The 284,158-nt window shown below is 49.1% G+C and overlaps 3 protein-coding genes and 2 pseudogenes across 4 annotated transcripts in view; 4 read left to right on the top strand and 1 right to left on the bottom strand.

Moving 5' to 3' along the window:
• Positions 1-6,924, top strand: part of RAB36 (RAB36, member RAS oncogene family) — a 14,340-nt gene extending 7,416 nt beyond the window's left edge. Inside the window, exons 6-11 of the mRNA XM_028094177.2 lie at positions 1,656-1,720; positions 3,283-3,338; positions 4,177-4,254; positions 4,548-4,638; positions 6,215-6,334; positions 6,837-6,924. Of these exons, the coding sequence (XP_027949978.1) occupies positions 1,656-1,720; positions 3,283-3,338; positions 4,177-4,254; positions 4,548-4,638; positions 6,215-6,334; positions 6,837-6,901 (475 nt within the window). The 3' untranslated portion in view covers positions 6,902-6,924. The remainder of the gene's footprint in view (positions 1-1,655; positions 1,721-3,282; positions 3,339-4,176; positions 4,255-4,547; positions 4,639-6,214; positions 6,335-6,836) is intronic.
• An 11,484-nt stretch (positions 6,925-18,408) lies between these two features.
• Positions 18,409-135,382, top strand: BCR (BCR activator of RhoGEF and GTPase). The gene is made up of 23 exons (XM_028094173.2): positions 18,409-19,826; positions 80,874-81,055; positions 85,430-85,534; positions 85,862-86,047; positions 91,598-91,705; positions 95,065-95,125; positions 96,356-96,408; positions 97,943-98,083; positions 107,202-107,323; positions 108,369-108,537; positions 109,103-109,222; positions 110,164-110,239; positions 111,673-111,777; positions 112,430-112,504; positions 115,803-115,900; positions 117,743-117,874; positions 129,920-129,979; positions 130,657-130,766; positions 132,009-132,148; positions 132,985-133,119; positions 133,715-133,820; positions 134,337-134,499; positions 134,834-135,382. The coding sequence occupies exons 1-23, from the start codon at positions 18,515-18,517 to the stop codon at positions 134,921-134,923; spliced, it is 3,849 nt and encodes a 1,282-aa protein (XP_027949974.1). The 5' UTR covers positions 18,409-18,514; the 3' UTR covers positions 134,924-135,382.
• Positions 64,147-64,421, top strand: LOC114201488 (small ribosomal subunit protein eS21 pseudogene; annotated as a pseudogene).
• A 14,672-nt stretch (positions 135,383-150,054) lies between the features above and the next one.
• Positions 150,055-281,177, top strand: SPECC1L (sperm antigen with calponin homology and coiled-coil domains 1 like). Of its 2 annotated transcripts, none has more exons than XM_028094179.2 (16): positions 150,055-150,174; positions 183,095-183,284; positions 195,049-195,202; positions 200,117-201,750; positions 203,428-203,635; positions 216,119-216,192; positions 217,300-217,475; positions 221,999-222,162; positions 226,337-226,428; positions 230,788-230,878; positions 243,438-243,521; positions 246,055-246,211; positions 249,609-249,711; positions 275,713-275,829; positions 276,637-276,696; positions 278,506-281,177. In XM_028094179.2, the coding sequence occupies exons 2-16, from the start codon at positions 183,132-183,134 to the stop codon at positions 278,593-278,595; spliced, it is 3,357 nt and encodes a 1,118-aa protein (XP_027949980.1). In that variant the 5' UTR covers positions 150,055-150,174; positions 183,095-183,131; the 3' UTR covers positions 278,596-281,177. The 2 variants fall into 2 exon arrangements, with proteins under 2 accessions (XP_027949980.1, XP_027949981.1); XM_028094180.2 differs by lacking the exon at positions 150,055-150,174 and adding an exon at positions 175,013-175,105.
• Positions 187,118-187,626, bottom strand: LOC114201490 (iron-sulfur cluster assembly enzyme ISCU pseudogene; annotated as a pseudogene).
• Positions 281,178-284,158: the final 2,981 nt, after the last annotated feature.

The following is a 284,158-nucleotide window of genomic DNA, read 5'->3' as shown; positions in this document are numbered from 1 at the left end:
CTCTGCCTCTTGGTGGCCCACTGGCTTCAGCCCCTCCCCTGTAGTTTCCCTTAGAACAGCCCAGAGTCTCTCCCCCAGGCTCACACTTTCCCACTAGAGCTCTGGACCTTGCCGTCCCTCTCCTCTGGCACCTGGATGATTGTGCAGGTCTATCTGTGTCATCAGCCCTACCCTCTCCCGTGTGACTTCTCGCCCTTCCAGGCTCTCCTGTGTGCCCCCCTCCCTTTCCTAGGCTCTCTGCCCAGCTGCCCCTACCCCCCTCTTTCCTGCTGCCTCTGCCCTAGTCCCCTTCTCTTTTCTCTCTCCCTGGGGGTCACACCTGATCCGCTGGTTTCATTCCTCAATCCTCTAAGCCCTTCCTGGGCTTAGCCTGGGGATCCGTGGTCATCAGGATGGAGCTCACCCTTTCATGGACCTCAGCTCCTTACTCTGTCATGATAATGCCCACTTCTCTGAGGACGGCCCCAGTGCGGTCCTAGAGCCAGGTGGCACCATCGAATCTTGCCCGAGGGAGAGTACAGGGCCAGACCAGAGCAGAAGAGACTGTGAAAATGCAGGGCTGAGGCCTGAGGGGCTCTGGAGCCAGGAGAGCTGAGGAGCACAGAGCTGATGGGACGGCCTAGGTGGAGCCGGGCTGAGAGCGGGCCACCGGCCTTATCTAACTAGAACAGAGACGCTGTCCTGGCTTGCCTTCTCATTGTCCCTACAGTGAGGCCACTGCCAGCTACCCAACCGGCCCCACCTCCAAGCCACCCTCCCAGCTTCCCACCCAGTGTCATCTTCAGAAGCGAAAGACAATATGAATGAATTCATGACAGAATAGGGCCAAAAAGTTCTGCATCAATGCTGAATCACTTCAAAAAATTTCAGACCACTGAGATCTTATTCATGGCTTGTCTACTTTTCCATTTATGGAAGAAAGTTAAATTTTGATCTGTTAATTTTAAAAAAAGGATGGATTTTCAGACTCAGCTCTGCATATTGACCACCTGCCTGGTTCTAAACCAGAGCAAGTAGATCTCAGTATGTGTGTCCCCCCTGTCCTATACTGTGCCAATGGCAGACATCATTAATCGATTGTTGCATTCTTTTCCATAGAGCCAGGGCTCCACTTCTCCAGAGAGCCAGAGCTAACTGATCAGTGTCACCCAGGAGATATAAACCACGTCCCTGTTAGACACTCCCACCCCCCACTCAGGGACTGAGCCTCCCCTCTGCTGCTGTGCAGAACGTGGAGCCATGGCCCAGCCACACATGAGCAAGTAGCAGAACCATAGCCGGGAGGGCCAGTCCCATTCATGGGGCCTCATCTACAGGTGGACTTCCACATCTTCAGAGCAAGTACATCAGGGAGCATATTCGCCTTTTTTAATGGCACCGTCCAAAGGGGCGGAGCTACAACTCCATTCATCCAGGCCGTGGAACTAGGGCATGCCCTTCCCCCACAGGCATGGTGAATCCACCCAGGGAATTCCCCCATGGGGCACCTTAGGAAGGAAATCACGAGGAATTGCGGGGCGGGGACCACTAGCCAGTAGTTGGCACAGGCCCTAGGGCCTGCCTGCCCACAGCCCCACCAACCTGCTGGCTCACACCACTGCAATTGCTTAATCTGCCACCTCTCTTTTTCCCTTTCTGTCTCTGCCACCACACAGCTGGGACACAGCAGGGCAGGAGAAGTTCAAGTGCATTGCATCTGCCTACTACCGGGGTGCTCAGGGTGAGCATCCGGGTGATAACAATGGTGGGGCCCTCAGCCATGTACAGCAGGAGGCTTCCACTGGGCTCATAACAGGAAGTCCAGGTCCTCTGCACAGGTACCAAATCTGCTCTCCAAGAACCACTGAGAAAATCCCCAGCCAGTTCTCGGGGATGAGGAGACTGCCTTCCAGCCAGCCAGGCCTGGGGTTGGCCTCAGCAGTCATACCCTTCAGGGACCCTGTGCTGGCGGGTGCTCCCTGGGGGTCTCAACCACAGTTTCAGCTCAGAAGGATGCTCAGGGGGAGGTGCATGTCCAGAGACCCCAGGAAAAAAGAGCAGAGTCGACTCCTGAAGGAGGTGCGAGGAGGCGAGGCTGGAGGGGAGGAGCGGAGGGGCCGCAGGAGGACTGCACTGCCAGTGGGGGGCAGTGGGGGTGGCCCAGGCACTGGGCAGGACTCCCAGGCAGCAGGTAGCAGCACAGGCCCCCCCACTCCAACCCCAGCTTCCCAGGGGTTTCAGTGGGAGACTGGAGAACAGTTCACAGTATCCGAAACCAGGCTCGTTATGAGGCCCAGTTATGTCTACTCGATACTGGTAAAGAGAAATCATAACATTGCCATTTGAGATTTGAAAAAAGGCTAAACCAGGAAATAAGCGTGAGCACCTTGGCCTTGGGCTGGAGTTCCAGCTCTGGCCCGTCTTCTCAGGGGGATGACACCCTGGGAACTGCAGCCCGGCCCGCCTGGCACAACCCTGGGAACTGCAGCCCGGCCCGCCACCATCACCATCCTCAGTATCCTCCTTTGTTCATTCCCCTCTGCCTCAGGGGGCCTCCTATAGCCTTAAGCCAAGCTGCAGGGGAACGGTCTGCCTGGCCCTGCTCACATCCCCCCAGGCCCAGTAGAGAGCCGGCCTTTCTAGAATGTCCTCCACATGGGACTCCCCTCAGGACTCCAGCGGGGTCCTGGACACCCTGGACACCACAGAACCTGGGCAGGGCCGGTGATGAGAACCACCCTGCTCCTCAGAAATTGTTTCCCTAAAGCTGATTGTTGCTAATTGTCCTCCTAGCCATCGCTGCCATTGGTCAAAAGTCCTGTGTCAGGCCCTGGACCAAAGCTTGTAAAACTAGCTGTTCTTGCTTAAACCTCACAGCACCCCTGAGAGCCTGAGGTACCGTTCTTACCATTTCACAGATGGGGAAACTGAGGTACTCAGCAGTTAAGGCCCTCACCTGAGTTCCCTTGGCTGTAAGTGGCAGAGGGGAGATTTGAACACAGAAGCCCATGAGCTCATCCTGCCTCCCTGGATGCCCTCTGGGGCTGGGCCTCTGGGTATGGGTTGGAGAGGGTGGTGGGTGGGTAGGTCCCAAGAGACAGCCATGGGGTGCCTCCTTCCCAGCCTCCATAGTGGGGACCAGGGCTGATTGCCTGGGGGCCACCCCGGCAGTTCTGTGGGAGCCAGGTTCCTCTCTGGCTTGCTCTTGGGGAGCAGGGAGCTGCCTGAGGGGAGCCCCTCCTTGTACACCATGTCTGTGTCACGTGTTGCTGACCGGCTCTTGGCTTCTCCCTGTGTGTCCAGTGATCATCACAGCCTTTGACCTCACTGACGTGCAGACTCTGGGGCACACCAGGCAAGTCTGGGACTCTGCGGCCCCTGTGGTCCCCTTGGGTTCGGGATCGCCCATGAGCTGGCCGCCCGCCCCCCGCCCCGTGGGAGGTGCAAGGGACCAGACTTGCTTGTCAGAATTGACTGCCCACAGGCCACTTACTGTCCAATTGCCATATTATCCCTTAAGATTTGCACCCATCTCCTGAGGGCAGGATCAGCTCAGCGTACACAGCCAGCCCGGTCATAGAGGGGCCGGCACTCAGGAGGGCCTGCGTTTGCTCTAAAGCTCTGCTGTCACCATCTCAAAAGCTTTAATCATTGCTGGATGAGGGACCTCACATTTTCACTTTGCCCTGGGTCCTACAAATTACATATATCCAGTCCTGTCTGAAGGGATAGCCCTTGCTCTCTGGGGCAGAGACCTGATCAAGAGAGCTGGTAACGTGACCAGTTCTGGGAGGTCATCTGCTTCTGCTGGGAATCATCCAGTTAATGGACGAAAGTCCTCTTCACCTCTCTTTGGTTTAGGGCATTCATATCCCGCTTCCCCCAAGCCCTGTGAGGGCGGTTGGGATGATCGTTCAAGTTGATGAAAGGGCAGGACTCCCCCAAGGTGACACAGGGTGAGGGCAAACCAGGGCAGGGTCCTCACCTCCCCTGACCAGTGCTTTTGTGTCCCCACCCACCTGCAGTCCACCCGGGGCCCAGCTGGGGTCTGGGTGCCCTCCCTGCAACTCGAGGCTCAGTGCTCCCAGCCCTGGGGCGGACCCGGGTCTGCACCCCCATCCCCTGGTCTTCCTCAGACCTCTCTAGGTGGATGAATGCCATCTCTCAGCCTGTCTCCGCTCTGTGCGTTCCAGGCAGTGGCTGGAGGATGCATTAAGGGAGAATGAACCGGGCTCCTGCTTCGTGTTCCTCGTGGGAACCAAGAAGGACCTTCTGGTGAGCACACCAGAGCTAGAGGCTTGGGATGGCCCTCGGGAAAATGCAGCTGCTTTCAGCCGGAGCTTGGGGAATGGAGGGTGGTGCTGACTTGCCCAGATGGGAATTGGAAGACCCAGAGCTGAAAGTTGGGGGTACCTGTGCTTCGTCTTGTCGGAGAGGGATCACTGGGATCTCACCCCTGAGGAAGGTGTACCCCCGTCCATGCACTGAGGCCGCCCATCCCAGGGTGAGGTGGGGAGGGAGGAGGCACAGGGGGGAGCGCCCCCCCACAGGAGGGCTGCTTCTCCCAGTCAGGGGCTGCATGTGAGCAGGCAGAAGTGGAAGCTGTGCGTCTGGCCAACGAGATGCAGGCCGAGTACTGGTCGGTGTCCGCTAAGACAGGTGAGTGGGTGCGGGGCTGTTGCCCCAGCGGGTGTGGAGAGTTTCCTTCGGTGGCGCTATGGCATGCTTGAGTCACAGCCGGCTGTGCTGGTGACTGTGCAGGGCCTTCCACTGCCTGAGAGGGGTCTCCTCATCTCTGGAGGGAGAGCGGGGGCCGTCCCCCGTGGACAACAGGAATAGTGACCCCTGGCCCTGGCCCGTGTTCTCTAATGCATCCCCCTCCCTCCTTGAGGCAGATCCATTTTATCCCTGCGAGGTCACTTCCAGGGTCACAGGGAGGAAGCGGCCGGGCTGGGGTTGGAATACAGCCCTCACCTATAACCACTATACCATCCTGCACCCCCTCCGTTCTAAGGTAGCTGGGTAAGAGGCACCTCCTGGCTGGCACATAGAAGGGCCCAGTAACTGGGGGCTCCCATCCCTTCCCTGGGTGTCATTGTGGAAGATACTGCAACATTGCTCGTGACCCCCTGACCCTCATCCACATCCCACCAGTCTGTCCTCCAGCCACACGGGGCCCCCCACCGCCACACTGAGCCACCAGCCCCTGAGCTGCCCTCACCCACAGGCCACTCCTTACTCCAGCCCTGGCAAGATGCCTAACACCTCAGCCTCAGTGTCCCCATCTGGGAAATGGGGTGACCCTGTCCATCTCATTTCATTTTTACTGTGAAAAGGTGTTTTAAATTACAAAAGCCATATGTATTCAGTGAGGGAAAACTAGAAAATGCAGAGAAGCAGAAGACACACTTAAAACACACAGGTTGTTGGTGGGAGGGGGGTGTGAAATGAAGTAACATGCAGTACCTGGCTCATAGAAGGCCCCAGTGGCTCTGGGGACTCTGGAATTATGCCTTGTGGTCCTTGCCCCAGGTAAGGGGCCACAGGCGACATCTGGCCAAGGACTGGGGGAGGCAAGGATGGGAGTATTAAGGGTAGGCACCACAGCCTCCAGCCCAACACAGATAAAAGTGTGGCAGTGCCCATACCCAGTTCCCTCTGCTTCCTGACAGCATCCCCCGTGCCCTATAGGGACCCCCACCCCCTTAGAGTAACAGAAGATTCACGGACAACTCCCTATGGGCCAAGCAGGATTGCCCTGTGCAGTTGTATGGGTTGTTAGCTGCACAAGGGCAGTGCACATGTCGGGGGCTGGAACCTAGCCCTGTGCCCAGATGGGTGGCCCTCTCCCCCTGAGGGAGGAGGCACAAAGGCTCTATGTAGGAGTTGACAGCAGCTGCCCACTGGACAGGTGCTCAAAAGTGACAGGAAAGCAGACACCCTTCTGATCTCCACTCATCCCGGTGCCAAGCCCACAGGAGATGCTCAGTGGTGATTAATTGGAAGAGTAGATGCTGGGAAACCAAGGCTCGGAGATTTGAGGGAGCTTCCAGGGCAGGGTGCCCTGGAGCCCCCGGAGGTGGGAAGCCAGGCCAGCCAGCCCCATCCCTTGCCCTCTGCTGCCCCAGACAGTCCCACAGGTGGGCCACCCTGGCTCCCACACCCGCCGGCTCCCAAATTCGTCTGCGCATAAGGGCCGAGGCTACGGGGTCAGGGCTGTCTCTTGGGCCCCCAGGGGAGAACGTGAAGGCGTTCTTCAGCCGCGTGGCCGCCCTGGCATTCGAGCAGTCGGTTCTACAGGACTTGGAGAGGAGGAGCGGCGCCCCGCTCCAGGTCGGCGATGGAGACCTCATCCGTGCGTACAGACCGCAGGGCTGGGGCTGGGGAGCAGGCTCGCAGTGTAAAACCAACGTCCACCAGCCTCCCGTCCCAAGAGGCTACTCCCTTAACTTGTCCTCCTGTGCTGTCCTCTCTGGGGTACGCTTTTTGTCACTACTCTGATGTCAGGCCCTCAGCCTCCCTGACCCTGCTTGCCAGCTCAGACTCGCTCTCTGGCTCTCTTTGCCCACCCGGCAGCTTCCTCATGAGCCAGGCTGGGCATCCCTGGCTGCGTGCATGTGTCTTGGCTTTGGCTCTCCCAGTCTGCGTCTTTCCCCACGCTGTTCCACCATCTGGAATACATCCTAGGCCTCTCAGCCTGTGCCAGGTCACCAAGGCCCTGATAGAGAGGCCTGGAAGGTCAAGCTCAGCTCTGACCAGCCCAGTCACCAGAAGGTGCCAGTGGCAGGGGAGGGAGGCTGCCCCGTGTCAGCTGCAGGTGCTTAGTTGATGCCATGTGACTTCTCCCATCCTTACAGGAATGGAGGGAAGTCCACCCGAGACCCAGGAGAGCACGACATCCTCCAGCCTGGGTTGCTGTTAGCTGGGGCCTGCACCAGAAGCATGGGCAGTGCCTTCCGTGACCGTGGAGGGGTGACATGAAGCCATCCATGTCTGCCCACCCACCATGCTGAGCCCCAGAGCTCAGCCACTTCTCTTTAGTGGGTTGGGAGCCAGGAAAGGCCTGCACTGGCTGCCCAGGAGCCCCCCACTGCCCTGCTGGTGGGTGCACTGCGGTGATCATCTGGGAGGCCAATGCCACCTACAGAGTCACCAGACATTCCCCCCTGGTCTTGAGAGGCCTCAGAGCTGCAGACACGAGACACTGGTGCCCCACACCGCCTCTCTCGCCCTCGACACACGTTAGCTGCCCACATAGGCACTCTGCCAACTTTCCTGGGTCGCCCTCAGGAGCCTTCTCTTCTCAGTGGTCCAGGCAAGCAGGACTTGTCAAAGCCAGCATATGAGGGAACACCCCACCTGTCACCCCTGCTTGGGACTTTTCTGTAATCAACAGGACTTGCAGCTCACTGTCCACTGTCCCTTGGCCACAGACTTGTGGGATCCCTGGGCAGCCTTGCTCCTCTGGAGGAGGAAGGACAGGAGGGTCTCTCAGGCCCCTTCTGGCCAAGGGGTCGTCTTTGGCTCCTCCTCCCCACCTGCCCCACACCCCGCAGCCACGGGTGGGTGCCCACTCATCCCCGCGCACCCCGTGCCACAAGCAGGGGGGGCACATCTGGGCATATCCTACCTGCTTCTCCGAGATGGTGAGCATTTTGCAAACAGCTGTTCTGGTCAGTGCCCCGAAGAGTGCCCCACACAGTGCCCGGCACACGGGGTGCCCAGTGCACGCTGGGTAGCTGACAGCAGTTGCCAAATGCTGGTTGGGGAAGAACACCTGCATCTTTTTCTGTTCAGTCTCCCTTCACCACATTTTAGCTCTAATTTTTTACAGATTATCTAAAACACTTCTTTATATAAATCACTCTTAAAGAAATTCTGTACATGCTTATTGTAAACCAAAACAAGATACTACAAGGCTTTGTATGCAGAGTGAAAGCCCCCCTCCTGTCCTTGGAAGTAAGTGTTGTTAACAGCTGTAGGAGCCCTTCCAGACTAGTCCTCTGCAGCACAGCCAGGTGTCTTGTCACGTTTGCTGTTTGACCAGAGTGACCTTTGACCCCACGTGCTGCCTAGCCTGCATTCCGGTTGACCTGCAGGAGCCCTCTGTCCACACGGAGGCGACCTGTTCCTTTGGCGGCTGCCAGTTTTCCTTCGGGTGGTGGGCCAGAGTCCAGGTGCCCTGCCCCCTGACTGGGACACGAGGTTTGTGTCCAGCTCCCAGCTTTTACCAAAGGTACTGCAGTGACCATCCTTGTAGTTGTGGTTTTGTACACTCAGGATTCCCAAAGAGAACTTGCTGGCCCTTCTGAGGACTGGTGGCCCAGCTTGGTCCACTAGACACAATCTTGGCTGGGGGGAGGGGGGTTGGGGGACAGGGAGCAGGCTGTTGTTAGGACCAGGTTTGTGGCACACAGCGGAAAGTGTCATGGGACGGAGGAGCCCGGCCACGGTGGGTTGGCAGTCTCCAGCGGCTCCCGCCCCTCACCCCTTCAGGCCCCAGGATTGAGGGGGCAATAATGGTGACCTGTTAATAGCTCCTGAGCTAGAACCACAGGGTCTCAGGCACACCCACTCTCTGTAAGTTGTCCTTTATTAAACTCTCCCCATGTTGTCCACTGTGCATGCTTATCTGTTCCCCACCAGCTGATACAGAGCCGCCTCTGTCAGAATCTATGAGTCAACAAAGACATTCTCTTCAAACACCTCCAAATGTGGCTGTCATTTCTGGGGCAGAGACTGGGGACCAGAAGCAAATGGTTCAGAAGAGACCTGTCCCTGTCAGCCCCAGCAAGCTATGGGCAAGATCAGAAAACTAGGGCGGTCAATGCGGTTTTGGGGGACAGGGAGCAGGCGGTGTTAGGACCAGGTTTGTGGCACACAGCGGAAAGTGTGTGCCTGTCCCTCAGATGTATGTCCCTGCCTGGCAGCCTCACCCATGGGGCACGGTGTCCCTTATATGTCTATTCCCCAGTCGGGTGGTCCCGGTGCCCTGTCTGTCACCCAGGGTTGTGACCCCAAAAAGAGGTTTATTCGCATGGCTCCAACCACACCCAGCCCTCCTCAGGATCCTCAGCAGAGCCAGGAAATGAGCTTGTCAGTCCCTTCCTCGGTCACCCCTTCCTGCCTGAGCCCCCACGGTTTTAGTAGGCTCCAGCCCTGCAGCCGTATGACCGATGATGAAGACCCCAGTGACCCAGAGCAGGGCACTTGCTCCCAGCCTCCTTAATCTTGTGCCCCGGCCACCAACTTGCCTCCCGTGCCCCTAGCCCCTCTTTGGGCCCCTAGATTCGGGGGAAGGCCTAGGATCCATTTGACTCCGACTTCAGCGGGGCGGGGGCGGGGGGTGGTAAGATGGGAGCCACCTCCAGATGAACCTCACACTCCAGAAAGACCCGGGGCTTCTTAAGCAGGGAGACCCAAGTTCACCTAAGATCTAGGTAACTGGAACAGAGAGATGGACAGAGGATCACTTACATTCACACAGATGAGAATTAGTGTACCTGGGAAAGGCCCAGGGTCACAAGCGGTTCCAAGCCTGCAGGGGGGACATGGCAAATGCAGAGGCCCAGAGCAGGGACCGAGAGAAGGCAGGGGATGAGGGGAGCCTTCAGAAGAAGCAGCACACAGCTCAGGGAGGGCCCTCCTCTTCTGAGGGAGAAGGGGCTCCTGAAGACTGGGGGGCCCTGGGTCCACTGTTGCCCAAGAAGCCCAGGACTTCAGGCGCTGCCCCAACATGAGATACCCTCCCAGCAGCTCCTGGGCTCCTCTGCCATCTGCTATGGCCTCCCCATGTCACCTCCCATATGTCGGGCCTTCCCCTGAGGGAAGTTGATCGGCAGACGGGAAATGTGGCTGTCACACCGCCTCCACCTCTTTCCAGGCAGCCCAGATCCTTCCCAGCCTCCACCCCCACACCCAGACGCCTCCTCAGCATTCAGGACCACCGGCCACCTGTCTGAGCCTGCCCCCCAGCCTGCTGTCTACAGGTCCTTTGCTCTGCTTGCTCCCCACCCTGTCTTGAGGGACACATGGTGGGTGTTCTGGGAAGCAAAGCAGCCCCAGGGCTCTCTTGTGCCCCACAGGTGGGTGGTACCCCCTGGCCTGAGGGTGCTCTGGGCCTGCTCTGGGCCTCTGACCACTGGAAGCCACAGCCTGGACCGTCTAACAGGCCATGCTTTCAGGAACAAGCTCATCTTGTCCCCGCCCCTTCACTCTCTATGAAGGCTGGAAATGGCAGCCAGGACCTCCCCCCTCTTCCCCCTCCCCTCCGCCCCCCCCACTGGGATTCCCTGGCTATAGGGGCCTCATCAATAATTGATGCTGCAGAAGGTAGGGGGGTTACAGCTGAGGGGGCCCTGGGAGAAAAGACCCACACACTCATTTGGAACCCTTGGCCAAGGGCGTCCCACAGAGATCCCTGCTCCTCTCTCTGGGGCTGGCGGCCTGGAGGAGGTGCCCAGCCAGGCACTATGCAGCACAACACATGCAAGCCGACTAAAGAAAACTGCATTGATCGCCCTAGTTTTCTGATCTTGCCCGTAGCTTGCTGGGGCTGACAGAGGACAGATGATGGATGGCAGATGACAGATGGGGGCCACATGGCCACATCCCGCTAGAAGGGGACCTCCAGTCCCCAAAGTGGGTGGGGATGAGGGTACAGCCAGGGGAAGGAAAGAACAAGAAAAGGCCCAGATATTCAAGTTGGTCTTAGGTAGGTCTTCAGGCAGAAAGCCCTGCTGACTTTTTTTTTTTAAGATTTTACTTATTTGACAGAGAGAGAGTGCGCAAGTAGGCAGAGAGGCAGGCACAGGGGAGAAGGAGAAGCAGGCTTCCCACCAAGCAGGGAGCCCGATGCGGGGCTCAATCCCAGGACCCTGGGATCAGGACCTGAGCCGAAGGCAGATGCTCAACCATCTGAGCCACCCAGGCGCCCCTCCTGCTGACTTTATAATGCTCCATCTGACAATCCCATCTGATGGCACAGTGGTCAGGAACACAGCAGTCAGACTGGGATCAAGTCTGCGCCCCCCCCCCCACTTACTGCTGTGTGACTAAGGGGTCACTGTCCCTCTCTCAGCCCTTTTCTCTGCCTCCTGCCAGGATGATAGCTGTGAGGGGGGGAAGCAAGTCACATTAATGGAGGCCCTAGCCCCAGGCTGGGCAGCTGGCAAGGGCTGGGGGGATGGAAGACCATGCAACTCTCATGGGCAATGCCACTGCGCCCACCCACACAGTGCCTCTGTGTTAATTAGGAAAAGGTACCCATGCACTTCCTTAAAATAATTGAACATAGAGGGGTGCCTGAGTGGCTCAGTTGGGTAAGCGACTGCTTTCGGCTCAGGTCATGATCCTGGAGTCCTGGGATCGAGTCCCACATCGGGCTCCCAGCTCAGTGGGGAAACTGCTTCTCCTTCTGACCCTTTTCCCTCTCATGCTGTTTCTCTCTCTCTCTCTCTTTCAAATAAATAAATAAAATCTTAAAAAAAAAAACTAGAAAAAAAAAGAGTTAAACATAGAATCGCCATATGATCCAGAAATCCCATTCCTAAGAATATTTGCCAAAGAATTGAAAACAAGGACTCAAGTATGTGTACACACATGTTCAGAGCAGCATTATTCATACGAGCCAAATGTCCACCAACAGATAGACCACATTCTGTGTGGTCTATCCATACAATGGAATATCATTCAGTCTTAAAAAGGAACGAAATACTGACACATACTACAACGTGGTTGAACCTTGAAAACCCTATGCTAGATGAAAGAAGCCAAACACAAAAGGCCACCTATTATTTGAATCCATTAGTATGAAACGTCCAGAATAGGTAAATCTATACAGACAGAAAGGAAATTACTGGTTGTCAGGGGCTGGAAGGAGAGAGAAATGGGGAGCCACTGCTTAATGGTGTGGCATTTCCTTTTGGGTTTTGTGGTGATAAAATATATATATATATATATATATATATATATATATATATAGGTGAGGGGCAGAGGGAGAGGGAGAGAGAGAATCCCAACCAGGCCCCATGCCCATGCCCAGCTTGGAGCCTGACATGGGGCTTGATCCCACACCCTGAGATCATGACCTGAGCTGAAATCAAGAGTCAGATGCTCAACCAACTGAGCACCGAGGCACCCGGTTATGAAAATATTTTTGAGGGCGCCTGGGTGGCTCAGTTGGTTAAGCGACTGCCTTCGGCTCAGGTCGTGATCCCGGAGTCCCGGGATCGAGTCCCACATCAGACTCCCTGCTCAGTGGGGAGTCTGCTTCTCCCTCTGACCCTCCCCCCTCTCACGTGCTCTCTCTCTCTCTCTCTCTCTCTCAAATAAATAAAATCTTTAAAAAAAAAGAAAATATTTTTTAACTAGATACAAGCTGTGTGGTTGCACAACACTGTGAATATACTAAATCTCTCTGAACTGTTCACTTTAAAATGGTTAATTTTGTTATGTGAATTTCACCTCAATTTAAAAATAGCCCTTCTTGCTCATGGCATTTGATATCCATATGTTAGAAAACTGCTGTTATAAACTGATTTTGTGAGAAAAGACACCTTTTTACGATTGCTGTCACCACCAATATTCATATCTACCAGGTCTAAGCAGGGAACCATGCCCCCTTTGATGTGTGCCCTTGTACAGTGCACATCCTGTCTAACCGTAGCTGGCAGACCTGCTCAGGAAGTCCCCAAGGGAAGGGGTGGCCAGTCCATTTTACAATGAACAAATGGAAATTTCCTGGTTTCACACTAGTGGGGCATTCGGACTTCAGAATGACACAAAGAACATAGGCAGGCTATGGAGCTGGAAGATGGTCTCAAGCCTGCCCACACCTGAAGGGCTGGGTGACGTGCAAACATGTCTTCATCTGTGGAGTGGGGATGAATCCTCGGGTTCATGTGAGCATTCAAAGAGATGCTAGAAAAATGTTCCTCCTTACCCCTCAGTGAGCAGGACCAGGGGCTGCTTCCACCCAGGCTGGGGACCCAAGGGCTGGCTTAACTTATCCACCACAATTTTTGTTTTTTAATAGAACAGCTTTATTAAGATATAATTTACATACCATATAACTTACCCATTTCAAGTGTATAACGGAATAGTTTTTAGTATATTCACTAAGTTGTGCAAAACCTAGAACCACTATCTAGTTCTAGGACATTTCTAAAAAGAAACTCAATGACCTTTAACAGTCATTCCCCATTCCTCCCACCCTCTTATCCCCAGCAACCACCAACCTACTTTCTATTTCTACAGATAAGTCCATTCTGGACATTTCACATAAATGGAATCATACAATAGGTGGCCTTTTATGACAGTCTTCTTTCACTTAGCAGAAGTTTTTCAAGGTTCATCCATGTTGTAGTATCAGTACTGCATTCCTTTTTGTGGCCAAATAATATTCCATTGTATGGATGTACCACATTCTGAGTAACAATTCATTTGTTGATGGACCTTGGGTTGTTTCTACCGCCCGTTTTAATGCATTGGAAGTTCTGCATTCTGTCCAGCAGAGGGCGCTATGGGGTCCCAGCCTCTTCCTCCAGCAGAGGAAAAGGGCGCCTTGGGGAGGGGTTGCCAGCATCTCTCTGGGTTCAGGGATGGCTGAGGGTGCCTGAGGGTGTGTGTGTTTGTGTGTTTGATTTTTTTTAACACAATAAATGTTTTGTGTGTGTTTGATTTCTAAATAAACTGCAGAGCCACATAACCACATCCCAGAAAATGGAGGAGATTGAGGGGAGACATCACCATTAATCCTATTTCTCTGTCCCACTTTAGTTCTTAGATGAAAAACAACAAAACAACAACAACATCTATTGGGAGTGATGGAAATGTCTGTTATTTGATTGTGGTGATGGTTTCACAGGTGTGTTACAGATTCCAGAACTCATCAAATTGCACACTTCAAATATGTGCAGTTTATTGCACATCAATTATACCTCAGTAAGGCTGTAAAAAACTTAAAAAACAAAAAATAATACCTATTTTTTTTCATTACAAAAGATAGGCCTTTTCATCATGAAGAATTCAGAAAAGTGGAGTGATTTGAATTCATTATGAGTGAATTCAGAAAATAAATGTCACTTGCTCCTCGGGGCTTATGGAGCCCCTGGTAAAGTCCCCTCCACCTGCTGAACCCCTTGGCAAGCTCTGTGGGGCCAGCATCAGCTTCCAGCTTGTACGGCCAGGCTCTGGGGCCCACCTTAGCTCTGCAGGCCGCATGGTGCCAGACCTGGTGTCCTTCCGCCTGAGGACTTGGCTGTCATTCACAGGGGCCCTGCCCTTCTCACTCAGTCTGCATCCCTCGGGACTCTTGGGTCCCTGTCATTTCTCTGGCCAGTGCTTCTCAGTCTCTCTGCCTCTACTTCCCTCCTAGTCCAGCCCCTAACCCTTCTGCACCCAGTCCCCTGGGGAGCCAGGGAGAATCTCCAGACCTATGGCCATAAACACTAGCTATTCACTAACAATGCTCCCATTTCTGTCTCCGGTCTTGACAGCTCCTTGGTACCCCAAACCCACTCTCTCTCCACCTGACTCCTCTCTGTGGATGGGCCGCGGGCACCTGAAGCCTCGTCACATGGGCACCCCAGTTTCCCCATCACACTCAATGACCCACTGTCCACAACATAGCTGGTCCTTCCTCCCTCGACATCTGATCCATCAATTAGTCCAGAACAAACCTGGAAACCGACCCCCTCTCTCTATTGTCTCGCTTCCACCCTAGTGTGGTTCTGGGTCACCAGCGCCCCTCATCTGGACCAGTGGCACAACCCCTGTCCACTTACCCTGCTCCCACCCCCTACCTCCCACCTGTCCACAAAACAAATCTGAGCAAGTCACCCCCCTGCTTATGGCAGATACTGTGGCTATTTGAATTTAAATTCATTAAAGGTAAAGCAAACTAAAACTTATTTATTTATTTAATGTTAAAAGATTTTCTTTTTAAGTAATCTCTACGTCCAACATGGGGCTCAAACTCACAACCCCAAGACCAAGAGTCACATGTTCCATTGACTGAGCCAGCCAGGCGCCCCAAACCAAATTTTAAGTCAAACTAGATTTTTCCAGTTCTTTGGTTGCCGCCACCACGTTGTGCCCAGGAGTCGCAGGAGGAAGCTAGGGGCTGCTGTTTGTTCAGTGCAGAGTGTAGAACATGTCCTTCATGGCGGAGAGTTCTATCAGACAGTGCAAGCTCAGAACCTTCCAGAGGCTTTTCCTTGCATTTAGAATAAAAGCTAAACTTCTTACAGGCCTCCTTACAAGGCCCTGCCTTACCTCTGATGTCACCTCCTTCCACCCACACAAGTCTCGTCTCCTAACCCAACTGCACCTGAAACACACCTAGAACTTTGACGTCTCCCAGTCTTTGCCTTTCTGTTCCTCATCTTTAGGACCAGCTGAGAGGCCACCTCTCCCGGCAGGCCTTCCCCAGACCTCTGCCCCCTCCTGGATCCTTGCACAGCACACACAGGCCTGGCTCTGCCTGCCTTATCCTTTCCTCCCCCGCTCATGTCCATCTTTCTCTCTGGGTTGTGTGCTCCTCCAGGCCACACACACATCAGATTCTTCTTTCAGCCAGCGCTGGCCGAGCATCTACTATGTGCTGAGCACTGGGGAGTCGGTGGGGAACAAGACAAACAGATCTCCATCCTTGGGAGTTTAGATCTAGCTGGGGACAGACAGCTAACGGGGGATTAAGAGTGTTATGTATCTGGGCCCCATATTCCTCCTCATTCCTTCTTCCCCTGGGGGAGGGATGGATGATAAGAAAGTTCTGCAGGAAAAGACCAGAGACCCAAGGCGGAAATGTTTTTAGGAAAGGACTGAGGATGAGAGGAGTGTCCTTGGGGCCAGAAGAAGCTATCTCACGGGGGAGATAGCCACTATCTTCTGGTTTCTGAAATAAGTTCGCTTATGTATACAATATTTGAGGTGGGGCTCAACTGGGGCCTGCAAACCAGAGAAAGGGACACCTCTCTGACAGACGAAGCCTCCCTCCCAAAGTATCCTTTTCTTTCCCAGGTGATTAATGATAATGTCCCAGATGAGCCCATAATTCCCTGCCCTGGAAGTGGGTTCCATCAGCAAGGGAAAAAAAGCAGTATGTGCTTTTGGAATTCTCTCTGGCAACAACCAGACAATGGGATTCTGGAAGCCTGCCTGATCCAACCCACTGGGTGACCTGAGCAGGTCATCTGAGGAAGGCCGCTAATATTGATCGCAAGCCGCTACGTGCCACACGCTATGGGGTCAGGACTTACACCCATTTAAAGAAAAAGGTCGCTGAGGATGTGCAAACTGCTGGGATTCCAGCCTCACCTGTCCAGCCCCAAAGTCAGGGCATCAACTCATTCTGTTTCTTTGCCTGCCAAACAGGCTTTGGAGGGGGTGCTTGCCTTTGGGGGGGTCTGCAGCATAAAGGAGCTGGGGCCTCAGGAGGAGAGAGAGCAGGAGGGTGGAGAGGCCTGCAGAGGGCAGCAGTGAGCTGTGCCTGGAAGTGTCTGGACTCAGGGGCCCAAGTTTTCCCGTGACCCTCCCAGGGCACCTCCCAGAGCACCAACCTTAAGCAGTCAAGGGAGGAGCATCACATGCCATTTATCACAATGTGTTTCGTGTCTGCCCCAACTGGGTGCTTTACACATGGTGCTCACGTTTTACATTACAAGGATAAAGCTGAGGCTCAGAGAAGGAAGGAACTGTCCAGGTCACAAAACCTGGAGTGGGGAAGACCTGAACTGGAGTCAGGCTGGCCTGGCTGATAGCCCTGGGCTCTGTTCCTTCTAGATTAGATGCTGGGGCATCTGTTCCGGGTGGCACTGGACGCGGGGAGGGGGGCAAGATAACCCCTCACATCCATGCAGGGACAACAGCCCTTGGAGACAGGTATCCTTGTTCTCATTTCAGTGCCAAAGGAAACTGAGGCACAGAGGCAGAGGTGGTCCGGACTCAGGCCCAGTTCTTTGGTTTACAAATCCTGTTTCCTGTTCCCTCACCCCGATGGCTGGTTTGGGTATTTTCTTTCTCTTTTTAAGATTTTATTCATTTATTTGACAGAGAGAGAGCACAAGCAGGGGAAGCAGCAGAGGGAGAGGGAGAAGCAGGCTCCCCGCTGAGCAGGGAGCCCACTGTGGGGCTCGACCCCAGGACCCTGTTATCATGACCTGGGCTGAAGGCCGAAGCGTAACCGACTGAGCCACCCAGGTGCCACTGGTTTGAGTATTTTCATTTGGTGCCCATCAGACTCCCTGAAGTGTGCTCTCTGCTGTGGGTCTACCATCTCTGGACTTCCCTGGGGTAGGAGAGATGACTGTTTCACTGCCGGCCCTGGGCTGTCCTGTCTTCCACCCAGTCCTGAGGGTTACGGTGGAGACTGGCCACACCCTTAGGGGGAGACTAAACACCTAAGTTCTGAGTCAGGCAATCCGGGAAAAACTAGGCTGGCCTCTGAAGCTCAGGAGAGGCCAGCGGACAGACATTACAGCTCAGGACCACAGGGAGAGCGATGTGGGTGTTGAGTGACCTCGGGGAGAAATTCCTGCCAATTATCTCTGCGACAATGCCCTGTGGCAGCTGTGGCATCACCCACTCCAAGGCCACAGCGCTGGGGGCCGTTGGCACTCAGGCGCTCCTGGCTTTGGTGGCCCAGCCTGGCCCTCCCCGCCCCCCTGGATGACCCGCCCTTCCAGGCTCTAGTGTGCGGAGGTGCCCGGTGGGTGGCCCCTAGAGTGCTCAGCCCTGACGCTGGAGAGTGGCTGCCGGGCTGTGGAGACGCGAAGATCCCGGTGTTCCTGTTCCAGGAGTGCAGAAGGCGCTAGGGCCGTGAGAGGGCCGGGTTCGCCGCCGCCGGGGACTGAGTTTCCCTAAGGCGCGGAGACTGAGAGAGGGCTGGGGCCGGGTGGGGGCGCGGCCTCCCGGCGGCCCCTCCCCCCTCCCCCGGTTTCCCCCCCCCAACCCGGAGCCCTCTACACGGCCCCTTTAAGAGGCCCGCCCGGCTCCGTCTGCCGCGCCGCGGCCACCGCCCCCCGGCCCTCCCCTTCCTGCGGCGCCGATTGCGGGCCGGGCGGGAATGCGGCGAGAGCGGGCCGGGCCGAGAGCAGCGCCCGGGAGGCGGCGGCGGCCGGGACAAGGCGCGGCGCGGGAGCGAGAGCAGAGGAGCGCGCGGGCGGCGGCCGTGGGCTAGCGGCGCCAGGCCGAGCGGAGAGCAGCGCCCGCGCCGCGCGGAGAAGCCCCGCACACAATAGCGGCGCGCGCAGCCCCGCGCCCTTCCCCCGCCCTCGCGCGCGCCCGCCCCCCTCGCGCGCGCCCTCCCCCGCGCCCCGCGCCGCCCGGGGGAGCCGAGCCCGCCGCCTCACCTGCGGTCCGGGAGGGGGCGGGCATTGTTCGGCCGCCGCCGCCGCCGCGGCCGCCACCACCACCGCCGCGCGAGGCCATGGGGGCCGCCGGGCGCCCCGGGCCGGGCCTGGAGAGGTCGCCGCTCCGCCGCTGAGGCGGGCCCCGCGCTCAGCCGGGCGGCGCAGGTGAGGCCGGCCGCGCCATGGTGGACCCGGTGGGCTTCGCCGAGGCGTGGAAGGCGCAGTTCCCGGACTCCGAGCCGCCGCGCATGGAGCTGCGCTCGGTGGGCGACATCGAGCAGGAACTGGAGCGCTGCAAGGCCTCCATTCGGCGCCTGGAGCAGGAGGTGAACCAGGAGCGCTTCCGCATGATCTACCTGCAGACGCTGCTGGCCAAGGAGAAGAAGAGCTACGACCGGCAACGCTGGGGCTTCCGACGCGCGGCGCAGCCCCCCGACGGCGCCGCCGAGCCGCGCGCGTCCGCGCAGCGCCCGCCGCCCGCGCCCGCCGACGGCGCCGACCCGCCGCCCGCCGAGGAGTCCGAGGCCCGGCCCGACGGAGAGGGCTCCCCGAGCAAGGCCAGGCCCGCGGCCGCCCGCAGGCCAGGGGCCTCCGCGAGCGCGGACCGGGAAGACCGGGGCCCCCCCACCAGCGTGGCGGCGCTCAGGTCCAACTTTGAGAGGATCCGCAAGGGCCATGGCCAGCCCGGGGCGGCGGACACCGAGAAGCCCTTCTACGTGAACGTCGAGTTTCACCACGAGCGCGGCCTGGTGAAGGTCAACGACAAAGAGGTGTCGGACCGGATCAGCTCCCTGGGCAGCCAGGCGATGCAGATGGAGCGTAAGAAGTCCCAGCACGGCACCGGGCCGGGCCTGGGGGACGCGCCCAGACCCTCTTACCGGGGCCGCTCCTCTGAGAGCAGCTGCGGCCTCGACGGCGACTACGAGGACGCGGAGCTGAACCCCCGCTTCCTGAAGGACAACCTGATCAACGCCAATGGCGGCAGCAGGCCCCCTTGGCCGCCCCTGGAGTACCAGCCCTACCAGAGCATTTATGTCGGGGGCATGATGATGGAAGGGGAGGGCAAGGGCCCGCTCCTGCGCAGCCAGAGCACCTCGGAGCAGGAGAAGCGCCTTACCTGGCCCCGCAGGTCCTACTCGCCTCGGAGCTTTGAGGACAGCGGAGGCGGCTACACCCCGGACTGCAGCTCCAACGAGAACCTCACCTCGAGCGAGGAGGACTTCTCCTCGGGCCAGTCCAGCCGCGTGTCCCCCAGCCCCACCACCTACCGCATGTTTCGGGACAAGAGCCGCTCACCCTCGCAGAACTCACAGCAGTCCTTTGACAGTAGCAGCCCCCCGACGCCCCAGTGCCAGAAGCGGCACCGGCAGGGCCAGGTCATCGTGTCGGAGGCCACCATCGTTGGCGTCCGCAAGACGGGGCAGATCTGGCCCAGCGATGGGGACAGCTTGTCGGGCAGGCTGCCTCAGGATGGCACCTTCCATGGAGATGCAGGTGGGTACCTCCACCACCTTGGGTGGGCACACCTGCACCCTGGCTGGAAACCATTGAAAAGAAAAGGGGTCGTTGGCCAGGGGAGAAACGGGCAGATACTTTGCTGGACTGTCCACATGCTATTGTGGACAGGAAGGATTCCTCCTGATCCTTGCACCTGAACAAACGCCATCCCCCACTTCCTCCTGAATGCAGATTCCCAGTGTTTGGGTTGGGAGGGGCAGTATGCGGGGATGGTAGGTGGCTGTTCCTTTGGTTCTGGAGTGGTGTGCCTCTTGTGAGGCTCTGTGTGTTGAGACCAGGGTGCCCTGGGCAGTAATCTCCTTGCCCTGTGATCACTCCATTTAGGCAGTGGGGGTGGTATTAAGAGGGGCCATCTCTGCCTTCTAGATCGGGTACTTTTAGGGGGGATTGATCTGTGTCTCGGGAACTCCCTGCCACCCCAACTGTTCCTGTCCTGGAAGAGTTACAAGACACTAATGGGGAACCCAAGATGTGCTAGCTGCTCCCAAGCCACAGAAGTGTCAGGTTCGCTTGCTAACCAGCAGCCTGAATGCAAGTCAGAGCAGGTGAAAATAGGAATTAAGAGGAAGTGAGGTGACAGGCAGTTCTGACTCAGTGGGCCACTGAAAATCAACGGGGGTGAAGATTTTTATCCAGGGCTGAAGCTGAGCCACACCTGTTCTGATTTGCCTGGCTTTGATGGGAGGCATCACCCATCATTACTCACCCGGAGGCCCCTGTGTGCATCTTACCCCAGCTCCCTTTTCTGATCCTTCCGTGCACTGTTGCCTCCTTGTCTTCCCAGGGACGAGTGTACAGTGGTGCTCATTTTGGCCTCCTAATCCATGATCTGACCCTTGGTCCTAAGATTAAAACCTGTGGGGTTGTGTATGTAACTTTTGGGGCGATGGGCTTTGAGATCCAGGCACAGTCTGTAAGATTGGAGTAAAAGAGGATGGGTGGGTGTGGGGCTCGGGTGGGCTGGGGGTCGGGAGCCTGTAGGGAATCTCTTGTTGGAGTCCTGGTCCCTGTTGGGCTGATCCTGTTTTCAGCTCCATTGATTTTTCTTTTTCTGCTGATGGAGTTGTATGTGCTTCCATCGTCAGAATCCTCTTGAAACAAGTAAGACAGATGGTCTATTTTTGGCTCTGTCAAGTGGCCTTTTTTGTGATCAGTGCTCTGTCCTGTTTGTTTTAGGTACATCCAGTTGCTGATCTTCCATTTGCAGCTGGGGGTGGCTGTGGCTTGCTGCTCAGACCTGTGGTCTGACCCAGCTGCATCCCTTAGGTCCCTCGGCGGGGGGGGTGGAACGCTGCAGTATTTAGAAGCCTGCTTTGCAGGCACATCAGCTCCCTTGGGGGCTGGAGGATTGCCCTGTGGTCACTGGGCACCGGCCTTGTCTGGCCAGCTGTCGACTTGAGTGAGCCAGCTTAAACTGGCCCTCGGCGCCGGGATGCGGGAAAACATTGTTAATAAAGAAAATGAGAGGTTTTCATGGAGACCTGCAATCTGAAATGGTATTCGCTTGCTGATGGTAGAATTCTGAGTTTCCAGAAAGTGGGGGCCGGTCGGACCCAATGTGTTTCCGTAGGTTGCCCTTCGGTCCCTCTTCCCCTTCTCATCAATGGCTCTGTCCAGCCTCTTATAACAGCTGCTGCAGGCCTGAGATCCCGGCTCTGTGTGTAACCCAGGGCAGGTTCTCAGGAAATGGCCGAGGGGTTCGTTTTTATGACTTGGACCCCACTCTTAGGATTTTCTGGATCTTTCTCTGAATGTCCTCAAGGTTCTCTCTCCTGTTAGGTTTTAAAACTGGTTTTCAGCTCTGGGAGCCTTCAGCTCTGTACTTAGCACTCTTCTGAGCGTTGTGGCTGGAGGGGAAGGAGGGAGCCTGTGCTGGCAAAGCCATCTGTCTCTTTCTGGACTGTTTCCTGATGTTCTTTAGATGGCCGTGGGGCCTGCTGGCCAGGGCTGCGCCCTGCAGGGGGACAGTGAGGAAAATCCTGGTGTGGGAGGGAGTGGAAGCACCCTAATTTTTCACAGCAGCAGCAACAGACATGGAAGCCCGGCTCTCATGGCTTCAGAAGCCCTTTGGACGAGTGCGCTCTCGTATTTTTGAGTTGCAGGCCCCTGGTGTTGGAGGGAAGAAGCTGAAATGACCCCTCTGTGCCAGGCCTTGGTGACAGTGTCTTCCCTCGCAGGCTCTTCCATCTTCCACGGGGTGGGTCTGCCCAACCATAGGTAAGGACAAAACCGGGAAGGAGCAGAGCTGGGATTTCCGGGGTTCCGGGTCCCTGTGGGAATGCAGATCCGTTCCTTCCCGAATATGGCCACCTCAGGGTATTCTTTGAATTGCCCCGCACTGCACCTGAAAATCCTGGGTTGGTCCAGGGGTCCCTTCCCCTCCACACACTCAGGGCCCATCAGCTGTGTGTGAGCCCTTCCCTTTCTACTTTGCGGGCTACATAGGAGGAGAGTATAGTCCTTGCCGTCTGTGAGCTTACATGTTCATGGGAGACAGGAACACATACAGCATTTATGTGTTCAGAGGGAGTGAGACCAGGGAAGCTTCCGGAGGCGGCAGCGCTAGAGAGAGGCCTCGCCTGTCAGCACATGTCTAGTGGCAGAGGGTGGGGGAAGTTGGCTGCCCTGAGAGCAGTGGGAGCAAAGGCTTGGGGGGCACCCATGTCAGCCCCCTGTGACTCTGAGCTGCTTTTTTTCTACTGCAATAAAATATATGTAACAAAATTTACCATCTTAACCCATTTGAGCCATTCTTAAGTGTCCAGTTCAGTGGCATTAAGCATATTCACATTGCTGCGCACCCGTCACCACCGTCCATCTCCAGAACTCTTTTCCTCTTCAACTGAAACTGTCCCCATCAAACGACAGCTCCCCATTTCCTCTCCTTGAGCTCCTGAAAACCACCACTGTGCTTTCTGCTTCTATGATTTGACTACTCTTAGTACCGCATATAAACAGAGTCATGCAGGATCTGTCCTTCTGTGTCTGGCTTAGTTCACTTAGCATCGTCTCCTCAAGGTTTATCCACATGGTGCACAGGCTGTGTATGTTTTGAAGGCAGGGATCCCTGGTTCCTTGAACTTCCCTTTCCAAGAGCTTGGGTGAGCCCTTTCAAGGGAGACACCAGACAGCCCAAGATCCTTTACTCTTTTAGGTCTGAGGAATTCTTTTTTTTTTTTTTTTTAAGTGATCCCTGCACCCAGCATGGGGCTCAGACTTATAGCCCTGAAATCAAGAGTCGCATGCTCCACTGACTGAGCCAGCCAGGTGCCCCACAGGTCTGAGGAATTCCCGATCTGAACGTTCAGTCCTGGGTGTCCCTCGGCCCCTTTCCAAATATCAGTCATGAGACCTGACCCCAGATCTTGTGTTTCTTTATGGACTCTCATACGAGTTGCTGCCCTGTGTTTTCATATCTCTATGAAGCAGTTTAATTTGCTCTTTGGATTCTGGCAGTGTGTTGTCACCAGAACGATCAGTGCTTTGTTTTTCCTTTGGGTGATTGAATGGACCAGCCACCAGTTAGATTGAGTAATTCTGGGCCAGGAAAAGGTCACTTGGGCCTTGCATTGACTTGATCATCATCTCTTTAAATCAGACCCTGTGGTCACCTTTGAACTGAGAATAGCCTTTTCTCCGTGAACAGAGGCAGGGTGGACAGAACCAAGCAGATGGAGTCTGAGACCATTAAATCATCAACAGGGTGGAAATGGAGTCTAGTTCACATTTTACAAGAGTTTTCTGACTCCAGAATGGATGGTTTCCTTGTTTTGGGAACAGAATGAAATATTCTGGAACCTTTCACTAAGGAAGGAGCTAGCTGGGAGTGCTGTGATTTGTGTGGGTCCAGGGCAATGTGCCTTCCCTATTCCTCCCTTTTACTTCATTTGCTGCTTCTGGCTTCAGTAGCCCCCTCCCCTCCTCGGCTGGGAGGCCTGTGGCCCTCACTAGACAAAGCATCCAGATGAGCCATATGCTCGGTCCAGCTGGGAGATGACATGGCCATACTTGAGGCCCAGGCTGCAGCTCACCGCTGTGGTTCGAGGGGCTTCCTCACTCACAGTGAATGGATGGGTATGTTCAAGTGCACTCCGGTTGTCAAACAATAGGCCTGAGTTTCGACTGCGGGTGCCTTTTTTTTTTTTTAGATCGATTTATTTATTTTGGAGCGAGAGAGCGCAGGTGCACGAGTAGGGGGAGGGGTAGAGGGAGAGAGAGAATCTCAAGCAGACTCCCCGCTGAGTGCGGAGCCCGACACAGGGCTCGATCCCATGACCCTGAGATCATGACCCAAGCCAAAACCAAGAGTCGGATGCTTAACTGACTGAGCCACACAGGCGCCTCCACGGCTGCCTTTTAGATCAAGGTTCAGGAGGTGGTGGTGGTGGGTTTAATTAATTATGAACCCCACTAGGGTCCCTCACCCTGACTACAGTACGGTCATGTAGGGTTTTGTTTTGTTTTTTTTGCTTTGAAAGCAATGGAATAAATTAAGTTAAAATGTTACTTATGTAACGTAATAGGTTTGTGTTTTTTTTTATCATGGTACAACATACATAACCAGATGTGTCGTTTTAACCATTGTTAAGTTTATAATTCAGTGTCATTAAGTACGTTCACGTTGTTACGCAGCCATCACCACCGTCCATGTTCGGAACTTTTTCATCTTGCAAAACTGAAGCTCTGTCCTCCACTCAGCACGAACTCACTAACTCATCTTCCCTCCACCTCAGCCCCTGGCAACCACCACTCTCCTCTCTGTCCCTTGGAGTCGGCTTATCCTAGGTGCCTCATGTCATTGCAGGCACCTAATAGCTGTGATTCTGTGTCTGGTTTATTTCACTCAAGTAGGGTTTTGAAGTCGCCGGGAGCAGTATTCTCATCCTTAATTTCCGTTTCTGGTTCTTAATAGGTATGTTTAGGAAAACACCTGTTAGTCACGGTAATATTTCCTTGGCTTTCACACCCACGTTTTGAAGTGGCCCGGAGTATTAGTTTGCTAGGGCTGCTGTGACAAAACACAACACACTGGGTGGCTTAAATAACAGGAATTTATTTTCTCTGTATTTCTAGAGGCGGGTAGTCCAAGATCAAGGTGCTGGCAGGGTTGGTTTCCTTAGAGGCCTCTCTCCTTGACTTGACTTGCAGATGCCTCCCTGCTGGTGTTCCCCCCCCTCCACTGCCTCTTTTCCGTGGTCGTCCCTCTGTGCCCCTGCACCCCTAGTGTCCCTCTGTCCACAGTGTCCTCTTTTAATAAGGACACAAGGCATATTGAGTTAGGGCCTACCCTAACGACCCCATTTTAACTTAATCACCTCTTTAAAGACCCCCATCTCCAAATCAATCAACGTTTTGAGGTACTGGCGGTTAGGGCTTCAGCATATGAATTGGGGGGGATACAGTTCAGCCCGCAACACTCGGTGAGCCCCTCATTGGGCAGTAGAGGAAAGGCTGCCGTGGCAGAGAAAGATGGTGCTTGTGCTGGCCTCACCAGCCGTGTTGTAGGAAGAATTTGAGTGATGCATTGTTTGGTGCTACGGCAGCCTTGTGGAGCCAAGAAGACACAGCCTGGCGTCAGGAGTGCAGTGTCCTCCTTCACGGGTCACCACACCTCGCTCCTTGCCGAAGAAGTTAGTGGTTGGACCCTGTCATCACTAAGATTCTTTTCTTTGATTCTTCGTTTTTTTTTTTTTCTTTAAAATTCTAGTTTAGGAACACAATGTTTCCCATCTTTCTTCTTTACCTACCTTTCTGTTAGCAAGGTAACCACTTCTCCCCATTCAGTCACTCAGAAGTATTTATTGAGTATCTACTGCGTGCCAGGCACTGTCTTCATGGAAACTCTCTCTTGCCTTTTTTCATGGATTTGTGGAGAGGCTAATCTCCAAGGGCCTTGTCTTTAAAAACTAACAGACGCAAACCAAAAAAAAAATTCTTTTTTAATTAAGAAAAAAATAAAAATGAACACACACACACACACAAAAACTTCGTGATGTCCTGGTGTCTTCCCTAATTGTATATCTTCCTTTCACTGTATGTTTGCTGTGATTTCCTGTTAATCCTGCGTCTGGCTGGCTTCCTTTTTTTTTTTTCTTCTTCTTCTTCCTTCTTAAGACAAGATACTACCTACCTCGGTGTTCTAGGCTCTTAACCATGTTTGAGGAGTGGTGTCCTGAGTGCACGTGAATCTGTCTTGTGTGTTGGGTGTTGTGGATGTTTGTGGGTCAGAGACAGAATGAGACCCCATTTCTGGGGTCTCTGTTTGCTCAGACCCTTCCCTGTTCTTTTTAATCCTGCTTCCCCCCATCAGATAAGTGACGTCGGATTTTCGGGGGCCCAGTGGTATAGGTGCCCCAGGAAGGAAACTTGTTAGCTTTGGAAATTATCTGGAGATTATTTTTTCCTTCTTTGCTGAGCCTTGGTCTTCCCCTGCTCAACCTTAGAGAGCTCCCTGAGTCCTCAGACAGGGGCCTGCTAATTAGCTGTCTTGGCTTCCAGTGCTTGCTTGCTACGGCGACCTTACAAAATGACTGTGGACAGGGATGGCGGCTGGTGCCCAAGGGAGACACGACTGGCGGGTTCAAAGATGCGCCTGCCGGGGTCTGGTGAAGGAAGACCGTGAAGCCCCACTTGTGTAGAAACTACAGCTTTGGTGGAGGCTGTTTCATGTGCCCTCGAAGCATTCTTGTGACATGGCTGGAGCAAGATTATTAACTTAATTATATGCCATCAGCTGACTGGGTCTGAGGGGGTGTGAGACAAACACACCTGCCCAGGGTCAGGCAGTCGGTGGAGGGGCTGGTGCTGGCCTCTCTCCTCACACCGTAGAGTGATGCCAGTCACAGGAGTGTGGGCACAGAGTGACCTCCTCCCCCTCCCCCAGTAGGTGGAGGGGATGTTCAGCAAACACGTTTCAGACAGGAATGGTGCTGAGTGTCAGGAGACAGGCTTCCTAGCAGGTCATTTTCAGTCTGCTGGGGAGACAGCCACATAAACCTAAGTGCTGTGATAGGCATCATCTGGTCCCAGCCTTTGGGCATGTCCATGAAGGTATCAGCCCCCCAAGAATGTTTCTCTCTCTCTTTCTTTCTTTTTTTCTTTCTTTCTTTCTTTCTTTTTCTTTCTTCCTTCCTTCCTTTTCTTTCTTTCTTTTTTTCTTTTTCTTTCTCTCTTTCTCTCTTTCTTTCTTTCAAGATTTTATTTATTTATTTGACAGAGACACAGTGAGAGAGGGAACACAAGCAGGGGGAGGGGGAGAGGGAGAAGCAGGCTTCCCGCCGAGCAGGGAGCCCGATGTGGGACTTGATCCCAGGACCCTGGGATCATTACCTGAGCCGAAGGCAGACGCTTAACCGACGGAGCCACCCAGGCGCCCCAAGAATGTTGTTTTTTTCCTTTATTTTGCATAGCTCTCAGAAAATTTCCTCACTCTCCCTATGTCCTCCTGGGGCACTTTGCTAAAGATTCCTCCAGCAAATTCTTTGGCAAGGGGACCAAGGGGACAACTGTGTTGGAGGACACTGCTCATCTGTCTGCCTCTTCCATCCAGTGGTCAAGAGCTGAGGGTGGGGGTTGGTGGATGCTGACCACGCTCTGCTGTGAGCAGGTCCCAGAAGGTACAGGGGGACAAGGCCTGGCTGGGAGGATGTGACAGGGATGGCTGGCCACATGCACAGAGGGTCAGTACGTGGCCCAGGGAGCATTAGGAAGGAACTGGCTCTGGCTGGCCGGGAGACTCAAGGGGACACTGGCAGGAGAGGGAGAAAGACTTGCTGCTCCAGCCACCGCCAAACCAGGAATGGCGCATCCCGAGGGGGATCCTTCACTCAAGTGCCTCTGTTCGTTTAAGAAGAGCCTTTGAAGATTCACTTCATGTTAAAGGGCTGACATGTTCCTTTTAACATATGCTGCTGGGGTCAGTTGGAATGCCAGTAGAGCAGGAAGGGTATATAGGCATGTATCCTTGCAAGCGACAAGGTGGATATTCTAGAAGCAACCTGGAGGCAACATATGTCACCCTAGTTTGGGGAAAGAATGCAGACCATAAAGGTAGATCTGGGGTGTGGTCCCGCGCAGGGCGTTGATTCTGCTGGCTGAAGACCATGACCCCCTCCTTGGGAGGCTTTGAGGGAACTGGAGTGCACAGAGTGGGTTGTCCCTAGGGGCCTGGCCCCCTGTCTGGTCTCATGGAGTCGCCCCCTCAGGCATCTAATGCCGGTTGATGGCATGCCACTTAGCAAGAGATTTTAAAGGAGAAATGCATAATTCAAAAGGAGTAGGCCATTTTACCTACTTGTCTCAGCAAAAGTGCCCAGTATGAGCTCCATGGGGATGCAGGGGTCTGCCATGGCCATGGCCCCCCTCTGTTCCCTCTCATAGTGTGTCCTCTGAGGTTGAGTGGGGTTCTTGCATCTCAAATGTGCGGCATATATTTTTCTGCCTCATGGCCCCAAATGTGAAGTTCCATCAGCTCAGAGAACTTGGGGCTCCACACCAATGTTGCCGAGCCCTCCATCCTGGGCCACAACCCCCCCCCCCAACCCCCCTGTGGTGGATAGAATGAGGTCTTCTTGCAGTGTTCCTGATTGCAAGGCCTTGTGGCTTTTAGCGGCCTCAAAGCTAGAGGCTGGAGGAAGAGAGAGACCTCTCGATTTTTCTCATAAAGCCCCCTCCCCCTCAAGTTTGTGGAGGGAAGGCTCAGAACCACTTTGTTCTCACTTTTAGTGATTGTAAGCCCTCGAGAGGAAATAAAAACCACAGACTTTCTTATTTTAATAGGAAAAAATGGAGGAAGATGGGAAGCTCTGAAAATTACTAATGCTTTGGCATATACAGGCCATGTCTGCAGATTGCCTAAGGCTTTACAGACCGGAGGGCATTGCCTTGTGTACAGTTGGGGAGGATACTGGAGCGCTGGGCAGCGCCATATCAGGGGTGCCCCTGAGGGGCAGGTGGGGGGGTGAGGAGCCAGCCCCCATTGTGAGTGGTGGGGCATGGGGAAGAGCTGGGTGATGTTTCCCTAGAGCGTCAGGGGAGTCGGGGTGGCCCACAATGACCACTGCCATCTGCTGTTTCCCAGCCACACCTCACCCCCTTCCTGAGAGGCTGGGGCAGCTGGACCTGCAGCACGACTGGGGCACACGCTCTTTTTGAGAGCTCCAGAAAGTCTTTTGATTGGAGACTAAGGGGCAAAGGCAGTTTCCATCCCATCTGGTGCCTGGGATGATGGGCAGGCGATTGTTTGGTTTCCCTCACTTACACCCTGTAAGTGAGGAGCTATATTCCTGCCTGGTGGTGGTGGTTTTTAAATGGCTGAGGTAGAGGGGCGCCTAGGTGGCTCAGTTGGTTAAGCATCCAACTCCTGATTTTGGCTCAGGTCATGGTCTCAGGGTCGTGAGATCAAGCCCTGCGTGGGGCTGTGCACTCAGCATGGAGTCTGCTTGGGATTCTCTCCCTCTGCCCCTCCCCACATTCATGCGTGCTCACATACTCTCTCTCTCAAATAAATCTTTTAAAAAAATGGCTGAGGTAGAATTCACACCACAGAATTCACTTAAAGTGTACAGTTTAGTGTTTTTATAGTATGTTCACAGAGTTATGCAAGCATCACCATTGTCTAATTTTAGAAACATTTTTCATCACCTCAGAAGGAAATTGCTCCCGGGGCGCCTGGGTGGCTCAGTCGTTAAGCGTCTGCCTTCGGCTCAGGTCATGATCCCAGGGTCCTGGGATCGAGCCCCGCATCGGGCTCCCTGCTCGGCAGGAAGCCTGCTTCTCCCTCTGCCTCTGCCTGCCGCTCCCCCTGCTTGTGTTGTCTATCTCTTTGTGTGTCAAAGAAATAAATAAAATCTTTAAAAAAAAAAAAAAAAAGGAAATTGCTCCCTTTAGCCACCATGACCCCCTCTCTCCTACAGCCCCTGGCATCCACCACTCTACTTTCTGTAGATTTGCCTTTTTTTTTTAATAAGATTTTATTTACTTATTTTTAGAGAGAGAGGGAAAGAGAGCGCATATGGGGTGAAGGAGAGAGAGAATCTCAAGCAGACTCCCTGCTGAGCACAGAGCCGGACTCGGGGCTCAATCTCATGACCCTGAGATCATGACCTGAGCCGATACCACGAGTCAGATGCTTAACCATCTGAGCCACCCAGACGTCCCTAGACTTGCCTTTTCTGGACAGTTTACGTGAATGGAATTGTATAACGTGGCCTTTTGTATCTGGCTTCTTTCACGTAGAATAAGGTATCGGGGTTCATCCCTGTTGTAGCATGCGTCAGCACTTCATTCCTTTTGGTAGCTGAATAACGTTCCAGAGGGTGTCGGGGTACACGGGTGGCTGGGCCTGGCTACTGCCAGGGCAGACTTTGCTGGCGTATGGGGGTCCCGGTCAGACCTTGAGGCCTGAGAGGCCTGTGTGTGGAGGTTCTGGGGGGACCGGTGGAGCCTCCTTTTCCTCGGGGGGGACCCCAGGGGGAATAGGGTGCTAGGAGTTTGCTGGCCTCACCAGGACTTGATCCAGCCTCCAGCCTGAGGCTCTACCTCACAGGTCTGTCTGCTCAGGAACTTGCTCGTTCAAAGGCAGCCTTTTCCATCCACACACCTTGAGGGCTGTGTTCCTCCCCAAGGGGCCCGCCCCCCACTTTTATTATGAAATATTAGAACACACAGTGTATCATTTAAAGCATTAAGTGTCCAGTTCATTGGCATTGAGCGTTCACACTATTGTGCAACCATCACCACCATCCATCTCCAGAACCTTTTCATCATCCCAGACCAAAACCGTCCCCATTAAACAACACCTTGCCATCCTCCCCCGCACCGGCCCCTGGCACCCACCATGCTACTTTCTGCTCTAGGGACATCATATATGTGGACTCATAGAGCACTTATCTTTTTGTGTCTGGCTTGTTTTCCTTAGCACGATGTTTTCAGTTTCTTCCTTAAGCCTTTCGGTGCCAGGCCTGGGTGATGGCTGGACAGACAGCAAGCCCCCCAGAGGCTGAGCTCACCGAGGCCTCTGCTCAAGAGAGAAGAGCAGCCGGTGCTTTGGGCAGCCTGCTTCGTTTGCAGAGTTCTGCATTTTTCTCTCATGGGGGCCCCCCTGGATGAGCAGCAGGGACCCCCCCCCAAAGCTGAGTCATCCAAGGTTTTAGGTGAAAGACTCAAGGCCATCTGCTTGTTTGGACTTCTTCCATACGTGAACAGATAGGGTGATCTTAGTCTCGTGACCCTCCCTAGTGTCACGGAATGGCAGTGATGTGAGGCAGGGGACGCACAGGTTGGACCAGGGATGCAGGTGCGCACCTCTCCTGTCCTCTCCAAGGTGCAGGGGTCGCCAGGGTGGGCTCAGCCATCCTCCGGTTGGCTGGAAGTCCCAGTGGCCTGACTTGTGAATTATCTTAGGTGGATGCTCAGCACAGCATGTTCACTCTCTGGGGATGTGTGCAAAAACTATTTTTGCCTAAATCTCAGACCTTAGACCAGAAAATGTTCGTTTATGAATGTTGATTTCTGAAAGCTTTCCACTTTCCTGTAGGAACGTGGGTGAATGTGTCTGCATTCATATTTGCAGGCATGGGATTATTACCGGAAATGTATTTTATAGGTGCTCTTTTTTTTTTTTTACAGTTGCTTTCTTAATTTAGAAAACATTGCCATTTACAAACCCCCATGAAGGAAGAAAGACAGGACACTGAGCCCCCCTGCTATTCAGCCACTTTCAGCAGCACCAGGATCCAACTGGGCCTGTCTCACCTTCTCTCCCTCATGTTCAGTGTTGTTGTTGTTTAATTGTGGGAAAAAATGACACATAACATAAAATGTACCGTCTTGACCAGTACGTACAGAGTTCAGTGGTGGTAAGTACTCAGTTTTTTAAGAGGCAGAGGTGATGGGAAAACAGTGTTCTTTTTTTTTTTTTTTAAAGATTTTTATTTGAGAGGAGAGAGAGCACAAGCCGGAGAAGCAGCAGGGGTGGGGGGAGAAGCAGGCTCCCCACCGAGCAGGGAGCCCGAGGTGGGGCTCGATCCCAGGACCCCGGGATCGACTCAGGACCCCTGAGCCAAAGGCAGACGCTTAACTGACTGAGCCACCCAGGCGCCCCGGAAAACGCTGTTCTTCAGGAAGCTTTGCCCCTCTCCCTATCCTAGGAAATAATGAACATTGGTTCAGACTCGGCCCTTAGCTGGGGTGCGAGGAGCCTGCGGACCAAGGTGGGAGCAGGGACGAGCAGGCACTTGAAATGCGATGTGAGAAAGGTCTCAGGGTTCTGTGGGGGGAGTGGTGCTGTGGAGCGCATGGGCGGGGAGACCTCCTGTCCTGTCCCGTGTCCTTGGGGAAGAGGGCTGGGAGGACTGTTGGAGGTGGAGAGTAGAGTGGCAAGAGCCCAGAGGCTGGACGGTAGTCATGGTGCTAGGAAATAGCAGAGCCTGTCTGGTTGGAGAATTAATGTAACATGTGGGCAACGGGGGAGGTGAGGGTGGATATAGGAGGGTCGAGGTCATGCTGGGCAGGACCGGGAAGCTGGCCTGAGGACGTCGTGCTTTCTCGAAGGGTGATGGGGCAGGTGGACGGTTGTTGAGAGGGGCAAGGATGCCTTTGGCGCTTTGCCTCAGGAAGGGCATTTGGCAGGAGTGTACAAGATGGTCTGATGGGAGTGGGGGCCCCTGGAGTTGTCGTCTTGGGAGTGAGTGGGTCTGGGGGAGAGGACAAGAGCAAGCAGACAGTGGGAGGGGTGACAGAAGAGAAAGGAGGCGAGCCCGGTAGAGTCTGTGGGTTGGGGGGGCTGTGCTGGAGGCCTCAGGGTCGGGGGTGGGGGCAGCCGTCTGCAGACCTTTAGGAGGAAGGGCCAGGCAAGGCAAGACCAGGAAGGCTGGATCAGGCCTAGGCTTCGCATATTTGGGGGCCTCACAGGAGAGAGGAGTCTGAGATGAGAGGGAGGTGTGGTGGGGGGGTTTATGTTGCAGGAAGGCAAAGGGGTCAGGGGTTTACGATCAGAGTTTTTGAGAGCCCCCCGAGTGTGTACCCATGGGCTTGCTTGGTCCCAGGGTCCAAGTAGGAGCTCCGAGGAGGTGATCAAGTGTGTGTGGGGTCGGTGGGGAGGTTAGTGGTCCCAGCAGAGGAGTGATCAAGTTACTGCTGAACGGTGACCAGGAGTGACGTGGCTTTCAAGGCCTCCGGGCCTCGTGTGCATGTGGCAGTGCTTCCGAGACATTGGCCTGGCTCACCGGGAGATCCAGGAAGGTAGGGGGGTGCGTGAGGGTGAGAAGACCCGGAGGGGAGAGAGATGAAGGTGGCTGTGAGGCAGAAAGCTGGTTTGGGAGAGCGAGGTTTGGGGCCCTTTAGCAGGTCTGAGAGGGGACAGGGAGGTCCACTGTGTGGCTGGCACAGAGGGGGATGGAACAGTGGCCACATGGGTCGTGTCCCTGTGGCTGGTGGCCGAACGTGGTTGGAGAGGAATGCAGTGATGAGCCCTGTGCTAATGGAGTGTCAGATGCGGATCGTGTGACTTAGGGGCCCCAGTGAGTCATGGTAATGGTCTGGGATCTGAGACCCACATGTGCATGAGTGCCCAGTAGGGAGGCCCTTGTGGAACAGCGTCTTGTCATGGAGCAGTCAGATAGGTCCACCCTCGCCCCCCAAAGCAGCTGGTGAGCCACTGTTAGAATTTGGCCCTTAGAAATCTGGGTTGAGATTATTAACATAAGTCTGGTTTCCTCTCCTGTGGTATTTCTTCAGTGGCCAGATGGTATGAGTTGCTGCAGCAGATTCTTCTCCGTGGAAGAGCAAGGCTCCAGAGGGGCTCTTTGAGGTATGTGTGTGGGGATGCTCTAGAAAGGGATGTGCGTCTCCAGAAGTAGACCCGTGTGACTCTAGAAAAGAATGCCCACAGCTCCAGAAAGGGGTGTGTGAGGAAGCATCAGAGACTTGGTCCCAAACATTCTTTGTCGTCCTCCAGCTTCTCCAGCCCCATGAGCCCTGTGGTTGCTTATTTATCCCTGCCTAGTCTGCAGTCTCAAGTTCCAGAAACTCTGGCAAGGAAGTCCGGGAAGGTTAAGGGGCTGAGGCCCGGCCTGCTGGCTGTCTGGGGCAGGCACTTTGTTCCAACCGCCCAGGAAATGTCTGCTGCATTGGACTGGGCAGCTGGGCCCCCAGAAAGCCAGCAAGGGGCCTACTTCCTAATACTGCAGGTGCAAAATTGGCACAGTTGTTGGCTACTGGGGAGCGACAAGCAGGGGTGTGGCCCGGGGCTGTGGGAGGGTACATCTGAGAGAACAGAACATGAATGTTTCCTTCTCAATTCTTTCTCCTTTCTCCCTGGCTCCCTCAAGTATGTGAATTAATGGGAGCCGTTCCTAAGGAGAGGAGGGTCACTTTGTGTTTACTGAATTCTGAGTTGGGCATGACTAGACAGGAGCATAAATATGACCTTGGACATCAAAGGCCAAGGCGAGACCTGCAGGTATCGCGGCGTGTGCTCAGACACCCCAGCCGGCCTGACTTTCAGGCTCCAGGGTGCACAGACCAGGCAGGAGCAGGAGGTCCGGATCCACGTACTGTCCTTGGCTGTTGCCCTTTCAGAGCTGTTTTGTTTTGAAGGTTCAGAGGGATTTCTGAAAGGCTGGGCGGGGCTGTGGTTTGCCTGGAAAAGGTCTGGGGGTTTTCATTTGCCTGGGACCTTTTAGGGGTCAGCAAGCTAGCACATGATGTTTAGGAGTCCAGGTTTTGCCTGGTATTCGTGGAAGCGTGCAGGCCTTGGAATACCATAGTGGTACTCTGCTCGGTGCGGCTGCGCCTGAAGGCTGTCAGCAGAGTGGTTACAGGAAATGGGGGTGTTTGGCCTGGCAGAGAATGAAAGAAGTAGGTCTCCACCCTAGCTGCCCACATAGACTGCCTCTGCTATAGTTAAAACAGTCACACACACATCTCCACGGTGGGTCATTCCTGGAGGTTCTTCTTAGTTTTGTTTTGAAAACTCACACAGAGTCTGTGGGTCAGCAGTCAGGGCATGGCTTAGCTGTGTCCTCTGCTCAGGGTCTCCCCAGGTTGCAATCATAGTGTTGCCCAGGGCCTGGGCTCCTGTCATTCCCATCTGGGGGCTCCGTGTCTCCTCCATTCTTAGGTTGTTGGCAAAAATCCAGGTCCTGGTGGTTGTGACACTCGGGTCCCATTTTCTTGCTGGCTCTCAGCTGTTCTCACCTCCCAGAGGCCACCTCCCTTCGTAAGCCTTCACACATGGCTGTTTGATTTCTTCCTCTAAACCGGCTTGGGTTTCTGGAACAGCTCTGTGGGTCATTCCCTCTGCAGCCAGGGTTGAGAACCATCCTCCTCCGGGAATCTGTGAGTGCCAGCTCTGTGCTTTAAATGGTTGGCAGGTGGAAGAGGAAGATTGCCTTTAGGTCATAGCTGGAAGGCTGACCTGTTCAGGGAAACAGGTTTCTGCTCAGTGATAATGGAGATTTTCTTTTCTTCCTGACTTTATTATAAAATCATATCTATAATTTTATGTAGCTGAGATCCTGCTGCCTTACTTGGCTGTCTTCCCTTTGTCGGGTAAGGAGAGCCTTTTCTCGTTTTACTAAATATTCTGGAAACATTTTGAAGGACAATATTGTTACTTTGTGATAGAGTTACAGTTTAAATGATTTAATTTTGATTAATTTTGTTGGACATTTAAAGTATTGACTGAGGGGAGCCTGGGTGGCTCAGTCAGTTAAGTGTCTGACTCTTAGTTTTGGCTCTGGTCATGATCTCATGGTTGGCAGATTGAGCCTGGTTTTGTGGTCATGGAGTCTGCTTAAGAGTCTCTCCCTCTGCCTCCCCCCCCCCCCCAGCTTTCACACTCTCTCTCAACAAAGCAAAATAAAAAAGTATTATTTACTGAACGTAGCTGGTAACTGCAATATTTCAGTGAGCATCTTTTAAAAAATTTTAAGTACTCTCTATACCCAATGTGGGGCTTGAACCCACGACCCTTAAATCAAGAGCTGTATGTTCCACTGACTGAGCCAGCCAGGTGCCCCAGTGAGCATTTTTTTTTTTTTTAAGAAAATTTTTATTGAGACATAGTTCACATACCTTACAGTTCACCCATTTAAAGTGTACTGTTCGGGGTGTCTGGCTGGCTCAGTCGGAAGAGCATGTGACTCTTTATCTTGAGGTCATGAGTTTGAGCCCCACATTGAGGGGAGAGTTTACATAAATAAAGAAATATCTTTAAAAAAAAATAAAGCGTACATTTCAGTGGTTTTTGCATTACTGCATTAATTTTTTAAAATTGTGGTAAAAGATACATAACGTTAAATTTACCATTTTAAGCATTTCTTAGTGCCCAGGTCAGTGGCATTAAGTACATTCAAATTATTGTGCAGCCCCCAGCGCCATCCATCTCCAGAACCCTTTTCATCCTGTGAACCTGAAACTCTGTCCCATTAAGCAGTAACCCCCCAGCCTTTCCTCCCCCAGCCCCTAGCAGCCCCCATTCTACTTCCCGTCTCTATGAATCTGACTCTCCTAGGGACCTCCTGTAAGTGGACTCATACAGTATCACTGCTTATTTCTTTGAGCATAAAGCCTTCTCCATGTTCTAGCATGTGTCAGAATTTCCTTCTTTTCTAAGGCTGAATAATGTCCCAGTGTTTGTGTATACCGCATTTTAAGTATACAGTTTGGTGGCATTCATTACAATCAGTGAGCATCTTATGTGGGTTTCCATTTGCATTTCTGCCTCTTTCCTTGGGGGTGGGCCTCTGTCAGGGGATTTACCAAGTCAGAGGTGTGGATGGTTTGAAGACCCTTGATGTCTTCTGCCCAGTTACTTTCCACAAATGTTCCAGTTTACCCTTGGTTTTATAGGGTAAACTTTGCTCTCTTTGGACCTCTTTCTTGCCTCGTTCCTTTTGCAGGACTTCACTGAAGTGGTTCCATCAGGAGATAAAAAGGGCAGGCTTCCCCTGAGGCAAGGGGACAGGAATGGAAGGGGGAGCAGGGGGAGGGGGAGCCGTGGGGCAGGGGGAGGCTTGGTGGAGACTTGCCTCCCCAAAATCCAAAATTGTGATCTGGGGTTTTTGTCTAGAGAAGCGGAATCTGAGGTTAAGGTTTGCTTTAGGAGGCATCTGTCCTAAACTGGGTCCCATCATAACTCCCAGTTCCTTGATGTTCCCCAGAAATAACAGGTCCCATGGGCCCTGAATCAGGAGAGGCCCTGAGCAGGGTCCACACCCGTCCAGTGTCTTATTTGGGAAACTTCCCCAGGCCACGGGCTATGTGACACCTAGTTCTTTGTCAGCTCCATGGTTCTGGGTAAGGAAGGAACTCCCTGTCCCCTTGTTTATCATGAAACTTGCTAGTTTATTGCTGCCCTGGGCTGCTTGTAACGGAACCGGAAAAGCATTTCAGCTTCTCTTCCACGTATCCTGGCCATGGATTAGGCCTGCTAGATAGCATTGTCCAGTTAATTCTGGCCGCCCATGGAGTTCCTGCCTGGCTTTAATGTAAGCTCCAAGGAAGCTGAATGCCAGGGTAGAAAAGGGATTTTATGGGAGGGAGAGAAGCTTCCGTGGCCACACTCGGCAACAGCAAGGCCATGTTTGGGGGAAGGGCAGTGTGGTATAATGGGCTTGGGGAGGAAGGGGGATAGACATTGCTCTGGCACCCGGTGAGTTGTCTCAGCACACTGCAGTGGGCATCCACCTTGTGGTTTTCGTACTGCTGAGAGCTCCAGCCGTCCTGGCTCATGGACTACAGAGCTGGGCCTCACACTTGCTCCTTCTGCTGCTCTGTGTTGCTCGTTTCGGCTGTGTCATTGGCTGCCACTCTGATACTTGGTAAATCGCTTTAAATTCCGTGGGCCTCTGAGTTCCCACATGTAAGTGAAGAAGCCCCACGGTAGCATCTTTAAGATCCCTTAAGTTCTGAGGTTCCAAATAAAATTAAGTCATGTTCTCTGAGTTTCCCAGCATGTGACTTGGGAAACCTTTTTGGCAGGGCTCCTGAAGCAGTCTTTCTGTAAGACCCCGTTGGGTCTGGCTGCCTGCAGTGACTGGGGTCCAGGGAGCCTGCGGAGAGCCAGGGGGTGGATTTGGCTGCGCGTGCAAGTTTAGATGGGAACCGTGATGCTTTTTTGCCAGTTGATTTGTCATTTTTTTCTCGCTGCGCATTGGCCAGCCCTTGGGCTGGGAGCAGGGGCTCGGAGGCTGTGCAGGTGTCACCTGGGCAACGTGCTGAAACGCAGAGCAAGGCCAGATTGAAGTGGGGGGGGGCTGAGGGCAGTGTGGAGGGTGTCTGCCCAGGTGGAGGTGATGGTATCCAGGCAGGTAGTTGGCAGGGGGAGGCCTGGCTGTGCCAGCTGGTGTCTTGCCCGCCGGAGCACAGCCCTGCATAGTCAGGAACACTTGTGCTAAGGCCGGCACTGAAATGAGCAGGGCTCACGTGTGTGGCCATTGCCTCCATGCATCTCCACACTGTGGTGTGGGGACATTGGGTACCTTGGGGCCATTGTTCTCCTTCATCACAGATGACCGGTCCTCCAGCAGCCTGCTGCCTGGTGTAGGAGTCCAAGGCTTGCTGCCTGCCTGGGAAGCTCTCTGTCTGGACCCTCTTACACTTTGCTGAGCATTCTCCTTGCCAGTGGAGCAGGGACTGTTGTGTCAGAGCTAGCCAGCTCCGGGGTTGGGTCCATCAGTCTGGAGGGCTCAAGGACAGGAAGGACACTCTGCTGACTGTCTGCACTCCAGTGGGGCGTGGATGCCTCAGTGGAAGTCTGTACTTTCCTAAGAACTTTCCGTTTGGCAGGTTCAGCTCTCTCTGCACTTTGACTGCCAGGGACCCCCAGAGTGTGCCGGTGTTCCCTCTTTGGCAGTCTTGCAGGAGAGAGAGGACCCCTGTCTCTACTGGAACTTTGCATTTGGGAGTGGCTTTGCTCTTTGTAATGGGATCCCATGTGCCTTCCAGGATCTGAGCCTCACACCACCCTGCAGGGAGCTAGGTGGTGCCTGCCGTATTGATGCTCAGAGAGCAGGAGCTCAGAAGGGTAAGAAGCTTCCGAGGCAGAGCCTGGGTTTGAACTACAGGTGGTTCTTGGAGCCTCTGCTCTTTGCTCTGCAGTACTGGGGTTGGCAGACTTTTTCTTAAAGAGCCAGGTAGTAACTAATTTAGGCTTTGTGGCTGAGGAGAAACGGAGGCTTATTAAGTAGGTACTTATAGTGCCATTTAAAGTGTCATCATTTAAAAATACAAAAACCCTTCTCTGATCCCAGGTCACACAAAAACAGGTAATGACGGGCTGGATTTGGCCCTTGGGCTGGAGTTTGCTGACCCCTGCCCTACAGTGAGCTGCCTCCTCATTCCTGGTGGTTGTGAAATAAGACGACAGAGCCCTGTGTGAGTGTCTCACATGTTCAGGAGCCCTCGTTAACATTCCTCATGGAACCTGGGAGGCAGGCAGGGTCGCTCTCCTATCCCCACAAGGACTCTTTCCTCCAGGAAGTCGCCAGAGGGGGCGGAGCGGGAATGGGAGATGGTTGCCTGGTTAACAGCTCCCGGCTGCTTCCCAGCCTGGGGTGTTCATCCCCTGAAACAAGGCTGAAGCCGGGTGATGGGACGTGGCCTTCGTTGTACCATGCTCTCCATTTTTGTATGTGTTTGAAAATTTCTGAAACAGAAAGTCTTCAGAAAATAGCCACTTACTGATCAAAGCTGTAAACAAACCCTCTGCCTTGTGAGAACGGGGTGCTGGAATCCTGAAATCTTCCTCAAGCCCCAGATATGTGTGAGTAGACTCTTGCTCATCTGTTTCCTAGTAGCGGATGTTCCAGAGAAAGCAGTAGCTGTGCCTAAGCCACCCCATCCATCGTCCCTTAGTCAATCCATCATCAATCCATCCAGCCATCTGCCTTAGTCCATTTGGGCTGCTCTACAAGAGTGCCATAGACTGGATGGTTTATAAACAATAGAGATCTGTTTTTCACAGTTCTGGAGGCTGAAAATCCAAGATCTCGGCACCCCTAGATTCAGTGTCTTGTGAGGGCCCTCTTCCTGGTTCACAGAGGGCTGCCTTCTCGCCATGTCATCACATGGTGTAAGGGGTGAGGGAGCTCCCTGGGATCTCTTTTATAAAGGTGCTAATCCCATTCATGAGTGTTCATTGGAACATTCAGCCCTCACGACCATAGCACCTTCCGAAGGCCCCACCTTGTAATACCATCACACCGGGGATTAAGTTTCAACATGCGGATTTTAGGAGGACACAGACATTCACCATCCATCGTCCATTTATCATCTCGTCCAAACATCCATCTGTCTGTCATCTATCCATCCACCCATCACCCATCCATCCATCATCCAACCAGCCCTCTGTCCATGTGTTCATCTGAAGTTTATGTAGCACCTGCTGGGGTCCAAGCCCTGTGCATAGGTCTCGACATACGGTCCTTGACTCCAAGAAACCATAGATGGGTGATGTGGTGGAGGTCAGTACCAACTGGGCACCAAGAAGGGACTATCTCTGCTGGGTTAGCTCAAGGAAGGCATCTTGGAGAAGATGGCCCATTAGTCGGGTCTTGAATGGACCCAAACGGAAAGGAGTGCGTTAGGCTCTTGGGGGGGTGGGGGGGAGGGAAGGCATTCCAGGCAGAAGCAGACTGCAGAGAAGCAGGGAGGAGAGGGACGGCACAGCTTGCCGCAGGGTTCCGTGAGGCTTGGGATGGCTGGAGCCCGGCATTGGGACAGGGGACTGAATGGCCACTAGGTAGGGCAGTCTGGTGGGCTGCCTTGGGCCAGAGAAAGCCCCCGGTGGCACTTACCTAGAGAAGGGGTGAGTATGAGCTGTGAGAGCCATCCCGGTGGCTGCCAGGATGTTTCCACCCTCTGTGTGCTCAGGCCGCTGTGGGTTTCTGGGTACTTTGTGGACCGAACTCCTCCCCAAGCTGGGCAGGTGGCAGCCGTGCTCTGGCCGAGGCAGGTGCGCCTGCCTGCGCTTGTCTTTGGTTGTGGCTTCTTGGCTCCGCAGTCTCCTGTTGGGGAGCAGCAGTCCAGACGGTGTGGTATTTTGTGTCTGTGTGCAAAACAGATAGGCTCGAGCCTCCGTGTTTGGGGAGTTCTATGCTTCATTTGGCTCCTTGCAAGGACGCTGTGGGGCAGCTGTCCAGAACCCTCCAGGAGGCCCTCTCAGCAGTCATGAGAACCTCAGGCTGGAACCCGCTGGCTGGACGAGCGGAGAGAAGCTGCGCTTGCTCCTTTAGCGCTCTTCCTCCCGGGCCTGTGCCTCTGGCTGGTTGAAGGCTGTGCGGCCAGGGCTGCAGTGTTAGGGCCTTGCCAGGCCCAGCGCGAGCATGCTTACTTACACCGTAGGAAAGAGTCCTTGCGATTTGTCTGTTGGCTTAATTGTGGTAAACGCCCAATAACATAAAATGCACCGTCTTAACCTTTTCTGTATTGAAGTGTAGTGGACGCACAAGGTTCCGTTAGTTTCCAGCGTCGTCTTAACCATTTTGAAATGCCCAGGACAGCGGCATTAAGTCATTCACATTGTTCGAGAGGCACCACTACCATCCGTCTCTACACCTGTTTTCATCTTCCCAAGCTAAAACTCTGTTCCCGTTAAACACTGACTCCCCACTCCGTCCCCCTCCCAGCACCTGGCCACTACCATGTTCGACTTTCTGTCTCTGTGAACCTGACCACTCGAGGTACTGCAAGTGAGTGGAGCCATATGGCACTTGTCCCACTGTGACTGGCTTATTGCACTTAGCAGAATGTTTTCAGGGCTCATTCACATTAGGGCATGTGTCGGAATTTCCTTCCTGTTGAGGGCTGAAGAATATACCGTTGTAGGGGTGTACGACATTCCTGTATGCATCCGTCCGTGGGGAACACTTCGGTTGCCTTCACCGCGGGCTGTTGTATATTCTGCCATGAACCTGGGTCTGCAGATTCGGCGGGTCTTTTTTCAACAGTTATTCTTTGTATTTTTTTGCTTCCCTTTTAGCTGTTTGGTTTATTTATGTATGTATTTTTCCTGAGGTGTAATTGGCACATGACACTGTATTAGTTTTAGGTGCATGGCATACCGACTTGATGTATGTATACATTGTGAAGTGATGATGGCAGCAAGTTTCCATCTGTCCCCAGACAGTTATGGACTTTTCTCTTCAGCTAATTGTTTTTCAGTCAATTCCCTTTCCCCTTCTAACAGATTTCCAATTACAGGAATTTTTGTCCATGTTAGGAAAACCGAAATGGAGTCGAGGGTAAGAAAAAAAAAAACACGTTATCTTGTAAATTATCGGTTCTTTTTTTTTTTAATTAATTAATTTTTTTTTTTTTAAGATTTTGTTTATTCATTTGACAGAGACAGCAAGAGCAGGAACACAAGCAGGGGGAGTGGGAGAGGGAGAAGCAGGCTTCCTGCCGAGCAGGGAGCCTGATGCGGGGCTTGATCCCAGGACCCCGGGATCATGACCTGAGCCGAAGGCAGACGCCCAACGACTGAGCCACCCAGGCACCCTCGGTTCTTTTTTTTTTTTTTTTTTTAAATACCAGAGATCCAAAAAGTGCTGTGATGCCAGTTGAGGTTTGTGTGCGTGTCTGTGTTGAAATGCAATGTATAGATGGTGAATGTCATTCTTTTCGGTGCGATCCCCTGTGAGTGATGACAGAGTTGTGTGACCACCGCTGCAATCAAGATACACAAATCCATCGCTCCAGAAAGTTCTGTCACCCCAGGAAGGTCCGTTACCCTAGAACGTTCATCACCCATGTCTCTTGGAGGCATCTCTTCTACCTGCAGCCCCTGGCAACCACCGGTGGGCTTGCTTTCCCTGCTGTTTTGTCTTTTCCCAAGTGTCATATAAATGGAATCCTACAGAATGTAGCCTTTTGGGTCTGGCTTCTTTCACTTAGTGCAGTTGAGATTCATCCAAGTTGTGTGTATTGATAGCTCTTTCCTTTTTATTAACGAGGAGTATTTTGTCACCTGGGCAGGTCAACACAGTCCTTTTCCTTCCTGTTCTATTCGAACAGCATTATTGAGCTAGAACTTACGTACCATATAGTATGTTCATGGGGTTGAGTGATGCAGGCACCATCTCTGTCTGGTTGCAGAATGTTTTTGTCCCCCCCCCCCCCGCCCCAAAAGAAACCTTATACCCAGCGGTCTCTCCTCATCCTTCTGCCCTTAGTCCAGGACATCTCAGTCTGCTTGCTGTCTCTCTGGATTTGCCCTTTCTCAACATTTCATGGAAATGAGGTTATTCAGCATATGGCTTTGGTGGATGCTGTCCCCTTTTTAATGGTTTCTTTGGAAGGCTCGTCTTCCGGGTCATGTGGTATCCTGAGGGGGAGGGTGGGAAGTGAGGAACTGCTCCCTTCCCTATGTTCCTGGCTCCTCCCCCAGCGTGGCCTTTCTGTCCGGGTTTGGTGCTGCTCCCCTCAGGGTACCAGGGAACAAACCCCTGTCTAGGCTTCTGGCTCCCCTTTCTATAAGCCAGGGTTCCACCTGTATTGCCCTCAGCCTCCTCCAAGGGCTCAGATCCCAGAGGTGGCACGTGGGTGGGAGGTTGGAACCTTCAGCCTCCAAGAAGGGCCTGCAGCTTTCCTGTGTGCCTCTCCCCTTGCTGTGAGTCCAGCTGCTGAGTTCCCCTTCGTCATGTGTGCTGCCAAATCGGCCAGGCCCCGGGAAGGGGGCTGGAGGCAGGAGAACAGTTGCCATGGCATATGGCCATGATGGTCACCCATAGCCTAGAATCCAAGCTGTGGACTGAGGACAGACTTCGGTTAGAATTGGCAGATGCACTGGTTCTTTGCAGGGTGGGCTGTGTGACCACAGTCAGATCCCTTCACCACCCATAGCCCTTGGACCTGTAACTTCTGACACATGTCCCTGGGAACCTCTGTGATATTTGGAGTCTACAGGGACACCCATTGCCCAGGACCCCAGGGCCTTAGCAGGCAGTACACTGGGTTCTGGAACTTCCCAGAGCTGTTGCTGCATAGGTACACAAAACCCATAGGGCTGCCAGGGCCTGAAATAGGCCCCCTGGAGCTCTGTGGGGGCGGGGCCCTCAGCAGGGGCAGAGTTACTGTTCTGGGAATGCAGGGGGCTTCTGGAGCTGGATGGCACGGTAGACTTGCACCATGGAGTGTGCCCACCTGTGAGCATTGCTCTGCGTCTCCCAACACACGCAATAACCTCCAGGGGCCGTCCACTCGGAATCTGACGGACAGGGTGTTTATAACTTCACACTTCGGTGTGTTTCCTCATTTGAAGAGGAAAACAGATGCACCTGCTCTCTGGCCAAGAGACATGGCAGGTGCAAACTGCACGCCCAGTTCCGAGTATTATCTGGACTGAGGAATGAGTTATTTGGTCATAAATCAGGGTCTTGTCTGCAGAAGACTTGGCAGTGTGGGGAACTGTCTGTCTCCATTGCTGGAAGGGTGGGGCATTTCATTCACTTGGACACTCCCTTGGTGAGGTGTTACCATTAGCTGATGTGCCCCTAAGAAGGAAGGCAACACTTCCAGTCATTGTAAGAGGCAGAGATGATTGTATGATCCCACTTTGAAACTTCTGGAAAATGCATGTCTGAGAATTGATGAAGGATGGTTATGTTTCTTCATCTGTAAAATAGGAATCCGAGGCATCAGCCTGCTCAGGGACTTGCCGTGAAGATTCGGTGAGGTGATACATGCAAGAAAAGCACTTAGCCCAGCTCCTGGCACGCCTCAAGTGCTTAATAACACTGGTTATTCTCATTGTATTGTGGTCGTTGTTGCTGTATGACAGATAGCAGGAGAGGCTGTTGGCTGCTTCATCAGCTGGCTGGAGGTTTGGGCTTGGGTGGTTGTTTTTTGTTTTTTTTTTTTAAGGGACCAGAGTGGAAGATGAGAAGCTGCCTTTTCTCATCAGAGTTGGAAAAGCTAGAGCGTGCATTTCCAAGCAGTGGTTTTTCAAATGGTTTGATTTTAGGAACAGAGCCCTTCTTTGGAAATGACATTTTAGACCTCAGGACAGGGAAGAGACGAGGGAAGAGCCACAGTAGCCAAGCCTGGCCCAGCTCAGCCTCCCTGGCAGGCCCTACCCCACCCCTGCCTCCACGTGGCCCCCAGGACCCTAGCTTGTGGTTGATTCTTTCATTCTGTGTGTGCTCTCCTGGGGGCAGCAGCTGGGGATCTGTGGGGAGACTCTTCCTGGAGATCGGTGTCCTGGGTCTTCTCCAAATGCTGTTGGCTGGCCAGGGAGCCTGGCACAACTTCCCTCCCCGAGCAGAGAAACAGAGTTGGTCCCTAGAACGACCTGCTCTTTTTGGCGGTGATGTGGGTTGAGGTGAGGGGGCTCAGCAGCTGCGAGCCCATGTGTGTGAGTGTGTGTGGTCCAACCTTGCATTTGCGAAGGGGTGCAGGCAGGGTTTTCTGCCAGTCTCAGAACTTTGCTTTTACTCTTTTTCTTTTTAAGTTGTGATACAATTTTTAAGCATGAAGTCCAGTGGCATTAAGCGCATTTGGGCTGTTGCGTAACCATCACCATCGTCCATTTCCAGAACTTTTTCATCTTTTTTTTTTTTAAAGATTTTATTTATTTATTTGAGAGATAGAGATTTGAGAGAGAGAGAATGAGAGATAGCATGAGAGGGAAGAGGTTCAGAGGGAGAAGCAGACTCCCTGCTCAGCAGGGAGCCTGATGGGGGACTCAATCCTGGGACTCCAGGATCACGACCTGAGCCGAAGGCAGTCGCTTAACCAACTGAGCCACCCAGGCGCCCTGGAACTTTTTCATCTTCCCCAGCTGAAACTCTGTCTTCATTAAACTGCCCATCCTCCCTCCCCCAACCCCTGGCAGCCACCTTTGTCCTTTCTGTCTCTATGAGCCTGAGGACTCTAGGGACCTCATATACGTGAAGTCATACAGTATTTGTCCTTTGGTGGCTGGCTTATTTCACTGAGCATAATGGGAGGTTCATCCATGTTATCGCGTGTGTCAGAATTTCCTTCCTTTTTAACACTAAATAATATTCCTTTGTACAGACAGACCACATTTTGTTTACCCCTTCCATCTATGGTATGTGTGCTGCAAAAACGAGCACGGCCCCTTCCGTCTATGGACATTTGGCTTATTTCTACCATTTGGTTATTGTGAGTGATGCTGCTGTTACGATGAGTATACATGCTCTTACTCCTGACCCTTTGCAAAAGGTCCCTCCTGCATGAGCACCCAGGGCTCCACTCAGCCACTGTTAGTGGGAGATGGGAGAAGGGAACCGTTCTCTTGCCGTGACTGCCAGGAGCCCACAGCCTTCTGGAATGTAGCAGGTTGCTGATAAAAAGGGCTGGAGTTCTTGGAAAGGGGCGTTCCTGGCTGCAAGTCCTACCTCCGTTTCCAGCCACCTTCTCTGCCAAGGGAATTTGAGTCAGCCGCTCTTGGGAAGTGGTGAGCCTCTGATGAGCTGAGGGGAGACGGGAGAGTGTTTCTGTGTGATTCCTGCTGCCCCTGGGCAAGTCAGTGACAAAACCAGAGTGGAGTGGGACAGGGATCTGCTTAATTCGATATTGGGCTCAGCCCTGGGGTGGGACTATGGTTCTGCACCCCGATCAGCAGTGCAGGAATTAGGGTTGGAGCCTGCCTTCAGGAGACAGGGGCATTTGAGAGGGATATGGGATCAGTGAGTCAAGGAAGAAGTCAGATGGTGACTGAGACTCCAGGAATTACACCATTCCTGAAAACCTGGGTCATTTTCTAGAATAACCAGATTCCTGGGGTGCCTTAGGTGGCTCAGTCACTTAAGCGGCCAACTCTTGATTTGGCCTCAGGTCATGATCCCAGGTCCTGGAATTGACCCCACGTTGGGCTCTGCACTGAGCAGGGAGTCTGCTTGAGATTCTCTCTCTCTCCCCCTCCACCCGCTCATGCTCTCTCTGTCTCTCAAACAAATAAATCTTTAAAAAAATAGAGTAACCAGATTCCCATGGATTTTGCCATGTTCAGGAAGTCTGGCAGAGCTGGTAATTACAAAGCCTAACTGAGAAACGTCTTAAACATAACCTTCTGTTTCCCTTGAGTATTTGGGAGGAAGCTGTGGGTGCATTTTACGGGTAGGTGTTCCAAGCTCTTTCCTCTTTGGTTGGGACTGGGGGCCTTGATAAGTGTCAACAGTCCCACTTTTTTTTTTTTTAAGTTTTATTTATTTGAGAGAGAGCACGAGAGCAAGCATGAGCAGGGGGAGGGGGAGGGAGAGGAAGAAGGCAGGCTCCCTGCTGAGCAGGGAGCCCAGCGCTGGGCTCTGTCCCAGGACCCTGGGATCATGACCTGAGGCAAAGCAGATGCTTAACTGACCGAGCCACCCAGGCGCCCCACCACCACCACCAGCCCCACTTCGATCTGTGTGGGGCTTTCTGCAAAAAGCAAAGCCTGATGTTACTCCTAGCCCCCTTTCCATCATGCTTCAAGGGCATCTTTCTCTTTGAATTCCAGTGTCTGCATTATTGAAAAGTCATTACCATGTTTATAAGCTCAGACCCAGTCATCCCACCCGAGGGTATTTTGCTAAGGAAATAGGACTTTCCCCCCCTCCCCTTTTTCCTTTTTGGTATTATTATATGAAGCTATTCATTGTATTCACAGCAGTGGAAAACTGAAAACAAAATAAACGCCCTGCAGTAAAAAAGGGGTTACAATAACTTGGTAGACTATTATGTCATCATCAAATGATAAGGATGAAAATCGTGTAGCAGCGTGGAACTTGTTCATACTGAGAGTGACGCATAGCATTGTGTGTGTCAGGATTTGTCTCTGTCATCTCTTGCTGTCTAACAAATCATCAAGGAGATGAAGTTGTATGCGGTTTCTTCCTTTCAGTTTTGGCTTCTACCATGTCTCATAATAGGTTTAAAATGAAAATTCTCCACATGCTATTCATTGGGCGCCTAGCCAGAGGATGATGGGTTTGGGGGGGTGAGGTGGGGGTGACTATTAGGTCTCCTAGGCTTGCAAGCTTGACCTCTGCAGCTTGGACCTCGGGAAGAAGACGTCTGGAGGTAGTGACAGGCACTGTGGGACATGTTTTAGCTCCATGGTGCTCTCTCTTCCTGTCACCTGGACAGAGGGTGGATGGGTCTCGATGGCAACACAAATGGACCCATGCCAATGGAGGTGTTGGTCGCCCACCTCCGTAACCCAGCCAGCATGAGCTGACCATCCTGATACAGGAAGAGAGGACATCATGGGGACCCTCATGTCCAAGGACAGTGCTGTCTGGTTGATTTGAATTGGGGTCACAGGTATATTGGTCTGTCCCCTCAAGTTCCTTTTTGCAGGTTATTGCTGTTCCCCTAAACCAATGGTTCTTTGTAATCTCTTTGCGAGATTTTGTGAGTTTGAAAGTGCTTCAAAATAAAAATTTAAATAAATACCTGGGGAAACCATGCTCTGCCTATGCATGGGACAGCGTGGGCGCTGGAGGAAGGACATTCCCATGCAGGTTTTGGGGCCCTGGGCTGTGCCGGTGGGCGCTGGGCTTAAGTTACAGCTGCCTACCCAGCCGTGAGTGGGGCCAACTGCTGGGACAGGAGGGGCCTCGACACCCACACATCCTGCTGGAGGGAGAGCTGTGGCCCAGGTTATTGAATCCTGCCTCGTGGAAGAAAGTTGGGTCTTGTATGACTGTGGCCAGAATATCAGGGAAGGGGTTTGAACCTGCCCCGAGCAAAAAAAATGGGCCTCGTTCCAGGGGAAGCGTGGGCTGTGGAATAACCCTCCTCTCATGAGAGAAATTCCTTTCCTCCTGCATGGGGACCTGCCTCCGCTCCGTGTGCCTGCTCTCATTCTTCTATTCCTCCTGAACTCCCAAGCCTTTAGGACGCTGTTGGCTGCGCCCTCTGGCCCCCTCTGCCTGGGGTTTGTGCTCAGACCTGATCTTCGGCTCCCCAGGTGGGTCAGAAGCAGTGGGAAGCCCTCGCAGCTGGGGGGAGCATCCACGTGTGCTCCTGCTGCTGGTCAGCCCCAGGGCTTCTGTCCCCGCACCCCCCGAGGCCATGTAAGGATTCCATGAGGTGACTCAGGACAGGGCTTCGTGCCCAGCGAACATGAATCGCTCAGAAACTGAGTTCCCCTCCCTGAGTTTCAGCCTTTCCTTTAACAGCTGCAGAACTCTGATTAAGCCAGAATTTGTGGGACCTTCAGTATCTAAGGCAGATGAAGCTGGTTGATGCTCCCTTCTTCCCCACCTCATCCCAGTGCTGCCTCAGGCCTTGGTCTCAGGTGACAGCGAGGAAAGCGGGGTCTGGTCCTGGGTGGGGCTGGGTGCCTAGTGACAGCCTGGTAGCCTAGCCCGGGGCCGGCTTCAGCATGGGCAGTGGTGGCTGGAAACCAGCCTGACGGGCGTGCTGGCCTTCACTCACCACTCAGGCCACAAGTGACTGGTCAGGTGTGGAGGATTTTGGTCCTCCTCGGGAAGACCCTTCACTTCCAGCCCTGGGCAATGGGGCCATGGTCCAGGTCCCACTGCTGGGGGAGGAGAAGGGAGAAGAGGCGGAGGAGGCCCACCATAAAGGGCTGCTTTTTCTGCCCTGGAATGAGCCAGCTCCGAGGGGGAGTGGCTGTCAGCAGCTAGGATGAATCGCCTATTTACTTGTTTCATTAAGAGGCTCCTTGCCCGTGGGAGAGGTTGCAGCCTTGCCTGCCCTTCGTGGGGAGGACGTGGTGTTTACAGAGCAGCCAGCTGGTGCAGGGTGCGGAGGTGGCTAATCCCTCATTAGGGAGCCAGGAGGGCCTGCAGCGTGCCAGCTCGTTCCTGCCCTGCTACTGCCCTAATGACCGTGACAGTGGATGGATGGACAGAAGGCTGGGCCAGCCAGGCAGTGAAAACAGGAAACCTAATCTTTTCAAAAATAATCCAGGAGGAGGGGAGAAAGTGAAGAAGCGAAGAGCATAAATGGACAGATGGCCCCTGTGGGGGGAGGCGTCTTCCGGCGGCTGGGGCTTCTCAGAGCTGGAAATTGCAGTGAGTCAGCGAAAAGTTGAGGGTGCTCTCATCTCCCAGGTCTGTCCCTGACGCTAGATGGTATTTTAGCAGGAAGCCTCCTACCCCAGCCTCCCACCATGCCTCGAAAAACCATCCCCCGTTGCCTTGACTGTGACTCCCTCACCTTGCCTGTGACCCTGCCCTGCCCTTGGGCATGGCCCCCTGGCCCCGCTCCTCAGGTCGGCCAGTGGATGCACCAGATGTGTCTTCGCAGGGCCCAAGCCGTCCTTGGCCTGGGGTCTGAGGCCACGCTTTCCAGGAAATCAGGCCTTCAGGACCGCCCACACTGTGCTTTCTCAACCTTCTTGGGCTCTGCTGCGGTGGCAGAACAGCCCCGTGCTCCCCGCTGGTTCTAAGTTCTTCCTCCTTTGTGCTTTCTGCATGGCATTCTTCACCTGGAACGCCCCTCCGCGTGTCTCCACCTGCCCAGATCCACGTATCCTCCAGGGCCCGGCTCCTGTGCCACCTTCTTCATAAGCTTCCTTCGTCCCACCCTGTACCCTTCTCTCGCCCTTGACTTGTCTCCCTCTCCTGACCTCTCCAAGCCGCTCCTCGTCCATACCTCCTTCATGTGCTCTCCAGGCTCCTTTGGTCCTTGTGTGTGCACCCTGCCTGGCCTTCCAGAGCAGAGAGCTGTCCTTGTCACTCCTCTCCCTGGGAGGACTCAAGCCCTCTGGGCTGGCCACTGCCGTGTGTATTGGGGGAGGGGGGGAGCTGCTGCACAGAGGGGTGAGCTCAGCTGTCACCCGCTCTTTGAGACTGGGCACAGGCTCCCTTGTGAGCTCCAGGTCCAGCAGAGCACACGGGGGCTCTGCTGTCCCCCACCCTTCTGGGTCCATGAAGCACTTCCATCCCCCAAGTAGAAACCATGGGGCCCCTCCCTTCCTCTGTCCAGTGTGCTTCTGGAAAGGAGGGTTGCCTTGAGGTTTTGCCTACGGTGAAGTGAGAGCCGTGTGTCAGGTTCGGGTGGGCTGTCCTGGGGGAATAACACCTTTGTAGGAGTGGGGTGCAGACAGCACCGGGGGGTGGGGGAGTGGCTTCGGTTTCTGCCAGCCCTGGACGCCCGCTCTACACGGGTTATTTTGGCTCAGTGGCTCCAGCTGTCTTTGAGGCAGCATTTGCTTCCGGGCCTGAAGTGCTGAGAGCCTGGGGATCTTGGAGCCTGAGGCCCTGGGAGGCCTGTGGCATCCTGAGGAGTGCTTTCCTTCCCAGGCCCTCGGAAAGCTTGACTCAACCCGGGGAGTCGGTGTGAGTGTGAGCGTGTGTGTGCGCGCGTGTGCGTACGCCTCTGCGTGTGCACACGAGGAAGCCTGTATGTGTGCACACGTGCACCTGCGCCAGGCAGCCCACACGTGGGGAGAGGAGCACTGGCTCTCGGCTGGGTGTTGGGCTGCCCTGCGTCTTCTTGGTGTCTCTGAGCCTTGTCTCTCAGATGAGGATGCTCACCTGCTCCTCGTGTACCTCTAAGAAGAGGAAATGAGAGCCTTGCGCTGTCCCATATGTGGTGGCGCGTCGCAGACGGGCCCTCGATACAGGCACAGTGGCTCCCTTTCCACCCCGCTCCAGACCGTCAGCCTTCCTGACTTGCTGGGCCTGGCTGGGCTCAAGGAGAGGCTGGGTGATCAGGATCTTCAAAGCCCCGGACTCCAGCTGGCAGGGGGCCTGGCAAGTTCTCCATCCTTCCAGGGCACAGTGGGGCTGTGTCTTTAGCCTGGAGAGTCCAGGTTTGTTTCTAGGCCCCAATTCTAGGTGTTTCCACCCAGCTGCCCACACAGGGGTGACCGGGGGCACTGATCCCCTTCCTCCCCACCGCCCCCGGGCACTGTGCTCACCTCCTCGTTCCCTCTTCCCCAGGGAGCCCTGAGCCAGGCCCTGCCTCTTCCTGCCTTTCCCGCGGGCAGAGGCCCTGGTGCCTGGGGACCCGCTGCCGCTCAAGGGCAGTGACAGGAGCACGCTCGCCCTTATCTCGGCCGCCAGCCTGGAGGCCGAGTTTATCTCTCCTGTCCACACAGTTAAAGGAAGCTGGTGCTGAAACGGCAAACGCTGGCCTGACTCCACAACAGGAAGACGGGCGTGGGCGCCCCCCCGCCCCCCCCCCCCCCCCCCCGGCATCGGCCACGGCTGCCACACAGCAGTTGCTCCTGCTGGTTCCCGGGGCTCTCTTGTCCCGTGGCTGCCTCAGACGTGGTTTTTCAGACTGGCACCTATACTTTTGACTTGGTTACGTTTTCCCAGAGCTCTTTGTACACTGTGCAACGGAATGTTGGGTGACCTGCCCGTGGTACCATGGACGTGGTGGAGGTGTTTGCTGCCCCCTCCCTAGCCGCCTGGGCAGGGCACGGGGTGGACATTTTTCTTCTAAGGCTCATTTCCCACGTCCACCTCTGGGAAGATCAGATATCTCCTCAATCCGAACTATCTTGTGAATGAGCCGCAGTCTCCCAGGGGAGGGCAGAGGCCAGAAGGAGAGCCTCCTTCCCACCTTCCCATTCACTGTGATGCCATCAGTCTGCCTCAACGCGGAGAGACTCCCTCCCAAACCTGGACAGAGCAGCCTTTGACGAGCCCAGGGCTGCCGCTGAGGGCTGGAGCCAGGCGTTCTCATTGATTTCTCTGATCCTCTTGGCCACAGGCACGGGGGCAGCCTCAGAGACCTTGCAGGCAGTGTGGGCCTCAGGGTCAGCTGGCTGGGCTGCCCCAGGAAGGGCGTCCCCAAGTAGGAGGTGGCCGAGCCTGCCCAGAGCCGTACTGAGGTCAGCTCCCCTCTGAGACATGTGGGTCCTGCTTAATGAAAGAAACAGTCTGGTGTCGTGCCTTTTCTGTGCCTGGATCCCGCTCTTCCCTTTAAATACAGAGGACACCTGACCCTGACCCTGGACGTCATTCGAGCCCAGAGTAGCATGCATTGTGATTATTTTGGGACTTCCTGTCTGTGCACCTCTGGGCTCACTCACTTGGTGGACCCCACCCTGCTTCTCAGAGGGCTGAGCCCGGGGCAGGCTGGCCAGGTCGGGTGGAGGGCGTGGGCTCTGCCAAAGCCAGGGCTGCCAGGCAGAGCCCGAACTGCAGGGCCCGGGCTCCCGGCTGTCACACCTGAGACTTGGACGGCGTGGCCTGAGTGCCCTCCCACCCGGTCTGTCCTGGAGGCTGTTCAGGACTTTGTTTTGGAGGAAATCCCTATGGATCTGGAGGAGGCTGAGATGACCCCGGGCTTGTCCCTCCGCCTTACCTCTTGTGTGTATCCCACTGATGCCACTGTCTCTGGGCAGTATGTCCAGCAGCTCGGGCGATGGGTGGGGTCGCAGACCTGGGAGTCTGCAGGAAGGCATTCCAGGTGCCCTCATGCCTCCCTATATCCTAGCTTTTCTTTCCATGGGCAGCACTTTTCCAAGACTCACCTCCTTTTCCGGCCTTTGCTATCTGGAAGCTTGGGGGCCAAACTCAGCTCATTTGACATGGTTAACACATCCCAGAGACCTGAAGCCTTCTTTGGGCCTTTTGGTTTTCTTCCCAGTGCTCTTATCTTCACACTGTTTAATTTCTTAAGGCTGCCTCAGATCCTTTTGGAAATAGATGAGTAGAAACCTACACAAACAAACTCCCCACCCAGCCTGGCATGCTCCCTTGCCCACATCCTGCTCTCCTTCTCTGGGACCTGGAGGCCTGCTGAAGTGGGGGCCCCTCCTTGGTTGGGGCAGGGCGGGGTGTGGTGTCGCCTTAGAAACTGTGCAGACCTCCTCCGTGGGCTCCCAAATGATTCATTTCCTTCAAATGTCCTATGCTGTTTTCCAGTAGAATCTCTGTTATGTGTGAATCAAGATCCTGGCTCATATTTTCTGCCATGACTGATGTGATCTTTCCCTTTAGAAATATTCTTCCTGCAGGGCGCAAAGTCATTCTTTTATACTTGTTGGTACTCAGAGCGAGTGAACGTGTGTGAATGTGGGTGTGGGTGTGTGTGTGCGCGCGTGCGCGCGCCCTATTGCCAGGTACTACACATGAAGCGAGCTAGGGAAGACATGCTTTTGTCTCATGGCATGTTGCCTGTGCTAGTGGGTTCTTAGCAGCATTTAAATGTCTGGGCAAGGATGAGGAGAAAAGTTCCTAATCTTCATAACAAATTTCTAGGTCCACAGTGATGGCAAGAAACAGCCAAGTTCTGAAACTGAGGAGAGGAGAGGAAAGTGGTTGGGGCCTCTCCTTGTCATTCAGGCCAAGGAATAGCTCAGTCTGGCCTGCCCCTTGCTTTTATGAATAAAGTTTTATTGGAACACAGCACATTCATTAGTCCGTGCATGATGTACGGCTGCTTTCACGCTGTAATGGCAAGGTTGAGTAGTAGTGGTAGATACTACATGGCTTGCAAAGCTGAAAATATTTACTGGCTGGCTGTTTGCAGGAAAAGTTTGCTGACCCCTGCTTTAGGATAGAACACAGGTGGAAGACCCCAGAATAGCATTCCTACATAAGGGAGAGTCTTTTTCTCTCCAGCAGTTTTGTCTTTTTAATTAGATTTAATATGGTTAGTCTCCTTAATACCACCTGAGGGGGGCCAGAAGGAGCAGGGTCCTGGAATTTGGGTTCGCGGAGTACAAAATCTCAAAACAGCTATCCCCTTGCCAGCAGAAAGGTTCCAGGGGTGTGTCTCCTGCATGTTACCACTCAGCCCAGAAGCAGGGAGGGAGCCGTCAGCCGTCCTGTGGTCCAGCCCTCAGAGAGAGAACAGGGAATTAGCATCTGAGCTGCCCTGTGGGACAGAAGGAAGAACATCTTGACTGTAAGCATGGTTAAACACTAGAATAAGCTGTCAGGGGAGTGTGAGAAATTCCCATCTGAAGAGAGCTTTGTAAAGGATAAATCATTTTCAAGTGTGTTTTCAGCTGCTTGGTGACAGGGCATTGACCTCAATGGAATGGTCCCTGGAAGACAATGTTTTGACCTTTCTGATTCAGCAGTTCACCACCACCCATCCACCCCCACTGCCCTGCCTTAGAGTAAACCCTTTGCTGGTCAGATCACAACACCACCAAGCCCCTTCAGAAAGACTTCCAAGGCCCTGAGTTATTGGCGATTTGGTTTCTGGAGTGGTTCTTGCACCAAAGAAATCTCCTAGAAGGCTGGACCACCTCGTGAGGTCCTCGTGTCTATGTGCTGAAACTTTGTCTCAGGTTACCATCAGCCTCAGGGCTTCTTTTCCCACAACTTTTGTCAGCCTTGTCACACAAATGTTTGGGGGAACGGTGGTCAGGGTGGGTGGTTCCCAGCAAGTTCCAGTGAGAGAAAATCAGACTGAGAAGTTGTAGGAAGTTTCCAGGAGAGAGTGAATGAATGGAATGGGGCTTCCTTTTCCTCCAGGGCAGATGCCGTTTCCTGTCCTGGTGGACTGAGGAACGTCCACCTGGGTTTGTCTGAGGCACCTTCTGGAGGCAGACTTGGAACCCCAGCAGAGGCCAGTGGGAAGGAAGGTAGTAGGGTGGAGGTAGGGCAGAGTTGGCTTTGGCGAGAGCAGACTTCACCAGTCTCCTGGCGTCACAACCAGGAGCCCTCCCCTTGAATTGTGTGTGTAGGTCTGAGTGAGTCCTCCAGCCACACACTTTGCAAAGGAGTTTACTCTTGGAATGAATTCACATCAGAAGGATTCTCCCTGAGAAACAAGCAAATGGCTCAATAAGCATCAACTGTATTTCTTGGCTTCTGCCTTGACTGCACAAGTAGCTGCTGGAAGCCACAGCGATAGCCAGTACCGATTGGATGGACACCTGTGGAGTCAGATGCTTTTTCTGCACCTATTGATATGATCATGTGGGTTTTCTTATTAAGTCTGTTAGGAATTTTGGGTGATTTTTGAGTGTTGAACCAGCCTCTCATTCCAGGGGATAATAAACTCCATTTGGTTGTGGGCGCCTGAGTGGCTCAGTCAGTTAAGCGACTACCTTCGGCTCAGGTCATGATCCTGGAGTCCTGGGATCGAGTCCCACATCAGGCTCCCAGCTCAGTGGGGAGCCTGCTTCTCCCTCTGACTCTCTCCCCTCTCATGCTGTTTCTCTCTCGCTCGCTCTCAAATAAATAAAATCTTTAAAAAAAAAAAAACTCTATTTGGTTGTGATATATTACTGTGTGTGTGTGTGTGTGTGTGTGTGTGTATGGTTGCTGCCTTTCATTTACTAGTATTTTGTTGAGCTTTTTTTTTTATTTGACAGAGACACAGCGAGAGAGGGAACACAAGCAGGGGGAGTGGGAGAGGGAGAAGCAGGCTCCCCTCGGAGCGGGGAGCCGGATGCGGGGCTCAATCCCATGACCCTGGGATCATGACCTGAGCCGTAGGCAGACGCTTAACGACTGAGCCACCCAGGCGCCCTTTGTTGAGCATTTCGTATCCAAGGTTCATGACAGATACTGCTCTGTAGTTTTTTCTTGTACTATCTTTTTCTGGTTTCAATATGAGACTAATACTGGCGTCATAAAATGAGTTTAGAAGTAATCTTTCTATTTCCTGGAAGAGCTTGTAAAGAATATTATTTCTTTTTCTTTTTTTTTATTTTGGGGGGGTATTATTTCTTTCTAAATGTTTGGGAGTAAAACTGTCTGGACCTCTAGGGGGTTCTGTTTGTTTTTGTAGTTTTTCAACAGCAAATTTGTTGTCTTTAGTAGACACGGGACTGTTCAAGTTATCTATTTCCTTTAATTTAATTTATTTTTTCAAGTTTTTTTTTTTTTTTTAATTGTTTATTTGAGAGAGAGAGTGTGGGGATAGGGGCAGGGGGAGAGGAAGAGAGAGAGAATCTCAAGCAGACTCCCTGCTGAGCTCAATCCCACAACCCTGAGATCATGACCTGAACTGAAATCAAGAGTCAGATACTTAACCAACTGAGCCTCCCAGGCATCCCTCAAGTTACCTGCTTCTTGAGTGAGTTCTGGTTATTTTTGTCTTTCAAGGAATCAGCCCATTTTATCCGTGTTGTCAAATTTATGTGCGTGAAGTTGTTTGTAAGATTTCCTTTTGATGTCTGTGGGATCCATCGCTGTATTTCCTCTTTTATTCCTGATTTTACTAATTTGTGTGTCCTTTAGTTTTTTCTTGGTCAATCTGGCTTTATCAGTTTTATTGATCCCCTCCCTACCACAAGAATCAGCTTTTGTTTTCAATTATTTTTCTGGGTTTTTTGTTTTCAGTTTTATTGTTTTCTGCCTTTATTATTTCTTACAGGTTTATTTTGCTCTTTTCATCTTTAAAGATGGAAAGTTAAATTATTGACTTGAGACCTTTGTTGGTTTTTTTTAAGATTTTATTTATTTATTTGAGAGAGCACGGGCAGGGCAGACTCCCCGCTGAGCAGGCAGACCAACCTGGGGCTCGATCCTAGGACCCTGGGATCATGACTTGAGCCGAAGGCAGATGCTTAACCAACTGAGCCACCCAGGCGCCTGAGACCTTTCTTTTCTAATATAAACATTTGATACTATAAATTTTCTTCTGGCCATTACTTTAGCTACATGCTACATATTTTTATATGTTATATTTTTATCTTAATGCCCTTTAAACCATTTACCAGTTTCCCGTGGGACTCCCTCTTTGACCTGTGGATCATTTAGTAGTGTCTTGTTTAATTTCCAAATATTTGGGATTTTTCGAGATGTCATTCTGTTACTGATTTTTAATTTCGTTATGGTCAAAGCCACATGAATTAGTTTCCTATTGCTGCCATAATAAATTTCCATAAACTTAAATGGCTTAAAAACAATGCAGATTTATTTTTTTAAGATTTTATTCATTTATCTGAGAGAGAGCACAAGCAGGGGGAGGGGTAAAGGGAGAGGGCGAAGCAGACTCCCCACTGAGCAGGGAGCCTGACGTGGGGCTCGATCCCAGGACCCTGGGACCACGACCTGAGCTGAAGGCAGACGCTTAACCGACTGAGCCACCCAGGTGCCCCGCAACACAGATTTATTATTTTACAGTTCTGAAGGTCACACATTCAAAATGCATCCTATGGGTTAAGTCTTAGTTTTCTTTCATCTGAGGTGGTTTTTATTTTGCCTTCGTTCTTGAAGGATATTTCCACTGGGTATATAGCATTCTGGGTTGGCGGGGGGGTGGTTAATCCATTTTCCTTTTTTTTTTATTTGAGAGAGAGAGAGCACATGCACAAGCAGGAGAAGGGGCAGAGGAAGAAGCAGACTCCCCACTGAGCAGGGAGCCCGACATGGGGCTCCATTCCAGGGCTTTGGGATCATGACCTGAGCTGAAGGCAGACACTTAACCGACTGAGCCACTCAGGTGCCCGTGACAGTTCTTTTTATCTAGCACTTTATTACCATTATTATTATTATCATCATCATTATTATTATAATACCCTCCTCTGACCTCTGTAATGGCGGGTGAGACATCTACAATCATTTGAATCTTTGTTTCCCTGTATGTAGTATGTTGGTTTTTTTCTGGCTTCTTTCAAGATTTTTTATCTTTGGTTTTTAGCACTTTGATTTTGATGTGTCTGGTAGTGGTTTTCATTGTTTGGGGTTCACTGTATTTCTTGGATTTGTACATTTATGACCTTCACCTAATTTGGGAATTAGCTATGATTTCTGCAAATACTTTTTTTGTTCCAGTCTCTTTTTTGGGACTCTTGTGACATGAACATTAGATGTTTTGACGTTGGACAGATCCTTGAGTTTCTGCTCCAATTTTTTCTTACTCTTTTCTTTCTGTTGTTTGGATGGATAACTTCTATTGATCTGTGTTTTTCACTGATTCTGCTGTCATCTCCATTCCGATACCGAATTCCTCTCCAAGAAATTTCTTATAGATGCTATTTTTTGGTTCTAAAATTTCTGTTTGGTTCTTTTGTCATAGCTTCTGTTTCTTTGCTGAGGACTCCTTTTCTTTCCATTTGCTTCAAGAGTCTTTGCCCTTACTTCTTGGAGCATGATTCTAATGTTACTCTGATTATTCCAACGTTTGGGTCCTCTGGGCGTTGATGTTTGTTGGTTGCCTTTTCCTTTAACAACTTAGGTTTCCGAGTTCTTTGTTGAGTAATTTTGGATCGTATCCTGGACAGTTTGAATGTTCTGAGACTCTGGAGATGTTGATGGAGTTGTTTAAACAGCCAGTCAACCCAGTTCCATTCAGACCGCATATCCTAGCCCACTTTCTGTGGCCTCTGGTTCCACCACCCACCCTGCTGTGCACCAGCTGGGGGTCAGTCTCCAAGCTGGGCAGTAGTAGCAGTTCTCACCCCTGTAGTTCAGGTCCCAAACCTGTGCTGGGCTGGATGCAAGTGGTTTCACACATAGGCAGCTTGGGGGTGAGCCAAGGGCTTCACACACAGACTTGAAGGATCCTTTCTCCAGCTCCTTCCTCTCCCCGATCTGTCCCACACTCTCTGCTTCCCCAGGTCCTGACTAGAAAGCTGGGCTCCACCCTCCCCATGCTGTCACCATACCGGTGGCAACAGGGACTCTGCTTCTTTGATGGCACTCGCCTAGTATAAAGTGGAGAGGGCACAGGACTCCACCCCAGGGGCCCCTGCTGCTGTGTCTGTGGGAAGGGGAAGGGGGTGCCTCGCTATTGATGGTGTTCACCTGGAGCACAGTAGGTGAGATTAAGAGTTTAATTCACTGAATCCCTCCTTCCGAGTCCTTTGTGCAGAGAAAGGAGGCTTTTCTGTTGTTTGGGGTTTTTTTTTTTCTTTCTGTCTGTGCCTGTTGACACTTTTGGGCTACTCTAGTGCCCAAGCTGGGATAGATGGCACGCAGAAACTCCCAACTCTTCTGTGCGATACTGCAGTGGTTTGTCCGAGCCCATGCACCCCACAACACCAAGAGCAAACCCCAACACAAACTACGGGCTTCGGGGGATGAGGGCGTATCCATGCAGCTTCATCAGCTGTGACAGATGCACCCCTCTGGTGGGGAATGTTAATAATGGGCGAAGCTGGGCATGAGTAGGGCAGGGAGCCTATGGAAAATCTGTAGCTTCCTTTCAGTTTTGCTAGGAACCTGAAACTGCTCTAAAAGAAAGAAAGGTTATAAAACAAACAGAAAACCCGAGAAGGCCCTTCTGGGGCGTCCCTCCAGTTCCAAAATGCCCACCCGGTGCCCCTGCTCTCGGCTGCCTTTCCGAGTCCCGTGATGGCTATTTCCTATGTTTGGTCCAGAGTTTGTAGTTGTGGTGAGTGGGAAAACCTGGAGTGTACTTGCTCCATCTCACCTGGAACTGGAAGTTCAAGCTTCTGCCTTTGAATTTCCTTCTTTCTGTGTGTGGTGGTTTTCCCTGGGGTTGGCCCCTATCCTTAGACATCATTTAGAGGGGTGCAACCTGAGCTGGTCACCTCTGCCTCCCCCAGTAACTTGCCCCCAAGCCCGATCCCACGGACACTTGCACTGCAGATCAGGCCCGGACCTTCTGGTGTTGTCCCCCACCAGCCCTAGCAGCTTCCAATTTGTGATGCCCCAGAAGCACTTCTTTGCTTCTTGTTGGTTTACTCAGCAGTATCCGACCCTGGTTTGCTCAGTTCCTGCTCTGCTTCAAGCCCTTCTGTTGATTTCTGTGGCCCCACTCAGAGGTTCTTACAGGGTAGGTATCACTGCCTGCATTTCTAGAAAGAGAAAGGCTTCCAGCTATAAATGCATGGAGATCTTTGGCAAGATCGGGAATTCCTGGCCAGAGGATCCCAGAAATTGCCTCCCCGCTCCCGCCTGTCCTGCATGCCAAGACCTGCCTTCCCACCAGCCTGCTCCCCAGCCCTACATCCAGCTGTCATTCCCTAGAGCACCCACCCTGTGCAGTTGTCATGGACACATAGCATTCCTTCGTGGAATGTGCTCCATCATGGTGTGGGGTTCCAGCTTCTCTGTAGCGGGGGCCACAGGTGGAGTGGGGAGCACAGCATCCAGAACCATCTGACAGGACAGATGGCATCAGGCGAGCTATTGTTTTCCCATTTGTCAAATGGGAGTGACCCTAGGAACTTAACAGCGCTGTGTTGGGATTAGCAGTGAGGTCTGTAACAGCCTGGCACGCTGTGGGTGTCCAGGAATGGGGAAGGAGGGGTTTTGTTTCTGAGATGATTTCCCTGCTCCTCTTCTGTATAGGAACCAACAGCACATGCTGGGTGGAGCTGTGGCATGGAGGGGTGCTGTGGACTCAGGCTGCCTCGTGTGGAGGCTGCACTGGCTGTGTTCTCCCCACCCCCTTCCCGCCGCGGGAGTGGAATCCAGCAAGAATGCACGTTGCGTTCTTCCCTGGATACTTGGGCCACCTGCACCATCTGGTGGGGCTCATGGAGCATGGGGCCTGCGAGTTATGTCCCCACCCACGCCTGCTCCCACATTTATGCCCCATTTTCAGAGGGAGACTCTGACCCCTGGCTAGAGCTGCAGGTGGGGGAAGGACGTCCCAGGCGAGTTTGTAAGTCTTTGAGGGTCTTCCTGTACTCTTTTCTCGACCCTTCCTGCTTTCTTCCGTGGCCCTGCCGTGCCTGCCTGCTCCCGAGGGCACCCTTGGTCTGTCTGAAGGCCACCACCCTTCAGTCGCTGAACCACCTTGTCCCAGGATGTGCTGTCAGCGTAGTAACTCCAACCTTAGGTCTATTTCCTAATTTTATGTTGCTTTTTCGGCTCCCCAGCAGTTGACAGCCTCAAGACCCAGTGCTCAGCCAAGGACAGGGCCTGCTGATGGCGAAGCCTCAGGCCCAGCTTGGGTGATAGAAGCCAGGACCCCCCGTGCCCCTGGGCAGGTGCCATCCTGGAGGCTGCAGTATGCCAAGCACAGTGCCTGGCACCTTCTCAGGGTTTGCCAACCAGCTGAATCCTTTTTATTGATGAGAAGCCTGGGTCCCAGAGAGATGCAGTAACTTGCCAAGGTCACCCAGCAGGGCAGTGGTAGGACTGCGTTTGAGCCAAGATCCGTGCCGCCCTGCCCAGGAGTTCTGCGTCAGGGCAGCAGCTCAGGTGCACCCAGCCTGGGGGTGGCAGCTCTTGTCACCTGGGGACAGGTGGGGCCTAACCGGGATTGAGGTTCCAGCCCCACTCGGCTGCTCACCAGCTCTCTGTCCCTGTGGCTGGTCAGCCGCAAGCCCGCCTCATGCACCTGGGGGCACTCGTGGCCCTGTCCTGCCCCAGCCTCGAGGTGAGACGGCCCGATGGGAGGGATTGTGAGTGCCGCTGGGTCACCGGGTGGAGGGAGGGCTTATTAATGAGGACCATGTGGCGGGGTCTGGCCGAGGGGCCGCTGTCCTGTGGCGGTTTGGTAAAGACAGGAGCTGCCCGCCTGAGAAGCTGGGTTAGGCTCCGTTCGGTGGTTGCACACGCCTGCAGCTGCATGCTACATGCGCACACCCGTGCCACACTTACGCAGATGTGCACACATGCTACACACACAGAGACACAGGAGGAAAATGCTGAGGGACAGAAATCAGCTCAAATGCTATCAGCCTGCACTTGGGTCCAGAGCCTTGGAGAGAACAATCTTTCCAGACTTTTGGGATCTGGTGGAAAATCTCCCCTCTGGGGCTCCTCTGCTCCTGCTTTTGTCTTCTGGGACCTCTTGAGGTCTGTGGCAGGGCCCCGACCAGAGCACAGTATCTGCATTAGAGCCTCCCGAGGGCCCGCGTGCCTGCCTGAGGCAGCGTCTCCCCACTTGGATGCTCAGTTCTTGCAATGTGCTTCCCAGCAGCCTGTGTAGGCTCCGGGCTCCGGCAGCATCTCCACACTGTTCCCACTGGCCCTTCTCCTGGCAGAGGCAGCCTGCAGCAGTTCTCCGCCCGGTGGTGACAGGCTGTTCTTGTTTGGAAACAAGACACCATCGCTGCTTTCCCCCCCCCTCCTTTCCCAAAACACGAGACTCAAATTCAATGATGCCTGTGAAGTGCTGGCTCTGTGTGTGCACGTAGTGGGCACCTGGGCTCTTAGCGCCCCGGTCCCCTGTCTGTCAGCCTCTTTCCTTCTGGTCCTCAGAAGAGCACAGTGGCCCCGCCTGCTGCAGGAGCTGTGCCAGCCAGGGGCCCTTGGAAAATCAGTCGTTAGGCCATGGGCACGTGGGTTCAGTGGGCAGACATTGGAGGCTTTCTTGGTTGTCAGTGACCCAAAAAATCACTTTCGGTTTTTGTGACTCAGAGATGAGCTCAACCCACACACCCTTTAGATGTTCTGAAACTCAGGGCCGAGTCCTCCGGATGGCTGTCAGCTGTGGGATTGTCTGAGTGAGTGTTTTTATAGAGATCCATGCACAGCTGGACTCTCTGGAGGTAGTGAATGGAAATTTTACTATGTATCTTACCAGCTTAAAAAGAAGGGGGCTTGCCTTTAATCTCATGTTTCCCGGCACCCCACATGTTGGTGGTTATGTGTATGGGTGGTTGTCTGTTTATTTTGACCTACGCCCTGGGAGGCGGGGTGATCCATGAGCTAAAATAAGTCGAGCGGGGGACGGTGCCTTTTCAAATGGTCCCTGGGTGGTCAGGGGCCTTAGGACGTGGGGTGTCCTAAGGAGCTTGAGTTGTTTAGGAGGGACTCGATGTGCGTTGTAAAGTAGGTGAGAAGCCAGGTAAGCTCTTACACGCAGTGATTGGGAAAAAGAACCTGGGAGAGCATCCCATAAGAGGGGCGGGAGGTGCCTGTCAGGTTAAGTCACATTTGGGAAGGGTTTATAGGGGCAGTAGGCCCTGAAGAACTGGTAGAACTCAGAGGCCCAGGGAGGCCGTCTGGATGGAGAGGGTGTGAGTTGAGGCCCAGAATGGAGCGTTGGGGGGTGGGGGCCCTCACCACTCAGGGGGCAGGCTGGTGAAGATCAGCAGTGGCCTTCCGGGCTCTGCAGCCTGTTGCGCCTGATACTCCTCTCAGCCGCGGTAAGGATAAAAACCAGAGTGGGCTTGAGGACAGAGGCTCGGTTCCCATTTCACTTCACAGGTCTTCTGGCTCTGAATTCCCTGAGAGCAGCTCTGCCACCAGCCTGCGTTCTGGGTTCGATTATCGGGTATAGCCTGTGTACGTGTTTCTCCAATTAAGGGAACCCTCTGCACAGGGTATAGAGAGCGTAAATGTCCAGGCCGACGTCTTCGAAGGCATTCCGGGGGGGCTGCCAAAAGGAAGGGATGTGTTATGTCACCAGTGAGTCGTGGGTCTTTCTGGAAACTTGGAATGTGGCATGTGCGCGTGTATGTCCGAGTGTGTCACCTTGTTACCCCAGCTCTGAGGCCTTGTACGTGCCACCATTCTGGGCACAGCTGCCTAGGTTCTGACATCCCCTAGAGAAAAGTGGGTCTCGTCATGGTGGTGGCAGCAGGCGCGCCCTCGACATGCAGAACAACGCCGGCGAGTTCATGGACCTGTATGTGCCAGCAACCGCATCGTCGGCGCCAAGGACCACGCGTCCATCCAGATGAACGTGGCCGAGGTTGATAAGGTGACGGGCAGGTTCAATGGCCAGTTCAAAACCTACACTATCTGTGGGGCCATTCGCAGGATGGGTGAGTCCGATGACTCCATCCTCCAGCTGGCCAAGGCCGATGGCATCGTTTCAAAGAACTTCTGACTGGAGGAGATCACGGACGTGGGATATTTGTCATAAATAAATAGTAAACCCTCCCCCGCAAAAAAGAGAAAGGCGGGTCTCTCCAGACGGGTTCCTTGGGCTCCTGCTGTCCCGTGGGCCCTGAGCACCCCATGGCTGTGTCCTCCCCTTCGTACTGGAGCCTCTTTCGAAGGCTGGGTTCTCAGAAAGCTGGTGGCTCTGAGGTGGTCAGGGTCCTGCCGTGCAGAAACCAGCCTGACCTTCTGCTTGCCCCCGGCTCTTTTAGCGGCATTCCCCACCCTCCGGGCCAAGAGCAGAGCAGGGCTCAGGCTGGATTAAGGCAAGACCGGGGAAACATACCTGCGCCGCCGAGATTGGTTTTAAGAAGACAGAACATGCCTCCTACCGGGAAGATCCGTGTGGGCACAGCAAAGAGCTGTCGGAGGTCCTTTCACAAGGGCTGAGGGGGGACACGCACCTATTAGATGCCTGCTGTGTGCCACGTGCTGTTGCGAATGTGTGATCTGACTGGGCCGCCACTGCCCGCCTCTACACGGGGGATGGCGGTGCCCACTCTGGAGGTGAAGAGATGCCAGGAAAGCTACCTCAGGTAGTGGGCTAGAGTCAAGGTCGTGAAGAGCAGGAATCGGCCTCGTTCTCTTCAGGTCTGTCTGGGAGGTCTGAGCTCAAATTCTCTGCCCTTGAAAGTACCTGAATGAGGTGCCAGCCTGATAGTGTGATTCCTGGGCAGAGTGACCCAGTTGAACCAAGCTCTTATTCTACCATGTGCAGTATTTCTGGGAGAAGCGCCAGGCTCACAGCTGGTGTCGGATACCTCTGGGAGCCTTTCCAGATGCCTTGTTTCCCCTGGGATCCCAGGATTCCTGAGGGAAGGGCCTCCTCCCAGCATGTGTACGCCTGATGGGCCCAGGGCCTTCTGTGGTGCAGGTTAAGGACCACTCTACCCCATCTGTGGCTTGAGTCCATCTCTGGAGGACTTGCTTTCCGAGCTCAGCGTACCGCAGACCCTCATCGGGACCTGCCGGGTCTTCCGACTGGGCTGGCCGGTGACCGAGATAGAGGCCTGAGTGGGCAACTGGCAGCTCTGCCATTGGGGGTGTCTCGGGTGTGTGGATCCTGCCTCCTCCCATGGTGCCAGTGCTGGGGAAAGCAAGAGGAGAGCTGGGCCTGGTTCCCAAGCCTGGCTGGCTGAGGGGTGAGCATGGAGCCCGGACCAGGCTGTCACTCTGTGATGACAACTGGGATTATCACCATAGGTGGTAATTCCCACATGACAGTTTCAAGTTTCAGGTCAAGAGCCGAAGCTAGTCCTCTGTCGCCTCTTTCATCTGGACAGAGATCCTTGCTGGCTTGTTTTCTGGCTCGTTCCTCAGCTGTTCTCAAGGCCTTGTGCTCCACAGAGAGCCTGTGGCCTGTGGACTCTGAGCCCCAGGGGAATGGGGAAAGCTCTGCTCCCGCTGATCCTGGCTGCAGGAGACACCTGTGGGATGGAGGAGGGCCACAGCCTCCTTGGTAGACCAGCAATGGGCTGCTGAGAAGGGCGGAGTGGGGCTGCCGTTTGGAGCCCTGGTGGGCTTTGCAGCGGGCCAGATGGATGGGATTACTCTGCCAGGGTCACCCTCTGACCCATGGCGGCCTGAGGCCCGGTGGGTTCCATGGGTTCTGCTGACACATGGTTTGCGGCCCAGAGAAGAATCTTCCTAGTAGCCCCAAGCACGTGATCTCCCACTCTCCACCACCACCCCCCGCCCCCGCCCCACAACCTTTCCCAAAGTGGAGCCTTCAGTCTTACAAGGAAGTAGAAGGTAATGCTGAGTACCCTAGGAGAAGTCAGGCAAGAGGTAATACGCGGTTTTCTGGAAAGGAGCTTCACAGGTTGGACCACATGAATAGCCGAGGCTTCTGATAATTATGATAAATGATGCTTATGTTTCTGGATGCCTCTTCCCTCTGGCAGGGGAAAGGTGACCTGCTCGTCACCCCCTCAGGGTGTGAGGGTGGAGTGTCATTATCCCCATTTCACTGGTGGGAACATCAAGAGATGAAACGAGCCTCCGAGTGGCCACGGTAATCCCAGTTTGTTTGTTGTCTTTTTCCCCCCGGCATGATGGAAGAAGGCCCTGGAGGTTGGATATGGCGGGGGGGTGGAGTCTGGAAACAGAGGAATTACATTTCCTTTTCCAAATGTGTAGGTCAAGGATGGTAAAGTTCCTGGCCACTTGATTCAAGTGCACAGAAGGGGAAAAGCCATTCTGTCCTAGACTTCGAGACCCTGCTGCCTCCTGGTCTGTTCCTTGGCTTTTGACATTGGGTGCATCTCAGGTTCTGGTGCAGAATATAAAATATCCCCCCTCACCCCTGCTGCCCCAGCTCACCTCCGGTTCATCCCCAGGATGCCTGAAGTCAGGGATCGAGCTCCAGGTGGGGCTAAACCCTCAGAACCTCCAGGAGGTGGCCTTGGCCAAGCATACCTGCCTGGCTGGATCCCTGCCTTTCAACTCAACTCATTAGCCGTGGGGCTCAGGGAATGTTGCTTCCAGTCCCAAACCTTCAACTTTCATGTGAGACAAGGTATCAGCTCCCTTGCAGTGGTGTGAGGACTTGAGGCCGAGCACCTGGACAGTGTCTGTTGCCGTGACTGTGTGTTGCCCCCACAGAGGTCTCAGAGCCCCTGACTCAGGCCAGCATCCCAGGTGCCTTCCCCTCTTTGCATCTAGAAGCCAGCGAACCTCTCAGGAGTGTCGTAGATTGGGGTAACCCAGGACTAGAGCAGAGGGGAGATTTGCAGACTAGCCCCCAAAACTGATCCAGTGCTATGCCTCTCCGGGGCAGGAATGTGGGCAAGACTCCCTTGTCTGGTGGGGAGTCTGTGACTCCCAGTGGAAAGAACCTGGGCCTTGGAAATCCACTGAGGATGGAACAGGGCTGCGGTAACGAAACCCCAGAGACTGGGGGGCTTAAACAACAGACGCTGGTTTGTCATAGTTCCAGAAGCTGGGAAGTCCCAGATCAGTGTGCTGGCCAAATCAGTTCTTGGTGGAGACCTTCTTCCGGACTTGAAGACATCTGCCTTCTTGCTGTGTCCTCACATATCAGAGAGAGAAAAAGAGCTCTGGTGTCTCTTCCTCTTAGAAGGACACTAATCCCATCATGGGGCCCTACTCTCTCAAAACTTCTCGTGAGGTTAGATTCTCATCCAAATCTAATTATCTCCCAAAGGCCCCACCTCCAAATACCATCACATTGGAGTTTAGTTAGGGCTTCAATATTTGAATTGCGGGGGGGACATGGACATTCAGCACATAACAGCCTCACAGGCATATCGTCAGTCTATTCCCAGTGTTGGTCTCTGACTTGTGGGTGCTGTGAGCTTGTCATTTTAATACCTTCAGTTTCCTTACGTGTGCATAAAGCCCCCTTTCGGAGCAGGATGAAGGGTGCAAAATGAGCTCCCCTTGTCAGGTCCTGAGGTCAGGAAGGAAGAAGGTGCTGGGGTTTCACTCAGGTCTCCCACCCTTCCTGTTCTGCACTTGAGGGAGGGGCAGTTGGCGGACTGTTGTGTGTGAGGGGTCCAGAATGCTTGGTTTCTAGAATTTCTGATTTGTACAGTTGCAAGATACGCTGGTAGTTCTGGTCTGTTCTTGAGTAGCACAGTCTGGGGCAAATCTGCAACAGCTTAGCTTCTGAGGGAGAGCAGCACTGGTTAAGAAGAGCCCAGGAGGCCGTGAATGTGTTGGGTGGCTGCAGGGTTGTGAGGCTCGGGGCTGGCCTGTTGCCCTCTGACCTCGTGAGGCACAGTGGCTGCTCTTTTCTTCTCTCTCTGCTGTCTTGAGTCCGGAATGTGGAGGTGCTGTGGATGCGCTGCTGAGCATGGACAGCCCCCGGGTGGCTGCAGCTGGCTGGCTGGACAGAGTCCCATTTCCATGAGGGGGTGAGTCATTGACCATGAAGACTCTGGGTGGGAAGCGGCTTCTCAGAGCCGGTACCTGATCTCCACAGTTACTCTATGTATTAGTTTCCTAGGGCTGCATAACAAAGAACCACACACTGGATGGCTCCCACAAGAGACATTTATTGTCTCACAGTTATGGAAGCTGGAAGTCAGATTGAGGTATTGGCAGGGTTGGTTCCTTTTGAGGGCTGTAAGGGAGAATCTGTCCCAGGCCTCTTGTTTTTGTTTTTGGTTTTGTTTTGTTTTGTTGGTTTGTAGATGTTCACGTGACATTTTCTCTATCTGCTGGTCTGTCTTTAAATTTCCCTTTTCTGGGGCACCTGGGTGGCTCAGTCGGTTAAGCATCTGCCTTCGGCTTAGGTCATGATCCCAGGGTCCTGGGATCGAGCCCTGCATCGGGCTCCCTGCTCCACGGGAAGCCTGCTTCTCCCTCTCCCACTCCCACTGCTTGTGTTCCCTCTCTCACTGTGTCTCTCTCAAATGAAGAATTAAAAAAAAAAAAAAAAGCCTCCGACTCTTGGTTTCGGCTCAGGTCATGATCTTGGGGTTGTGAGATTGAGCCCCACTGGGTTCTGTGCTCAGCACAGAGTCTTCTTGAGATTCTCTCTCTCCCTCTGCCCCTTCCCCTGCTTGTGCTCTTTCTCTCTCTTTCTAAGTAAGTAAATAAAATCTTAAAAAATAAAATAAAATAAATTTCCTTTTTCTATAAGGAAACATTTGTATTGGATTTGGGCCCAACCTAATGATCTCATTTGAACTTGGCAAAAAGACCATGTCTCCAAATAAGGTCACATTTGGATGTATTGGGAGTTAGGACTTCAATATGTAAATTTTGGCGGTGGGGAGACACGGTTAAGCGCATAACACTGTACTACTTTCTTCTTTTTTAAAGATTTCTAAACCTGGCTGATCTTTAGTTTTTTGTTTAGGGTTTGTTTTGGGGGTGGTTCACATAAAATTTACCATCTTAACTATTTTTAAATGTATAATTCAGTACTGTTAGACACATTTACATTGTCGTGCAGCCATCGCCACCACTTATCTCCAGAACTTTTTCTTCATCCCAAACAGAAACTCTACACCCTGAGCAATAAGTGCCCCCTGCCCTTACCTCCCAGCCACTGACAGCCCACACTCTTATTTTCTGTCTCTATGAATGTGCCTGTTTTAGGTAACACGTATGTCATGGACTGAATATTTGTGTCCCCCCCCCCCCCCGCCGAATTCATATGTTGATTCCCTAACTTGCAACATGATATTTGTAGGTGGGGCCTTTGGGAGATAGATCAGGAGGACAGCCCTCATGATGGGATTACTGCCCTTATAAGAGGAGACCCAGCGAGAGCTAGCACCCTCTTTCTTTCCGCCCACCAAGACAAGGCCATATGAGCGCACAGCAAGAATGCATCTGTCTCCAAGCCAGGAAGAGAGCTCTTACCAGAACCCAGCCCTGCTGGTACCTTCACTGGCGACTTCCACCTTCCAGGGCTGTGAGAAAATAAATTTCTGTTGTTTCATGGACTCAGTCTGTAGTATTTTGTTAAGGCAGCCCCAGCAAACTAATACATTCGTATCAATGGAATCATGGGGTGTTTGTCTTTTTGTGACTGTCTTATTTCACTTGGCATAATCTCCTCAAGGTTCACTGTGTGGTAGCATGTTGCAGGACTTCCTTTTTTTTTAAGGCTGAGTAATACTCCATTGTACGTGTCCATTGCATTTTGTTGTTCATCCATCTGCCATTGGACACTTGGGATGCTTCTGCCTTTCCACCATTGGAAATGATGCTGCTGCGAATGTGGGTGTATGTGTACCTCCTTTCCTGAGTCTCCCCAGGCTTCCCAAGGTGGAGGTGGGGAAAGTGGGTGTTCCTCCTGCCCTTCTAAGCTCACCCCTGGTGAGCGCCTGCCCGTGGTCCAGCCCTGGCCTGGGCTCTGTACACTGACCACCAGAGCGGGGAAGCCCTTCCTTCCCACCATCTTTTCTCTCTTGCTCTCCACGTTTCCTCTTCAAAGTGGGAATAGAATGGGAGGGGGGTGCCCGCAGCCGTGCAGTGACCATGTGCCTCACTTCCCACTTTGCTCCCAGACCACGGTCCTGCCCTCAGTGCCATCCTCTCTTGAAGGGTTCTGCTCACCTCTCCTGCCTTGTGCTCCCTACCCCCCATGACTCCTCTGGCCAATTGCCTGCAGCCAGGTCTTGGCCTTGGGTGCTAGAAACTCAGCGTCCCCTTTGCTTTTCCTCCTCTCCATGTGAGTCTGCTCAGTTTGGGCCTGTTCGTGGCATTTGATGTCGTGGTGTCCATTCCCCCTGAAACCAGGCCCTCGACCCATTCATCTGGAATGACCATCACAGAAGCCTCCAGCTGGGTCCCTCCAGCTGGGTCCCAGCTGCAGCGCCACACCCAGATGTGCTACCAGAGTGTCACCTGCCTGTGTTCCCTGGGCCCCCTCTTGGTCCAGGCCTCCATGACCCTTGATACCTCCTAAATCATGCCTCGGGTCCTTGACCCAAAGCCCAAGGCTCTTCTCAGAATTACTCCTTCCCACTGCTCCTGCCTCATTTGCAGCTTATCGCCTTTCCCAGCCCTTCCTTGTTCATGAGCTCCCAGAAGCCCCTGCATGGGACACCTCTGCAGCCCCTCTCCTGGTTGAAGGCCCAGTGGTTCTTCCATCCCACACAGACCTCACCTCTTTGAAGCCCTTCTGGCCTCTCCCGGAGCCAGCCGTCTCTTCTCTGACCCCATGGCAGCACTTCCGGGCCACGGACAGCACCTGTAGTAGTCTCCTAGGGCTGCCGTTAACAAAGGGCCATAGCCTCATGGCTTAAAACGACGCGTATTGTGTGCTCCGCAGTTCTGGAGGCAGAAGTCCAAATCAAGGTGTATAGCAGGGTCATGCTCTCTGGAGGCTCTAGGGGAGAATCCTTCGATGCCGTTTCCAGTTCCTGGTGGCCCCGTGCATTCCTTGGCTTGTGGCCACGTCATTTTAATCTCTGCCTCCAGCTTCACACAGCCTTCTCTTCTGTCTCTCATAAGGACACTTGTCATTAGATCTAGGGTTCATTGGATAATCCTGGGTGATCGCATCTCAGAGTCCTGAACTTAGTTACATCTGTAAGGACTCTTTTACCAAAATAAGTTCCCTTCATGCATTCCAGGTGTTAGGCTGTGGATGTATCTTTTGGGGGCCACCATTCAGCCCACTGTAGTGTCCTTCCCACCTTCATGTTCTGGGGGGGGAGCCAGTGTCTGCCTCTCTCACTTCATTAGTTCTTGGAGTAGTTACTTCCTTGGGGAGATGGTCTCTGCTGCCCTGCCTGAGGGTCTGAGTGCCCCCCGTGGGTAGCTTTGCCATGATGCACATGTCATGTGACTCCTGGGATTCTGCTGGCTCCTAGAGGCCGGGGCTGGGGCTGTGGTGCCTGGCGTCACATACCCAGCACAGTGCCCAGCAGAAAATAGAAGTGCCATACATCTTGGCTGAATGTTGGGTACTCGCTAAATACATCAGCTTGATTGTCTGAGGCCAAACTGCCTCCAGGAAATCTTTCTGAACCTTGTTGAAGAATCTAGGTGGTGCTAAAGAATAATAATCACATCATCCAGCGGCGGATGGCTCCAGCTTCCCAACTGGTGTTCCTGCCTCTGCCTGCCCCACCCTGGCGGCATCTGGTTCCGGCCCCAGGCCCAGAACACAAGCGATCTTTCCCTCCTCAAGGATCGAAGAGCTCTAGGCACAGGTGGGTCCTTGAAGACAGAAGAAAATCTTTTAACAGCTCTCTTGATGCTAATTGGGGAGTCCTTGTCTGCCCACACTGGCGGCATGCAGTCTTTATTGCTAAAAGTCACCCGCAACATTGACCTTGTGGTGATTCAGTCTCCAACTAGCTGGAACCCAAACCCCGGTTGGAAGAGCTATTGTGTTAGTCAGCCTGTCTCCTCCAAGAGAGCTCAGCCTTGTTCAGGGCATCTAGAGCTGCCTGGAGCTGAGGCATCAGGCCATGAGCCGGGCAGGTTCAGGCCCTTCCCAGCTGGCATTTTCTGGCCTGTCGGGGAGACTTGATTAGCCCCAGGGCCTTCTGTGTACCCCACGCTGGTCTGGACCGTGACCTCCCACTACCCGGGCAGCCAGGGCTTTCCACACTAGCCTGGTGATGTCATTGTTGAATGGCAGCACAGAGGCTGAAAGCCCCCAGGATCCTAGGACTCTTCACCCCCAGAACCAGGGGCTCTGACAGCAGGCCTCTCGCCAGGGTACAGTGTCCAACTGGATGGGGGGCGTCTTGTTTATAAAGAATTTTGACCCCCCTTGGTGTAGATGCAAGAAGGGACAGCTGCCAGCCTGAGGGTAGAGGAGAAAGCAGAAAAACCACCCAAACCAACCAGATACCTTAGAAATTAAAGCAGCCTGTGTCTGCCTGTGGGTGGCCTGGAGTTACGGTGCCAGGCAGTACTGACGTCTGTCCGGAATGATGTTCTTGGTCTTCAGGAAACAGCTGGATGATGTTCCGGGTTCCCTGTTTTAACAGAGGAAAACAGATCTTTTTTTTTTTTTTTTTTTGAGGTGAAATGACATAAAACTAAACATTTCAAAGCAAACAACTCATCATTTAGTGTATTCAGTATTGTGAGACCACCACCTCTGGTTAGTTCCCAGACACCTCCGTCACCCCAGAAGGCAACCCATACTCATTAAGGATCTACTTTCTGTCTCTATGGATTTGTCTCTTCTGGACATCTCATATAAATGGAATTGGACAAGCTGTGGTCTTTTATGATTTGCCTTCACTCAGCATCCTTTCTTTGAGGCTCGTCCATGTGATTGCCTGTATCGGTATTAACTTCCTTTTGAAGGCTGAATGATATCCCGTTGTAGAGATGCACCCCAACTTATTTATCCACTCGTCAGTTGATGGACATTTGGGTGGTTTTACCTTTTGGCTGTTGTGAATAATGCTGCTTGAACATAGCTTGAGTTATCCCGGTACGAGTTTGGCTTTGAACACCTGTTCTCACTCCTTTGGGTTATAGGTCTTGGAGAGGAATCGCCGCGTCATATGTGTCTAAAAGCCTCGGTCTTTTAGAAATGTCTTCCAAAAGTGCCCAGATAGGCAAGTCACACAGGTGGACCCAGGCATAGTTAGGCTCCACCTCTTCCTCTCTCAGAGACTCCTTTTCTTGTCTGAAAAATGAGCATTTAGAAGTTCCTGTCCAGTGGGCGCCTGGGTGGCTCAGTTGGTTGAGTGACTGCCTTCGGCCCAGGTCATGATCCTGGAGTCCCGGGATCGAGTCCCGCATCGGGCTCCCTGCTCAGCGGGGAGTCTGCTTCTCCCTCAGACCCTCCCCCGTCTCATGCTCTCTCTCTCTCTCTCTCTCTCTCTCTCTCTCTCTCTCAAATAAATAAATAAAATCTTTAAAAAAAAAAAGAAGTTCCTGTCCAGTAAGGGGTCAGGGTGGATTCAAGGAGATCGGCGTTGTGCCTTGCCCAGAGGAAGTGCCCGGCAAAAGGGTAGCAGGTAATTTGCAAAAATACCCGCTTGCTCTGGCACATTTGAGGCTTTTCTACTGTTTGGGAAACTCGCTTCCTTGAAGCGCCACAGATATTCTCTGACTGCACCTGGGATTCTGCCACATAATAAAGAAGCCAGCGGAGCCCCAGGACCCGCGGCCAATCGTGCAGATAGAATCTGCTCCAAGCGCACAGGGTGGTGGGAGGAAGGCTCGAGGCTGTACATGAGCGTGCCGGCCAGAGCCAGCTTGGATCTGTGGAAGCTGTGTGCCCTTTGGTGAGACCTGGCTCTTTCTGTCTCAACCAAGGTTTTTCTGATTCTCTCCCGGAGGCGCGATGCCTAGCTGGTCGGACACCCCCAAGGACGTGAGCTGCTGTCTGGAATTCACCAGCCCCATGACACCGTTAGCACTGTGCTGGATGCCTGCGACCCAGGAGAGGTGCAGGCCCCAGAGAGGGGGGCCGGAGCGGGGATAGCAGGGCTTCTGCAGATGTGATGAGGTGGGGGGCCCAGTGCCTGCCTCTGCAGAAACCTGTCCACGGCAGCTGGCCAGCCACCAGAAGGAAGATGGTGTTTGAGCCTCTTTTACCTCGGTAAATAAATACGGCCCAGCCCTTCCCTGACAGTTTAAGCACCCTGCCTCGGTCTTAATGCGTGATTGAGTTCCTCCCACCCCTACCCAAGTTCCCGGGGTCCCTTCTTCTATTCTCTCGACCCTGGTATGTGTTTGTCAGGATCCTTCCCCTGGACATTTCCAGCTGTTTCCATGTCTATTCTGGGATGGGAGGGCTGGGAACATAACCTTTGTTCCTCCTGAGGATTTGCTCCAGGCTCTCATCTTGGGGTGCATTGGTCAGAGGGTGGGACAGGAGCTGGGATCTGGGCTCCACGCCTGTGGCAGCAGCTAGGCCACAGAAGCAAGATCTGCGGACCCTCCAGGTACTTTGGGGTCCAGCTGGGCCTCCTCTGCTTGGCTACAGCCGGGAGACCTGTGGCCGGTGGTCTGAGCTTGGTTCTACACACATTTCCCGGCAACTCTTGCGGCAGAGACCCCAGCAGGGCCTGGCAGAGGCCTTGTCGTGAGACCCATGCTTCCTGGCTCACAGATACGAAAATGAGGAAGGAGTGTCGAAGTTACTGGAGCTGTTTGATCCAAGGCTGGGCTAAGGGAAAGACAGGCTATGGGGAGCGGCTGGCAGCCCCTTGAGAGGCTGACAGGACCGAGGCTGGGCTAAGGGCATTCGGTGCTTGGAGGGCGGAAACACTGTGGCCCTCTGAGGACAGGGAGGACGGCCGCTGCAGGGCTGTGGGCGCGTGTGGTGCTGTTCTCCTGAGGGGTCCTGCTCCGGCCCTGGGTGTGACCTGTGATTGCCAGAGTCTTCTGGGCTGGCAGGGATCTCATCCAGCCTGGGTCGGGAAGATGCGGGTGGACAGGGGCGTGTCCTGGAAAAGGTGATGTGTAAACTCTGAGAGTAGAGGGATAGCTGCTGGGAACTGTGGCTGTGACAGACACCCGGGCTCCTTTGAAGGCTGCATTTACGGGGCGTAAGCAAGGCCTTCCTTTCTTGTCCTTGGTTATTAAACATGCACACGGAAGACTATAGTGAAGCCCGGGGACCCACCACCCAGCCCGCTCTCATCAGCTCAGGGAGCACACTGCTTGCAAGTTTTGATTCTGTGCGTATCTTAGATGTTGTTGCCAGGGGCTGTTGGCGATGAAGGGGACAAAAGGAAGCTCCCCTGGGCTCTCCCAGCTCAGCTACCCACGCATTGCCCCTGTCCGGGAGGTACCTTAGGGATGTGTGCGTGTGGTTTGTACTTGTTACGTAACATAAAATGGAACATTTTCATCACTCGGAAGCATACGGTTCGGTGGCATTAAGCACATTCACACGGTGGTGCAGCCGTCAACACCGTCCCTCTCCAGCACTTTTTCATCTTCCCAGACTGCAACTCTGTCCCCACAAAACAACAACTCCCCATTCCCTCCACCCCCAGGCCCTGGCAGCCACCATTCTCCTCTCCGTCTCCATGAATCGACTATTCCAGGTGCCTCCTGTAAGTGGACTCACACAGCAAATTTGTCATTTTGTGACGGGCTTATTTCCCTTAGCGTAATGTCCTCAAGGCTCATCCGTGTGATGGCATGTGTCAGAATTACCTTGCGTTTTAAGGCTAAGTAATATTCCATTGTAGATCCATACCACATCTTGTTTATCCATTCATCCGTCAGTGGATACTTGAGTTGTTTCCATAGTTTGGCTCTTGGGAATGATGTTGCTAGGAACACGGGTGTGCAAGTATCTATTTGAGTCCCTGCTTTGAGTTCTTTTAAGTGTATACCCAGGCGTGGAATTACCTGATCATACAGTACTTCTACATTTAATTTTTTAAGGGACTTTTTAAAAAGATTTTCTTTATTTACTTGAGAGAGAGAGAACGCAAGTGGGCAAGCATGAGCGGGGGGAGGGGCAGAGAGAGAGAGGGAGAAGCAGGTTCCCCACTGAGCAGGGAGCCCGATGCCGGACTCGATCCCAGGACCCTGGGACCATGACCCGAGCCGAAGGCAGACGGCCAACTGACTGAGCCCCCCAGGGGCCCCGAGGAATTTTTTTTTTTTTTCTTAACCAGGGCTGTCCTTGAGGTGTGAGAAGTGGATGTGATCTGGGCTGACCGGGACTTTTTCATCCCACTTGGCAGGGATGGGGGTGGCTCCCTTTTTTCCTTGCATCAAAGACTAGATTTTAGATTTGCAGAGCGCTGGGATTGTAGCCGCTAAGCCGACTGGCATGGGGAAGAGGAGGTTTCGGATTTCACTGTGCACGTCCCTCTTCCACGCTAAGCCAGCCGCTGCCTGCCGGCTCTGGATGGGCCTCGTTCCCCACCCCACCGCCGCCCTCCTCCCTGCTGGTTAGCTGCTCTGTAGATGAGCCCTCATTCCCTGAGCCTCTTGTCGCTGTGGGATCGCAGGCGCACCCCCTCTGAAACCAGTAGTTGCTTTCAGCTTTGGGTAGAACTTTGCAGGAAGCACCAGGCTTAACTCGGCCACCAGGTGCCCAGTCCTTCGAGGCAGTGAGACCCAGAGAGGTTTTCCCACCGGATATTCCTGGTAGAAGAGGGGAGAGCAAGGCCCCTCTCCCACTTTGCTCTGGTTCTAGGAAAATGGCAGCTCCCAAAGCCCCCCCAGGAATATACCTGATGCTTGAGGAGGTATGGGGACCCCAGGAGAGAAAAACTGCAGTGTGAGAGAAAGACAGGTCCCTGTGTGCCACTTAGGAAAGGAGGCTTTTCTCCTCGCCTGTCACATTTGCACTGGAGCAGGCTGGGGGTTCTGGATTAGCTGGGACAATGGGCTGAAGCCCCCGGTGGAATGTGGCCCAGCAGTGACCAGCCATCCGGAACCCAGACTTCAGAGTGTCAATTCCTCGGACGTCAGTGTGGGGAGATGTGTCAGAGTGGGAAGCGGCTGGGTTCTGAGTTGCCCTGATCCTCATAGTTACCCCGTTGGGTCCAGCTGTGGAATCTGGTTTCTCAGTCTCACCCGGTGGAGGTGAAGTGTCCACATCACAGTCAATGGCCCCACACAACCCTGGCCGGCAAACCTTCACTAGGCAGTTGGTTTTGCATGGGGTTTTAATCAGGATGTTGCTAAGCTAGCACTTTGTTTTGCCAGTGTGGAGTCTTGCAGTATTTGGAGTGAGCCCTGGGCCCCCGAGTCTGACCCTAAAGTTCTTCCTTGGGGCATCACTTGGTATTAGTTTGACCTGGGACACGAGCTCAGTGTAGTCATAGGCATGAAGAGTTTAAAGTTTCTTCGACAAGCTGTGTGGGCAGTGAAAATTCTGAGCTAAGGTAAAAGCCAGGTCCAGAGGAGAAGTGGGAAGCAGAGGAAGGAAGCTGTTGAAGGAGGTGAGGTCAGCAGGTAGGCAGGGCATGGCTGGCTGACCTTCATAATGACATAATGGAGCCAGCCTCCATCCATTTAGTTTAGGCCACACACCTGTTTATAAAGTCAGGAAAACGGAGACACAGACACCTTAAGTGACCTGCACTAATTCTCACAGGTCTGTAGCAACCTGGACAGGACCAGAGCCTCACTTCTGGGAAATTCACACCACAGCCTGTAGAACCGGCCCACCTGCCCCCCACCCCCCGCCCCCCGCCCCCCCCCCCAGGACGTGTCCTGGGTTGCAGAAATAAGAGTAAAGACCCCTGGGGCCCAAGGGGATCATTCAGGCTACCTGTGAGGAAGGCATCTGGCAGCCAAAGTCTTCTGTCCAGGGCCCGGACTGCCCTTGGAAGCAGCTCCCATGAAGGGCAAGTTTTCAGTAGGGTCTGCTATGATATAAGGTTCATATCATGGATGTCGAGTGAACAGGAAGTCCTCTGTGTTCACTTTGGTTTAAAAAAAAAAAATCCGGGGCCCCTGGGTGGCTCAGTCGTTAAGCGTCTGCCTTCGGCTCAGGTCATGGTCCCAGGGTCCTGGGATTGAGCCCCGCATCGGGCTCCCTGCTCCGCGGGAAGCCTGCTTCTCCCTCTCCTACTCCCCCTGCTTGTGTCTCTCTCTGTCAACTAAATTAAAAAATAAATCTTTAAAAAAAAAAAAAATCTGTGATTGCCACAAAAGGAAGTGGATGCTGAAGTCAGACCTGTTTGGGGGGTGGAGTGTGGGGCTAGAGTTCTGTATGAACAGGGTTTGTGCTTTTTAATACATTTAAACCCTCCCCATCTGTCCTCAGGGATGCTAGGCAAGAGCTAGTTGAATGCCTTTACAGATGCCTAGGAGAAGAGACAGAACTTGGCCTTGGCTTCTGACTGTCCTGGTAGGACAGTACAAACCCCAGCAGGGCTGAGCATTGATAGCCCACATGGTGATGGTACCACGAGCCCCCAAGGTAGCCCATGGATTAGGGAGACCAGGGGACCTCAGTTCAGCTTGTTAGGGGGCAGGGTAGGAGCCCCCCCAGCTCTGAGGGTCCCCCAGCCTGTCTGCTAGCCTCTGCTGGGACCCTCCTGTGGACACACACAGCAGTAGAGCGCGGCTGTACCTGTACGGGGGCAGCAGGGACGCAGTGTGGCCCAGCAGGACAGCACGGTGCCGGGCATCGGCTCCTGCCAGTGCGGCCGGCTCAGCCCTGCTCCTGCCGGAACCGCTGGGAAGCCTTTGCAGCCACCAGGGCCCAGACCTCCCTGAGTGTCTCATTCCATGGGTCTCTCTCGTTTTTGAAGCTCCCCAGGTGGCACTAACGTGTAGCCAGGGCTAAGGACACCTGCAATAGGGCATGTGACCTGCTGGCCGCCGGACGTGGAGGATGTGGGAGAGGCAGAGGTGTGAAGAAGCTGGGGTCTGGGTGGATAAGTCGCACCGGGCACTGGCAGCCCTCAGAGCCGGATGTGGTGAGCACCTGGTCACTCCAGCCACGGCAGCTCTCGGCTGCCACGTGGAAAAAAACTGGAAACAGTCCCCCTCTAGAATTGCTGGGTTGCCTCTGGAAGCCTGTGCCTGCCTGGCCCAGGGGGTACGGGTGCCACCAGCAACTGGAGCCTGAGCCCCAGACTGGGTATGCTTGGTGGCGGAAGTTGTTGGAAACCGGTACATAAACACTGCAGAGGCCACCTGTGGTGGTGACATTTGGACAAGGCTGGTTGCTGGTGAGTCGTGCTGAAGGTGACGTAACCCAATCGAGATGGCCTCTCGGAAATCCCATGGGCCGTGAAGGCGCCCTTTGGAAGCAGTTAAGAAGTGACCCTCACATGAGGCTTGGAGCAGACTGGGCCCTTGTGGGTTAATGTCTTGGTGAGGATGCACTGAATTAGAACAGTTCTGAAAACAGAGCTACAAAAGGCAGATGAGGGACGTCTGGGTGGCTCGGTTGGTTAAGCATCTGCCTTCGGCTCAGGTCATGATCCCAGGGTCTTGGGATTGAATCCCAGATCAGGCTCCCTGCTCAGTGAGGAGCCTGCTTCTCCCTCTCCCACTGCCGCTCATGCTCTCTCTCTCTATCTCAAATAAATAAATATCTTTTTAAAACATTAAAAAGAAAGTAAAGAAAAGAAAGGCAGGCTAAGGGGTATGGGTTTTGTGATTTAACCAGGGAGCAAGGGCAACTGTCTTCAGGTGCCTTTAGGATGGAGGGGTCCTTCTCTATAACTAGATTGCCCCGAACAGCAGGGAGCCGGCTATAGGGTAGGCCACTCTGTCCTCACAGGGATACTCAGACTGGAGTAAAGGTGGTCTGGGATTTTTTTTTTTTTAAGATTTTATTGGTTTTTTTGACAGAGAGAGACACAGCAAGAGAGGGAACACAAGCAGGGGGAGTGGGAGAGGGAGAAGCAGGCTTCCCGAGGAGCAGGGAGCCCGATGTGGGGCTCGATCCCAGGACCCTGGGATCACGACCTGAGCCGAAGGCAGACGCTTAACGACTGAGCCACCCAGGCGCCCCTGTGGTCTGGGATTTTGCCAGACCAGATGGGAAGTGAGCTGAGAGTCAGCCAAGGGACCAGGGTGGAGTGAGAGGAAGGGGCTACAGTGCCCTTTCCCTGCGTTGGGCCTGGCAGGCCTGGGGCACTGCTCACGGTGGCCGGGGCTTACGCTTGAACTGGCATCATCTGTGCTCCTTGCCCCATCAGATCCCCATGGACCAGTGCACAAGGACCATCCCTGATAGCAAGATGCTAGCTAGCATTTGGGGTCCATATTCCTCTAGCGGCTCAGGCCCACCCCCAGGACAAGCACAGATGTGCCCCAGACAGTGTCCTTGCAAGCCCAGTCTCCATCTGGGGAGTGTGCCACTCTTTTGGCCCTACCTCGCCCTGTGGTCTTTGCTCAGCTGGTTGTGAAGGTGAGAACCAGGTGAGGTCAGCCTACCTGAGGTCCTTGTTCAACACCTTTGGGTAACAGACATCATCAGCCAAGTGCCTGCCGGGACAGGTGGGGTGTGGACCCTCCCAGGCGGCTGGCCCTCCAGCCCCCTCTCCCTGTCTCTAACACAGCTGCTTCTCTACACACACAGATGCGTCGTTTGGAACGCCACCTGGGTACGGCTGTGCTGCGGACCGGGCCGAGGAGCAGCGCCGGCACCAGGACGGGCTGCCCTACATCGATGACTCGCCCTCCTCCTCACCCCACCTTGGCAGCAAGGGCAGGGGCAGCCGGGATGCGCTGGCCTCGGGAGCCCTGGAGTCCACCAAAGCGGTGAGTCCCAGGGTGGTAGGGCCAGGTGTGAAAGGGGGCTTGGGGTTGGCTCCAGCCTGCTGTCGCTTTCCTGAAGGTGCCCTGAAGCACATCCACTCTCTCAGGGGTAAGTAGCAAGTAGGTGATACCAGGAGCAACCAGTGGTTGAAGTCACCAAAACGCCTTTGTCATTTCCCCATCTGGTGCACCTGCTGGTCTGGAGACAGCCTTCTAGGTGCTTGGAGCAGGGAGATGATGGAACTGCCCGCTGAGCTTGGAGGAGGCAGGTAGCACATGCTGAGGCTGAGAATGCCACCACCAGCCTACCAGCTGGACATGGTGGCGGCCCCTGCAGTGGTGCTGAGGGGCGGAGGAGGGGGCAGTGTCTGGTCTTCTGTCCCTGCCTTGCACGCAATGCACTTGCTCCTTCTTACCAAAAGGGGTGCTGCTGATGACTCCATCCATTTGACCAAGGTCTTTCCCTTGAGGTCTCATTGTCATTAACAATCCTGCTGTCTCCCCTCCACTTTGGAGCATGACAGATACCTTCCCTCTTTTGCTTGTTTCTGGTGATGTTCCCTCCAGGTTTAAAAACAAGAGAGGTATCTGCTTTTCTCCATTGTCGGTAGGAAGTGCGGGAAGCGTATCTTTTCGCTGCAGTTTCTTCTCCGCTGGCCTGGTACCTTCGCTGCAGGACTGCTTCTTATTTATGCTTTTGTGATTTCTTTCTTTTTTTTTTTTTTTTGAAGATTTTATTTATTTATTTGAGAGAGAGAATGAGATAGCATGAGAGGGGAGAGGGTCAGAGGGAGAAGCAGACTCCCTGCCGAGCAGGGAGCCCAATGCGGGACCCGATCCCGGGACTCCAGGATCATGACCTGAGCCGAAGGCAGTCGCTTAACCAACTGAGCCACCCAGGCGCCCCTGCTTTTGTGATTTCTAAAGACCCCGGTACTGGGTAGGCTTCTCGTTCTGAAATGAGATTGGGAGGGAAGCCCGTGTATAACACGTACACATACCTGCCTCATGCAACTTTTTTTTTTTTTTTTTTTAAGATTTTATTTATTTGAGAGCTAGAGAGAGAGAGCACAAGTGGTGGGAGGGGCAGAGGGAGAGCAAGAAGCAGACTCCCCGCTGAGGGGGGAGCTCGATCCTGGGACCCTGAGATCATGACCTGAGCCCAAGGCAGACGCTTAACTGACTGAGACACCTAGGCGTCCCCCTCGTGCAGCGTTTTTTTCCCAACATCTGGTTTTGCTGTTTTACAGATTAGGAAACAGATTCAGAGAGGTGAAGTTACTTGCTCACAGCCACACAGCTCCCAGATTTGAAGCCTTCCTGAGTCCTCAGATGGCAGTCTTTTTAACTACCTTGCCTTTCTCGGTACACTACCTTGCTTCCTGCTTCACAAGCATGATGTGATACAGATGGGGATCTTTCTGGTCCTGAATAAGTAGGCTGAGGCCTGAACTTGGGACAGGTCTGCTCCAGGAGGCTGATCCGTCCTCCTGTGCAGGAGCCCCCCGGCTCGGGTCCTTATGCAGAGGCCAGCCCCTGGCCCTCTGCTGGCTGGGCTCCGGGACGATGGCCAGCCCTGTTGCCAGTGAAGGCAGGGCCCCTGCCCAGAGAGAAAGCGTCCTTTGTCCAGCAAACTGGCTGCCAGCTCCCAGCTGGGAGCAGCCCACCCCTTCACAGCCGGGGTTTTATACCCTGGTCACCCTGGCTCCCCCAGGTTGGGGCTGGGGGTAAAGAGCGTTTCCGGCCATCCATAGTCCTGCCACTCGGTTCCAGCTCCTGCCCTCATGGGCCTGGTGGTGGTTCTGTTCCCCTGGGTCCCTCTGTCAGCCTTTACCCCCTTGTCAAGCCCAGTTTGTTTTTATCTGCTCTTTTGGCCTCAGGTCTTTGTGGTTTGTTCCCTTCGCTGCCCGCTGCCCCCTCCCCAGCAGAAGCAGGAGGCGTGCCTTCCAGCTGGCTGCCTCCTTTTTTCCAGTTGCCCTTCGCCTCTGGCTTCCTCTGCACCAAGATCTCCCTACCACCATGGCCCTGACTGGATTCACGTGCCCTTTCCAGAACTGGCACGTGCACAAAGCAGGGTTATAAATAGCCCTGGCCCCAGCCCCGCCCTTTGTTCCCTCATCTTCTGCATTTCTTTCCCACCCTCTCCTTTAAGATGCAGTTGGCTGCTTCTGAGCCGACCCTGTCAGCCCCCAGCCCCCAGCCCAGCACATTCCCCGGGCCAGGTCCCCGGAGCTGGCCGCGCCCTTCGGAACAGGGAGGGCTGGAGTTGGCGCCGTCCTGCCTGCACTCTTTTTCCCTCCCGGCTTTCCAGATTGTGTGGGTGGGAATGAGCAGCACCGCCACCCACGTGAGCACCGGCATCTCGTGCTGGGTGGGGCTCTGCCGTGTCCCGGTGCTCACAGTAGCGGGATTGTTCCTCAGGACACGGCAGGGCTGGGTGGGTGGCTGCACCTCCCCAGGGAGCCTGCTGTGCCCTTCACCTTTACATCTTCCCTCGCTTGGGGCACAAATGGCACCTGGACACAGTGGGAAGCACGTTCAGGGTCAGCCGAGAGCTGCTTCTCCAGCACGCGGCCACCTTTCCTGGTGTGACCTCAGTGGGCTGAGAGGAGAGGAGGCGTCAGGGTCCCCTACCCTGCATGTCTGTGCGCTGCATGCCGTACACTTGCTGACCGTGGTAGCACCCCAGGCCCTGGAACAGGCTAAGCTGACAGTGCTGGGTCCTGGCACTGGCTTGTCACACAGACAGGGTTTCCAGAAGGAGCACTCAGAGCTTTGCAAAGACACAGCCAAAAGTAGGGCCCAACCAGGAGTTCTAGATGCATTCGTTGATTGGTCTGTTCATTGTGTCTTCACGAAGCACCTGTGTGTTCCAGGCACTATGCTGGCACAGGAAGTTTCGAGATCAGGTACAGCATGACCTGGAGCTTTCTGCCTGTGGAGCCGCTGCCCAGTATGCCCTCGGGGAGAGGGGGTTCTGTGTGGGGTGGGGCCTGAGTGTTCTTTCCCTGGAGTGATGCTTAGCCATGATCGTGGTGGCCGCTCCCTACACATGCATGAGTACACATACACACTTGGGCGTGCACACATGTACACACATATGCATACACCTAGCTCATGCACACTGAGAGATCCTCAGAGCAAAGTGGTGGTTCAGGAAGACTTTTTGGATGGTCCCAGTGGGCAGTGAGGATGTGGTACAAGCCTCAGAGACCCAGAAAGCAGAAGCAGATGGGACATGGGGATCGGGCCTTCCTTCCCCAGTTTACACCCAGGCAGCTGATGCTCAGAGCAGGAGGGCAGCTGCCTAAGACCGTGGCACTCACCGGGCAGGCCTGGCTCCGTGGCCCTGTCCACCAGCTCCTGGCCCTGGGTGCTTCCTGCTGGACCAGCAGTCTGTATCACAAAGTGCCTCCGTTCTGCCAGTCCAGGGAAGTGGAAAGGGCAGCAGGGTCAGGGGCACATAGAGGGGACATGCTTGGGGGTCCTGATTCTAGGCTTTGTAGAGATACCATGAGGCCTGAGCTGGCTTTAGGTCCTTTCTGGAATCCGGTGGTTCTCACATAGGGGCGACTTGGCCCCAGAGGACATGTAGCAACATCTGCAGATGTTTGTGGCTGTCCCAGCCAGGGGTAGGAGGGGGTGTTGCTCCTGGCATCTGTTGGGTGGAGACCAGAAATGCTGCTCAAGGCCCCTGGCATCCAAGAGAATCCTCCAGCCCTAGATGTCAGCAGTGTCGAGGGCCAGGAGTCTGCCCCAGATCAGTGATCTCCCCTGAGAGTGGTTCGGGAAAGTGGACCGCAGGGATAGCCCTGTGGTTCTACACCCCAGGGCTGCCACAGTGTGGTTGCTCATGTTCACCCACAGGTGGGAAACCAGTGGCAGAATGGGCCGGGGTGTTACATCACTTTCCTCTGTGGACTATAGTGGGGCCCATGGGCACACGGGCGGGCCATGGGCACAGCCAATCTCCAATACCGATTCCCTCGCTGGTGGCCAAGGGAGCACGTGGGGGACGTGGCCAGGGAGTCACACCGCAGATTTCATCGCCCTTGGCATCAGCATTTGTGTTAGTTTACGGGGCAGCTGTAACCACAGACCAGGGGGCGGCCTTGCCCTGACTGCTCAGCTTCACGCTACCCGTTTCCCATTGTCAGACCAAGGGTGGCCCTCGGCTTTGCTGGATGACCCCCCGGAATTTACAGTGGCCGTGAGCAAGTGGTTGACTTGGCGAGGCTCCTGTGCCCCCCTTTATTTCCACACGGAGCCTTCCCCAGAGGCTTGGCCTCAGGTTGATAATAAGCAGGCCTTCCTCTCTGAGAGGGGCCACCTCAGGCGTCATCCCCCGGGTCCGACCTTTGTCTGTTTCTCCTGCAGAGTGAGCTGGACTTGGAAAAGGGCTTGGAGATGAGGAAATGGGTCCTGTCTGGAATCCTGGCTAGCGAAGAGACTTACCTGAGCCACCTGGAGGCACTGCTGCTGGTGAGGAGGTGGTAGGGGCTGAGCCGGGCAGGGGCACTCTGCTCCCGGGAGGGTCCCAGGTCCCAGGACAGCAGTCCGAAGGCAGCCCACCCTCCCTGGAGGGTTATTCCACCTCTGTAGAAGCTGGACCTCCGCATGGGGTGGTGGACACGAGCGTAAGATGGGTGCCAAACCAAGTTGGCTTTAAATTTTTATTTTTAATGGAATTTAAAAAGAAAAGCACGTATGTTACGTGACCGTGATTTTCTGTGGTCGGGCCATGCACCTGAAAAATGGCGAGCCCTCTCATCCGTGCCACTCTCACCTGTCGCCTGTGCCCTCTTCCAGCCCATGAAGCCTTTGAAGGCTGCGGCCACCACCTCTCAGCCGGTGCTGACAAGCCAGCAGATCGAGACCATCTTCTTCAAGGTGCCTGAGCTCTACGAGATCCACAAGGACTTCTATGACGGTCTCTTCCCCCGCGTACAGCAGTGGAGTCACCAGCAGCGAGTGGGGGATCTCTTCCAGAAGCTGGTGAGTGACTCAGAACAGGTGCACGGCAGCCTCCCAGGAGTTTGCGGCTCTGCAGGGGTCAGGCCTCTCCCTTGACCTGCCGGCGTGTGTCACCAAGGGCTCTGGGACACGGAGCCCTTATTTTAAGTAGGATGCACACCCAGCGTGGGGCTTGAACTCATGACCCCAAGATCAAGAGTCACATGCTGTACTGACTGAGCCGGCCAGGTGCCCTGGAGAATTTTTTTTTTTTTTTTAAGTGGCGCGAGGAGGAGAGACATGATCAGTAAAAATCAAGGTAGTGGGAAAAGTGCCCCTGGAGCCTGAAGGAGGGCCCTGGCGGGGGACGAGCCATTGTGTGGCTCTTGGCTCCTTCCAGCAGCTGTTTTCAGAACCTGGAGGCGTACTTAACGCTGACTTTGACAGTGACACCCTCATGCCTTGTAGGAATCAAGACTGGTTCTTATGGGCAGGTGGTTTGTGACTGCAGAGCGCGGACCCAGGCACAGCTTTGCAATGAGAGGCGGTCTGGCTCCCAAGTGGTGGGGTGCGAGGGGGCCCCCAGGTGCCCATCTCACCTGAGCTGAGGCAGCCGTATAAGGCAGGTCTTGTCCTCGCCACTGTGGGGGTGAGAAGATTGAGGCACTGTGGGTCACTTGCTGGGACTGTCATCTTGGCTTATCTCCAAAAGGAATGCTTTTCCTGCTGCCTTCAGGGGCCATAAAACTGAAAGGCACAGGTGATGCTGGCTGGATGACAGAATAAGAATTTCTGAAAGGCTTACTGAGCCTGTACTGACCAGGAATCTTTTTTGGCAGAGGTGGCTGTGGGTCCCAGTTCAGGTCCCAGAGGCGGAAGCACCCTCTCTGGACAGAAGGAGCCCACTGTGAAGGCAGGTGAGGGGCCTCTGTGGCCCTTTGCTGACCACAGGACCTAAGAGGAGCCAAGGATATGGCTTTTAAAAAAGTCAGTGGGACCAATAAAACCTGGCAATCATATGAAAGAGGTTGGCAGGCCCCGGGGCACTGGCCAGGCCACATCTGGGACAGGGATTGGCTCAAAGTGCTTCTTTAACCAAGATGTGGGTCAGGTAAAACTTGTCCAACAGGAGGAAACATTTAAGGCACCCGCAGGAGGAAGGAGAAAACTCAGAAGAGAGCTGTCCGATCGACGTCTGTCTTCCAACATGTGTGGAAAGGAGCCCCTGCCTCCTTTGCGGGTCTAAAGTGTGGAGCCGGTCAGTCTCTCCAAGTGGAGGCTGTGGGAGAGGGGCGTCTGGGTAGCAGAGCCCAGAAGCTGTCCTGGGAGTGTCACTGAATGCAGGTGGCGGGCAGGCCCCTGTGATGGAGGTTGTACGTCTGAGGATCCATAACCTGTGTCCAGGTGGTCCGGGCCCCCTGGGCACATGCTTTTGCCCTGGAGCCTGCCCCCTCCCAAGGGAAACCGGTCCTCCAGGGGTAGAGGTGGCCCAAGGTTGCAGGCCCCTTCCGAATACACAGCACAGCACGCTGGGCTGCCCAGACTCCCCGCTGGCCCGGACCCAGTCCTTGCCTTGGCTCACACCTGGGCTTGAGCGAGTCTGGCCCAGACCCAGTCCTTGCCTCGGCTCACACCTGGGCTTGAGCGTTCCGCTCCAAGGTGTGGCCTTCCTCTTGGCAGGCCCCTCTCTCCACTGCCCTGGGCTGCAGACACCTTGGACTCCAGGCTGGAGTGAAGATCCAAGAAACGTATGAAACTTTTCACTTTTTTTATTCAGATTCCCGCCAAGCGAGAAGTAGGAGACTGTGTTGGTACAGACCCCTCATCTTTGAAGTGCCCCTTCCCCCGTTTCTCCCTGTGTGAAGTGTCAGCAGGTTTAAACCTGGTAGATTTGGCTCAGCCTGCAGCCCTCCTGAGAACTGGAGAATCGTGCTGTTGAGAAGAAACTGCACCCAACGCTCTTCCCCAAATAACATTCTGACATCACTCAGAAACTTCACTTTCAAGTTTTCATAGTCTGATGAACACCAGAATTTGGGAAGTTTCCTCTGGTTTCCCCGGTGTCCTTCAGCTACCTTTGTGGGTCAGACGCTGCAGCAGGACTAGGGAGAGAGGTGGGGCTGCCCCGGGAAGTCATGCCCCGGGAACCACGTGGAGAGTGTTCATGTGCGCCGCCCGGCTGGGTGCTGGGGCTCCCCCGTCCCTTTCTGACAGCGCAGCGAGGTCGACCCAGTGTCACCCCAGCCGTCGCACCTCCCTTTCCCCCAGGGTTTGTGAGCCGCGTCTGGTAGCTTGCCTCCCCTCCCCTTCTTGCGGGAACGTACGGGTTACGTGCTGCTTCTGGGGGTCTGTTGCTGGCTGAAATTTTGTCAGGCTGCTCTTTTGTTTTTCTAAATATTTCAGACTTCCAGAGAGGTGCACAGATAGTTCAAGAACTCCCATGTGCCAGAGCCACCACTTGTAACATTTTGCCACATTTGTTTTATCTTTTCCTCTCTCATTTTTATGTATGTGTGTGCATGCGTGCACACATATGCGCGCTGAGTAGTTTGAAAATAACTTGCAGATAGATCTGCCCTTTTACCCCAAATACTTCATTGTGTATTTGCTAAAAACAAAGACAAGCTCTTCCATAACCGCATCGTACAATGATCACATTCAGGAACTTTCACAGTGGTGAGGCGCTGTTACCTTATACGCAGTCCATATGCAAACTTCTCCCAAGTTAGCCATTGGGACATTGAATATAGCCAAAGAATATTCTTTTTTTTTTTTTTTAAGATTTATTTATTGGGGTACCTGGGTGGCTCAGTCATTAAGCGTCTGCCTTCGGCTCAGGTCATGATCCCAGGGTCCTGGGATTGAGCCCCACATCGGGCTCCCTGCTCGGCGGGAAGCCTGCTTCTCCCTCTCCCACTCCCCCTGCTTGTGTTCTCTCTCTTGCTGTGTCTCTCTCTGTAAAATAAATAAAATCTTAAAAACAAAAAAAAAGATTTATTTATTTAAGAGAGAGAGCATGAGTGGGAGGGGCAGAGGGAGAGAGGGTCTCAAGCAGACTCCACACTTGAGCGCGGAGCCCGACACGGGGCTCAATCTCACGACCCTGAGATCATGACCTGAGCCGAAATCAAGAGTCAGATGCGTAACAGGCTGAGCCACCCAGGCATCCCCATCATGTTCTTTATAGCCACCTTCATTGTCTGATTCAGTTTCCAATCCGAGGTCACAAGATGGACTCGGTTTTCACATCTCTTTAGTCTTCAGTCTGTACCAGTTTCTTGGCCTTTGCTTGTCTTCCACGGCCTTGACATTTTTTTGAAGGGTGCTGGCCAGGTTGGGCTTGTCTGATGTTTCCTCAGGAGTAGATTCAGGTTCTGCGTTTCTGGTGAAAACAAAACAAACCGTACCATAGCAGTGATGGCTGTGTCCTCAGTGCATTGTATCAGGAGGCACATGATCTCCACTGATCCATTATTGGTCCGGCTCTGTTTCGGATTGGCTAAAAATGTGAGATTTGATTGCTTGGCACTTCGCAAAAGCCACGTGGAAGATGCGAGCTCCTTGGGGAAAGGGAGATGAAGTAATGGAAGGGGTTCTCCTCTCTCGGACCTCATATATCAGTTTGCTAGGACTGCTAGTCTGGGCGGCTTGAACGACAGAAATCTATTTCCTCACAGTTCTGGAGACTGGAAGTCCGAGATCAAGGTGCCGGCAGCGTTGGTCTCTCCTGAGGCCTCTCTCCTCGCAGGGGACTGCAGTCTCCCTGTGTCTTCGCGTGGGTCCCTCTGTGGGTCTGTGTCCTTACCTCTTACAAGTGCACTAGTCACGCTGGATTAGGACCCGCCCTAACAACTTCATTTTGGCTTCATCACCTCTTATGCCCTATCTCTAAATACAGTCGCATTCTAAGGTGCCAGGAGTTAGGGTTTCAACATGGGAATTTCGAGGTGACGCATGTCAACAGTGATGTCCCCTCAGGGCTCCTAACCACATTATCTGAAGCAGCACATAGTTTTTAAGCCCTGCTCTGTTCTCAGACATCTGTATTACATGTTTGGTGACTTATTTATTGTATCTCTCCTGCTCCTGGCCCCACTGTGTCTGAGGGATCTGTAGCTGTGCTGACGGTTCCCAAAGCAGGTCTTCGTTGTGGGGTAGGCACTCAATGAGTAGCAGAGCAGGGAGCAAAGGAAGTGCTCTAGGCCTGACCGTTGTCCCGATTGGTGTGTGGAGATGCAGTTGACTTGTCAGGGTGATCGGTGCAGTAGGGGCCAGGCAGGGCATCCATGCAGCCCCCAGAGGGAGCGGAGCCAGAGACCAGACCGTGCCAAGGGCACCTGGCTTACCCAGCATCTGGGATTGTCATCTGAAGAAACGTAAAATTCAATATAAATGCAAATGCATATAGGAATAAAATTCAGATTCAGCACAGAACAAACACCAGGATCAGCTAAAGCTTTAGGCTTCCAGCCCTTGGTCGGCTGCAATGGGAAATCCTGGCTAGTGGGTCACCGGGGTCCTCCTTTGCCCTCCCCGGGCCTGGCTTTGCTGGTGCAAGATGAGGACTGGTTTCCTCTTGGCTGCCTCTGAAGGTGACCCTGGGGCCCAGAGCAGAGGTGGTGGCAGCTGTGTGCCCCCGCCCCCCCCCCCCCCACACACACACATCCATGGAAGTTGTCACTCGGTTGGGTATCTGATCAGGAGGTAATGTGAAGACCCTCTATTAATACCTTTGGTTTTGGGGGCACCTGGGTGGCTCAGTTGGTTGAGCGACTGCCTTTGGCTCAGGTCATGATCCTGGAGTCCCACGATCGAGTCCCGCATCGGGCTCCCTGCTCAGCGGGGAGTCCGCTTCTCCCTCTGACCCTCCCCCTCTCATGTGCTCTTTCTCTCTCATTCTCTCTCTCAAATAAATAAAATCTTAAAAAAAAAAAATACCTTTGGTTTGACAAAAGACAAAATGCCTCTCGCCTTGCATCTAGCAGCCAACAGGTCTCCCACATGCCAGGTGTGGAGTGTGATAGCTCTACCGCCTTGCCAGGTTTGGGCTGGGCTCATGCCTAGGCAGTGGGAGCCCCTCTTCTCCAAGGGCAGCTAGATTGCATGGTCCTCATGTGTCTGAAGGGCTCGGGCAAGAGCGGAGCACTGTGGCCGCCCTAGGCTGGGGGACGACCTCCCTGTCCACTATAGTCTCCTGCGGCCAGAATGAGAAGGTGCCACTCCATCCCATCCATGTTGACTCTTGTCTGCGTTCTTGGACAGCCTTGGTTTTAGCCACTGCTGGTGGCACTGTGTATATGAATAGGGTGGGAGGAATCAGCGGCTGTGCAAGGGAGTCATTACCTGCCCGGGGCTGTGAGTCACTTCTCAACGTGTCACTTGGAAGAGGGAAGCATGCTCAGGGCGTGGGGAGGGGAAGCAGGTGGGAGGCAACAGACCGCAAGGAAGAGCGGAGGTGACTGCAGCCCCCGTGCTGTCTGCTGCACCTGGGGTTTCTCCGGAGCTGGGCACAGAAGCCCATTTCTCGGAAAGACGGGGAGCAACGGCACCTGTCCTGCACCTGTCCCACACTCTCTCCCTTCCTCCCTGCAGGCCAGCCAGCTGGGTGTGTACCGAGCCTTTGTAGACAACTACGGAGTTGCCATGGAAACGGCTGAGAAGTGTTGTCAGGCCAACGCTCAGTTTGCAGAAATCTCTGAGGTACTCATGACACTGTTGAGACAGGTGCACCCCTCCACCTCCCCCGGCTGGGATGTGGGCCGGTAGTTGGTACATCATGACCTGGGAGAACAAGGTGCACCAAACCAAGTTCTGGTTGAAAATCTCCGCTCTGTTTCCAGATGCTTCTGGGTTGGTGCTGTCAGCCCTATGCAGGGGACGCAGGAGGAGCAGTCCCACAGCAACCTCCGCAAGGGCCAGGGCCCAGTTCTGGGGCTCCGCCGAGTGTCCCAGACAGACGCTCTCTTGCGCCATCTCTGTGCAGTAATGAGTGTCCGTAGTTCTGTCTCGTTAGCAGAGGTCTGGACGTGAGAGTGCTGAGGCTGACTAGGCACCCGGTCGCTAGAAAGCAGCCAGGGAGGTGTGCTAGGGACCTCTCTTGCCGGGGAAGCTGAGCGGCTAGTACAGGGGCGTGGAACTGAAGAAAGCCCCAGGCTGGAGCTCCACGAGGACTGAAACCTCAAGCCCCAGAGCGCTAGCATGAGGGGCCTCTGCAGAGCACCTCGCATACAGAGAGGACAAGCAGGGCCACCCCTGAACCAGAACCTGCAGCACCCGCCTCTCCAGGCTCCTGGCAGGGGTTTTCCCCAGCCTTCCACATCCTGTTTCTGCCCTGTGCAGTTGGGTGACATTTTCCTCTTTCAGGGCCTATCATCACTTGTGATGCCTCCAGCTTCTCAGAGCTCTGACTTGCCTTCCCTCCACCAAACAAGGATTCTGGGTGGAAAGATTCCATGAGAGAAATTAGCATACGAAAGACAATTGGAAACTAGACATAGGGAGAGAGTGGGGTCTCCCTTGCTGAGAGATGGTCATACCCCGACTGTCATACCTGGCTTTGTTCTGGGGGCTTTGTGCCATTTTGTAATTTGTGATAAGAGGTAGGGTGTTTTGGGTGCTGATGGTCTCTTGTGGTGGTAATGGGTGCCATGCTGCTCCTCCGGAGCCCGTGGGGGCACGCACTCCCTGCCTGGTGCTGCTGGTAACAGGCTACATGCACCCAGGGTTCTAGGCTGGCTCCAGACGTCCCTCCCTGTCTGCTCTGGCTTGCCTGGAGCAGTGGGCCATACCTTTCTTTAGCTCATTCACTTTAACAACCCCCCTACCCCTAACAGCTGGGATGTTGGTGCAGAATCCAGAGTCACCTTGACGAAGTAGAGACCTAATCCTTTAAGAGCAGGCTACAGTTAAAGGGGGCCAAAGAAACCCGGACAGGTTTCTATAGAGGAGGGAGGAAGCAATGGTGAGACACCACCCAGGGGTCCCGTGGTCCCTTGGGAATCTGAACTGAGAAAGGGATGCTGAGCTGGCCCTCCGTGAAGCTTGTACCTGGAGGCGGCATCCACTTTGGTTCTCCACCCGTGTTTTTAAAGGAGACCCAGAGAGATTGAAGCCACCTAGACAGAGCAAAATGAAACCAAAGGAAACAGAAGCAGCAGGTCATGAGAGGTTGCACTCTGGGCGTCAGAGCTCAGGCGTGGGGACCGGATGGTCACCTCCAGGACAGGGAGCAGTGGAGGGGTGGCCCTTCATCTGCTCCCAGTACCGAAAATGAGCCAGGGCAGCGAGAGTCCAGTTAGACCAGAGTTGCCCAAGCTGGTTTCCGTGGAATGCCAGCTCCCACACAATAGACACTGAGAGTTCTGGCACAAGGGTCTCTGGGGCCAGGTTGTTTGAGAACTATAGGATTAAGCCAAATTCGTAAGTCTCCTGGAGGCAGGACTGCTGGACCTACCTCTGCACGCTTGTGTGCGTGGCGCTGCCCAGGGGCACTTGGTGTGAGGGCTTGCCTCCCAGGCTCACGGGAGCATGGAACCTGATTTTTGCCGAGACTCGTGTTCAGCTCTCACGCCCCCTTACACCCCCCATGCCCCTTGGGAACCGCTGAGGCAGAGGTACAGAGGAATAATCACTGTGAGGAGCTTTAAACTCTCAAGAGAGGCACCAGAGTACATTGTGGAGTTTGGCCCCAGTGAGCTCTACACACCATCATTTTTAGTTGGGAGAGGTTTACTGAAGCACGAGAGGTTGGGAAAGCCATCGCTGAGCCCCTTCCCATCCCCTTGCTCTTTGTTGTTGTTCAGCAGCCTGGTGGTGGGATTAACCATAGCTTCTTCCCGGAAATGATTTCAGATACACAGGGATCTTACATCCTGGTTTCTCTTGGTACCTTGGGCCCAATCGATGATGCCTTTGATGCAGTTGTGTGACAACATGAGCTACCCACTAAAAAGCTCTGCTCTCCTCCTGGGGATCATAGCGCCTGTCTGTAGTTAGAAACTACAGGCCTACTTTGCTTTATTGCACTTGCAGATACTGCATTTTTTACAGACTGAAGGTTTGTGGCAACCGTGTGTTGAGCAAGTCTGTCAGTGCCATTTTTCCAACAGCATTTGCTCTCTGTGTCACATTTTGGTAATTCTTGCAACATTTCAAACTTTTGCATTATTATTATATTCCTGGAGATGATCTGTGGTGATTATGACTTGCTGAAAGCTCAGATGATAGCATTCTTTGGCAATAAAATATTTTTTAATCAAGGTAGGTACATTGTTTTCAGACATAGTGCTGTTGAACACTTAAGAGACTATAGTATACTGTAAACATAATTTTTATAGGCACTAGGGAAACCAAAAAAATGCATTGGTCTCACTTTATTGTGATACCCGCTTCATTGCGGTGGTCCAGAAGCAAACCCACAATAGCTCCGAGGTGGGCCTGTACATTTGCAGAGAGTCAGGGAAGGGTGGGGTAGAGGGCGAATCCAGCGTGGGTCTCAGGGGTGGGGGGCCCGCCCAGGCCATTTCCAGAGATGAGTGCTCTTCCACCCCACCGGCTCCCTTGCACACTGTTTAACTTCTCTGAGAAAGCAGTTCTATGCATTTAGGAAGGACACGGTGGTTTGCCTTATTTTTGTAGGATTCTGTATGTCAGAGGCTCTCGACCAGGGGTGATTTTGTCCCCAGCAGACAGCCTAGAAATGCTTGGGGACTTTTGATTGTCACAACAGGAAGGGAGTGTGCCGCTGCATCCGTAGGTAGAGGCCAGGAGTGCTGCTCAGTGTCCTGCGGTGTACAGGACAGGCCCTCACAGTAAGAGAAGTTCTGGCCCCGAATGTCAGCAGTCCCAGGTGAACCACGGCACCCAGGGCAGACTTTGTGTTCCGCCCACCCTGTATGCCACGCTTTGGTCCAGGACGCCCCCTTAGACTTGCCTCATCTAAGGTTTTGTTCAGTGAGAGAAGGATGAGTTTTCTGCAGAAGGTGCCTGGCCACGGAACTTGCTGCCACATCAGCGCTGCCTCAGTTGTCCCATGTGAAAACGTGCTTTTCTCTTTGCAGAACCTGAGAGCCAGAAGCAACAAGGATGCCAAGGACCAGACGACCAAGAACTCTTTGGAAAGTGAGTTCTCTGTGCCGAGGCCTCTTCGTGCTCCCTGTGGGGGCGGCTCCTGTGAGCCGATGGGGCATTTGCTGGAAGAGCAAACACGGCACCCAGTTGGGTCACCCTCTGGTGTCTTTGCTGTTCCAGACTTCTAACAGTGAGAGCGGGGACAGGGAAAAAGCAGCACTGGGCGTGGTGGGTGGGGAAGGACGTGGTCAGGACCAGCCTGCCACCAGTAGTAGCAACCAGGACGGATGGCAGGGGTTTGCGAACACCCACAAACCAGGCACCGCCGGCCATTTAAAATGTCATCACGTTGTCCGCAACGGCCCCGTAGGGAGTATTTTATTTTCCCTTTTTTCGGGTGACAAAACAGTTTGGGAATGAAAGTAACTGAGCTGGAACACAGGTCCTAAGTGGCGAGGCAGGGGGAAAGTCAGAGTTGTCAGGCTCCCAGGCCCATGTGTCCAGCCTCTTCACTCTGGGCAGACTGAGAGGTCGCTTCTCAGTTGCAGTTGTTAGGGTAGTACGAAGAGTTACAGAGATGGCAGAGCTTCACCGTGCTCTGAGTCTCGGCTTCTCATCTGTAAAATGGGGATAACAATGCGTGTCTTACAGTAGTTGTGGGAGTCCCGTGAGGAAATGCACCTGGTGTATGTCAGGACACATCTGAGCACCTGTGCCTGTGATGTGCTGGGCTCACCATCCTCATGGAGGAGCGGGGGCTGCCCAGGCTGGCCAGGGCTCCCGTGCTGCTGGAGGCCAGGTGTCTGAAAACACTCAAAGAGCCAGGACCTCTGTGGGCCCCTGAGTTAGTTTCTGCCACCCTCAGAGTCAGACCTCCAAACTGCTCAGGGATGGATATCGTGAGTGACGTGCTGGTCTGCTCCCAGGAGACCCTCCAGGCCAGAGAGCAGTTCTCCTGCCACGGTTGGGACCCTTGCCAGCCCATGTGCACCAGGGTGCTGCTGGGCTCCCCAGCTCCAGGGGTAAGGGCGTCAACTTGGGTTCTGACCAGTAGCTCTGCACTCAGCATTTAATGTCATGGACCAAAAGCTCAAAGCCACCATGTGCCCGGCCTTCTAGGTGCTCAGTTTGTCCTTGTCCCTGGGTATGGACATTCCCAGGGGACGTGGCGGTTGGGCCGCTCCCCCTGCCCGAGCACTTGCCAAGAGGACAGGCAGGCGGGTGGTCTGGGGCTGCTTTCTCCGTGCGTGGCTACCTCTCACCCTGCCCATCTCTCTGCAGCCCTGCTCTACAAGCCTGTGGACCGGGTGACACGCAGCACGCTGGTCCTGCATGTGAGTCACCCACCCACCTGGGACCTTCTCACTCTGGGGTTCTTGGCTTCTGATGTTCGTCAGTGTTGCCCGCCCCTTTCCCCCTGTTCCTGCCACACACCTTTATTGAAGATGCAGAAATGAGAGGCTCACACAGGGGTGAGGGGAGAACAAAGCAGGTTCTCGAGGTGTCCCGGGTGCTCTTGGAGGGGGAGGTACCGGGAGGGAGCACCCTGTCCCACCTAAGAAGGGCCTCCAAGGTAGACGGAGTGGGGGCACAGAGAGCAGGTGCCTTCCACGGCTTTGAGGATGACCACTGCTTCCCAGCCTGGGGAGAGGGAGTGTGGGGAGGGCCCGCCTCAGTGGGGCTGCTCCTGAAGGCAGCAGGGAAGACAAAACTGGCCCCTAGTCCTGCTGCCCAGGTGATGCTATTCACTTACATTTAGAGCCCAGGCACCCCTCAAGGGCACATTTCATAATTCCTCACTACGCTCTGGTAAAGAGGGAGATGAGAGGCATGGTTTAGAATGCCCTGGCGGGGGGCGCCTGGGTGGCTCAGTCGGTTAAGTGACTGCCTTCGGCTCAGGTCATGGTCCCAGGGTCCTGGGATCGAGCCCCGCATCGGGCTCCCTGCTCGGCGGGAAGCCTGCTTCTCCCTCTCCCATTCCCCCTGCTTGTGTTCCCTCTCTCGCTGTGTCTCTCTCTGTCAAATAAATGAATAAAATCTTTAAAAAAAAAGAAGGCGGCGGCTCTGGCCGGTGGCCCATCGGACAGAGTCTCAGAGACCTTTATCCTACCCCTCTCTGAGCGTCCTGACAGGGAGAAGCAGAGCCGCCCAGGGCTGGCGTGGGGGTCCTGGGACCATGGGCACCAGGGCTTTTCTCCAGGCTTATTTCATCTCTGCACGTCCGCTGCAGGGGAGATTTGAAAGCTAAGGGGAGTTCATTTTTCTGAACCAAGGAGCTGTTGACCTTGAGCATGAATTACATGCATTCCTAGTGGAGAAGGAGTCAGCGTTTCCATCTGTATTCTAAAGAGGTCTAGTCTCTTCTCTAAAGCAGGAGGAGCGGGGAAGGCCAGGTGCATTCTCCTGAGCTTGCACAGACCAGTGGTCCTGGACGAGACCAATTCTGCCCCCTAGGGGACAGCCAGCAATGTTGGAGACTTTGTTTCTTGTCACAACTGCAAAGGAGGAGTGCCAGCATCTAGTGGGTAGAGGCCAGGGGTGGGGGGCTGATGGCCTACAGTGCACAGGACGGCCCCACCACAAGGAATGATCCAGCCCGGAATGTCCCTGGGGCCCAGGTGGACAAATCCTGCCCTAGACCCCGCGAGTGGGAGCCCCTGTTGGCAGCGTGCACACAGCATGGACTTGAGGGAGCACCGTCTAGGTGTAGGACCTGCCTCTGGGATGGTGCTCACCAAGCACTGCGTGCCTATCCCTGGCCTGTCCAAGAGGTGTCCTGAGTTTGCCCGGCGTGTGTCTGCAGTTGGCACACCATGGTGGGCACCAGGGCTCTGCTCTTTCTGACTTGAGTCCTCTCGCCTGACATAGGACTTGCTGAAGCACACACCCTCCAGCCACCCCGACCACCCTCTGCTGCAGGACGCCCTCCGTATCTCACAGAACTTCCTGTCCAGCATCAACGAGGAGATCACGCCCCGCCGGCAGTCCATGACCGTGAAGAAGGGAGAGGTGAGCGAGGCTGGGGATGGTCTGGGTTTGCCAGCCTGCCCCACCAGGCAGGGGGACGTCGGAGCCCCTTTCTCGTCCTCAGCCAACTGCCTGCCATTGAGCCTAACACAGGAAACGTGGTACCTTTTAGGGTCTTTGACCCTGAAACCCGATCCCCTGTGCAGGGTGTCAGGGTGGAGTTGCAGGGCTCCTTGCCTCGCTTGGCCACCTCTTTTTCCACTGTGACCGGTTGTGTCCAGGGCACCCCTTGTCTTCCCTACACCCTTGCCAACTCAGGGTCCCCAGCTGAGGAGACCGGTGAGAAGGAAGATGTCATTTTGTCTGCCTGGAAAGACCTAGTTCCTCCTGAGTGTCCTTTCATTTAAAAATAGTTCCAGGTTTCCTCTGATATCCGAAGGTAGAACATTCCTATGAAATCTTTTTTAAGCTGAAATGGTGTAAAGTTAAGAAGCCTCACTATTTGTAAAAGCGAAAAATCTTCTTCAGATCTATTTGGTTACTGAAATAAATACTAACGTTTGACAAAAGCAAACTTTCGGGTAGTATGGGAAACCCGTATGACCAGATTTAAGGACTTAAAAAGGAGGAAGAGGGGGGTACAGGCAGTTTATGGGCTTGCTTGTCTTCTCCTTGGGTTCTCCTTCCTCCTCCCTCCCTCACTGACAGCCACCCCTGGCCTTTATCTCCCTGCTCATCATCGATAAGAGGGTAGAGAACAGAGGGGCTAAGAATGCATGCCCCAGCCCGCCCGCCCCGGTGGCCTCTTGCTGCCTCTGACCCTGCTGTGAGGGGCCCAGTGAGGTGCTGGGCTGGTGCCGTCCCAGCAGGCAGCACTTGGTGAGAGAGCAGAGTTGCATACATCAGGGAGGCCGGCGTCCAGCACAAGTGTGAGCAGCACCAAGGCGAGGGAGGCTGACCTGCTGCCGCTGGGCTCTTGTGCAGGCACAGGAGCTATATGGCCCCGGCGGGACACGGCCGGCAGTGAGCCTGGCAGTAGCTGCCCCTGGAAGCCACTTCCTCCTCTTTCTTCCGGTTCATGTGCCAGGTGCCCGGCACTGAGGGCTCTTATGAGAGCACTGCCGTCCTGGGAAGCCCGTGTGTGAGTCCTTTCCCTCTCAGCTTTTCATGCAGTGCTGAGTCTGCCCTCACACCCCCACCCTGCCGTCAGACCCCTGGCGAGAAATACCTTCTTGCTCCTCAGATCGGTGGAGGCGGCTATCCTAGGGAAGTGAGGAAAATCAGATGTTACCTGGGAGCTGGCAGCCCAGCCCTTGTCCCGCATCTGTTATCATAGGCTTCCTTCCGTGCTGACCCACGGTCAGGGTCTCAGGGCGACCAAACAGGGAGTGTGTAGGGGCTGGCCACTTCATGAAGAAGAGGGCTTTTATCTGCACCCACCCTCTCCCCCACCAGCGTCTGGCCCTGTTGGCCTCAGTGATACCTGCTCAGTGAGAGGGATCACTCGGGTACCTCAGCTGTAAGAGGAGGCGAAAGAAGCTAATGCCTTCCGAGAGGTTGTGAGTCTGACTTGCATGCACCTTCTCTCCATCCCATGCGTGGTAAGGGGGGTGGTGGCCAGCCCAGTATGACAGACAATTGCCCACGCTCATGCTCCCCGCCCCCACCATTCCAGGAGCACACATCACTAATCAATCAGGTGCTCAAACTCTGAGCTGATTGCAGCCTGAGCGTCCTCCTCGGTGTATCCTCAGGCTGCCCAACCCAGTCTGCTGTCCCCAGTGTGGTAGAAAGGATGTTAGAAGGGCGGTCCCCCAACCTGGTTCAATCCTGCCCTCCACTTACCAGTGGCTTTGATATGGGAAGCCCTTATTTCTTTGCCAAGTATCCATCATCTGAGGACAGTGTCTCAGGATCTGTGGCCCCTCCACCAGGTCACTGTGAGACAGAAAGGGTCTCATGACCTCTGAGGGTCTGTATAAGAGCAGGGGTGATGATTTGCCCACCCGGGCACGATGCATGTTGGAGGTGGTGGGAAAGCACCCTCTACATCACCAGTCCGGAGAGAATCTGCAGGTCCTGGGAGCGGTGGGGAGCTGCAGGCTGCTTCCTTTTAGAATTTGCAGCTGGGGAGGGTCTGAGATTTGGAAATACCTATTTTTTTTTTCCTGTGTTCTTATCTCTAAATTTGGTACATCACATTGAATACCAAGCTTCCAAACGGAGAGAGAAAATGGGCTTCTGAGTTCCCCTAATGACTCTGTGAGGTTAGAGGTATTTTCCAGGCGAGGACACTACGGCTCAGAAAGGTTAAATGACTTGCCCACAGTCACAAAGCCACTAAGTAGCTAAGCCCGGATGTGAGGCCAGGTGTGCCCTGGCACCTGTGTGCACCGCAGGTGTGTTATGATTTATGATAGCCCCTCCCGCACTCCCCCCACACCCTTGTGAACCAATAGGATTGTCCACCCCTCCCTAGTCCCTGTATAAAGAGCTGCCCGGACGTAGGTGGTCATAAGGAGAAGATGTGCCCCTTTGGTTGAGGAAGAGGGACTTTGGGCAGCTTTACAGGTGTCTCCCTGACACCGAACTGTGGCTGGCAGGTGCTCTCACCAGCCGGTATCCTGGCCCTGGCACCCCAGGGGCCGTGAGCGGCAGGCACTTCCCAGGAGGACACCCTCAGCCTCCCAGGAGCTGGTCAGGACCAAGAGGTCCTGCTGGCACATTTTCTTCCCAGGCCTGGGTCCTGTGGGCTGGTGAGTAGGTGCTCCTTCATTTCGCTGAATTAACTTTATGCTGCCAGCTGATTTCCCCAGGCGGCTGCCCGTCTGTCTGTCCTTAGCGCCACGCCGTGTGCCGCCCGACATCCCCAGCCCGGGCTGGGAGGCAAATGGGGTGATCCCGTGTGGGGGTCTTGTTTCCCAAGAGCCAGCCTTGTCCTGGAGCCGTTCTCTACCCAGGTTCCCAGGTGCCCTTCACAGAAGGCAGGTGGGCAGGCCGAACAGGAGCCGCTGGGGAAATGTTGCCGGTGCAGGCCGAGGCCAAGGGGTGGTGAGGCTCAGGCAGAGGAGACGGGAGGCCTCTTGCTTGAGGATTAAAGAATTGGAAACGCCAGACCCTGTGGCAGTTTACAAGGGGTGCTGCGGAAAGGGGGTGGGCATGAAGACAGCAGAAGGGTTGGGGTTCCCAGTGCCACCAGGCTCCGCGTGTGACCTCAGCAGTACCACTCATCTCTGAGCACCAGCTTGCTCAGCTGTGGGATGCGGCTGAGCCTAGACCCCGTGCCGTCCACAGTTTCAAAGGATGTCTGTGACGTGGGGGCCCCATGAGGGCAAGGCCAGTGCTCCACGTCTAGGCCTTTTCTCAACCCTTCATAAATACTTGCAGATGGAGCTTGGGTTCTCGACCTGTCTGGACCCAGGTTCTGATTCTTCCAGGAACTTGGGCGTGTTACTTAACTCCAGGCCTTTGCTTCTCCAAGAAGTGGTGGGGCTGGAACCTGCTGCCGGGGACAGTTCTGCCAAGTTCAAGATGTTTCATGAAGCACTCTCTGCACAGGGCCCAGCACCCAGCAGGTGCTCAGTGAACATTCCTGCTGTGCATCAGCCGTGTGCTTCCTGGGCTCACCCTGCCCTCCACCCAGCAGGCTCCTGTCCCTTCTGGGCCACGTCATGCTCTGACTTCGTTCCCCCGATCGGTTGTCTTATGATGATGCATCTCTCCAGGGCATGGGAAGCACGAGGCTTTCTCAGGGATCAGGGAGTGGTTGTGTGCTCTGCAGGGAGGCCAAGTAGCCAGGAGCCGAGAGCCCTGGGACAGGTGTGAGAGCAGGAGGGTCAGGCGGGACCCTCGGCACACACTCGGCTGCGAGCGTGTTGTTCTGGGTATACTTCTGCCACCTGCTGAACCTCCAGATTCCACCGAGTTATCCCACAGCCAGGGCTGCTCCGATGGGCAGAGTCAGCTGGGCCGCTCACATGCAGCCAGCGACCCCCGTTTCACACCTCACTCTGGGGGCACGGGAATGGGGGGGGCTCAGGCTGCCGGCCTCCTCCAAGGGCCAGACGTGCTGAATCTGGCCCATGCTTGGAGCCAAGCCAGGCACCCTCAGCCAGCAACTCGTGCCTCATTGGTCCTAGCTTTGGACCATCTTCCTTCTTCTCCTCTCTGCCCCCACCTGGGCCCTCCCTGGCAACCCTTCTTGGTCTCACCTGGCCAGGCCCCACTGGCTTATCACTGAACTCTGATTCCTATACCTGAGGAGACTTCCCAGCGCCCCCTCCATGGAACCGTGGTCTCTGGCTTCTTTGTGTGTGTGTCTCAGTCTGCTCGGCTGCTGTAACAAAGTGCCATCAACTGGGGGCTCGAACAAGAGGCTTTCATTTCTCATAGTTCTGGGGGTCCCGAGGTCAGGGTGCCAGCATGCTTGGGATCTGGTAAGAGCCTATTTCCTGGCTCACAGACGGCCACCTTCTCACCGTGTACTCCTGTGCCTTTTCCTCACAGCATGCACATGGAGAGAGCTGTCTTCCTCTTCTTCTAAGGGCACCAGGCCCATCATGGGGTCCCACCTTTGCAGGCTCACCTAAACCTAATCACCCACAAAGGCCCTGCCTGTGGATACTGTCACATTAGGGGTTAGGGCTTCAACATGCGAATTTTGGGGTGGACACAAATATCAGTCCATAATGGTGCTCTTCTTCCAGATGCGTCTTCCCTGGATGGGCTCTGTCTGGGGGTGGGGGGCAGTGTTGCCCAGATGACAGCTGGAGGAGGCCAGCCAGCCTAGGGGAGAACCCCTGGGGAAGGAGACACCCCTCTTCAGAAGACTGTGGGCACATAATGCAGCCTCACTGGCCTCAGTTTCCTTGTCTGTAGAAATGGGGGCGATGGTAACCCCCTGTCGTCATGAAGTGTGAGAGGCCCAATGACAGGGCAACTCTCAACACAGGGCCTGTACCCGCAGAGGACTTGGCTTACGGTAGCCAATAGCCCCATATGGGCGCATTTAATCCTCTAAAAAATGGCACCAGTCAGGTGTTTGCATCCCATCTTATCTTTAAGGCAGCTGAGGCTCAGAGAAACAAAGTGGCTGAGCCAGCATTATCACTGCAGAGAGAAGCGAGGGGGGTGGGCCGCAGGCAGTGGGGGTCGCAACAGCTCCAGTCACCTCACTCCCTGGCAGCGTGAGCTCACCAGTTTTTCAAGGAGGCAAGTGGTGTCCCTTCTAAGCAGGTGTTCCCCACGTGGGATGTGGGAGTAGGGGTACCATCACTGCCCCACCCCACAACACACAAAGACATGCACACACTGTGATATACACAGGGACGCAAATACACATACATACAGAGGGACATGGGGACACATACCCGTGGACACACAGGGACATGGAAACATCTAGAACGACATACAGAAACACAGGAACATGACACACATGAGGACACAGAGACAGAGATACATATACACAGGGGACACACACAGATCAGGATCCGTACACTGACAGGGATACACACACACACAGACATGCCTGCCTACATGGGGACACACACAGAGAGACACAGAGGCGCATGGATTCTCTTTCGCACAAATACACTCCTGTGGCCCCAAGGGGCTGGCTCTTCTGAGTCACTGTCCCCTAGACTTCGAGAAGTGTGGTGCTACCCTGTCCCGGGGTCCAGCAGGTTCTGGGTCTCTCCTACAGCTCTACCCAGGGGTGTTTGCACAAGATGCTGAGGCAAAAGGACAGTCCTTTCCAGCCACCCAACTTCACACCATCTTTAGACCACAGCCCACAGTGCCATGGGGCCGTGAACCTGTGCAGCCAAGCTGTGGCCCAGCCTGTGTCCCCTGGAGGACCTGACCGGTGGGCCGCACTGGATGTTGGTGCTGAGGACAGGGCTGGTGAGCATTTCTGAGAGAGACGTCTCCTGGGAAGGCACGGGCCTCCCGGCTCTACACTGGTCCCATGTGGGCTGGCAGGGCGTCTCTGCAGAAGCCAGGGATCTGAAGGAGGCCCAAGTGATGGCCGCGGGGTCCGGCAGCCCCTCGGATGCCTCAGTCAAAGGGCAGAGCAGCTCCTCACAAACTCGCTGTTGGGCCTGCAGCTTCTTCATCCCTCCTTCATGTCTGTGCTCCTCCCCGATCATCTGCTCTTGGCCCCTCTCTTTCCTGAAATGGTGTCTGTGCCAGTAGGGATTTGTTGTTTCTTCACGGGCCTGTTTCAGCAGCAGGATCCCTCCTCACCTGGGGCTTTGGGCTGGGCTCAGAGGAACAGAAAGCATCTACCCGGGGGTCAGGGCCCTAGGCTGTGCATCGGGGTGGGACCACCAGCCTTAAGAGTCTGTGCCTCAGGACTACCCCTGGGCCTGGGGAAATAATGGACAGACAGTGTGATGCCCGCACCCCCCCACTCCCCTTGCCTGCTGCCCTGCCACTCCCCTGACTCTGTCCCCTCTGCCAGGGTCCAGGCTCCCTTTGTGGATTTGCCTGTGTCGTAGTTGGGGGCCTGTTTTCCTGGGACTCGTAGACCCCTCCTGCCCATTTGCTGGATATTTTCTGTTCCAGCATGCTGGAAGACCCCAGGGTGGCCTGGGGTTCAGAAGCAAGGCCCAGTGCTTCCTCCAAAGGGAGGGCAGCTATGACATGACAGGGAAAATTCACAGTGAAAGAGCCTTACTCTGAAGATAGCCACTGCTGTCCACCACCCACGCTCTGCAAGGGTCTGGCAGGGGACGTGCACGACTCACATGCTCTGGACGGCCCTCGGAGACAGAGCGTGGCACCGAGCAGGGCTTGGACTGGGATGCTTTGCGGGGGGCAGTGGGCTGGCTAGGAAGTGTCAGGGCGCCCTTGGCTTTGGGGCTTTTCTCAAATGAGGGTTTGTATAGGCAGGAGTTCACAGCAAGGGGCCTGACAACTGTCATAGTATCAAAATAGAGTGCCTCTAAGAGCCTCCCAGGGCTGCAGTCTGAGCCCCGGGGGGGGGGGGGGGGGCGGGTGCTCCTCCCGGTCAGCCTTGTGTCCCCTCCACACAGCAGGGCAGGTGTGCGGGCTGCACCAAGCACCAGGGTAACCGTGATCTTGTGGAGGATGAATGCAGTGCTTCTGCTGAACGTGTGAACAGCAGGACCTTGGCAGGGAGAGAGGGTGGGCCGGCTGAAGGGTGGAAAGGGTGCTCGCTGCTGGGACTCTGGGCATTTCTGACCTGCTGGCAGAGGGGATGAGCCCACTTCTGAGCTGGACATAGGGGCCCTCTGCTGGTGGTGGCCAGAAGCTCAGCCCCTTTGTATGGAGAGAGGATCCATGTCCCCTCGCTGAGAGCCCCTTGGTCTCAGCCCCCTGGGCTAGAAGACCGTCTGTCATGTCCCTGCTGCGGAGACGTCTGTCCATTCACTCCTCTGGAACTTCAGGGTCCCAGGAGCCTTCGCAGACCTGCTCCCTGACCAGGACCCAGCTGTCAGGTTTGCCCTAGGCTTTTGCCCCAGGATCTCCAGCTCTGTGTGGACGTTTCTCCAGATGCACACACTTTCTTGCTTCCTGTGGGCACCAGTGCCGGGTGGGCTCTCTGCCCCCGGCAGGCAGGGAGAGGGTGAGTGACCATGAGTCATGGCCTTGGCACGCAGGCCGTCCTCCAGCCTTTCCAGAACTTAATGCTCTCCCATTTAAATCATTCACTCTCTGGAGCCAGGGGCCAGCTGGCCATTGTGAGCCAAGCTGAATGTGACAGGGATATGTGGCCTTTGCCCCTGGGAGTGTTGGGGCCCAGCCCAGGCTACACTTGCTTCTGGGTGGCTCTGCTCTTGCAGAGAGTCTAGGAGAGTTCAGGGAGGCCCAGGCTCCCTGAGAGGACTCTGAGGCTACAGGTAGCCGTGGAGCCTGGCGTGGGCCTGCCAAGCACATGGCGGGGTGGGGGGCTGGGGAGATGCTCTGGGTCTTTGCCCACTCCGATGTATGTACCTGATCCTCCAGACCCTTTCCTAGCCATCACAGTGAGGAGCAGGGAGTCCCCCTCTCTAGAGGGCCTTCCCAGAAGCCAGGGTGGCTGGGTTCCTGCTAAGCATCTGGTCTCTCTATGTGCTTTTGACCGCTGAGCATCTCCGCTTGCTCACTCACTGTGTTGACTGGGACGAGTGGTAAACTTCTCCGAGGCTCCCATTTCTCATCTGTGAAATGGGCATAAGGACCTGCCCACAGGGTGTTGTGGGGATCACATCCGATGATGAGGCCATGTGCCCGCACCGCATACGTGGAATGTGCATGGGGAAGGCTCGCCGTGTCAGCCTCTCATCCTGTTTTTGAGTCCTTGGCACGGCATGGCGTTGACCCTCATGATGTGCTGGGCACTCCTTTTTTGGATGAATTGCCGACTTACCTTGGTGTGCCATTCAGCAGTCCCTGGAGCTGTGAGCCTGTGGGGAGTGTTCTTGTCTGTCACATGAAGCACCCAGGTGCAGAGGCACATGGCTTGCTGGCAGGCCAGTGCCTCCTGTCCTCCTGCCCGGGCTAGGCCCAGTGGGCCCTGGGCAGGTCCCCTCAGACTCAGGCTGCAGGTATCCAGGCATCCTATGTGGGCTTCTGCCCGTCAGTGGGCACTGACCCTAGGAAACCCAGGGCATGGGGTCCCAGCTGTGGGCCCCCTGCTCAGCCTCCTGCTGCCCTCAGAAGTAAGCTCAGGCTCTCCCGTGACTGTCAGGCTGTCCCCTTCTTGGAGCGCTCTGGGCCCCCACCTCCTCCCTGCTCACCAGGCTGCCCCACCCATGCTCTTCTCGCTGTGGGCCTGGGCTATGTTAGCCCTTCTGCGAGAATGTCCCTCCCGTGGCTGGCCTCTTGCCCATTCTGGGTCTCCACTTGCTGCCCCACAGAGGCAGGGACCACCCTGCTCATACCCTGCTCACATCGTTTTCTCTGCAGACCACTGACATAGCCGTGACATCCCCCTCCCCAGCCTCCAAGCCAACACCTGGTACCCTGTCCACTCACCCTCCTCCACAGGCCAAGCACCCAAGGAAACTTGCTGCAAAGAAGAAAGCGTACTGTGGTGTGTTCGCCGAGACAGGGGGAGCGCTGCAGACTGGGTCTGAGAGCGGGAGGCTAAGGCAGTGAAGCCCCGCCCCCCCCACTGGCCTGCTGCCCTAACTCGAGCCCCCACTCCACCCCACAGCACCGGCAGCTGCTGAAGGACAGCTTCATGGTGGAGCTGGTGGAGGGGGCCCGCAAGCTGCGCCACGTCTTCCTGTTCACCGACCTGCTCCTCTGCACCAAGCTCAAGAAGCAGAGTGGAGGGTGAGTGCCCACATGGCACCCATCCTGCCAGCTGGGGAGGCTCTTGGGGCCAGCCGGGACTGGTTTCATAGATGAAAGAAACCTAGCTTTTTTTTTTTTTTCTTCCCCTTCCTACAGTGAGCCTAAAGAGTTCGGTAACTATGTGGCCAGGCCATTTTCTTTAGGTTACATTGTTTCCAGCCGGCCACATACCAGGCTCAGGGTGAAAGGCCACCATTAACAAGGTGGGGACGGTCTAGGTCAGGATCAGTGACCAGCCTGTTACCTCCTACAGTGGAAGGGGAACCTACCTGATGAGGTACTACTGGGGGACTGTCCCGTCATGACCCAGGAAGAATAAGTGACAGGACAGGGAGCTGCAGGGTCTGGTGCAGGTGGGCAGGTGACGGAGTGGAGCAGGGCGGGCATCACTAGACCATCCCTGTACTTTGTCTCCCCAGACCTGGTGAGAGCTTCTAAATTATTCTCAGCCTAGGCTACAAACCGCCCCCCCAACACACCCCTCCTCCCGGGGATCAGACCACCCAGGTTGCACCAGCTAGAATGGAAAAAAGAGGTCATGTTGAGAAAGACCAGAGCTGGGCTCTTTCCCCCATTCTGCCATTACCGTACTGAGAGCTTTAAATCAGTCATTTTGGAGGACAGCCTCAGTTTCCCCTTCTGTCATGGCGGGGGATTACCCCCAGTAGATCTGTAGCTCCTCACACTCTATGGCTCTGGGGGCATCTGCAGTCCTGTCGTGTAGGGCAGTGGATGCCCCTGATGTGCTCCCACGTCAGGGAGCCCGTGAGCCGCCACCATCAACCCAGGATAGGGTGGATCAGGCCTAAGTCACACAGGCAGAGTGCCCATTGCTAGAGGTCACCAGGGCTGGGTCACCAGTGTTGGCCGATGGCCTTATGCCAGCCTGTCGCATGGACCACAAGCTGGGTTTAAGGTCTTGTAAACTATGCAAGCCTCAAATGTAGGCTTTCTTGGCTTTTGAGAACAGTGACGTTAGCAAAGAAAAGCAGTCCGTGTGTTAATGTGCTGTTTCCTCACCCAGCAAAACCCAGCAGTATGACTGCAAGTGGTACATCCCACTCACGGATCTCAGCTTCCAGACAGTGGATGAGTCGGAGGCGGCTCCCAACATCCCCCTGGTGCTGGACGAGGAGCTGGATGCCATGAAGATCAAGATATCCCAGATCAAGAATGATATCCAGAGAGAGAAGGTGAGACCAGTCGGGAAGGAGCAAGGGTAGGCCCTGCCGCTGGCGCGGCAGCAACCCCCCCGAACATGGGTATTTGGGTATCTGACCTACTTCTGGCCTCGGGGACGTGCTGGGACCTCCGCGGGCCCACCGTCAGGCTTGGAGCCATCCAGCGTGTGGGGTGGGGGAGGTGCCCAGCTGCACCGATGGGGAAAGAGTCCCAGATAGGGGGATCAGCCCCTCTAGGTGTTCTGGACTGCCCCAGGCAGGCCTCTGGTTGTTTCTGGAGAGGGAACTGTGAGGATGAGGCATTCACATAGAGGGTTACCCCGACCAGAGCCGGCACCATGCGGTGGCCACAGACAAGGTGGGTCCCCAGAAGATTGGGCTTCGGTTCAGGGATGCCTGGCTGAGGTGGGCTCAGCAAGACAGGGGTCTTCCTCACCCCTCTCCCACCTGCTGGCCTACCACACCACAAACCCTGTAGGCCGAGGAAGGCTCTGGGAGCAGTGGGGACAGAACCGGCGGGAACGGGTGGCACTGGGCCCCCGGAATGGAAACGTGACTGTGTGGCCTCTCCCCACAGAGGGCAAACAAGGGCAGCAAGGCCATCGAGAGGCTGAAGAAGAAGCTGTCAGAGCAGGAGTCGCTGCTCCTACTCATGTCCCCCAGCATGGCCTTCAGGGTCCACAACCGCAACGGCAAGGTGAGCGCCCGCCGCGGTCTCGCTTAGCCAGCTGGAGTCACCCGCTGCTAGCCCAGGCAGACCCTCCTGGCCCCCGGCTCCCACCTCGCTGTGCTGTGGCCGAGACCCAGCACCCAGCCGCGTGGCAGCTGGGTTCCCTGGCTCCCGTGTGGCCTGCACAACAGCAGCCCTTTTCCTCTGGAGGGCGTTCTCACACCAAGAGGGGCTTGTTCGGTATGGCTCCCCCAGGCCCGTGCGTCCCTCTGCCTGGTGCTTTGGGCCGAAGCCCCCAGATTGACAGGCAGCTGGCTCAGCCCTCACAGCTGGGAGGTAGCGGGGTCTCCAGGAAGTCTGAATAGGGCAGGGGTTCGCAGGTTTGTACAGACCCGGCCCTCAGGACAGGGATTCTGTCTGGGAACCTTGTGGGCCTGAGAGGGGACCTTCTCTCCTGAGTCTGACTCCTGGTGCCATCTGGAGCCCGGGCCTCTCCCTCTCTGGGCATCGCTCGTAGCTGTCAGCACGCAGCCTAGGGGGAGGCAGCTGGGGGCTTTGCAGAGCCTCATCTCTGGGTCACAGCTCAGGGCTTGTGTGCTGGACACAGGTGGTCAGGGTGGCATTGGCCCTCACCTCTGCAGATCCCACCTGGTAACCTTCTCTGTGGCCCTAAGCCACAACATGCCATGCTGTGGCCCAGGCAGTCCAGGCAGGGGACCAGCGCCAGAGGCAGAGCTGCACGGGCCACGGGAGCTGGGGCCTGAAGCCCAGCTGGCAGGAAGGGTGGAGAGTGCCAGAAGCACGAGCCAAGCTGTGAGCACACTCAGCCACCAGGCTCCAGCCAGCCTCTGGCACCCAGGTCCCTTTGCCTTGGAGGGGTGCACTGCCGGACTCCGTATGGACAGCGACAGGGAGCGGCGCCTGAGTGGGAGCGGAGGTAACCAGGGTGCATTCTCCTCGCCCCCCAGAGTTACACATTCCTGATCTCCTCTGACTATGAGCGTGCTGAGTGGAGGGAGAACATCCGAGAGCAGCAGAAAAAGTGTAAGTGGCATCTGCAAGGGGAAACTTGGAACCTCAGGGCTGGATGTTCATCTCCTCCTGTGGTTTCAAGCTTTTTCTTGCTTCCCGAGGGGTTGGGCAGTGGTGCTCTTACCCAGGTGAGATGCTACGTGAGCTCTGATTCAAAAAATAAATTGGACAGGAGCTCCTGCTAGGGCCCTGCCCTCTGTGCCCGCTTTCCTAGGCCTCCCCTGCATTCCCTATACATCATCCCCACCTGCTTTCTGACCTTCCCTGTGAACTCTCCCTCTCCCCCAGTGCCTTCCCTAAATTCCCCGCCTGCCTCCTGAACCTCCCTACTCTGATGCCCACCTGCCCCCTGTGGCCCCCCTGCGCCCTTGCCTGTCCCACCCCCAGGCCTCCCTCACCCTCTAGCAGGTGCTGATGCCAGAGGGGCCCTTGGCTGGACCCACCTGGGCAGCCACACTGTGCTCGCCCCACTCGCTGTCCAAGGGGGCCAGCCCTTGATCACTCTTAGGATAGGGTGCTCACTCTCTCGGGGATGGTCCCTTCCCTGGGTGCTTCCCTCTCTTAGCAGTTCTCTCCTCCTCCTGAGCTCAGAGCTGGCCCTGGGCCTGTCTGGCAGTCTTCAGGGGTGGGAAGGCAGACCCTGCCGCAGGTCCTGGGGCTGCAGCTGCTGGGGTCCTTCCCCTGCGCCCTAGCTGTATGGTTCGGGACTCCTGAGCCGTCCTTGCTGAGAGTTTCCCAGGTGTGCTGCGTGTGGCACTGTTCCAAGAGTGCCTGCAGAGAGAGCCGGGCTGAGCACTGTGTCCCAGGCGGGCTGGGAGCTCCACACGCCTCTGCCCTGTCCTGAGCTCCCACCCCTCCGGGCTTACCATCCTTGCCCGTGTGGAGCCATTTCCCCCCCGCAGGGCCCCTGCATCCTGGGGGACGAGGCACTCTTGGTGCCTGCGGCCCTGCCCCGGCTCATGTCCTGGGTTTCCTTTTATAACCAGGGGACCCCAGCCATTTGCAGCATGGCAGTGTCTACTCCCTGCTCAGCGCTGCAACAGAAATAAGCCCCTTTTCCTCACCTGGTGGAGACAGGGGTCTTCGTTGGCGCAGAGCACAGGGCGGGGGTATGCTGGGTGTCTGTGTGGGAAGATACTCCCGGGCACCATCTCCCAGTTGCCTTGGGGCTGTGCTTAGGTGCAGGCCCCCTCTTGTTTTTGCAAGTCTTAGGCTAATTCCTCCTGCACTCTGAGCCCAGCCTTGGCCAAGGCCACGCCTTGCTGGGCCACTTAACCAGCTCCTCTCTTGGGAGCAGGTCGCCCCCTCCTGGCCACCGCAGCTCATCACCAGGGTGTGGTGAAGGTCCTGCGCAGGGACATCAGAGAACACCCTCTGGGTGTCCCGGCAGTCTGAGGAGCCATGCGCACTGGCTGGTTGTGATGCACTGGGTTCTACCCTCTCAGGTTTCAAAAGCTTCTCCCTGACGTCCGTGGAGCTGCAGATGCTGACCAATTCGTGTGTCAAACTTCAGACTGTCCACAGCATTCCACTGACCATCAACAAAGAAGGTGGGCTGTCTTCCCAAGGGCTGCTGTCCCTTTCTGCTGTCAGCACTGTCTTTGGGACCGTGGGTTTCTCGAAAGAACGCGTGTGCTGCTTAGGGCCTATCGGCCTCTCCCAGGAGTGGATGGGACGGGTCAGCGTGGTCTGTCTCCAGCTGCCGGGTGGTGGAGGAGACCCGTGACTTTATTCCTGGTCACACGACACATCTCAGACCCTCTGTGCTCTGGGTCTGGTCCCGCCGCCCTGTCCTCCCAGTCGGGTGCTTCCTGCCCACACCTTTGGTCATGCTGCATTTGCGTTCACTCGTGCACACGCTTGCGTCCTCTCATTCCTACTCACAGTATATGCTTGTGCACATGCATGTACATGCACAAGATCCATGTCGCATGCCACCCCTCCCCCTTCCTGTCCTGGGAGGCTTATTACGTTTCACCTCAGTCACCTGTCTGCCGTGTTGCGAACCCAACTCAGATCCTAAGGTCCCTGAGACAGAGGCTACAGTGGATATGTTTCTGGCTCGTGACGTCACCTGGCCTCGTGCTGAGCAAATGGCAGTCACATGGTGCTCCCCTTTGAGGGTTGATTTTGAAGCAGAGCCTGTCATTTGCCTCCCTCTGTCAGGAGAACGGATGCTCACCTCTTCACTCTCTTGCACAGATGATGAATCTCCAGGCCTGTACGGGTTCCTGAATGTCATCGTCCACTCTGCCACCGGCTTTAAGCAGAGTTCAAGTAAGTGGTTGCTTTGGGGAGGAAGGCGGCAGGACACTGAGCTGGAGGCTGTGAGGAACCAGGGTTGTGACTCAGATTATCATCAGATGCCTTGGACCCTTAACCCTGTGAGGTCCCGTGCGGGTTGACACCCAGAGTGGATTGTTGCCGGTGTCTGGTCTCTAGTCTCTAGACCAGATGTAGGAGCTGCCGAGCTGCCCCCCCCCCCCCCCGCAGGCGGGTCTTGTCATTGCAGGCAGTGGAGTCCGCTACAGACAGGAAAATATAGGCGGGGTTCCAAGCTGTGGGCAGCAGCGCCTTGACCCAGCCAGCAGAGTAGATTTGGCTGCTGACAGCTAAACGGATTCCCTTTTCCTCCCACCCCTCCAAGGCGGGGAGCGCCTCGCGAGTGCTCAAGCTGTCGGAGCAGCGGGGCTGGTTGCATTTCAGTCCAGGGCAGCACACTCTGCACCCCTCAGCGTGCCACCACCACGCGAGCCCTCGGGGCCCCTTGTAGGAGGACACAGGACAGGCACTGCGCTGCTGACCTTTCCCACTAACGCTGCAAAGCTGACCGAGAAATCGCCGATGAGCTACAGCCTAGAAGACAGCATTTACAAACTGTGTGTGTGTGTGTATACACATGATATGGGACGTGTATTCAGAGCATATAGAGAACTTTCAGAAACTCCGTGCAAAGGAGACAACCCAGTTTTTAAAATTGAGCAAAAGATTTGAGTACACTTCACCAAAGAAATACGGGTAGCTAATGAGCACGTGAAAAGATGCTCATGGTTGTAGGGAAATGTAAATTAAAACCACAGTGAGGTCCCACTTCATACCCACCAGGATGGTGATAATCAAAAAGGTGCACAGTGACAAATGTCGGTGGGGATGTGGAGAAATTGGAACCCTCACACACTCCGCTGGTGGGGCTGTGAAATGGCTCAGCCACCCCGGAAGCCAGTTTCACGGTTTCTTAAAAAGTTAAAACACACCCCTACCGTGTGACCCAGCAACCCCGCTTTTTAAGTATTTACTCTAGAGAGATGAGGGCGTGTTCGCATAAAACACACCACATTCATCCACACGATGGAGCACCACTCAGCAGTAGAAAGGTACAGAGTACTGATGATACAGGCAGCCACAGCGATGAATCTAAAGAGAATTATTCCCAGCAAGACACCTGATTCAAAAGACTAGATGTCGTATCATTCCACATGTCAGAAATTTCTAGAAAAGGCACAATTTGGAGACAGAAAGGCTGGCAGGGGTTTCCTGGGGCTCAGGTGAGAGGAAGATTGGACTGCAGTTGAACCCAAGGGGCCTTCTTGTGGGGAGAGGGCAGTGTCCTAAAACAGTGGCAGTGCTGTTTTCACAAGTGTTTAAATTTACTAAAAATCCCCAAACTTAAAACAGATGGGTTATGCAGTGTGCAGATTATACCCCCATAAAGTCATATGGGGACTTCATGTAAAAAGTTTTTGCAGTTGTTATGTAATTGCTCCCCTGGGCACACCTGCCCCACGCCCCCCTCACGTAAATGCTGGTGTTTTCCAGGGTGCCATCGGGGCCTTCACTGCGTTTACTCCCTCCTTCCTACGCCCGGGGACCTTTCCATCAACAGCGCAGATGATGCCTGGCTCCTGCCTCTCCATCCCCACTTTGCTCTCCTGGGCCCCCTCTGTTACCTTTCTATCTGTGTCCTCAGCGTCCCACGTTCTAAATTCTGCATCCCCAAACTGAACCTATCACTTGGGCCCCTAAACTTGTTCCTCTTCTTTTTTGTCCTGCCCCAGTGAGAAGTACCACCCTCCACCCCATGGCCGGGCCAGAAACCAGCATCTGGTTTACTGGTCATATCAGTAAGATGACATTCTCCATCAATGGAGTTTCCTCGTTACCGCTGGCTACCTGCCCCACCCTTCATCCAGACCCTGGCAGTGGCCTCCTCCCTGGTCCTTACCTCCGCTCCCCTCCATGCCCCACAATTCTTCCAGCACGGAGCTGTTTTCAGTGCCCTGCCCTGGCCTGCAGCACCCTTTGCCCCAGTTAAGTTGGTAAACTCAAACTGCGCAGGTGGTAGGCACTTTCCCCAGCGCCACCCCTCTCTGTGCATCGTCCTTCTTGTGGTAATGGCACATTCATCTCTGCCCAGGTCACCAGCCGTAAGGCTCTGCTCACATAGAGGCTTTAGTCAGGGTTTGTCATGGGACCAAGTGAACACATGTTCTGAGAGGTGCTGGTTCAATTGCACCACGGGGTGGAATCATTGCATGAGGTGCAGGGGCTTGTGCTAGCCACTGGTGTGTTGTTTTATTTTAAAAAGAAAATTAAGGGGCCCCTGAGTGGCTCAGTTGGTTGGGCATCTGCCTTCAGTTCAGGTCATGATTCCAGAGTCACAGGATCAGGCCCTGCATCGAGCTCCCTGCAGCAGGGGGTCTGCTTCTCCCCTCCCCCACTCATGCTCTCTCCCTCTCACTCACTCTCTCTTTCTCTCAAATAAATAAATAAAATCTTAAAAAAAGAAAATTAGGGCCATTTTTTTTTCTGATTTTGAAAATGTCAGGGAACAAGAATTCCTGTGCCCCTCAAGGGTCCTTTCAGCTGGACTAAGAACCACATTGACATGAGACCAACTAACAGGAGAAAATTCAGTTTAATAGTGTACACACGGGAAATCCACACAAACATGGAAATTATAGAGCTAGTCCTAGGCAAAGCGAGGCATATGTGTCATTCTGAACTAAGGAGAAGGGGGTAGGGGTCGGGGAGTTGAGAGGAAAGGAATGCATATCACAGGGCAATAAGAACAGATGTTTGGGGATGCCCAGGTGGCTCAGTTGGTTAAGCATCTGCCAGGCCTCTGGGATCGAGTCCCTCATAGGGCTCCTTGCTCAGCGGGGAGCCTGCTTCTCCCTCTCCCTCTGCTGCTCCCCCTGCTTGTGCTCTTGCGCGCGCTCTCTCTCTCTCACAAATAAATAAAATCTTTAAGAAGTAAAAAAAAGAAAAAGAACAGATGTTTGCCCTGCCATACCAGTGGGTGACTCAGATAAAATTTATTTCTGCTCGTAACCCTTATTTTGGATCCCTCCATCTAGATTCTTCTATGTAGTTAAGGCACCCCTCCATCTAGATTCTTCTATGTAGTTAAGGCAAGGGTGAAAGTTCCTCTTCAGCTCAGAATAATCTCCATGTCACAGTGGCCCATCTTGGGGCAGCCTGCCCTTGGCCCCCTACAAAAATAACCCCTGCTCTTATAGAGAATGTGGGTAATGTGGAAAAGCGTGGTCACCTTCCCTGTGTCGCCCTTCCACAGATCTGTACTGCACCCTGGAGGTGGACTCCTTTGGTTATTTTGTGAATAAAGCCAAGACACGTGTTTATAGAGACACAGCGGAGCCCAACTGGAACGAGGTGAGGTACTTCTGGGCACGTCTTGCATGCTGGCCCTGGCAGGCAGGCCAGGATCTTGTCCTGGGGGAGAGTCTGAAACCCCCCCCCCCGCACTCTACCCCTAGGGCTCCCTGATGGCTTACCCCCTCCGCGCCCACCCCCCTCCCCCGCACAGGCGCTGCCGCCAGCATTCCACCAGCATGCCGGGAATCTCCTGGGAGGAGGGGGGGCTAGTCCAAGAGATTTTATCTCTGTTCCTGAGAATCCACCACCCCCCCAATCACAAAGAAACAGCCTATTTTGCTGGAGAAGCTTTTGGAAAAAGGAACTTAAAAGGGCTTTTTGTGCTGCCTTTGTTATTGCTTAATGTTTACTTGGTAAGTTTCCATAGTGTTTTTCCTCAGAAGTTGGAATGAGCCCTGTGATCCTCTTGGTTTCTGGAAGCCTGGGCTCTGCCAGCCGGGGCTGGCGTAGGGACCTGATTTGCCTGTCCCCGGGTGTTGGGTTTGTATAGTTTGCTGCTCTGTTCTCCTTCCCCTCGGAGAGCTGTTGCGTTAACTCGCTTACCATCTTGCCTTGAGCCTTTGGGAGTACGGGAATGGTTACAGAGTGGCCAATATTGATGAAGTCCCCAGATCTGTGAGAATGCCATTTCCCAGTCTCTGGAGCAGCTGTGGCCCTCAAAGGCCCATTGCTTGAAGATATGGGTGGGGGCATACCTCCCACCCCCCTGCATATGCAGCAGCTAAGTCCCACCTGGCTGCCTGGGCCACCTCGAGTCGTGTGGGTCGTGAGCGCCCAGCTCGCCTTTCTTGGTGTGCCCTACTCTGATCATCAGACTCGATGCATAGTAGGACTGGGGCACGGGGAGCCCATAGGATTGCCCGGACATGATAGCCCTTGGCATCCCTGCAGAAAGGGTGGGGGCTGCCACGGCAAGGGAGCAGCACAGCCAGACGGAGCCACCAAAGGCTTTGCAGGGAGCAAGAGGGCCGTGACTGACAGGGGCAGTGAGGGAGGGGGCCTGGACACAGCACAAAGAGTTCCGGTGAGAGCCGGCTGTGGAGGCTCAAGGAACCAAGGCATGGAGGGTTCCAGACCAGCAGGTCCCCTGGTAGCCGGCCTGCGTGTGCATCTGGATCGTCCAGGGGTGTTGCATGTTCCTGGCATATGCGCCCTCCCCACCCCGATGCGGGCTCAGAAATCTCTCCTTTTTTCTTTTCTGTCACCCTCTTCCCATTTCCCCACCACAAACCTGTGCCTGCAACAGCACTGGTGTGAAATGCAGAATTTACTGAAGATATCCTGGGGTGATGGAGGAGAAAGTTAACACCACACATCCCACAGCAGACTCCTCAAAAGCCTACAGGAACAGTTCTTTCCTCTCTCCTGTTATCACCTCCCTGGGTCGATTTTTTCCCCCCCTTTCAAATAGACTGACTTTTTAGAGCAGCTTTAGGTCCAGAGCAGAAAGGACAGAGATTTCCCACATACCCGCTGTCCCCAAACATGCACAGCCTCCCCCACTAATCAGTGATCCTACACTGACACATCATTATCACCCAAAGTCCATAGAATATCTGCACTTGTAACCAGCACCTCTGCGCTTCTGATGTAGGTGGTGTGGGGACTGTCCTTTGACATTCTGGCTTAGGGAGTTTGGATCAGATGTTAGAGGCATTCAGAGCTTCCAGAAGCATCCAGACTGGGCCACATTGGGGTGCTCACAGGGAAGTAACTTCTGAGGGTCTTCGTCGCAGGACTAACGCGGAGAGGGTCTCGAGGCATGGGTCCTCGTGGGGCAGCAGGGAAGCCACTGGACCTGTCTGCTAATGAGACTTTCCTTCTTTCTGGGGACTTCAGGAATTTGAGATCGAGCTGGAAGGCTCCCAGACCTTGAGGATACTGTGCTATGAAAAGTGTTACAACAAAACGAAGATCACCAAGGAGGATGGCGAGAGCACAGACAGGATCATGGGGAAGGGCCAGGTCCAGGTGAGGCCACCACCCTCCTCTGCCCCCTGCGGAGCCCCTCTGCGCCCCCTCATATACCTGCCCCTGGACCTGCCCACACCCTCCTCCGGATGTTCCCAGTTCTTTCCCCAGTTGACCTTCTGGGACATGGAGATGGCCTGGCTCCAGGGGTTGGGGGCAGGTGCCCCTGGACTTGCAAAGGGACCCTTACAGGTCTTTTCTTGCCCCTCTCTGTGTTTGAGTGTCTATTATACCCCATCTTGTCCCCAAAGGAAGTTCAGTTCGGCTTGTTCTCACAGCAGGGGCCTCAGTTCCTCCATGGCCTTGTGCTTCCTGTGGCTCACCTGTGCAGTTCTGTGCCCCATTGGGGGGAAGCCCTGATATCCATGTTCCTTACGGGCCTCTTACCAGACCCAGCCGAGCAGGTTCCTCCCTGCCCCGCCCTAGGGGTGGGCACTGACTGCTCCCACTCCTCTCCGACCCTTGGACCCTCGGGTAAAGCCCCCAGCAGAAGTGGGCTGGGCATTCCAGGTGTCCGTGGGAGAAGGGGGCTCTCCATGAAGCCCCGCCTCCCTTCTCTGAGGGCAGGAAGTAAAATCCTTTGGTGCTGAAATACTGAGCAGCAGGGATGAAGGAGAGGGAGGGTGACTCACCCCTGAGTAATTTCGTCTTGGGGTGGGGGCGGCGGCACGTGCTCATCCTTCAGAGGAGCAAGTCCTCACTTAGCAGGGGCTCCAGACCCCCTCTCTGTTTCACCAGGTTCTCAGGTTCTGGTTCCCCAGGTTTTCACAGCTGCCTAATTTCCCACCCTGGAAGCTTATTAGGGAATTCAGTGGCTCAGGGCCTCTAGGGACACCCCCCCCCCGCCACCCTGTACTTTGAGACCAGGTCTAAAAGCAAAAATGCTCCTCTGACTGCCTTGTACCTGCCCTCCCCGACCTGCCTTCCAGCAGACACCACCCCATACCCCGCACCTTCCCAGGAGAGCAGGCCCAGGGCCTCAGCCGCCCCCACAGACAGGACCTGGGGCTGGACTCTACTGAAGTCAGGGGTAGAGCCGGCCTGGGGCAACACTGCAGTGGGTCCACTAAGGTTTGGGATGCACACTGGGGATCAGTGGGGCAGCCTTACCTGGCATAGGGAAAGCAGGATTCTTGGCCCCTCTCTCAGTTGGTGTAACTGGGGTGCAGGGGGTTCCCAAACAGACCAGGTTCAGCTACTCAGCGCTGATAAAATCCAAAGGCAGAGAGACGAGAGATGGTGAGACAAGAAAGGGATTTACTTCAGCGAGGCCACCACCGGGAGAACAGCAGCCTAGCGTCTCAAAGACGGTCTCCAAACTGCTAAAAGTACTTGCAGGTTTATAGAAGGAACGTGTGGGACAAAGGTCGGTGGGGGCCTGCAGGTGGGCAGTGAAGGTCAGGTGGAGCATTGTCTTGGGGTCGGTCACGTGGGGTCTTGCCGAATTCAGGGCAGTCCTTACTGCTTGAGGGGATAGCTTCGGTTCTCATCACGGGTTGCTTTGCCCGCAGGGTCTTTTGCTGAGTTAACAGATAAGCTGGAAAGAAGAACGTAGTCAATGAGGAAGTGTGGACTGAGGTTGAGATGAAGGTGGTTGAAATCCTCTGTCAACGGGCATGGTCTTTGAGGGCCAGCTGCTGCTGGTCCAGGGCCACCCGGTAGATGTCCTGGACCTGGGTCCTACCTGTGGCTTAGATGCTGAGGGAGAAGGGGATGGTTCCTCCTTGCTCCCCATCAGCCTTGTACACCATTGAGCCAGTTGTAGGGGTCTTGGTAGCACAGGGCTTCTGGATAGAAGAAACAGAAATGCAAGCCAGTGCTTTTCAGCTGTTCCACTTTTGGGGTCCTATCCAGGGATCTTTGACAAGCCAGATCCCTTCCCCAACCATGAGCTGGGCATGGGTCCCACCTTGACAGATGCATGTGCCCACTGCAAAGTTGGGGTGGTGTCTGGGGGGTGGCTCGCATGCTTAGTGCGGACACTCACCATTCTGCCGCTCACGTGCGTTGACTCCCCAGTGTCCTTGAGATCCAACCTCATATGTCCACGTAGATCCCATTCACCTTCTTGGCTTGATAGGGAATCCCATGGATTGAGTCAACCACATCAAGGGGCTCTTCTGCTCTTAATGGACACTAAGGGGTTTCCCAGCTTTCGCTGCTCTGTGAGCAGCTGGTGCTGGACATCTTTGAGGACTGACATGTTTTGGCGCCTAGTGGGCAACAGTCACAGCTCGGGCCCTTTGAGTTTTCAGGCTCTGCTCTGCTGCTCGACAACTAATGTGTTCCCCTTGCTCCCCCTCCCCTCTCCCTCTTCACGTTTGCATCTGTCCCCAGCCCCGGCATCCCTCCCGCACACCCATGCCCTGACCCCCGTCTTGCAGAGAGCCCCACGGCAAGCTAAGGATGCACATGGACTGGGTGTCCGGCTCCTTTTTTCAGTCCATCACACAAGACTAAAGGAGGCTCAGGGCGCCTGGGTGGCTCAGTTGGTTGGGCGACTGCCTTCGGCTCAGGTCATGGTCCTAGAGTCCCGGGATCGAGTTCCGCCTCGGGCTCCCTGCTCAGCGGGGAGTCTGCTTCTCCCTCTGACCCTCGTCCCTCTCATGCTCTCTCTCTTATCTCATTCTCTCTCTCTCTCAAATAAATAAATAAAATCTTAAAAAAAAAAAAAAAAGACTAAGGGAGGCTCAGATTCCACCGACCTTTGACTCGACTCGTCCAAATCCTCTAATGCGAGAGTCCCGGGGGGGTGGTAAGATTTGAACCAGGGCCTCTGAGCACTGTCACTGGATAACCGGGTGGCTCAGTGGAAGAGAGAAAAGAAAGAGGATGCTCATCCCCTTCTTCCATTCCGTCAGGCCCTCTCTGGAAACCCTTTGCCATGACACTACTGGATATGAACAAAATATTCCTTTATGAGCACAGCCTGTGCTCTTAGACACACCGGGGGTGCCACGTGAGCACCCTGCCCCGTCCCGGGGAGGAGGGGAGCAGCGGGGTCGTGGGGGCTGGCTTGGGGCATCTCCGAGCTTCAGCTGTTCTCTACCCCTTTCTGCCCTCTGACCCCAGTCTGCATTTCCCCATGCCGGCGCTCTGAGGGGTGCTCCTCAGCAAACACTCTCCCTTCCTGTTCCTTCCAGTAGCACAAGATAGGACAGGAGCGGAGGATGTGGGCTCCATTAAAAAAAAAAAAGGAAGAAAGAAAGCAATTGTACATGACCTTGTTAGAACGTCAAGGTTGACTATATTCAGCAGGATACAGGTATAGGGACCACTGCAGTGGGGTTTTGCAGCAGCGGGAGAGATGGAGCCCAACTCTGAACACGACAAGGAGAGAGGGAATTCATAGCCAAGGAGCGGGGTGTGGGGGATCATCGGTTGGAAGTTACTAAAGGGAAACAGCAGGGGTAAGGGGGGATTCTGGCTAAACCAACCTAATGGGTTCCTTGCTGAAAGCAGGCTGGGGCAATCGGACATCACCCAGGGGTGGTGGGGAGCAAGGAGTCTGGTCACTTACCAAAGGTAATCAGCTATCAGAGATATCGGGGGGTGGTTCTTGCTACAGTTGGGCGCTTGGGGACATTCCCAAGAACGAGGTTTGGTTAGAAAACAACTCGGAGGAGCCTGACTGGTGTGGCCCAAGGGAGACCCTCTGTCCACTCCCTCAGCCCCAGTGCACCTCCTGTGAGCTGGGGCAAGTCGTCACTGCCCGGATAAATGTATTTCCTCACGTGTAAACTGGGGCCAGGGGCCATGGAGCCGGGCGCGGGGGTCTTCAGTGGCCACTGCTGCTCTATTACTCGGTGTCGTTACTGTTGGTGGAGAAGGCGGACTCTGGTTCCACCCCGTCGTCCGGGTCTGCTTCCATGGAAGAGCTAAGTGAGTGGGAAGCCTGGCCGCTGAGCCATCATTAGCCAGGAAGGAATCCCAGCATGACACAAGGTCCGTTTGTGACTCACACAGAGTAGGCAGTGGCTGGCCCTGCCCCTGGAGACCCCCATTCCCGGTGGGGCCTGTTTATGAGCTGGCATCCCCAGGAGCAAGAAGGCAGGAAGTCAGGGGAGGAGGGGTGATGGGCCCCTGTGGCCCCAGCCAGGCCTCCTTCCGCCTCCCCCCACCCCCCACCCCCAACACTGGGGCACACCTAAGGGAGGGCGTCCAAGACTCTGAGTGGGGGCTTTTCCCAACAATATCAGGCCCCTTCCAAGTATGCCATGTGGGAGGGACATAGAGCCCTGCCTGTCCTGTTGCTGGGGTCGGGGGGGGGGCTGGGAATAGCATGGCCTTCCTCCCTCCCCCAAGTGCTTCCCACCCCCCCACCCAATATGTACATTGACTCAAGCTGAGTGTAAAGCCCTTCCTGTGAGGTGGGGAAGGTGCAGCACCCCAGGAGTGTCTACGGGGGGCCAGGGAGAAGTCTACAGCTGACCAGGAGGGCAGAGGCCGGGCAGGCCCCTCCGAGGGGCCAGGGATGGAAATCAAGTCTCCAGCAAAGCTGCTCACACACCTGCCTGGGCAGAAGGCATCGGAGTCATCTGGGGAGCTAGGTCCCAATTTCCTGGGGCTAGATCAGTCAGTTTTCACTCCTCGGCATGGTACTGATGAGCTAAGGGTTCAGAAACCACCAGTCTGAGTCTCAGGTTACAGCCTTTGCTCCTCAGGTGACTGGCCAGATCCCCACTTCCCCTCCTCGACGATGGAATCTCCGTGAGAGGAGGATGGAGGGCTCCCCCTCCCAAACCCAGGATGGGTGAGTTGGTTTGTTCAGAGCATCAGGCCATACTAGACAGAAAGGCAGAAGGACATAGTGTATATATGTCCCCAAGCGCCCAACTGTAGCAAGAACCACCCCCTGATATCTTTGATAGCTGATTACCTTTGGTAAGTGACCAGACTCCTTGCTCCCCACCACCCCTGGGTGATGTCCGATTGCCCCAGCCTGCTTTCAGCAAGGAACCCATTAGGTTGGTTTAGCCAGAATCCCCCCTTACCCCTGCTGTTTCCCTTTAGTAACTTCCAACCGATGATCCCCCACACCCCGCTCCTTGGCTATAAATTCCCTCTCTCCTTGTCGTATTCAGAGTTGGGCTCCATCTCTCTCCCCTGCTGCAAAACCCCACTGCAGTGGTCCCTATACCTGGGACACGGCCCTGGGGGTGCCGGCTGTCCAAGAAAGAGTCATAGACTCGCAAACCTGAGCCCTTGTGTGCAGACAGGTGCACAGGGCCCCACTGGGAGTCTTCTCTGAGCCAGCTCTGAGTCTGAGCAAGCAAAGCCATCCCTGTCCATCACCAGACACCAAGAGCCCACGGTGCCACCCTAGTGATCAAGGGCCTCCTACATGCCAGGCACCAGGGACCCCGAGAACAAGAAGATATCTGCCCCTGTGTTTCACAGAGCAGAGAGTCTCAGGAAGGAAGGAATGCTGCAGATGTGCCGAGAGCCAGAGCAGGCCATGACCTGGAGTGGCTGTGTGGCTGGGATGGCACAGTTATTTTGGGGGAGTCAGGGGACAGAGAAGTCTTCACAGAGTTGGGGTCACTGGGTCTGGGGCTTCAGGGGAAGGATTTTCCCAGGTGGAGATGTCAAACATCCTATGCTCTGAGCAGAGCAGGAGCAAGGAGTGATGGGAATGCACCTGTTGTGGCAGAGCTGGAAGCTGGCCAGAGTAGCCTGACCGCGTGCCGCGGGAGTACGACGGGGGCCTGCAGGCACTGCCCGGGGCCTCCAGCACATCCTAGGCCAGAGGCTGGGACCAGCATCCAGCAATAATCACCAGATTCATCAAAGCCCAGGGAAATTGGAGCCTTGCAGTTATTAGGAAGTCCTTCCTTCCATCTTGCCCTGCTCTCTTCTCTGTTTGCAAATTTTCTGTGTTGCTAAACCCCCTCCACCCTGTTTCATCTCAGCGATTAACTTAATATCAAATCCTAGAATTTTGTCTTCTCCCATTTCTCCTGATACTTAGCAAGTCTAGCTGGGCTTACAGCTCATTCCAATGGGATCATCAGAGTTGTTTGTTTTTTCTTTCTAACGTTTTTTTTTTTTGTGAGTCTTGGATGAGGTTGGGGCCTCAGGTTCCTAGTTTGACCCTTGCTTTATTCGAAGCTGGTGCTTGGGGTGGCCGTATGTGGTTTCCCAAACTCTGCCAGCCTGGGTTGCTTGCCTCATGCGTGGAAACCTGGTTGGATACAGACCCCGACAGGTCCACCCAACTTCTAGGGGTGCCCTGACACCCACGCTCCAGCCCTCACCAAGACCCCACTGTGATGTCTACCCACTTGCGGGCAGTCTCCTCATTCGCCCACCCAAGTGCCCCACAGCAGCTGTATGAATGTGGAGATGCCACCAGCACTTGTACACGCATTACAGCTCGAAACCGGAAGGAAGCTAAAGTGTCCATCAGCTGGTGGGTCCATAAACCAAGTGTGGTATATCCATACAGAGAAATATTATGCAGCCATAACAGAGGAAGGACATTCAGACACACGCTACATGGATGGACTGTGAGGACATTGTACTAAGTGAAATAAGCCAGACACAAAAGGATGAGTAATCTATGATTCCACTTACAGGAGGTACCTAGGACTGGGGAATTCCTAGGGACTGAGAGTAGAACAGAGGTTCCCAGGGGCTGGGAGGAGGGTGGGGTTGGGGAGTTACTGCTTCATGGGGACAGTGTTTGGGATGATGAAGAAGTTTTGGAGGTAGATGGTGGTGGTGATTGCACAACATTGGGGATGTACTTAATGCTACTGAATTGTGCACTTAAAAATGGTTAATTTTATGTTATATATATTTTTTACCACCAATTTTTAAAGAGTTAGCATGTCCACAGGGTGCAGGGATGGACATGGGAGCCCAGACTCAGCGACTTGCCCCCTTCATGAAATCCCCCACCACCAGAGGGACAGTCAGTCCCTACACCATGCGGCGTGGTGGGGAAGCCGCCTTCTGGAGCCTCAGCACCCTCACCTGGAAGAGGGCAGATGTCTGGCTCTCAGCAATCCCCAGTGACTAAATGCTCAGTCTGTGCCGGTAGGCATTGCAATGCGTCTGTATTAAAGATGCCTACGTTGTGTATCCTGTATACACGTATCTTGGCACGGGGGTACCACAGCGAATGAAATAGACAAAAGCTCTGTCCTTGGGGCTGGTACAGGAAGCAGACATCAACCAAGATAAGAATAAGAGCTGTGGTCAGACAGGCAGGAGATGGGGTTTGGGGAAGATGTGGTTTTCAATCAGGTGTCTGGGGACAGCAGATACTGTTACAAAGGTACTGAGAGACCCAGCTTTTCATCACCAGGGATTATCTCAGGACCATGCCCATTCCATCCACACAGCCACTCACTGCGCCAGGGCGTCCTTTTTTGGGGGGGAGGGATGCCTTCCTGGGTGCCTGGGTGGGGGGTGGGGGTGCTCAGAGATGAATGAGACACAGCCCCTGTTGCAGGTAAATGAGCAAGGGGAGAAACCATGTCACCTCTAAAACTATCTTGGAGAGGTCCAAAGGGTCTCTTGTACCAGCCACATAAAATGGGTGATGATTGTGTTTAATAAACATACGAGGAAGACTTTAGGCTCTAAAAGTTATGAACATGTAAAAACACGTGAGCAAATCCTTCTTGTCCAGATCCCCCAGGATTTGCCCTGAAGAAGCGTACCTCTGTCACTGTGAAGAAACTGTGGCCGTGGGACCTGGGCCCTCCTTGGTCTGTTGTGGTCCAGTTTGGGACCCTGTATCTTTTTTTCTTCAATTGGCTTGCCAAACAGTGCCTCCATCTTAAGTGTACAATTCAGCCATTTTTAGTAAATTTACACAGTTGTATAACTCTGACAATCCAATTTTAGAATATTTCCATCCCCCAAAACAATTTCATCATTCCCATTTATAATCGCCCGCTGTTCTTACCCCCAGACCCAGGCTGATCTGCTTTTGTGTCTGCAGATTTGCCCATTCTGCATATTTCATATGAACGGAATCATTCTGTATTATGCAGTCTTTCGTGACAGGCTTCTAACACTTAGCACGTTTGTGAGGGTCACCCACATCGTAGCAAGTGTCGGTTATGGCTGAATCATATTCCATCGTACATATTCATTCACCGTGTTCTGTTTATCCACTCACCAGTTGATGGACACTTGGGTTTCCAGCTCGGGGCTTTTACGGGTAACACTGCTGTGAACGTGTGCACACAAGTCTGTGTGTGAACGGATGTTTTCACTCTTCCCGTGTGGAGACCTGGGGGTGGAGTTGCTGTGTAGGGCAACCAAGTTTAGCCCGGGGAGGAACTACCCTACTTTTCCAGAATGGCTGCAGTATTTCATATCCCCAGCGGCCGTGTTTGAGGGCTCCCGTTTCTCTACAGCCTCACCAACACTTGTCACCACCTTAGATGTCCTAGGCAGTGTTCCTTTATTCATTTAAGTGATGCTGGAGCCTGGTGGGGATCAGAGAAGGGCAGCAAAGAATTAAAGATGTGGACGCTAGAGCTCCGGAGAACAGACTGTAGCCATCAGAGCAGAGACGAGAGACCAGATTTCCCTCCTGGGGAGATTTCCCCGGGCGTCTCTCAGAAGACCCATTCCAGGGAGTAGGTTACAATGCACACATGGGAAGCTGGGCGAAAAGCCCTGGGGAAGCCCTGCCGGGCCATCCTGGGCCGCTTCGGTGGGCACAGAGGGAACGGGCATTGCCTCCTTTGGACGGTTTAGTCCTGCCTCTCGGGCTGAGGGCAGCGCCTGGTCCTCAGCAGAGCCACCCGGGCACATGGGGACGACCATCCACCAGCCCCACCACCCACCATTGTTCCCCCACGTCGCCCAATCCCGGGGAGACAGGCTGGAAACCAGCCCTTCCTCCAGAGAACACTGGGGGTGAGCAGACACCCCCCCCATCCCGCCCAGCCCCCGTCCCCCAGCCCCCAGCAGCAGCCACATTCCTTGCCGAGACCTTGAGACCCGGAGGGGCCCCCATGGGCGTCTGGAGTGCCATTTCCTGGTCCTCTGCGCTCAGTCATCTATTTTTCCAAATCCCAGTCCCGGCTTGTTTACTTCTCTGGTCCTTTAAATAGCCACACTTTTGAGAGCGCGTGCCAGCCTTGAACGTCACTCGGGGCCGGACTGCACCGAGCCTCGGGTCTCATCACCATGTTATTTTTCGTGCTGCTTCCGCTCTGCTCGGCACACTCTGTTCTTTGGAGCAGAGCCAGCCCGGGGCCAGTCTTTCCCACTGGAAATGCCGCGAGTCCTGGGGGCTGGGTTGAGGAGCTGCCCGGCAGCACCGTGGCCCAGGTCTGCACTCTGGAGGCCAGCTCGTGCCACAGCCTCTGGGGCCAGGTGGCGACGGGGCCGGACATCGATGGCACTGAACCCCCTCCCCTGGGCTGGCTGTGCTCTGGGGGGCCGCGGGATGTCTGCTCTGAAACCAGTCAAGACAGTGCATGCTGCTATTGGTGTCACTGACTGGGCGGTACAGGCTCGGGGGCCGGGGGGGGGTGTCCCTAGAGCATGTCCAGCCATGAGGCAGGCTGGCCAGGCAGACACATGTTACTCAGTGTTTCCAAATGCGCCCACAGGAAACCAGCCACTTAAGAAGGAAGCTTGGCTTTTCTGGGCTTTAAAGAAAACTGACTTGGAGTTCCCGTAACCAATAGGCTGCTGGTGGGGGATGGGGCTGTATTTTCCAAACACACACAAAAAAGGAGAATCCAGGGGCGAATGGAAACTTTGACCTTGGCGAGCCAGGCTGCAGGGGCGGGGCTTCCCAAGAAGCGTGGTCAAAAGGCAGTGGAGGCCAGGAGCTTGTCACACTGCTGTCCATCTGCGCACCTGTCCAAACACGCTCCTATCTAGCCACATCGGCCTCTCAGAAGAGCAGGGCCAAGGATGCGAGAGACGCCGTCTGCCCCCGCCGCCATGCAGGGCCTCCTACAGTACTTCCATCCCAGCCGGGCGGGCCGGGGCCGGCTGGCCTTGGCCGAAAAACACTTGTGTGCTCAGGGGACCGCCCTGTGGACCCACATCCGAAACCTCGTGTGCAAGGGCAAGGTGGGCAGACGGGTATGCCACGGTTTCCCGGGTGGGCCACGTCGGCGCAGGGTCCCCTGGATGTGCTGCTCCATCGCTCTGCTTGGCGGCTGAATCGAGAGGGGGGAGCCCAGTGATTACCATTCCGGGGAGGGAAAGTGAAGGGGGTCTCTTGCTGAAGCTGTTTCTGTGTCTCCCTTTAAAGAAAACTCCCAGGGGCAGGGAAGCTCTCTCTTTCCTTAGGAGCAGGAGGAACGGGTCTGTCCCCTTCCCTCCTAGACAGCCAGGACACAGGAGTTGGGGGTGATAGGCTGGCAGAGCACCCCCCCTTACCTCTTCCCACCACACCTGGTCTGGTTGAGAGCGTGGGGCCCCCGCATCATCCCGCTCCTGCCACCCCTGGAAGAGGCTGTTTCCCCAGCTGGATGCCTGGGACTCACTCTCGCAGGAAAGCACCAGTTGGGAGGTTTCCTTTTCTGAGTGGTTTGTGACTGCCTGGTCCCTGCTCACAGGCCCTGCCCCTCAGGGTGGGGTCCCTATGGCCCAGGAGTCTAGCCCCTAAGAACCTCCTGGGACCCTACAGTCTCAAGAGGGAGATGCTCTGCCACCCTTTGTTTTTCTGTGTTGTTCTGTGTATACATTTCAAATCTTTGGGGATGTTAGCCAGTAGGCCCTTGAAGGGGAGGTGATGTCCCCCCTGCCCCCCCTCCCCTTCCAGGAGTGCCTGTGCTGAGCCTCCATGCCAAGCAGTGTGGGGAGAGAGGCTCAGGTTGCACACACCTGAAAGGTAGTGGCCGCTGCACCTTCTTTCCTCTCCTGCACAAGGCCCACGTGGCTCGTCTCTTGCAGTGGATAGCTACGGGACACATCCTGAGCACCCCTCTACACCTGGTGCTGTGCTCAGTACCGTTGTGTGTGTGTGTGTGTGCACACACACATGCACAAGTTTGTGTGTGCAGAAATTGAGATGTGCAGACCCCCCTCTCAAGTGGTTTGTCTAGTCGCAGACATGAACCATCACCTGAAGCAAGTGATGAAATCCGCAAGGCCCTGCATGAGGAGCGCCAGGTTATATGATGTCAGACAGTGGCTCCCTAACCTGGCTTTATATCTGAATCCCTTGGGGAGGTTTCTAGTTAGGTGAATCCAAGATTCCCGCCCCCCGCCCTGAGCTGCTGGTGCAACTCTGGGGTAGAACCCCGGGAGCCGTTTTTTAAACAAGATCTTCCCAGGTGCTCATTTGTCCTGCCCGACCACTAGTGTGGAATGTGTGCTCCCCAAAACAGGGGAGATGGAGCCCTCATAGATAGGGGCCCTTGGCCTGACCAGGAAGGTCTGAGGACTGTCAGGTGAGATTAAGCAGCATGGTCCCGCGGGCCAGCGCTCAGACAGTGCTCAGTGGGGTGGAAGCCGGAGGGGCTGCAGAGGGCCCTCCAGCCCCCATCACTCACTGTGTGATTTGGAGCTGGGCTCTGGGTCCTTCTGGGCCTGACTCTGAGCCAAAGGACTGGCCTGGACTGGAGACCCCTCCTGCATGGGCTCCTACAGCTAAACCACGTAGCACGCTCAGGGGGAAAACTGTCCCAAACTCTTCATTGGCACGCCCTCTGAAAGATGGTACTGAAATTGGGTTTCCCAAAATACGTAAGCCGACTGCTCAGCCTCCCTGCACTGCACATAGCACCTGCAATGGTTGGTGAGGGGGAGCAAGATGACCACCAGCATGGACTTGAACTCCCAGCGGGAAGGGACAGAGGGAGGAACGGGGCCCCGAGCCATGAGCCTGGGACCTGTGAAGCACAGATCTGGGAGCAGGAGGGCTCTCAGCTCCCAGGGGTTTTCTAGCAAGTTCTCTTTCGGGACCCCTCTTGGCCTCTAGATAGAAGTGCCAGCAGAGGTTCAGCTCTAATTCTGACTTAGGTGTGGAGAAGTCACAGGCTTGGGCTGCTGCCTGGCAGGGTCTCTGTGCAGACCCCAGGGCACCTGCTGATCATAACTGCTTGCTTTCAGCTGGACCCCCAGGCCCTGCAGGACAGAGACTGGCAGCGGACCGTGATCACCATGAATGGGGTAGGTTGGTGCCTACTTTTCCCACAAGATTAGGGTGGCCCCGATTCCTTCCAAAGCAGTCAGAAGGAGGCTAAGCCTGAGCCAAGTGTCTGAGGTGGGGCATGGCTGGAGGAGGGAGAAGCGCTGCACAGAGTCACTACGGGCAGGAAAGAATCCCATTTGGTGGCTGGAGTGCAGTCCCCAGCCGGGCGCTGAGCGTCCCTCCTTGAACAAGACAGGCAGGACCTTGACCCTGGTGTCTGCCTGCAGAAACGGAGACCCTGATTCATTTTCAGGGTCCCAGAAGGATTTAGACCTTTAAAAAAGAAACAACCAACCAACCAAAACTATTACACACCAGAAAAGGTCTGGGCATAGGTGACAAAATGTTAACATTTGATAGATAATCCGTGGCTTTTTGTTACGTTATTTTCTGTACTTTTCCTCTTGTTTTGTTAACTATTAAGAAAGAGAAGCAGTGGGAATTAGGGTTGGGGGCAGTGTCCTGCAAGAGCTAATCCTTAAGTCACCCTGACCGTTCTTGGTTCTTGCTGAGTTGGGCCAGGGACCTGCCTGCGCTGGGGTCTTAGCCCAGTTGCTCGGGGAGGGGAGTGATTTGCCAAGCCCCCCGGGCCTCTAAGAACTCGGACTATGAGTCCCAGAAAGTGAGAGGGCCGTGCCCCTACCTCCCCCTGCAGATTGAAGTGAAACTCTCAGTCAAGTTCACCAGCAGGGAGTTCAGCTTGAAGAGAATGCCTTCCCGAAAACAGACGGGTGTCTTCGGAGTCAAGATTGCCGTGGTCACCAAGTGAGTGGACTCATGTGTCTCTCCTCTCCGGGCACAGTGGGCACCCCCCCTCCCCCAGGTGTTTCTGATGGAAAGAACAGGTGAGGGTCTCCCCTCTCTGTGCATGGTCCTCTATGCACGAGGCCCCCTCCCAGGCCCCTGGAGCGCTCTATGTGCTTGGTTGCCTCCCGTGTTTACTGCGAAACTCACCCCTGTCAGCTTAGGAATGTCCTCGCCCCGTTCCTGTGCAGGCGGGCTGGCGGGCTGGCTCCCACACGACTGGAACTGCGCAAGGTCAGGGTTTTCTTCCCTCGCTCAGAATCTGTCCCAGTCGGGGTTCCTGTGGAATGAGGGCCACCCCAGCCCCTTGGTCAGGTCAGTTGCCAGGAGAAGTCTGTATGTTGGTTTGAGAGCAGTTCGCAAGGGCTCAGGCCGCTTCCTTTCAGAATCCATTCACTTCCTCCATTTGGAATCTGGCCGGGCTCCTGACCTCGCTGGTTGTCCAGGCAGGGGCCCACATCAGATGTTCCCCAGACACCTAATTGTGTCCAAACACCATGCTCCGCCCCCAGCCGCACCCCAGCCGTGCCCACAACTCTCTGGATGGGTCTGGGCCTGAGCAGAGAGGACTGTGTCGGAGTTATCCCACATAAGTGCTGCTGACGGGGGTGACTTGGGAGAGCGCTTTGCTGGGCTCCTGAATCCAGTTCCTCAACTAGGCTAGAGCAAACCCTCCAAACGGCATGTCTCCTGTTTTTGAAGTATTCCTACTCCAGGGTCTTGTATGGAGGTACTGGAATTGTGCATCGTTAAGACATAGCAAATAGTGTTAAGTTATTTATTTATGTATGTATGTATTTGACAGAGAGAGACACAGCGAGAGAGGGAACACAAGCAGGCGGGGGGTGGGAGAGGGAGAAGCAGGCTTCCCGCCGAGCAGGGAGCCCGATGCGGGGCTCGATCCCAGGACGCTGGGATCGTGCCCTGAGCCGAAGACAGACGCTTAACGACTGAGCCACTCAGGCGCCCCAGATAAAATCTTTAAAAAGGAAGAAAAGGGCCCTAATAAGATGTAAGCAGTGGTAATCGTGAGCTCTCATGGCAGAGGAAAAGGGTGCGGACGGGTCCATGGGAGCCCGACCCCTGGGGCCTTCATCACCCCCACCGCCGGGTGTCTGGATGTGCAGACAGGTGGTGGGTCCAGCCCCACTGTGGCCTGAGCCAGGGCTGCCAGGCACTGAAGGCACTGCCCCTCCCCTGCAGGAGGGAGAGATCCAAGGTGCCCTACATCGTGCGCCAGTGCGTGGAGGAGATCGAACGCCGGGGCATGGAGGAAGTGGGCATCTACCGCGTGTCTGGAGTGGCCACGGACATCCAGGCGCTGAAGGCGGCCTTTGACGTCAGTGAGTGTCGGCCCGGGCAGCGTGGGCTGGGGATGTGGGCATGGTGACCATGTGCTTCCCACGGCTCGTGCTGGCTATATTAGGCTCCGTACCTTTCCTTCACATGTTTTATTTTTTAAATGAAAAAGAAGAGGGAGCGGTGGGAGGAGGTTCTGCAGAAGCCCGCTCTCCTGTCTGAACCATGTGTGCACGGCTCCCGCAGAGTTGGACCAGGGGCTTCTGTGGGGCCACCCCACCTCGCACTGGGGTTTGGCCTGCTTCCCCCGGGGTGGAAGACCAAAGCCCAAGAGCCAGTGTGGTCTGACTCTTTGAAGTTGGTGGAACTGCCTCAGTCCCCAGAGGAGGACACGGAGACCGCAGAGGCTTCTGGGAGTGGAAGGTGGCAGAACCAAGACTTGGTGCCTGCATGCCCTTCCCTCCCTGGCCCGTGACACCGAGGGCCAGTGGCCACGAGGCCAGAGGCACTGGTTTGAAACTCTAGAATGGAACAAATAATCCCAATATCTTAATGTTATCAGAAGATGCCTGCAGCCAGGTGGTCGCTACAGAGCAGAGCCGCCCAGTCCCTGCCCGGGCATGATGTCTGGCCTCCACCGGCCTCAGCCCCTCGTGGTGGCTCTCCTGCCAGGCCACCCCTTGCCGGCAAGGGAGGGGTGGGGAGGACGCCTCCACCGTCAGAACCACTGGCATGCTCGGAAGAAGACGGGCTGCTGAAAGGAGGGACCCCAAAAGCCATCGGCCTGCTGTGGGCTGCGCCGGGCCGAGGCAGGGAGAGAGCGCGGAGCCCTATTTGGGACCCGTGAGTTGGCCGTGCTCCATCTCCGCACTCCTTCCAGATAACAAGGACGTGTCGGTGATGATGAGCGAGATGGATGTGAACGCCATTGCTGGAACGCTGAAGCTCTACTTCCGCGAGCTGCCGGAGCCCCTCTTCACCGACGAGTTCTACCCCAACTTCGCCGAGGGCATCGGTGAGCATGGGAGGTCTCCTCCACCACGGTCCGTGTTTCCATCCAAACTTGGCCAGTGGCAGGGGGACCGAGAACCTAGCTGGTCCTAGAAGGCCTCTGCCCATCCTCACAGGGTCTCCCATTGTCCCCATCCCTCCAAGTCCCAAGAGGGGGAAGCAGCCGGTACCACTGTAAACGCACCAGGGTGTGGGGTCCCAGAGGCTCCTTCCTCCTCACTGGAGTGTCCGCCCTGCTCCTCTCACCCCGGGTACACGGGGTGATGAGGGAGCTGCCAGGGCCCCGAAAACTCCCGCCCTTCCCTCTTTATGTGTCCTTCCATGCTCGGCTTCTCATGCCTTGGGCTCTTCCAAGCAGGAGGTGGGAACGGCCAAGCCGGCCAGGAGGGCGGCTCTCCCGCCCCTGGTCCCTGGGGTGCCATTCAGCCCTTTGAGTTGCAGAAAAGGCACCCATCCTGGGGTCGTCACTGGGGGCCAGTGCTGTGCGGGTCAGGACAGTGATGGGCCTGGACTGTCCAGTGCCCTCTGACATGGGCCCCAGGAGGGGCCTCCAGCTTGGCTGTGACCCTGAGAATAGCGCCCCTCCCAATGCCCCGCAGCCCTGTCAGACCCTGTTGCAAAGGAAAGCTGCATGCTCAGCCTGCTGCTGTCGCTCCCAGAGGCCAACCTGCTGACCTTCCTCTTCCTTCTGGACCATCTGAAAAGGTAACCCAAACTCTTCCCCAGGGGCCCAGGGTTCCAGGACCCCCAGGCCGCAAGGCAGGTTCTCTTGTGGCCCACTGGCTCCTGTCACACCCCATGGCTCCTGGTGCCCTCTTTCCCCACTGCTTGTCTGTGGTTACTCTTCTGCTCTGGGTCCTAGAGACCTTGCCACCCTCCCCGCTCTGTTCCACGGTCTTAAGGGAAGAGCAGAGATGCTTCAGCTACAGCCAGTGGCTGGGCTTTCTCTCCCCAGCAGGTCATGGCCCAGAGCTGGCCCAGCCACCTGCCAGCCTCAGGTGCTCTTTGTCCTAGGCCCCTGCAACCCAGAAGAAGCGGGGTGCGGTCTGCTTTCGGCACAACCGGGGATGGGGTATCTGTGTTGTGGAGCCAGCCCAAGGCAGAAAGGGGTGGCGCCCACTATCATGTTTCCCGAGCGCTGCAGGGTGGTCTGGCCCCTTTGTCTCACCCGCACCCTGAAGGCCATGTCGCAGTGGCACCCTCTGCTTTGGCCCTCTGCAGGGTGGCAGAAAAGGAGACGGTGAACAAGATGTCCCTGCACAACCTTGCCACAGTCTTCGGCCCCACGCTGCTCCGGCCATCGGAGAAGGAGAGCAAGCTCCCTGCCAACCCCAGCCAGCCCATCTCCATGACCGACAGCTGGTCCCTGGAAGTCATGTCCCAGGTACGAGGAGACAGGCTCCAGCTCACGCCGCCTGACCTCACAGAGGTGGCCTCTGCCTGGCCCACGTGGGGTCCTGCGGTCGTTCCCACCCGAGTTGTGCAGGGGAGGGGGCGAGGTGCAGAGAAGGGGACTTGCCTGAGGCCATGTGGCTGGGAGGGGATGGGAGGACCCAGGCCACTGCTCTTCCTGGGGCTTCTCAGGGCTGGCCTGGTGTTCCTTCGGGGACGCTCAGATCTCTTGCCAGGAGGGGCTCATTGTCACCAGCATACTCTGCAGCTGTGAGCACCCCTCTGAGCCACTTTCCTCCTTCCTCCTCCCTGCTGTGCCCTGGCAGGTCCAGGTGCTGCTGTACTTCCTGCAGCTGGAGGCCATCCCTGCCCCAGACAGCAAGAGACAGAGCATCCTATTCTCCACTGAAGTCTAAAGGCCCAATTCCATCTCCAAGAGGCCGGCAGAGCGGCCTGGAAACCTCCTGGCAAAACGGGCTACCCACAGAGCGGGAACCGAATCTTCTTGAGGAGTAATTGGGCCGCCTCGCCCCCAAGGGCTGGACCACCTGCCTAGAGACAGCTACCCAAGGCAAAAGGCTAAGTGGCCTGGGCAGTTCTGGGCCTGTGGGCCCTTGGGTCTGTGAGCTCCCGCCGGGCCTCAGACTGCGGTTTTCCGTGCTGCCACCAGAGGGCGCCCCAAGCCAGCATGTCCCGGCGCGCAGGCCTGGCCGTGGGACCAGGCGAAGGGAGTGGTTTCTGCGAACTTAACTTATCAGAGTTTTAAAAGATTTCTACTGGATCACCCGTCAGGATGCACCCTCTCCGGGCAGAAGGGAACATGACCAGATTCCCTCACTATCGTGTCTTGAATAAACACCGATGCTGCTTCATACCGTGCGGGCCACAGCCCTGTCCCTGTGTGGGTGGGGGATTTTCAGTTTCCCTGACTTAGAAATTCGACTCTGTATAACAGGGTTTGGAAAAGCTAAGTCAACACTGTGTAGCGTTTGACCTCTTTCACCTCCTTCCTTCTCTTTCTTTCTAGAAGGAACTCTGTCCAGAAATGGGTCTTCCTGTCCTCTTGCTTTGGTTTTGCTGTTCATGTGCCCCTCGGAAAGCAGCGCCCCATGGAGCCATGTAACGTCTGTCTGTCTGTCTGTCCGTCTGTCTGTCCAGGACCGACACCAGGGGGAGGGAGGCCCAGGCTGTGCACTTTATGGCTTCCTCTCCAGGGATAGCGACCCTGTCAGCTGCCTGCTGGGCATAGGCTCTCCTCTTCGGCTTAAAAAGGCTTCAATCTCTCTGGCTTTCCCCAACCTGCCTCCCCCTCTGCCCACACTCTCCCTTCCCCCGATTGTCCCCCAACACAGATCACTTCATCCTCTCGCTCTCTGCTGAACAAACTCAGTGAACTTTTGTAAAAGTTTCCTCTTGGCAGCGACAGCTTGCTGACAGCTTGTTTTAAACTTTGATCCGAATAGCCTTTTGATACTTGAATATTTTTAAGTTTTCTACATAGTTTCTAATTTTTTTCCTAACAGATTCAGATACCTAATACAATATTAGAATGTACTCCACGGACAGTCCGTGTCCCAGCGGCATTTTGTCTTCCTCCACACGCCGTCTCTGTCAGGAGCCGGTTCTGCAGTCTCCTGAGCATCGGGAATGGAGGAGGGTTAGGAGCAGGGGGAGCTGTTCTACAGGCCCGGCTGAGGGTGTGGGGCTCCTGTCCTGGAGCAGGCAGAAGGACAGACGCCCCCCCCCCCCCCCCCCCCCGCCGCTGCCCACCCTTCCTGCTCTCCAAATACCAGTAGAGAAGCCGGGACATTCCTGGTAACCCTCCTGACCACCCAGCTTAAAGAGAACGAGGGAGGCCACTAAGTATTTTGAAGAAACAAATCTATGAACAATTGCATTTTTTTTTTTTTTTTAAGAGAGGGTTTAGGTCAAAGAGAAAAGAAACCACGAGAAGCCAGGTTTCCATGCTGGTCTTGCAAGAAGAGAGGATGTAGTGAACCAGAGGAGGGAGGTGATGGTGTGACTCAGGAAAAGGTGTTTGCTTGTCACATGATTACACCAGTACCTGGTGGCAGTGTCCCATGATCCTTCCCATGTCCTGGGTGGCAGGGGTGGGGGTGAGAGGGCTTGCTGACAAAGCAGCTCCTGCCTAAACTTGCAGCACATGGCAGTCGGGGGTGGGGGGGGACGAAATCTGCCCCCCAACCTCCCCTCCGCTTGTGGACCTGCTGAAGCAGGGGGGTGGGGGGATGGCAGAAAACAGTCTCTTGAAGGTTTTATGTCCACATACTATATTTCTTTGTACTTTTTTCTTTCGAGGAGAGCAGACCTACCATTTTAAAGTAGTCCTGCTTTCCTGGGGGCGGGGGGGTAGGGCAGGGAGCAGGGTCCTGTGCCCTCTGCACATTTCTGGATTCACTGGGTTTCTCAGGCCTGCTGCTCCAGGCCGCCTCTGGCCTGGCTCCCCATCCCCATCCATCTTAGCAACCCTCCAGCCCCGCAAGGGGAACGCACTTACTTGGCTTAGAAAATCTAAACCCAGCCCTCGTTTCTGTTCCCCTGGTGTCATGATTTGCATCTGTCGCATTGAAACTGGAAAGCAATATATCAATGTCTGTGCCAATTTTTGTTCCCTCCCCCGTCTCCTCCCCCTTTTTACTTTTTATTTATATAGAATGTGTGCTGTTTAATGACGGAATGACCACTCTTTCTCGTGTAGCTGTAAAAGCGCTCTTTTGCCAGGCCACGGGGGTGGCGGTCGCTTTGGGTCCCCGGCCGCCTCTGTGGTCCCATCTCAGACACGGGCCTGTGGGCTGGCAAAGCCGGCATAGGGCGCGTCAAGGCCTAGAGCCCAGACGTGACCTGCCACGAGGCTCGGCTGCTGGACTCTGCCATGAGGAGTGATGCCTTCCTGCCCCTGCCCCCGAGTCTGGAGCCGTGAGCTTGGCTGGTCTCAGCAGCTGCAATTCCTGCTTTGGGCTCAGCCCTCCATATACCACGGTGGTGAGAAGGACACTCACTTACATTAAAGTTACCTGAGACTACTTGTGTCAGTGGTGATTGCTCCATTCAGAGGAAAAGCCACGATCAATCGGCGCCTCTGGGCGAGGCCGGGGTGGGCGGCAGAGCTGGAAGAAGCAGCAGGCGACAAAGAGGGCCCGGCTGCCGCCTAGGAAGGCAGTGCAGCCCGGCGCGGAGAAGCCAGGCCCCGTGGGGCCTACACGCCGCAGACGTGTTCAGACACACGGCAGCCACCGTCCCGCAGAGCGGGATCCCAGAGCTCTGGGGTTTAGGGCAGTGGGGGTACTGGCCGTGTCAAGCCCAGGGCCAGGGAGGCCTCCCGCCACACAGCTGGGCCCTGCATCGGCCTGTCGGTCTCCGTGGTTTCTGCTGGCGCCGAGGTCCAGTGGTGCATGGGTCACTTAGCTGCTGCCAGCCTTGCCCTCAGAAAAAACCTGTCCAGCCTACAGGGAAGTTGTGCCCCGGGGGGTGGAGACAGGCGTGGGGCATGCGTGCAGCTCGGGAGGAGCTGGGGCTACGGCTCACCTGGTCGACTGCAAATGGCTGGGGCGGGCGGGGGGCGAGGAGGGTCTTCTGGCTCCCTGCTCGGCATCCAGGGTTGGGGGCATCTGCCTGGACTGGTTCTCCCTCTGGCTGGCGTCCAATGCTGCTGCCTGTGGAGTGTCACCGCGGCCAGTTCACTGTCCTGGGGAGACACGGGGGCCCCGAGCCCGGTGCAGCCCTTCACAGGATGCCCTAGGGATGAGCCTCCACCCTCACCATCTCCAAAGGCCTCAGAGCCCTTCCCCACAGTACCCCCCAGCATCTCCTCCCACAGCACCCCTCCCACGGGTCTAAGGGTTGACCTTGGCTCTTGCCTGCATTGGAAAAGCTTCACGTACCCATGCCATCTGTCCACTCTGACATCCGCCAATGAGGAACAGGTGCCACTGGCACTTCTCCAGAGTATTTGACCCCTAAAAGGCTACAGTTAGCTCTCTCTATCCCTACAGTCCTGGTCCTATTTAAAAGCCATAAATAATAATAATAATAATAATAATAATGAAAAAAATGTTAAGGCCCTACTGCGTCTCTCTATTAAGATTTGATTTTTAGGGCAAAAGTTGACTGCACCCAAATTCCTAAGAGCAGGCGCTATGTCCAGGCGAGCCTAGGCCAGTGATCCCAAATCTGAGATTTTCTACCTCAAAGGGCCCTCAGAGGCCTCTTAGTCCAATCCCTTTACTTGACAGATGGGGAAACTGAGGCACACAAAGCCGCAGCCCCCCCGCCCCCGCCCCTGGTGTCCCAGAGCTGGCTGATGCGCAGAGGCTAGGATGTCTGGGTTCTGCTGGCCCCCCCAAGCTCGCTCCCTTTCTGCAGGACTGGACAAGGCTAGACCTTGACCACCAGCTTTGGCCTAGACGTAGCAGTGCTCACGTGGGCACATGGGCTGAGGCCTCCAGGTGTCCCACACGCACACACCGTGGGCAAATAAAAGGAGGGCAAAATTTTGTATAGAAATCTCAGAAAAACTTGTATACCGGCCCCCCAAAAGAATGCCTCAATTGCCTTAAAAGGAAGCCTTCCCGTGGACTAACGATGGGCCGTCACAAATAGGTCTGGAAACATAAACAGAAAAAGTGAGGGGGTGACAAAGAGACCCAGCTCTTGAAGAGGCCTCCTGGAGCAGCTGCTGTGGGTCCTGCCGAGGGCCCTGCCTGGAGGAGGAGGGCCTGCCAGGCCTGGGGGAGGGGGCGTTGGAACTCAGCCGGAGGCGAGCCGTGGGTGGGGCAGGGGCAGGCAGAGCCCTGTGTGTCTCTCCCAACAATGCTTGCAGCCCAGAAAAGCCAGCCAGGACCGCGACAAACAGGCACCCCATGTACATGGTTTCCGGGAAGACAGGGCCCGACTGCACCTCTCAGCCGGGTCCAGATTGGGAAGGACACCAGCTGCTTTGGGGGTACTGAGGCTGCTCATCTGCGCACGCCCGCACGAGATGCATTGAGCGCCCTGGGCCAGGCAGCCGACTGGACACCACGCGGCCACGTGGCCTGAGAAAGGCCTTCTCAGGGCCCCTTGGACCAGTTCAGCTAGAGCGGTGAGGGCTCAGTCCACGCACCGGCTCCTTTTCCATTCCCCTCCTGTGGGGGGAACTGGTCAGCACCGGACCAGAAGCTCTTCCTTAGGGTTTTCAGTCACTGCGTTGAAACCCGAGCCTGGCAGCTGGGGTTGTGTCAGTTCAAATGGGATTCTGGACAAAGAGGGGGCCTTGGGAACCAGGCCTAAGTAGCTGCCGACTGAGTAGCCACAGAAGCAGAGGTGCCAGGATGGTGGCCACCCCAGACCCAGGAACTCCCGGGGGGTGAAGGGCTTGAGTGACCACGGACACGGGGACCTCCCAGACCTGTGGCATGGCCCCCCGGGGCCAGCAGGGGAAATCCAGACCCACCCAGAGGGAAGCAGGTGCTGCAGATGCTCATGTAAGTATAGCCACAATTTAAATTACATGATGGGCCGGTGTTGACAGACATTCCCCCCCCCCCCCCCCCCCGCTTCAGGATTTGCTGTCTCAGCTCTGATCTGTGGCTGCCCCATGTCCCAGTGAGCCCCGGCTCCTTCCCAGCTTCAGGGGAAAATGGACCAGAAGGAGAGAAAAAGAGGGGAGTAGCTGCTGTTTCTTCCATTTTTCTGAAGACAGTATTGACAAAGTTCGGGAGTGGCGATCAGTAGTTATTTGGAACAAGCTAAGGTATCTGTGACCCTTGTTTGTGTTCTCCATTAGGTAAACACTCCTGGGCTGCACTTCCCAACTGGGGCCCTTTCACCTGGCAACGGCCAGGAAACAAGGAGCGATGATTTGGGGAGCCCTAACCACTCCGGCAGACTGGTCTCGGGCCTCTGAGTTTCAGCTCCCACCCCCAGGACCTGCCTCCCGCCGAGGCCGTGCTGGGCCCTCTTCTGCCCAGCTGGTGTCACCCACACCCTCCACACCCTCTTCATGGCTGACCTGGAGTTTTGTTTTTTTGTTTTTTTGTTTTTAAGATTTTATTTATTTATTGACAGAGAGAGAGAGAGAGAGAAAGAAACAGAGTACAAGCTGGGGGAGCTGCAGGCAGAGGGAGAGGGAGAAGCAGACTTCCCGCGGAGCAGGGAACCCGATGCGGGGCTCGATCCCAGAACCCTGGGATCATGACCTGAGCCGAAGGCAGACGCTTAACGACTGAGCCACCCAGGCCCCCTGACCTGGAGTTTTCCACTATGCCATGGCCGTTATGAACCAAACTGTGTTCCCCCACAATTCGTATGTTAAAGCCCTACCCCCCAATGTGATATATTCTGAGACAGAAGCCGTTAGGGAGGTAATGAAGGTTAAATGGAGATCTTCATCTGATAGCACCGGTGTCCTTATAAGGAGAGGAAGACACACCAGAGATGGATCTCCCTGTCCCCACACACATGCACACAGAGGAAAGGCCATGCGAGCACACGGTAAGAAGGTCCTTGTCCACAAGCCAGGAAGAGAGGCCTCAGGAGAAGCCCCTCTGTCCCGTGGTGTTTTGTTATGCAGCCTAACCTGACTAGTACAACGGCCTCTGGCCTTTGGCCCTTTGAACTCCTGAATGTGGAACCAAGTTTGGAATCCAAGTCCCCCCATGCTGCTCCATGGGGGTCCAGGGTGACAACCCAGAGGGAAGGGGTTGTCACCCCCTCGTCTGGGCCTCCTCAGTGACCCTCACAAACCCATTTTGTGGCCTCCTCTTCCCCTTACGGTCAATGCCAATCTCTTCTAATTCAGAGTCACTCCGTGGCTCCAGTGGGTGACCTAACCATAGCCACCGCCCAGATATGGCATGTACGCGGTCATCCCAAGTTGAGGCCAAAAGGCTGGGACAGCTGGGGTTGCTGGGGCGGAGGCCTTTGGAGACAGACACAGGGATCATCTCCAAACATCATATACAAGCCAGCCTGGGGGCTTTGGCCCCTGTCCTCCGGCCCCTCTCCCGCCACCAGCCCTGCCCACAGAAGACCCCAAGAAAGTCGAGAGTGCCTTCCTGGCCTGTCCCCTCAGGCAGTTCGACCTGGAGACCGCCCCCCCGTGCCCCACCTCGGCAAATGTGCCCCTCCTCTGCCAGAATCCTGTAGAGGCTGCTTTTGGGCAACAGTCTTGAGCAATGGGAAACTGAGTAAGGCAAACGGTCCCACGGTGACCCCCGGGCTGAGTACACACAGCCTCACGAGGTGACCCACCTCAAAACGGCCACAGGCCCCGACGGACCAATGGGCTACTTACAACCAGGCCCAGGGACCAAAAAAGGGAAAATTCCATACGTTCCCATGCCTCCTGCCTCCACCCTATAACCACTCCTTTGTTCTGCCTTGGCTGAATTCCTTTACCACCCGCACCGCCTGCCTCCACCCCATTGGGACCCCCACCAAATCCCAACATTGCTGCCCCGTAAACACGCTCAGCTCGCTTCTAGCTCCCGGAAAGCCGGGGAGAAGTTAGAAACAGCCCTTTCTCGACTCTCCACCCCCCTAGTTATACCCACGCCTTCCTTCTCCTTTGTCGTCAAGCTCCCGGGAAGGGCCACCTGTCCTTGCAATCTTGCCCCTCAGTGCCCACTTCCTTTATGTCCAGGTCAGCCTGGCTCTGGCTGGAAGCCAAAGGCTGTTCACCGCCCTGACTGCCTCTGACATGGCTATCTGTCCCTCCTGCTGGGCCCCTCCTCCCTGGCTTCTGTGACAGGCATGGCCTGCTGACCAGTTTGAAATTAATTCCCCAGGGCCACTTTATGTTTTCTCAAGGGGAGTGTCTTCCTTTCCTCCAGATCTTTCCAGAACTTCTCTGAATTGCCTTCAGGTTTTCCTGCAAAAGCAGTGTGCTTTGGGTTCAAAACAGGATAATTATGTACTGTTATGTCCCTCTTTTTTTTTAATTTATGGGGCACCTGGGTGGTTCAGTCAGTTAAGCGACTGCCTTGGGCTCAGGTCATGATTCCAGAGTCCTAGGATTGAGCCCTGTATTGGGCTCCCTGCGCAGCAGGGAGTCTGCTTCTCCCTCTCCCTCAGTGCTCTCTCTCTCTCTCACGTAAATAAATAAAATCTTAAAAAATGTTTAAAATTTATTTATTTGGGGCACCTGGGTGGCTCAGTCATTAAGTGTCTGCCTTCGGCTCGGGTCATGATCCCAGGGTCCTGGGATCGAGCCCTGCATCAGGCTCCTGTTCAGCGGGAAGCCTGCTTCTCCCTCTCCCACTCCCCCTGCTTGTGTTCCCTCTCTCGCTGTGTCTCTCTCTGTCAAATAAATAAATAAAATCTTAAAAAAATAAATTTATTTGAGGCAGAGAGAGCGCATGCGTGCATGCGTGAGTGAGGGGGCAGAGTGGGCAAGAGAGGGAAAGAATCTCTAGCAGACTCCATGCTGAGCGTGGAGCCCCACTCAGGGCTTGATCCCATGCCCCTGAAATCATGACCTGACCTGAAACCAAGAGTCAGACGATTAACTGACTGAACCACCCAGGCACCCCATGCCCCTCTCTTTCTACCCATTTGATTAAAATTTCCTGACAGTGAAATCTACCCTCAAAGGGAGAATTATTCCAAAAGAGCTACAAGTCCTAAACATGGTTCTCAGAGATGCAGGCATGTTCGGAGCCTTGGGTTGTGTGCAGAATGCCCAAGAGGCTCTTTTGCTAGGGATGCGGTGACCCCAGCTGGGGGTGCAAACCCAGGATCTAGAAGCCAAGACTTGTTATACCTCTTGGACAACTAATTTCTCTCACTGAACCTCACTTTCCTCACCTGGGAAATAAGGGCTGGGTTAGACACTGACCCTGGGAAGTGCCAGACACAGGCCGATGACTATTATTCAAACCTCAGGCACCTTGCGTTGCTATCTCTGCAGCTCATCCCTGCTGTCTCCATGTCCTGGCCGAGATGTGTACTTGTTTCCAGAGGTCCCCAGTGCTGGGTGGAGTTGAATCAGGAAGCCAGATGGGTTATTGCTTTCTGTGGATGGGGACTTGGGCACTGAGAGATGATAAGAGGAACCACGTCCTGAGCCTAAGCTTACCATATGCCGGGCCCCCCGCCCTTGGGATGTTTACAGCCTCCAGGTGGGCAGACACTAAGTGCATCATTACTGCTGATTAGTCATATGGTTTCTGTGTGCCAAAGACTTTGAAGAGAAGTGTGGGACACAGGGGGCACAGAATAGGGTGGAACCCTTGTATTTAGTCCCCCAGCACCCCAACTGCTATGGGAGCATTGGTCGCAGAAGATCTGGAGGCACAGAGAGGTTGGGGAATAGGCTTAGGTCACATAGCTAGTGGCTGTCTGAGCCAGGGTCTGAGCTCAAGTCTGGGGACCCACAGAGCTACAGGCACACGAGAAGCGACAGCTCCATCCCGTTTTCACTAAGCCTCGGTTTCCCTGACTGGGTCGTAAGAGGGTCTGATTGTGTCTGATTGCTGCGGGGGCCATAAGGGAGGTGGATGCCTTGTCCAGAGTATGTTCCCTTCCTGTATCTCTCCTGGGTCGCCTGCAGGCCAGCTGGGCATCCCAAGGAGCTTCTGGGGTTCCAGGCTGTAGTCGCCGGCACATGCGTCCCTCCTGGAGTGAGCAGCCCGGCTGTGGAAGGCCAACAGCCCATCTCTGCTTGCAGACACATCATTGCTCAGCTGACAGTTGTATATTTCCTGGGACCCAGAGCTCCCCTGGCTCTGACGGAGGCATGTCAAGAATCCTAGGCTCCACATCCTGGCACTCGAAGCTGATGGCTTGCTAACAGTTGCTAACTGTTGGAACTGTCCGATTAAAACTTGGCCTGCAGCCCCTGCCCTTTGACTCCTCCGGCTGTGGTGCATATGAAGCAGCTGGGCTTGAGTGGGGCAGTCAGTGATTGGGATGGGCAGCGGGGTGAGCTGAGTGGGTCAGCGGGAAACCAGCAGCACTGAGCTCAAAGGGGTTCCAGGCTGTGGAGCTCAGCCATCTCCGTGGTGATGAGACGCTAGCATGGTAGGGTCAGCAGGGGCACCTACTGACCAGAGGGGCACCCTCAGCCCATGAGTTGATCACAGTGTGGTGATGGTGCCCATGGCCACAATGGTGGGGCCCTGGGGGGAGCTCACACGTGGATAGATGAACTCCTGCATAGGCAGTCAGCCACTAGCTTCCCCAGGTCCCCTCTTGCTCCAGGCCAGCAGCTGCCCCAAGTGCCTCCTCTTTTCTGCCCCTCTGGTTCTGGGGAGCCAAGGAGGATGAGCAAGGACAAAGGATGGAGTATGGACGAAGCTGATGGGCATCACCCAGATGCCAGCACTGAGGCCCAGCCATAGACTGGCATGAAGTCCAGATGGTTCTGCGTACACCACCCTCAGGTCTGTCTCCTCTCCCTTGACCCTGTCACTAGCTCAGACCTCGCAGAACCATGAACAGGTCCCCTAACTGTGAGGGTCGCCCTCCATATCCTGTGCATGCCACGGGGCCATTCTTTCAAAGGCAGTCTTGCAGCATGTGACTTCCCTGTCCCAAAGGTGCAGTGACTAGTCCCGGTCTACACTACTGAACCCAAGTTCCAAGGCCTGGTGGGGAAGACTCTCCCTGCTCTGCCCCCACCCCCGCCCCTGTAGGAACAGCCATGCTCCCTGGGGCTGAGATACCACCTCCTCTGACCGTGCTGTTGATTCCCCCGGGACACCTTAGCAACAGTTCACCTGATTTAGGAGCAGTTCACACTGCCGCCTCGGCCAGAGAGGACTCTTAGAGGCTAGGGACCGGGTCAAAGCCATCTCTGCCCCCGCACCGGGTCTGGTTCCACAGGCCTGGTGGCTGCTCAGGAAATGTCAGCAGTCTCCTTCTTGGTCAAAAATGGCTCTTTTGCTTTGGAATTTCAATGTGAGAACATGTAGGTCAGTAGTTTTGGCTCATTAAAAGTACTTTGCTGTGTGCAGGAGTGTTCATAGGAACTTTGTTTCTCGTGTTTGAGGATAAGGTTTTTAAAAAAGTAAAATCGGGGCGCCTGGGTGGCTCAGTTGGTTAAGCATCTGCCTTCGGCTCAGGTCATGATCCTGGGGTCCTGGGATGGAGCTCCGTGTCAGGCTCCCTGCTCAGCAGGGAGTCTGTTTCTCCCTCTCCCTCTGTGCTCTCTCTCTCTCTCGCTTGCTCTCTCTCAAGTAAATAAATACAATCTTAAAAAAAATCATGACCCTTATGCAAATATAAAATAAACATGTATCAAAGAGTTTACTTAACTTGTTAATTAAATGAGGGAACAGGTAAGATGTTACAATCAGTTCAAAGGAGAATCCAAAGGCCAGACACATTTATAGACCAGAAATACTGAAATAAATTTGCGAATGGAGGCAAAACTGACTTTTCCACTGTGGGGGAGGGTTGTCCTTAGATAAGAACCATTTGCACTGCTATCAGTTTTCTGCAACTTACGGAGTTGTAAAAGAGCTCGAAGACAATAAAAGGCTCAGAGCCCCGACAAAATCAGAACCAGATAACCTAGAAGGGCATGTTCCAAGGACGCATAGCTCGCCATTGGAGAATCCAGGAATCTTTTTGGCATCTTGCAATTCTCCTTCCACTAACAGCTCACAACTGGAGACAACCCAAATGCCCATCAGTAGGAAAATGGGTAAAGTATGGCATGGTAAATTTATGCAATGGAACACTTATATCATAACCAAAATATTATTAATTTTGCATGCCACAGATGCATGCCACAATACAGATGAATCTTACTGACCTAATGTTGACTGAAAGAAGGCAGAAAGAATACAGGTTTCCCCTGCAATCTGAAAGTAAAATGTTTCTTTTTTTTTTTTTGGAAAGTAAAATGTTTCTGTGAAATCTTTCACACACTGAAATGGCACAAAGCAAAGAAGCAATTACCATTTATATGAAAAACATTTTTGCATGCTCCCAGACCCCTAAAATAACCTCTTAGGCTTTTCTTTCACCTTAGGACACATCTTGCTAACAGATGCACAAAATAAGCTGAGATAAAGCAGAAATGCTCACACAGTTCAAGCCTGCGGCAGCTTGCTGCTGAGATGCTGAGCGTATTCCCCGTGGTGGGAGTTTGGCCATACCACTCTTGCTGCTCAGTGTGCCCACCTCCTCTGTAACTTCTGGTCGCAAAACAAAGAATGCTATTGTTGCTTTTCACCTTTTCTCATAAAAGCCAACATCCTCTTTGCATTTCTTTAGGTTAGCAAAAGCAGGTAATGATGTATGTCTTTTGTAAATGTGAAGTGGCATTACGCAAACTTTCAAAAAGCAGGGGATACCTGGGCGCCTGGGCAGCTCAGTCGGTTAAGCGCCTGCCTTCAGCTCAGGTCATGATCCCAGGGTCCTGGGATAGAGCCCTGCGTCGGGCTCCCTGCTCAGCGGAGTTTGCTTCTTTCTTTCTCTCTCCCTCTGCCTCTCTCCTGTTCATGCTTGCACACACACACTCTCTCTCTCTCAAATAAATAGATAATATCTTAAAAAAAATAAAAAGCAGGGGATACCCATAGAAACTTGTAGTAGACTGATTAATGGCTCCCAAAGCTATGAGGTACTAAACCCTGGAACCTGTAAATGTTACCTTATTTGGAAAAAGGGTCTTTGCAGATATGATAAATAAGGATTTATTGGGGTTTATCCTGGATTATCCGGATGGATCCTAAATGCTGTCACAAGTGTCTTCATAGGAAAGGATCAGAGGGAGATTCTCTCTCTCTCTCTCTCTCACACACACACACACACACACACACGAGAAGGCCATAGACAGAGGCACAGATGGGAGTGATGCAGCCATAAGCAAAGGATCACCAAGGAATGCAGGCAGCCAGCAGATGTTAGAAGCAGGCAATGGATTCTCCCCTGGAGAATTTGGAGGAAGCTCAGAGCCACTAATGCCTTAAGGTCTGATTTCTAGCCTCCTTATTTATGAGATAATACATTTCTGTTGTTTTAAGGCACCAAGGTTGTGGTAATCTGTTACAGCAGCTCTAGAAAGCCAACACAGTATGATTCCATTTATTGAAAAGCTCAAAATCAGTCCATATTAATCCTGAGTTAGATGTCAGAATGGTGGTTAACTTTGATAAAGATGCAGTGATGAGGAGTGGGTAATGGGAGACTGCTAAAGTTCTTTTATTTAACCTTCACTTTTTGACATTTCATTGAGTTGCACATTTATTTCATGTCCTTTAATATAAAAAGGTATCCACCTGGATGGCTCAGTTAAGCATCTGCCTTTGGCTCAGGTCATGATCTCAGGGTCCTGGGATGGAGCCCCTGGTCCAGCTCCCTGCTCAGCAGGGACTCTGCTTCTCTCTCTCCCTTTGACCACCCCCTCCCCACTCGTCTTCTCTCTCTCAAATGAATAAATAAGAAATCTTTTTTTAGGGGGCGCCTGGGTGGCTCAGTTGGTTAAGCGACTGCCTTCGGCTCAGGTCATGATCCTGGAGTCCCGGGATCGAGTCCCACATCGGGCTCCCTGCTCAGCAGGGAGTCTGCTTCTCCCTCTTCCCTCTCGTGCTCTCTATCTCTCATTCTCTCTCTCTCTCTCAAATAAATAAATTAAAAAAATCTAAAAAAAAAAAATCTTTTTTTAAAAAGTATGTTTGAACAGCACGTGTGGCTTGTCAGTGTAAGTGGGGGTGATGGCAGGTCCCTGGAACCAGACAGTTTTCTTCTGTTTCTGCCATTTGCTGGCTTGGGAAAGTGACATAACCTCTTTGAGCCTCAATTTTGTCTTTTATACAGTTCTTAGAGGGCTGTTGTGAGGACTTAAGTCACGTTGAGCCCTTTCTGAACTGTAAATGCCCAAACAAAAGCAACATCAATGTCCTTCACATTTACCAGGCATTTCCTGGGTGCTGAGCATAGTGCTAGATCTTCATCATGCATTATCCCATTTATTTCCCTACAACAACCCATAACAGCACCCATTTTGTAGATTAAAAAAACAGAAACGCAAAGACAGACAGCTAGTAAGTGATGAAACCAGGATGCAAACTCAGGCTGTCTGGTTGTGAGGACCATCACCTTAGTCCTACACTAAGGTTGAATGATTATCTCCAGAGTATTAAAACATTATCTATTCTGGTTTTAAAAAGGAAAATATAGGTCAGCATGTGTAGTAGCCTACCATTTATGTTAAAAAAAAAAGCAGAAGAACTTATCTGTTTATTTTGCATATTTGTTTATATTCATAAAGTATCTCTAGAAGGATATCAAGAAACTGAATACAGTTAGTTGCATTTGGGAAGAGGAACTATAGGAATGGATGCCTTCTGAAATAAAATTAAAACAAAAAATTATAAGGAATTATATGAACAACCTCATGCCAATGATTTTGAAATCAGTATACATCCAGTTTCCTGCAAAAATATAGCTTAGCAAAGATGATACAGGGAGAAGTAGAAGTTCTGTTTTGGGGTGTCTGGTTGGCTCAGCCAGTAGAGCATGTGACTCCTGATCTCAGGGTAATGAGTTCAAGCCCCATGTTGGGCATAGAGCCTACTCAAAAAAAAAAAAAACTATCTAAATCTAGAACCATTAAAGAAATGGAATGCTTAGTTTAAAATCTGCATCCTATCCCCTCAAAAGTCTCAAAACAGACAAAACCAAAGAAAAACACCAGGCCTGGATAATTTTATAGGCAACTTCAGCAAACATTGAAAAGAAAAATCCTCTTATAACATAATCTTCCAGATAAAGAAGAAAACAGAAGTCTCCTTAACTCATTGTGATTTGATTATAAATTTAATCCCAAACCAGACATCAACAGTATAAGTAAAAGGAAAGGCCAAAATCACTTATGGACATATATGCAAAAATGCTAAATAAAATATTAGCGAATAGTCCAGCAATGTATTAAAAATTTATCAAGTCCAATTTTTCTTTTTTTCTGGGAAATTAAGATGATGTAATAAAAATGTATTAACGTAGTTCAAACTATCTAAGGAAAAAACCTGTATGACAACTGTGACCTAACAGAACTTCCTTAACTTGATAAAGGATATTTAGCCTCCTGTTTTTGATGGATCGCTTATTTAGTGTCTGTGTTCCCTGCCGCACAGGGAGCGCCAGGAGGGCAGGGCTTGCGTGTTTTTACCACCACTGCCTACCTCGTCGCCCACCACCGTCTTTGGCACACTGTAAATACGTGCTGCATGAAAGGTGGACCTTTGGCTGAGGTCAGGTTTTTGGAAAGAGGAAGCTCTACACTCATCACCCCGCCCCGTCGAACACAGCATTCAGGAGCACCCGCCATCCGCAGCTCCAGCGCAAACCCGGACGCGTCCATACAAGCTGCTGGAACCTTTTTTTTTGTGGCTGGCCGGGGGACAGGGCGCCTGCGCTACCCAGAGATGGGAGGGACGCGAGCGGAGTGGGCGGGGCGGCAGGCGCCTGCGCGGCGGCGGGATGTAGGGGGGGCCTTGCGGCGCCTGCGCAATCAGTGGCGGCTGTGTGGGGCGGGACAGGGGCGGGCCGAGGGCGGGGGCCGCGAAGGAGGCAGGGCGGGCCGGGCGAACGGCGCCGCGGGGTTGGCTGCTGCCCTGAGGCCGGACTCAACGGATTCGGGCCGCGCCACCGGGCGAGCTCGCCGCCCGGCCCCAACCCGGAGCCAGCGAGCGAGCGAGCGAGGCGGCGCCGCGCGGTAAGAGCCAGGGCCGGGTTCCCCCAGTGTGCGCTGGCGGGCCTGTCCATCTTCTCAGCGCCGCCCGCGCGGCCAGGCCCAGGCGGCCCCGCAGACCCCAGCGGGCCCGCGCTTGCGCCGTCCCCCGCCGGCCCCCCCCCCCCCAGCCCGTCCCGCGCCTGCGCCGTCCCCCTCCGCCGACCCCTGGGTTTGCCGGCCGCTCCTGGCTGGCGTTGTGGCCCAGGTGGTTGTGGGCCCCTCGCCTGGTGGTCCTTTTTAGCCAAGGGGCTGAGCGTGACCCTCGCGCTTTGCTTTCCCCGCGCTCCAGAAGAGGCTGGGGCCGGCGCCCCATAGCCCTGGCCCCTTGGTCCCCTTCCCCCGGCGGAGACATCGCTGCCCGGGGCTCCAAGGACGCGGCTCGCGGAGCAGGGCCGCGGGCGGGGGACCCCGGGCCTCCTGCGGGCTCTGCTTCCGCCGGGGCACGCGCCCCCACCTTCGCCCCGCGCAGAAGGGAGGTCATCATTAAGGGAGCGGAATGTCGTTTTTTTCTTGAGACCTGGTTAGTTGCATCAGGTTGGCTATGAATGTGTTTTGTTGAGGGAATTTTGCATTCCCCTCAATCTGGTAATTGTGTGGCATAAGTGGTTATATTTTAAGACGACATAGTTCTTTGTTGGGCACCTCTCCTGGAGATGACTAGAAAATAAATTAGTTTCCACGTAGTTTCAACCTATTTACAAGACCAAGTAAGGATTCCTGTGATCATTCAAATGTAGAGAGCTTTGATTTGTTGATGCCCTTGATAATTTGCCGGCAAGTACGGGAGGGTCCAGGAGAAATTCCCATAAATTCGCTGCCCTGTATTAATTACAGGGACAAATGTGTTGTAAAAAGAGCATCTGAAGCCATTGATAATGTTTTCTAAGTTTGTTGCAACAGATTCAGGAAACTAAAAAATGTTGTAGAGCCCAACAGCGTTTGCTGTCAGGAGGATGTATCTTGAGATGAAATCAGAGCTTTGTAGACATCAGCAGACATCAGCATAACACGTGTAGGTTTTGAAATAGTCAAATCAATACCGACAGGTATATCTGTAAGGAGAAGTAGGGTATTGATTTGGGGAAAATCTTTTTCGGTAAAGAAATAGCTAACTCATCCAGTTATTTTTTTTTTCCTCTTTAAAAATGTCTTCTTTCCCTCTATGATTTGCTCTACACCAAGCAGAGTCTTTAAAGACTCAGCAACTTTAGGTAGCTGAGAATGTTTCTTAATAGCCTGCGTAGACTCTAGGTATGTAGGGATTTTCTTGACATTCATTTTCAGTAAGAAGGTGAATATTGTGCCATAGAAAAGCTTTAAACTTGAATTTTTAGTGTGTGTATCTACATTGTGTTGTCTTGAGATGGGATGTCTGTGAAGCAGAGGTTCTCTTTATAACCGATTTGACACAGTACATCTTCAATTTCACATGACTCAGCTGATAGTATTGCTTCTGTTCGAAATTACTACCAGGGTTGGGTTTTCATAATACATAAAACTTGCCATGTAACCATATACATATTTATTTTTAATTTTTAAAGATGTATTTATTTGAGAGCTCGCATGGGTGTGTGCGCGTGCCCACGAGTGGGGGGAGGGGCAGAGGGGGACGATCTCAAGCCGACTCTGCACTGAGCCTGGAGTGGGCCTCCATCCCAGGACCCTGAGATCACGACCCCAGCCAGAATCAAGAGTGCGATGCCCAACCGACTGAACCCCCCAGGTTCCTCAAACCACATGGTGCCCATAAATCACATGGCTAACTTGTACTTAAATTACGCAGACTGTCCAGCTTGGTAGAGGACTGGTGACAGGGTATCAGCAGGCTAGAGACTCTCTTGGTTTTATGGCTTTGGGCAAATCGGTTTTCCTTTCTGGACCTTTCTTTCCCTATCTGTAAGGTGTGGGGGGTGAGGGAGGAGGGAAGAGATGGAAACAAGCTCCGGTTGCCACTTTTAACACTTAATGAATCCTCGTCTACAGAGTCCTCCTTCGTTCATAGTAGAACTGGGTCTTCTCATCAGTTTCATGACATTGTTTGTGGTCCCTCCGCAAAGACAGGGAGTGAGGCCGTCATAAAACTGGTGAGAACAAATCTGGGAGACTCTTGGTCAGACCCCTGACAGGGAGTGTTGAATGGGCCTCAGTGTACACAGAAAAACAAGGACAATGTGAGGGAGTTTTTCATTAAACTAAATTTATTCAATGAAAGGACTGCCCTTTGTAAAAAAAAAGATAAGTCATTTTCTTGGTGTTGAAATTAAGAATCTTTTTTGAAATGATGTTGATAGTAAATGGTGGTATATGGTGATTGTAAACGGCAAATACAAGGTTGGTCATCTTACCACAATAAGATATTTTTAGAAATAAAGAGAGCCTAAAATCTTTGTTTTGCTCTTGTCGTTAGGGAGTTTAGGAAAAAGTTCCTGGGGCTTTTGGTGCTAAGAAGACTAAAATATAGATTTTTTTTTTTTTAGAGATTTTATTTATTTATTTGACATAGACACAGGGAGAGAGGAAACACAAGCAGGGGGAGTGAGAGAGGGAGAAGCAGTCTTCCCGCTGAGCAGGGAGCCCGATGCGGGGCGATCCCAGGACCCTGGGACCATGACCTGAGCTGAAGGCAGACGCTTAACGACTGAGCCACCCAGACACCCCTCGATTATTTTTTAAGAGTAAATATGAGTTGACTTTGTGGCCATCTGTCCAAATCCACAGGCAAGTGGGAAAATTGGTTAAATTTGCTTGGTTTTAAAGATGTTACTATTTGGATTATTCTTTCCTACTGGATATAAAATGTCAGGATATTTTTTTGTGTGTGCTTGTGCCAACAAAATAAGCCTAGGCAGGGAAATTCCTCCTGGTGGTTGGAATTGTTATTGGTGAATAGACTAGCTGCTGAGGTAAAGAACCCCCATGGGGTTTCTCTCTCAGCTCAGAAATCTTTTAGTATTGTGGCCTCAGTCTTTTGCTGTGCAACAACATGACCATCGAGAAATTAGGCTTACAGACTGTATTTCAGATATGCTGAGGGGAAGAAGTGGCAATGGTTTGTTCCAAAGTGAATGTAGCAGGTGATCTTTGTGTCTGTGAAGTCTTTAAAATTCATCCTGGTCTGCTGTTAATAACATAAGATTTAAAGTTATTGTAAATCTTTTTTTTTTAAAGATTTTATTTATTTATTTGGCAGAGAGATACAGAGAGAGAACAAGTAGGCAGAGAGGCAGGCAGAGGAAGAGGGAGAAGCAGGCTCTCTGCTGAGCAGGGAGCCCGATGTGGGGCTCGATCCCGGGACCCTGGGATTATGACCCGAGCCGAAGGCAGCCGCCTAACCGACTGAGCCACCCAGGCGCCCCGTAAATCTTTTTTTTTTTTTTTTGGTACTCACAAAACTATAATATATCAAAATGTATCAAACACATTTTAAGTGTCTTGAGTTAAAATGAATAATGCAGTCTAAATCTTTGTAATACTAATTTCTGTACTTAGAGGACTGACTGATCTCAGTTACCTCTAAGTTCTCAATTTTCAAAGAATAATTGGGTAACTCCCAAAAGGAAATTTGTCCACTAGAAAAGAGTGCAGATCTGTTAACAGTGTTTTTCCCACATCGTTAGTGTAGTTCTTTTCTGCTTAAATCCAGAGGTTTGCTCCTGCCTCTGTCTTTCCAAAATATATGTTGATAGTCACCCCACATCCCCACCACCAATTTTTTTTTTTTAAAGGATTTTATTTATTCATTTGAGACACAGAGATACAGAGAGGGAGAAGAGAAAGCATGAGCAGGGAGAGAGGCAGAGGGAGAGGGAGAAGCAGGCTCCTTGCTGAGCCAGGAGCCCGATGTGGGGCTCGATCCCAGGACCCTGGGATCATGACCTGAGCCGAAGGCAGACGCTCAACCATCTGAGCCACCCAGGCGCCCCCCCACCACCACCAATTTTAAGTCCCTCAGTGGCTCCCACTGTCTTCATAATCAGATTGACTAATCCTTATCTTGGTATCCAGGGTGCTTCATCACTGGGCTCTGGCCTCCATTCTCATCCCCCCACCCCCCTTTTTTGGTGCTTCACTGAGTTTTGCTGAACCCCTCTTGGTCCTTTAACTCTCTCCAGTCTCCATGTCTCCTTCTGCTGGAATGTTCTTCCCTCACTTCATCCCATTATCACCTTCATACTCAGCTTAGATATTACCTTGCCTTGAAGGCATCCCTTGACCTATCTCCTGCATACTTGTCCAGCTCCTTGTCTAGTGAGGATTTGGTGCCCTGTGTTTTGTCTGTTCCCTCCATCAGCCAATGACGTCACAGTGCGTAACAGAGTGTGTGGTTTGACCAAAGGTTGTTAATCTGTTGGGTGCATCATGTGCTGGGCATGTCAGCACCACCAAGGAAGTAGAAGTCACCTTAAGTCCTTGCCCATAATAAGAGTTTTACTCCAGGTGTGCTTGACCTCTCCAGCTGAGACACCTCCCAGTTGTACACACCAATTTGCAAACTCAAATCTTATTTCTTGAAGGAGGGACTGTCTCTCATACGTGTTTTATAAACCAGAAACCAGGTGGGCATTATCTTTGTTCTCAGCTCTGGAAGGAATATGCATTTGTTCTGTATTGCTTCCATCTTTCCCCTTGGATACCTTCCACCTTCGGTTTTTTGTTTTTGTTTTAATTTGATGTGTTTGGACAGTAAAAGTAATATCTTTGTTGAAGAAACAAAGATATTAAATCGCAAGTTTGTCTATTGTGCATACAGCCTAGGGAAAACAAATGATAAAGGGCAGGATACCCTTAGAGGTAGCTGAGATCAGTCAGTCCTCTAAGTACAGAAATTAGTAGCATTAAGAGCATTTGACTCTTGATCTCGGGGTTGTGAGTTTGAGCCCCATGTTGGGTAGAGATTACTTAAAAATAAAATCTTTTTCTTTTTTTAAAGACTTGTTTATTTTCAAGAGGAGCTCTTGTGTGCACTTGTAGGCGTGTGAGAGGGATGAGGGCCAGAGGGAGAGAATTCTCAAGCAGACCCCCACTGAACATGGATTCCCTGCTCCCGGCTCGATCCCACCACCCGTGAGATCATAACCCGAGCCAAAACCAAGAGTTGGGTGGATGCTTAACCAACTTAGTCACCCAGGTGCCCCAAAAATAAAATGTTAAGGAAAAAAAATGGTAAAGGGGAAAGATAGTTTGTCTCTCTTTTTTTAAAGATTTTATTTATTTATTTGAGAGAGAGAGAGAGAGAGAGAAACAGCACGAGAGGGGAAAGGGTCAGAGGGAGAAGCAGGCTCCCCGCTGAGCGGGGAACCTGATGTGGGACTCGATCCCAGGACTCCGGGATCATGACCTGAGCCGAAGGCAGTTGCTTAACCATCTGAGCCACCCAGGCGCCCAAGATAGTTTGTCTCTTATAAAAAGGCCCCTTATTATACTTCTTTTCTAAAGAACTGAGGTTGTACAAAGAAAAATAAAAAAGACCCTGGCTAAGGGCGCCTGAGTGGCTCAGTCAGTTAAGCATCTGCCTTCGGCTCAGGTCACCTGGGATCGAGTCCCACATTGGGCCCGCTACTCAGCGGGGTGTCTGCCTCTCCCTCTCCTTCTGCCTGCTTCTCCCTCTGCTTGTGCTCGCTCTCTCTTAAATAAATAAATAAATAAAATCTTAAAAAAAAAAAACCTGGTTAAGCTTAGGAAAGAGGCATGCAGAAAACCTGGCAGCACTGTTAAGATTTGTGAAGAAATACCGGTTAAAAATTAAAGTTGTCCATTTCTTCCTTTCTCCCTTCTCATATTCTTGGGAAAAATCCCAAGTCATTCATTTTCCAGTTGCACCTTTTCTACTGAGAATTCCCGAGGCAGTCTGTTGGGGCTGCTTTTTTTCCAGAACAGTCACAGTTGGACACTTTGTCCCAAGAGATGCCCCTTTTCTCCTACATAGGAGACAGCCAGTGTCCTGAGTCCCACTCCCTCTTTCCCTGGAAGCTTCTTGTTGTGGTTTGGTTTTATCCTACCAGGCTCAAGGATTCTTGAGCAGGACCTATTGGATTTTCTTCTTGCACACTTCTTTTTTTAAACTTTAGTGGGTTTGAGCCAGTCTTAAATCTTCTCTCCCATGTTTGTTCTTGTTCTCTCTCTCTGGCACTGAGTTTTCTGCAGACTCCATTGAATCCTTACAGTTAACTAGGTCTGCTGTGTCTCCCCCGTTACCAGTTACCTGCAGCTTTTCAACCCTAGCTCCCTCCTTTTTATTCTCCATGCTCAGCTCATTGCAGGCTTATTCAGCCTTGCCCAGTCCCCCCCATGCAAGGCCTCCAGCCTTGCATTTTTTGTCTTTTTTTTTTTCTCCTCCTTGCCTTAAGCCTTGGCCCCCTCCTCCCTTCCATACTCCGTTCTTCATCATTCTTTATCATTCATGTATTCATTTGAATACAAGAATACCTGAGTGCCTGTATTCAGTTGAATACGTGACTGATGTATTCATGTATTCGATCACGTATTCATTTGCAAACATGTATGTTTTTAAAAAAATAATAGGCTTATTGAGATATAATTTATATACCATAAAGTTCAACCTTTTTGAAGTGTACACTTGAGTGGTTTTTTTTTTTTTAAGATTTTATTTATTTGAGAGAGAGAGAGAATGAGAGAGAGAGAGCATGAGAGGGAAGAGGGTCAGAGGGAGAAGCAGACTCCCTGATGAGCAGGGAGCCCGATGTGGGACTCGATCCCGGGACTCCAGGATCATGACCCGAGCCGAAGGCAGTCGCTTAACCAACTGAGCCACCCAGGCGCCCCACTTCAGTGGTTTTAAGTATATCCGTGAAGTTGTGCATTGATCACCACTCTCTAATTCCAGAACATTTTCATCACCTTACAAAGAAGCCTTGTTCTGATTAATAGTCACTGCCCATTCTCCACTCCCTCCAGCCCCTGGAAATCCCTAATCTACTTCTGTCTCTGTAAATTTGCCTGTTCTGGGGATTTCATAGAAATGGAATCATACAATTGTGCTCATTCAAATGAATGAAGACATGCCTTCTTTAATTTAACATATTTTTAAGGATTGTCCATTGCAGCATTTATTAGTAGTTCATTCCTTTTATGGCCAAATAATAGTTTATACTTTGTTGATGGACATTTGGGGTTTTTCCACTTTTGCTGAATATGAATAATGCTGCTGTGAACATTCATGTACAGGTTTCTTTGTGGATGAATATTTTCAGTTCTGTTGGGTGTGTACCTCAGAGTGGAATTACCGGGTCATATGGTAGCTGTGCTAAACTTTGAGGAACCACCAAACTGTTTTCCAAAGTTGCATCATTTTACATTCCCACTAGCAGTGTATGAGGGTTTCAGATTCTCCACCTCCTCATCGATGTAAGGTTTTCGGAGTATACTTTAAAAAAAATGGGGGGTGGGTGCGCCTGGGTGGTTCAGTCATTAAGCGTCTGCCTTCGGCTCAGGTCATGGTCCCAGGGTCCTGGGATCGAGCCCCACATCAGGCTCCCTGCTGGGTGGGAAGCCTGCTTCTCCCTCTCCCACTCCCCCTGCTTGTGTTCCCTCTCTCACTGTGTCTCTCTCTCTCAAATAAATAAATAAACTTTTTAAAAAATAAAAAAAAATTTAAAAAATGGGATTTTTTTTTTGATACTTCTTGTTTTCTTCACTTAATACTTCCATTAAATTCCATTAAATTAGCTGGCATCACTGACTCATTGTGATTAATGGCTTCATAGTGGTATTCCGTAGGAAAAATACACCATTTAGTCATTCAATTCAGCAGATAGCTACTTACTTACTTCGTTAGTTTAATGTAGTTTTCTTAAGTAAACCCTGTGCCTAACGTGGGACTCTTAACTCACAACCCCCAAGATCAAGAATCATAAGCTTTACTGACTGAGCCAGCCAGGTGCCCCATCAAGTCAGCAGATATTTATTATGTGGCTCTTAAGTGCCAGGCATGGTTCTAGGCTCTGGGCAACAGCATTGAACAAAACAAAATCCTCTGCATTCGTAGAATTTACTTTCTGGTAGGGAAGTTGGTGAGAAGTCAGGAAATAAATAATATAGATAGGGTTTTAGCAGTGCAGTTTGAGTCTGTGGCAGCTTTCTGAGTAGTGTATTTTATGAAGTACTAAAGGCTAGAGATTACTCTAGATGTTACAAGCTACTGTAAGTCTGTATTAGTATTAATCACTTGCAGGTGAAAGTAGAAACATTTTCATAAAGAAAAAAATAGAAAACAACCAGCTGGTAAGTGTGGATATGGAGTTTTTCTGGGGATAAACTGATGAACCTGAAAGGTCTTGGTAGCAAAGTTTTTTTTTTATATATTTTTTTAAAGTTGGTTCCCAACACGGGGCTTGAACTCACGACCCTGAGATGAAGACCTGAGCTGAGATCAAGAGTCAGAAGCTTAACCTACTGAGCCACCCAGGCACCCCGAAGTTTGCATATTTATAAATTGTATCCAAGCCCTCTTATTCTAGTGATCAGTTAATAGACACCCTTGACCAAAAGCCAGCTAAGGTGTGTTAGTAGTTTTTGATGGATGCAGCCCAGAGTACTTTTAGGTGGCATGGCATAACTTCCAGGCCCATACAGAAATCTTTCTTTCTGAACTTTTATGTATTTATTATATCGCCCTGTGAATTAAGGAGGTTATTCCTACAGTAAGGCCTACTCTAAATGACTCATGCTGATGCTTAGGGAAAATAATCTGGGTCTTTTAGAGTGGTTAGGCCTAGAGGGAAAAATAATGTCCATCCCCACAAGGGCAGATTTGTATTGATAAGCAGCCTGCTTGGGCCTGCACTAACCTCCCTTGGTTGGCTGTAGAAGTAATGCAGTTAAAATAAACATTTCTGTTTTGATTTTGTTCTTTTATATTGGACTTGGAAATGAAGTTAGAAATGCACCCTTTAGACACATACTCAACCTTCCTGTTACCTATCCACTTCAAAGGCTTGCTTGGCCAGACCCAGCTCGACCATGATGGAATGCAAATCATTTATAAATAACCAGAATTTCATTGTAATGAATAAAGTGTTTTGCCAAAAAAAAAGTTTTTTCACATTTCAGTTACTAGCGTTCCTTGTTTTTTCTTTTCTTTTCTTTTCTTTTTTTAAGATTTTATTTATTTGACAGAGACACAGCGACAGAGGGAACACAAGCAGGGGGAGTGGGAGAGGGAGAAGCAGGCCTCCCGCTGAGGGGGAGCCCGATGCAGGGCTCGATCCCAGGACCCCAGGATCATGACCCTCATGAGCCGAAGGCAGATGCTTAACGACTGAGCCACCCAGGCGCCCCGTGTTCCTTGTTTAAAAAAAAAAAAAAAAGAAAATTAACCTGGAAGTTTATGTTAAAGTTGTATTTCTGAAGGTCTAGTGTAGAATATAAATGTCAGTCAGGAAGCTGTCTAGCTGTACTGGGATTTTTAATCACTTCCTCTCCTGCCTTTTGCTTACTCCCTCTGTCATCACACATGTGCTTAGTTGGGTTGGGTTCCAGAATTTTATTTATAAAACTAATATATGAGCTTTATGAAGTCTGTGTTAATAGTCCTGTGGAATCTAATGAGCATCTATAACAGCGGAGCTGAAAAAGCACATATTTCATGTGTACCTTTCATTAAATATGGTCCTCTCACAACACATCTTGAGGTAGTTAGCACGACTATTATTTTCCTTATTTTTCTAAATGAGGAAATGAGGTTAAGAGTACAGAGTTAACCAGTGGCCAAGCTTGGATTTGAGCCTTGGTTTCTGACTAAAAGTCTTATGTCCTTTTCACTGTAATATGCTGCCTTTCAACTAGAATGCATTTGTCATAAGGTTGAAGGAACTACAGTGCTATTTAGCCGGGAGAATGGAAGACTTCGGTGGGCATTGTTTCTCTTGTAATTGAAATAGTTGAAGGAATTTGTTTTGTGTTGCTTTGGCAGGTATTCTGGTAAGTGGCAGTTCCAATTGCATTGACATTTGGCTGCATAAACTGCCCAAGAATTGAAGGAGCTGCCCTTTTCAAGTTATTACCTAGTAACAGAGGCTGTGGGGTGTCAAGGGATGATGGGTAGAGGATTAAACTTGATGCCTGACCTGGTTTACCAAAGCCCTCTCTCCTCTTGCTCCCCTTCTTTGCATCCTCCCTCTACATCCTTTGAGCTCTTAGCTGGGCCTCCTCTCTTCTCTTTCTTGCCTTTTTCCTTAAGCTACTCAGAGGCAAGTTTTAAATGTGAGATGGTCTCTAGATAAAATTTAATGATAATTCTGTTTGGTTCATTTTTCTCACATTCGGAATATATCCTCATTCCTTCTGTATTATTTTATTTTACTTTATTTCTTTTAAAAAAGATTTTATTTTCCATGAGAAGACGATGGACTCTGAAAAACAAACTGAGGGTTCTAGGGGGTGGGGGGTGGGGGATGGGTTAGCCTGGTGATGGGTATTAAAGAGGGCACGTGCTGCGTGGAGCACTGGGGGTTGTGCACAAACAATGAAGCATGGAACACTACATCAAAAACTAATGATGATTAGTATGGTGATTAACATAACAATAAAAAATTTAAAGAAAAAATATAGTAAGCCCCCCCAAAAGAAACATAAAAAAAAAAAGATTCTATTTTGGGGGCACCTGGGTGGCTCAGTTGGTTAAGCATCCCACTCGTGATTTTGGCTTAGGTCATGATCTCAGTGTCATGAAATCAAGCCCTCCATCAGGCTCTGTGCTCAGCTTCTTTCCCTCTCTTCACCCTCCCCCAGTTTGCGCATGTGCGTGCACTCTCTCTCAAATTAAAAAAAAAATTAAATCTTAAAAAGGAAACTTTTCTATTTTTTTAGAAAAAAAGATTCTATTTTTAAGTAATCTCTACACCCAACATGGGGCTTGAACCCACAAACCCCAAGGTCAAGAGTCACATGCTCCACTGACTAAGCCAGCCAGGCATCCCTTCTTCCACATTATTTTAAATAAGTGACAGTAAAGTGTGAATTTGGAATTTATAATTTTTTCTAATACTATTCCTAGAGGGATTTTTTTTTTAAACTGGAAATGAAAATTGAAGACTGTATACCGGGATGGTAGGCTAAGGAGAGGTTTTTTATGTAAGTATGAGATTCTGTAATGAAAGGCTAATTCAGTATTTACTTTTTCACCCAAGGTTTATATCCTTGGAGATAAGCACCCAAGGTTCTTACTCTCTTTTGTTCCCAGTTGCATGTGATTGTGCAAAATTTTGTGTAGAGAAAGCTACATAGGTGCTGTGTTTGGCCAAAGGAGTTATACACTACAAATGGGCAGAGAGGGTGGTAAGCAGTGGTAGGTTCTGTGTTGACGTGAGTGACTTCTGAGAAAGGGTCGTTAGAATTCTCAGTCACTGCACATCTTTGAAAGTGGTTTCGGAGGTTAGAGAAGTGAAGAAGAAAAAGACCTGTTACCTCTCAGACAGCTGATGAATTTTTCCAAAGCAGTTACTGGTTTGTCTTTGTCTACGAACTTTTTTAAATTTTTTTTTTAAAGATTTAAAAAAAATTATTTTTTTGACAGAGAGAGACAGTGAGAGTGGGAACGCAACCAGGGGGAGTGTGAGAGGGAGAAGCAGGCTTCCCACGGAGCAGGGAGCCCGATGCGGGGCTCAATCCCAGGACTCTGGGATCGTGACCTGAGCCGAAGGCAGACGTTCAATGACTGAGCCACCCAGGTGCCCCTTGTCTACAAAATTAAAAAAAAAATTTGTCAGAAGCCCGGACTTTAGGTATTTGTTCAGTGATTAAGTCTCTGTGTCTTGCTGTGTCAGAAGCTTCGCAGATTTCAGATGGTGAGGGTAGCTGAACTGAAAAAGAAGTTGCTTCAGGAGACAAGCGAGTAAGTCAGCTAGGAGAATTTTTCCCACAGAAGTACCATACAATGCTTTTTAAAATAACTGGACGTATCCCCCTGGTGTCTGGAGCCTTTAGAGATGAACCATTGTGAATATCTGATATCTGTTAAAAAATAAACAAAAAAACAATCTACAGAGTTGAAAGTCTCTCTCTCTCTTTTTTTTTTAAGATTTTATTTATTTGACAGAGACATAGCGAGAGAGAGAGAACACAAGCAGAGGGAGTGGGAGAGGGAGAAGCAGGCTTCCCGCTGAGCAGGGAGCCCGATGCGGGGCTCAATCCCAGGACCCTGGGATCATGACCTGAGCCGAAGGCAGACGCTCAACGAGTGAGCCACCCAGGCACCCCTCTCTCTCTCTCTCTCTCTTTTTTTAAGATTTTATTTATTTAACAGAGAGAGAGAGTACAAGCAGGGGGAGTGGGAGGGGGAGAAGCAGGCTTCCCGCTGATCAGGAAGCCCGATGTGGGGCTCGATCCCAGGACCCTGAGATCAGGACCCGAGCTGAAGGCAGACGTTCAACAAGTGAGCCACCCAGGTGCCCTGAAAGTCTCTCTTCTTTGACTTGTTTCCAGAGCCCTATATTAGAATTTGAAGACTCTCATTTTCTAAGTTGGGGATAAGATGCAGTGACGTTTGTACAGGACTCTTTATTATTCTTAATATCTGCTACTAGTAATCTTTTGCTGAAATTCAGAGTTTGCTAACATCATGTAGTAGTGTTGCGAAATTTTACTTTTTAAAAAATTGGGATGAAACCTTAGAAAGAAACATATTTTACATGTTCTGTTTTCTTTTTGAAGATTTTATTTATTTGAGAGAGAATGCACACAAGATTGGGGGGGGCACAGAGGGAGAGGGAGAAGCAGACTTCCTGCTGAGCAGGGAGCCCGACACGGGGCTTGATCCCAGGACCCCGGGATCCCGACCTGAGCCAAAGGCAGACACTTAACTGACTGACTGAGCCACCTAGGAGCCCCTCTGTTTTCTTATCTGATTGGTTATGTTACGTTGAAATTCTGACGTGTGAATGAGCTTTAATGCTTGAACTTACAATACATTACCCATGCAGTGAAGAAAAACAGTATCCTAAATTGGCAACAGCAAAATCAGTGTATTTGAGTTATATGGTGTATCTCAGCATTTTAACAAGGAAGTGTGGACCGTGACATTTTGAACTAAGAAGGAAGTGCTTTCCCGCTCTTTTTCGCTTTTTCCCTTCTACATCCTTATCCTACCACTGAGTGAAAAGAAGTTCTGCACTGTTACAGGATGTCTTATAACAGCAGTGAACTGTGTAATAGGTGGTTCACTGGTCTGTCTAGGGAGAGTTTACTAGGATTTACTCATGACACACATGTCCTTTTCAGCAGTGGTTCAGGCTGTTTACCTCATAACTTTGATTTTTGCCTGTTTTTCGGGTGTTTGGTTCTATCCTCTGTATAGTTATTAAAGGATATCTTTAAGGTACTTACCCTGCCTTGTCTCATAAATGGGCATTTGCATCCTCAGTGAGGCCTTGGGGAGCAGTCTGTATACAACTGCCATCTGAGGTTGTGTTGGTAAGTGCTGGAAGAATTACACTCTTAAGAGCTGGGGGGCCTCATGAAGAAGGGGAGACCACGTGTGAGTGTTGGTATTGGTGCCCTAGGGTCTCTGAGCTAGGCCCCGAGGGCACTTGAGCTGTGCTTGTCCTTTGAGATTGGCTTTGAAGGGGGAGAGGCGTTTTCAGTGAATGGATTTTGGAGTTGGCGGGGAAGAACACACCAGTTGGTGGGAGCTGCGCGAACCAGGGCCGTTTCGTGAAAGAGAAACAGACCTGCTGCTCTAGCTTAGGCTGTTCGGAGAGGAGTCCCAGAGAGTGGTTTTGGAATTGTAGGTCAGGCTGTTCTGTGGAGGACTGACGTTAAGCCAGGGGATTCGGACTTTTAATATTCACGCTGAGTATAACACAAGCCTTCTACCCATCTTTCTTGCCATGGTTCCCTTTGTATATTATTTCTTGTCTTCTTTTGCTCCCTTACCTACAGATGCCTTTTATTTTCTCCCTCCCAGAGGGGCTGTGTGCCAGGCCTGAGGTTGCCAGAGAAAGTATGGGTGCCCGATTACATTTGAATTTGAGATAAACAGCAATTTTTTTTTTTTTAGTCTAATTGTGCACCAAACGTTGCCTGGACAAAACGGCGTGAGGTGAGTGCTGTGGTGGAAGTACCAGATGTCATTTGAGCTGAATCTTGACGCGACATGTGAGCTGCTGTTTCTCAGGCAAGAAGACAGTAAGGGGCTCTCAGGGATAGGGAGCGGTAGCAGTAGAAGTGTGGGTATTTGAAAGAGCGTGGCTTTGTGTGTAAAATGGGGAACCAGGCGGGAAAGGTGGGTGGGAGCTGGGGTCTGGAGGGATGTGTGTTGGTCACTGGGGCGTTTGGTCTGAGACGGGCAGCGGCGTGTTACCCGACGGGAGTGGCAGGGTGGGCTTTGTGCTTCCGGGTGGAGAAACAGGTGTGGGGCGGGAGCATTGCAGGTGGGGACAACGTCAGGAGGCTGTGGTGCTTGTCAGGCTGTATGTTTCCCCTGACACAGAAAGAGACCGGAGCAGGGCTGGCAGGGCTGGCAGGGCTGGAGAGGCGGGAATGCTGTAAGCCATACCTGCTGTGGGTTGCCAAGACACGTCCCTCCATGGTTAAATGTCTCTGAACATAGAGCACACCGGAAGGCCGTCTGTAGTCTCACTATACAGGCCACCCCTTGAGGTAAAGACAATCCAGGGAGTTACCCAGTTGTGGTGGAGTGGTGTGGGCTTTGGAGTCACACCTGCTCAGATCCCTGCTGTCACATTTGCCCGCTGTGAAGGCTCAGGTTATCCTTTTTACAGTGGACTTGATAATCATACCCATCTCCTTAGTTGAAGGAGATTGAATGAAACGATGTGTGTGAAATTTCCAGCCTAGCGCTTGGCATGTAGTTGGCCCACAGGTTTTACTTTTCCTTCTTGACCTCTTGCCAGCGAGGTTTCAGAGGGATGGGAGAATGGTGGAGTTTGTCCATGAGGTTGTCAAGTTTCTGCCAGGCAGCAAGGGGACTGCAGAAGGAGGTGCAGGCAAGCGGTGAGGCCCTGTGGCTCCTTCTCACATTTCATTCAGGGAGATCAGAGAGAGCCCTTCTTTGAGCTATCTGTCCTTTCCTAGGAAATGTGGATGGAAACCCAGGGGAGTAATAGGCCTGTGGCAGAGACATTCCTTTCCTGTCAGCCAATTCTGTTGAGTTGGCTTTTTCAGCTCAACAGAATGTCTGTGCAGATACGGCCCTGTGTATGGTAAGGCACAGAAAGATGGAGATCTTCCCTTCTTCCCAGGCTTAAACCAACCTCTGTACACCAAGGTTTCTAAGTCTTGGCACTATTGATATTTTGAGTCATACAGTTCTTCGTTGAAATGGGCTGTTCTGTGCATTGTAGGATGTTTCGACCATCCCTGGCCTCTACACACCTTGACGTCAGTAGCACCCCATCGTGATAACCAGAAATGTCTACAAACAGTGCACATGGTCCCCGAGGGGGCAAAATTGCCCACTGTTGAGACCACGATCTTATACTCAGACATAAGGAAAAAGGACTCCTCAGTATTTTTCTTATTAATTTTCCTTTTATCTAACCAGTGAAATGCTTTTTGAAAAAGATTTCATTTTTATTAAACTGAATTCAAATTCGAATCTTTTTTTTTAAGAAGGAAGTGCAGGGGAGGGGCAGAGGGAGAGGAGGGGGAGAGAGAGCATCTTAAGTAGTTCCCACACCCAGCATGGAGCTGGATGCAGGGCTCAGTCTTATAACCCTGAGATCATGACCTGAGCCGAAATCAGGAGTTGACTGCTTAACTGACTGAGTCACCCAGGCGCCCCATCTAATCTGTTTTAACTTGTTTAGTTTTTTTTTAATTTTTTTAAAGATTTTATTTGTTTATTAGAGAGAGAGAGAGCAAGAGCAGGAACACAAGCAGGGGGAGTGGGAGAGGGAGAAGCAGGCCTCGCGCCGAGCAGGGAGCCTGATGTGGGGCTCGATCCTAGGACCCTGGGATCATGACCTGAGCCGAAGGCAGACGCTTAAAAACTGAGCCACTCAGGCGCCCCTTCACTTGTCTTTCTAAAAAGACTTCCTTTATGCTCTTGACAAAACAATTCGCTAAAGTTCTGTTTTTTTTAGTTGAACATTTAGGAACTTTTAAATTTTTTTTAAATGAGTTTTTCAGTGTAATTTATATATAACAGAATGCTTCCATTTTAAGTGTACAGTGTAATGGGGTTTGAAAATGTATACGGTCGTATAAGCAGCACCTCAGTCCAGATACAGAGTATTTCATAACCCCCAAAAGTTCTCTTATATCTTGTTCGGTTAATTTCCCCTTCTTCCACCCCTAGGCAACCACTGATCGGCTCTCTGTCACTGTATAAAAGTTTGCATTTTGTAGAATTTCATATAAATGGAATGTATCAGGCTTCTTTTTTTCTTTCTAAAGATTTATTTATTACTTGAGAGAGAGCAAGGGAGAGGGGCAGAGGGAGAGGGAGAGAGAGAGAATCTCCAGCAGACTCCCTGCTGAGGGGGGAGCCCAGCTTGATCTCATGATCCTGAGATTACAACCTGAGCCGAAATCAAGAGTCATCCTTAATGGATTGAGCCACCCAGGCACCCCTCTGGCTTCTTTCATTTAATATAACGCTTTTGAGTTTCATCCATGCTGTTCCATGTTATCAGTGGATTCTTCCTTTTACTTGCTGGGTTTTATTTCATTAAATAGCTATACCACAGTTTGTTTATCCGTTCCCTTGTTGATGGGCATTTGGGTTGTTTCTGGTTTGGGGGTATTGTATGTATTTTTAAAAAAGCTGCTGTTTTAAAAAAGCTGCTGTGCACATTTGTGTATGTCTTTGTGTGCATATATGTTTTAATTCTTTTGGATAAATACCTGGGGCTGAATTACTGGGTAAAATGGTATGTGTTTAAATTTATGAGAAACTGCCAAAATGTTTTCCAAAGTAGCAGTACTGTTTTATACTTCTAGCAGCAATGTGTGGGAGAGTTCCAGGTGTTCTTGTCCTTGCTGACACTTTGTCTCTTTCATTTTGGTTGTCCAGTGAAGTGGTTCAAATCTTAAATTTTAAGCTTCTTTTTTTATTATTTACTCATTTAAATCAAAAATTTACTTATTTTTAAGTAAGCTCTACACCCAGTGTGGGGCTTGAACTCACAACCCCGAGATCAAGAATTGCATGTTCCTACTGAGTCAGCCAGGTGGCCCTTTAAGCTTATTTTTTTAAAATGTTTTGGGGCGCCTGGGTGGCTCAGTCGTTGAGCGTCTGCCTTCGGCTCAGGTCATGATCCCAGGGATCAAGCCCCACATCGGGCTCCCTGCTCGGCGGGAAGCCTGCTTCTCCCTTTCACACTCTTCCTGCTTGTGTGTCCTCTCTCGCTGTCTGTCGAACACAAAAAATAAAAACTTTTTTAAAAAATATTTTTTATTTATTTGAGAATTAGAGCACGCGCAAGTGGGGGGTGCAGAAGGAGAGGGACAAGCAGACTCCACACTGAGCAGGGAGCCCAACATGGGGGCTCGATCCCAGGACCCTGGGATTAGGATCTGAGCCAGAGGCAAGACACTTAACCGACTGAGCCACCCAGGTGCCCCCCCTTTAAGCTATTTGTTTATTCAGTTTACTTTTTGTTTTTATTAACCTATAATGTATTATTTGTTTCAGGGGTAGAGGCCTGTGATTCTTCAGTCTTACACAATTCACAGTGCTCACCATAGCACATACCCTCCCCAGTGTCCATCACCCAGCCACCCATCCATCCCTCCCACCCCCCACCACTCCAGCAACCCTCAGTTTGTTTCCTGAGATTAAGGAGTCTCTTATTGTTTGTCTCCCTCTCTGGTTTCATCTTGTTTCATTTTTCTCTCCCTTCCCCTATGATCCTCTGTCTTGTTTCTCAGATTCCTCGTATCAGTGAGATCATATGATAATTGTCTTTCTCTGATTGACTTATTTCACCTTTAAGCTTATTTTTTTAAAAATTTTTTAAAGATTTATTTATTTTTTAAGATTTTATTTATTTATTTATTTGACAGAGAGAGAGAGAGAGAGAGAGAGAGAGCGAGAGCAGAAACACAAGCAGGGGGAGTGGGAGAGGGAGAAGCAGGCTTCCTGCCGAGCAGGGAGCCCGATGCGGGACTCGATCCCAGGACCCTGGGATCATGACCTGAGCCGAAGGCAGACGCTTAACGACTGAGCCACCCAGGTACCCTAAGCTTATTTTTTTTGTTTTAAGATTTTATTTATTCATTTGACAGAGAGAGAGACAGCGAGAGAGGGAACACAAGCAGGGGAGTGGGAGAGGGAGAAGCAGGCTTCCCGCTGAGCAGGGAGCCCGATGTGGGGCTCGATCCCAGGACCCTGGGATCATGACCTGAGCCGAAGGCAGACGCTTAACAACTGAGCCACCCAGGCGCCCCACCTTTAGCTTATTTTTAAAGGATTTTTTACACTGTTATATTTGAACGATTAGTGAAATGCAAAAAAAATATTTCATTTTGTATTTTGGATCAGAGTTCGTTATAAATGTAAAAATATGCCAAATTCGTGTTTTTAATTAAAAATATGGCCGCCGGTTTATTTTATGAATATAGCATTGTGCAGTTGTCTAACTGCCTGCCAAAACTCTGAGCATAAAGCCGTGGCTTGAAGGGGTCCTGAATAAACGTTTTCTTTTTGTAAATATTCACAAACCCTGGCTGAGGAGGGAATGGCCAGAAAAGACTCAAAATTTCTTGCATTCTGGAGGTTTGAACTTTGGGAACCAATTTGTTTTGGACTAAATCTGGAAAAATCATTTGTGTACTGTAGCCAGAAATTCTTTTAGGCTGTCCTTTTCCAGCCTTGTCACTTGTCTGGAATGTTAAGTATTGTCAGTTTAACGGCCTTTCAGCAGCTTATATTAAAAAGAGAGATCTCCAGAAATGGATCTGAAGAAGTCTTGATATAAGATTAGGTTTTTTGAAAAGAGAGAGAGGCACATCAAGAACAGAGAACAAACTGATCGTTACCAGAAGGAAGGTGAGGGGTAGGGAGGGTGGGTTCAATAGGTGATGGGGATTCCTTAAGGAGTGCACTTGTTGTGATGAGCACTGGGTGATGTATGGAAGTGTTGAATCACTTTATTGTACACCTGAAGCTAATATTACACTAACTGGAATTTAAATAAAACTTAAAAAAACCTAAAAAAATATTTTTTTTTGTTTGTTATTTGGAAAGCAGTAAGAAGAAGACTTACAGTTCTAAGTTTGAAAAATCCAGGGAGCCTCTAGTTTCTAAAGATTTCCTTGTGTTAAATCTTGTAGAGTAGTAGAAATAATAAACTAATACTAGTGGGCTTCTCTCTGGCTTTTTGTTGCTGTTAATTAACTCCTTTTTCTTAGCATCCTGTCTATCAGTAGCTGTGGCTTAGTGGGAAGAGCTCAGACTTTGGGCAAGCTGTGTACCTCCCTAACCCCAGTTTCTTCCTCCTTTCCAGCCATGGAGGGTGATGGTGATCAGGTATGCTGGTGCAGCACTGGCCTTTCTCCCTGGCAGGCTGACTGTCTCCAGGCAGCTTGCTCATAATTTAAACAAAAACAACACCAGCAAAGTGTCTCTCCCCCCTCATGACTGTCCCCCCTTAACAAAGCCAAAGTTTTGAAAAGGTCTTTATCTTTCATCTCCTGCTCAATTTTTTATCGAATTCCACTGCAGTCTGACTTGGCTCCTGACCTTCCTCTTGGGGCTGTTAGCCCTGCTCACCATCAGCTCCTTATTGCTAACTTCAGTATCCACTTGGGCGTGGCTGGTCAGTGTGGCCTTTTCTCCTGTTGATGCTCCCTTCATAGAGCGTGGCCGGATGGACAGGAGGAAGCTGGGAGGGAAAGGGGGGGGGAATTGGAGAGGTAGCTGTTTTTTCCTCCTTCTGTGACCGTGGGGGTGTTTAAGAGTGGTACACCCCTTGGGTAAGGAGAGGACACTGAGGCAAAGTTCCTTCCTTCTCAGGGCTGGAGGTGGAAGTGGAGAAGAGGTGGATCTGAATGCCACCTTTCTACCTCAGTAAGCCATAATGTGGATCACTGATTTCTGGAAACAATACCGTAACAGGACAAACTAGCATATTAAATGTGCACTTCAGTTGATAATCACACCGTGATTTTAGGCATGAAATAAAGTCAGCGTCAGGGCACCCCGCTGGCTCAGTCAGAAGACCATGTGACACTTGATCTTGAGGTCGTGAGGTCGTGAGTTTGAGCCCCAAGTTGGGTGTAGAGATTACTTAAATAAATAAACTTTAAAAAATTGGTATTAAAAATGAGAAGGTATTGTTTTACTATAAAAATAAGCATTTGAAAATTGTCAGCTGCTTAGTAACCATTGAAGTATTTTGGGCACTAATGGACTTTTGTATGTGGATCCAGACGAAGTAGAGAATTGTACATCCAAAGGCATTTCTCCTCGGTTTCTCTCCTTCCTCTCCGTGTTTCCTGCATCTCTCATACACGCCCACTTGCACATGGGCAGGGCTTTGACATGACAGGGCTCACGCTTTTCCTTTGAGTAAGCCTTGACTTTTTCAATGGAGTGTCGCTCCAGGTCTGTAAAATGTGTACATTTAAATGCACTTTTCTGATTCTGTGTCATAATTCACAAAAGAAGGGTTAGAAACATGTATGTGTCAGAGAATTCACTATCGGATCAGCCTGTTGCATTAGGATTTATCTAATTAAAACATTTCTTACTGAATTTCTTCGGCGTTCTGTGTGGTTTTTGTAGCCCACATGCTTTTATCAGATTGGTTTTTGGTTTTGATTCATTTAGTAACGTGTAGTTACTGACTCCAGTGTGGCTAGTTTTCTAAATTTCAGTTTTCCCTTGACTGTGTGGTTCCTTCTCTTCAATGTTTTAAGTCTATTTTTATTTTACATTTTAATATAATCCTTACATTTCAAATATGGGGTTTGGGAAATAAGAGAGAAATGTATCTAGATCGTTTGGGTTGAAACCCTTTTTGGATTTTTGGGGGGATATTGAATGGCATAAAAAATTACACCTAATCAGTTTCCTTTTTAAAAGTAGTTTTGATTCCTGGTTCTGAATGGTATAAAATATGAAATAGAATTTTTGAATTTCTGAAAGATCCTAATCCATCCTCCTTGCCTTCTGAACAAGGCTCACAGAGTTAGCATGACTTATCAGGGTCATGCAGACTTGTCAGGCTTGCGACCACAATCCAGGTTTCTTGATTATCATTCCAGTGAACTCCCTACCATATATTTTCAGTATTTCCTGATCTATAATTTTCAGTGGGAAAAAACCAGAAGCAAGTGTTGTTTGTTGACATCTATGCGCAATAGTATATAATTTAATGTAAGTAGTGAGTATAAACAGTCTTTAGTCATTCCTTATAAAGGGTTTCTCTTACAAAGTGTCTTTTGAATTGCTGCTTTTTATTTTAATAAGGCATTAGTCATACTTGGGGCATGTAGTGTGTTCTTCTCTGCGTTATGATAGCTCACATTTATCCCATCTTTACTGTGGGCTGTCACCCTGCCAGGCAGTTTAGGTTCATTACTTCATTTAATCCTCTCAACATCCTTATAAGGGAGGTAGCATTAGCAGCCCATTTTACCTATGAGGAAACTGAGATTTCAGAGAGGTTGAGTAACTTGCCCAGGGATACACATTTGTTTGTGCAAGATAGGGCAGTCTCTGGGATACTGGCTGTTTTAAGAAGCACAGTAGATTTTAAAATACCAATTAAATAATAAATTTACAATATTGCATAACAGAACGAAAAAGAGGTTCTAATTGGAGGTGAGTAGGAGGCATTCAGAGGAAAAAGTAGTGACCCTGTCAAGATCCTGAAGTGACTGGGGGCGCGCCTGGGTGGCTCAGTTGGTTAAGCGTTGCCTTAAGCATTGCCTTAAGCATCTGCCTTCAGCTCAGGTCATGATCCCAGGGTCCTGGGATTGAGCCCTGCATTGGGCTCCCTGCTCAGTGGGGAGCCTGCTTCTCCCTCTACCTCTGCTGCTCCCCCTACTTGTGCTCTCTCACTCTCTAGGACACGTGCTCTATCTCTGTCAGATAAAGAAATACATAAATAATAAATTAATTAATAAAACCTTAAAGAAAAATCCTGGTGTGAGTGTAGGAGGAAGAGAGAGGGCTGCCAGGGCTGAAGGTGCTTCTCCGTGAGGGAGGGGCCTTAGCTCTCTGGCAGTTCCCAAGACAGTCTGTGTTCTCCACGCAGGGTAGATCCTTCTTGATGCAGTATCCTGACAGTAAAGATAAAATTTCAAGGTCCTTTTGGCATTATTTTTGAAACTTGATTGGTGTGCTCCTCCTAGGTGGGTGGTTGGGGGGGATGGAGTTTCTGAATCACTGAGATAAATTGCCATTCCTCATCTTGGGTTGCACCTTTTTTCCCCCCTAACCTTTGCACGTTGGCAAAGTGAATTCCCCTGGAATGAGTGTATCAGGATTTTTGGGTTTTTTTCTTTGTCTATACATGTTATTTTGTCCAAGAACCTTACAGTTAGGTTTTATCAGCTCCTCTTATAGGAGAGAAAACAGAGTTGCAAAGATAGGTGATGAAGAGATCTGCCCACAGTCACAGAGCTTGTATGCAAAGCTGGAGCTTGGACCCCGCTCTCCTGACTTCAGTTCAGTACTCTGCTGCTGTTTCTGAGACCTGGAGGGAGCCCTGTCATTGCTCGCACCTATGTAACATTGTCATCAGCTCTATGAATTTTACTAAGTTAGAAGGTTTCTGGAGTCGGAAGGTACCTTTGAGATACCTTAGAATCCAGCCTCCTTGTATTGTAGAGGAGGATCCTCAGCGGACATGTGACTTAGGTTAAAGACAGCACTTGTTCGAGGGAGAACTGTGGTTTTAAGTCAAAGTCAGAATTTTAAGATATCCTAAAGACTGAAGCCTTGAGCTGAATTGGACCAAATGAAAATTTTATCAGACACAGGTGTAATTTTTTTTCAGAATATAAATTACACAGCTATGAAAAGGAGAGCAGTGAGGTGTTTACAATTTCTTCAACATTTCTGTGTGTTTGAAAGTTTTCGTAATAAAATATTAGGGGGGGAAAAAGAGGAAAAAGCAGCTTAGTGGCCATTTGCGTGAAAAAGACTTGTATTAGGTAACCATGAACTCAGTGTGTGCTTCTGGTAGTTCCTAGAAAGGCAGCTTTTCTTTCTTTAGGTTAAGAGGAGCTTCAAGTGTCTAGATCAAGAGAAGTAATAGTCACACTGAGCTCTGCTTGCCAGACCAGATCTGTATAGCATCTGTGCCCAGTTCCGAGGGCCTCTGTACCAAGTTGCCAGTGGACACAGATGGTTTGGAATCTGGAGGCGTGGCTGGAGATTCGTGGGGTTGATGGTGGAAGAAAGGCAGGCTTAAAGTAGCGCTGTGGTGGTCTTCAGATCCTGGGAGAGCTGCGGGATGAGAGTAGTACTTTTTTTTTTTTTTAAGATTTTATTTAGGGGTGCCTGGGTGGCTCAGTCGTTAAGCATCTGACTTTGGCTCAGGTCATGATCCCACATCGGGCTCCCTGCTCAGCAGGAAGCCTGCTTCTCCCTCTCCCACTCCCCCTGCTTGTGTTCCTTCTCTCGCTGTGTCTCTCTCTGTCAAATAAATAAAATCTTAAAAAAAAAAAAAGATTTTATTTATTTGTGAGAGAGAGCGCGGGGAGAGGAGCAGAGGGAGAGGGACAAACAAGCTCTGCACTGAGCATGGAGTCCAGCGCTGGGCTCGATCTCACAACCCTGAGATCATGACCTGAGCTGCAATCAAGAGTCTGACGCTTAACCGACTGAGTCACCCAGGCGCCCCAAGAATTGTACCTTTGAGCTTGGAGTCAGGTCAGAGGAAGGGAGTTACAGGGAAGGAGATGATCAGGCTTTCTCATGCCTGAGCCCCACCAGCATGTTATGCCCCTTCAGCCCATCCTCCGCACCAGCACCAGGTTCATCTCTAGGATTTGTAAATCCGAGTTAGGGCTGCACTGACTTCAGTCTGTCTGTAGTTTGCCATCCAGTTTCAGACAAAGGCCTGCTGGGCCCTTCCCCACTAGTCCTTTTGACATTTCTTTTTTTTTCTTTTTAAATATTTTATTTATTTATTTGACAGAGAGAGACACAGCAAGAGAAGGAACACAAGCAGGGGGAGTGGGAGAGGGAGAAGCAGACTCCCTGCGGAGCAGGGAGCCCGATGCGGGGCTTGATCCCAGGACCCTGGGATCGTGACCTGAGCCGAAGGCAGACGCTCAACGACTGAGCCACCCAGGCGCCCCTTGACATTTCTGTATTCTAGCCAGACCCAAGTTCTTAGAGTCCTTCAAGTGAGCCCGTGCTTTCTCACAACTCTGTGAGGTGTACCTCTCACCCCGTTCCCTAGAGGCAGAACCAAGGATTAGCTCTTTCTACTGCCATTGTGCCTTTTGTATATCTGTTTACCTTATTTTGTCAGTAAAATTTATGAAGGATGGGGTCCTCCTCACTGTTTTTTTTTATTGTATCTTGTTTCTTCCACTAGACTATGAGCTCCTTGAAAATAAGTATTATTTTTGTCCTAATTATCTTTATGTGTCCATGTATTTATTCATGCCTTGTGTGACTAGTGTCCTAGAGAAGTGGCATTTCCCATGGCACAAAGTAAGTATTCAGTGAATGTGGAGTAAATAATGACTTGCTTCAGAACTTTTTAGTAGTCTCCTCCAACAGTAGATGTTTGTAATTAGAAGATTTGTCAGTGATGTTGCATGCAGGATTTCCTATTAATGGCCTCCAAAATATTTACCATTTTTAAGAGTCTGTGGTTTGATTTTTTTTTTTCCAAGTAATCTCTACACCCAACATGGGGCTTGAACTCACGACCCTGAGACCAAGAGTCGAATGCTCTACAACTGAGCCAGCCAGGCGCCCCGTGGTTTGACTTTTAAGTAGTATTTTATCTACCATATCTGGCAGGTAAGAGATGGCCCTTTATTTGTTTTCCTCAGTAGGTTTTAATTATGTGATTTCCTTGTAGATGTAAAGGAAACTCAAGCTTCCTATGTGGCTGTGGATGTGTAATTAGCTTTAGGGAGGGCTCCTGGAGCTGTAAATCCTGTCCTGGGAAGCCTAAATACAGGGACGTCCTGGTGAGAGTTCTGGCCACCCTGATTGCAGCCTTCTTAATGCAGGGTTATTTCTGTAAAATGAGGGCAGCTGTGTCTCTCTGCCCATGCCTAACAAATAATTATTTTAAATGAAAAAGTAGCAGGTATCTATAAATTAATATGCTTATAGCTAAGAATTTTATTTTTACAGCTGTAACTTAGTACATACTGATTTAGAACTGGCGATAAATTTTGTGCGCCAAAAACGATAGATTTTATATTAAATAACCTGACAGTACCTTCAAAATGAAAAAAATTTGGTCAAGAATATCAGCACTGATCCAAAGGACAAGTAGATAAATCTAGAAGGGACAGATTGAGCAGTATAGTTTTAGTGTTGTTACATTTTGTTCGTATCTTGTGAAGTATTTATTGAGATGAAAACACATTCCTGATGAATTATTGTGTGTGGTTGCACTGGGGACTGTATGGAGCAGTGGGCAGGGTATGGGGTTTGGATTCAGACTACTGAATGGTGACCCAGGGAGAGTGAGTTCTACTCTCTGAGCCTCTGTCAATGCCTATGTGGGCTCTTGTGAGGATTCAGTGAACTGTACCAGGTACAGCACAGCTGGGACACGATGCCGGCTACATGGGAGGGGCTCAAGGCCTTTAGTGCCTTTCTCTATTTTGGGAGCACTGCATCCATTTTGATGTTTTTAAGAAATATTACTTGAGAAATACATCAGACATACTTCATGGATTTATTTATTTATTTATTTTTACTTATTTATTTTTATTTTTTTATTTTTTTTTATTTTTTTTTAAGATTTTATTTGTTTATTTGAGAGAGAGAGAGAGAGAGAGAGAGAGAAACAGCATGAGAGGGGAGAAGGTCAGAGGGAGAAGCAGGCTCCCCGCTGAGCCGGGAGCCCGATGTGGGACTCGATCTCGGGACTCCGGGATCATGACCTGAGCCGAAGGCAGTCGCCTAACCAACTGAGCCACCCAGGCGCCCCTTATTTATTTTTAAAGATTTTATTTATTTATTTGACAGAGAAAGACACAACGAGAGAGGGAACACAAGCAGGGGGAGCGGGAGAGGGAGAAGCAGGCCTCCCGCTGAGCAGGGAGCCGGATGCAGGGCTCGATCCCAGGACGCCGGGATCATGACCTGAGCCAAAGGCAGACGCTTAACCACTGAGCCACCCAGGCGCCCCACTTCATGGATTTATTGTAGTTTGAGATTATTCTTAGTATTTATAGAGGCAGGATCCATACTATTATTGTGAGAAGAGCTACTTTTTATTCCTCTCAAACCTTGACGTTTCTGGACTAGAGGTAGTGCCGGGTACTGATGACAGCCCTGAGCAGGATTGGGGAAGGGATAGTAGTAACTTACACCACAACCCTTTTATCAACTTTCTTTTTTTTTTAAATTTTATTTATTTATTTGTTAGAGAGAGTGCGAGAGAACACAAGCAGGGGTAGTGGCAGGCAGAGGGAGAAGCAGGCTCCCTGCTGAGCAAGGAGCCCGACACAGGACTTGATTTCAGGACCCTGGGATCATGACCTGAGCTGAAGGCAGATGTCCAACTGACTGAGCCACCCAGGTGTCCCTTTTTTTTTTTTTAAATTTTTTAAAAATTTTATTCCTTTTTTCAACTTTTAGACACTTGAATTGCTGTGAACTGTGCTGGTCCTTTCCCTCTACTCTGTAATCTCTCCCATGCTCAGGGGACTCTAGAGGCTCTCTAGGCAGGGTTAGCGATTCCTTCTTCTTAATCAGGTAGGGGCCAAGATCTGCTGGTGAATTAGAATCTGTTTCTGAGGATCTTTGCCCTTAGATAGGGGTCATTTTAGAAAATCATGGAAGCTTTTCTCATCTCAATGGTTGGTGGTTGCTATTGAAATTTAGTAAGTAGGGGCCATGGAATTCTAGACTCAGTGAAGTATCAGTTCTACAAAATCAAAACTTTTCCTGTGATCTGCCACAACTTTGGAATATCTTGTTGAATAATTTACATAGATAGAAAAAAACCATTTATGGGACGCCTGGGTGGCTCAGTCCATTAAGCGTCTGCCTTCAGCTCAGGTCATGATCCCAGGGTTCTGGGATCGAACCCTGCATCGGGCTCCGTGCTTGGTGGGGAGCCTGCTTCTCCCTCTCCCTCTGCCTGCCTGCCGCTCCCCCTGCTTATGCTCACTCTCTTGCTATGTCTGTGTCAAATAAATAAATACAATCTTAAAAAAAAACAAAACTTTATGACTGAGCCTAGAATCTAATTCCATTTTACACAAAGAAGGCGTTTTTTAAGTGTAATTTTGGTATAGATGGAATTTTCCAGGAATGCAGTTACTGTAGACATTGAGGAAAAATTGTTTTGTTTTCATCTTTACCAAGTGTATTAGTCAGGGTTCTCCAGAGGAAAAGACCAGTAGGATCTAGAGAGAGAGAGAGAGAGAGAGAGAGAGAGAGACACACACACACACACACACACACACACACACACACACACAGAGAGAGAGAGAGAGAGAGAGAGAGAGAGAGACACACACACACACACACACACACACACACACACACACACACACCCTTATTATAAGGAGTTGGCTTACATGATAATGGAAGCTGAGAAGGACCAGGATCTGCATTCGGCAAGCTTGAGAGAGAGAGAGAGAGAGAGAGAGAGAGACACACACACACACACACACACACACACACACACACACACACTTATTATAAGGAGTTGGCTTACATGATAATGGAAGCTGAGAAGGACCAGGATCTGCATTCGGCAAGCTTGAGAGAGAGAGAGAGAGAGAGAGAGACACACACACACACACACACACACACACACACACACTTACTTATTATAAGGAGTTGGCTTACATGATAATGGAAGCTGAGAAGGACCAGGATCTGCATTCGGCAAGCTTGAGACCCAGGAGAGCCAACAGTGTAAGTTCCAGTCTGAGTCTGATGGCCTGCGAATCACTTGTAAATTCAAGTCTGAAAGTTGGTGGGATTGAGACCGAAGAAGAGCCAATTTTTCAAGTGGAGTCCAAAGATGGGAAAAGACCGACATCCCAACTCAAGGAGTCAGGAATCTCTGTAAATTCAAATGTTAATCTCATTCAGAAATATCCTCATGAAAAAAACCTAAAAACCAAACCAAACCAAACCAGATCTTATTCAAAAAAAAAAGAAAAGAAAAAGAAACATCCTCACACCCAGAATAATTTAGCCAAATGTCTGTGCACTCCATGGCTCAGTCAAGTTGGCATATAAAATTAACCATCACACTAAGAGTGATTCATCCTTTTAGAAAATCGCTTTTTTTTTTTTTAAAGATTGTATTTATTTATTTGACAGAGAGAGACACAGCGAGAGAGGGAACACAAGCAGGGGGAGTGGGAGAGGGAGAAGCAGGCTTCTTGCAGAGCAGGGAGCCCGATGTGGGGCTCGATCCCAGGACCCTGGGACCATGACCTGAGCTGAAGGCAGACGCTTAATGACTGAGCCACGCAGGTGCCCCTAGAAAATCACATAGTTGATAGCATGCATGATAGATGGCATGGTACCTGAGTTTCAATACTACAAACTGCCCAAGTCAAGACTCTTGTAGTCAAAATTCACAGTGATTTAACTTAGAGGTGTGGATTTCTTACTGTTTTATTCCTCATATAATCTTGCTTGAAAATTCACATATTGAAATTCACATTTATTACAAATTATTTTTATTTTTTATGTTTTAGTTGCCATATTATGTAGATATTTTTAGAAAGTACCTGTGTGTATATAATAAATAAGTTAGCTTTGGATTCCATTTCAGTAGTAAAGGTGTATTTACATATTTGTTGGAGAAAGGGACCAGTGTGTATCTCAGCATTTTTAAAGCTTTTGGCTATGCTGCTCGTCTTCCCTCTGATCTTTGCAAAACTGTAGTCCTTCTCTTTATCTTATTGGGTATTTTATCCTGTTCGGATCTACTTTGTCGAAGTCCTTGTTTGATGTTCATTAGGTTTTTTTTTTTTTAAGATTTTATTTATTTATTTTCAAAGATTCTATTTATTTATTTGACAGAGAGAGACACAGCGAGAGAGGGAACACAAGCAGGGGGAGTGGGAGAGGGAGGAGCTGGCTTCCCGCAGAGCAGGGAGCCCAATGTAGGGCTCAATCCCAGGACCCCGGGATCATGACCTGAGCCGAAGGCAGACGCCTAACAACTGAGCCTCCCAGGCTCCCCTTTAAGATTTTATTTTTAAGTAATCTGTACACCCAACTTGGGGCTCGAACTCACATCAAGAGTTGCATGCTCTTCCAACTGAGCCAGCTAGGCTCCCCAGGTGTTTTTGTTTTGTTTTTATAACCACTTTATTGAGATATAATTCATGTGCCACACAATTCACCCATTTTAAAGTGTAAAGTTCAGTGGTTTTCAGTGTATTCACAACCATTATCACAATCTAATTCTAAAAATGTTTCATCCCAAAAAAGAAACCCTGTATCCATTAGCAGTCAGTATCCATTCCTGCTACCCTAACCTCTGACAACCTCTAATTTACTTTTGTCTCTATGGATTTGCCTATTCTGGACAATTTGTATAAATGGAATCATACAGTACACGATTCTTTGTGTCTGGTGTCTTTTATCTGGTATAATGTTTTCAGGGTTGTACTATGTATTGGTAGTTCATTTCTTTTTTATGCCCAAATAATATTTCGTCGGATCGATATATACCACATTTGTTTATCCATTCATCAGTTGATAGACATTTGGAATTGAAAGAAAAACTATTTTGTATGCAGAAGGCATATAAACAGAACTATGTGATAGTAATGTGTATCCAGTAAATAACAAACACATGTTGATAAGTAAAAATTTAAATATTAACAAAGAATTCTGTTACGGTTTAATTTGGGAGAATTTTTTGAGGTTGTTTGGGTTGTTTCCAGTTTGTGGCTGTTATGAATAGTGTGTCTGTGGATATTTGTATATAAATTTGTGGACAAATGTTTTCATTTCTCTTGGGTATAAATCCAGGAGTAGACTTGCTGGATCATATGGTAACTCTGTGTTTAAGCATTTGAGGAACTGCTAGACTGTTTTCCAAAGTGGCTGCACAATTTTATATTCCTTACAGCTGCATGTGAGGGTTTTAATTACTGCACATCCTTTACAACATTTGTCACCATCTATTGTGTTTTTTTTTAGATTTTTTTTTTTTTAAAGTAATCTCTACACTCAATGTGGGGCTTGAATTTACAATCCCAAAATCAAGAGTTGAATGCTCCACCGACTGAACCAGCCAGGCACCCCTCTTACCTTTTTGATTATAGCCATCCTAGTGGATGGAAAGTGTTAATTCATTAGGTTTTAAGTGGTAGCAGCAGAAAGGGACAGTCTGTTGCATTGTCCAGTATGGTAGCTACCATGTACCTTTAAGTGTAAATTGGTTAAAATTAAATAAAATTAAAAATGCAGTTCTCTTGGGCGCCTGGGTAGCTCAGTTGGTTAAACGACTGCCTTCAGTTCAGGTCATGATCCTGGAGTCCTGGGATGAGTCCCACATCGGGCTTCCTGCTCAGCAGGGAGTCTGCTTCTCGCTCTGACTCTCTTCCCTCTCGTGCTTTCTATCTCTCATTCTCTCTCTCTCTCAAATAAATAAATAAAATCTTAAAAAAAAAAATGCAGTTCTCTAGTCACACCAGCCACATTTTAAGTGCTCAGTAGCCACAAGTGCTAGTGGTTGCTATATTGGACAGCACAGATACACAGAAAACATTTTTATTATTGCAGTAAGTTCTATTGGGTTATTGCAGTAAGTTCTGTTAGGAAAGTTTAATTTGGCAGGAGCTGGATGAGTAGGCAGAGAATGGTAGAGGGTCTGAGTGGTGTAGAAAGGAATGTGGTTGTGGAATTTGGAGAAGAGAAGAAAGAAACTTCAGGGAACCATCTATAAGATATGAGACTTAGAAAAGAGCAGGTAAATAAAAAGGGGAAGTGAAAAGTTGAAGGAAAGGTTCTTAGGAGCTTGATTTTTCCACAGTACTTTGAGTTTAGTGATGGATCCGTGTCATTCCTTCATTTTGTAGGTCAGAAAAGCATAGACTTGCTGCTGAGGTTTCGCTGTGTTTTGGTTGCTGTTAATAACAGCGTTCTTTTTGCTCAAGGGCCTTATCATGTTGAGGGGAGGAGCAGAGCCCCCTTTGCCCTGTCTCACTGTTCCTGCCACTAAACCTGTTGGTACAGTTTGTCTTATGTCAAGGCAAAATAAATCTGGAGTGTTTGACCTCAGTGTAGGTAAAGTACTCCTTAAGGCTATTGGGACAAGCCTTTTCTTTTCCAAAAGGTTATTCTGTGAGTTTACTTTTATTAGTGTGTAGAAACCTTCACAGAATAGAACAGCCTCTTTTTGTGGTCATAGTAGTTTCTCAGAGTCATCATACATAAAACTGCTTCTATTCAAATAGACTTTCATTTTTGTGAAAGCCAGCCTGGTCCGTGACATCTTTCCAAACCTGATATTACTTACTGTAGGGATTGCTTTTCTAGTTTAGTTAATAAAGACATATTTAAGCATTTATTTGGGTGCAGTTTTGTGCACTGCCAGTGTTATTTCAAGTCGTCTAAGCTATGAAATCAAGCATGAGCTGTTTAGGTGGTAGACTTGTCACATTCCTTATAGGTATGTAGATGGTCCTGTTTTCTGAACCAGAAAAATTGAGGTTTGTCTCCTTTTTTTTTAAAATTTTATTTATTTGAGAGAGAGCGCACAAGAGAGCATGAGCAGGGTGAGGGGCAGAGGGAGAGGGAGAAGCAGACTCCCCACTGAGCAGGGAGCCTGATGCGGGGCTCCATCCTAGGACTCTGGGATAATGACCTGAGCCGAAGGCAGGCACCCAACTGACTGGGCTACCTAGGTGCCCCTGAGGTTTATGTTCTGATAAGGAATTTTGATGCTGCCTCTTGATAAAAGAGATATGCTGGGAAATATATTTAGAGCCTAAATGTTGGAGTTTCTGGGATGTTCTCCTGGCTTATGGGAGGTTATCACAGCAGATACTTGAAATTAGGACTGTGCCAGATAATTTGGAAAATATGCTCACCCTTAACTTAAATACCTGCAAAATGGCTAATTCTCAAATGCCAGGGTGATTATTGCTTCATTAATTGCTAAGGATAATGTATGCTGTGTTGTATTTAGCCAGTTCCATTAGAGATCTACTTTTTTTTTAATCCCTTTTTTTTTTTCTTAGAGAGTTCGTGCATGTGGTCCTGCAGGTGGCGGGGTGTAGAGGCAGAGGGAGAGAGAAATCTTAAGCAGGTTCCAGGTTCAGCATGGAGCTGGATGTGGGCTCAGTCTCAGGACCCTGAGATCATGACCTGAGCCAAAATCAGGAGTCAGACTCTAAACTGTCTAAGCCACCCAGGCGCCCCTAGGGTATTCCTTTTAATGACTGAACTAGAAATAGTTTCAAGTTAGTAATATTCAAGGAGGAAGCCTTAAACGTGGGGTGCATTCTGATTAGCAAGTCTAAGAGCTTTTCAACTTTTTATTTTCTGTATCAATATCTAGTTTTCAAACATTTTTTTAAAGATTTTATTTATTTATTTGACAGAGAGAGACACAGCGAGAGAGGGAACACAAATAGGGGGAGTGGGAGAGGGAGAAACAGGCTTCCTGCTTCCCAATCATGACCTGAGCCGAAGGCAGACACTTAAGGACTGAGCCACCCAGGCGCCCCGCTTTCAAACATTTTTATTTATTGCATGGTAAAATTTTTCAGAAACAAATTTCTAAAGAGCTTTCTTCCATTTGTGTTCTTAGTATAATGCTCTTTCTTTCCACAGATTTGCTTGTAAATGCATCACGAAGAGGCAACCCAGAATGAAGAAAGCAAGCAGGAGTGTTGGCTCAGTGCCTAAAGTGTCTGGGATAAGCAAAACGCAAACAGTAGAAAAAACGAAACCTGAAAACAGCTCTTCAGCATCTACAGGAGGCAAACTCGTAAAACCTGGAACAGCAGCATCGTTGTCAAAGGTATTAATGTGGCAGTGTTTGAATATGTGATGGATTTTAGAAGGAGCGGATCTTAGTATGATGTTTGATTTATTAAATAAACATTGTTTAGGATTCGCCCTCTGCTGGTGCTGAGAACACATAGCCTTTGGAGAGTTCACAGTGTGGTAGACTTGGTGTGTTTGGTCTGGCTTTACAAATGAAACCAAATAGTAGGCTTGTTTATGAAACATGTCATTGAGCACTTGCTTTGTGCAAGGCTCTTGTGCCAGTGTGAGCTGGAGTTAGAGTCTTTTCTTCAGGGAGCTTGTGGTGTAACGGGTGGAGGCTGTCACATACATGCATAGCTAAAATACATGGTGAAAAAGTCAGATTCCCTGGGGCAGTAGGAGGACAGCATAGGCATTTCAGGAAAACATTGTTGCTAGCCTGGGAAGGCTTTGCGAAAGAGCATGTGTGGTAGGTCTTAAAGGATGACCAGCAGTAATATTCCTGAAACCCCTAGGGAGGGTATTTTTAATCCCACCCCACCCCCTTGCACACCGTAAACTGCTCTTCTTTTTCTGACAGCTGATCCCGTATTAATCCTGTTAAAATTGGGCGATATTAATTGGAGCATAAATAGTTTTCTTTACGCTCTTTTCGAGGCTGGTTTAGTTCTTGTTAGTACAGGATGGTGACTGTGGGCTTCAGAAGCAGACAGCCCCTGGCTTTGTTTGCATGTGCTTCACAGCACCATGATTCAGGATGAAATGAGGAATGTATGGAAGTGGGTAGCACAGAGTCTGGCACATGGCAAGGGCTTCATAAATGATAGGTAGTAGCATTTTTTTTTTTTTAAAGATTTTACCTTATTTGAAAGAGAGCGCACAAGCAGTAGGGAGGGGCAGAGGGAGAGGGAGAAGCAGACTTCCTGCGGAGCAGGGAGCCCAACTGGGGGCTCAATCCCAGCACTGTGGGATTATGACTTGAGCCGAAGGCAGACGTTTAACCGACTGAGCCACCCAGGCGCCCCAGGTAGTAGCATTTTTATTGATTATCTCTAGAAACTTTCACTGGCTCAGGACTGATTCCTGAAAAGAATAGTCTTTTTCTGTGGGGGGCTCTCAGTGTCTGTGTTGTTTTGGACCACCCAAGGGACAAGATGACTCCGGGCCATTTTTCTGCTGGTCAGATCTTAGGTACATTGCACAGAGATCCATACAGTCTTCTAGTCTTTCTTAGTGCAGAATCCACATATTTGTTCTTTGCTTGTTTGTCTTGGGAATTTTGTGTTTCGAGTAGAAACTGACTCGATGGGGAAAACCTGGAGAGGGTCAGTGCTAGTCTCAGAGAGAAACTAAGCACTGTTTGAAACACAATCCATTCAAAAGCCTTTTGTCCAGGCAGGGTTTTGATAGATTGTGGCTTAATTTTTTTAAGAAGCACCTCATGGAACAGCTAATGAGGGACATCCTTATGTGTTGAAAGATCTAGCTGGAAATGCTGGTTTTTCTATTCCACGGTTATCAAAACTAAACCCAGACTTACTCCACGGGCTTGGAGGTGCCCCCAGATTTTCTCCTTGCTACAGTTTTGATGAGCTGCTGGGTGTCATCCTATGGCCCAGAGAATGGTACGAGGAATATACCTTTGCCCTACTTCCGTTAGTCTGAATCAACACCCTGAATTACTTCCTTGATGGCAGTGCTGCCAGTCTTGTGTGAGATAGCTGTCATTTTCTGACCTAACTGGTTACTCACTTGCTGGGGGTGTCTTCAGATCGGAGTTCCTGTGTGACTGGGTGACCTGTTATTTATGTGACTGGAAGAACAGGTTGAAACACTGGCAGTGGATGTGTTCTATTGCTTTTCTTCTGTTGCTTCCTCATCAGTGGCAGGCAGGGTCTTTGAAGGTTTCCTGTGAAGTGTGCCCTGAACAGGCATGTCACATCTTCTGAGGCCTGTATCTGGAGCTGATGGTAGTTTGGTTTTGAATAGTGAGTACTTTTTCATTGTAAAGCAAAACAGCTGTGTACCTGCTGTGTGCCAGCGCACGCCACTGCCCATAGCTTTGGCTGTCCTTGGTGGGCTCACGTAAGTAGGGGGTGGCGTGTATGTGTGTAGTGAGGAGGGTCATAGAAGAGGTGAAACTGTTTGGGACCACTTTAGCCTGAAGCAATTGCTTTTACTTAAGAAAGGAGAAAAAAGTCACTGAATAGAAATTGAAGTGAAAAGACAAGGAAAGAAGAGCATAGTGGGGCGCCTGGGTGGCTCAGTCGTTAGGTGTCTGCCTTCGGCTCGGGTCAGGGTCCCAGGGTCCTGGGATCGAGCCCCGCGTCGGGCCCCCTGCTCAGCGTTAAGCCTGCTTCTCCCTCTCCCACTCCCCCTGCTTGTGTTCCCTTTCTCGTTGTGTCTGTCAAGTAAATAAAATCTTAAAAAAAAAAAAATAGTGAAAATGAGCAGAAAAATTGAAAAGATCAAAAGGGCTTAGAGGCCCCACAAACTTATTTTCCTAAGTTTTCATATTTCACTGTGCTTTCTCTAGCATTTGGACACTTCCCACAACTTGAATTCCTGTTAACTGTGATGGAGCATTGATGACTAACCAGATGAATGAAGCCTTTGGCTTTTAGTCATATACACACCACGTACATGTACTCACCCATTCATGTGGACACCCACATGTGTGTCTCTTGTCACTGAGCAGTATTCAGCACTTTTCTTATAGTGGCGGGCATGGGGATATACATTTCTTTACCTCTTTCATTTCAAATATTGTTTGAGGCTAGATCTAGTTGAGGTGTAGGAGAAAGGACCTTTTTAACAAGAGCACCTCATTGCTGATTGGAGTTTTTGTAAATATAAAATACAGCATTACTGCTGTTCAGTGAGTTTTGAGGAAATTGTTCCCATTCTTGTGAGTAGCTGTGACATCTGGTTTGGGGCCTTTGTTTGGCTAATTCTTTGTCACAGTGAGCAGAGAGGATTATTTGCCACATAGGGTTGGTCTCCTATATGCCTGCACTTTGCAGGTTTCACACACTGCTTAGGTGTTCCTGGTTAATCCTTGTAGCAGCAATACACTTTTTCATTCAAAAGCACATTCAAAAAGGATACTTTTTTCTAAAAGTTAATAGATGAGAATTGGTAAATAGCAGTTAGAATGTATTTAAATAATTGATGACTTAATGATTATTTGTGATCATGCCTTTTCAGTATGAAAATTAGTCAACTATATGATTGAATAATCCATCCCCGAAACTTGAAAGTCAAGTTTTAAAACTAACCTTAAATTTTGAGTTGATGGTGCAGACCATGAAACTTGGACCTTACCTTGAGAAGCATGGATATGTTGGTTGTATTATTTCATCATTTGTATCTAGAAGGGTTTTTTTTAAACATTCTTCTAAAAATTTTTTAATTTTAATTTTATTATTTTTGGTCTTACATTCTTTTATTTTATATGCAAATCTGTTTTATGTACAATAGTTAGTTCTATCAAATAATCATACCATGGCCTTCTGGTAGTCTTCCCCAAGATAGATTCAGGTGAAATTAGATGTTCCCACACTTCCTGGACTACTGCTTGAGACTTGAGACTTTGTGACTGATTTCAGTTTTGAAGCCCTGCACACAATTCAAAATATACACAAACTGGGTTAAGGCAATAAGAGAGGGCTGAAAGAAAGCACAGGACTTGGAATGAGTAAACTGTGTAATTTGCTTGCATGTGAGCCACCACGTGACCAACAAATGCTGTGTGTGTGTCAGAGCTCCTTTACTGTAGTGTGGGGGGCCTCTGAACATCTCTAGTGATTGCGCAGCGGGTGGACAAACAGCAGGTATGACCTGGCTGGAAGCTTCACTGAGGGCTCATTTCTTCTCCGCCTCTCCTTTTTTGGTTTCTTATTTCAGTTTGTGGTCCGCCGGCACAGCCTTGATTGCATCTGCAGCCAGCATGGAGCAGTGCAATTTCACGGTGGCGGGGTGGTGGGGTGGTGGGGGTGGTGGTGGGGTATATAGAGCTCCTTGGCGATGTCCGTGTTCTTGATGGTCAAGGCTTCCTTTACCATCTTCCCTTTTACTCATTCAGTGGCTAATGAGCTGGAGGCAGTAGCAGACCCACAGCCAATTGTTTTAAACCTGGAGTCCACAGTCTTCCCCTTTTCATCCCCTTGAATCTGCAATTTCATTACATCACCACATGCTGGAGCCCCCACCAATCCAGTTGCAACATTTTTTGATGCCTTGTCAAGGGACCCCACGTTTCTAGGATTTTCATGATGATCAACAATCTTCTTTTGATAGAGCCCTGCTGGATGGGCTCCGCAGCAGCAGGGCCAACACCGCCACCTCAGATGGCCTGCTTCAGCCGCCGCCATCTTCCAGGCTTGTGCCTGTGCAGGAATTTTATTATTATTTTTATTAAGTAATCTCTACACCCAGTGTGGGGCTTGAACTCACAACCCTGAGATCATGAGTTGGATGCTCTACCGACTGGCCCAACCAGGTGCTCCTGTATCTAGGTTTTTGCCAAATGATTTGCATTTTGCATCTGTTATTAAAAAGTAGGCTAAAAATGTCTTCCCTTCATCAATTTCAGAAATTTTTTGAACTGTTGTTGATGGGGAATGTTTATGTATGGAAGTGCACATGTATTTGCAGAATTGTGTAACAAAAATTGAAATACAGAAAGATATCAGCCTGCAAGTGGCTTCATGTAAAAGGAAGTTGGAAAATAGGTTTTTTTTGTTTTAAACTTTTTCCAAGTTTATTTGTTTATTTTTAGTAATCTCTACACCCAACATGGGGCTCAAACTCATGACCCCAACTGAGATCAAGAGTTGCATGCTCTTCTGACTGAGCCAGCCAGGCACCCCTGTTTTTAATATTTTTGATGAAGTTTTGAAGTATACATCCAGAACAGTTGACACGGCATCTGTGTTCAGCTTAGTGAATCACCACAAAGTGCACATACTCTGCAGCCACCACCCAGATCAAGGAGTGGTCTGAAGTGGCTTTAATTTGCATTTGCATTATTATCAATGGAATTAAGCACCTTTTCATATCTTACTTTTATATGTTTAGTGGACAGTTAGATATCCTCTTTGTGAAATGCCTGTTCAAATCAATTGCCCATTTTGCTACTGTGTTATCTTTTTCAACTTTTTGTGTGTGTGTGATAAAATACACATTAACATTTATCATCATAACCATTTTTAAGTGTACAGTTCAGTAGCAATAAGTACATTCACACTGAGCAACCATTAGCATCATCCATCTCCAAAACTTTCATCTTGCAAAACTGAAACTCTGTCCCCATTAAACAACAGCTCCCCATTCCCCCTCCCCAGCCCCTGGCAACTACTGTCGTACTTTCTGTCTCTGTGAATCTGACTCCATAAGTACCCCATATGAGTGGAATCACATAGTGTTTGTCTTTTTGCCCCTGGCTTATTTCACTTAGCGTAATGTCCTCAGAGTTCATCTACACTGTAGCATGTGTCAGAATTGCCTTTTTTTTTTTTTTTAAGATTTTGTTTTTTTTCAGGTAATCTCTACACCCAACATGGGGCTCGAACTCACAACCCTGACACCAAGAGTCGCATGCTCCACCGACTGAGCCAGCCAGGCATCCCAGAATTTCCGTTTTAAATGTTGAATAATATTCCACTGTATGTAAATACAACATTTTGCTCATCCATTCTTCCATCAGTGGACACTTGGGTTATTTCCACATGGACTTTTGGCTATTGTAAATAATAGCTGTGAACATATATGTATAAATATCTCATAGAAGCCCTGCTTTCAGTTTTTTGGGTATATACTCAGAAATGGAATTTCTGGGTCATATGGTAATTCTATTTTTAATTTTTGAGGAGCCTCCATAACTGTTTTCCACAGCAGCTTCATCATTTCCATTCCCACCAAGGAATTCTCTTCCCAACAAGTGTTTTAATTTTTCCACATCCTCACCAGCGCTTTTTTTTTTATAGTAGCCATAAAAATGGGTATGAGGTGGTGAAGATTTTTTTGTACTGATTTATAGTTCTTTGCCTATTCTAGATGTGAGCCCTTTGTCATTTATATGTGTTGCACACAATGTTCTCCCACTCTGTGCCTTCTCTTTCTCCTTTAATGGTATCTTTTGATAAATGGAAGTTCTTAATTTTAATATAGTCCAGTTTGTTAATCTTTTGTTTAGGTTAGGGGTGTGTGTGTGTTTATGAAATCTTTCCCTATCCCAAGGTCAAGAAGATAGTTCCCTATACTTTTTTCGAGAGTGTTATTATTTTACATTTTATATTTAGATCCTCAATCTATATAGAATTAATTTTTTAAAGATTTTTACTTATGTACTTGAGAGTGAGAGCGAGAGCGAGAGCGAGAGAGCGCACAGAGGGAGAGGGAGAAGCAGACCCCGAGATCATGATCTGAGTGCAAGGCAGATGCTTAACCGACTGAGCCACCAAGGCGCCCCTGTTCTCTTTTATAACCATAGTACAATTACCAGATCTGGAAGTGAACATTGATAAAATGCTAGTTTCTCATCTCTAGACTTTAATTAAATTTCACCAATTGTGCTAATGTCCATTTTAGCAAAAAAGAAGAACATTTTTTTTCTGGTCCAGTTTTCAGTCCCGGAGAGTGAATTACATTTAGTTGTCACGCTCTTCTTTTCTTCTTAAATTTGGGACGGTTCCTCAGTCTTTATCTTTTGTGACCTGTACGTTATTACTAAAGAATGTAGGCCAGTTTATTTGGTAGACTGTCCTCCAGATTTAGGTTTCTCAGTGTTTCTTTGTAATTAGGTTGGGGTTATAGGTTTTTGGCAGAAGTTCCACAGAAGCCACATGTCCTTGGTTGCAGCATTTCCAGAAGCACGTCGTGTCAATCTTTTCCATTCCTGGTGATATTAACTTAATTTGGTTAAGGTGATGTCTGGTTTTTCCGCTATGAGGTTACCATGTTCCTTTTGTAATTCATAAGTATCTTGTCAAAAATACTTTGAGACTTTGTAAATACTCTTTCGCATCAGACGTTCATACCCTAGTTTTAGCAATTCTTTATTTTTCCAGAATCAGTTATTAGTATGATTTTTGCCAAGTAGTAGTTTTTGAATTCCATCATTCTTTCTACATTTAGTAGTTGGCATTCTACTTACAAGAAGTTTTCAAAAAAAACAAAGAAGGAGTTTTCACTTTTGCTCCACCTATATATTCATTTATGTCAGTGTGGAAGATTGGATTCTTACTCAGTGGGCTGTCAGTGGTTGGCATCATTTATTTTGATGCTCATATTGTCCCCAATTTGGTCAGTGGGAGCCCCTTCAAGCTGACTCTGGTGTCCTTTCAGTGTGTTCCTATTTTTTGAGCAACCCCTTACTTTCTGACATGAGAAGTTTTCTATTTCTCCATACCTAGCCCAGAGAGTCAGCCTTTTCTTCAAGAAGGTCTTGTTCCTTTTAGTGGAAGATGGCACTTAAATCCTTTGGACATTGGGAACGTGTGTTCTGGTGAGCACTGGGTGTTAAGTAAGACTGTGATGAATCACAGACCTGTACCCCTGAAACAAATAATATATTATATGTTAATTAACTGAATTTAAATTAAAAAAATAAAGCCTCTGGAAACTAGGTGTGTTCATTGCTTTTGAGTGTATTGTTTTTAAGCCTGCTTAGCAGAGAGGAAACACACACACGTGCACTTACATATCTTTATCAATTTCTGTGTGTGTTTCCCTCCATATATATTAAAACCTTATGAGTTCACACTGTTACTTCCAAGTCCAGTTGACAGTGTTTAGAGTAGCCTTTTCACTTTCTGTAATTGTGATCCCAGTCTCCTGACAGTGAGAAACCTGGCTTTCATTATAATATATTTATTTATTTTCTCAGTCCTAGAATATGTAGGCAATAATTACAGAGTTGCTCACCATACCACTGCCAAAAACAAATCTACCAGAGGTAGAGTTCAAAATGTATACTTGTTTTGGTCTTTAGCTTGAGAGTTTGAGGATTTATAGTCAAAATATTGTTTTCAGAAGATACTTGGATTCTTCCCCTACCCTCCACCCTGTGTGGCTGTGTTATTTATTTGAAATGCAGTTGGGTCCATTTGTTCCTATTGTGTTCCATTTTAGGGTTTCCCCTACCCTTGTTTAATTACCCTCCACCCTGTGTGGCTGTGTTATTTATTTGAAATGCAGTTGGGTCCATTTGTTCCTATTGTGTTCCATTTTAGGGTTTCTCCTACCCTTGTTTAATTAATTAATTAACTGTGAGCATGTGAAACACTACTAAGGTTCAGTTCCACATGTCAGAATTAGGAGAAGATATGTTCAGAGAAGTGCCCCTCCCCTCCCCCGTTCCTTCTGTCCCCAGCCATCCCTAGGAGGTAAACAGTCTAGTTGGGTTTCTGTTTTTCTCCTTCCTGTGTTTCTTTTTGCACAAATGATCGGGTACGTGTATATTTATTGTGTTATTTCCCCTTTGTTACACAGAAGTTGCCATAATTAGATCTGTTTCTGCACTTTGCTTTTTTTCACTTAATGTAGTCTAGAAATCTCTTTACACCAATTTATAGCAGTCTTTCTCATTCTCTTTAATGTGTCTTTGTATGGATGTACTATAGTTTATTGAGCTACTGTCCTGGTATGGGCATTCAAGGTGTTTCCAGTATTTTGCAGTTAAAGACAATGCTGCAGGGGTGCTTGGGTGGCTCAGTTGGTTAAGTGTCTGCCTTCAGCTCAGGTCATGATCCCAGGGTCCTGGGACTGAGCCCCGAGTTGGACTCCCTGCTCAGCGGGGAGTCTGCTTCTTCCTCTCCCTCTACCTCTCCCCCCTGCTCGTGCTCTCTCTCTCTCTCTCTCAAATAAATAAACAAAATCTTTTTTAAAAGGCGGTACTGCATAAGTGTATGTATTTTTGTATTATTGGAGGTATGTCTTCAGGTGAAATTCCTAGAGGTGGGTTGCTGGGAACAAAGTAAGCGCATACGTAGCTCTGTTAGACATTGCTGGATGCCTTTCCTAAGGCCACATCCAGCTGCATTCGCACCAGCAACTTAAGAGAGCGCGTTTCCGCACATCCTTCACAAAGGAACGTGTCGTAACCTTTCATTTTTGCCAGTCTGATAGGTGAGATGTGGTATCTCAGTGTTGTTTAATTTGCATTTCTCCTATTGTGAGTTATTCTGGTTATAATTTTTGTATTGTGTGGGGATTGACTGTAGATGATTGTTTATTTTGCTCACTTTTCTATGCGCCTCTTACCCATTGATTTCTTTTTCTTTTTAAAGATTTTATTTTTATTTATTTGACAGAGAGAGAGAGACAGCTAGAGAGGGAACACAAGCAGAGGAGTGGGAGAGGGAGAAGCAGGCTCCTGGCCAAGCGGGGAGCCTGATGTGGGGCTCGATCCCAGGACCCTGGGATCACGACCCGAGCTGAAGGCAGACGCCCAACGACTAAACCACCCAGGCCCCCTTACCCATTGATTTCTAAGAGTTCTTTGTGTTTTAAGGATATCAGCCGTTTATTTGTGAGATATTGCAAATATACTCTCCCAGTTTCTCATTTTTGAATCATGCACAGGATTTTTAAAATTTTTTAAGATTTTAATTTTAGTGTAGTCAAATTTATCAATTCTTTGCATCATTCAGGATTTTGAATCATAGTTAGAAAGCCTTGGAATTTATTTGTGATACGGTGTGAAATAGGGCTCATTCATTTTTTTTTTTCTTTTGTGAATATGCAGTTGACCTAGTATCATTTATTGAAAAACCAATTTTTTTCTGTACTGCTTCTTTGGTCATGAATCAGGTGTCTTTATATGCAGTTTCTTTTTGGATTCTTTTCTATTCCATTGTTTATTCATGTGCCAGTATGCTACTATCATTTAACTTATGAAGGAAGAAAAATTACCTCAAAGATAATTCTAACTTCTGTTAATGGAATATAAAAGATTATTTGAGAATATAAGGGTATGTTGAGTTTATATACTGATTAATTGATGAGGGACAAATTGACAGGAAGGAAGTAGAATTTGATTTACAAATTTTTTGCATCATAGTTGATGACCAATTTCATAAACAGGAACTAGTCGTGAAGATATGAACAGTCCTTAATGATTAATGCAGTTTCCTCCTTTCTTATTATATAACTAGGTTTTTCATAATGTGACAATCCTAAATTACCAAAGCTTAATTATTTAATTCATTTAAAACATTAATCCTTTCTACCTCTAGTAAGACAGATTGACCTAGCAAATGGTATTATATTGTAACTTTTATGATTGAATGATGAGAACAGAATCTACTCTACTGACATTTAGAACAGGAAGAGACTTTAGAGATTAGTAATTTATGAAGCATTTTAATCTGTAGAGATGAATTTATGATTGCTTAAGAATTTATTATGGTTACATGGCTCCAGATAGACAACAATAGTAAATCAGTTGGCTAACTTATGCTTTCACCCTAATGGGACAAAACTTTTTGGTTCTTTTTTATTAAAAAGTAGTTTTTCTTGGGGTGCCTGTGTGGCTTAGTCAGTTGAGTGTCCGACTCTTGGTTTCAGCTTAGGTCTTTTTTTTTTTTTTTTTAAGATTTTATTTATTTATTTGTTGGGGCGGGGAGAGAGAGAGCGCACATCAGGGGGAGTGGCAGGTAAAGCAGGTAGAGGGAGAAACAGGCTCCCCACTGAGCAAGGAGCCCAATGCAGGACTTGATCCCAGGACCCTGGGATCATGACCTGAGCTGATGGCAGATGCTTAACCGATTGAGCCACCCAGGCGTCCCTGGACTCAGAGTTGTGGTATCTCAGTGCAGAGTTTGCTTGAGATTCTCTCTCCCTCTTCCTCTGCCCCTCCCACTTGTGCTCTCTCTCTCAAATGAATTAATTGATTTAAAAAAAGTAGTTTTTTTCCCCCACAGATTTTTAACTCCTCTGTTCTTCCATTCCTGGAAGTAAAAACAGGTTTCTTCACTATCTTTTCTTTAAATAATAATTTTATACCTGATCTCATCCAGAGTGCTTGTTTTCTTCTTTTTTTTAATTGAAGTATAGCTGATGCTTGTTTTCTTTTTAAAAAGCTTGTATTTTTTTCAGTCTTTGGAAAATATAAATAAGTATTGCAAAGGGTCTTTCTCAAGTAGTATGATTATTTAGGCTGACTAACCCTCACTCTAAACTTAAATTCTCTGGATTTTATTTATATATTACCTAAGCTTTAAGAAAAAAATCTTTCAATTTTGGCTTAAATTAGACTACTAAAAGATTAGGTCAGGTTCTAAGAAAAATAAATTTCAAAGTAATGGTTCTATCACTGATTTACTTTAAAGCAATAAAGATTATTTCTGATTCTTAGTGGTATTTTCCTCTAGAAATTGCAGGATGACATTTTCTGTGGCATTGTAGAACTTTCCTCAGAGCCCATGTGACAGCACTCAGATGATCCCTGTTCATAAGTCATGTCCTAGATGAAAGAGTAATGAAGAGGATGTCTTCACTTTTTCCTAACCCTCACTGACTCTGGCACATGTGGACACACAGTAGGCTTCCATAAAGTCTTTGATTACATATGTGATTTTTGTATTTTAAAAAGAAGTGTGTGGTTGTTTATAAACCAGTAAAGAGGTTCTCTTTCTGTAGCGCAGTATGAAGTACTGCTTGGTAACTGTCAGAAAATCTTTGTAGAGCTCTTGATCTTGAATTCAGTGTGAAAACCAAGAGCTTTTAGTCCCAAAATATTATTTACTCTTGCTTCATCTAATCAGTATGCTTTTATTTTCTGTTGCTTCTAGACCAAGAGCAGTGATGACCTCTTAGCTGGAATGGCTGGAGGGGTGACAGTGACTAATGGTGTTAAAGGAAAGAAAAGCACCTGCCCTTCCACAGCATCTTCAGCGTCGGCCTCTGCCATGACCACCGTGGAGAACAAATCCAAGATCAACACAGGTATGGGTGGCATTCAGAGTAAAACTGCTTTTTTGTTTAAATAGCAGAGTGCAGCGGTATTTAAGGGGTTCTATTACTTACAGAAAATGTTCGACATGTACAAAAGTATTTGTATTTCATCCCCGTGTACTTATCACCCTTGTCAACCAATGGCCGGTCTTAATTCCTTAACATCCACCTTCCCTCCTCATTATTTTGAAGCAAATTACAAGTGTCCTATAATTTCATGCGCAAATACGTAATTATCTTTGAAAGGTAAGGATTCCCCTAAAAATATTAAACAATACCACTATCAGCCCTTAAAATAATTAATAGTAATTCCTCAAATCATAAATATAAATATAAAGAAATACTCAGATTTCCAACTTTTTCTTTTTTTTTTTAAAGATTTTATTTATTTGAGAGAGAGAGAATGAGAGGGGGGAGGGTCAGAGGGAGAAGCAGACTCCCCGCTGAGCAGGGAGCCCAATGCAGGACTCGATCCTGGGACTCCAGGATCATAACCGGAGCCTAAGGCAGTTGCTTAACCAACTGAGCCACCCAGGCGCCCTCAAATTTCCAACTTTTTCGTAAATACTGCATATGTGTATTTACTGACTCTGGATCAGGATTCAGTTAAGGTCCATTTATAAATTGTTAACTCTTCCTTAAATCTATTTTTTTCTTACAATTTAATTTTTATAGAAATATAGGTTGTTTGACCTCTATTTTCCCGTGATCTGGATTTTGACGTCATATCTCCTTGATGTCCTTGACCGTGTTCCTTTGTTCATTTACTGTTAATATCATTGGATCTAGAGCCTTGATGGGACAGATTCAGGTTCCTTTTTTTTCCCCCCAAGACTCCTTCATACATAATAGTTGTCCACCCACCAGTAGGCACATCATTTCTGGTTGTCTGTCTTTCCAAGATATTAGCAGCCTTTGATGATCAATGCCTGGATCCATTCATTCCTGTTCTACCATTCTCTCTTCATTCATTAGCAGCAGTTTGACTTTAGATTTGATGGAGTCCGTAAATGAACTCAACATGTAGTCCAAGGAGTAATGCTATCATATTTTACTTTTTTTTTTTAAACATTTGATTTTTATTTATTTGACGGAGAGAGAGACAGCGAGAAAGGGAACACAAGCAGGGGGAGTGGGAGAGGGAGAAGCAGGCTTCCCGCTGAGCAGGGAGCCCGATGCGGGGCTCGATCCCAAGACCCTGGGATCATGACCTGAGCCGAAGGCAGACACTTAACGACTGAGCCACCCAGGCGCCCCTATCATATTTTACTTCTTACACTTTAAAACTTCAGTAAACACAAGATCGTGTGTTTTTATTTATTTATTTTATTATTTATTATTTATTTATTTTTTAAAAGATCTTATTTTTAATCTGTACGCCCAACATGGGGCTCAAACTCACAACCCTGACATCAAGAGTCACGTGCTCCACTGACCAAGACAGCCAGGCGCCCCAAGATCATTTGTTTGTAATACAGCTGATGAAAGCACATTGGCAAAAATTATAGCAGACCTTCTTTATCATCATTTTTTAGGCCGTTAGCCCATGTATGTATTAGCCTTTTTCGTAGCCCAGGTTTACCTACTGTCTTCTGTCCTACTTTGATCTTCTGTGGACTCATCTTTCTATCCCAGCTCACACCCCCCTGCTAGTTATAATAGTCATGTGGTATGATCATGAGGAAGGCACTGTTAGACCAGGCACCATTCCATTTTATCCTCACTATAGCCATAGGAGGTAGAGGCTATTATTATGCTCATTTTAGAGTTGTGAGAGCTATGCTTAAAGCTTAAGTATCTTGCCTAAGGCCTTGTATTCATTTGCTCAGAAAATATTTATTGGGTACCGTACCCCGTTGTACCAGGCTTCAAAGCTGGTGGTGGAGCAAGGACTGCACCTTAGGTCTTTTATGCTCGAGCCTGAGGTCATCACCACACTTAACACTGCAGCCTGTGTCGTAAGAAGGGAATTAAGTACTCTTTTTTTTTTAAGATTTATTTATTTATTTGAGAGAACGAGAATGAGAGAGAGAGAGAGTACATGAGAGGGGGGAGGGTTAGAGGGAGAAGCAGGCTCCTCGCCGAGCAGGGAGCCTGATGCAGGACTCGATTCCAGGACTCCAGGATCATGACCTGAGCCGAAGGCAGTCGCTTAACCAACTGAGCCACCCAGGCGCCCAGAAATTAAGTACTCTTAATAACCGTCTATAGCTCTTCTTATTTCCAGCTTTTAGAATTTTTTTTTCTTTTAAATGTTTTATTTATTTATTCATGAGAGTCAGAGAGAGACAGGCAGAGGCAGAGGGAGAAGCAGGCTCCCCACCTAGCAGGAAGCCCGATGCAGGACTCGATCCCAGGACCCTGTGGGATCATGACCTGAGCCAAAGGCAGACGCTTAACCATCTGAGCCACCCAGGTGCCCTCCAGCTTTTAGAATTTATTGGGAGAGCTCCCTTGCATTTGTACCCTGGTTCCCTTCTGACCAGTGCCACCTGCCCTCCAGCTGAATTCAGTTCTCTCCTCCCTGAATCCATTGCCTCTACTGGAGGCAGCTTTGTACGTCCGTATTAGTTTGTTAAGGCACCCATAACAAATTACACAGACTGGGTGGCTTAAATAACAGACATATAGTTTCTCACCAAAACTGGCTAGAAGTCTGAGATCAAGGTGTCGTCCAGTTTGATTTGTTCTGAGGCCTCCCTCCTTGGCTTGTAGTTGGCTCTCTTCTCGTTGTCTCCTCACATGGTCACCCCTCTCTTTGTGTCTGTGTCCCGGTCTCCTCTTCTTACAGATACCAATCTTTATGGGATCTTTGGATTAGGGCCCACCGTAACAAACCCCGTGGTAATATAAGTACCTCTCTACGTTATTTACTCTTTTCCCAAGTAGAGTCAATTCTGAGGTACTGGGCGTTACGACTTCAACATATGAATTTGGAGGACACAATTGAGCCCCTAACAACATCCTTAACTCTTCAGTTGGTCTGCTCTACCTTTATTTACTCCCGGTGACTTCTCTAAGACCATTTCACCTGTCTGTCACTCAGATTCTTCCATCTACTCACTGGGTACAATAATCCCAGAAGGGGAGCTTTTCTTTGTCATGTTCTCTCTCTTCCTTTCTTGTTCCTTTACCTCTCCTTTCCTTTTGGGGCATTATCAGTCCCTCCCCTCATTACTGTCTCCTTTCCTTTTGTCTTTCAGGCATGCCCAGATCTTTTCCTTCTTAGGATGGGTTTTGGTTTGGAAAAGAAGGGTGATTGGTACTGTCTACAGAAATGGGGGAGAGAATGAATACTTCGGTTATACCACCCTTTTCCTTTTTTGGCCTCCATTTGCAATTGTTTCTCCTCATCTTGTTAGTTTTACCTTGTAAATCTGTTACAGATGTATCATCCCTTCTGTGTTCTTGCCGGGATCCCGATCTCACTACCCAAATGTAGGCCCTCCTTCACTTTTACTGCTCTTCTGCCCACCTTCCTCCTTGACTGCTCTTCTTCCTCAGATGTTTCACTTAGCATTGTCTGGATTCATTTTCATAAAAATGCTGTTCTCCATGTGTCTTTCTTGCTCCAGAACATTTATTGAACATTTACGGTGGGAGTCACTAAATTTCCCTTGGTGTTCAGGGCCCCATAAAAACTTCCCCTGCTGCTTCCATTCATTGTATGACCTTACTTTTCCTTGCTGTGTGTCCTGTTCACTTCTGCTTCCTCATCCTGTCCTGTGGCCAGCCAGAATTCCCTCCCCTGCTCTACACCTCATCCCTGGCAGAATTACTGGCTGTCTTCCTATACCACATCGACCTTTTTCTCCCTCTTAACCTCTACAGCCTGGTGCCTGCCACATAAAAAACTATCAGGTTCTTAAGAATACTTACGGGATTAGGTCTAGATCTTATTTTACAAAGTAAAAAGCAGCTAATTATTTCTTAAGTTTTTATAGGTAAGCATATTCCTGTTCTTCCTGTATTAAACACACGATCATGTCAGTTTTCACAGGTTTAGAATTTTAGCAGTCAGGTAATAGTGATTCATGTAGCATATTTGATAATGTGCCATCATTAGTTAGCATTAGTACATTATTGTTTTCTAACATTTAGGGAGGCAGCATAACATACTTCTTAAGTTTCAGATTCTGGAGCCAGACTGCCTGCGTTTGAATTTCGGCTCATCCACTTACTACATGTGGGGTGTTGGCAGATTCTTTAGCATCTCTGTGTGTGAGTTTCTTCATGATGATAATAATGAGGCTTGTATAAATTAATGTATGTGAAGTGTTCATCTATGTGTGTGTAAAGCAAGTGCTAAGTACACATGAGCCTTATTATAATTAATGTTATTGGTACTATGTACGTGACATGCTATGATGTGAAAAACTTTTTGCACTTAACTTTGATCATGCTTTGTGTTTATCATAGGTAGCTTAGATTTTTTGCTTGTCCGGAAGCCGCCTTTCCCTTCTTGCTCATCTGGGATCTCTCTTTACCATCTGCTTCTACTGTTAGTTTGCTACCTGACTGGTTAATCCTAGAGTCCGCTTTATCTAGCTTGCCCTAGAATACTATGCCCTTGGACATTTGTTTAAAGCCATGGTTTAGGATTCAAGTTAATGTGCAACTTTTTTTATGTAATAGATTTATTGAGATATAATTCACATTTTGTAAAATTCACCCTTTTAAAGTATACAATTCAGTGTATAACTTCTTTTTTATTAATAATTAAAAGATGAATGATCTGGTTTTGAGGATACGGAATTTTACAGTAACCAGAACCTAACACAAGATTAATGTCGGTCAGAATCAATGTGTAGGTCTCTAGATCTCATCTGATTAGACCTCGGGCATAACCTCTGTGCCTTTTCTTGCTAATATTTTTGCCTTCCATTCTTTGTTTTAAACACTTAGGCACCAGTTCTTCAACCAAGAGGAGCACTTCCATAGGTAATAAAGAATCCGGTTCTACTAGAGAAAGATTACGTGAGCGTACCCGACTAAGCCAGAGCAAAAAACTACCTTCTGCGGGTCAGGGAGCTAATGACGTGGCATTGGCCAAGCGTTCCCGCAGCCGCACGGCTGCGGAATGTGACGTTCGCATGAGCAAGTCTAAGTCGGACAATCAGATCAGTGACAAAGCTGCTTTGGAAGCCAAAGTGAAAGATCTTCTTACGTTGGCAAAAACCAAGGATGTGGAAATCTTACATTTGAGAAATGAACTCCGAGACATGCGTGCTCAGCTGGGCATTAATGAGGATCATTCTGAGGGTGATGAAAAATCTGAGGAGAAGGAAGCCATCATTGCTCACCAGCCAACTGATGTCGAGTCCACTTTACTGCAGTTGCAGGAACAGAATACTGCCATCCGGGAAGAACTCAACCAGCTAAAAAACGAAAACAGAATGTTAAAGGACAGGTTGAACGCGCTGGGCTTTTCCCTAGAGCAGAGGTTAGACAATTCCGAAAAACTGTTTGGTTATCAGTCCCTGAGCCCAGAAATCACCCCTGGCAACCAGAGCGATGGAGGAGGGACCCTGACCTCTTCAGTGGAAGGCTCTGCCCCTGGTTCCGTGGAGGATCTCTTGAGCCAGGATGAAAACACCCTCATGGACCATCAGCACAGTAACTCTATGGACAACCTAGACAGCGAGTGCAGTGAGGTGTACCAGCCTCTCACGTCGAGCGATGATGCCCTGGACGCACCATCGTCCTCAGAGTCCGAAGGCGTTCCGAGCATAGAGCGCTCCCGGAAGGGGAGCAGTGGCAACGCGAGTGAAGTGTCCGTCGCTTGCTTGACAGAAAGGATACATCAGATGGAAGAGAACCAACACAGCACAAGTGAAGAACTTCAGGCAACTCTGCAAGAGCTAGCTGATTTACAGCAGATAACCCAGGAACTGAATAGTGAAAATGAAAGGCTGGGAGAAGAGAAGGTTATTCTTATGGAGTCTTTATGTCAGCAGAGTGATAAGTTGGAACACTTTAGCCGACAAATTGAATATTTCCGCTCCCTTCTCGATGAGCATCACATTTCTTATGTCATAGACGAGGATGTGAAAAGCGGACGCTATATGGAATTGGAGCAACGTTATATGGACCTAGCAGAGAATGCCCGTTTTGAACGAGAGCAGCTTCTCGGTGTCCAGCAGCATTTAAGCAATACTTTGAAGATGGCAGAACAAGACAACAAGGAAGCTCAAGAAATGATAGGGGCGCTCAAAGAACGCAATCACCATATGGAGCGAATTATTGAGTCTGAGCAGAAGGGTAAAGCAGCCTTGGCAGCCACATTAGAGGAGTACAAAGCCACAGTGGCCAGTGATCAGATAGAGATGAACCGCCTGAAAGCTCAGCTGGAGAATGAAAAGCAGAAAGTGGCGGAGCTGTATTCCATCCATAACTCTGGAGACAAATCTGATATTCAGGATCTCCTGGAGAGTGTCAGGCTGGACAAAGAAAAAGCAGAGACTCTGGCTAGTAGCCTGCAGGAAGACCTAGCTCACACCCGAAATGATGCCAATCGATTGCAGGACACCATTGCAAAGGTACTGTTCAGGTAGATAAAATGTTCTGGAGCAGCATTATGCAGCTGCAGTACACACCATACTTACTGAAAGCCAGTATCACTTGCGTGATGTATCGCTTATTTTATTTTATTTTATTTTATTTTTATTTTTATTTATTTGACATAGACACAGCGAGAGAGGGAACACAGGCAGGGGGAGTGGGAGAGGGAGAAGCAGGCTCCCCGCTGAGCAGGGAGCCCAATGCGGGGCTTGATCCCAGGACCCTGGGATCATGACCTGAGCCAAAGGCGGATGCCAAAAGACTGAGCCACCCAGGCGCCCCTGTCATTCACCTTTTTAAGGCTGATTTTGTTTTAAAGCTTGAGAATGGTTTTCTTTATTGGGATATAGTCAAAAGTATTCTTAAAATAATGTCACTTTCACTCACTTGCGTTTTGTTACTGTTTTCCTGCCTGTGAGAGGAAGGGACTAGAATGACAACAACAGAATTTGTCTCTAATATGGGTGTGCCCAGGGGGTCATATCATGCAGTTTTACCTCCTCATCTCTGATGCATTTTGGCATAGGAAAGATGAGAGCCAGTAGACCTGTCTGTGGGATCAGTAATGTCTCCCCCTTTTCCTGTGGTTGTAGTTTTTCAAATAGAGTTTTTTTTTTGTTTTTTTTTTAAAGATTTTATTTATTTATTTGAGAGAGAGAATGAGAGATAGAAAGCACAAGAGGGAAGAGGGTCAGAGGGAGAAGCTGACTCCCCGCTGAGCAGGGAGTCCGATGCGGGACTCGATCCCGGGACTCCAGGATCATGACCTGAGCCGAAGGCAGTCGCTTAACCAACTGAGCCACCCAGGCGCCCTCAAATAGAGTTGTTTTGAGTTAAAAAATATTTTTGGAGTATGGTGGTTCCTGTTAGAGGGCTGTCTTGTTGTTGGCGAGGACCTTAGCGATCATGGGTCCAGCCCCCTTGTTTTACATCTACCACAATAATGAAGACTCCTGCAGAACTACAGCTGGGGTTGCTGGCGCTGTGGCCAAGGGTCTGTGCCCCATGTGATTGCTGATGCAGGGTTTATTTGCATGAGTTATCCAATGATTCTGTCTTACATTTTATGTCTTATTTTAGTGCAGTGATTTTTAAAGTAAGAAACATTAGTATATCTTTGGCCAAAATTCAAATAATTTAAATTATTTTAGTGATGATGTTTAGAGATACAATTTAGGGAATGTATTATTTGTTGGAGCATGTGTTGGAGGGCACTTTGAGCTGATACTTCTGCAGCGACAGTATTTGAGAATTTGTTTCCATTTTTATTTTGGTAATGAAACTGTCACACATCAGACTTTTTTTTTTTTTTTTTGGTGGGAGAGGATGTTAATTATTAATCAAATGCATGCCTGCTGTCCAAACTTTGGAGAAGGAAGAATTACCAAAATTTCCTCATAACCTAGTTAAGTTCAGTGGTATGTCAATATAATTTGTCAGTGATGTGGCAACAAATTATGCTTAAGCATATTACGTAAAATCCTATATTATTGTAGAGTGCTTTTTCATACTTTCAGACAGTTTTTACACAGGTGGTTTTAGTTCATACCCAGCAGTTCACGCTCAGCTTCCTTTGGAACAGTGTATACTTCCATTCTGGAATTTTTCTTAGAGCAGCTCTCACTTTTCTAATCCGCACCATCGATTCCGTATAGGTAGAAGATGAATACCGAGCCTTCCAAGAAGAAGCTAAGAAACAAATAGAAGAATTGAATATGACATTAGAGAAACTAAGATCAGAGCTAGAAGAAAAAGAGACAGAGAGGAGCGACATGAAAGAAACCATCTTTGAACTTGAAGATGAAGTAGAACAACACCGAGCCGTGAAACTCCATGACAACCTCATTATTTCCGATTTAGAGAGTAAGTGATGGGGGGACCTTTTCACTCCTTTTTGTCTTACCCATCTCAGCGAGTGGGGATAGTTGGCATTCAGTAACAGAATGGAATGCTCTGACTGCTGCAATGATACACGTGCAGTAGACGGTACCCAGCAGAAATAGGCATGTGGCTAAGCGTGTTTCACACAGTAGGCAGTCATCTTTGGACTGCTCTGTTTTTTTTTCCCTAAGGAAGAACTGTTAAGTGGAAGCATTGCTTTAAAACTGTGCTTAGTTATAGAAAATCGTGTGAAGGAAAGCTGATTGTTATTTCTAGGTCTTAGGAAAAGCCATTTATTGTTTACTTTTAGTGATTGCAAGTATACTGAGACAAATCGATCCTTCATAATCTTATGTCTAAGGCACAGGTATTTATTTGTTGTCTGATTTTCTTCCCTACCAAGGAGATTTTATGATCTGGTAAAATTGAAACTCTAATTTTAAGTTGCTTTAAGTTTTTTGAAACTATTTGATAATTATTTCAGACTTATAAAAAAGTTACAAAAATAGTGCAAAGCATTTCTGTGTTGACAGTTTGTTGCGGAGCAGAAATTTGGGTGATTTTAAAATGGCTTCCCACAGACTATTTATTATGTTGCAAGTGAGGAAAAAGAAACAGCCAGAAATTATACAGTGGAAAAATTTGGGCAACACTTTCGTTCATTGTGTAAGTGACAGAGGCACACAGAATCGGACTCAGCATCAGCTAAGCCGTATTCTGGCTGAGGCATAACTTCAATTAATCATAAAGAACATTAAATAGATAAAAAATAAAGTATGTTTTACTAAAAGCACAAGAAGTGCTGTAGTCCTCAAAAATGCCAATGTCGTACAAGGCTTTGGAAAAGTTCCAGATTAAAGGGGCCTAGGGAGACATGACAATTAAATGTAATGCCTTTGTCTAGGCTGGGTCTAGTACTATAGGGAAAATGCTATAAAGGATGTTATGACAAAACTGGTCAAAACTAGATGCTAGAGGGCACCTGGGTGGCTCAGTTGGTTAAGCGACTGCCTTCGGAACAGGTCATGATCCTGGAGTCCCGGGTTCGAGTCCCGCATCGGGCTCCCTGCTCAGCAGGGAGTCTGCTTCTCCCTCTGACCCTCCCCCCTCTCGTGTGCTCTCTTTCTCTCATTCTCTCTCTCAAATAAATAAATAAAATTTAAAAAAAGATGCTAGATAAACATATGTATAAGCTTATGAAGTTGATAACCGTACGGTGTTTATGTAAGTAAATGTCTCTATACTCAGGAACCACACACTGAATAGTTAGAGGTAAAGAACCATGATGTATATCCTTTTTTTTTTTTTAAAGATTTAATTAATTAATTTATTTGACAGAGAGAGACACAGCGAGAGAAAGGGAACACAAGCAGGGGGAGCGGGATAGGGAGAAGCAGGCCTCCCGCAGAGCAGGGAGCCCGATGCGGGGCTCGATCCCAGGACCCTGGGACCATGACCTGAGCCAAAGGCAGACGCTCAACGACTGAGCCACCCAGGCGCCCCAGGGAGATCTGAAGTAGTTCCAAGACAGAGTGGCTTATCTGCAGGAGTCCTAAACATGTCTTGTAGTTCTGAGCTCTGGCTAGTTGGCCCCATTTCTCTGGATTGACCCCAGGGTTATTTAGAACATTCTGAGACATTTGGATACTAAAGTAGCTGACTGTGGGACTGTTTTCTTGAAGATAGTGATAGTCCTGCAGATAAAGCTTTCTTATCTGAAATTTTATAAAACTTTCAGCTTAACATTTATATCTAGTCTGTATTTCATTGTCTGTGAACTGAGAGGATTTATTTAACTTTATTTCCTAAATATAAAAGGTTCTAAAGTTTTTCAGATTAACTTGGAAGTTGAGTGCATTTTCCATTTAGTACTGATAACGGCCTTTTCCCTTGCAAGACTTTTGATTTGAACATGGGAAGAGTGACATCTTGTGGTAACTGGGGTAATGGGTAGAAAAATAGCTGATAAGGATCCCTGGGATGAAAAATCATTGCCAAAATAAAATTATGTTAACATTATGTGGATTTTAATTATTAAGTGGCTGAAAATCCTGAATAAAATTTCTTTTTAGCCACGTAGCTTCTCCCCCCAGTTTTTTGGAATGAAAGTTCAAATATCCAGAAATATTGGTAGCATGGTATAGTTAGCACCCACTGCCTAGATGTGACAGTTATTAATGTTTTGTAGTATTTACCTCCTGTGTGTGTATGTGTGTGTTTAACTGAATCAGCTGACAGTAAGTTGTAGACCTCATGACATGTAATATTTCAGTACGACTCCTAAATATTCTCCTCGTAATCATACCTAGTAAAATTTGACATAATTCCTTAGTATCATCTAATAGCTCATATTCACATTTTCTCTGCTCTCCCCAAAATGTCTTATAGTTTTCTATAGGAACCAGGATCCAAGCAAGTTTCATGTATTACATAAAACTAGTTGTTATATCTCTATAGTCTGATAGGAGTTAATTTATTTCTTAGCAAATTCTAGCACTTGGGATTGATGCTAAATCAGCACTTAGAATAAGGGACTTGCTGTTAATTGAGAAATTGAACTTTATTTTTTTTTTTTTAATTTTATTTTTAAGGGGGGACCTGTGTGCTACAGTTGGTTAAGCATCCAACTCTTGGTTTCGGCTTAGGTCATGATCTCAGGGTCCTGGGATTGAGCCCTGCCTCGGGCTCCGTGCTCAGCACAGAGTGCGCTTGAGATTCTCTCTCCCTCTCCCTCTGCCCCTCCACTCGTGCTGTCTGTCTGTCTCTCAAATAAATAAAGCTTTTTTTTTTTTAAAGGATTTTATTTTGAAGTAATCTATACACCCAGCATGGGGCTTGAACTCAAAACCCCAAGATCAAGAGTCGCATACCCCACTGACCGAGCCAGCTAGGTGCCCCGAAAAATTGAGATTTTCTTCTGTGGAATATTTTAGCAGCCATTACCATGGTCAACTTTAGAACTTTTTCATCACCCTAAAAAGAAACCGTACGCCTTGGTAGTCACTCCTCACCCCAAAATGATCCTGACTTCGGAATTTAGTGGGCAGAAATTTATTTATTTATTTATTTTCATTTTTATTATTTTTTAAAGATTTATTTATTTGAGAGAGAAAGAGTGCCAAGTGCCCAAGTGGGGTGAGGGGCAGAGGGAAAGAATCTGAAACAGACTCTCCGCTGAGCAGGGAGCCCAACATGGGGCTTAGTCTCATGACCCCGAGATACGACCTGAGCTGAAATCAAGAGTCGGATATTTAACTGACTGAGCCACCGAGACACTCCGTAGACAGGATTTTAAAGCAGCAGTTGTAACTGTACTCAGGACATTGAGGAAAATCTGCTTATAATGAATGAATAAATAGCAAATCTCAGCAGAGAAATAAAAACTATAAAAAAAAACCTAATATGTATTCCAGAACTGAGAAATTTAAATAAAAAGTTTACTGATTTCATTTAAACTGCAAAGTAGAGATGCAGAAGAGTCAGTGAACTTAAAGATCAGTCAGTTAGGCACTATCCAGTCTGAAGGAGATAGAGAAAAAAGACTGAAAAAAGAATGAGTAGAGCTTCAGTGAGTGTGGGACAGTATCACAAGGCATAAGATGTATTTGGAAACCCAGATGGCTTTCCAGATAATGTCAGTGCCATATTGCCTAGACCGGGCCTGCAGTACTTTTTCTTAGTGTTTGGATTTAGCATTCCAAACTAGAAAGATCTGACGTAAAATTCACTCAGTAAACACTGTTAAGACTTCTGGCTCAAGATGATGGCCTGAGGCCATACATGTACTTCCTCTCCCTCCTAAAGTCTTAGTGAAACGGGTCCTTATATTTTCTTCTATAAAAATTACAATGATAAAAATTACAATGAACCTAAACCAAAGATAGAAAATAGGTGAGGGGTCTCATCAGTAGATCAACAATTTTGAGTAACTTCTGGAATAGATAAAGCAGATGGAATTGGGGATATCAAGAAATCAAACAGCAGAAAAACCTATGGTGTAGGAGAACACAGAAGCTCTGAGTAGTGATGTTCCCAGCCTAACTTTGGGGATGGGGGTTCCTCAGAGATCATAGGGCCTGGGAACAGTAGCAGTTTCAGGCTGTGGTGTAAAGGATTGCCAGAGTTTGTACTGCCCTCTCCTCTATAGGGTGCTGGCTCTGGTGTTTGCCCCCAGGCTCGGATTCTTTTTCTAAATAAGGGGGAATATGGTGTCAGGGGCTCCTGCCATGATGTTACTATCAGGAAAAGAAGTAGTAAAGCCTGCCCTGAAGTAACGGCAGGCTGCCATGTTGTGTTGGAGAAATGAAGACCACACATAGGGAAAAGCAGTTTGGCCCAGCGGTGAAACGGGTGCACACACAAACACACATACAGACACCCACACCCCACCTCACCCCTGTTGCCTTGGTTGAAGCCACCCACTGTATGTCCTTGTACCTCTGGAGGAGGGCCCCACGTAGGAATGTGTCATCAGCAGAGCCTTTAGCCAGTATCGAAGGGAGAGGCCAGTGGTTAGAACAGTGACTTTCACAGTTGAGAAACACGTAGAAGTCACTAATATTAATTATCCTTGTCCTTTATAAGTGGGTAAGGCCAACCAGGACTTAGTATCTTCCAAGAGAAACAGCAGAAGGAAACAACTCAGCTGAGACCAAAGAAATAAAGTTAGTGACTTGACTCACCACTAGTCCAGCAAACTAATGCTGATTGGTGTTGAGGGTTAGTGGCACCAGGGAGATCTCAGGTGTGGCTCAGGTGATGTGGTGATGTACCCATTTGTTACAATGAATTTATCAACAACTTAGTATTTGTGTAGTTATGCTCTGTGTGTGCTTGCAAGTATGTATAGCTCCTTTCATGCCCTCTGTAGTTCCTGAGATTGGGGACCAGGGCCTGACATCTAGCACAGGTCTTGCACTTTTATGTGGAACACTAGTGACGGTTGTAAGCAAGGGTGGCCTGAGAGTAGAGAAGTAGCAGAAGGAATTGAGGAGTGTAGTATAATTCTGTGGTGGGAAGAGCCTTTTTAAAAAATATGGGGAAGGGGCACCTGGGTGGCTCAGTTGGTTAAGCATCCAACTCTTAATCTCAGCTCAGGTCTCAATTTCAGGGTCATGAGTTCAAGCCCTGCATTGGACTCCATGCTAGGTGTGGAGCCTATTAAAAAGAAAAATGTTAAAGAATACTGGGAAGCCATAAAGGAAAGTCTCTTATTTGACTGTATAATTGAAATGTTCAGTTCAGCAAAACAAAAGTACCATAAATAAAGGACATTGGGAGAAATATTGGTAACACATATCAAATATATAAAGAGATTATATACATGGGTGATATTGGGGTAATCCATTAGCTAACAAAAGCGTATGAATAGATAAGCAGAAAAGGTGAAAAAAGATGCTTGATTTCACTAAAAAAGCAAAGAAACTCAAAACAAGATGCCAATTTTCACTTAGCAGGTGTGGAAAGTAAAAAAGATTGATAGTGTAGGAGAGGGGAAAAGGGCCCTCTCATGTACTGTTGGAAGGAGTATAGATTATTGCAGCCTTTTTGGGGTATTGATCAACATTTAAAGTACAAGAGTACTTTAGCAATCCACTTCCAGAAATCTGTTCTTTAGAAACATTCTTATAAGTTTGCAAATGTAAACTTAGATATGTATGTTGCAGAATTGCTGCTTTACCACAAAAACTTGGAAACTACCTCTACTTCCAACAGTTGAGATCTAGTAATAAGCCATGTGCACAGTGCATCCCTACTGTGGCTGCCATTTCACCAGTGAGGACAAATTAGGCAGCTCTGTGTGTACAGCGCAAAGTGCCGTAGATGGAATAAAGCAGGTAATGGTGCAGTAGAGTATGAGCCATGTGTATTAGTTCTGTAATTAAAATCATAAATATTTTAAATACAACATTACACTGAAATGGTGGCCAGGCATAATGATGTTCCTTAAGATACACTGATTTCAGTGTATCCTGTACAATAAATTTTATAACATGGTGACTTCTCAAAAAAATTTCTGCATTCTTGAGCTGGAACCTTCTAACGGATTAACTTGGGTCCTGTTGATAGTTTCGAATTGTCCTTCCTTCCTTCTTCCACTTCTAGAAATGTGTCCTCAAGTAATACCTGAACAGTTGTGTAAAGACACTTATTGTGTTTATAACAAAAATTGTAGAACCATTGTATTTGTTAATAGGAGGTTGCTAAAATAAATCATATGTCCAGTTGATGGAATACTAACACAGCCATTAGATAGTGCTGCAGATCTGTATTTGTTGATAGATATCCATTATCTCCTGCTTAGTGGAAAGGCTTATGAAGAAGTATAAATACTATAATCCTATTTGAGGAAAAAAATTTACACACATGAAGTCTGGAAGGATATATGCCAAGTGTAAATAATGAGTTATCTTATTTATTTTTTTAAGGTTTATTTATTTATTTTAGAGAGAGAGGGTGAGTATGCGAGCAGGGGGGAGGGGCCGAGGGAGAGAAGCAGACTCCCCGCTGAGTGTGGAACCTGGACGCTGGGCTCAGTCCCACAAACCCGAGATCATGACATGAGCGGAAACCAAGAGTCAGACACTCAGCCGACTGAGCCACCCAGGCACCCCATGAGTAATCTTATTTTTGCAACGCTTTTCTGTTTCCCAGACTTTTTGTTCTAAGCATGCATTACTTTTAGAATTGAAGGGGAAAAGTTCTACCTACTTTTTGGGGGGATGAGGAATAAAAATAAAGAAAAATAAAAGTAGTAAACAGTTCACTTGAAACTCATCTGTGTCCTCTTTTAGCATCAGGAATTCTGGTTTGGGGATAAAGCTGTGGCCTAGTGGCTGGATATACTGCCCATCTCCCCCCACGTACCCCTAAGGCATGGTATTTTATTTTTTATTTACTTACCTATTTTTTAATTTTTTAATTTTATTTTTTTAATGATTTTATTTATTTATTTGACAGAGGAGAGACACAGCGAGAGAGGGAACACAAGCAGGGGGAGTGGGAGAAGGAGAAGCAGGCCTCCCACGGAGCAGGGAGCCCCATGTGGGGCTCAAGGGCTCAATCCCAGGACCCTGGGATCATGACCTGAGCCGAAGGCAGACGCTTAATGACTGAGCCACCCAGGTGCCCCTAAGGCATGGTATTTTAACTGATTGTTTACACTTGTCCTTTCCCTTCCTCTAGAAGTTGCACCTGATGTTAGTTGTAGGTGCTCGATAAGGATGTAAGGGTCTGACAGCACTGAGGTATCAGTAGTACCCTGAGGGTTTTCTTGGATTTGGAGGCCACGAAAGGTTGCTTGTGAACTTTCATTGATTTTTTTTCCCACAATTTTATTTATTTGACAGAGAGATAGAGAGCACAAGTAGGCAGAGCAGCAGGCAGAGGGAAAAGGAGAAGCAGGCTTTCTGCTGAGCAGGGACCCGTGTGGGGCTTGATCCCAGGACGTTGGGATCATGACCTGAGTCGAAGGCAGGTGCTTGACCGACTGAACCGCCCAGGCGCCCCAACCTTTCATTGATTTTTATACCCCCGGGAGCCATAGGTTGAGTCTGTGCTCATGGTAGCTCCCTAGTAACATCTGCATGTATGATGGGCATATAACTGGGCCAGAATGAAGGCCTGGTTGATTGTTCCTTCTTTGTCAGGGATGAGAGCTCTTAATGGTGAAAAGATTATGAACCCCATTATTAAATGGGCAGGGCAGTGCCCAGAATTGTCCAGAGCAAAGTTGGTCTAATACCAGTGAGATTAACAATTTACCTGATTTCTAGAATAAAAAATAACATTGTAAAATTGAATTATAATTTGTAATTAAAAATGAGATCATAGTAGTTCTTCCGTTCTTTGATAGAATGTAATGTTGCTTTTGAGTTGAAGACAGTAGATGGCAGTGTCCCCTCATTTTAGAAAAACTTGGAGGAGGAAGTTTTAGCGCATTTAGCGGCCCCAGACTTGAAGACTAACAGTGCCCTTCTGTGTGACCGTTAATTGGGCCAGATGGCAGTTTTGTTAAGCTAGTCTTCAAAACAAGAGCATAACGTACATACTCCTTTGGTTTCCAAGGAGGAAAAGCCTGTTGTCATTTTTAATACTTTATGTTACAAAGTGAAAATACAGTTATGATTCATGAAGTTTAAGTCAAATTCCCTAGAAACACTTGTAGTGCACTTTATTTTGCCTAAATATGTCCACTGGCTGCCAGGTTCCTTTCCTTTCTGTTTAAAAGGATTAATTAGACATGCCAATAATAAATACATGGTGCTGAGTACAAAAGAATGCCTCCCCCTTTTCTAAAGATTTTATTTGTCAGAGAGAGCACAAGCAGGGGGAGTGGCAGGCAGAGGGAGAAACAGGCTTCCCACTGAGCAGGGAGCCCGATGCGGAGCCTGATGCGGGGCTCGATCCCAGGACACTGGGATCATGACCTGAGCTGAAGGCAGTCGCTTAACCAACTGAGCCACCCAGGTGCCCCAAGAAGAATGTCCTTTTAAGAGTAGTGATGATGTGGTCATGAATGTAGAGTTTGGGAAAGAGAAAAGAATAACAACCAAAGGAATGAATGAAATCTGGGATTTTATGACCAGTCTAAGATGGCCAGGTGGCTTAAAATGTCACCTGCGAATCAAGACACACCAGATGTTAAAAGTGAGCAGTAGTAAGATTTGCTGTGATTTGTCTTATGTGAATTATCTAAAGATACATAGATATGCCTTTTGTGATCAGAAAAAAAGGAAAACTGTTTCAGCCGAGGAGGAGAAACTCACTTTTTTTTTTTGCTTGCCTATTTTAATTATAAAAGTTTTTGCATTTATTTATTTAGTTTTTAAAAGGTTTTATTTATTCATTTGATAGAGCACAGGCAGAGGGAGCAGCAAAGAGAGAGGGAGAAGCAGGCTCCCCACCAAGCAGGGAGCCCAGTGCGGGCGCCACTCCAAGACCCTGGGGTCATGACCTGAGCTGAAGGCAGAGGCTAAACCGACTGAGCCACCCAGGTGCCCCCCAATTTTTGCATTTAAGTATAGTGTAAATGAAAGGTGTAACTCCTAGTGTTCCCAACACTAGAAATATATCAGCTTCTGTCCTTTTTATCTGTGTCTGATCATATCACCAAGACCTTGAATTCATCTGTATGTAGGTCATACGGGAGCCGATGATCCATGCTGGTTTGAGTCATCCTTGCCTCCAGAGATATGGATCAGGGTATTGGACTCACTCACCAGTGTCTACTTTGCTCTTAACCAAATTGAATGGCCCTTTTGACCCTAAGTTTCCAGGTTAAATGAGGTTGGAAGCAGCTTGTACAGAGACAGACTTTTAAAATCTAATCTTTTTTTATGAAAACATCCTCTTCTCTGTCCCTAAGAGGGTCGGGACTATATCTTTTTTCCCTTTCCGTTATATCTTAAGCATCTAGAAAAAAGCCTGGTACAAAGGAGGTACTTATGAGGTATTTGTTGAGTTAATGTAAAGTTTGAACTCTTTTTATTTCAGAGGCCCCAACTTTGTTGAACAGTTTTGTGTTGATGAATGGGAGGGAGTTAACTACTGGCTACCAAAATTGGCCAGGTTTTCCTCCCATGTTTTATCTCATTTATTTTTTATTCAGGTTTAGAAAATGTATCATCATTACATAGTTATAATAATTATTACACATATATAATATCTGGGGGCACCTTCATGGCTCAGTTGGTTAGGCATCCGACTCTTGGTTTCAGCTCAAGTCATGATCTCAGGGTCATGAGACTGAGCCCTGCATTGGGCTCTGTGCTGAGCGTGGAGCCTGCTTAAGATTCTCTCTCTCCCTCTCCTTCTGCCCCTCCCTGCCTTGCTCATGTGCTCTCTCTCTCTCAAAAAAGAAAGAAATAAAAACTTAAAAAATTAAAAAAAATAAAAATATCTGAACACAAATGTATCAGTGTTGAATTAAAGGTATCATGTCACAGAGGTTTACAGCAGAGCAGGTTCCTGATGGAATTGGGAGGGGGAAGATGAACAGTTTAAGAAAAGACAACAGCACACTCCTACTTTAGGGTGTTGATTAAAAGTTAATAATTTGTTGGGGCGCCTGGGTGGTTCAGTCGATAAGTGTCTGCCTTCGGCTCAGGTCATGATCCCAGGGTCCTGGGATCGAGCCCTGCATCGGGCTTCCTGCTCTGTGGGAAGCCTGCTTCTCCCTCTCTTGCTCCCCCTGCTTGTGTTCCTGCTCTCACTGTCTCTCTCTCTCTCTGTCAAATAAATAAATAAAATCTTTAAAAAAAAAAAAGTAATTTGTTAACCTAAGGAAGATTTTTTTTTTAACGCCTTATTTATTTGAGAGAGAGAGAGAGGGTGTGAGTTGGGCGAAGGGCAAAGGGAGAGGGAGAAAAACAGACTCCCTGCTGGGGAGTGACTGGGGCTCCATCCCATGACCCTGAGATCATGACCTGAGCCGAAATCGCTCAACCAACTGAGGCACCTAGGTACCCCAAGAAGATTTTTTTTTGGAAAAGATTTTATTTTTAAGTATTCTTAAACCCTACATGGGGCTCGAACCCACAATCCCAAGATCAAGAGTCGCATGCTCTACCGACTGAGCCAGCCAAGCGCCCCCAAGATTTTTTTTTGAAGATTTTGTTTTTGAGTGATCTTTACATCCAACGTTGGGCTTGAATCCTCAACCCCAGGATCAAGAGTCGCATGCTCCACCGACAGCCAGCCAGGACAATTTTTTGATTACATGTGACACCTCATGAAGGTGTTCACTATGCCTAGGTTCCTGCTACTAAGTAAGTGTAAGGAATAGGAGGGAATGTTTACTCAGAAACACCAGTGTCTATAGTGATGATGTCCCTGATAATAAAGAGTTCAATTCTGTCAGTGGAATATTTTTTTAAAAAATCCTAGGTTCTGATTTTAGTATCGCTTTCTCTTGCTCCCTCCATTAGCCTGCATATTTATACATTTATCCCGTTTTACAGCCCTACCATGTGCCAGGTGTTGGAGCTGTGAAGTCACCACATAGCTCCTGACTTTGAAGTGTTTTCAGTCTAGTGGTAGAGACAGATGTGTAAAGAAATGTAACAGTGTTGGGAGCAACAGTCACAGAGTTGGAACACAGAAAGGATAGGGCTCTCCTGGAGGGGGTGGGGTGTGGCAGGCAAAGTCAGAGAATTTGTCACCAGATGTCAGTGCCTTTTCTGGTGCTTAAGCCATGAGAAAGTGCTCGGTCCCTGAGCTGTCAGGATAACCAACTGTGATAGATTTACTGGGTGTCAGTTACCAGTGGGCTCCTCCTAAGGCATTTCCTCTTAAACATGGACTTTTGAGCAGAACCTCCAAATAGAATGTGATTTCCTGTATATTTCTGGTTCCAGGGGCACTGGGCTTGACTGGGCCTTCATGTTTGCATTCCCACTCTATCTAGAATGGTACTTTGCATATTAGTGGTACTCATTAAATGTTTACAGTGAAAGCGGAATTGTTTAAGGAAAATTCATATTATGTAAGAAATAATTTGAGGAGTATTGATTTATTTTATGAATATATCACTTATTTTATAAAAAGACTTTCCATAGAATTAATGTAAATAGCAGCTCCCCAGAGAATTGTTTGTAAAAATTTTCTGATTCACCACTTTTCTGGAATTTATTCCAGTGTGTAAAATAAGCTATGCTTTCATAAAGAGTTTAGTTTAATAACCTTTTGATTAAAAGCTCACACTTTATTTTTTATTTTTATAAAGATTTTATTTATTTATTTGACAGAGAGACACAGGGAGAGAGGGAACACAAGCAGGGGCAGTGGGAGAGGGAGAAGCAGGCCTCCAGCAGAGCAGAGAGCCTGATGCGGGGCTTGATCCCAGGACCCTGAGATCATGACCTGAGCCAAAGGCAGATGCTTAAGGACTGAGCCACCCAGGCGCCCCAAAAGTTCACACTTTAATAATAGTGTTATTTTGATTGGTTATGAGCCAACAATGTGTGTGTTTCTAACAATTGATTTTACTTAACTTTTTGTTTCAGAATTAAGACACTGAGGAAGGAAGCAATCCAGAAATTGTGATTTAAACTTGATACTTTCCTTAGAAAGTAATATTGGTTAATACTTGGATTGAACAGGGCGCCTGGGTGGCTTAGTTGTTAAGTGTCTGCCTTCGGCTCAGGTCATGATCCCAGAGTCCTGGGATCGAGCCCTGCATCGGGCTCCCTGCTCCGCGGGAAGCCTGCTTTCCCTCTCTCACTGCCCCTGCTTGTGTTCCCTCTCTCGCTGTGTCTCTCTCTCTGTCAAATAAATAAATAAAATCTTAAAAAAAAATACTTGGATTGAACATTCTTTTTTTCTTTTAGAGTTTTGTATTAAAAATAAAAAGTCTTTGGACAGGATGACTTTTTTTTTGAATGTCATATTTAAATACCTGTCTTTATATTATTCCTTGGAACACAGCTTTAAGAATAAATATTTAAACTTCTGTGCTCTTTTCAGATACGGTTAAAAAACTCCAGGACCAAAAACATGACATGGAAAGAGAAATCAAGACACTCCACAGGAGACTTCGGGTAGGCTAAATCCTCATGTATTATCTCATTAGAATACCTAGGTTTCTGAAAGTTGAGTACAGTGTAGTCCTTGATCGTGTTAGCATTCATCTTAAGCTTCAGATACAGTTAAAATACTGATCCTACTGGGCTTTGGGCAGAAAGCAAATGCCATCATTTCAAGTTGGGATTGGTGCTAGATTCTGGATATAAGAATCTACTAGTAATTTATGAATGGTGATTTTAAAAAGATGGATTTAGGAAGCAAGTGTTATATTTTGGAAAGAAAAATTATTCGCTCTTGATTAGAAAGTGTCCCGAACCAAGCTGTTTTCATCTGGGTTTTCTGTCTACTTTGAATTTGATCAGTTTGCCGACAGCAGTGCTACTCTGCTGCAGAGGTGGGGGAAGCTCATCTCAGAGTTTGGGTCATGCCTCAGTTACCAGGCTGTATTCATGGTGTCAGAAAATTGCTTTGGGGTGATGGATCCTGGGCCCGGGACTGGACAGCTGTGGGTCTGGTGGAAGCGACACCCTGGGGAGGCTTGTCCACCCAGTCACACCCGCATCCTCCATGGCTGTGGGAAGCCGCAGACTGTACAGTTCCTTAGCTCCTCTCTTTGTATGATTTTGTCTGCCTAGTTTGAGTTTAGTGTTTTTCTTCGGGCTTCCTCTTCCTTTTCCTTGACTTTTGATTTTTTTTTCCTGTTAGTTTTTGATGTCAAGATATTTATAGTTTTTCACTGTAAAATCTTTCAGTATGGTTCACACACCATTATTTACTTTTCAGAGGTAAAGTGCTGTAAATTTCGAACGATGTGTTTATTTTCATAAGACTTGTAAACTTGCATAAGGAAGGGAGACTTGACATTTTTGTCATTGATATTGATTGAGTACTCTCGTGAGGCAGAGCAGCTAGAAAGTCTTCTCATTAAGAACAAGTTCACTACTAATGATTGTATTACCTGTTAGCTGCTAGAAATGATAATAACAATTCTCTGAGATTTAAAATAAATTAATCATCATTTGGGATAGTGCATTACAGTGCAGTCATAAACACATTTTATTATTTTTAAGTAAGTCTTTATTGCTCTCTTTTGGAAATAAAAATTTAGTTTTTTAATGTAGGAAGAATCTGCGGAATGGCGGCAGTTTCAGGCTGATCTCCAGACTGCTGTGGTCATTGCAAATGATATTAAATCTGAAGCCCAAGAGGAGATTGGCGATTTGAAGCGTCGGTTACATGAGGCTCAAGAAAAAAATGAGAAACTCACCAAAGAATTGGAGGAAATAAAGTCACGCAAGTATGTTTTGAGAAACCACTTGTGCACTTATGTTTTAACAGAGAACGCTTAAATCCCAATTTTATGATGTGGTATTATGGAAAGAATGAGTGTGGGTCCTAGTGGAAGTTACTCAACTTTTCTGGCCTCACTTTATGACACCTGTAAAATAGCACAGTCTATATGATCTGTCAGAGTTGTTGTCAGTGCCTTAATTAACAGCTCTGGAGGGGCCAGACTGGTCCCTGGCACAAGGTACCTTCTAGTTCTCTCCTTTCCTGTATCTCCACACTCCAGCCCTCTTACTTTGCTTCAGGTTAATAGCCTCTGATTAAGGATGTGTACTGTGGAGGCAGATAGGCTTGACTCCTGCCCAGTTCTGCTTCTTACTAGCTATGTGATCTTGGTCAGGGCCCTTAACTTCCCCAAGCCTCAGTTTGCTCATCTTTAACATGGAGACAGTACTACCTGCCTTACAGTGTTGCTGTAAGGCTTAAAGGAGATCTGCCTGCATAGTGGCCAGGGCAATGATAAGTATACTTTATTTTATTTTATTTTAAGATTTTATATATTTGTTTGAGAGAAAGAGAGAGGGAAAGCACAGAGGGAGAGCGAGACGGAGAAGCAGACTCCCCGCTGAGCAGTAAGCCCAACGTGGGGCTTGATCCCAGGACCCGGGATCAGACACTTAACCAACTGAGCCACCCACGCGCCCCTACTTTAATAACTAGTATTATTAGAGACCCAAGCAAAGAATGCGAAGTGAGTTTTTTTCCATCACTCACTTGAGGAGTTTTCACTTATAACCACCTGAATCTCCATAGTAGTATTTTTTCCCATTAACATAGAGATCACTGGGGGGCGCCTGGGTGGCTCAGTTGTTAAGCGTCTGTCTTCGGCTCAGGTCATGATCCCGGGGTCCTGGGATCGAGCCCCGCATCGGGCTCTCTGCTCAGAGGGAAGCCTGCTTCTCCCTCCCCCACTCCCCCTGCTTGTGTTCCTTCTCTCACTGTGTCTCTCTCTGTCAAATAAATAAATCGGGCTTCCTGCTCTGCGGGAAGCCTGCTTCTCCCTCTCCCCCTGCTTGTGTTCCCTCTCTCGCTGTGGCTCTCTCTGTCAAATGAATAAATAAAATCTTTAAAAAAAAAAAAAAGAATTTGATTATCTAGGGGCGCCTGGCTGGCTCAGTCAGTAGAGCATATGACTTGATCTTGGGGTCATGAGTTTGAGCCCCAGGTTGGGCATAGAGTTTACTTTATAAAAAAAATATTTGATTATTCATTACTTTAACTAAATCTTAGGTAGACATAGGAAAAAATTTAGAAAAATATTTATGGGGTTCCCTGGGTGACTCAGTTGGTTAGGCGTCTGACTCTTTTTTTTTTATTTCCCTAAAGGTTTTATTTATTTGACAGAGAAAGAGAGAGTGCACAAGTGGGCAGAGAGGCAGGCCGGGAGGCAGGCAGAGGGAGAGGGAGAAGCAGGCTCCCCACTGAGCAGGGAACCCGATGTGGGGCTCGATCCCAGGACTCTGGGATCATGACCTGAGCTGAAGGCAGCCGCTTAACCGACTGAGCCACCCAGGCGCCCCATAGGCGTCCGACTCTTGATCTCAGCTCAGGTCTTGATCTCAGGGTTGTGAGTTCAAGCCCCTTGTTGGGCTCCATGTTGGGCACGGAGCCTACTTAAAACAAAACAGGATATCCTTGAAAAGCTATGTTGCTTTATTGTTGCCTAGCTCTAGTGTATGGCCCAACGAAAAGTATTACTAAACCATTTTTCTTTGGCTTCCTTAAACAGAACGTGGATTGAAGTGGAGGATTATTGTTTCTCCACTTGGTGTAAGACTCATATTATATTACCTTTCTTCTGTACACCGTTAAAGAAATGGTGTATCAAAAATGTTTCATTCTTTTTTTTTTTTTTTAAGATTTATTTATTTGGGAGAAAGAGAGTGTGTGGCAGGGAGGGGCAGAGGGAGAGGGAGAAAGAATCTCAAGTGGACTCTGTGCTGAGCGTGGGAGCCCAACAGGGAGCTAGATCTCAGGACCCTGAGATCACAACCTGAGTCGAAACCAAGAGTTGGATGCTTAACTGGCTGCACCACCCCCTGGAAATGTTTCATTCTGACGTTAACCTGAGAAATTGAAATTTCTGCTCTTGAAGAATCATTCCATCAGGTCCTAAAGATGTCCTCAATGGAGCAGTAAATTAATTTTACTAAATCTCAGTCCTCGAGTATATACTCTGTTTAGCATTCCATGTGATGAATGGGAAGTGTAGATAAAGCACTTCCACCGTTATCTGCTGTATACCCAAGTATGAGGTTGTCTCAAGAAAAGTGCTCTGTGACTGTTGGTCAGAAAACAGCTCAACCTAAAACAAACTACAGATATTCAGACTTTGGTATTTAGTAGATATTCCTTGAAAATGAATGAAGAGAGACTGTCACTGTCACTTCAAGGAAAACAACTGACTGTATTTGTTGCTGGTGCTAAAATGTGGAAATTCGAGTCAATGTTAGGATTTTAGAAAACTTGTATCTGCCATCACAAGCTTGGCAGCTTCCGTATTTAAGAGTTTCCTGATGAGATCATTGGTGATATTAACAAATGTGACTTTTAAATAATAAATCCTATAATGACAGGTGTCAACATTTGGAAAATCCGTGTAATTCAGTGAACCAATATTTTCTGTAGGACCAGTGCGGTCACATATGGGTAAAAGATCCATTTCCAGTATAAGATAGACTAGAGGAATTTTAATGGACAGAGTAGGAAGAGTTTATTCACATGGTTTCAAATTCCACATTGCAACAAACTTTTAAGTAACTACCACTTACTACATTTTGGTATAGTATCAAGGAAAAACAGCCTCGGTTGTCTAAGAAGCCACAGTTATCTATTTTAATATCATTAAAAGAATCTTTTCTTTTTCAACTGCTACATATCTGTGAGCCCTGTTCTTTTTTTATCTCACAGTATATTGAACAGAGATGAGAATCTAACAGTATTCTGTTAAGCCAGACATTAAAGAGATAATTAAAAATGTAAAAACACTGCTATTCTTCTTCCTCTTCTTCCTCCTCCCCTCCTTCTCCTACTTCTTCCTTTTTTTGGTTTTGGAAAATAGTTGTTTTTCATGAAAATATGTTATATTGATAAATCCTGGGTTTATTTTTATTTTTAGATGAACTAAGTATTTTAAATATGTCTTAGTTTAAATTTCCATTATGATGTCAATAGATATAAGCCACATAAAGAAAAGCTCTTTGGGATCTTCAGTAATTTTTTAAGAGTGGAAAGGGGAAGAGTCTGGGTGGCCTAGTCGGTTAAGCATCTGCCTTCAGCTCGGTCATGTCCCAGGGTCCTGGGATCAAGCCCCGCTTTGGGCTCCCTCTGCCCCTGATCATGCTCTTTCTCTTGCTCACTCTCAAATAAATAAATGAATCTTAAAAAAAAAGTGGAAAGGGGCTCCAAGACCAAAAGGTTTGATAATCACTGTTACAGATTCTTTGTTAAAACTGAGCATGACGGAGGGCACCTGGGTGGCTCAGTCGGTTAAGCGTCTGCCTTCGGCTCAGATCATGATTGAGCCCCACATTGGGCTCCCTGCTCAGCGGGGAGTCTGCTTCTCCCTCTTCCTCTGCCTCTCTCCCCGGCTTGTACACACACATTCTCTCTCTCTCAAATAAATAAATAAATCTTAAAAAAAAAAAAAACAAAACACCAATTTCTGAGCATGAGACCCTGTGGTACATCTGTCAGAAGAGCCAAATACCTATCAAATTTTCCCAAGGACTGGCTTAGTTTTTGTCTACCTATAAACTTATTTCATGGTTATATGGCATGTACAAACTTTGCAACTGAAATCTCGTTCCAGATGAAAACTTCTGTGTTAGTCAGCTCAGTGAATTAGAGCTAGCCAGAAATAAAATTGTAATTGATTTTTTTAGATGACTCATGATCCATCCACTGAGCATCTCAGAGACTCATGTTACTTAATAGGGCCCAGGTTTTGTTTTGTTTTTTTTGTTTCCTGTGTAGAAATTCTATCTGGAGATTACAGAGGGTTTGTTTTAAAGAATATGAACTTTGATTTCATTTCTTTTGTATTTTCATGTCTGTGCATGGCATATTAGATAGGGCCAGTATAGATAACCCATATGTACTGGTGAATTCCCAGACTCCTCAAAACAGGACAGAACCTCAAGATCCCAGTTCTGAGTCAGGTTCTTTTTGGCCAGTCCACTTCCATTTTACTGCTAATTTATTACTGATGTCCTCACCTTACACTTACTCAGATGAAAATGGATTCTGATGGTTACTTTTAAACTTATTTAGTACAACCTGATATAAAAATTTTAATATCATTTCCTGGAATTTATCAAACAAATGAGAATATTAGACTAGGTAATTTACTCAGCTCTACTGATAACTGTCTTTTTTAAAAGTGATAACTTTTTAAGGCTTTTCAGTAGGGAGGTGAAAATGTGTATTTGCTAGTATGTGTGTAAAAATGCCTGATGTCACTATCATTTTCAGGCAAGAGGAGGAGCGAGGCCGGGTATACAACTACATGAATGCTGTGGAGAGAGACTTGGCAGCCTTAAGGCAAGGGATGGGACTGAGTAGAAGGTCCTCAACTTCCTCCGAGCCAACCCCTACGGTGAAAACCCTCATCAAGTCCTTCGACAGCGCATCGCAAGGTAATTTCTTATATCCTATGCCAAGGGCAAGCAGTCGTCATTCACTTACCATCTGTTCTCTGGTCTGGTTTGATATTCTTTACCATCTTAACTCTGAGCCTCATCAAATTTCATGTAGTATTAATGAGTTAGACTTACTATCAGGTGAATTTTAGCAGGAGACTTTGGATCTATTCAGCTTCAGAGATCTTGGTCTCAGACTTGGTGCCTTTCCCCTAGCAGAAATGTGTCTTCACATAGTCCTGGGGCTCTGAGTGTCTTCTCTATGCGTAAAACCTCCAGATGTATGAATTCAGCCCTTTCCCTTCCTCTGAGACTCCTGTAGGTCTGTAAATCCAAAGGCCTCCTTGACGTTGACACTCAGGTATCTCTTAGACATTTTATGTCCAAAACTGCACTCTTGCCCCTGAGCTTCAGACTTTCCCCTGTGTAAGTGGCAGCACCATTCTACCCAGTTACTCAAGCCAGAAATCCAGGAATCCTCCTTCTTCCTTAAATCCTTCTTTCTCACTTTCCTCCTTCTTCCTTAAATCCTTCTTCTTTCTCACTTCCACATGTAATCCATTAGTAGGCCATGTGGATCTAGCCTCCAGCATGCACATCTTTGCTCTGTCTACTTCTCTCCATCTCTCTCTCTCTCTCTCTCTTTTTTTTAAGATTTTATTTATTTATTTGAGAGAAAAAGAGAGAGAGAGAACACGAGTGGGGTGAGGGGCAGAGGAAGCAGCAGACTCCCCGCCAAGCAGGGAGCCGATCGGGGCTCAATCATGGGACTCCAGGATCATGACCCAAGCCGAAGGCAGACGCTTAACCCACTAAGCGACCCAGGTGCCCCATATTTCTCTCCATCTCTAGTGCACAATCAACTGCTCGTACAGAGCACCATCAGCTTCTAATTTCAGTGACCTCCTAATCAGTCTCTCCATTTCATTTTATGACAGATATTTTCTTGCTTAAACTCCTTTAATTGCTTTATCATAGTTAGTGAAGTTCAGATCCCCAGATGTGTGCGTGGTCTGACCCGACCTTCCTCTTACCTCAGTTGAACCACTCTTCCTCTGCCTTCCATATTCCTGCCACAATGGACTGCAGGCCCCAAAGTAGACCAGGCTCCGTATCACACAGGCTCTTCTGTACCTGGAAGCTCACTTCCCACCTTCAGATGACTGGCTCCTTTTCATCTCTCTAACCCCCTCAGCTCTGGGAAAGGGAAAGGGATGTAGTTTTTAAAAAAATTCAATGGAGACACCCATCTGGTTCAGTTGGTAGAGCATGTGACTCTTGATTCTGGAGTTGTGAGTCTGAGCCCCACCTTGGGGCTTAAAAAATAAAATCTTGGAGAGCCTGGGTGGCTCAGTCAGTTAAGCATCTGCCTTCGGCTCAGGTCATGATCCCAAGGACCTGGGATTGAGCCCTGCATCGGGCTCTCCACTCAGCAGCAAGTCTGCTTCTCCTTCTCCATCTGTGATCTCTCTCATTCATTCTCTCAAATAAATAAAAATCTTTAAAAAAAAATTAAAAAAATTAAATCTTAAAAACACAAAATAGAGGGACACGCAGTCAATTAAGCATCCAACTCTTGGTTTTGGCTCAGGTCATGATTTCAGGGTTGTGAGATCAAGGCCCCGGTTGGGCTCCGCCCTCAGTGCAGAGTCAGCTTAAGACTCTCTCCCTCTGCCCCACCCTCCCACATGCACCCTCACTCACTCGCTCTCAAATAAAATCTTAAAAAGAAAAAAAAAAAGAAAAAAACAACTGAATGTCATGTGTCCTGAAACTTACATTTTCTTCTAAAAATTCTTTAAACTTCATGATAGGCTTTATTCTAATTCACCCTAATAGTAGTAGAGTTTCTATAATCTGTATTCTGTGACTATACACAAATTAGTTTTCTTGACTTAAAATCAGAGCAAAAGTCACTTATATGCTCATACTGTTGGCATAGATATTTTGGAAGACAGTATTTTCCAATTTAAAATGCCATATTCATAGACCCTAAAGTTCTTGTACATAATACTGGCACACATTTTTAAAGATATAGATACAGATGTACACATAAAGTTTTCAGTGTGGGATTGTTTGAAGAAAAGGGAAAATCTGGAAATTGCTTACGTGCCCATTAAGAGGATTAAGTCAGTTATGACCCATTAGTACAATAGAATACTATGCATTCTTGTATAGGGATGAGGTAAATTTCGAAGTACTCGTGTTAAAATATACCTGCAATCCTTTATAGTAAGTTGCAGACCAGTATTATATAGTGTGATCTCATTTTGTTTTTTTAAGTACATAGATTTTTGCATTAAAAATACAAGAAAGATGTACTTGAAACTATTGTTACTGGCTACCTCTGGGTAAATATGACAGGCTAAGATGAAAGAAAGACTTACAAAAATCTGTACTTCTAAAATGAAATGATAATGGAATGTCTGTACTAAAGTCATGCAGTTATTAAAAATATTGATGAAATGGGCTCTAATGCAAAAAGATAAATCTGCTTCTATACTGATCTTTTTAAAAAAAAAAACCAATATTTTACAATAAGATATCTAAATGACTCCGTAGTCCACTGCTTAATTGTATATGCAAAAGAAGTTAACACAAGTATTCAAATAACTTGTACGTGAGTGTTCATGGTAGCACTATTCACAATAGCCAAAATATGGAAACAACCCAGCTGTCCATCAGTTGATGAATGGATAAACAGAATGTGGTCTTTCCATCTGATGGAATTTTATTCAGCCATAGAAGGAATGAAAGAAGTACTAGTATAGAAAACGTGCTAAGTGAAAGCAGCCAGACACAAAAGGCCGTGGATTATAAGATTCCATTTATATGAAATACGGAGATTAGTAAATCCATCGAGACAGAAAGCAGTTTGGTGGTTGACAGAGACTGGGGAAGAGGGAGATGGGGAGTGATTGCTTAAGAGATACCGCGATATTTTGGAACTAGGTAGAAGTGACGATGACTGCACAATATTGTGAATGTACTAAATACCATTGAACTATACATTTTGAAATTATTTACTTTCTATTATGTGATATTTTTTTCAAAGATTTTATTTATTTGAGAGAGAGTGCGTGCAAGAGAGCACAAGTGGTGGAGAGGGAGAAACAGGCTGCCTATCAAGCAGGGAGCCCAGTGTGGGCTCGAACCCAGGACCCTGGGATCATGACCTGAGCCGAAGGCAGCTGCTTAACCACTGAGCTGCCCAGGTTGCCCCTATTATGTGAATTAAAAAAAATTTTTTTTTTTATTTTAAGTAGGCTCCATACCTAACATGGGGCTCGAACTCACAACCCTGAGATCAAGAGTAGCATGCTCTACTGACTGAGCCAGCCAGGTGCCCCTATTATGTGAATTTTATCTCAATAAAAGAATGCGTCTAAAAATAGCAATTTAAGTATGTGTACTTGGTTGCATAAAAAGGTCCGCACTGATCTACTTCATCTTTTCTCACTGTGTGATGTGCCTGATTTTATCTTTATGTCCCATTTTGATTTTAATTTAGCTTCAAACAAATAACCATTTTTATGCACCCTCTACCAAAATCTGTGTCAAGCCCAAATATCTGGACGTGAGTAAATTATGGGTCCGACTTTTGAACAGTTCAGTCTAGAGAAGGAGACTGACGTGAGCAAATAATTACACATCCATGCATTAAATGCAAACCAGAAAGTACTTGCTAAGTGAAGTGATGAACTCCACAGGAGGAGACGAGAAAAAATGAATGGGAGCCCAGTGTTCCTTTGTTTTTTGTTTGTTTTTGTTTTTCAGTGTTCCTTCATTGAATGCACATCCACTGTGGGCCAGGCTTCTCACCTGACGCAGTTTCAGAAATACTCCTCTTGTGTTTTTTGAACTTGAATTTCATTGGCTCATGGAGCTCTTTAAGTACCTAAGTTAATGAAATGGCAAAAATGAAATGACTGGCATAACCAGGTTGGGAATCAACCCAACTACTCTAGGGAACAGACAGTCCGCCTCGTGGCAGGAGAAGAACCGCCTGCTAGGCATGACTGTGGGCGCTCCATGGAGATTAGGCCTCGGGACAGCTTCCAAGGGAGCCCAGAGCATTGGGTATAGTCTGGGGGATCTTTCAGGGGAGACCAGCTATGAAAACTTCCACTCTTCCATGATGCATTCAGTATTTGTTTGTTTGTTTCTGTAGTACCAAACCCCACTGCAGCCGCGATTCCTCGCACGCCTTTGAGTCCAAGTCCTATGAAAACTCCTCCTGCCGCAGCTGTCTCGCCTATGCAGGTAAGTGTCCGTGACCATAGAGGCTGTGGGGGCCTCAGCCTCTGAAAGTCCGTCCCCCTAATAGTCATTTACACTTATGTTAGGGCGGCAAATTACTGCCTCATGAGGAATGTAGTTAGGGTTGTAAAATAATGTAAATATCCTTCATTGAGATAAATTATGAAAATGTCCATTGTGTTACTCTTCTGAAAGTAATAGTGATAGCTAACAAGTATTGAGCACTTGCTGTGTGTTCTACACTATTCCATGTACTTTATAATGTGAATTCATTTAATCATCACAACAGCCCTGTTGGGTATCAGGTATTATTCTTACCTCTAGTTTTCACATATGGAAACTGAGGCCCAGAAAGGTTAAGCAGCTTGCTGAGGGTCATATAATGAAGATGTGGTAGAGCTGGGATTTGAACCTGGGCACTGTGGCTTCAGGGACCATCTCTCTAAGTAGAATATGTAGTGTGTGTCAGCCTCCGCTACCTAATAAATCACTTCAAAGCTTAGTGGTTTAAAAGAGCAGTTGTATGATTTTTCACATTTGTGTGTTGCCTAGGCTGACTTTGTATGGGCTCATTCCTGCAGCTGCACTTAGCCACAGGGAGGGCTGGGGCCTGGGCTCAGCAAGGGTAGCCAGGCCACTCTTTCCATGTGGTCTTTCCTCTCAGGTTCCTTCATGGTGCAGTGTCTCAAGCTCCAACCAAGTCATAAGCTAGCCCAGAGTCAGAGTTGGGAGTTTCTGCAGAAGGTTCATTATGGCCATTTTTTAGCAGTCTAGCACAAAGGGCGTTGCTGATCCAGTATAAACAAGTTTCTGAAGTTGCTCTTCCTGGCCACTGTGGAAGTGTAGACCAGAAGCAAGGGAGATGGTTGTTACTCTGTAGTACTCATGAGGCCTCTCGCTGTGCCCTTGTTGGTCAGCCACTTTTGGAAAGAGTGGCTGTGGTGGAGTTTTTCCACGTAAGTGAGAGTAGCCAAAGGAAAAATGGCCATAAACCTAGTACCTAGTACCCTTTGATACAGGGTAGCCTTAGGCATACCTCTTCCCTAAAACTAGAATAGGATTTGGGAGCGTTTTATTTTTGAATGGAGACTTTTGTGCTTTGTTAACTATTGGCCATGTATTTTACAAGTGAATCTGTTGGTGTTTTGTTTTGTTTTGTTTTACTTTTTAACTTTTTCCTGTGTGAAATTTAGGGTAAAAGTGCACTCCTGCATTTTTCATGTTGCAAATTAGTGGCTCTGCATTTGCATGTGTACAGAAGATGTTAATGCTCTTAATTTACAAGGAAGGCAAGGGAATTCCAATCCTACTATAGATTTAATGCTTTTTATATGCATTGAAGTTTAATATACAAAGCATGACTTTGTAAATCTTTATAAAGATAGGAGGTGAAAAATCTCATCTCTGTAACTTGATAAAAGTTAATAATTACAAGTCACATTCAGTAGCTTTTTAGTACTTGGTTAGCACAATGCTTCTCAGATCTAATTGTGCATAAAAACCATGTGGAGAGGTTTTAAACACATAGATTCCCAGGCCTCATCCTAGTGAACGAGAATCTCTAGGGAATATGGCCTAAGACTGGGATTGTTAGTTTTTCAAAACTCCCTGAGTGGGAATTCTACTTCTGGCTACGAGGGAGTGACAGGCTGGATTACTCTGCCACCCCAAGCAACTCGAAAGCTGGACAAATTATAGGAAGAAATTATATTCAGAAATGTACAGTAGGCAGTATGAGACGGTGGTACTTAAATAAAAGTCCTGCTGGGCCCACACTTTTCCTGTTGGGAGGTTCCAGATGGTGGTGCAGGGGAATGAAGCCAGATGGAGCCAGGAAGGGGGAATAACTAGCTGGGTCTGAGGAGACACAGATCGGTGTCCAGGGAGAATGAGAGTGCTGGAATTTGCAGGGCAGAGGACCTGGGAGGAGGGAGCTACACAGAGGGAGGACCTCTGCAAAGGCATCCCTGTGAGTCTTTGCCTGAATGCCAGTCTGCACAGACACAGGGTGAACCCCCACAAGGCTGAGTAAGAACAGTTTCTCAGGAAAGAACGTTACCAGGGAGCTGTCAGGTAAACACTTCCCATAGTTCACACAGGGCAGGGAATCATTTGCGTTCCCACTGGTCACGGTGGAGAAATCCTGGAATACTTGGAGCATTCCTTAGAGACCCCGGAGGGCCCTACCCTAAAGTAGAACTGCATTGCAGCTCTCGAGTACGTACTGTGCTAGACCCACCCTGAAAGACCTTAAAAATAAACCTCAGAAAAGCCAAGGAGATCCATAAGTAGCTGGGGTACTCAGCCTCTGAAATGCTTCTTAGTGACTCTTACCTCCCAGAAGTCACACTCTTGTGGAATCTGCTCCTCTTGAGTGTTGGCTGGACTCCGCGACTCATTTCTGATGAATAGAGTATGTATAGCAAAAGGGGTTGGGACATCACAAGGTAAGATTATAAAAAAGATTAGCTTCTGTCTTGAGGATTCCTCTTGCTCTCTCTTAGATCCAGTCACTCCAGTGAACCATTGAAAATTGAAATACTTAGCAATACATTTAATAAAATGCTGTGTAAGATCTGTAGAACAGAAAGTATAAAATATTGCTGAGGGAAATTGAAGAAGTAATAAGTGGAGAGATATATTCATGAACTGGAAGACTCAGTATTGTTATTAGCTTACAGCTCTCCCTCACACTGATCTGTAGATTCAGCACAATCCCAATGATAATCCTCCATGCTATTTTGTAGAAATTGATAATACAATTTTAAATTTATATGGAAATTCAAAGGACCCTGAATATCCAAAGCATCTGGGAGGTTAATAAAAAAAAAAAAAGAAACAAATTTAGAGGACTTATCCTACCTGATTTCAGCACTTAGAGTAATCAAGACATTGTGGTACTGACAGTTTGTTTGTTTATTTGAAATCTTCATTAAGCTGATAAACTCCCCATCCCACAGATAGCAGAGTACCAGCAGCTGCACTTAACGGACATAAGTTTAAATGTAGACATTTTAGATAATCCAGCAATAGGTCAGCTGATTTTCAGCAGAGCTGCCAAGGTAATTAAATGGAAGAGGGGTAGCCTTTCCAACAAAGGATTCCGGAACAGCTAGAATCTGTGTGGGAAAAAAAAAAAACCCACAACTGTTACCTCATGGCATTTATAAAAATTAAAATTGATTGTAGACCTACATGAGAAAGCTAAAACTACAAAACTTCTAGATGAAAACATTAGAGAAAATCATCCTGACCTTCGAGAAGACCAAGATTTCTTATTTAGGACATAAAAAGAAGGAGCCATGAAAGAAAACTGGATAAACTGGACATCAAAATTTGAAACTTCTGAGAGACATTAAGAAAATGAAAGATAAGTTATAGACTCAGGAGAATATAATCACAATACATTTATCTGTCAAAACACTCGTATTCCAAGAAGACGTTTTCGTCTTCTTGATTGAAAACAAACCAGTAAATAGTGGACAAAAGATTTTAAAAGTCCCTTCCTTAGAGAAGATATACAAACGGCCAGTAAACACATGAGAAGATGTTCAACATCATTAGTCACTGGGGAAGTAAAAATTAAATTCCCAGTACGCTCCCACTATGTACCCTTTAGGATGGCTAAAACTGAAAGACAGTCTCAAGTGTTGGTGAGAATGTGAAGAGGCTGAACCTCACACCCTTTTCTGCTGGGAAATATGAAATGAGTAGTCAGAGGTTCGCTAGATAAAAAAGGGCTGGGGGAAAAGCTGGGAAGATAAGCCTGACAGGACGGTGACGGTGAACACCATGGTCTGTGTGGAAATGAATAGTTTGGTGGTATTTGAGCATTACATAGAGGTGGCAGGAGATGAAGCTGAGGAACTGAGAGGAAGTATTTGTGGCGCGTCCTTGTGGCTGCACGCAGAGGGATGCATGTATCCATCCGGAGATGAGGAAGCCAGGGGCAAAGCCATTGTGGTGGCGCTGAATTAAGATGACAGGTTGTACTGGGGCTCTTGTAGTAGGAGCACATCCGTATTTCGCCAATTGGTGTGTAACAGTTAAGAATTCTCTTTAACAAAACAGTGTCAGTATACCGGTTGAGATAGTTTGCTGTAAATGTTATCATTGGGGAAAACTGAGTAATGGGCATAGGGGACACTTCTGTATAAATTTTTTCAATAGTGTATTGACCATATTATATGCCTATAAGTGTGTGTGTGTGTGTGTGTGTGTGTGTTTTAGTCTTACTACAGCAATATGGAAAGAATGATGGCAGTTCATAACTAAATACTACTGTCCACAATGTTGACTTTATTTGTGAGTCCCAGCTCTAGAATTAGGCTAACTATGACACTGTTTATGTTACGATTTTAGAGACATTCCATAAGTGGACCAATCTCTACATCCAAACCCCTGACGGCGCTGTCAGATAAGAGACCAAACTATGGGGAGATCCCTGTTCAAGGTAAATCTCATATGGCACAGTACTTCACTTCTGCTGTTAATTTTTTTGATTCTTCTGACTTTTTTGGCTAACTAAATTGTGATTTTCTTTGTTCTTGACATTATTTCAGGTGATCTGGTATACATCTTTATCAGAAGCTTACTAGTAATATGTTTTCATTAGATAAGGAGACTGGTAGCATTATGATAGGCAATGGCGAGTCCACACCATTACTAGGCATTTTGTTCTTATAGTTCTTCATGTGGTATGTACTGTTATCCACATTTAATAGATACTAAAAATGAGGTTTCAGAAAGTTGGTTAACAATGAACAGTAGACCTGGGCAGCCTGACTCCAAAGCCCATTCTTTTAACTACTGTGCTCTGTAGTATTGTCCATAAGAGGAAACCGAGACTCTGAAACATGAAGTGGAGATGAGGTCCGTTCTTTTGCACACTTATAAGGGGCTTGGCTGTTTTCACACAGCTTTTATGGTAGAGCCAGCACCAGAACCCACATCTCCTGCCTTTCGAGGTCAGAGCTCCTTCTCTGACCCTATACTGCCTCTTCCTGCGTGGTGCTGAAGTGCGCTGGAAATTGGTTTGTGGCACTGGGGCATGGTGCTGTAAAGGTCAAGCTTCATTTGGGGTAGGTGTGGATGTGCGCAGCCGGGATGCACGCCCTCAGGAGCCCCAGGCTCCTCTCAGTTGATGTAGGCCGATCGCCTCCAAGTTTTCCTCTGCGCGTTCTCTTGGTTGTGGCAGTTAGCCTTTATGCATGTGACTACAAGGTTTCAGCAGGTGTGGGTTAAAAAATAAGCAGACTTGTGAGAATTAGTCTCTCAAACAACCCAGAGGATGCTCTATGGGCTCCATGGAGCACCTGTGCAGAGGTGCCCAGTTTGGCGGTGGGACTGGCCCTTTCCCTGCCAGTCGCAGGTATACCTCATATTCAGGTAAACTGCTTGTGCATACACTTAGGGATAATGGAGCACAAGATGGTGCTGCTGCTACTGTCCCTGCACAAGGGCTTGCTTTCTACCCCTACTTCTTAGCTCTGGTACATTCATCAGTTATGACTTGAGGTCTTTTTCTCTCCTCAGAAGGTCCTTTTGTTAAAGGAAAAAATAGTGGAAGGTATCAAGTCTCTCTTTACATTTTGACTGTGTTCCCACCCTTGCCTCCCAGGTGGATCCACTAAGGATTATGTATGTGTAGGGTGCCATTGAGCACTCTCTCTTCTGGGATGTTCATTTTGATTTCCACAATGCCACACTCTTGTGTCTTCTTCCTCCCTGGCTGCTCCTCCATCCCCTGTGCTTGACCCCCTCCTGACCTGTAAGCGGCCGCGTACCTCTGAGCTCAGTTCCGGGGTCTCCTTCGCTTACTTACTCTGCCACTGTATTGTTTCTCATGGCTTTAACTGTTAGTTGTCAAACTGATATCTCCAGCCTGTTTCTCTCCTCTAGACTCTAGACTAATATACCCAGTTGCCCACTTGACAACTCCATTTGGATGTCGCATAATCTCGGATGGAGTGTGTCCGGGACAAGATTTCCACATTTTCGAAACTTGTCTTACCTGTAATCTGTCTTTTCCATTTCAGTTAATGGTAGTTTTATCTTCCAGAAACCTCGGAGTCATCCTTAGCTCCCTTCTTTATCTTAGACCCCATATCTGCAAACTGTTAGTTTTTTTTTTTCTTCACGATCAAATATATATATATATATTTTTTAAAGTAGGCTCCATGCCCAACGTAGAGCCCAACACAGGGCTTGAACTCACAACCCTGACATCAGAACTTGAGCTGAGATCAGGAGTCGGATGCTTAACTGACTGAGCCACGCAGGCACCCCAGTCCAATCAATTATTTATTTATTTATTTATTTATTTATTTAGAAATGATTTTATTTATTTATTTGACAGAGAGAGACACGGCAAGAGAGGGAACACAAGCAGGGGGAGTGGGAGAGGGAGAAGCAGGCTTCCCACGGAGCAGGGAGCCTGATGTGGGGCTCGATCCCAGGACCCTGGGATCACGACCCGAGCCGAAGGCAGACGCTTAACGACTGAGCCACCCAGGCGCCCCCAAATCAATTTTTTAATTGGAGTATAAATGACATACAACATTATATTAGTTTCAGGCATACAACACAATGATTCACGTTTTTGTACATGTTGCAAAATGATCACCACCAAAGTGACAGAACTGTTCCATTCTTAAGGAAACTCCCATTGTCTCTACATCCAAAGGTGGAGCATTGCTCTTCCCTCTACCACCACCTCCTTGGTCAAGCCACCATCATCTCTCACCTGGGTTCTGACAAAAGGTTCCTAATCCCCCCTCACAATCTATTCTTAACCCTACAGCCAGCGTAATCCTGAAAAATATAAATTGGAACACTTCATTCTATTCAGAACCTTCCCCCAGCTCCCCATTTCTCTCAGAAGAAGAGCTAGAGTTCTCTTAGTGGCCTCCAGGCCCTCCCATTGTGGCCTTGGTTGCCTCTCTGGCCTCACCATGTATCTCTTTTGGTCGCTCTGGCCAGCCACACAGGCTTCCTTGTGCTCCCTGGGCACTCTGCACACTCCTGACCTCGGAGCCTTGTGCTGGCGCTTCCTCTGCCGGAGCACTGTGCCACATGTCCACACGGCTCACTTGGGCCCTCCTTCAAGGCTTTGCTCTAGGCTCCCCTTAGCTGGTGAGTGCCATATTTAAAATTACAACCTGCATGCTCCTCCACACACCCCTTTCCCGAACCCCTCTCCCCTTTAAAAAACTTAGTTTAACTAAGTACTTAACTCTTCGGACATAATGCGTAGTTTACTTGTCTATAACTTTTATTGTCTACCTCCCTAGACTATGAGGTCTGTGAATTCAGGGATTTGTGTCTGTTTGGTTCACCGAGGTATCTCAGCACCTATTGTCATACTGGGCTCTTGATAATAAGTTGTGAGATGAGTGAATGAAGTGCACGTTACAGCATGTAAAGGGCTTAGCACAGGTTTTAGTCCACAGTAAATGCTGTTAGGTTTTATTACTATTAGCGTGTGAACTTCTTAGTAGCACGAGTGGCTGAGAAGGATGGCTCTTTATTGTCTGAGTACAAGATTTTAGTTCATTGCAAGACCACCAGGATCTGCAGGATTTTGCTTAGTTACTGACAGGTGGTTGTGAGAGAGCATCACTACACATTATGTTTTGGGCATCTTAAAGCTGCAGGCACTGAGGGCAAAGATGGAAGCCAAGGGTTCAAGAGCACTCCCACTCAGCTGCTTCTTGCATCTGCCCCCGTTCTGTCAATAATGTCAACCTTTTGATCCAGGTACAGTTGGAACCAGGAGCCAGGATGCCAAAGCCTTTGAAAATATGTATAACACCGGGCCTGTGACAGCCCTGTGGGAGTGACCCACCCCATCTGGAGAGCCTTGAGGTCATCCTTGGACACCAGAGAAAACTGAGTCCTCAGGCCCCACTTGGCCTCTGAGGAAAGTGGGGATGCCTCATGCTCCAGTGAGAAATGACTCAGGGCTTTCCAGAACTCCGGAGGCCATGCTGAAACTGACCCTCGGAGCCTTCTCCCCTTTGAACAGCTACCTTCCAGACTCTTCTTGATTGGCTCACAGCAGGGCAGGGTTTACTGGGGAAAGCCAGCACCAACAGTATTTCTCGAATTTACCTGTTAACTTACCTGAGTCATTTCGTGAAATAGGGAATCCTGGGCCTCATCTCGGGTCTACTGCCACGGACTCTCTAGGAGAGGGAGCTTGGAAAATTCATTTTCACAGGCACCCCAAGTAATTCTTAGGAAAGGACAAATTGGGGAAATTGGGCAAAGAATTTAATTTTTCCTATTACCTTGGCTTTTGTGGGTACGGAGTGGGGGGGTGTGGAAGATCCGTGGGCCAAGTTTATTGACACAGACTAAATGCATTAAATGTCTTTGGGGCTCTGCTGAATGAAACCTTTCCCTGCCTCTCCTCGGTTTATTATCTGGTAACATATCAAATGATAGGGCTGTTGGGGATATGGTTGGTGTGTGTTAATGGTGGTCTACTCCACTTCAGTCGGATATCATGCCTTCATGGGGCTTAGCTGAAGCAGAGCAAATACAGGAGAGAGCAGGAAACATACTTAGGTGAATTTTTATCTGAGACTTTGTTGATAGTGTGATTTTTTTATTTTACACAGTCATTAGAGAAAGAAATAATTTATAAAACTAAAAACAACCAAGTGATTCTTGGTCATAAAAAGCCACCATGGTTATCTAAACTGTGATAAGAGAGTAGGATTTCCAGGCGCTCTCTTGAAATGCTTGTCTTGCTTGACTGTTTCTTTTATCGTGGCATAAATCAAAGATTAATCTACAATTTTCATTGAGAAAATTTCGATGATTTCATTACTGAAGCTTTCAAAGGTGCTGTTTCTTGTTCTACACTTAAATTAGAGAATTTGGTGTTTTTTCCAGTTAAGTATATTATAATAGGGATGGGGGGTTTTGTTCTATTTTAGCATCATGCTTACGTATCAGTTGCGGGAAGATACTTCAGAGCAGAGAAATCTTATTATAAATGGACTAATCAGATGCTCTTTTTTGGTATTATTGGCTTAGGGTCATGATTGTGCCACCTCAGTGACTCTTAGTAGATAGGATGTGAATTAACATTTATGGCCTAATAAGCAGGAAAGGATAGATCTGCTAACTAGGTACATGGATACAGGTCGTTGAAAAGGTCTTTACTGACCCCACTCACACAGTGTGATCTTGTAAGGTCCAAAGTGTTAAGCAAAGACCTCAGCTGGATGTTGCAGATGGTTGGGGAGCCTGAGTTTTTGCCCCGTATCAGGGTGATCTTATTAGTGCCCTATCTGTGTCATGGCTCAGACATTTGGTATCTGAGAAAGTTGATTAATCCAAGTGTATTTATGTTCTGTAAAGAAATTCATTCCCTTGGGGCACCTGGGTGGCTCATTCGGTTAAGTATCTGCCTTCAGCTCAGGTCATGATCTCAGCCCAATGCAGGGCTCGATCCCAGGACCCTGAGATCATGACCTGAGTCGAAGGCACATGCTTAACTGACTGAGCCACCCAGGTGCCCTGAAAAAGAGCTTTCTATTTAAAAAGTTTCACAGCAGTCTTCATTCTCCAGAGGGTAGATCTAAGTCAGATTCCGGCCCAGCCCTAGATCCCACCCAAGGGGGGAAATTCCTAGGAGAAATTCAGATAGAAATCCTACCCTCTTGTATTTATAGTCTGGTGAATATGTACCAGTTCACTTCTAACCTTTCCCCTCCCTCAACCCTTTTCTTCTTTTCTCTGTGGTTCTTGGTATTTGTCTTGATAAACCAGAGTATTTAGGTTCCTGTTTTTTTCCTAACATATTATTACAGAAAATTTCAAACATACAGAAAAGTTGGAAGAAATTGTATAGTGGATATCCACATCGCACTACCTAGGTTCTTCAGCACTTTGCTGTGTTCGCATTTTCATGTTTATCCATCCCTCTATCCTTCCTTCATTCCCTCTCATTTTTTAAATGCTTCTCAAGGAAAGTTGCAGTTGGTACATTCGAACATGAATTGCAATATTTATTTAAGGTGCTCTGTCTTTAAACTCTTGAGGTAAGCCTTATAGAGGAGTTGGAAAAATACTAGAGCTTTCTCTTACACCTTTTCTTAGCCTCCCTTACATGAACGTCCTATACGGCCATAGGGCAGTTACCAAAAATAAGAAATCAATATTGTTAACATACAGTTATAGCTAAACTACAGATGTTTGGATTTCACCAGTTTTTCCACTGATGTCCTTTTTTAATTCCAGAATCAAATCCCGGGCCCCACTTTGCATTTAGTTGTCTAACCTCGTAAAGCCTCCACCAGTTCATCAGTCTTTCTCTGTCTTCGTGACCTTGACACTTTTGAAGAATACTGGCCAATTACTTTTTTAGAATATCTCTCAGTATGGGTTTGTGTGGTATTTTCTCCTGATTGGGTTGAGGTTATGCACTGTCAGCAAAGCAGCGCTGACAGAGGCGAGGGCCCTTCTCAGGTATCGTATCAGGGGCACATGAGGTCGGTACATATTATTACTAGCCACGTTGGCCATGATCACTTGGTTAGGATGGTTATCTGCTAGTAATAAATTTGTCTCACTGATTTTAGCATCCATCTGTGTATTTTGCCTGCAGGAATTATTACTGTGGTATTCCATACCAGTGATTTTCTGTTTTCTCATTCTTTCTGTATGGAATTAACTCACATCATTATACTTATTGTTTTATTTTTTAACATATATTTGTGTTAGTATAGACTCATGGGTATTTATTTTATTCTTTGGGTTGAATTTCTTACTGTTATTTTTTTGTTGTTCCTCAGATTATTCCAACTTGGGAACCATTTGGAGCTCTTTCACAATTGAACCTTGCTCTTTTAATGCAACCCCCTCCTCCCAAAAAAGCACTTTTTTTCTTTTGGGCACCACAAAGTGATCCAGACTTGTTCTTTTTCCTGCAGCAGCTCTGGAATCAACCACTTCTCCAAGGAGCCCTGGTTAGTTTTTATTAGAGACTAGTACTCAGGAAACAAGATCCGGGTGCTAGGTATGCTCGTTGCTACTGAGGCGTCATTGCCTCTAATCCCTCCCTGGATAGAGTTAGGAAAACTTTGCATGAATACCAACCCATGCGCACATACACACATGTAAGGATTATTTCTGTATCTGTCTATCAAAAACTGTGAGTTTATGCTCATACCTCTTGACTCCAAGCCAGCATCAAAGGGCTCATTATAACTTTTCCCACTCCTTATTTGTACCTTCTTTCTCCTGACAACGAGCAACCTGGCTGTCATTGTCCATAATACCCTTATGTATTCGTTGAACCCTCCTGTACATATCCAGTAGTTTCACAGTTGCTATACCATATACCCCTGTGAAAAGCAGATCCACAGAGTACAGCGTGTACAGTTCATTTTGTGTTTAGCCTGAGCATATCCAGTCAAAACACTGTTTTTCTACTTAGCTCGGCCCCTTTTTCACCACTCTCTCAGTATGGTTATGTCATGCTTTTGTAATGCAGTTAGGTTAATTTTGTCCAGTTCTGCATTTCATCCCCTCACTCCCCAATTCTGATTGATTTAAAAAAAATTTGTACCTAGTAGGGGCACCTAGGTGGCTCAGTCTTAAGCGTCTGCCTTCGGCTCAGGTCATGATCCCAGGGTCCTGGGATCGAGCCCCGCATTGGGCTTCCTGCTCAGCGGGAAGCCTGCTTCTGCCTCTCCCACTCCCCCTGTTTGTGTTCCTGCTCTCGCTGTCCCTCTCTCTGTCAAATAAATAAAATCTTTAAAAACAACAAAAAAAGAAGACCGATTAAAAAAAAAATTTGTATCTAGTAAAGTTCATTCTATTCTGCGCATTGTAAGGTGTGTAGCAGCCTCCCTGGCTTCTACCCACTAGGTGGGAAGCACCCCCCTGCCCCAGGTGTGACAGTGAAAAATACCTCCAAACGATGGCATATTGGCAAACTACCTTCAGTTGAGAACCAGAGATATGGTTCTCACAGTTTTATTTATCTAATTTTAGCAGAGAGATGGAAACTATAAGCAAAAATCAAATAGGAAAGCCTAGCTGGTCTTCTTTGTTTGTCTACTATTTTCATTAGAGGCGCTGACATACTCATCATAGTACCTTAAGTGCCCTATCAGATAGTTCCAACATCTCTGCCATATCTGTGTCGGTTTTATTGATTACTTTGTGCCTTGACATAGTAAACTGGATATACCATTTTTTCTTGCTTTTTATATATTTTAGACTTCTTTGTTGAAATCTGGACATCTTATGTAGGGCAGTAGATTGGTTTTATGCCTTGACATGGGCACCTCTTTCCGGTAGGTGTTTAGTGTGGGAATTTGAGTTGATCTGTTCGGGAGCTGGGCTGGGTTTGAGTTTTGTTAAGTTGCTGTGGTGTCCTTAGTGCACACCAGGCTTCCAACTGCTCTGCTGATCCTTGTGTTTAGAGGGCTGGTGTTTGGGAGGAGTTTCCTCAGTGTCTGCTCCACATTCAGCTCTCGGCTGCCTTTACATATTGCGTCTCAGGGAGTGCCGGTCTCACACTCTTGTGACTCTTTCAGCTGAGATTGCTCATTTGTTCATTTGTTGAGAACATATATATATTTTATAATGTTGAGCATATCTGTAATAACTGCTTTAAATTTTACTAATTCCAACATGGGTTATCTTTGGGTAGGTTTCCATTTCTTTTGAGTACGGGTCACTTTTTTCTCTCTCTTTGTATGTCTAGTAATTTTGAATTATATTCTGGCTGGTGTGAATCACACGTTGTAGAGATTATTTTCTGTTTTGTTCCTCTGCAGAAACTTGTTTTTTGATAGCATAGCAGTTACCTTGGCTCATCTCAAACTCCATCTAACCTCTTTTCCTTCAGTTGAAATCCCTGTTCAGTTATTTTGTCCTTAATTTCAACTCCTTGGAATGTCCTTAATTTCAACTCCTTGGAATCTGAGTGCTTGTGGTTTTCAGAGGTCAGTGAGAGATTTGGGCAGAGTCCATATATAGAATTTGTGATTCGTTCTGGTATTTCCCCCTTTTCAGCAGCTTTGGTTGTCCTGAGATCTGTCCTCTGCTTCTTCAGGGCAGTAAGGCTGTGTGTTCTACCAGCTGTCCTGTATGGCCTCACCTGGGGCCTGCACTCGTGCCTGTAGCCATAAACTGGGAAACTCGCCCCACGCTCTTTCATTCTTCCACTCGTTTACTCCTTTCATTTTCTGCCTGCTTTTGGATTCTCTTCAGAAGAGTGCCTTTAAGTCGTTGATTTTCTTTCTTTCTTTTTTTTTTTTTTTCTCCAGATTTTATACTCGTTTTTGGCAGGAGCATCAGTCCGTTTGGAACTACTCTCTGAACAGAAGTTGGCTATTTAGGCTCCTATTTTAAAACCCACTATTCTGCCTGTAAATTTGTTTTGGGAAACAATAAAGGGACAACTGCCTGTACCTGTTTATTTCTGTGATTTCTAAAATAAGAGAGAATTAAGTAGCAGACCTAGTATGCTCCTGTTATCGTTGCCTGTCTGTTGGACGTGAATAGAACATCTCTGTGTAGGTTTATCCCTTCCCCTGAGCCCTGGATCTCACCCCCTCCCCTTAGCTGTCACAGATGCTGTTAGCCTCAGATCTTCAGTTTTACCCTGTCTGCTGGCTCTCTTCCATTGTCATTTAAAAATGCTCACATCTTGGCTCCGTGGGTTAAGTGCCTTCATTGGCTCTGCATTGCCAGCAGGGTACAGTCCAAACTCCTTAATTTGGCCTGCATCACCTGCATGCTTCCCCTTGCCTGTTCTGGCCCTCCCAGCCTGCCTTTGCCCTCTTATCTGCTCTTTTCCCCATCCTCTGAACGTCGCTGCCCTGGAGTTGTTCTGGTGTGTGCTGAGCACTCAGCTGGGAATACTATCTCCCCTCCAGCCTCTCCTTTGCCTGTGTAAAAGCTATTAATTACCCTTCTCATCTGAACTGAGATGTCATTTCCTAAGGAGGCTTTTCCGGACCTCCCCTCAAGAGCAGGTCACATCCCCTCTTGTGTTCCCAGAGCCCCATGTACTTTTTCTTTCCTAGCATCTCTCACTTGTAATGATTTTCTTTTTTTAATATCTGGCTTCTGTTCTAGATTCTGAGTTCTGTAAGGGTAAGTTTCTTGCCTCCTTTGTTCCTTTCTCTAACCTTCTCACCAAGCCCAGTGCCTAGCAAATAGTGGACATCCAAATGATTTTTGTTTATTGAATGGATTAAAGACAAGAAAAGCTCCATATGGCAGTAGAATAGACTCTGTTACTGTAAAATATAATCTCTCCTGCTTGCCACATATGACTGTAATACACTAATCTTATTTGCTGAAGAGTGATAAACTGACAGTTTAACATGCAGACTGAACCCAGCGGCTGACAGCAGTAGTAAATGGACATGTGCTCACAATGGGACAAGAGCCTCTGAGCGAGTGTGAGTCTCACGATGAAAACACTTCATGGAATGGCAGCAGACTGTGTTGTGCCCTTTGAAGTTGACCACAAAGAATTTTGAAAAAAATAACCTTATCGAGGCCTTCAGTACAATTTTGTACACTTTCAAAAAGTAGGTGTTGGTCTGTGGTAGGGGACCACCTGCCGAATGGAGACAGCTCCTTAGACATGCAGTAAGGAAAGCCTTAACCAGGGTTGAGCAAAGGAATCAGCAGTAAATTTCGTGAACTTTGTTTCAGTTGTGTGCCGATAGTGTGCGGTGTGAAAGAGAAAGAAAGAAGGTAATTTAGAAACACTTTCCCTGTAGGGAATGACGAGGGCTTCTTGCCTTAGCCAACACGCTCCTTGTTTGGATTCATTTGTCTGTACGAGCTTTGTTTTCACTTCCTTCATTTGCTATGTTCTTTGGGAGATTAAGATTTTAGGGAAATGACTAGTTGCATAATTGTAAAATGGAAATTTTGATTAAGTTAAAAATGTTGATTTCTGTTTCCTACTATTTCCGTGTTCTACTAACTTTGTTTTGTCTGTCAGACTTCGTGCATAATATGCTCTTCCTGTGAGGGTGAGCCACCTGCTGACAGGGTTCAGAATTCTGATTGATGCTTGCTTGTGGGCTCTTTGCACACAGGTGATGTTTGTTCAGGTTTGGAGAGATGTAGTGACTAGGCTATGTAAGTCCTATCTTCATTAAGAAAGTAAGTACATCCTTCCCAAAGTTGTGTGTAGTTACAGCATTTGGTAACCAAATGGTCTTCATACACTTAGAAAATGGATTCTGGAATAATAGGTGCGCTATCTTTGAAAGATGTCATGCCATACGTTTGACATCATGGTATTCTGAGAGGAACTATTTTTTAAATTGTCAGTTCTTAAAAAGAAGTGGTGAATGATCTGTTAAAATATGTTTGCTGTGGGGCCATTCTTGGATAGTGAGGCTAGTAGTCTTCAGTAGGTTTAAGAGGTGGTGTTTTCCCTCATGCTGATCACGCATCTTTAGCACGTGGCAACCTGGCAGAACACATCTAGTCTGTCCGTCCTGGTGCTTGTCGTCCTGGCCTCATGACAGCCTTGTCAGGCTTATAGCCTGAGGGAAGAAGCGTGCTGGTCTATTTGGGGCTGCCATTCTGGGGGTGGGAGGGGGGGCACGGGCAGGTCCTGAGGAAGTGATGTTGAGGCTAGATGAGAAGGATGATGAAGGTAGCCAGGCTACAGTGGGAATGGAGGAGGAGAACAGGAGGCGGGGGAGCGGCTTGTGCCAATGTTTGAGGAACTCCAGAAACTTCCAAGGCAGCTCGAGTCTAGAGAGCAAGGGAGGGGTGGCATAGGGCGCGGCTGCAAGCTGGGCAGTAGAGGCAGTACCTGTGTGCTTCCTTCCCAAACTCTCAGAAAGGTCTGGTGCTTCCTTGTTGCTCTCAGACTGAAGTCCCCATACCAGGTAATGAAGGCTCTTGTCGGTCAGCCTCATCTTCCCTTCAAGGCCCCTTTTCCTGCCTCCCTCTCTGATTTCCGTATGCCCTGTGTTGAGGCCACACTGGAATTTTATTGTTTTGTAACTCAAATGTCCTTATACCTTTGTTCTCGTTGTTTCTGGCCAAGATACTGTCCCCACTTCTCTACTAGTAAAGCCCAGCTTAACGTCATTATGTTGTTGAAGACCTCCCTGCTGCCTGAAATCAAAGTGAATGGCTTCTCACTCTGCAGTTTGATAATACTTTGTCATTCTTATTCTAATTGTCCAGTCTTTGTTTTTTTATTTTATTATGTTTTGTTAATCACCATACATTACCTCATTAGTTTTTGATGATTCATTGCGTATAACACCCACTGCTCCATTCTGTACGTGCCCTCCTTAATACCCATCACCAGGCTAACCATCCCCCCACCCCCCTCCCCTCTAGAACCCCCAGTTTGTTTCTCAGAGTTCATAGTCTCTCATGGTTCGTCTCCCCCTCGGATTTCCCCCACTTCATTTTTCCCTTACACAATTTACAGCGCTCACCATAGCACATACCCTCCCCAATGTCTATCACCCAGCCACCCCATCCCTCCCATGCCCCACCACTCCAGCAACCCTCAGTTAGTTCCCTGAGATTAAGAATTCCTCATATCAGTGAGGTCCTATGATACATGTCTTTCTCTGATTGACTTATTTCGCTTTGTCTCTGGTGTGTATGTATGGCTTCCCCACTATCGGTAGGAACATAAGGGCAAGGCTTTGATTTAGTTTGTACTTTTAGACCGACATAGAGGGTCTTTGAAGTTTGGTTGAATTATGTCAGAGAGGTAAGTAGCAGTTGGTGATTTAGAAGCATTCATCTGTGTCAAATCTCATCCCTAGAAATCAAACATTGAATGAAATGTTTTCCCACGGTCCTTGTGTATGGAAGCTTTTTTGTACGTGGGCTCCATGGGGAATTGTTAGAGTGCCCCAGATTGAGAAAGAAGGATGAGCTTGCGGTGGGGAGAGGAGGAGAGCTTACCTTCCTGCTACCTTTGTGACTTCAAGTTCAGTGTCTGATGTCTTTATTTTGACCCTTCCCATTTTGTGCAGAGCATCTATTAAGAACATCTTCAACCAGCCGACCCGCTTCTCTGCCGAGAGTACCTGCCATGGAAAGTGCCAAGACCATCTCAGGTGATGACTTTTTATCTAGAATTTCCTTTAGAAAGACTCTTCCAGAAGTTTTAGTAGTGGTACTGAATGCTTTATTTAACTTTTCTTGCCTCTTTAGCTCTTGAGTTGATTCTTTTTCTTTTTCTTTTTAAAGATTTATTTTTATTTCAGAGAGAGAATGCGTGGAGGGGGCGGAGAGAGAAACTCAAGCAGACTACCCACTGAGCCGGGAGTGGGGCTTCATCTCACGACCATGAGATCATGACTTGAGCTGAAATCAAGAGTCGGATGCTTAACCGACTGAGCCACCCAGGGGCCCCTTGAGTTGATTATTTTTCACTCTGAATTTCCCCTGTTGTATCTTCCAGATTCTATAGAAATCACATTTCATGGCTGTGATTTTAAAATAAAACAGGGACACCTGGGTGGCTCAGTCGGTTAAGCGTCTGCTTTAGGCTCAGGTCATGATCCCAGAGTCCTGGGATCGAGCCCCATGTTGGGCTCCCTGCTCAGTGGGGAGACTGCTTTTCCCTCTCCCTTTGCAGCTCCCCCTGCTTGTGTCCTCTCTCTCTCTCTCTCTCTTCAATAAATAAAATCTTTAAAATAAAATAAAACAAAAAACCCTCAAAACTAGATCATTTATTTAACAAGTATTTAGGAAGGGCCTAGAGTGGGTTAGATGTTGTGCCAAAAATATAGCTTGATATTAAAGTCAGTGTAGTTGTGAAAGATTAGGATATCCATCCCAAGGTATGTCGTGACTGTTATTTTGGAGCACACCAAAAATTCTCCAGAAGCCAGATTTTTCCAGTATGCTAAAGCCATCCTACAATGTGAATTTGACAGGCTCCCCTTGTCTCCTAGGGTTAACTCCATTTTATCAACTGCTCACATTATTTTCTCTTTGTGGCCTTTATTTACCCTTTATAACTCAACTAGAAATTGGACCAGGAAAGGAGAAATTCCTATAACTCTACCTCATACAGTTAACCTTCCACTTGTACAGGGATTTAAGTTAGTACAGTTTTTAGACATCATAGCCGGGTCTTTATATTAGTGGGAAGTCCAGCCAAAATTACCATCCCAAAGCCCAGGTTCCAAAGCCTTTTCTTCTCACAGAGTCCTTCTGATTCTTTCTCAGTTTCCTGTATTTTATATAAAATGATGAAAGGTGTTCTCAGCCAGTTTTCTAGCACACCACTTAAACTGCTGATTTAAGGCATACGAAGATCTGACATTGAAAGAAAAATCAAGAATAATTATAAAATTATGTCAGAAATATGTATAAATACATCATTCTAATAAGATCATGTAATAGGAGAAAGGATCCCTCTCCTCTGGATCTTTACAGACATCACTTTACTAATGCCGAGTTATGTTCTGCTTGTGTCTATCCTAAAATCATCAAGAACATTTTAGTCAATAAGAGGGGGGGCCAGTTAGTCATCAGGGAAGAATTACTGATGTACTGCATTGATTACAGCCAGCTCGGGGCGCCTGCACATCCAGCATCTTCTGATGTGAGAGAGCGTGTGTCTGAGGTCAGGAGCTTTGGCTCCCATTTCCTTTCCCTCTGCATTTAGCCCAGGGCCACGAGCACCTGTGCCTAGTCAGCGCCTCCTTGCTAGAAAGTGGCTTTTGTTGTGGCTCTGTTACCAACGGCTGAAGCACGGGCTACTTCCACTTAGCAGTTCTCAGAACCTTCTGTAGTTTTGATAAGGTGTGATGTTTTACTGTGCTAGCCTTTCAAAATAGAACTTTCCTGAACTTGTTTCTCAGTAGTTGACTTGACACCTTTTGGTTTTCTGTTTGTCTCACTGGTTCATGTTTTTATTTATTTAGTTAGTTTTAAAGCTTTTATTTATTTATTCATGAGAGACAGAAGGGGGGAGAGAGAGAGAGAGAGAGAGAGAGAGAGAAGCGGAAGGAGAAGCAGGCTCCCAAGGAGCAGGGAGGCCGATGTGGGACTCGATCCCAGGACCCTGGGATCATGACCTGAGCCGAAGGCAGATGCTTAACCATCTGAGCCACCCAGGTGCCCTGGTTCATGTTGTTAGAAACATGGCCTGATCCAGAATTAAGTGTGGCCCTGTAATGAGGTATCTTTCCTTTCTTTCCTTTTAATGGTATCTTGGCTAAGTTTAGAAGGGTTATGTTTATTTTAGTTGAGAGTGAATAGTTGCCAAGTATTGCTTTAATTAGCCTTTGGTTTTCATTGTATTTGTGATTAAACGAACATTTCTGGAATACTCAACTATATGCTGGGTAGGTTCTGTGAGTGTTAATGGGGATGGATAAGACACGCTCCTACCTTCAGGGAATGTGGGGTTCAGTGCATATCTCAGCTGCTGTACCTTTTTTACAGTTTTCTTAGTGAAAGAAATAAACCCTTTCAAGTTACCAGTATGATAAAGAAAATGTTAGTTTTTCCTCATATATGGTAATTTCTGCTCTTTTTGGAACCTTTTGAAGAAAATAACTCAAAAGTGTTTTATAAAAGTAAATGTTTTTCTAGATTTCTATAAAATGCATAATGACTATTTCTCACAACCAGTGTCTCGACGAAGTAGTGAAGAGATGAAACGAGACATCTCTGCACCTGAGGGAGCGTCGCCGGCCTCCCTTATGGCTATGGGAACCACGTCTCCACAGCTTTCCCTGTCCTCCTCTCCTACGGCTTCTGTTACCCCCACCACCCGAAGTCGGATAAGGTAGAGAACAATTAATACTGATACATTTCATGCATACTTCTCGGGCCTTTGGAGATTGGTGATCAGGTTGTAAAATAATGGGAGTCGAGCGCTGATTTTTTTTTCTTTGTGTCTTATTAAATGTTTTCTCATCTCTTCTATGCCCAGAATTGGGTAAGATGGTATAATAAAAAGAAAGACAATGTAAAAGAGATGGTTCTTCTCCTCAAAAGTAAGCGTTGTAGAATCAGAATATTGGGCTTGTGTGGAGGGTTAGGGAAGGCTTCCGAGAGGAGCAGTGTCTGGGTGGGGAGGGCGGGCTGGTATCTTTGGCAAGGTCAGTGACAGTGAGCCAACGTATAGAAGGGTGAGTAACTGAGGGTTGGGATGCTGTGGGTAGGTGGTACTGCGCATGCACAGAGGATGGGTACAGAAGGCCAGAGGAAGGTGTGGACCTACCACATCCAGGGGCTGTGAAGGAAAAGATTGACAGTAGGGTGTGGCTAGACATGGAACCTCTTTATAGTCCAATTGAGTCACTTGGATGTGGTAGTAGCTATAAAGTGGGGTAAGTAAATCAATGTGAGAAGGTGATTCAGGGATTCTTCTGTTGTGGACAAAAGTCGGGGAACACAACTAAAATGACATTATGATGTTTCTGGGACAAAGATACCAAGCCTGGATCAGGATGATAGCAGTGGAAATGGTGAAGGGAGGTTGGGACTCTGGAGGCTTTTCAAAGGGAAAGGTGATTGATTCTGGCAACAGATTTCTAGAAGAGGAATGAAAGAAGGAGAGCTACCAAAGGGGACTCTAATTGTTGTAGATTGGAAGCTGAGAACATGATGCCACACTGATCACTGATAAACAATACCTGAAAATGGAATAGTATATTTTATTCATATTTCTCCTATGTAAGAAGCCACTTGGGACTAAGAAGTAGTTGTCATTTAGAGGAAAAACAACAGATGTCAGAAATGAAGCATACATTGTTATAGGGATATTGAGGTTATTCAGAAGAGATGAAGGAGGGATAGGAGTGGGTTTCAGAACTTTAGCTTTATATTGACATATGACGTATGAGGATAAAACGGAATAGTTGGCCTGTCAAACTCAAATCATATACTTGTGTTTAAAGCCCTGCCTCTAGGGGCCCAACCCCTTAGAATAGTGGTCCCGTAAACAGTGCACCATCAGAGCAAGTAGGGGTGCGGTGATGAGGGTAGCTCTTGGCTCTGCCCAAGCCGATGCAGGGAGAGCACTGTCCATGCTTGTCTCCGTCTTGGGTGGTAGGCTGCCTGCAGTGTGCCTGTGGGAAGGGCACCCACTCTTCCTGGCTTCCCTACTTAGAAGCTGTGATTTTCAACAAGGCATCTCCTGGAAAGTGTCTTCATCTTTCTTCTTTTTTTTTTTTTAATTAAGATTTTATTTATTTATTTGGCAGAGAGATGGCAAGAGAGGGAACACAAGCAGGGGGAGTGGGAGAGGGAGAAGCAGGCTTCCCGCCGAGCAGGGAGCCCAGTGCGGGGCTCGATCCCAGGACCCTGGGATCATGACCTGAGCCGAAGGCAGGCGCTCAACGACTGAGCCACCCAGGGGCCCCAAAAGTGTCTTCATCTTACAATGAAGAAGTTATGAGAGATGACCCCGCAGCTTTGGAAGGATCTTTTTTTCTTTTTTGCAGCTTCCCATTGTAGTCCATAGAATTACTCTTCTTTGATGCTTTTTAAGCTGTTTCTGTAAACAAACAGACCTGGTGTGAGCCAGAATAAACCCCTTGCAGTGATTATAGTAGCTGTAGTTTGAGCACGATGGAGATTTATTTATTTATTTATTTTGTGTTCATTCACATATCTTAACTTTATCTTCATTCTCTTTTCCTGTGCTCGGTGGTATTATAACAAACTTCTTTGAACTTTTTAAGCCAAAGCAGGAGTCTGGTGGGCTGGCAGGCAAGCACAGAAGTGTATTTCTTCAAGGCAGCAGTTTTAACTGCTGCTCGGAAATTTTTGTATTTTACTTCTGGTTCTAGGATAAATGAGACCGGTGCTGCTTCAGTGCACCTTTCAATTGTAAAAGCTTCAGTTCTAAATGAACTCTCTTTTATTTCCTAACTTATTTTGGAGGGTGACTACAGACAGAGTCAATGCGCTGAACAATACTAAGCCGCTTGTAACATAAGAACCTTTGGGACACTCATTGGACTAAATTTTCTGGGGTGTGGGGTAGAATCTCTGCTTTATTTATAAAGTAATCACTAAAAACTAGACCAGGCTTTCAAGGGTATGCCACTTGTGAAGGAACGGGTTATTTTAGAAGTACTCTCACTCCAGGTAGTCCTAAAGTAGTTACTAAAAGGAAGGATTTGGTCCAGGATATGTAGGGTTGTGTGCCTCCCTTGCGTCAACACCAGAGTGATCCCAAAATCTTGATTGTCTCGTCTGGAGCAGGATATTTTTTCTTCCTCCAAGGAAATTGACAGTGCCCAAAAGTACCCTACGTATATTTTTAAGAAATGAGTTATAAGTAGCCATTGTTGGATTTTCTTTTTCTTTCTTTTCTTTTCTCTTCTTTCTACATATATCTATCTTATAGTAAACTCTGAAGTTCCTCAAGTGGGCAGGGACTCTGTGTTGTTCACTACCCATTGCCCAGCACTTGCACACTGCCTGGCAAAGTGGTGTATAAGGAGGTATTGAATGAGTGAGTGAATTTACAGAAAAATCCCATTTTTCTATGCAAGATAAAATTCTAATTACCTATAGTTAATATAGAGTGTATAACATAGCAGTAAGCACATTTGAGGTGTTTTATGGATATTTGTTGCCATCTGTTGTCTTATCTGCTTCCCTCAGTTGTAAGCACCTTGAAGGTGGGAACTATGCCTTATAATCCTTCACCTTGCATAATCTTGCCCTTTGTATTTACAGTAAGTGATTTGTTTTTAAAAAAGAGGAAATGATTGAGAACGTAAAAGGTTGGATACAAAAGTGAGTAAAATAAAACTGAAGCATAAAGATTATGGAAGGGCAAAATATTGGGTGAAAGGCAGCCGTGACAGCTGTCAGGTGCTGCCAGTGTCAGGTGATTCTTCCCCCTTCCAAGCGTTCTGGAGTGCAATCCATTAATTGTGAATGCACGTTGTGCTGAATCTTTGCCAGTTTCCGTGTGGATAATAGAGTCCCTCCCTTCAGACAGCAGAAACCCCTGACAGTGATGGGTCTGTGAGGGCCCTGTAAAAATTATTAAGTAAAATCAAATGAGTGAAGACACATCTTACCATTAGATGTCTTAGTGTGTGCAATTATCCTATTCAAAAAATGCAAGCCGACACTGTTCTCTTCTTTGTGGGATTTCTGGTTTATAATGGAGCTCAAATAAAAAATATTTTAACTTTGGGTTCCTTGTTTTCACTTAGGGAAGAAAGGAAGGACCCTCTGTCAGCATTGGCGAGAGAATATGGAGGTTCAAAGAGGAATGCCTTGCTGAAGTGGTGTCAGAAGAAAACAGAAGGCTACCAGGTATTTAATCATATGGTTCCTTTGTCCCACATGAGCACTGGCCACACCAGGTGCTAGAGTGTCGTAGTTCGCTACATATCTCATATTAAGATGGGGAATCCTATGCTGAATTTTAAGAATACATTCAACACAAAGTCTATCCCAAACTTGGCTGAGTGTCACTTGGATAGCATCCGTTTTTTACCTTTCCAGAGTAGCTAATCTTTCCAGTACTTTAATTCAGCTATTCTGTAACCCTTTCTTAATTGAGTCCTGTTAACTGCCTTCATTGAGATCTCACCTGAACTAAGAGTAAATATATTTATTTAACTTCATTTTTATTTATTTATTTTTAAAGATTTTATTTATTTATTTGACAGAGACAGCGAGAGAGGAAACACAAGCGGGGGGAGTGGGAGAGGGAGAAGCAGGCTCCCCGCTGAGCAGGGAGTCCGATGCAGGGCTCGATCCCAGGACCCTGGGATCATGACCTGAGCCGAAGGCAGACGCTTAACGACTGAGCCACCCAGGCGCCCCATATCTATTTTACTTTAAATTAATATTTTCATTAATGGTTAAAATGATAAATTGTATGTTCTATGTATTTTATGTATATTTTACTGCAATAAAAAATTACTTAGCAAAAAAAAAATGACCGGGATATAAGTAGATAGAAAATCAACAAGGACATATAAGACTTGAACTTGATACTAGATACTATATATGTGTCTATATGTATATATGTGTGTGTGTATACATACATATATACATAACACACATATATATACATATAACCAGACCTACCCAACCACAGCAGAATCAAAGATTCTTCTCAGGTGCACATAGAACATTACAGGATAGGGTATATATTGGGTCCTAAAATGTCTCAATAAATTTGAACAAAGATTGAGATTAGTATCTTTTCTGACCACAGTGAAATGAAATTAGAAGTGTATAACAGAAGGAAAATTCACAACTAAGTGGAAATTAAACACAAATTCCGAATAACCAGTGAGCCAAAGAATAAATCAGAAGGGAAATTAGAAAATAAGGAGAGTGAAAGTGAAACACAACATACTGAAATTTAGAGGAGGCATTGGGAGCATCTCTCTGAGAGAAGTTTATAGCCATAAACACCTGCCTTTAAAAAGAAAAATCTCAAATCAGTAACCTGACCTTTCACTTTAAGAAAGTAGAAAAAGAAGAGTAAACTAAACCAAAGCAATCAGAAGGAAAGAAATAAAGATTAGAGCAGACAAAACAGTAGAACAGATTAATGAAAACAAAAGCTGGTTCTTGGAAAAGATCAACAAATTGACAAACCTTTAGCTAGATGGACAAAGGAAAAAAGAGAGCAGACTAAAACTCAGGAATAAAAGACGGGACATTCCTAGTGACCTCACAGAAATAAGGAATACTTATTTACTTAGTTAATAATAATAATAGGAATACTTAAAAGGGAATACTGTGACTAGCTGTACGCTGACACATTGGATAACCTAGATGTAAAAGGACAAATTCTTAGAAATACACTATCAAAAATGACTTAAGGGGGCACCTGGGTGGCTCAGTCGTTTGGGTGTCTGACTCTTGGTTTCGGCTCAGGTCATGATCTGAGAGTCCTGGGATCAGGCCCCATGTCAGGCTGCACACTTAGTGCAGAGTCCACTTGTCCTTCTCCTTCTCCCTCTGCTCCTCTCCCACCCCCAAATAAATAAATAAAATCTCAAAAAAAAAAAGACTAAAGAAGAAAGAAAATTGCAGGGTGCAAGGTCAGTATACTAAAATCACTTGTATTTCTTTGTTTCTTTTTTTTTTTTTTAAAGAGGAAGAGAGTGATTTTGGTCGGGGCGGAGGGGCCAGAGAGAGAATCCTAAGCAGGCTCTGTGCCCAGCATGGAGTCCAGTGCAGGGCTTGATCTCATAACCCTGAGATCATGACCTAAGCTAAAATCAAGAGTTGGACACATTTAACCAACTTGAGCCACCCAGGTGCCCCATCACTTGCATTTCTATATTCTAGTAATGAAAACTGAAAATGAAATTAAAACAATACTTCCATTTATAGTAGCATCAAAAAGAATAAAGTACTTACAAATAAATTTAACCAAGGGGAGGACAAGGCTTGTACACCAAAAGCTAGAAAACATTGCTGAAAGAAATTAAAGAAAATCTAAATAAGTGGAAAGACGTCCCATGTTCATGGATTGGAAGTTTTGATGCATGCTAAAACATGAATGAACTTTGAAAATATTATGCTAAGTGAAAGAAGCCAGACAGGAAGCTCCAGCATAAAAGATTTAAATACTCCAGATCTGAAAGCAGGCATAAAACAGATACTCTCAGCTTTGATGAATGGCCAGAGAATCAATGCTGATGGCTACAAGTTTGATCTAAGACTGAAATCTCAAACGTGAGTCAATATTGCACAACCACTTGATTTTTTTCATTATGGTTTTTTAAATTGAAATATTCACATAAGATACAATTTACTCACCTAAGATACACATTTTAGTGGTTTTTGGTATAGTCACGGGGTTTTGTAAAACTGACCACAGTCAGTTTTAGAATATTTTCATCAATCCAAAGAAATGCTGTAACCGTTAGCAGTCAGTCCTCACTTGCTCTGTAGGCAGGCACTAATCTGCTTTCTATCACCATATATTTACCTATCCTGGACATTTCATATAAATGGCCTCACATAGTATGGCGGTCTTTGTGACTGGCTTCTTTCATTTAGTATCATGTTTTCAGGGTTCATCCATGTTGTGGCTTGTGTTGTCAGTACTTTATTCCCTTTTTATGGCCAAATAATATTCCATTTTTTTGGCTATACCGCATGTTTTCCATTCGTCTGTTGATGGACATTTCGGTTGTTTTGGCTGTTACATTTATGCTGCAGTGAACACTGTGTGTAAGTTTTTGCACGGACATAAGTAATTTTCCTCATGCTCCTGTCTGTCTTCTGCTCTGCTGCCAAACTGGTTTGAAATTGTGATCCGGAAGCTACTTCCTCTTTAAAGGCCATGCAGTTATAGTCCAAGATCGTCAGTCTGGAGATCAGTGATCAGTGATCCCCTATGATCCCCTTGCGTAGCCTCATTGACTCTTCATTCTTGTGAACTGCCCAATCTCACCTTGGTCCTGAATGCCTCCCCATCCTCTCACTCCACCCCTTCCGTCTGGGGAGTGTCTGCCCCTCCAGCTTAGAAAACAGCCTCTATGCAAAATAGTTTTTGTCCCTGCTTCACTCCTGCAGGGGGGTTCATCCTTCACATGTTCCACTCCCTCCTCACAGAAACGAGGGAGCCTAGTTCTTCCTTGACTTCAGGACAGTATTTGCTGTATTTCAGGGCATATTCTTTGGGGATCTTTGCATCTGTAGTTCATTTTCCCTGTTCCCAAACTCTACAGGCTGGATCACAAGGGTACTAAAGTTGTCACTTTGCATGTCTGTCTTCCTTTCTAGACTTGTGAGCTCGTTTTTGCCTCTAGCATCTGGCATAAGGCTCAGCACATGACAGAGCTGACTGACTGTCTGAATCTATATATTGAATGTAATGGAATACATTAGAGGTTCATTTTTATAACTGGGGTTCTCAGCCCTGTGTGTAAAAAACTGGGAAAATTGTGGGGGAAAATGCAGATTCCTGAGGACCACACCCAAAGATTTGTGATTCTAGAGGTATAAAGTGAGACCCTGGGGTCTGCATTTGTGCAAGTACTGCAGGTGATGCATTGATCACACAGAATCACACACAGAGTAGTAATTAAGGTCGTGGACTTGAGTATCAGCTCTGCCCCTACTGTGACCCAAAGCCAATTACTTAGCTTCTTTGAGCCTCATTTTTCACTTTTCTCTTTCGTAAAATGGAGGAGTAACTGAGGCAGCCATGCACATTCTCTAGCATGACTTATATGTTTAATAGATTTTTAAATTATTATTTTTTTTGATGGCATTGGGTGCTGTCTGGTGACATAAACTACATTTTCTTAGACTGCTATGTCAGTTGAGTAATTTTAGGTAATTATAAATTACTTCCCCTTATAGAACTTTGCCATGTATCAAGTTGATTAAAAAGTTAAATAATCAAGTTGATAGGGATGATTCAAGCATAAAATCAGTGATTTATTAACAATTGTCTCTCGGTTCCTTCCCACCTAAATTCTCTGGCTCTGTGATTTTAAGGGACATTGTATTGGTTAAAAAAAAAAAAATACAATTCTGGGGGAAGCAAGGAGGAGAAGAGAGGCTAATCCGCAGATGCTTTGAGGAAAGCCACAGGGGGGGCCTCGAGGTCCTGTGGAGTTTCCCAATCTCCATGTGCTGCTTAGGCATTTGCAGTGTGGGGAAATGGTCACGCCCTGTTGGCATCTGTCCGTTCTTATACCCACGAGGAAACCCTTGAGGTTTAGGTGAACGTGGGATTTGTCATGCAGCTGGTTCCAGATGGTTCCCCCATTAAGACTTTTAGAAATGGGCATACCAAAGATTTCCTCTTATCTTTCTGCTGTGTTGAGTAGACATTACACAGACACCCCACCCATCTTGCTGCTCTTGTAAAGAAACATTTATTTAGAGGTACTCCAACTGTTTAAAAAAAAAATACAAATTAATTCAAAAACTTAAAAACTTCAATTAATAATTTTAAGTTTTTTCCATTTAGTGGGTACTTACAGTGCAGGAGGAAATATGCAAAACGGAATAGTTAACATACAAAAAGAAAAACCTTTCTGGACGCTAGACAGTCTTATGCTATGAACCCAGTTTCCCCTTTCTTTACTTCCTATGGACGCTTCTGTAAGGATACATATGTATGGCTTTTTTGTTTGTCTTGCTTTTGTTTCCTGCAAGACAGATCTCTATTCTTGCTGTTTAAAAGTAGATAGGATACTGGGTCTTTTATTTCAAAGTCTGTGAGTTAAAATTGGACAGTCCGAAATGCATAATCTTTTAGTAAATGGAAAGATATATCTGATAGAGCTCTTAATTTGTCAAGAGCCATATAAGAAGTGCCAGAACCCTTTCCTTATCTAGCTGTAAATATGCATGAGAATACCCACCCTTTGGAGCCAGCAGTTTGGGACCAGTTTCTTTTGGTGTCTGACTACTCACAGTCTGCAGGAAAGGGCAGGTTGTGACACTTGACCAGCTCACTAGAGCAGGAGCCTGTACGTGACACTCGGCACACACTGCTCTCTCAGGCCCCAAATGCAGCATTAATGCTTGGACCATGCATGCTTTATGTCGTAGGAGCTGTCTCATCAGCGGAGATAGATTCCCTAATACCATATCATCTTCCTTTAACTCTCTTACGAGTCATCCTAAAATAATTGTGCTAATCACTATAACTTCATTAACCATCCATTACAAAACAAGCCCTTGTGAGTTTGCCTTTTATCTAACAAGTACATATTCTCTTTTAAATTGTGTCCTGCCACTTACTGTTTACTGAAGTTTTAGAATACTAGAATTATTACTGTTGAAAGGGCCTTGGCATTCTGATTTACTGTCAGGTTTACAAATGTCGGACTGAAAAGCCCCAAAGGATAAATGATGGCCTCAAGGCTGTCTCATGAGTCCATGGCATCTCACATAAACAACCTTCAGCACTATTGCTTTAAGGATTAAATCTTCCTTGTTTTTTAAATTAGTGTCTCAGTTTGTACCCATTATGTTTTTATTTATTTTTTCTACAGTTATGCTTTTAAGTTTATTATTATTTTTTAAAGATTTTATTTATTTGAGAGAGAGAATGAGAGACAGCATGAGAGGGAGGAGGGTCAGAAGGAGAAGCAGACTCCCCGCTGAGCAGGGAGCCCGATGCGGGACTCGATCCCGGGACTCCAGGATCATGACCTGAGCCGAAGGCAGTCGCTTAACCAACTGAGCCACCCAGGTGCCCCTTAAATTTAATTTAAATATGCAGTTAACATTCATAATTCTTAAGTGCTTATAGGGAAAAGTGCGAATCCATTGGCCTATTTCATAACCTCTGTAATTTCTGCTTCCCAGAAGCAACTACTTTCGGTTCTTCTAGCTGTTTGGTTAGGGATTGACAGTATCAGATTGATAAGGTAACCAAGAAAATAATTTATACTTTCAGTATATTTTCTTCGATTCTAAAATTTGTATTGAGCAGCTTCTGGTGTACCATTGTTTTCTTGTTCTGGAAAAACCTAACTGAATATAGTCAAGGGGCCTCTAAAGGTTAATTTAAGATAGCTTTACTTCGGATGAAAAATCTTTGTTTTCTGATAAAACGCCAGACCTAGAATTGGATTAGTTAATCCAAAAGATAATGAAAGCACTTAATCTAGTACAAAATAGTTTTAGTAAATGAAAAAAAAGCTTTTAGAACTGCCTGAGGTAATTTAATCTCAAATAACCATTAAGAATGCACAGTTTTATTGAGGGATTTGCTCATTAATGCTTGGGCTAGAGAAGAAAAGATTGTACATGTCTTAGTGGAGATCATTGGAGGCAGAAAAACTGACAGACTTGAATGATTTGGAAGTAATGTTTTATGTGCTGTGCTTTACTTGCTTTCTAACAGTTTTTCTTGAGAGAAAAATTAACTTGTCAAATACATACTGAGGTGTGCGCCAGATAGCGCTCTGGGTGTTAAAGCAGAATCAGGAAATAAAAAGACAGTTTCTCGTCTTGGGAAAATTATGGTCTAGTCCGTAAGAATACATCAGTAATTAAAACTAAATATAAACTTCTGTTTAGGTAGAATATCAGACCAGACTCTACTGAGAATTACGATTTTGTTTAAAATAGTAGTGCGTGCATGTGTGTGTTGGGTGTGTGTGTGTGTGTGTGTGTGTGTGTGTGTGTGTTTATTTCAAGGCACCGGGGGACTAACCTAGGCAGCTAGGATCAATTTGGCAGGAGCCAAAATTGCAGAAAGAAAACACATTGGCTTGAGCTCCGTATTTACCCCTGCTTTTTTAAACCGTTGGAGTATTGGCCAACTCGTGGCATGAGGCAGAGACCAAACAGAAAGCAGTGGTCCAGACCTTGTTTCAGAATCTCTGAGTAGGGATGCTAAAATTCGAATTCAGAGCTACTAAAACAGTCAATATTTGAGGGTCCTAAATCCCAAGGGAAAGACAATGCCAGAGTAGTGGACTCAACAGTTTGATTCAGCTTTTGCCCTCATGGTTGTTTGTCATATCCTAAGTAAGGTGTACAGAGGCCAACTTAGATTCAGCAGAATCTGCTGCCGGGAGGATAACACTTTAGCCCCATTTTATTGAAAAAATCATCTCTCCTCATTGAATGATGTTGGCACCCTTGATAATTCATTTGACTATATACACAGTTTATTTCCTTGACCTTCTAAAACCTTACGGTTTATCTCTGGTCTCTTTATTCTACTCCATTGGTATATAGGTCTGCCTCTGCCAGTACCGCACTATTTTCATCGCTGGAGCTATGCAGTAAGTTTTGAAATCAGGAATTGTGAGTCCTCTAGCTTTGTTCTTATCTTTTTTTTTTTTTAAGATTTTATTTATTTATTTGACAGAGAGAGACACAGTGAGAGAGGGAACACAAGCAGGGGGAGTGGGAGAGGGAGAAGCAGGCTTCCCGCGGAGCAGGGATCCTGACACGGGGCTCCATCCCAGGACCCTGGGATCATGACCTGAGCCAAAGGCAGACGCTTAACGACTGAGCCACCCAGGCGCCCCTAGCTTTGTTCTTATCTTTTCAAGACTGTTTGACTCTTTAGGGTCCCTCAAGATTCCATATGGATTTTAGGAGTGTTTTGCTATTTTTGTAAAAAAAATTGTCATTGGACATTGATAGGAATTGCATTGAATCTATAGATCACTTTGGGTAATAATAAATCATAATAGTATTAAGTCTTCCAACCCATGAATATGGGATGTCTTTACTTTCAGCAGTGTTTTGTAGGTTTTATCTTATAAGTCTTTCACTCCTGGATTAAGTTGGTTCCTAATTGTTTTATTCTTTCTGATGCTCTTGTAAATGGAATTATTTTGTAATTTCTCTTTTAGGTTGTTCATTGTTAGTGTATAGAAATGCAGCTGATATTTGTATGTTGACCTTGATCCTGCTAGTTTGGTGAATTCATTAGATCTAACAGTTTTTGTGGGTAGAATGTTTAGGGTTTTCTTCATAGAAGATCATATCATCTGCAGACAGAGATAATTTTACTTCTTCTCTTCTCACCTTTTATTTCTCTTTCTTCCCTAATTGCCCTGGCTAGAACTTCCAGAACTATGTTGGGTAGAAGTGGCCAAAGTGGACATCCTTGGCTTGTTCTTCCTCAGCTTAGAAAAGAGCTTTCAGTTTTTCACCATTGAGTGGGATGTTTGCTGTGGGTTTTTCATATATAGCTTTTTATAGTGGGAGGTAGTTTCCTTCTATTCCTATTTTTCAAGTATTTTTATCATGGAAGGTTGTTGAATTTTGTCAAATGCTTTTTGTGTACCAACTGAGATGATCATGTGGGTTTTTTCCCCTTCATTCTGTAAATGTAGTTAGTATATCCCATTAATAGATTTTTGTATGTTGTGAACCATCCTTGCATTCCAAGAATAAGTCCTACTTGGTCATGGTGTATAATCCTTTTAATGTGCTGCTGAATTTGGTTTGCTAGTATTTTGTTGAAGATTTTTGCATCAGTGTTCATAAGAGATACTGGTCTGGAGCATTGTTCTCTGGTAGTGTCTTTGTCTGACTTTGGTATCAGGGTAATGGTGGCCTCATAAAATGAGATAGAAAGTGTTCCCTCCTCTTCAATTTTTGGAGAAGTTTGAGAAGAATTGGGGTTAGTTCTTTAAATGGGTAGAATTTATCAGTGAAGCCATCGGGTCAAGGGCTTTTCTTTACTGGAATTTTTTTCGGTTACTGATTCAGTTATCTTACTAGTTAAATATCTATTCAGATTTTCTATTCTTTGTAGTTCATTCTTGATAGGCTTTGTGTTTCTAGGAATTTCCCCATTTGATCTAGTAATCCAATTTGTTGGCAGACAGTTGTTTATAGTACTCTGTTATAATCCTTTTCCTTTCCCTAAACTTCGTAGTAATATTCTGTTTCATTTCTTATTTTAATAATTTGAGGCCTCTTCTCTCTTTTTTTCTGAGTCAGTCTAGCTAAAGGTTTGTGAATTTTGCTGACTTTTTAATGAATCAACTTTTGATTTCGTTGATTTTTTTTTCAGTTGTTTATTTTCTTTTGTTTACCTCTGCTCTGATCTTTATTATTTACTTTCTTCTGTTGACTTGGGGTTGTTTGTTCTTATTTTTCTAATTCCTTAAGTTTTAAAGTTAGTTTGTTGATTTGAGATCTTTCTTATTTTTTAATGTGTAAGAGTTTATTGCTATAAACTTCCCTTAAACTGCTTTCTCTGTGTCCCATAAGTTTTGGTATGTTGGGTTTTACTTTTCCTTTTTCTCTTATTATTTTCTAATTTCCCTTGTGAATTCTTCTTTGATCCATTATTTGCTTAAGATAATTTATTTTGAGTGGTAAACCAACCTTGCATTCTTGGGACAGACTCTTCCTAGTTATATTATCCTTTGTAGCAAGTCATATTCAACTTGCTAAAATTTTGTTTAGAATTTTTGCATCTATGTCTGTGAGGAATATTGGTCTGCAGTTTGTTTGTTTGTTTTAAGATTTTATTTATTTATCTGAAAGAGAGACACAGAGAGAGAACACAAGCAGGGGGAGTGGGAGAGGGAGAAGCAGGCTTCCCGCTGAGCAGGGAGCCTGATGCGGGGCTTGATCCCAAGACCCCGGGATCATGACCTGAGCTGAAGGCAGACGCTTACCGACTGAGCCACCCAGGCACCCCTGTTTGTTGTTGTTTTTTTTTTCATTGTATTTATTTATATGACAGAGACACAGCAAGAGAAGGAACATAAGTAGGGGGAGTGGGAGAGGGAGAGGCAGGCTTCCTTCTGAGCAGGGAGCCCGATGTGAGCCACCCAGGTGCCCCTGGTCTGCAGTTTCTTGGTTAATAATGTCTTTACTAGGGTTTGGTATTAGTAATGTTGATTGTAGAATAAGTTGGTAAGAATTCTTTTTTCTTCAGTTTTCTGGAAAAGTTTATTTACAGTTGGTATTCCTTCTTAAATATTTGGTAGAATTCCCTAGTGAAGTCATCTTTACTGGCTGTCTTTGTAGGAACATTTTTGACTACAAAATCCACTTTCTTTAATAGAGACATGGGGCTATTCAGATTATCTGTTTCTTCTTGAGTGAGGTTTGGCTAGTTGTGTCTTTCAAGGAATCTGTTCATTTCATCTGAGTTGTAGAATTTATTGGCATAACGTTGTTCATAATATTCCTGTCTCCTAGGTATCTGTAGAATCTGAAGTGTTGTCTCTGCTCTCATTCCTGATAACACAACTTATGTATTCTCTCTTTCTTCCTTATTAATCTAGCTGGAGGTTTATAAAACTTATCTTCTCAATGAACCAGTTTTTTAATTTATTTTCTTTATTCTATTTTTCTATTTCATTTCTTTTTGCTCTGGTCTTTATTATTTCCTTTCTTCTGCTTACTATTTGGGTTTTAGTTGCTCTTTTTCTTTAGTTTCTTAAGGTAGAGTTGTCATCATTTGAAGCTTTTCTTCTTTTTTGCTGTAGACACTTCTTGCTAGAGTATTCATTTAGTGGCATCCCACAAATTTTGATCCATTTTCATTCAGTTCAGAATACTTTTCTGTTTTGATTTCTTCTTTGATCCATGGATTATTTAGAGTATTTCATTTAGTTTCCAAACACTTGAGGATTTTTCAGAGATATTTCTGTTACTGATTTCTAACTGAATTTGATGATGGTCAGAAAATGTACTTTCTATGACTTGGATCCTTTTAAATTTATTGAGACTCATTTTGTGGCACAGAATGTGGTCTAGCGTTTAAGAAAATGCTAGTCCCCTGTTGGAGAAAGGCTCTATAAATGTTAATTAGATACCATTCATTGACTGTTGATCATATCTTCTGTATCTCTATTTTCTAGCTACCTCTTCTATCCATTTTTGAACAAAGAATATTGCAATCTTTTGATTATAGTTGTAGATTTCTCTACTTCTCCTTGTAGTTTTAACAATGTATTCTAAAACCGTTACCAGTACATAAATTTGAAGGGTTATCTCCCCTTGAGAAATTTACCTCGGCCATTATGAAGTGACCTTCTTTATCCGTGAGAATATTCTGTGCTGTGAAATCCTTGTTTTATATTAATATAGCCACTCTATCTTTCTCTTGATTACATTTAGTGTAGTATACTTTCTCTAGTGTGTGTGCTTTTTGCAGGTAGCGCATAGTCGAGTATAACCATATTTTTTAAGTTATTCTTCTAATGATTATTCTAGGTATTACAGTACACATTTAAGGTTGATTTATCCCAGTTGATTTAAGGTGTCCCAGTTGATCTAAGGTTTTTCTGACTTAATATGGTAAAATATAGCAATTTTTGCTCTACTGGAGGTCCTTTTCTTCCCTCTTCCTTTGTGTTGTTATTGTATGTATTACATTTATCTGTGTTATAAACCCAGCAGTACAGTACTATAATTATTATTAATTGTTACGGTTTTTTTAAAAAATAAAAGAGGAAAACAGATGAGAACAATTTTAGGCATGAGGGCTACAGACTCCCACTGTTCTTACCTGAAATTATTTGCCTTTGATTCATTTCCAGAGCCCTGAAATTATTATTTTTGACAATTTCGTCCAGTTTTATATTTGTTTCTTAGAGAGAGGAATTGTTGACCTCTCCTCCACCACAGCTGGAAGTTTCCTCACATGCTTCCTTTTTGGATTTCTTTTCCCCCGACCCTCTTTCACTAAGCAACAACAACAAAGGAGCACTTAGCCTTTCTTCTCCCAGAATTGTGTGTCCCCGTGGACTGAAGAGTCCGTAGAGTAAGAACTAATGGACAGATAAAAATAGCTCAGCCCCCCTCCCAGCTTCCTTTGAAATATTAGGCTGTAGACAAATAGGAGAAAAGGAAGTTCTCTTAATAAACTTATGAAGTGTTCATATGATAACTTGCTAGTGCCTACCTGGGTGGCCCAGGCACCTGGCTTTTGCCACGCTCCCTTGGGTCACTTTGCATTTCCAGCATTCCAAAACTTGTGGGGTGAGTGAATTCTCTGTATAAAGTAGCTTTCCTTACCTGAAAAGCTCGTGTTTCTTGTGATTCCTCTTGTTCACTGCATGCTGAGACAAGAAATAGAGAAGGGTCCCCTGTACCCGTGACCCCGGCCACTGGTCTGTCCAGTGCTGTCCAAATGGTATTTCCATTGATACTCCCCTTCTTTTTCGGAGAGGTCTTCAGTCTCTCATGCCAGAAACATCATGGAGTGCCTCTTCCCCGCCCCAGTCCTTCCTTCCCTGTCTTCCCTTTCCACTTCCCTAGTGTCCTCTCTTTGTGATTCCAGTTAGGACTGAGGCAGGGGAGGGTGGAATGGGAGAGGTCAGGAAAGCTGGGAGTTCTGCCAGTAGATAGAGTACAGTTAAAATAATACATTTGGAATGCCTGATAGTCAGCGCAAAGCTTAGATGCTTTCATTTCCTCTTCTGTAACTGGAATCTTAGGTCACAGGAATGACTTCCCAGAGTTAAAAAATAAAAAAGGTGCAGGCAGTAGATAACGGTTTTGATCTGAATTGAATCTAGGTTGAAAGTCTTTTTTTTTTTTTTTTTTTAATTTTACATTGTCAATTTGGCTGGAAACTTAAGTTTCCATACAGAAAGATCTTATTGTTTGTAAATATCACTGTGTTTCAAGGGTTAAAAATACTTGAACAAAGGGAAAGGGAATGGCAGGTTTGTAGTCCCACCCGGTCTTTATGTAGACTTGCATATACCCACCCGCGCTCTCCATGCAGCCATTCACGCTGCCACAGCCTGGTCATTCTGGGCCCTCTTGTCCAAGAAGCTGGCAGCGGCCCGGCATGAAGTTCACATGTCTACACAGAGCTCTTATGTCAGGCCTCCTCACGGGCCTGTGCTCTCTGCTGCACACAGCGGAGGTTAGGCAGATGGCCTCATGGTCACAGTGGAGTGAAAGAGTGGTTTCCTGTTTTCAGGGGATTTCTTTCAAGGCCAAACATAGCAGCTGGGAAACAGTTTTCCCAGAATCACAATGTACTTCTTGGGTTCTGTTTAAACATAATTTGACAGTCATGGTTAACATCTATTTCCAGAAATGTCAAGGCTGTAATTTTTTTTTAAATTAATTGCTTAATGGCATTACGATATGCCAGCTTGATCCATGTTCTCGTGTGTGGTAGGTGACACTACCCAGTCAAGATTGCCCCCCAGCTGACACCAGTTCTTAAGTTGCTGATGCTTACATTTCTCATTGCGAGCGTCTTTTGGAGCCGCATTTCAGGGCCCTGGAGCGTGGAAAGGTACTCAGGAACGGTGGGCTACCCCCAGCGGTAGCAGTCTCACATGGACCTGTCGTGACTTCATGGACAGAATGCGCCTGTGGAAGTGTGAGACGTGAGAGGGACCTGAGGAGTTTGAACAGAGCCAGAGAGGCCTGTCATTCCCCTTAACTCCGGCTTCTCTTCCTCGCCCCCTCGTTCTTTCCCCCATTGAACTCCCACCCGTAGAGAAAATCTGCTGAATGTAGAAACCTGGTTTGATTGCCCGTGCTCTTGGTTAGCTGTAAGGTAATTGTCACAGGAGTTTGTTTGCTTAGATAAAATTTGAGGTACTTAATCTGAATCAGCACCCACAATTCCATTCTCAGAAGTTGGAGAACATCAGACTTGAGATGACCCCTAGGAATTCCGCAGATGGGGTTTCACTTCTCAGGTGATGGAACTGCAAATCGGAGAAGTGGCAGGCTTGCCTGAGATCATACACCTGGGCCTCCAGACACCCAGCCTGGGCTCTTGCCACTAACCACCCTGCCTCCCCAGCAGGGTCCCAGGCTCTTCACTAGGTTTCTAGTAAATGGGTATTTTTCTTATGAGTAATGCCGAGAAATAGAGGAGAAATCAGATAAGTAACATTTTCAGGAGCTGCTTCGTTCTTTTGCTAAAAGCAGAATCATTAGATTATTCGAGTCAAATAATCATTATATATCAGATAGCTCACACAGTCCTTTACTGCCTGACATCATGAGAAAATTGTGTGTGTGTGTGTGTGTGTGTGTTTGTGTGTTTGTGTTTCATTCACTTTGGTTGCGATGCCAGCATAACAATATGAAGTCTACAGAGGAGTTGAAATTTGACAGGTTAATTCTATTATATACATGATGCTCTGGCTTTTCACAAATGAGTTTAGCCTGAGGTCATTCAGGAAATTTAGGGTGACCTCTCTGTTTGTAGAAGCAGGTAATTTGTAAAGATGCTCTATTGCTGCCTCATGATATATAATTACAGAAAGGGTAATTAACCATTAGATACTGGAGGGAGGAGGAAAGACAAACTAGTTTCCTTTCCAAAAGGGCTCTTTAGATCCAGGAGAAAGGAGGCTGGTCTGGTTACCTACTGCTGCATAACAAACACCACCCCAGAAGTTAATGGCTTACAATAATGATGACATTTATTTAGCCCATAAATCTACAGTTTGGGTGGAGCTTAGTGGGAACAGCTCATCTGTACTCCATTCAGCTTCATCTGAGGCTCCTGCCTTCCTCATGTCTGGTGGCTGATGGTAGCTGAGATTTTCACTGGGCTTCCTCGCGGCACGCTGGCTGTGTTCCAGGGCAAATGTACCGAGAGAGCTGGGCAGTAGCCCCTCATCTTGTATGACCTAGTCTTGGGGGTCATGCAGCATCTCTTCTGCCACATTCTGTTTGTCAAGGCAGGCACAAAAGCCTGTCCAGTTGCAAGGGGAAGGGAGTTAGATTCCACCTCCTGATGGGACGCAGCAAGGTTCTGGAGAGGATATAGGGCCAGAAGTACTGCTGTGGCCTTTTTCGAAAAATCCAGTCTGCCACAGAGACTGTTGTTTTTTATTTAAGTAGAACAGCCAGTAACATGACATTAACCTGGCAGAACCTTATAATGATATTTTTAAAAATACTGCCTCACAGGTGAGAGGGAACCTGGATGGAGTGGGGCAGTCTGGCAAAGAAGTCTGCCTTATGAAAGCTAGATGCATTTGCCTATGCAGGTCTGTGTAGCAAATCATGCAGCAGCACCCTGAGAGCTTGGGGATATGACTGTCCGCCTTCTCAGAGCCCACCCAGGGTGTGGGTTCCATCAAGGTCAGTTGGACTGTGTCTGGTTCCACCGCGGTTTAACCCGGAACTACGTTCAGGTACGGCACTCTGAAATACTGGGAAGAAGTACGAAACTTAAAAACAGAGAGAACCTAGGCGGCACCTAAATGTGTTTGTGGCCCTGGGATCCCTTGTTTGAAAAAAACAGATGCATTGATAGAATTGACATATGATAAACTGCACATATTTAAAGTTTATAATTCGATGACTTGGGCCTGCGAAACCGCCCCCGCACATGGTGAGGGTATCGAGGCCCATGGAAGATTCCTTCAGCCTCTGTATTCTCTTCATCGTGCCTTTTCCCACCACCGCCCCCGGGCAGCCACGGTCTGCTGTCCCTGCATAGTGTTTGCATTTTTTATAATTTGCTGTAAATGGGATCACAGCGTGTATAATTTGGGGAGGGTTCTGGCCTCTGTCACTTAGCATAATGATTGTGAGATTTATTCATATTGTGTATATCAATAATTCATTTCTTTTTTTTTTTTTTCTGAAGAGCCAGTCCGCTCTATGGAAACATCACCATTTGTTTATCTATTCAGCTGTTGCTAGACATTGGGTTGTTTCTAGTTATTGCTTCTAAGTAAAGCTCCTGTGAACATTCATGTGCAGGTGTTTGCCTAGACGTCTGTAAAGTGGATTGGCTGGATCATGTGGCCGGTATAGGTGTCACTTTTTAAGAATCTGCCAGACGGTCTTCCAAAGTGGCTGCACCAGCAGTGTGGGAGAGTTCCAGTTCCTTTATATCCTCACCAAGACTTCGTGTGGTCGGCCTCCAGCCGTTCTAATAACTATGTGGTGATACCTCGTCGTGGTTTTAATTTTCCAGTTGCCTGGGAACTAATGGTGTTGAGCATCTTTCCGTGTGCTTGTTTGCCATCCATGTATCTTCTTCCGCAAGGCGCCTGCACACAAGCAGAGTGGTCGTTAAATACAAGGAAGGATATGATGCAGTCTAGAGCATGACCTTTGCCCTCAGGGAACTTTCGAAGTTATTTCTGAAATGTAATATTTCCAGGCCTTTTAAAATGATGCCTTTTCCTGGGCATAATTTAACCTTTTTAATGACTCAGATTTGTAATCATAAGCATTCGTGACCGTACTGTGTAGAATCCAGTTTTGAGTGGCCTTTATACTTCTGCTGCCTCATATCCCTCCTTATGACCCTCAACCCTCTCTATTTGGCTGCATCCTAATGTGTATTTTACCAAGAAATGACAGAAAGTGCCTGTGACCAACTTGCATGCAAAACAAAACAGCAAAATATGGGGTCGGGAGTAAAGCACCACGTACAGGGCCCCAGCGGCATGCAGGCTCCTCCCCTCCCTTGTGACAGCATCATGTTCTCCCACTGGTGGTATCTGGTTATGTTTGGTCCAGAGTAAAGTGTTTCCACCATTTCCCTTCACATTTACTACACTAATGGGAAAGTAAGTAAACCACTGAGTTTGGGTGTACAAGAGGGTGGTGGTTCCACAGGTGTGATACCTGTTTTTGGATGTTTTGCCATTTTCCCTCTGCCAAAATGATACCTTGTAGGTGTAGAAACAAATACCCTGAAAGATTTAAAAGAACACTTTAATTCCTGCCCTAAGCAGTAACATAAGTTCCTCTTAAGATGAGCACTCTATTGAGCATCTCTTTCCCAAGATCATTTCCTTCCCAAGCTACTGAAAGACCACACCCACTTCACATCCAGGCTGCCTTGTACATTTGGTGTCCTGGGTCAGACCAGGTACATTCCCTGTGATTTCAGAAATAGAAGTGCCGTGCCAGGGCAGACCAGTAGTCTTTCTAGGCTCATGTTTTGTCTGGGGATGTATCAGAGGGTGTTCTCAGGGGCAGGTGATTCTCCCTTGAAACGTGAGTACCAGGAAGATAACGATGCATCCAAATGGGCACCTTCCCTGCTAGGGGCTTGCCACCAGTGCCCTGGTCTAAATCTTTGCTCTGTGTAGGATTAATGATGTCTTGTAGTGTCTGTGTGGAAGTACCCTTTTGTGCATAAATTACATTTTTCAAATTTAAGGTGTTTGGATGAGTCTAGGTATATTTTGTGTCTATCCTTCATGCTTTATAAGTACTGTCTGCTAGCAGCCCTCATTTTTAGAATCTGAAGCATTTTTTTTGTTTGTTTGTTTTTTAAGACCTACCTCCCTACTGAAGCTTTCAGATCTTCTGGACCTTTTTTCCTAAATTCCTCTACATTCTCAGTTTTCTTAAATGAGCACATTATTCAGCAAACCTTTGTGAAGTGCCTGAAGAGTGTGCTAGGTTTTCAGGTCAGTGCTTGGCAAAAACACGCCTGAGAGAGGGAAGCTGAGTCATATACGTGCCGTTCGTTGCAGTAGGCACAGGGGAGACATGTGACAGAAGTCCGTGCGACTGTCACAGAGCCATCAGACCTTCATCTCTGGCCCAGATAGCAGGTGTCCCGAAGTTCCAGGGTGTGAACTAGAGGAGAGGGACTTGGAACCAGCATGGCTGTCTTCTGGTACTCCAGGGCCTCTCCTGGGGTGGGGACAGCAGTCTGCTGTCTCATGCTTGTTTGGTCTGGAAGGTGGAATCAGCACCATCTCGGGGGAGGGGGGAAAGGATATGCCTAGCTCCAGCCGAAGGAGCTGTTCCATGTACCTCACAGACTCTTACAAATCCTCATAACTGGGTTATCTTTCCTATTTTGCGGAGAGAACGGAGATTCCTGCGAGGTAAACTGCCCCCACAGTCTTGGAGCTAGTAGGGACTAACCCCAACATTCAAAGCCCAGGCCCGAGGGACTCGTTCAAACCCATGATGCCTCTGTCACACCATTCTGCTTTTCCAGAGCGGTGGCTTTCACATCGGTATAAAGAATTTCCTAAGACTTAAAATGGAGGAGCAGTCGGCCTTGTAAAGAGCTCTTATTCCTGTCACCTTTTCCTCAGAGAAGGCATCTGAACAGGGTTTTTGTGTGAGCCATGGCTTCTTCCATTAGGCAGCCTTCAAGGCCCACAGCACCCAGATTACCCTGCATCCATCTGTTTTAGAGCCTGAGTACAAAATTGGTGGTGTTTGTCTCAAGGGTAAACTAAAGGAGGCCATCCCAAGGATGTTTTGGAATGGCCAATTTTCTTGCCCTCAAACACACGAATTCTCAGGGAAGCCATTGGGGGTTAGGACGAAGAGACAACACGGCCTCTCTCCTCCTCTTCTGCCAAGCCCTTCCCTAGAGCACACACCACGGTAAATGTTGCTTGAGGATTACTGTGAGTGTCTCCTTTAGTTCAAATTGCATTTTAGTGAGTAATAACCCCTGCCAAAGCTAAATGAAATCTAGAAAAGGTAGGACTAATTCCTAAGCTGCTCACAACATGCCCAGGGCTCATGAATCAGCTATGACCTAGCCATCGGCTCTTGCCTGCCGTCCCTTCCTGGTGGTAGTTTTTCTGAATTTTCAAAAAGCAGGCATCCTGGTTCCTGTGAAAGGTCTCCCTTTGGAGGGGTTTATGGGAAACGCAGGGACATTAATCCCATCTCTTAGGGTGACATTTGCTAACTAATTCTGAATTGTTCCCCCAAAATACGTTCATTTGACTGAATCAATTTATAGTTTGTACCTTAGATTTTGTTTTTGTGAAGTTTCAGTATAGCTGGAGCTGTATCCTAGAAGTGTGCTTGCTACTTTGGGCAACATCATTGTGGTTAAACCTGGCTGCCTCACCCAGAGAACCATGGCAGCTTCCCTCTCTTGACTTCAGAGCAGCCGTGCACAGAGAATGATTGAATGTTTATTGTTTGTTTTTAAGAAATTTTTTTTTTAAGTAGGGCCATAAAAATTCCCATAAAACCCACTCTTGAATCATTACCTTTAAGCAACATAACTGTTCAGTGAACACTCTAGGGTAAGTTGGCTGCTTATGAGATCTACTCAGTGTATAGAGTTTATTGAGCATGAACTACTTCAGAACATCTACCAGTTTTTGTTTTTGTTTTTTTTTGGGGGGGGGTGTTGTTGTTGTTTTACCATGGTAAAACAGACATAACCTAAAATTTTACCACTCCAGCCATCTTTAAGTCTACAGTTCAGGGACATTAAAGTCTGTTCACAGTATTATACAACCATCACTACTGTCTGGTTCCAGAACTCTTCCTCACCCTAAAGGGAAACCCCCATACGCATTAGCAGTCACTCCGTATTTGTCACTCCAGTCACTCCAGTAATCTGCTTTCTGTCTCTGAACCTCACCAGTTGGGTTACTACATATAAAGGGAGTCATACAACACATGGCCTGTGTGTCAAGCTTTCACCTAGCACAGAACGTTTCAGGACTTATCCACGTTGTAACGTGTCAGTACTGCATTTTATTTTAAGGGCTCAAAAAGATTCCATTGTGTGGACATACCACATCATGTTTATCTGTTTTTCTCTTTGGTGGACATTTGTTGCATGCTTGTTTCCACGTTTTGGCTGTTGTGAGTAATGCTGCTATGGACATTTTTGTGCAGGGATTAGTTTCAACACTGGTGTTCACTTCTTTGAGGTGTTTGCCCAGACTGCAAGTGCTAGCTCATGCGGCAGTTCTCCGTGACGTGCCGAGGGACTGCCGCAGCGGCTGCAGCATTTGCGTTCCCACCAGTGATGTACAGTTTCATTTCTTCACATCCTTGCCAGCACTTGTTGTTCCATTTCGTGAAATAATATGCATCGTATCAGATATGAAGTGGTAGCTCTTGGCGGTTCTGATTTGCATTTCCTATTGACTAATGGAGTTGAGTATCTTCTTGTGTGCTCTCGGCTGTTCGTTTATCGTCTTTGGAAAAATGTCTGTTCAGATCCTTTGCCCGTTTTGCATTTGGGCAGTTGGGCTGTTTGTCTTTCAGTTGGGTTGTTGAGTTGTTGCTTGGTTTGTTTTTCGTGGAAATTTTCAGATACCCACTAAAGAGAGTGGTAAAGCGACCCTGTGCACATGTGCCCCTGGCACATGTCATTGCACCCGGTCCTCGTGCTCTCCATCCGCACCTGGAGGTTTCCAGAACAACTCCCAGCCCTTTAATGTTATCTCGCATTTAGTTTAAACTTCCCGATTGAAACATGATTTTATAGTTGGTTTGCTAGAATGAAGATCTAGATAAGGTTTATACTTCGCATTTGGATAATAAACTTCTTTTAGTCAATTTTAATCTTCAAATTCCCTCATCTTTTCCCCCCTTTCAGTTTGTCTTCTTGAAGGAACTGGATCATGTATCTTATAGAATGTATACATTTTAGGTTTCGCTGACTACATCCCTGTGGTGTTCTCCCCTGGTGTAAGCTAGAAGGTAGAACTAGAGCTTAGATTTGATTCCAGTTCTAGTTTTTGGTAGAAACACCTCAGTTGTGGAGTTGTGTCCATCTCTCCAGGTAGAAGAGAGCAGGACCGGCTCTCTCTCTCTGAGATGGCCCTGGCCACTCATCATCGTTGCCAAGTGATGCCCTTCCATTTCGGTCAGTCACTCCTGCTTCATTGGAATTCCTCTTCACAGACAAACTCCTGTGTCAGCTGTTTAATTGCCTTGCTGTCCAGTGGGGTCAGGAAAGTTCCATCTGGTGCTTGATCCTCTCCCTTGATTTCCCAGCACTTAGGATCATGAGCTGGGCCGGCTGTGCTTCTTTGAGCATCATCATGAACTCCCGGATTTGACCTTTTAAATAATGTTCCCGTCCACTGCACTTCCACCCGCCATCAGTCTTTAGATCAGTGGTCCTGACTCAGGTCATCTGGGGACCTTTAACGAAAATAATGTCCAGACAGCTGGGTCAGCCTCTCTGGGGTAGAGCTGAGCATGTTGCCTTGAAAAGGCTTTGCAGGTGATTCTGATGCACAGTGAAGATTGAAGGTCTTTGTTGGAACCCCCTCCCTGACAAGGGGCACAAGATGCAGAGCCCTGTCTTCAAGATTGCTGGCTCACCTTGGGCTGTCTGCCCTGGCTTGCTTCCTTACTCTCGCTTCACCACATAGTCCCAATACCTGGACTTCATGATAAGCAAGCCTCATGGACATGTGCTGTCTGCCCTTCTCCTCCTCCCCTCCCTTCCTCTCCCCTGACCTGGAGCAGAGCTTGGCTAAACTTCGTAAGGGAGACCGCACTGAAGTCCCCAGGGCAACACCCTTAGATCTGCAGCCAGAGTGGCCCTACCAGGCTACACCTTGGCAGCCCTGGGCACCAAGCAGGTTTTTGCTTGTTAACTTCCAGGGTCTTCTGGGGCCTTCTGTGTTTAACACTACCGGCAGTGGTAAATACTGTCTCTTGATGTTTTTTCCCTCTCTTTTAGACATCACACCCCCTTATCATACCACACAAAAAAAGATACCCCAGATTTCCCTCCAGACCTTGCCCCCTGGCCTGGGGCTGAGGCAACTGGGTAGGGGTTTTGTTTGTAATTCACTTGTAACTCCTCAAGGCTGGGCTGTGACCCCCAGCAGGTGGCATTCCCAGTATCTTCAGCCAAGGGAAGGACCCTGCCTCTCTGCCTGTGTTTGGGCCTGTGACACCACTGTCAACAGTTGAGATGGGCCTAAGGAAATCGGTGTGAGCAGAGAGATGAATCATGGTGTTTGGCTTCTTGCCCTATGCCCATAAAAGTGGCATTTCCTTAAATAGATCAGAACCTGAATAACTATTTAAAGAACATGTGGTATTAGGGGGTGTATTTTATGGCCTTTAATTAAACTTCAAACAAATTAAAACATTTTTACGATGTTTTATGACATTTTTTATCCTTTTCCGTGGAGATTTGTGGAACTTGTTCGCTCACTTACCCCACCTCCCCCAACTCTCAGTGCATACAAGGGCACACCAAAGTGGGGCCGCCTGAAGGCCGCAGGCAGAGGGCAGCATCATATCTTAGTCATAGGAGCAGGTGAAGGCTTCCGGCCCAGCTCAGGAAGGAGCAAGTGGGAAACGCCCAGCTGGTCCTGTGGAGGGGTGTGAGGTGTTGGGCGATTTTACGAGTCTAGGTCTGAGTTTTTATGATAGTGAAAAGGACAGCAGATGGGCTTGTGAAGCAGGCCACATGCATCTGCCCTGTCAGATCTCTTGGTGGACATTTCCTAGATGGGAGATCCTGGATGGGAGGATGTGCGCCTATAGGAGAAAATGTGGCAGAGCGCCTCATTTGAGTCTGTGCTGAATGCTTTCTTGAACTTTTGTTGACACATATCATAACCATCTTGTTTTTGTCCGCCTAATCCAAACGTAGACTTACCTGAAAGAGTAGAGAAGTCCTGAGTTGACCTGAAAACCAAATGCAAAATCTGAATTCATTAATTAGAAACTTACATTATAATTACTAGTATGTTCCATTGTCCCTATTTTAAAAAGAAAATTGTTCCCTTCTTAAGAGAGCTTGGCGCCATTGCCTGTGAATAGGGAGCAATAGAAAGTTCTTCCATTAGTGTGCATATTCCCCTCAAAACGCCATTTTGGGGCTTTAAGAATAGTTTCTTTTAAAGCTGTTGGATGGCCTGCTGAAGCAGCCATCCATGTAGGGGTCAGGACCTGTGTGGGTGGAAGCCCCTCGACCCTCCGCAGCCCCTGCGCTGATCTGCAAAATGTAAATGGGCCCTTCTGCCCAGAGAGAAGTGCACCTGGGCTTTACAGTCAAGGGTTTTTCCTTATGCACCAAAAAATGCCGCTTTTTAAAAACAGTCCATTTCTAGACAACCTTTGTGAAATAAACATGTCAAAAAGCATGTCTGTGATGTCATAAGACCATTACAGTTAATTGAACTTTGCGATGAGGTGGCTTCTTAAACCTAAATTAATAGCTGCGGAATCAAGAGTTCCAGAGAGGAAGCCAGGGGCCCTCTTCCCATCTGAATTTTCTAGCACCCTTTTCGGCCTCAGAGAACCGGCTTTGTTGTTTAAATAGACTTTTCTTTGTTCGACCTGTATTATTTCCCAATAGTTTGATTTTTCAGCCCTGATCCTCAAAAACAATGAAACAGGCAGTGAGATGGGGAGCGCAGGGCGCAGGCCCAGCGCTGCTGTGGTGGCTTGGGGTGGTGGCAGCCTTGTTCTCAGATGTTAGGCTTTTCTCCATTTCCCTTGAAGCCCCAGCCTCATTTTCCCCCAGGGTCTCTTGGGAGGGGTGAGGAGGTGGACAGGGGTGGGCAGAGCACTCAGAGGCCTCACTTGGATTCCGTGCGTTGTGGCCTCACTGTCCTCTGCAGGGTACAGTGCCCAGCCTGGCTCCCTCCAACTGGCGGAGGCCGAGACACCTGCCAGCCTGCCTGGGCTTGGTCTTCGGAAGTTTGGTTGTCAGGTGCTTCAAAGTTAACTCCCCCTACCCTGGAACTCAAGAAACCATTGTTCCTCGTTGTTTAAATTTCTTTGGCATGTTTTGTAAATGAAGTCGCTGCTCTGCCTGGAGGTTCCAGGCTTGAGGTCAGGTTTGTGTTGAGGAAGCTGGAGAAGGCTGGGGTTCCCACAGCTGGGGAGCTGGGGCGCAGCCATTTCCTCTGCTGTAGGAGCCTCTGGCGTGCGGCGCGGGGAGGCCAGGCACGTAGGCGGCTCTGCCAGACGCCTGCCTTTCAGGGAGCTGGAGAGGGGGCTGCGGCGGCAGGAAGTGGAGATTTGTTTTCCTCCAGAAATGAATGTGGCCTCCGGGGGCAAGGGCTGGGAGTCCTCAGCGGCTACATGTTGCCTCCGGCCTCACACAGGGCTTGGACACGCCAGTAAGAGGCTGCTTGCCCTGCCGTCCGTGCAATGGTACGAGGTGCCCTCGGCTCTTTGATCAGGGCACTTGTCACGAGATCTGGTCGGGTTCCTAGGGGGAGCATGGCCAGGCTTGGGACGGGCCTGAGTTTGAATAACCACCCAAATCAGCTCTGGAACCTGGGCCTCCTTATCTAAAACTGCTCCTGGGTGATGGTGGGATTAAGATGACACCCTGTCCTCCCTGCTGCCGGCCCAGCACCTTGGACAGGTCACTTCCCTTCCCTGGTTCCAGTTTCCTCCCAGCCGGCACCGACACCCCTGGCTGGCTGCTTCCTGAGATTCCGATGAGATGAAAGAGGCCCAGGCCCGTTTGCTGTGGCAGCGATCAGCAGTAACTCTCAGACACCGCTGGTTGCGCCCTCACAGGAGGCGGGGACTGTCATTGTCCGCCGCAGAGGGGGCCTCTCAGGGTTGGGACAGGAATGCTTGTCTGGGCTGTGTCTTCGTGGCCAGGAAGTGTGGGGACTGCAGCCTGGAGGCAGGGAGGACCTGCCCGGCCCCAGTGGCCGGGGAAGGGTTGGCGGGCTCACTCGTAGAGGCCAAGTCAGATGGCCCTGAGGGCTTACTGAGACCTTCCCTGGGACTCTTGGCAGGTTTGCATCCTTTTGTGCTTTAATCTGGTAATTTTTCTCACCACGGTTTCTGAACAATGCTTTCAGGCCAGATCGGCGAGACTGGCCGCCCCAGATAATCAGGTTACCGAGGGGAAATGACCTCTGGAATGATTGCCCACAGAGCTGCCGCCTTTTTGAAGGCTTGTGCTTGTGTGGAAGCCCCCCCGCCAGAGGGCAGCATTCTGGGTGTCTGCAGTCAGGGGCCAGAGAAATCATTTCAGTGACGAGGCCGATGAAAAAAAGTTCAGCCCCTCTCTCTTCCATGCTACTTGCTCTTTTCGTAAGGGGACTGACCGCAAGCTGTGAGTCTGGATTAAGACCGTCTTCCCGGAAGGGCCACTTGCCCAACCTGGTCCTGTCCTCCCCACCTGCCCCTCATCCATGAGCCCCAGGTCCCCTGCTTGGTGTGAGGACCTAACAGTTTGTAAACCTGGGGTGAGGGATGGCAGGGTTTGTAAAACCCTATACACATACACATAGTATTTGTATCGCTGTGAATACATAGTATTTGTATCGCTGTGATCACTTGTCCCTGGGAGGAGTGGCAACCTGTATCCAGGAGTGGGGGGTTTGCCTTCACTAATAAAGTCTGGGCTTCCCAGTCCCCTAGGAGCTAACCCTTGATGCAGTTGAAGTCTGCGTGAAAGAAACAGTGGGGCCTCAGACAAGAGGTGTTCGGGAAGTGCTCTCTTTTTCAGTCTGTGGCATTTACATAAAGTTTGTGAATTTCCAAAACTTAACTGGAGTTTCAACTTCAAAAGGATTTTTGCAAATAAGGGTAAAGGCTACATAATAGCCAAACTGTGTTATCATATGGTCAACTATTTCTGACTATGTTACTTTTATAGTTAGAAATAATTTACCATGAATGTGGAAAGAGGCACCTCTTCCAAGAAAGTCGAGGTGATGCGAGGTGATGCGTGGAGAGGCTCTGTGGGAAAGCACACAGCCCCAGCATCAATCGGCTCCCAGTGTCTCCTAAGGCAAGAAGGCAGCTGTTGACGTCCTCAGAACACAGAGGTTTTGATGGACTATAAATCTGTGCCTAGAGCCCTAACAGGGGAGGTCAGGCGGAATCGTAACTTCTTAACATAGCACTTTCGCTCCCTAGGGCCCCGCGAGGCTGCAGAGCTGCCAGACCAGCTCCCTGTGCCCAGAGTTCTTCCCATGAGGGGGAGGTGGCTCAGATGTGTGCGGCCAAGGCGGCAGTGAGCTGTGGGTGGTGGGCAGGATGGGATGGGCACCCGCTGAGAAGGCCAGTCCCTGACACCTGCCGGTCTTGGGACATGACCCCTAGCACACTGTGCCTTCTCCAGAGGCTCCCCCTGCCTGGGATTTGGAGGCCATGTGGCATCCGAGGCCACCTTCCCCCTCCTCAGCGTGCTCCTGAGAAGATCACAAGGTGTGTTACTTACACGTTATTTTTCTTTTCCTTCAGAATATTGACATTACAAACTTCAGCAGCAGCTGGAATGACGGACTGGCCTTCTGCGCTCTCCTGCATACGTACCTTCCGGCCCACATTCCGTATCAAGAGCTGAACAGCCAAGATAAGGTAGGCTGGCTGTGAAACAGCCCAGCTCCTGGCGTCCTTACCACACAGGGGAGACAGAGCCTTCCAGCAGCAGGGCCCCCGCCACGGTGCTGGCTCACAGCGGCCCCATCCCAGCTTGGTCTTATTCTGGGATTGAGCTGTTAGTGCTGAGCCAGCTGGTCCCTGACCTGCCTTGTGTGGGACATTTGGCGGGTTCAGCATTCCCCAAGTTACAGCATTCCTGGTGGGAGCGCTCAGCCTTCCTGGGTGATGACATTTAGGATCACGAGCTTTATACCCTTGAGAGCCACTCAAGGCATGAGTGGTCTGGGCAGTGCTTCCCGTGCCAGGCCATCCCCTGCCAGCCCCGTGTGGTCCAGCCGTCCCGCTCACGGAGCTGCTTGGGGACAGCCCCCGTCCAGATGGGCACTGGCAGAGGTCCCAGGCCTGAGCCCTCCTCTGGTCCCCTCCTGCCCTCAGATAACGCTTGAAATTCCTCCCGGGGAGGAAGCTCACTTGACAGGTGTTTCTGATCGGCTTTTGGGGTCCGGGTCCGGGCGGCTCAGGACTGATGTGTTGAAAGTGGCCCTTTTGCACAGTGAGGAAGGAACGAGTGTGTGGAGATTGCTCCACGGACGGTCACAAGAGGAGCAGCTGGGCGCTGCAGAGGGGCAGTCAGGGTCGGTGGGGGCTCCGAGGGCTCCAGTATAGGTTTGTTCTGGTCCCAAGTGGAGGTGGCTGCTCTGTGTTCCCCAGCATCGTGAGTAGTGCAGGCCGCCCTCTTCCCGGCCTTCCTTGTCCACTCCAGTCACACAGTTTGTTTTACAGCGAAGGAACTTCACCCTGGCCTTCCAGGCGGCCGAGAGCGTCGGCATCAAATCCACATTGGTGAGTCACTGGCAGGGCCCCTCCTTTTTGTTCGGAAGAGTTTCCTTCTCATTAAAGGAGATCCTGGGTGGTGCGGTGGCCTTTTGAGCAGGGGGCTGGTGGGTGGGGCTCGGGGTCCACCCTGGCCACCCGAGCGAGTGTCCTGTCGGGTGCAGGCAGGGGTTTCGCCTCAGTCCCATGGGCACTTGATGGCTCACGTGAATTGTCTTGAGGAAGCAGCCTGAGGTGGGTAGAGTCATCCTGACCACAACCCGGCAAGTTTGACTTCCTCAGAGTCACCTTTTCTAGTTGAATGCCTGGGTTCAGAAGAAAAAATGCTAACAAGTTTATAACAGGTCACTGTCAGAGGCATATTCCTGCAGGTCTGTCTGCCTTTTGGCAAACTAGAGGGAGAGGGGAGGCGAGTACAAGGCAAAGAAGGAGGCTTTAGAGGCCGAGCAGGCACTCCCGCGCGTCAGGGGCCGTGCAAAGGCCACTCGGGTGCGAGACGTGAGTTGTAGAAAACCCTCGCGTTTCAGGGTCGTCAGGCCACTCCCCAGCACCCACAGTAGCTCCCAACAGCCGTGCTTCTGTCAGAGCTCTTGCCCCTTCACCCCGTCTGACTATCCAAAGAAGATACTGCGTCCAGATGCAAAGCCAGGCCTTACACACCCAGCGACACTTAGATGATATAAACTCGGGACCACGGCGGTGGTGTCAAATCCAGCGACACGCGGTGGCCAGCGCACAGCTTGGGGAGTTCCGCAGAGTACGAGCCCCGTGAGGCCAGGTCACTGCCCCAGGGGCACCCCTCACCCTGACTCGTAACAGCTGGGTGGCTTTGAAGAGTGTTTACATTCCTGTTTACCACAATAGGAGTGTTTGTGTAGAGTTCCAGAAGTGTATCTTCTGACCTGATAGAAATAGGCTTGTTTAGGGTGGCCTCTCTTCAGTTGTACAGAGAGAGAAGTTACCATTATTGAAATGTTTTCTGTTATCCCGGTACTTTACATCACGTGTGAAATTCCAACATATAAAAAGTGGGCCATTTCCACCCCTCCAAAAAGAAAAAACCTTTATATTGATCAAGATCTTTATATTGAACAAACATACTTTCTTTTTTCTATACCAAGTCACCAGTGGGTGGCGCGTTCCATCCTGCTGGCCGTGGCCTCACCCATGGAACCTCCCGGAGCAGTGCTCTGGAGCGAGGCTCCCCTGGAAAGTCACGGGTGCTCTCCAGCAACAGCGGGTCTCTTCTGGGCCAGCCCCGTACCCAAGTCCTGGGTTTCCCACATCCGTTTTCGCCAGCTGGCGTCTCACAGATGACTGCTACTCTGCACGGGACAATTAGAAAGCAGTGTCTTTGATGCTTTCAGATGCTTGCCATGGTGAAGGGCACTGGAAAGTTGAGTTCTGGGAGACCTGGGCGCACAGAGACTCTCCTGGGACAGAGACTGGGGTGAGAAGAAGCGCTCTCAGAAGTGAGCACACGGAGGGGTTTTAAAAAAAGAAGCAGACGGATCGAGGCCCCAAAGATGAAAGCCAGCCTCGGAGGGCCGTGGCCCGGAGCAGGGGTGCCCCGGTGTGCAGCTCTGGGGCAGGGCACGGGCACACACGGGCAGCTTGGGGGCCATGCAGGTGCTTCCAGGCACACTTGGCAGCGAGGGAGCAGGCACCCCGGCCAGGCCTTCGGCAGGTGTGATCAGGCTTGGCCCAAAGTCAGAGGCCCCACCCCATGCAAGGACCCCGTGTAGCTGTCGGGGAGCCTGTCGGGACGGGCCCAGGGGTGACCCGGGATTCTAACCAGGTTTCTTCCTTCTCCGCCAGGACATTAATGAGATGGTGCGGACTGAGCGGCCTGATTGGCAGAGCGTCATGCTCTACGTGACTGCAATCTACAAGTATTTCGAAACCTGAGCACACCGGAAGGACTCTCCCCGTTACCAAGTGACACCGACGCCATTAGCTACGCACCCCGTAAAGCTTTCAGCGACTCTCTGGGCCGCCCCGCAGCGTGTGAGCCTTGAGCCGGGGCCTCCGAGTCAGGAGAACTCGGGCCTCCGTGGCCCCCGGCTCGCAGCTGGCCCCGCGCACATGACCCGTCGGCGCACAGGACCCGTCGGCGCACACACGCTGTTTGCTGCCAGAGTTTTTTTCTGAAGAGAATATTGAACTGCATTAGTGCCGTGGGGTGTAAAAACCAGCTCATGCACGGCTCAACTCGGGAAAGGGGCTGAAACTCTGGGGGCAGCTCACGGGGGGGTTAGTGAAAGCTTTAGCCACAGCGCTTCTTGACTACTCGCCGGTGCGGCTTCTGGCACCCGTGAGAACCAGGCCGGGGACTCGGCGCCTGGCAGAGGTGCCTGGAGAGCAGGCCGCGGCCCTGGACGTGGAGGGCCACGGAGTGCATCACCACAGCAGTGGGGCAGCCACTGATTTCCACGTGGCAGGGCTGGCGTGGCCCGCGTGATTTAGGTGTTTACAGTTTGAGCTAACGGATGATCGTGACTCAAGTTCCCGGCTGGTGGCGTCCGCCGCTGCTGAAGGGTTGGTTTTGCGGCTGGGCCCCCGTCGAGCAGAGGCGGCCCCCTGGCCTCGCCGCTGCCAACCTGTCCTTTAGCCTGGAAGGGGCTTGGGAACCCAGCTCTGACTTTAGGTTTCTGGACAAAAGAATTGGTCAAAAGGAGTTCTAGTTAAAAAAAAAATTTTTTTTCTTATGAGCAATATTGGGGGAAAATACCTCCTGTTCTGTTAGTACCAAAGTTAAATTGTCTTAGTAAACATAGACATAAAACAAAATCTGGACGCTAGCATGGTGAAAGCCAGAAATGAAGTCAGAAGTAGCAGGAGAAAAAGCCGAACAGCTGGAGGGAGCCCAGCAGGGTAATTTAAAGTCACTGAGTCACTCAGACGAAATCCTCCTGGGCAAGAATTTAAGGAAGTGCCTTCAGTCTCCTTGCACAGGTACACCGGATAGAGGGTCTTGGAGGCCGCTGTGACCACAGCCAGAGCAGATGGTGTCAGGGCTGGTGGCCTGCAGCCCTGTGATGGGAGTTAGTCCCTTGCCACGCACACCACCCTCCGGGTTCCAAGTGACAGGCAGCTGCACCAGCACCCCTTCTGGGCGGTGGAACCGAAGCCTTACGAGGGGTTCTGTTGAGGCAACTCTTAGGCTGGGGCCTCAGCCCTTCTTGGGAACAGGGATCCCACGTCTCAAGTGCGCCTAACACAGTAGCTGTTGGTTTGAACAGTGTTGAGACCTGTTGCTTCTAGAATGCAACTGTGTTTGGCGCCTGCAAATGGCACGAGGAAGAGTTGGCACCAGTGGGAGCAGGATTGCTGCCCCAGCCACAGGATGCGAAGAAGGCTGCCCAGCCAGCACGTGGTCCGAGGGTTCTGTGCTCGCGCATGATGTTCTAGACAGGAGTGTGATGTGTCTGTAGCCTAGGAAAGAACGTAGTTACTGTGCAGTGGGCCGTGTGTGTGTGTGGCCTGCTGGCCCACGGTCACCAGCTGGCTGGTAAGTGCCCATCAGCCCTGCCCAGATGCCCTAACCTGGCAGCCCTGGCTGCTGTCCCAGCTGGAGGCTTTTTGTGAAATGCCTGTTTTCAGCTAAGGAAGACGAGGCTCAGTGAGCAGAATCCAGCCCCAGAGCGCACCAGAAGACCCTGGCGGATACCTGTCCCCATCCTCCCTGACCAGGTTCCGTTCTGGCTTCTGTTGTTCTGTTGACAGGTGCCCTGTGCTGTCAGATGAGGGACTGTTAGGTGAGAATTACGGTTTTTTAAATGTCTCTCCACTTGGTCTTCCTGAGTCCCACTTTCGCTCTCATTTGCCCTCATGGAAGCCTGCGCTCTTGTCTGGACCCAGTGTGTCTGACTGCGGCCGTGTTCTTATTTATTATTGTTGGGGCGTGCTTTTTTGTCCGATGAAGAAGACGACTTTCCTGGGTCGGCAGTTCACACATTGGTCCCTTCCTAGCCAAGTGAGCCAGCCCTGGCAGCTCATGCTGGGGGGCCTGGGGGCTGTGCCCACAAGGTTGCCATTGGGGTCAGTGACGGGAGAGAAGGCCGCAGGAAGTGCCGGGACCGGGCCCAGCCTGTTGAAGGGCCCATCTCTGCCTCCCTGACAAGGGGCTGTGCAGGGGTGCCCGGCCAGGCCGCCTACATTTGCGCGTGGGTCCACAGGCAAGAAGATTCTAGAAGCATGACTTTTCTTTTTCTAATAGGATCCTTTTATAACACTGTTGACTTTGTGGGATAATTCTAGATGGTCATATATACCTAAAAGTGCTACTGTGAGGTGCTTTTAGTCCAGTGGCCCTTGATGTGAAGCCTCCAGGAAGTCATTTTGCCTCTTCTCCCTTCAAGCACAAGCTTTCCTGCAAAAGGGCCAGTTACATTTCTGTATCTCTCAACCACGGGCTTCTGCTGACTGACAGTACTTTTTTATTTTGTTCTATTAAATATTCTCAAATGTATTAAAATTGCTGAAATGCATCAGGCTTGGGCTTTTCTGGCTCGACACTGCAGCTGCTCCCCTGACATGGTGTGAACAGGGCCCTGGCCTCCCCCCGGGACTGGCTGTGGCAGGAGGAGGGCTCCTGAGCCCAGGCTCCTTCCCCTCTGGCTGCCCCTCCCCTGCAGCTCACAGGCCAGGAAATGTGGTGAGGGAAGGACCTGGGCGGGGGTGGGGGGTGCTGGTGCTGGGGGTCTGCCCAGGTCCCACCCTGGGCCGCAGAGCAGAGCTACAGGCCAGATGCCCGGCCCTGAGACCCCAGAAGCCCTGCCCAAGTTACCCTACAAGAACGGAAGCCCTGGCATTCCCCAGCGGCAGCCCAGACACGTGCCGCCGTGGGGAACGGAGTGGTGGGGAGGGGGTGCCTTGAGGGTTGGGGTTTTTTTTTGTTTTTTGTTTTTTTTTTAGCAGTGCATCTTCTTAGAGATCATTTTCAGTATATATAAAATCACAGAGGAAAAGAATCGGTAATTATATACCACTCAGAGCAAGCAAACCAGTCAAGCCTTTCTTCCCCTTGCATCTTGCGTGGAATGATTGACTCCACGGAGCGCAGCCCAGCACAACACTGGGGCTCGTCACACTGCACATGCTACGTGTCCCATGCGGAAGGGCCTGTGGGACCACCCCGTGTAACACGCTGAGTGACCTAGGGGGCCCTTCCTGGGCCCAAGACCCCCTCCCAGGGCCGGTGTCTGGCCAGTAAGTGAGCCTCACAGCTGGGGAGCCCCAGAGCCCACGGCCTGAGATGAGGTGTGGCCTGTGAGTGCCGACAACCGCGGGCGCCCGCCGAGGCCCGGCTTCCAGAGCGCAGCAGCCAAGTCCTTGGGGTACAGAGCTGGGCAGGGCAAAGACCGCTGGGACTGGGGCTGCCTCCAGCTTCTCCCCACTTGCCAGCTATGGGGCCTGGGGTGCTTGCTTAGACACGGTGGGAGCTCCTGCCCTTCGCTGGAGCGTAAGGAGGTTGTTCGACTGGGAACAGCAAGAGGCCGCTGCAACCAGCATGTTGGGCTCTGTGTGCAGTGGGCACCAGTCACAGCGGCAGGAGGGGTGACCCCCCCCCAGGACTCCTGGGCAGCAGGGACAGGGTGGGCTGCTAAGCTGCTGCCCCTCAAGTGTGGAGTCTGCCCTCCCCAAAACATCCCTCCCGCCTGCCCGTCATGCCCGCTGCCTCCGGAGCCAACTGAGGCCAGCCCCAGGGGTGTCCTTGTGCAGCCCGACTTCCTAACCCTCTCACAGCCTGGTGGCTCCCAGTGGGGCCAGCCAGGGGCTCTGCTTTCCTAGAGATAGTGCTTGCTCTTCCTGTCCCAGGACAGCACGTCTGGGGAGGGAACTGTTACCACCTTGACTTAGGGAAGGTTCTAGAACCTCTTTTGGGGGGGTGGCTTTGATGGGTGGAAGCAAAGAAACAAGTTCCTCAAGAAGGAGAGATCCAAAAGGATCTCACACGCCCCTATCCACAGTCTCGCAGGGCTGGGGTCCTAGGCCCTCGGTGGCCATGCCCTGGTGACCCAGCAGCCAGCTCTTTGGCCCTATCCTTGCAGGGCTGCGCTTCCCACACCCTTGGTTTGGCCTGAATTCTGTTTCAGGTTGTCCTCTAAATGGAAGGCAGGGCGGATAGAAGGGGTCTTGTGCTCTGCACCAGGTAGATGAGGAGTGGATTCTGGTCAGGGCCAGGCTGTGGGGAAAGCAGGAGCTCAGCATACCAGGTCAGGGCTTTGCTGGGCCTGGCTCATACGATGGGAGGGCAGCCTGAGGGTGGCGGTAGGCCTGGGAGCTGGGGGGCTGTGAGGGCGGGTCAGAGGGGTGAAGAGTGACCGGGCACAGCCTGCCATCTCTGCCACCAGATCCGAGCCAGACCCAGAGCAAGGAAAGGCCCCAGGAGTCCCCGGAGGATGTCTATTATTGAGTGTGTGTGAGTCCAGGGTTCTTAGACGGGGGTCACAGTCCTAGGAGGAGGGCTAGGGGAGAGCACAGGACAGGCAGGTCACCAGGACCCACTGGGCAGGAGGCAGCTTGCACTGAGTGGGAGTTGGGATTAGCCGGCTGCCCCCCCGCCCTAGGTCTGGCACCAGCTTTCGACAGGCTGGGGCTCTTCCCGCCTCTGCAATCTGATGACCGCCCCCCGCTCCCAGAGAGGCCCCTGCAGGTCCCTTCTACCAGACACCCTGCTCTTTGGGAAGTGCCTGGTAGGGCATGGGGTTAGGGGTGCAGGGAGGGTGGGGAGAAGGCAGCTGGCTTGATGTTCTGGTTGCTGCTGCGTGCCAGTGCCTGGGCTCCTGGCTTAGAGCCATTCTTCAGGTGGTGAGCGACAGGCCCTGGCATGCATGCGGTCCCTGTCCACCCTGTAGCCCAGGAGGAGGTCCCTCTCCTGTCGGGACCTCAGCTCCCACATCTGCACACGTGTGCCCAGATCAGCTCAGAGGCGCAGAGTTCCTAGTGGGGTTGCTGTCTGACAGCCGGAAGCCAGTGTGGGCTGGAGCATCTTTCTGGGGACTGGGCTGGGGGGGTCAGCGCCCTGCTGTTGTGGCTGCCGCGCCTTCAGATGGTTTGGGGAGCTTCCTCTGGCATGAATCTGTCTTCTTGGGGCCTGCTTTAGTCTACGCAAGAGGTCCCCCACTTCCTCAATTCCAGAGCCCCAGGAAGTGTGCAGTGCCCCTCCCATTTGAAGGAGAAGTTGGTGAGTACCTCAGGATGGCCTGGTTAGTTCGCGGGGACACTGGCCCCAGCACCCACCGGGTGCTTTGTCCTGGGTCTGCCATTGCTTTCCCCCTGATGTGGCCCAGCTGGCCCCAGAAGCAAACAATCAGGGTCCAGAGGCCACCCAGGTGCATCCTGGACAGGAACAAAGCCGGCGGGGGGGGGGCAGTCTGAGACCAAGAAATCTGGAGCAAGAGAAAGCCCAGCCGGCACCCCTGAGGGGCCTGGGCTTGGACGGAAGGAAGGGCGGGCACCCGTAGCC

Source organism: Eumetopias jubatus, unplaced genomic scaffold, assembly GCF_037043125.1.
Source record: "Eumetopias jubatus isolate StellerSeaLion01/CBP00866 unplaced genomic scaffold, mEumJub1_p1.0 scaffold_16, whole genome shotgun sequence".
In the NCBI taxonomy this organism is placed as follows: Eukaryota; Metazoa; Chordata; class Mammalia; order Carnivora; family Otariidae; genus Eumetopias; species Eumetopias jubatus.
Note: the sequence above shows the minus strand (reverse complement) of the source record. Positions and strands in the feature narration are given on the sequence as shown.

What these genes read in the sequence shown, in the direction of transcription:
- BCR (XM_028094173.2), top strand. Translation starts at nt 18,515, where the DNA reads ATGGTGGACCCGGTGGGCTTCGCCGAGGCGTGGAAGGCGCAGTTCCCG. An exon ending in ACCTGGAGGCACTGCTGCTG is followed by an intron (nt 85,535 to 85,861) that starts GTGAGGAGGTGG and finishes GCCCTCTTCCAG; the next exon opens with CCCATGAAGCCTTTGAAGGC. An exon ending in CTCAAGAAGCAGAGTGGAGG is followed by an intron (nt 107,324 to 108,368) that starts GTGAGTGCCCAC and finishes TTCCTCACCCAG; the next exon opens with CAAAACCCAGCAGTATGACT.
- SPECC1L (XM_028094179.2), top strand. Translation starts at nt 183,132, where the DNA reads ATGAAGAAAGCAAGCAGGAGTGTTGGCTCAGTGCCTAAAGTGTCTGGG. An exon ending in CAGCAGCATCGTTGTCAAAG is followed by an intron (nt 183,285 to 195,048) that starts GTATTAATGTGG and finishes TGTTGCTTCTAG; the next exon opens with ACCAAGAGCAGTGATGACCT. An exon ending in AGAAAACAGAAGGCTACCAG is followed by an intron (nt 249,712 to 275,712) that starts GTATTTAATCAT and finishes CTTTTCCTTCAG; the next exon opens with AATATTGACATTACAAACTT.